Below are 288358 nucleotides of genomic sequence, written 5' to 3'. Positions count from 1 at the left end.
TCAAGCTCTTTAGCTCATCTGAGAAGGACTCCTTTTGAACTAGCTGGATGATGAAAAGTTCTGCTTCTTTCCTTTCTTCGATGGTTGTACATTCATTGGTTCTTTGTTTCACACCTTGGTGTTCTTTGGCATGTCGTTTCAGTCTTGCAACTGCTCTTACTACCCTTGACCGATCAGAGAATTTCTGTAAGCGATCCAATAATGAACTGTCTTCCTTTGCCTTTGTGTTGCACACGATAGCCTTGCGAATTTCAGGATTATCCTCATTGATTTCTCCCATCTTGCATTCTCTTACAGGTAGGTCCTTTTGCCAAATAAACGTTGGTCCTGTGAACCAGTTTGAAGTCTTCAGTTGCTTTGCAGTTAAACCTCGAGAGGCATGATCTGCTGGATTGTCTTCTGAAGCAACATAAGCCCATTGTTTAGGCTTCGTGCTTGACTTGATTCTCTGTATGTGGTTAGCTACGAACACTTGAAACCTTCTGGCGTCATTGTTTATGTAGCCAAGAACAACATTTGAATCTGTCCAAAATAATTCTTTAAGGTCTTGGATTCCCAACTCTTTCCTGAGCATGTCGCTGGTTCTCAGAGAGTTCCAGTCTTGGTATAGTTGTAACTTTGGTTGGTGAAACTCTAGACTTTCCCATTACCAGACAGCAATGGACTTCATTTGACTTGTTAATGGCTCAAAGGTAAGTACATTCACCATATCCCGAGAGACTTGCGTCCGCAAAGTGATGAAGTTCATAAGTCTTGACATTACCGAAACTTGAAGGTAAGAAGCATCTTTTAATTCGCATCTCAGCCAGATGGGGTAGATCTCTGATCCAGGACTCCCACTGAGGTCTTAAGTTCTCTGGTAGATCTTGATCCCATCCGATCTTGTCTCTGCACATTTGCTGGAGTATCTGTTTACCCAAGAGGATGAAGGGTGCCATGAACCCCAGGGGATCATACACGGAGGCTACGGTAGAGAGCACACCTCTTCTTGTTAGAGGATTGGGTTTTACTTGAACTCTGAACTTGAATGAGTCAGATGTGACACACCACTCTACTCCTAGAGCTCTCTCCATATGCGGTGAACTTAAAGCCATGTCAAGATCTTTAACTGCTGCACGTTCTTCTTCTGGGATGGTCGCCGTCACATTCTCATCGTTATAAGCAAACTTGTGGAGTCTTAACTTCCCAGTGCAGCAAAGTTCTCTGGATTCTTTGACAAGTTGAATAGCTTCTTTCTCAGTTTCAACGTTTACCAACCCATTGTCGACATAGAAGTTTCCTTGAATGAAGCGCACGACGTCTTCACTGAACTGATCTTGCCCTTGTGCTGCCAGATGTTTTTAGCCGAAGTTGGCACAGCCAGGAGACAATGCTGCTCCAAACAAGTGGACCTTCATTCTGTAGATGGATGGTTTGGTTTCTAAGTTTCCGCTCTCCCACCACAGGAATCTTAGATAATCTTGATCTTCCCCTTTCACGTGAAGCTGGTGGAACATTCTTTCGACGTCACACATGACTGCAATGGAACCTTTGCGAAAGCGACACAGTACACCCACCAACGTGTTTGTCAGATCAGGACCAGTGAGCAGATGGTCGTTGAGGGATGTTTCCTGGTACTTGGCAGAACAGTCGAATACTACTCGTATTTTTCCTGGTTTCTGTGGATGATAAACTCCATGGTGAGGAATGTACCAGGCTGGATTGTTGTCGATTTCTTCCTCAGGGACCTTCTCTGCGTCACTACGTGAAATGATGTCATCCATGAAGTTGACGTAGTCCTTGTAGTACTTCTGACCTTTTTTTAGTCTTCTTTCAAGACAATTTAGGCGGTGTACTGCGCACGTCTTGTTGTCAGGTAATTTTGGTCTTTCGCCTTTGAATGGTAATGGCATTTCGTAGTGACCATTCTCTTTGTGTGTGATGCTTTCTCTCAACTTCGACAGGAACTTGAGATCTTCTATGGACACAGAATCCTCTTCTCCAACTCTTTCTGAGAAGTCTGATTCGAGGATTGTTATGATTTCGGAGGGAGTAATGTCTTTAACTTTGTTTCGGCTCACATAGTGTACTTCAGCTTTGAGACTGAGAGAAGGTTCTACACCTGGTGTCACTTGTCTTACTACTATGTGATTGCTAACGCCAATGGCGTCTCCGTAATCTAGACAGGGATTCAAGTTTCCGACAATACTCCATCCAAGGTCTGTATATTGTGCGTAAGGTTGATTTTATTTGCCAGACACCAACTTCTCTTGAAAGTAAAGTCTTGCAGAGGTGCAATCTCTCCTTGGAGGTGCTCTAGATGAGACCAAGCTTTTGCAGTTTCATCTGTTGGTATGTGAGTTATGTTGGCTGGAATGAAGTCACGTGTATAGACAGGTGGTAAGGGAATCTTTTTACCGGAGTAAAAGTCTCTGACTTGTAAGTTGTTCACTCTTTGAGCGCTTATAACTGTGGATCTTGAGGTCATAGTAGATAGCTTGAGCTTGACTTGTTGTTTACTTGCTTCCAAAGCCTCAGCTACTTCACTTGTTGTGTCACTTTGAGAATCCAACAGAGCGTATACAAGGATTTCTTCTGCTGGTTGACATGTGGATGAAAGCCAGACTGGAATTATAGCAGCTGTTTGTGTGTTACCTTCACCAAGTATTACTCTGTTGGAAGTAGCCGCTGTGGTTCTTTCTTCTTGTTGTGTTGGTTGAAGTCTTTCTTTGTATATTTCTTGATTTGTATGCTTTTCATGCAGACAGGTAGTGTAGAGGAAACTTCTGTGTAGCATGCAATGGAGTCACCGACTCAGGAAGGAGACACGGGAAGAGTCGGAGCTTTGATGTCAAACCACTGTGATTTATTTGGAGTTGGTACCAGAGTATTCACATCACAAATCCAAGAGTCAGAGGTTCTGACTTCACGGTAGAGTTGCCACGTCAATTCTGGAGAGCCTCTCTCTTGCCAGCCCATCTAACTGGTTTCGCAGAGAGTAAACAACATATTTGAGAAGATAGCCTAAACAGTGTGTGAACACTGAGCTACTTGCGTCGGACACTTATGACCTCGAAGATTTTACCTTGGAGTCCACAAATACAGAGAAGGAAGTGTCCCAGTGTACCCACAACACAGACCATCTGTATCCCAGTATTGACCGGTCACAGAATGGGAACAATAACATTATTGGCTAAGCCGCCTGTGTCCTTAAATAAGGTAAACAGACATCAAGGTTTGTCCTGTATGTTACAAATTGGCGTCTATGATAATTATTTCCATAACAGGTAGGATGTTGCTTCTTGCACACTTCACATACACTCCTACTGTGGCAGCTCCTTGACTGATGGCCAGTCTCGAGACATCCAAAGCATAGCTTCTGAGCTTGAATGTACTTGATTCTGTCTGGAACAGCTTGCTCCATGAACTTCCTGCAATTGTGCAAGGAATGCCAATTCTTCTTACAGAGAATACATGTTAAGACAGTGTTTTCGTCTGAACTTGTGGTCAGTGTCTTTGCTGCAAAGCTTTGTTGTCTTTGAGATTTGGTGTTTTCAGCTTCACCTTGCTTCAGTGATTAAATTGATGTGACAGGGTTACAGGCAATCTTTGCTTATTTTGTCAAAAACTTTACAAATTGGCTGAAGGAGGGAAATTGTTTACTGTCTTCTTGGACTTCAGTAACCTTCCGATTCCAGCTTGCAGTTAGCCAATCTGGGGTTTGAAAGTATTTGCCTGTTTTCATTACAGTCATTCAAGATTTCTAATGCCTTGATGTGGACCATGGCAGCCTCGCAACTACGGAGAAAGTCTGCAAAATCTGTGAGCTCAAAGCTGTCTTTAGATCCTATCTTGGGCCACGATTGAAGCTTGTCTCTATAGGCTTTTGCAATTGTAAATGGATTCCCATATCTCTCCTCCAAAATCTCCCATTTTGCAACATAGGCAGATTTGGTTCTGAGCAGGAAATAACCATCAAGTGCTTTCTTAGCTTGTCCACTAACATATCTCCTTAAGTAGTACATTTTTTCTTTGTCTTGGATGTTCTTCTGATCAATCAGTATTTCAAATGAGAGTTTCCAGTCACTGTGAAGACCACTGAGACAAATTAAACATTTGTGATGTTGGGCTATATAAATAAACATTGATTGATTGATTGATTGATTGATTGATTGATTGTATTTCAATGCATCCCCACTGAATACTGAAGGTTCAGGAACTGGAATTCTGTTGGCAGTTAAGGCACCAGCTAGCACCTTAACAAGCTCTGCTGTACTTTCACTTGAGGAAGTAGTGACAACCTGTCGTTGAGGACTTGTGGGAGCAGGCACTGGGTTACTTACCAGATCCCTCTGTTGCACGTCTTTCAATTATTCTTTAATGGACTCTTCTTGGTCATACACTTGCATTCTTGCTCGTGCTGCATTGAAACATTTTACTGCTTCCAAATGCTGTATTTTTCTCCGGTGGTCATCCAGAGTCTGTTGTAGAACTACATGCTCTTCTTCTAGACGAGCTTTAATTTTAGCTTCCTCTTCCTCTCTTTCTGAACGATGTCTTAACTCTTCTGAACGATGTCTTAACTCTTATGCTTCTCTTTCTAAACGACGCCTCATGGCTGCAGTCTCTTGATCAACTATCTTTCTTTTAGCTTCTGCTTCCAGGCGCTGAATCTCCAAATGCTCTCTTTCTTGTTCTTGTAACACTTTCAGAACAGCTTGGATTGCAGCAGCCTCAGCAACAGCTTCTTGTCGTTTCACAGAAGACTGGTTTGATTGGTTGGAGTTGCTTTTCGAAGAAGAAGTGTAGGTGCTTGAGTTAAAGAGAGAACCTGCTTCAGGCCAATCTTTATTTTCTCCTTCTGGAACCTTTCCATCCAGGAGACTTGAGGCTCTGATGATGACAAACTTAGAAATCTCTGCACACAGATCCACTCTTCGACGCGTGTCCTGGTCTGAAGTTGAGATTGTACGCAGATCCTCATAAACACGTTGGACATCTTCCGACAAACTTGTGACATCATGAATTATGTCATTAAGCAAATCTTCAGATAAAGATTCTGTTGTTTGAGATAATGGCCGCTTAGCTGTTTTCACTTGTGTTCTCCATTTTTTATAATTTTAGTTGAACTTTTGTAGGAGCGTTTTCATTTGTTCTTCTTGCATTTCTCTACCCTTTTCTGTAGAAGTTTTAGTTCTTTGACCTCTTCTTAGCTGCTGTGCTTAAGTGTTACCCACAACTTCGTCTTAGGACTCTGCACTTTCTCTAACCTGAATTGTAGGCTCACTAGACTTAGACATTAGTAATTGTTAGGGAAATAATTATCATAGACGCCAAGATGTGACATACAGGACAAACCGTCTGTTTACCTCCTTTAAGGACACAGGCTGCTTCAGCCAATAATGTTATTGTTCCCATTCTGTGACCGGTCAATACTGGGTCACAGATGGTCTGTATTGTGGGTACACTGGGACACTTCCTTCTCTGTTGTCTGAGGACTCCAGGGCATGACATATCCAAGGCCATAAGTGGCGGAAGCTGGTAACTTAGTGTGCCCAAACTATCTAAAGCTATCTTATCAAAACATGTTGATGACTCTCTGTGGAACCAGTTAAATGGGCTAGGAAGAGAGAGGCTCTCCAGAATTGACGTGGCAACTCTACCGTGAAGTCAGAACCTCTGGCTCTTGGACTTGTGATGTGAATCCTCCGGCCGTAACTCCAAATAAACAATCAGTGTCTGACATCAAAGCTACTGCTCCTACCGTGTCTCCTTCCTGAGTCGGTGACTCCCACTGCATAGCTACACAGAAGTTTCCTCTACAAATTGGCGTTGTCGGCAGGATGCCAATAAATCTTCAGATTCTGGTAAGTGTGATTTTCAAATCTACATTTGGACATTGCCTTACCAGAATCTGTGATTGACGGTATCCTAAAATTACCTGTGAAACTGGGCAGCTGTGTTTCGTTTTGGTTAATGAACATTTGGGGATAATAAACCCAGGGAATCAGTGTCTGGGGACTCAGTCCTGGCTGATTTCCTCTGTGTATGCTGCTCGGGACGGAAGTGCCATACAAGCATACACAGCTTATGTTTAGAGAGACCTTAAAGAAAGGGCATCAGTGAGGTGGAGCTTCTGTGTGAATTGAAACCAATGCAAAAGATTTGTATTGGACAAATCGCCGGATTTTGAGGGTCTTAGTGGCCACAGCAGTTGAAAATAAGCAGCCAAGAGATACCATACTGTTATCACCTCTCTGTAAAAACGGCTCCGGCTGCAGCCTTGGGAGTGTGTGTAAAAATACCTTCCCCGTGTTTGTGGAGCTGGGGCAGTATAGCTGAGAGGGAGAAAATCACAGTTTTTTGTCTAGGCTTTAACTCACGGCACCGCCGTCCTTCAAACGGGACGGTCTAAAAGCACTCGTTGTTTAGGACCGCTTTCTCATAGTAAGACGGGCCAGCGCGAAGTGCGTGCATCACCCGATGCGCCACGGTTCCCTGGAGCAGGTGGCGGTCAGGAGTGCATACATAAAAATTATAGGTTAATTGATCAGAGGTGTGTAGTGGCAAGCAAGCATAGGCAAGCTGTGTTTCACCTTGAGGTGAACTCGATAGCAAGTATATATAGGCTGGTCGTACGGACTACAGTCAACTGAGCTGTTGTTTGGATAGAAAGGGCAGGGGAAAGTCTGTGGGCTCCGATCAGGGGGGGCACAGCGCCACTAGAAACAAATAGCCTAGTGGTTGTCGCAAGAGGATAAGCTAGTTATCGCTCTTGGACGGCTTTCAGGCACCGATAAATCACTTGTATACAAGGGTGAGGCGTGAGAAGACGCCCCACTAGAGATAATTCCCCACCCCCTCTAGGATCTCTCTTAAATCCGGACTAAATTGAGCTGGATGAGCTTTGCTGTCGCGCTGGTGTTTATTACGAGTTCATGTTTTGTTTGTCTGATTGTTTGTATGGGGGGTCTATATTGGTTTGTCTACCCGCCGTCTTGTGTATGTTTTGTAACAACTAATAATGAATCAGTCCATAGACAGGGTAAAATGAACTAAACTTTAGTTATCTCACCAAAAGTAAATGACTTGAGAAAAATAAATAATATAAAGATGTAAAGCAAAATTCTGGTCATATAAATGTGCTGCAAAATGAAAATAAATAGCAAAAGAGTGTTTTTATGTCCTGCCTCTGAGTGTGCAGGGGAAAATGTAAACCAGAAGCCCACTGTTCAGGGTGAGCGCTAGGTGTAAGAAGAAAAGAAGATTATATTGCTTTAAGAATCCATTCTTAAATGGTATTGCTGGAATGTTAAGATGTGTTAGTGACCTTGTATAAACTCTATGCCCCGTCCTGCGCCCGAGACCCTCAGAGACCTGCCTGAGGAGATCAGGGTTGCAAAATGGAAACTGTGTTGATTGTCTATTCCAACTGGCCACTGGAATCAGAGAATTAATATAAGTTGAAGTTCAATTACAGTTTTAAAAATAGTTTAACATTCTTTATTAAACTGCTTCAAATTATTTCTCGTATCAACCAATTGGTCTCCATAGACAATACTAAAATTAAAATAGTTGTTAAAGTTTTCTGAAACCGAGCTTATGAACAACAGAGTAAAGGTCGCTGGTTAAGCCAGGATCAATATATTTGTTGAAGTTTTTATTGTGTGCATAATAAATGTTAAATTAATTGAGCAATTCTTTAAAAGTATAATGTTGCAATCTCTTTAAAATAAGTAATTACAGTTACAAAATAGGTGTTGTTTTCCAAGGGCCTCTCTTTCACAGGCCCACACTTTGAATCATGACATTTCCAAGTCCTACAGAGATCAGTATCACTTTGTGTTGCAAGCCAAATCCAGGGGTTCTACTCGAGCCCAATTTTAAATACCATAAAGAAAAGTATTGAACCCAGCTCGAGCTAAATGTGAAATGTATTTAATTAATGTGCAAGTGTTTTGATTTATTTAAAATGTTCCAGTCTAGCTTCCTTCGAGTTTAGTATAAACAACAGATTGGTTGTCATAACATTCTCACTGCTGTGCTGTCCCAAATGTTTTAAACCACACACACACACACACACACAACACACACACACACACACACACACAAACACACACACACACACACACAACACACACACACACACACACACACACACACACACACACACACACACACACACACACACACACACACACACACACACACACACACACACACACACACACACCACACACACACACACACACACACACCACACACACACACACACACACACACACACACACACACACACACACACACACACACACACACACACACACACACACACACACACACACACACACACACACACACTTTGGATGAGTAATCACTTTATCCAAATTGTAAATTGTTGCCTTCTTTAAAGTTATTAGTAATTCAAGATTAATTATTAAATTAGGTACATAACATAGAATAAACAAAATAACTTTGATTTGATCATTTTGTTCACAACATTAGACCTTGTCTTCTAATCTCTACTAGAATAAGATAAGTGTGCATGTTTGGGTGTATTAACACTCCTGTAATGTACCCAATCTTGTTATCCTTTTCATTACAGAGCTGGGAAAATGGTGTATTGATTAGATTCTGATCTGTGCAAGTCCAATTTTGACTGACTTTAGTTCTAATGTTAATTTGATTTCAACCCATAAGTAATTATTTAGATTAACTCAACATTTCACATGATGGATTAGTGCTCCACATTTTTCCCACTAATTTGTTGTGCAATTAGGCCAATGGTAAAGAGAGACATTGATGACCTTGTGTCCCTTTTGTTAGTACGTGGTTCCATTCTATCTATGGCCTTGGATGATTTCACTAAGAGTCACCCAGTTCTGACAGTCCGGCGGAGTGCAGTCACAGAGATGCTATGGCTGCTCTACCTGAAATGACATTAATGGTCTGGTCCGAGAATGGACACCATTCCCTGCTCCCAGAGACAATGCCGCTCCTCAAACTGAATAATACTGTCTCACGTGGGCCACTCCCCCCACCAAGCCATGAACTGAAAGCTTGTGTTTAGAGTATGAGAGGTCCTGATAATTTATTCCGGTAAATTATTCTGACCTCCTAATTGACCTTTCCGAAGATTATTGAGTCTATGTAAGTTTGCTGCGTGGCTCAGATCCACCAACGTCAGCAAGATCTCACCTCTTCCTAACCCCCCCCGAAGAACCAGGTTCAATTAACTGCTGTTTCAATTCAGACAACTCTCTTTTAATCTGTTTAAGCGATCCCGAAGGATTTTGATATCAGTAAATGGAGTGTGCTCCTACCTAAGTGTGTGTGGCAGGGTGCAATCTTACCTTTGACGCAGGAGAGGAGGGCACAGGTGTCTTTTAAAGGATCCCAATCCAACAGGTGGGAGTCAGTTTATTTGAAGAAAAATAGGTCCAAACTAATACAGGGTTTTTTCCTTCTCTCTCACAACATTATAATCATACTAACAAAACACACCGTGCTGTGATCATGTTCAAATGAAACTTTAATTCACAGTCTTACATTTATTACCAAAATGTTTTAATTTCAACTGCCCATTTCAGTTGTGACATTTTTAAAATTCTCCCGATAGAATTTAGAGGTATTTCCTCGTAAAAAGACCGGTGACAATAAAAAGCGCATTCAACTTTCCATTCATCAATTAATTCACATCAGTTCCATACCGTTTTTTTCCGACACAGACGGCGGATTAACACTTAAAAAAAACACATACCCATCCGCCAAGAGTTCGAAGGAAGATCCTTACAGGTTGCGGTTATAATATTCAAAAACACATACCCATCCGCCAAGAGTTCGAAGGAAGATCCTTACAGGTTGCGGTTATAATATTCCCAAAAACATCTTCCGACACAGACGGCGGATTAACCTGTCAAAAACACATACCCATCCGCCAAGAGTTCGAAGGAAGATCCTTACAGGTTGCGGTTAGAATATTCAAAAACACATACCCATCAAATCATTCCACTCAGCCAACAACCAAGAAAATCGAGAGATATTTACCCCGTCTGACAGAACCAAATACCGAGAGCTAGTTACCCAGCTCTGAAGCACACAGCCTACCGGGAGAGAGTCTACCAGGGGTCACCCCCCCCTCTCCCGCGCTCTCTCAAAAAAACCAGTCTCTTTATGCTAAAAAAACTGGATCGAAAACCCAAAAAAACAAAACTCCTCCTCTCATGTTAGGGTGAAAAGGACATGAACTCTCTTTGGCCTCTTAATGTGTCTCCTTAGTGTGAAGCCCCCCCCCCCCTTCCCATGTGGACTGCTGCCAGAGGAGAGGAAGAAAACTCAACCTAAACAACCCACTTTGTTTTGTTTATACTGTAACTATAGAAAAACCTAAAATATGAAGCATTTTCATTGTGGGTTATACAAGAATATAATTGATTATATTTGATTATAACTAACTTTCGTTTTTAAGTATTAAACATACTATGAAAACTCACAACACCCTCTTTTCAAAACGCAAAGTTCTCAAATAGCAACAGAAAAAATTGTAAGCATAGATACATATTCAAAAACCGTCAAGAAGCATTCTCATTATGGGTTTATACAAGAATATGATTGATCATGTATGATTTATAATTAACTTTCGTTTTTTAAGTATTCACTTCATACCATGATCTCAATTAACTTTCGTTTTAAGTATTCACTTCATATGAAGATCTCAACACTTGACATCTGCTTTGAACACCTGGAAGCCTCCCGGTCACACCAGCACCAACCCTTGGGTCAGTCAGATGGGACTAACGGCTTAACTTAGGGCATTTGGTTCAGAAATATGACTCGTTACCGCAGCGCAGAGTGGGTTGTTTTTTTAAGGCTATTCATACTGCTATGCAGAGGATGCCTGTAGGTTGGCAAGCTGTTAAAAGCCCCTACTATTTAAAAAAAAATAGGCCTAATGTCACACTCTACGGCTGCAGAGGGCACCCCCAGCCACGGGCAAGGAGGCACGAGGTCGTTCGAGATGAGAGGATTCTAATCTTCAACTATCTGAGGAGATGGGATGCTTCTTCGCCATTCTGCTCGGTGGGCTCAGGCAGACAACCCTGCGGGACGAGCGAGGACTTCAGAGGCTTCATACAAGGTTCCTTGTTTCTTGGAGGAGCAGATGTCTTCCTAACCTCTCCCATCACGGGGGGAGACCTGGATGCGCCACTTGGAATACGCAGTTTTGTCTGGCACTGCTCTCAAGCAGATAGCAGAAGGAATGCAGGCGGATGAGCCTCCGTTTCACTGGGGGGATCATACAGTGCTCACTGAATGAGCCACAAAAGCAGAGCAATTGGGGGGTTGAAATATGGCGCTCTGATGACGAAGAGTTTGAGCCAATCAGCACCTCCGTGCTAATCTACAGTATCAGGATGCCTTTACACACACCAGACACTCTTTGTCATAAAGAGAGGAGGAGAACGAGTCAGAAAGACTGAAGGACACGTTTTTTTCCAGCTCTCGTACAAAGATGAACTTTGAATTGATTTTATATCTTGGATGTTTACAGATGTACAATTAATGACTGTCTTTATATTTCCAATGACCAGACATGTGTTGAATAGTGGTGATTAATATATTTTTGCCGGATCAGATGACACTTTTGCACTAAACAAAATTAATTAATTAATATTTTCAGATTGAATAATAAGATATTTCTACTATTATCACAGATAATGTTAATATCCTTAATCGTCCAGCAATCAGGCTTAACAACACTACTCTTTAATGTATTATCCATGCACGGAAAGACCTACAATGATGTTTCAAGTACTGGATTAATTTCAGTTTTGGCCCAAAACTAATATTTATAATACTTCATATAACAATTATGTAGCATATTTGATCCTCAAATTAGAGAAGTATAATTGAAAGAAATTGATATTCTATATTCAACATTAGATAAACACAGAAGAATCCTTTCCAAGTACCATAAGTAGATGCTCAGGTAAGTATGGCTAATAGGAATAATTGATAGACTTAATTTGGTACAGATCAGTGGTAGCATTCACAAATGTAATAATTCACGTTTTAAGAATGTTTAATTCTTCCTTTCCAGGTTTTTACAAAAGTCTTTGAATATTTGCCTAACTTTTCCTTTTCAGATTTTGAACAATGTACTTGACTAAAATGAATGTATTGATTTCACTAAGTGCCTTACTCTTGACTAAAGCGTATTTAAGTAAACGTAAAAGTAATCCTAAAATTGAGGACACTGCACTTTTGCAGATTACAGATTGATCAAATCACCATTGTGAATTCTATACTCTAACTGTGAATTTTTAGCTGGATCTCTTACGATCCTGAGTTTTAAAATGCTTTTGACTAGTGATTGCCTTGAAGTAAATCTTTAAAGCGGCAAGCTGGTTTTGATTTTATAGTTTGATGAATGAAATGAACTAATGGTAAATGATAAAAGATATTAGTTTAAAACAAATATTTTTGCTATTGTGCACCTGTGTTTTATGTGTGTTCATTATTATGCTTTTGACAAAAGATGATCAAACACTGATGAGAGATGATTTTTCCTATTATGATTGGCTGTATCAATCATTGTGATTGAATGTTTCAATCTTATTCTACTTTGTGATGTAATTAATGTAAGGTGAGACCACACTCGAATCTGGAGACGCCTATTGAGTTAATTATTGACCAAATTATTATTAGACTAATGTTTTTAGGTTATCATAAATGATAAAAAGAGTGGACTGTTAGGGAAATAATTATCATAGACGCCAAGATGTGACATACAGGACAAACCGTCTGTTTACCTCCTTTAAGGACACAGGCTGCTTCAGCCAATAATGTTATTGTTCCCATTCTGTGACCGGTCAATACTGGGTCACAGATGGTCTGTATTGTGGGTACACTGGGACACTTCCTTCTCTGTTGTCTGAGGACTCCAGGGCATGACATATCCAAGGCCATAAGTGGCGGAAGCTGGTAACTTAGTGTGCCCAAACTATCTAAAGCTATCTTATCAAAACATGTTGATGACTCTCTGTGGAACCAGTTAAATGGGCTAGGAAGAGAGAGGCTCTCCAGAATTGACGTGGCAACTCTACCGTGAAGTCAGAACCTCTGGCTCTTGGACTTGTGATGTGAATCCTCCGGCCGTAACTCCAAATAAACAATCAGTGTTTGACATCAAAGCTACTCCTCCTACCGTGTCTCCTTCCTGAGTCGGTGACTCCCACTGCATAGCTACACAGAAGTTTCCTCTACAGTAATCACTACTTTAAAGTGACTCACTTTTATAAACAGCAAAATACAGTTAAGCTTTTTAATGAACTTTTAACACTTACTCAAATGTAAGTGTGACTTAAATGTACCATAAGACTTAAACTTGTTTCAATAGAGGTAGAAATGCACTTAAAATAGAAAATGTGTAAAAAATAGCTTAATTGAACTTTAAACCTTTCAAAAATATACTCAAAAATAAGACTTCAGAACTTCAATGAAATAACTTTCACTTATTATTCCCAAAAACACACTTTGAATTAGAAATTGGAAATAAAAACACTTATTTTCCCTTTAACTTTACGCCTTAATTAACAAGCCTTAATAAAAGGTCAACACGCTAACCACAAACACTACTATAGTTGGCACTCAGAGTAATAACAGTTTAGCAAACCTTTAGAGAAGCCCTCTACTCAGATCACTCTTGATTTCTTAGTGTCCAAGTTCTTTATGGCTTTGTCTTGAAGCGTTGCTCTTTTAAAAACTGCGCGCGTCGTTCACTTCTGTGCGTGCATGCGTAGTTTCTCCTCCTCCGTCGGCCATTTGAAGACAGCCTCGTGCTCAGTCCGTGACCCTCTGAAGTTGCCGCTTCGTCAATTAAGACACACTCGCATCGATGGACAGTCCAGTTTTCACTGTAATTCCCTCGAAGCACAGGCAGACACAAGTGGCTTTCTCATTACGGGTTTATTCCTCTTCGAATCCACCGTGAAAACTACACAAACAAACAGTATAAATGACAAACATAGTTTTGTGTTAGACACACAATAACATGCACAGCATGTGAGATGACTAGCAAGGTAATAAACATAAACGTAATACAAACACAACAACATACCTTGTTGGGCTACATGCTCTGAAAACAGAGGGAAGTATTCTTCAGTTCTCTTCACAACTTAGAATACAAAACTAACAGCGCTGTAAGTATCTGTGCATCTTACTCTGAGGGTGCTTCTTATGTTCTCGCTCTCTAATGCTGCGTTCACACCGGACGCGATGCGATGTTTGGGGGCGGCGCGATTACATGTAAAGTCAAAGCAGAGACGCGGCCAGACGCGAATTCGCTCCGACGGCGAGCATGAAGCGGTCGACGCAGCGCGAATCACGCGATTGAACGGTGCCGCGTCAAACGCGAGAATTCTATTTTTTCAATTTCACGTGACGCGTTCTCGCAGAAGCCAATCAGCGGTGAGGATCTCAGCCTGCCGTCACTGACGTTCAACCAGAAAACATCAGCCGTTAGCTGTTAGCACACCGAGATCACAGCTCCTCATATCTGTTCAGAAACTGGACAAAAGTTAAACAAGTACAAACCACAGACTGTCTGTGTCATGGCGAATACAGTCGCTGGTTTATCTATGTCTGTAGGCCGTTGTTATGAGTGTGGAATGAGCATATACAACGTTAGCTTAGCTTGGACGACCCAATCTCCATTCAGAAAACAAGCATTTTAAAAGGTTTTTCGCCTGCCGTCTTGTCTGCAGACTTGTCAAGCATTAATTCATGGTTTTTACTAACCGGTATCAGTGTGTTGTTACTTCGGCATAATTTAGAAACGTGTATTACAATTTAATCACGGTAAAATATGTTCGTTTTGTTGTAGTTGTAGCTCCCGAGCCAGCGCGTCTTGTTTGAATGATGCGAGTAAACACAGCTGGCAGCCGCGGTGAAACTCGAGCGTTTAGAGTGAAGCGAATATTCGCATCGCGTCCGGTGTGAACGCACCATTACGGCCCGTCCACACAGCGGCGTGCGTTGAAGCTTGCCGGCGGGCGTGTCTGAAACTCGACCAACAACCAATCACATGATTCTCCCGCCCCTGACACACAAGCAGCGGTTTGATTGGCTAGAGCTTGTACTGGCATATGATTCGATTGGCTGACGCTTCTGCCGAGACTTCAAAAGTTGAACATTGCTCAACTTTTGCAGCGAGCCACACCAGCAAAGCTCCGCTTCGCTTCCCACAATGCAGTTCGGCGAAAAGTGTAGTCACCCCATTCAAAGTGAATGGTGAAGCTTTCAACGCACGCCACTGTGTGGACGGGCCGTTAGACTAGAGCGATGCGAAAGGAGCGATTATCACTAGGCCACCAGGGTGGGTGGAGGGGGTCAGGAGGACGGGACTGAGCTGACCGCCCAGAGGCAGAGCAGAGGACCAGGAAGGGATCTCGGGCGGACGGCCCGGGGGCAAGGCAGAGTTCAAAAAGGGGGATTCGGGCGGACGGCCCGGGGGCAAGGCAGAGTCCAAGGTGGGGGTTATGGAGGGGCGAAGGCCACCGCGGGCGAACTCAGGGGGCCGAGCATGAGGGTGAGGACCGCGGCCGGAAAAGTCAGGGGGCCGAGCATAAGGGCGAGGACCGCGGCCGGAAGAGTCAGGGGGCCGGGCCCGAGGGCGGGGACCGCGGCAGGAAGAGTCAGGGGGCCGGGCTCGAGGGCGAAGACCGCGGCTCTCAGGGGGCCGGGCTCGAGGGCGAAGACCGCGGCTCTCAGGGGGCCGGGCTCGAGGGCGAAGACCGCGGCTCTCAGGGGGCCGGGCTCGAGGGTGAAGACTGCGGCTCTCAGAGGGCCGGGCTCTCAGAGGGCCGGGCTCTCAGAGGGCCGGGCTCGAGGGCGAAGACCAGACAGCACCGGAGGCCGGGCAGGAAGGCGCTGACGGGACAGTGCCGGAGGCCGGGCAAGACCCGGTGTCAGAGCTAGTGGGACAGGCCTCGGCAGGATCCCCCACGGAAGAGGACCAGGACACAGGATTTGCAGGATCCCCGGCAGGAGAGCAGTCGGCGGGGCCTCCAACGGCACAGGACATAGGATTGGCAGGACCCCCGGCAGGAGAGTAGTCGGCGGGGCCTCCAACGGCACAGGACAAAGGGTTGGCAGGACCCCCGGCAGGAGAGTAGACGGCGGGACCTCCAACGAGACAGGACAAAGGGTTGGCAGGACCCCCGGCAGGAGAGTAGTCGGCGGGGCCTCCAACGGCACAGGACAAAGGGTTGGCAGGACCCCCGGCAGGAGCGTAGACGGCGGGACAGACATACGATTGGTAGGACCCCCGGCAGAGGAGTAGTCGACGGGACCTCCAACGGGACAGGACATGGAGTTGGCAGGACCCCCAGCGGAACCTCCAACGGACCAGGACATTGGGTAGGGACTTGAGACGTGACTCGAGAGGGGACTCGAGAGGGGACTCGAGAGGGGACTCGAGAGGAGAACTAGAGAGGGGACTAGAGGAGGGACTAGAGGAGGGACTAGAGAAGGGAACTCGAGAGGGGACTCGCGAGGGGAACTAGAGAGGGGACTCGAAGAGGGACTAGAGGAGGGACTAGAGGAGGGAACTCGAGAGGGGACTAGAGTTGGGATTTGAGATGGGACTAGAGAAGTGACTAAAGGAGGGACTGGAGATGGGACTAGAGATGGGACTAGAGAAGGGACTAGGGCAGCTGGGGCCAGAGCTGGGTCTGGAACCATGGCTGCTGGGGCCGGAATTGAAGCCAGAATCATGGCTGTAAGGTCCGGTTCTGGAGCCGGCAACATGGCTGAATGGGCCGGCTCTGGAGCCGGAATTGAAGCCAGAATCATGGCTGTATGGGCCGGCTCTGGAGCCGAAACCATGGCTGCCGGGACCGGTTCTGGAACAAGGACCATGGCTGCTGAGGCCAGAACTGGGTCTGTACCCATGGCTGCTGGGGGCTGAACTGGTTCTGGAACCATGGCCCTTTGGGCTCGTGCTGCTAACCTGGCCTTGCGACTCCTCTTCGGAGCCGTTTGGAGGCTCCGTGGACCTCCAAAAGCCAGACGAGTACCAGCGAATGACTCCTGGACTGTAGCAAACACTGGGTGAGAAGCAGGGTCTGACGCCAGACGGACCACACCTGAGCGCTCCTCTCCATCGATGAGCGCAGTCAGACAAAGAAAAGGTATAATCCACTAGTTCCTGCTCAAACGGATCTGCTGGGCCCATATCGTTGGTCGGTTCGTAATGTTACGGTGTGTGAAGCAGGTAGGACCCAAATGCAGATTAAAGTGAGAATTCCTTTATTTCAAGGCTAGGTGCTAAACAAAGACAAAACAGAACACTCACCGACTAACTATTCATGACACAAGACGAACCGACAAAGACAGACAGAAAAACCAGAACTTAAATACACACAAGACTAATCACAGAAACAAGACACAGGTGAGGAGGGAGGAGAAAACACAGGGACACCAGGTGAACACAATCGGGTAAATTAGACACACCAGGGAAACTAACAACCGGGAACCACAGACAGATTTAAACAAGACACAACGCAGACAGAAACAGGCAAGACAGGAAGTGAAGACCTTTCAACATAAAACATGAAACAAGACAAGACACCATAAAGACAGATCGTGACACAGAGAAAAGAAGAGGCCGAAAGTTGTCAGAGACGCCGTGATAAGCTGGCTCTGAAATATGTCTTTCTTTAATTAGATTTATTGGCAAAATATCATACAAATAAACACTAATATAACATTTATGAACTTTCATTTTTTATTAAACACTGCACAAATCAAGGTGTGCTCAATCACACACATATGGGATGTTGCAGAGAGAGGGCTTGTGGCTCCATTAAAATGCCTTAAAGAAGAAGTTTGGCAAAGTATGGTGCCATCAATTTACAGCAACTTCCAGTTGCCAGTGCAAATTTGGGTTAATGTGTCTTTTTGAATGGTGTCAGGACCGAACACTTTTCGTGTTCTTAAAATGTCGTGTTCTTAAAATGTTGTGTTCTGGTGTTATTAAAATGTCATGTTCTTAAAATTTCGAGCAGTTCAGACGGTGTTAACTGGAGTTTCAACAACTTCCTTTTTCCTGGGGAAATAGCGCCAAAATAACCGCCACGCCACAGCAAGGTCACTTCACGAAAACTCAAGATTTTGATAACTTGTCATCCTCAAAGCCTTGAGACGGTCCAGACCAAATTTGAATTCGATCAGACCCAAAACCTCCCCGAACAGCATTGTTTCTCTCTCAATTGAGACCAAAAACGTATAAAGAAAATGTTTGCTGCAAGTGATACTGAGTTAATGGAGTTGTAATGGCAATTTTAATGTTCCAATGTCCTATATCCTTTTGCCATTACTTCACAGGAGGGTTTAGATTGATCCTGACGCAGACACAAACAGATGAATTTCCGGTCTTTTGCTGCAGTTGAGAATGATGTTTTATTGCTTTACATACCAAGGTTTAAGTATACTGTGTCAATAGTTGTGGTATGAGCATCTGCCGGGGCTGGCCGGGCTGGTAGAATCGGTATGCTCTTCCTCCTGTGTCCTCGTCCTCTCCTGTCATCTATGACCCCTTTTATACACCTGGTGTAGCTAAACCCCGCCACCAAGTGTTCAAAAATAATATTGTACTATACATATAAATTAAAGTAAACTGAGACACCAACAACACGTCCATAAAATGGCTCCTACAGAAGTGATAAGAAGCAGAAGACTATTTTCTCATTAACTTCTATAAAACCTGATATGTTCAACCAGAGGAGACGCCCCCTGTTGGATATTAGAGAGAATGCAAGTTTAAAGCAGTTGCAGGAATAGAACAGAAAGATAACGATTCACTGCATACACACATATCAAAATAATCCGTAACATTCACACCCTTCTTCGCCAGCTCCTGCTCGATCCGAAATAGAAGATAGAAAATAAAGAAATTAAAAGCAAAGCTCACAATATGATTTGGTTTTCAAGAAAATGTGGAATTAAAGGAGACCTATCATGCAACATGCACTTTTGTACGTCTTTTATACATGAATATGTGCCCCCGGTGTGTCAGGGTCAGGGACAGTGTTGGGCAAGTTACTTCCAAAATGTAATATATTACTGTGTGGTGACACGTTATTGGACATAATTCACCTTGCTTATTGTGTTGCCACACGGACCCTTTAGTGGGGAACACCTGTAGCTTTAGCTGCCATTCCTGCTAGCTCATCAGGCAGAGCAGTGCATGTGTTAACCTCTCTGAAAGTAATGGATAATAAAGATTGGAACTCCATTCTTAATACACCGCCTCCGACTCTCTTTTCACGGCACTACACTGGTGACCCTGACTTTTCCGAGAAAGTTTCCGGAAAATTAACGAACATGGCTGAGCGCGATGTTTTCATAAAGCTGCCGGAATTCTGGGAGCACGCCGCGGAGGCATGGTTCGCACACGTGGAGGCACATTTCGCCTGCCGACAGGTCCGTGACGGAGACCTAAAATACTACCATGTGGTTGCAGCGCTGGGGAGCTCCACGTCGTCCAGGTTGGTGGGATTCATCGCAGCCCCCCCACATCATGGCAAATATGAGGCGATTAAGGCCCTTCTCCTTAAGACATTTAGCTTATCTGCTAAGGAGAGGGCCCGCCAGATACTTGACATTCAAGGCCTAGGAGACAGCAAGCCATCCCAGCTAATGGAGAAAATGCTAAATCTGCTAGGGGGGGAAGATCCCCGGATTTTATTCACGGAGATTTTCCTGCGTCACTTGCCTCCCCGGGTACAGACGGCGCTGGCCAACACACCTGTCACGGAGCCCCGTGCTTTGGCTGAGGAAGCGGATAGTTTTTTCCTGGCTACGCAAAAGCCCGGGGCAGAGACGTTAGCCGCGACGCTCAGCGGCCCACCGGCAGTCAAGAAAGCGTGGCGGAGGCCGGACACGGCTGTGGCTAGCCGGCGTGGAGACGCCGGAGAGTGCGTTTACCACGCACGTTTCGGGACAAGGGCGAAGAGATGCATCGCTCCGTGCAGCTACAAACCCCCGGGAAACGGAGGGGCCGGCGCTCAGTAGTGGCTCTGAGCGTCGGCAGCACGTGCAGGCTCCTCTTCGTCAGCGACAGCGTTTCGGGGAGCCTGTTTCTGTGTGACACGGGCGCTCAACGGAGCGTAGTTCCAGCGTTGAGTGAAGACGTCGCCCGTGGGGGGCACGGACCGCGATTGACGACGGCTAACGGTAGTCCCATTCGCACATACGGCGTGAGGCCTATGTGTTTGTGCATCGGAGGACAGCGTTTCAGCTGGGATTTTGTGACAGCGGACATTTCTTTTCCCCTCTTCGGAGCGGATTTTTTGTGTGCTCATGGACTCTTAGTGGACGTTAAGAATAGGCGTTTGGTTGATGCCTTAACGTTTTCTTCCCTCGTGTGCACACTTGGCAGCGCAGCGTACGACGGGCTGTCAGGCTCGCTGTCAGGTGCAGACACGTTTCTCAGACTGTTGGCCGAGTTTCCAGACCTGTCGCTACCCACCTTCTCTGCGCTTACCACTAAGCATGGCGTGGAACACCACGTCACTACCGGGGGGCCTCCTGTCTACACCAGGGCCCGGCGGTTGAACCCTTCTAAGCTGGCTGTAGCGAGGGCGGAGTTCGCAACCATGGAGCGCCTGGGCATTGTCCGCCGCTCCGACAGTCCTTGGGCTTCCCCCCTGCACGTTGTTCCCAAATCGAACGGCGGGTTCCGTCCGTGCGGGGATTACCGCCGACTCAACGACGCCACTACACCTGACCGCTATCCGGTGCCGCACATTCAGGACTTTTCGGCGCATCTGGCCGGTACGGGGGTGTTTTCCAAGGTGGACCTGGTGCGTGGATACCACCAGGTGCCCATGCACCCCCTGGACATTCCCAAGACAGCAGTGATAACGCCTTTTGGACTTTTTGAGTTCCTGCGGATGCCTTTTGGACTCAAGAATGCCGCTCAGACGTTCCAGCGCCTGATGGATTCGGTGCTGCGGGACCTGCCGTTTGTGTTTGTTTACCTCGACGACATACTCGTCGCCAGCGCTTCAGTGCAGGAGCACCTGTCCCACCTCCGAGCCCTTTTCACACGGCTCAACGAACACGGATTAATCATCAATCCTGCAAAGTGCCAGTTCGGGGTGTCGGACATCGATTTCCTGGGGCACCGCGTCACCAAGGGCGGTGCGACACCTCTGCCAGCGAAGGTGGAGGCTGTTGCGGCGTATCCTCGCCCGCTCACAGCCCGGTCGCTCCGTGAGTTTCTGGGGATGGTGACTTTCTACCACCGTTTCATCGCCCGGGCCGCACACATCATGCGGCCGCTGTATGAAGCGTTGAAAGGCAAGACCCCCGTCCAGGAGATCGACTGGACAGCAGAGACGGACGGCGCTTTTGCTGAGGTCAAGACCGCGTTGGCTCAGGCGGCTTTGCTGGCACACCCATCATCTACAGCTCCCATCTCCATCACCACGGACGCGTCAGACTACGCGGTCGGCGCAGTGCACGAGCAGTGGGTGGAGGGCGCTTGGCAGCCGCTCGCCTTTTTCAGCCGCCAGCTGACGCCTAGAGAACGCAAATACAGCACCTTTGACCGGGAGCTCCTCTGACTTTATTTGGCCGTGCGGCACTTCCGTTTCATGCTGGAAGGCCGTGAATTTACGGCGTTTGTCGACCACAAGCCGCTCACCTTCGCCATGTCAAAAGTGGCGGAGCCTTGGTCGGCACGTCAGCAGCGGCAGCTGTCCTACATATCGGAGTTCACTACGGACATTAAGCACGTGGCTGGCAAGTCGAACCTGGTTGCTGATTGCCTCTCCAGGGTCGTCATCGGTGCCGTCCAGTTGGGCCTGGACTATACTCGCATGGCGGCAGACCAGGTCACAGATCCCGGCGTCCAGGCCCTGAAGGTGGAGAGCGCGGGGCTGCGCTTGGAGGACGTGGTGTTCGGCGACGCGGGCATTACTCTCCTGTGTGACGTCTCTACGGGCCTGGCGCGGCCTGTCGTCCCTGCCAGCTGGAGGCGTCCTGTGTTCGAGGCTATGCACGGCCTGTCACACCCCGGCGTTAAACCTTCGGTGCGTTTGGTAGCGGCGAAGTTCGTTTGGCAAGGACTGAAAAGGGACGTGAGGACTTGGGCCAGGGAGTGCGTGGCTTGTCAACGCGCTAAGGTGCACCGCCACACGAAGGCCCCGTTGGAGCGTTCCTGGTGCCTGAGAGGAGGTTTGATCACGTCAACATTGACCTGGTTGGTCCGTTGCCTTCCTCTCAGGGGTTTTCCTACCTCCTCACCATGGTGGACAGAACGACCCGTTGGCCGGAGGCGGTTCCGCTCGTTTCGACATCAGCCGCAGACGTTGCCCGGGCCTTCATTGCAACGTGGGTGTGTCGTTTTGGCACCCCGTCAGACATTTCCTCAGACAGGGGCTCTCAGTTCACGTCCGAGCTCTGGAACGCTGTGGCAGGCGGTTTGGTGGTTAAGCTGCACAGGACTACCGCTTACCACCCTCAGGCTAACGGCCTCTGCGAGCGCTTTCATCGCTCCATGAAGGCGGCCCTCAAGGCCGGCCTTACGGACGGTAACTGGGTCGACAAGCTGCCCTGGGTGATGCTGGGCCTGAGGACCGCACCTAAGGAAGATCTGCAGTGTTCTACAGCGGAGATGGTCTACGGTCAGCCGCTGAGAGTTCCGGGGGATTTCCTCCCAAATGCATCGGCTCCCTGGTCGGCGTCGGCCCAGCGGGCTTTCCTGCGTGACGCCGCTGAGGCCTTTGCTCCGATCCCTACTACTCAGCACGGTACTCAGGTGTCTCAGGTTCCCGCAGAGCTCCACTCGGCGGAGCACGTGTTCATCCGGCACGATGCGCACAGAGGCCCCCTGCAGCCCCCTTATGATGGGCCTTTCCGGGTCTTGGAGCACAGGGACAAGCACCTGGTGGTCGACCTGGGTGGCAAGGCCGAGCACGTCTCGGTGGACCGGGTGAAGGCTGCTCACCTGGACTTGGACCAGCCTGTGGTGCTGGCTCGACCTCCGCGACGGGGCCGCCCCCCGGCCTCGTCCCCTGTCACGGATTTAAGACCTGTTGTTCCGGTCCCTCCCCTTCCGGGGGCCGCACAGGCGGGAGTCACTTTTCCGACTCCCGTGCTCAGAAGTCGTGGGGGTCGGCGTGTCGTTCCTCCCCGCCATGCTGATTTTGTTTATGTGTGAATTCTGGGGGGGCTTGTGTGGTGAAACGTTATTGGACATAATTCCCCTTGCTTATTGTGTTGCCACATGGACCCTTTAGTGGGGAACACCTGTAGCTTTAGCTGCCATTCCTGCTAGCTCATCAGGCAGAGCAGTGCATGTGTTAACCTCTCTGAAAGTAATGGATAATAAAGATTGGAACTCCATTCTTAATACACCGCCTCCGACTCTCTTTTCACGGCACTACAACATATTACTTTACTGTCTTTTGAAAGTAATAAGTTACATTACAATATTACTGTCTCTGAAATGTAATGAGTTACACTACTTTTGAGTTACTTTACCAAAATAACCGCAAAAGAATGGCTAGGTATTTTAAATGCTAAAATGTAGTTTAGTGCAGCTCATTATACATCCAGTGAAGGGCAATGTGGTATAGGCTCTGTGCACAAGATGGCGTCTATCAACTTCCGGCGGCTGGGTGTGCGGCTGAGTACTTCCGGTTTGAGTACAGAGTTTTGACAGCTTGACAGAAAAGCGATTGGCCTTCCAGCGTGTAAGAAAGTCGGCACTACATTGCTGTGTGCCCCTTTGCAAGGCTTTGCAAGGCAAGGCTTTGCAAGGCAAGGCTTTGCAAGGCAAGGCTTTGCAAGGCAAGGCAAGGCTTTGCAAGGCAAGGCTTTGCAAGGCAAGGCAAGGCAAGGCTTTGCAAGGCAAGGCTTTGCAAGGAAAGGCAAGGCTTTGCAAGGCAAGGCTTTGCAAGGCAAGGCTTTGCAAGGAAAGGCAAGGCAAGGCAAGGCAAGGCAAGGCTTTGCAAGGCAAGGCTTTGCAAGGCAAGGCTTTGCAAGGCAAGGCAAGGCAAGGCTTTGCAAGGTAAGGCAAGGCAAGGCAAGGCAAGGCAAGGCTTTGCAAGGCAAGGCTTTGCAAGGCTTTGCAAGGCAAGGCAAGGCTTTGCAAGGCAAGGCTTTGCAAGGCAAGGCTTTGCAAGGCAAGGCTTTGCAAGGCAAGGCAAGGCTTTGCAAGGCAAGGCTTCGCAAGGCAAGGCTTTGCAAGGCAAGGCTTTGCAAGGCAAGGCTTTGCAAGGCAAGGCAAGGCTTTGCAAGGCAAGGCAAGGCTTTGCAAGGCAAGGCTTTGCAAGGCAAGGCTTTGCAAGGCAAGGCAAGGCTTTGCAAGGCAAGGCAAGGCTTTGCAAGGCAAGGCTTTGCAAGGCAAGGCAAGGCTTTGCAAGGCAAGGCTTTGCAAGGCTTTGCAAGGCAAGGCAAGGCTTTGCAAGGCAAGGCAAGGCAAGGCAAGGCAAGGCAAGGCAAGCTAATAAAATAAACATTAAAAGAAAAAATACATGGATAAAAGTTACAGTGCAGTCTAAGATATGAATAGTTCAATTAAAAGCAGCGACAAAAAGAAAAGTCTTCAGCCTGGATTTAAAAGTAGTCAGAGTTGCAGCGGACCTGCAGGTTTCTGGGAGTTTGTTCCAGATATTTGGAGCATAATAACTGAACGCTGCTTTACCATGTTTAGTTCTGACTCTGGGGACAGAAAGCTGACCAGTCCCTGAAGACCTGAGAGATCTGGATGGTTCATAATTTAGCAGGAGGTCAGAAATGTATTTTGGACCTAAACCATTCAGTGCTTTATAAACCAGCAGCAGTATTTTGAAATCTATTCTTTGACACACAGGAAGCCAGTGTAAAGACTTCAGAACAGGAGTGATGTGATCCACTTTCTTAGTGTTAGTGAGGACTCGAGCAGCGGCGTTCTGAATCAGCTGCAGCTTCCTAATAGATTTTTTAGTGAGACCTGTGAAGACACCATTGCAGTAGTCGAGTCTACTGAAGATAAAAGCATGGACAAGTTTTTCCAAATCCTGCTGTGACATTAGTCTTTTAATCCTAGATATATTCTTTAGGTGATAGTAGGCTGATTTAGTAACTGTTTTAATGTGACTGTTGAAACTCAGGTCAGAGTCCATGACTACACCTAGATTTCTGGCTCTATCTGTTGTTTTGAACATTGCAGACTGAAGCTCAGCGCTAACTTTTATACGTTCTGACTTGGCTCCAAAAACCATTACCTCAGTTTTATCTTTGTTTAATTGGAGAAAGTTCTGACACATCCAGTCATTGATTTGTTCAATGCACTTACTCAGTGTTTGAATTGGAGCATAGTCTCCTGGTGAAATTGTTACGTAAATTTGTGTGTCATCTGCATAGCGATGGTAACTTATTTTGTTGTTTTTCATTATCTGAGCCAGTGGTAGCATGTAGATGTTAAAGAGAAGAGGCCCCAAGATGGAGCCTTGAGGAACCCCACGTCATATTTGTCAACTCAGATGTGTATTTACCTATAGAAACAAAGTTGTTTCTGTCCTTTAAGTAGGATTCAAACCAATTTAGAACTGTTTCCGAAAGTCCCACCCAGTTTTCCAGTCGGTCTAGTGCTGTGGTCAACAGTGTCAAACGCAGCACTGAGATCTAATAATACTAACACTGAAGTTCTGCCACTGTCTGTGTTTAAGTGGATGTCATTAAAGACCTTTACAAGAGCAGTCTCAGTGCTGTGGTTTGGACGAAAGCCTGACTGGAACACATCGAAACAGTTATTTAAATGCAATAAATTACTCAACTGTTGAAAAACAACTTTTTCAATGATTTTACCTAGAAATGGCAGGTTTGATATGGGCCTGTAATTGTTTATTACTGAAGCATCTAGATTATTCTTTTTTAAGAGCGGTTTAATGACTGCAGTTTTCAGGGCCTGTGGAAAAATACCTGAGTGAAGAGATTTGTTTACTATATGAAGTAGATCTGAGGCCATGCAAGGCAAAACATCTTTAAAAAATCCTGTTGGAATAATATCAAGGCAGCAGGAGGAGGATTTCAGAAGTTGTATAATGTCCTCTAGGTTTTTATCATTAATCTGATGGAATTGTGTCATGGTGTTTGAATTGATGTTAAGTGGACACAGAGACAACACATTTGCTGTTCCTGATGCAGAGGCACTGACTGCTTGTCTGATTTTCTGAATTTTGTCAGTGAAAAAGGAGGCAAAATCATTGCACGCCCTGGTGGATAGAAATTCAGAGGCTACTGACACTGGGGGGTTAGTTAGTCTGTCGACGGTAGCAAACAAGGCACGTGCGTTGTTTTTGGTAATGATGTCAGAGAAGAACGATTGTCGTGCGTTTTTCAATTACAAATTCGTCCCGTTATCAGAATCAGAATACCTTTAGTCCCACAGAGGGGAAATTTGCAGCGTTACAGCAGGAAAGAGCCACAGACAGCTTAGTGTTTAATATCTTACATGCGTTAAAAAGTACTAAGTTATAATATAATAAACAATATGCTAAAAAAAAAGATAGAAAGTTACATAATTTTCAAAAATACAGATAAAAAACAAATCAAATCTACAAATCAAATCCTGTAGCAGTTCTTAGGATTTAGCAGCCCGGTATATATATTACAGTTATTAAAGATGGCATATGTATATAAAGTATATATTGCACATAAAGCACATATTGCACATAGTTTGACGGTATTTAACAGCAGCAAGTTACACAATGTTATTATCGGGAAATAAGTTTCCATTCATTTCGGCAAGCCTGGGCAACAACGATTAAAAGATTTCTTGCTCCCAAACCAATTGTGTATTTCATTACAAAAAGTAGTTATACCATACTATGTTTAGGTACTATTGAATTATATCCTCAAAACAAACGCACACATAAATAACAAAGGAAAATACATAATTTAATAAATCCACAATATGATAACATTTTACAGATTAATTTAAGAAACTTTTACAAAACATAGGTTGATGTTATATCGGGGGGGAAATACATATTTAAACATTTCAATTAGTCTCTGCATATTTAAGTAATGCTAGTTTATATAACAGATGAACAGATGTACAATATCCAGAAAGTAGATTAGCATTTCCAACATATCCTCTGAAAGAGTGTTAGTCGTTGAGTTGAGTAGTGAGCCATTCGTTTTTTTTTTTCCGTGGTGCGATGTCTGCTGAGAAGTCCTTGTATGCCTCGCTGACTTTGAGGACATCTGGGTCTGGCAGCTCCCCCCGCACGGCCTTCTAACGTGTACTCCTTTGAACATGTTTATATGATAATTAGGACTTTAAGAAACATTTTACACTCAGACAACAATCACAAAGTTGTAGCAGGCTACATACAATTACTTAGGACAATAGATATTACCTTACACCGTCAGCAACTGTAAACTGCTATGGCTTAGTGGAAATGAACACCATGTCACTCACTCTGCCTGGTTTCACACCCTATTAATTACACAAAATAATTGTTTGAATTGATGCAACATACTAAATCAGCTCTTGGCACAAAGGAAATACTCATTAAACCGTGGATTGGTTGTGAACACATACTGTACTTGTTGTGGAATATTTTCCAAGGCCCATAACTTTGACCCAGTTTATCAGTTCAAACTGTCCTGACTGAGCACACGCACCTCGTAACCTTGGCTGCTGTGCTCTCAGTGTTCTGTCTCCCTGTTCCTGCCTGTTGGCGTCAGCTGATAGAGGTGTTATGATTCTATGTTCCTGCCTGTTGACGTCAGCTGATAGAGGTGTTATGATTTTATCTTGTTATGCAGCATGTTGATGATGCTCTCAGAACTAGCTAAATACATGGGTCTGAGGTAGAGTTCTTTAGAATTGACGTGGCAACTCCACCCGTGCAGTCTCACCATGACTGCTGTGACTTGTGATGTGAATTCTCCGGCCGAAGCTCCCAAATAAACTGCCAGTGTTTGACATCGAAGCTCCTGCTCTACCGTGTCTCTTTCCTGAGTCGGTGACTCCCACTGCATTGCTACACAGAAGTTTCCCTTACAGTACTTACCATGGTTCTTGGCTTGGGCCATCGCTGCTCTGTTTCAGTGCAGCTGAGGACAGGGGGTACAGCAGCCAGGTTGAGTGTGGAGTAGCAAGCAATGCAACATTTTGGTTGCAGAGTGCAGTTCCAGCTACACAGGAACACTTTGCCACTGCAACCTCCACAGGTGAGCAGTTCTCAAAACAAAATGTCAGTCATTTTACATTTAAGACACTGCTTCAATACAACACAGACAAATGAGAAAGCTGAGAGCAGGCTGATCAGGCAAGTAATAGGTGTGGGAAAAGGCTAAACCATGTCAGGTTGTCAGCCACATCACATACACAGAAGTTCTGCTGTTTGGAATACTGTAATTTAAGGACATTCAAACAGATACGCTTGTATAGCCTGTCTCAGCTCTCTCAATGTATTATCTTATATTATAACTACATAAAATAGTGTTAGTAGAACATTGAACAGCTTAACATAGATGTAGGGTACAAAACCAGCACTTACCTAACACTGGCCAATACAAATAATTGGACCCTACATGGATGATACTAACCATTCAATAAAGAACAGCAGCCATCACAACCAGTTTCTGGGGTTTCCATGAAAGCAGAGACGGGTTTCAACCTCTCATTAAGAATCTTTGATGAAAGCTAAGTTTGGGTTTAGCTAATGTATTTATCATTTGACACGAGAGGGTTACAAAACGAAAATAAATCTGTAGCCCCTTCATGCTATACAGACATAGCTAGCTACTGTTACAGGGTGGTTTAGGCTAGGTTGCAGCTCCACCCTGTGGACATATTGTGCCTGTGTTATATAATATCTGCCTCACGTAATATACCTCAGTTGTATGATTGCCTGCTCAATGTGAATACACGGCGTTGAGACACAGCCTGACTTGCCTTGTTTATTAATGCACATACATCTACAAACATGGCGTCAGAAGCTCAAATAGGACCCAGCTGTGGATTGCATGCTACTGTCCGTCGCTGAGACAGAGTGCGTTTATTTGTTTTGGTGAGGTTTAGCAGTTTCAGTTAGCCTGTTAGCATTAGCGTCACGTTGGAACAATGGCATCCAGCATCCCACCTCCGGAGCCTATGAAGATGGCGGGGGACATCCACGGCAACTGGGTGAGCTTTCGAGCAGAATTTGAGGATTATCTGCTTGCGACCGGGCTCAGCGAGAAAGTAAAGCCGGTACAAGCAGCTGCGCTCAGGAGGCTAATGGGGAACGACTGCCGACATGTTTACAAACACAACCTGGGACTCACCGCGGACCAACAAAAATATGCGGGTGCTATACTGGTGGCACTGGAGCAATACTTCACACCCGCAAAGAACGTAATCTTTGAGAGGTACGTTTTTGGCAACCTTAAACAAGAGGATGGAGAGCTCTTGGATGCGTTTGCTACCAGGCTGAGGGAAAAGGCTGCCTCTTGTGAATATGGAGCTATAAAAGATGAACTCATAAGGGACAGGCTTGTTCTCGGGATAACTGACGAGGGTGCTAGACGTCGCTTACTAAGGGAAAAGGACCTTAAAGAGCCTGTGACACGAGTTTCCCCCATCATCCAAACCCATCAATTTGAGTAAATATTGTCCCGTTGAAAACTGTTACTGAACTGATTTTGGATATTTGTACTTTGATAACCATTAATCTGCCCTTCAATGTTGACCATTTCCTGGATCTTCTCGGGGATTCTTCAAGTCCCGCCAAATTACGTGTGACGTCATTGCGGGCACAGCGCTCCAGCTGCACCGTTCAGGATCCCAGCATCTGCATGTAAATGCACGATGGTGCACACAGCAGCAAGCTCAGACAGCTCAGACAGTTTAATTTTGAACGTGTCTGAGAGCTCATATGAGGCTGAAGGATCGGTTTATGTTGTATCTGTTAGAAGTTTAGGAATTAGGTGTGTCAATATGGGCGATCATACGGTCATGTAGCCAGTGGTGGAATGGGACTTAAAATCATCCCGGGACTCTCGACCGGCCCACTTCGGTACCGCTAGTAAGTTGTCAACGGGGGGAGTGGGGGATGTCAGGGGCGGCGGGTGCTGTAGATAGTAAATGTAAATATGTAAATATTTGTGTCACTGCATCCTGGTAAAATACAAATATAATGCAATGTCTGTGTCTTTGACATTAGCGCTGCCAGCCCTGTACTACGAAGCCAGTTCAACATACCCTGGATATGTTTGAGTAACAAACAAACTAACAACAACAAACTAACAAACGAGATCTCGCTAAGCGGTCCTACGACGCTGGTTATCAACTCGGTAAATCAAGCCAGGGTTTCTCTCACCAGCTGAGAGCGCATTCACGTCTAAGACACGAGTGGATCTGACTTTAATTACATTTGACTGTGTTTCGTCAACATAATGTGTTGCTAAAAATAATACTTCTGCATACAGTATGTGACATTGTAAGTGTTGCACGGCCAGACACGGCAGATAAGGAAATATATGATATATTATGATATTATATGATCGATGATCTGATTGATGATGTAATATGAATGATAAGTGCGACACGTCGGCGTCTTCTCTGCATAGGCCTACGGCAGTTTAAACTGTATTTCCTTTATCCTGTAATATGACTTGAGAGATTTAAACTCCACACACTGAGTTGATCTCTTTTCTATAGACGCCGGAGGCGGGCAGCGTCAGGTAAAAAAAGTTATTTAGCCTTCCCAAACCTGAGCCTCACGCGCCGCCTATGGGGGATGTGCTAGTGATTTATCCGACCGGCCCACTTCGGTACCGGCCCACTTCGGTACCGGCCCATCGGGATTCGTCCCGATGGCCAGTCCGCGACTGCACCCAGCCCACGTAAACTGTCAACGGGGGGAGCCTCGCTGCGGGGAAACGGTGGACCTAGTGTCCCGATCGGAGTGGGAATAATAATAATAATAATCCGTGCATTTGATCCATTAATTTCCCCAACATTGTGGTGAAAAAAACACACGTTTGTGTTGGTGTACTACAACTACAAAAAGCATCGGTTTGTTTTCTCATCAGGAAATGCAGACCGGCACAAACAAACGATTTTTAAATCATCATTCTCACGATCATTTAATCTATCATATGTTCGCCGAATTGACATGAAAGCACTAATTCATGTAGGCTAGTTTCATCCACTTGAGTTTACAACTACAAAAATAATCGATTTGTTTTTATATCACATCCTACGGGAGGAAATTCAGTAGCTCTCACTACCGATTTTTAATCCTAATGTAATCATCATCTTCACCACGATCATTTATGTTTATGTTCGCCGAATTGACATGAAAGCACTGACAAATATGAATATACTGTAGTCAACTTCATTAAAACGTTATTAACGTGCCTAAACTCAGTAATTCACCATTTCTACGCATGACAACACACTTTGTCCGTGTTTGGCTCTCTCGCCGCACAGTGAAGCGTTCCCGCATTGACGTCACTTCCGGCTTCCCCCAAAACTTCAAAATGAGACGAAGGAATTTCCCCGCGATGTTCGAAATTATTGATATTTAACGGAACGGTATCGCTTTTTCTTTTTTAAACTGACGGTTCGAGATTACTAGTAGCCCAATATTTCATTGCACAACAGTTGCTGGGAGGCTGTCACAGGCTCTTTAAATTGGACGAGGCCATTAAAATTAGCCGTGCAGCCGAGGTCATGGACAGCAAGTTAAAAACCATGTCACTGGGCAGCTCTGGACCTGGGGACAGCATTAATGCCACACAAGGACAGCGATATGGACGGAGGTCTGCCAGCAGGCCATCCGAGTCCACCAACACATCTGCACAACCACAGAGCATGAGAGACGCTGGCGAATGCAAGTACTGTGGCACACGGCACAAGCGTGGGCGGGACCTGTGCCCTGCTTTTGGTAAATCGTGCCGCTCGTGTGGCACTGCTAACCATTTTGCAAAAGTATGCATGAAAAGAGGCCAGCAGGCACGCCAGTTGAATGCTGTGGATGACCCGTTGCCAGGGGAACTGGAGGACAGCGATGAGAGAGACGTGTACACAGCGGAGAGCGTGGGGGCTGTGAACACTCGAGGTAAAAAGTGGTTTGTCAACCTGCCACTGCAAAGTGGGGTTCAGAGGTGCCAGCTCGACTCTGGAGCCACTTGCAATGTGATGAGCATCAAGGACAAGACGAGACTGGCGCCTAGAACACCTCTTCTGAAGAGTCTCACCAGATTAAAACTATACAACAGTGAGTGGATGAGCTCATTAGGTGTGTACAGCACACAATGCGTTATTAGGGGTAAGACGTACAGACTGGACTTTGAGATTGTGCATACTGGCCAGAGGCCCTTGCTTTCGGGTGAGACATGTGAGAGACTTGGTCTGATACGCTTCACCATTCCTGAGGAGCTGAATAAGGTGGAGCACTGCAGGAAGGGAGACCTGACCAAGGAGTGTCTGGTCAGCACCTACCATGACGTGTTCACCAGCCCTGTTGAGTCTCTGCCCGGTGATATTCACTTTGAGCTGGACAGCACTGTGGCACCGGTGCAGTGTGCTCCCAGGAACGTTCCAGTGGCCCTCAAGGCAGTTGTTAAGGCTCAGCTTGATCGATATGAAGAGGAGGGACACTTGACCACAGTCACTCAACCCACGGACTGGATTAGCAATCTAGTCATAGTGAAAAAGCCAGACAAATTGAGACTATGCATTGACCCGAAGCCTCTCAACCGTGCTCTGAAACGGTCCCACTACCTTATGCCCACTTTAGATGACGTGTTGTATAAGCTGCCGAAGGCACGTATATTCACCCTGGTGGATGCACGTGATGCATTCCTGCAATGCCGCTTGGATGAAGAAAGCAGCCTGATGACAACATTCGGGACACCGTGGGGTAGGAAACGCTGGCTGAAACTCCCTTTCGGTGTGTCAGTTGCCCCGGAGCTGTATCAAAGGAAGCAGCATGAGCTGCTGGCCGGCTTGACAGGGATTGAGCCCATAGCCGATGACATCCTTATAGTCGGCTGTGGGGACACAGAGGATGAGGCCAATCGCGACCATGACACAAACCTCATCGCTCTGATGGACAGATGCAGGGAAGTAAAGCTGAGACTGGGCCTGAAAAAGCTGCAGTTCCGAGTGAAGGAGGTCAGCTTCCATGGCCACATACTGTCCGCGGAGGGCCTCAAGGCTGACCCTGAAAAAGTCAGGGCGGTTCTGGACATGCCAAACCCCACAGACGCAAAAGGGGTCCAGCGGTGTGTCGGATTTGTGAACTATCTGTCCAGATTCATGCCACGCTTGTCAGCGGTATGTGAGCCGCTGAGGAGACTGCTGGACAAGGATGTGATGTGGCACTGGCTGCCCAAACATGATGCCGCCATGAAGGAAATCAAGGCACTGGTCACGGCGGTGCCAGTCCTAAGGTACTATGACGTCCGCAAGCCAGTCACCGTACAGAGCGACTCCAGTCAGGCGGGTCTGGGTTGCTGTTTGCTTCAAGGGGGACAGCCTGTCGCATTCGCCTCCAGAGCATTGACCCAAACAGAGCAAAATTACGCACAGATTGAAAAGGAGTGCCTGAGCATCGTATTCGCCTGCCAACGCTTCCACTACTACCTATATGGGAGGGGTGATGTGACTGCAGAGACCGACCACCGCCCGCTGGTGTCCATCTTCACCAAGCCCCTCCTCAGTGCGCCAAAGCGCCTTCAGAGCATGCTCCTCACACTTCAGAACTACTGCCTTGCGGTGGTATACAAGCCAGGCCCTGAGATGAACATAAGTGACACGCTCAGCAGAGCCACCACCCCGCCACAGAGAACAGACACACTGTACCAACGTGAAATGGTCTGCAGCATGCAGCAGGAGCAGGGTGACACAGCGGCCATTCAGCAGGCAGACTATTTAAATGTCAGCAGCCAACGCCTGGCACAGATTCGGACACACACTGAGGAGGATGTGTGTCTTCAAACACTTAAGTCTGTCGTGCTGGAGGGATGGCCAGGACACAAAGAGGAGACCCCTGTAGCCGTCAGGGACTACTGGGCCATCAGAGATGAGATAAGTGCACAGGATGGCGTGCTCTTCAGGAGTCAGCGGGTCATCATTCCAAAAGCTATGCGTCCGGAAATGCTGAGACGGATCCACTACAACCACGTGGGGGGCGAGGCGTGCTACAGGCAGGCCCGTGATACACTTTACTGGCCCGGTATGCAAGGGGAAGTCAAGGATTATGTGCAAAAGTGCTCTGTGTGCAATGAGTATGCACACGAACAACAGAAAGAGACTATGATGTCACACCCGCTCCCCACACATCCCTGGCAGCTAGTAAGCATGGATCTGTACAGCTACGCAGCACAGAACTTCTTGCTCGTGGTGGACCATTATTCTGACTTTTGGGAGATCGACCTGCTCCCTGACCTATCAGCGGACACCACGATCCGTAGATGCCAGGCACAGTTTGCACGCTACGGTGTCCCAGACAGGGCCATTTCTGATGGTGGAGGCCAGTTTGCCGGTGGAGAGTTCCGGGCGTTTGCGAGAGAGTGGGGTTTTGAGCATGTCATGTCCTCACCGAGGCACCCAAAGGCTAACGGCAAAGCAGAGTCAGCAGTGAAAATTGTAAAGAGCCTGTGCAGAAGGGCAGACCGTGCCAAAGAGGACTCCTGGAGGGCCATATTGCATTGGAGAAATACGCCCACTGAGGGTATGCATTGCAGCCCAGCACAGCGGCTTATGTCGCGGAGACTGAGAACCCTTCTCCCTGTGGCCGACCAGCTACTGGTGCCTCAGGTCGTCATGGGTGTTCCCGACAAGCTGAAAATGAAACATCAAGCAGCAAAGCTGACATATGACAGATCTGCCAAGGATCTGCCGGAGCTGAACGTCGGCCAGCCCATACGGATGAAGCCACTCCCAGGAGACAGGACGGGCCGATGGAGGAGAGGTGTGTGCCTTCAGCAGTTGGGACTCCGGTCCTATCTGGTCGGTGTGGAGGGGACCACGTATCGGCGCAACAGGGTTGATCTTCGACCAGCAGAGGCGGTCGGCGTCCCCGAGGAGTCTCCAAGGCCATCACCCCCGGGGTCGTCGCGGTCTTCCCCGCAGACTGGGGATACACCATGCCTTGAGTTACAGGGCCGGGCTTTCTCCCGGAGCGGACGGCTGATTAGACCTCCTGACAGACTTGACCTCTAGGTCACACACACACACACACACACACACACACACACACACACACACACACACACACACACACTCAAACACACACAAAAAAAAGGAAATGGAGAGATTGTAAAACAAATGTGATTGATTGTTCTGAGTTTATTGCTGATGTGTTCGGATCCGAAGTGTCTCTGCTATGTGCACTATTTGTTGTTGAAATCATTTGATTAATGTTCTGATTGAAGGTCAACAGTTTAATGGCAGTATTGATCCTGTGTTGTTACTTAACAAAAGGAAGGGAGATGTTACAGGGTGGTTTAGGCTAGGTTGCAGCTCCACCCTGTGGACGTATTGTGCCTGTGTTATATATATATCTGCCTTACGTAATATACCTCAGTTGTATGATTGCCTGCTCAATGTGAATACACGGCGTTGAGACACAGCCTGACTTGCCTTGTTTATTAATGCACATACATCTACAAACAGCTACCAGTTGATGTGAGCACATGTATTGTCACTATGTAATCTGTTGCAACCATAGTTGCAACACGTCAGCTAGCTGGGCTTATTTCAGTGATTCCCACAGCATGTTAATACTTTGGGGGGGCCCCAAAGTATAATGGCTCCCCCCAAAGTATAATTTGTGTGTTTTTTTGTTTTTTTTACTCAGTGAGCACTCATTTGCATTTGCATTGGTGGCAATGAGTGCTCAGTGAGTAAAAAAAACTTTAAAAAACATAAATTATACTTTGGGGGGAGCCACCCATAAATTATACTTTGCGGGGAGCCATTATACTTTTTTTGACAAGCCGCGACGGATCCACTGCTCAAACAGTCTGTGCAACCATTAAGTTTGTTGCTCATTTCATTCACCAGTTTGTATATAGTTCAAATAAAGTTATCCTGTGATTGACGATCAGATACCAGTGTGGAGTTTTCTGTCTTAAATTTGATATAGATCATGTTCTTTGTTGGTTTGTGAGGATGTTCATACACACTTGGTAAGATGTTTGTGTGAAAGAAGACCACAAAAAACAGCAGTGACTGCTCTCAGCTGTTTAACACTTAAAGACCTAGACACCATCACCAGTTGTAGGTTGTCTGAAGTGCAGTGTTACTATGAAAATTCACTAGAATGCAGGAATTGAGAAAAAAAATCTCAACATTTTCCACATTTTTCACACACACACACATACACCCCCCCCGCCCCGAGTCGTTCCCCCAAAGTATATTTCATTTCTGCGGGAATCACTGTATTTGAATCCTAAATCACAGGTTACCTACTCTTGCCACATCAAAGCCCCAGAACATGAACCTGATTGAGGCTTTGAACCGATTAACACTTTTTATTTTCCTCCCTACTCTGAGATCGTGAGGCTTTTCATGCTTTCTCATGGACCTGTAACAGCTAGCCCTGATGCTCACTCTCCCTGAAGGTAGATCTTTGTTTGAAACTGTGGGGAATTGGATATCATTCATGTAATCCAAAAAAACGTAATAGTACATCATTAAAACGCTTTACACTGTATCAAGACTGTCAATTTGTCAAAGTTAGCCAGTAACCTTCATAATTGTCGACGTAGCTGGATATGTAGCTACATCTTGAACCCCTTTTCTCTTTTGCTCCTCGGGGCTGAGCATGCCGCTTGTACCAGCCGATGTACATCACTGATGTTAACCTTCGGTAGGTCTTGGTGACATCGAGTGTAAAATAGTGCCTATATAATATCTATATGCTATCTCTCTCGCTATCTATCGCTCTTCCCTCTACCGCTCTACTGTAGACCGGAAGTTTACAACCGCACACCCAGCCGCCGGAAGTTGATAGACGCCATCTTGTGCAACTAGCCCATAGCATAACAACTGTGTAGGCCATTAAGGCTACTAACAACTTTTATTACACGGCTTAGTTGAATACTCGATTCTGATTGTAAATTATTAACATGTGACACATTGTTAATACAGTACAGACCACTGTCAAGGACTATAATGAAGGTTGCTAAGGAGGATCAAGAAAGAGAAAGGAAAAGAGGTTAAAAGACGGAGCGCTGGACGTCAGATAAATCACCAGAAGAAGGCAGACAGGAAGTAAACAATAACAGGACACGGAATGGGCTCTGTAGTTTGTTTAGTATATGGCCATGTACAGGCCCGGTTCCAGAACAAAATGACTCAGGGTGCATCTGAGATTACAGGGGTAATAGGTAGTAGAGCAATGAGCAATAGTGGCCGGCAACAGCAATGAAAAATAGCATCGATGGTCCCCAATGAACAGATAATGGCATTTGTTATGTTTTGAAACCAAGCAAGGGAGAACATTTCAAGTGTGTTAAAAGTGCAATCCTGAAATATTTAATATAGTCCAATTGGCAAGCACAAAAGCTTCAAAACTGTACTGATAAAACAAATGAGAACATATTGTAAATCAAGGCAAATATTATTTGAATCAGCTCATGGTTTGAAATGGCAAACATTGAAAATCAAAAGTATTATTAAAACCATGTACTAAATCATCACTTTGGTCCCATCATATATTCTGGGAAGAGAATATTTACTGTGCTTGAAAACTGGTAGCCTATCAAATCATCATGTGAGGTTGACTTTGTGACCTGGAGAACATTTAAGCTGCAACATTAGCTTGTTGATAAGCTTGGGATATGAGATCTTTTTGTAGCCATTCGTGGTGAAGGCATCTGTGCTATTGTATGCATTATTTTTGACCCAACATTTCTACAGGCATGGCAGAATATGGCACTATTTTACATTAATATTGTCTATTTTTATACCACTAGCTGCAAAATGACCGCCTAACCCCACTGTACAGGCGGGTACTTGTTTAGATATACCTGGGCAGGCTCTGTTTTGCCGTGGTATCCTGGCACCTGCGAGCCGCAGAGGGGCGGCGTAGTTTCGGGCGACGAAGACTGCTGCTCCGGGGGTGAGGGCGGCGAGTCAGGCGGGAGTAAGCTAGTGTCCAGTCTGTCCACAACGGAGGCTAACGTGATGTCCCCATCTGACCTGTTGCTACTGTCTGCAGTAGATGCAGTGTTGCTGGCGTTTAGTGATGGTTGCTTTAACCATTTTCGTATAAATGATTATCCACAGATGTGTGTCACTGCTGTGCAAGCACTTCGGAAATGATGCACGCACAGCGGAGCAGGTCACGCGCACCTGACACAATTTGTTGTTTGTATTTTTCGTTCCGTTCTCTTTTTTTAATAGAGGGTGCATAACATTAAACTGCCCACAGGTTTACTAATCTACCCTCACAATTTGTCTCTGGTGTCGGAATGTCTCGCTATGTTAGTACATTCTTAAAAATCAAAACACCATTTCATTTCGGGTTAAAATGTGTTGTAACGGCGTTACTGAGCATTGTAACGGGTAATATATTACCCACATTTCATTAGTAATGCGTTACATTACTTCGTTACAGCAAAAAGTAATATATTACAGTAACTCCGTTACTTTTGTAACGCGTTACACCCAACACTGGTCAGGGAACTCACCAAGTGCCAGAAAACACAACCCTCTCTTTTCCTCCATACCCAAATCTCTAAAACTGGGGCTGCAACGGAGCTGATTATTATTTGAATTTTTCTGACGTCAGAAAAGGGGTGCTCCGCCTATATGGGTAACTCTCCACCTATCAGGGAATGAGAGACCACTCGAAAGCGCTGGAGACGCTGTAGTACATATGCCAGGCCTGTAAGTGGTGCTGTAGTCTGCCACAAAAGCAGAATCAGCCCTTGCAAAAACAGGGCTGGAAAAGAGCAAATAGCGCGAAATGAGGCATGGCTAAAATGCATGATCTGTTTGGTATTTTGAAAAGAAAATGGAGCTCCAACAAGCCGTTTAGGACAGAGAGTGAATACACATACTATACAGAGATGCTGTATGAGAAACCAATGAGATTTTGGAAAATTGCACAATATAAATCTATTATAGTACACGGTATATATATATATATTAATGCTGTCAAAATTATCGCGTTAACGGCGGTAATTAATTTTTTGAATTAATTGCGTTAAAATATTTAACGCATTTAACGCATGTGCAGAATGGCCCGCCCCATACATCCCACCAGTGGCAGCGCCAGGTAGGGCTGCACGATTTTGGGAAAAAATGTAATTGCGATTTTTCTGACAAATATTGCGATTGCGATTCGAATTGCAATATTTGTTTTTAAGCAACCCAAAGTAAGTTTATTGTAAAATATGGCCATAACTCCGGCTAGGAAGGTCGTATCAACGTACTCCCGTCTCTAGCACCCCCGCAGCCCGAGCTATGAGTGAAATAACTAAACTTACATGAAACTTCCGTTGGGTTGCTTTAAAGTCAAGCTTCAGTTTAAGATTCACCCTGTAATAGATGTAAAACATGTGATGGAGCATTACTAACCTGACTCAGATGCTTTGTTTCACCAAACCATCTAGGAAAGCTCCATTGGAAGCCATTTGGAAAAGGCAGGCACTTTCAAAAGCAATTGGCAGGTGATTGGATCAATCTGTCTATCACCTTCTATCATGGGCCACTTCTGATTGATTGAAAATGGATGGTACATGTGGAGCACAGCACTTCTGATTGGTGTGGATGACTGACGCACAAGAAAAGAAAAAAAATTGTAAAAAAAAAAGAAAAAATGTTAAAAAGAATCGCAGGCTTTGCGATTTGAAAATCGCATCATTTCAAATCGCGATTTCGATTTAAAATCGATTAATCGTTCAGCCCTAGCGCCAGGGTATGGCTGGGGTAGGCTACACCCATACCAAGAAATGGCTTAGCCCCACCATGAAAAATGATGTTAAAGTAAGCAAAAATAAAGTCCGCCAACTCGCGCAGAGAATTGCACAGACAGCAGTTAGTAAGATTGATTTCAGTAGCCACTTGTCTGGAAATACCGAAGACCAGAAACGGTTTTGAAAACTTTTGTCACGTAGTGATCATCTTCTCAATAGAACATCTTTGATAATGTCTTCTGGTCAATCAGAATCAAGATAACGGCGTGGTGTTGTTGCAGGAAGTCCCGACGGAGAATACTTTTGCTGTAGTACAGGGGTGCACATAACTGGTACGCAGGTTATGTGCGTAATCTGAAATGCGTACCGTCACTTGTGTCACAAAGCGCATTTGCGTACCGACATACTTGTGAAGCTTTTCCAGAAGGCGGTTAGATCACCGGACGACAGAGTCGGTCTCCGTGTGCACAGACAGGGCTGCTGTTAACGTCGGTCTGTACAACGGAATTGTGCCAAAACTATGCCAACCGGCTGCGGAGGGAGACTCCCCCCCTTCACTGGAGAACTGCGCTAAAACAGCTGATCACAACGTTCACACTCTGTGGTCACGAAGTACTCCACTAGCCCCCCCCCGCCCCCACCGTCGACTTTCCTGAAGTACTCCCCCGTTGATATAAATCAACACGTAATGAATTAAGACCCCACGGTTTGATGATTGATAGGTGTGTGGGCTGTCTTTCATTTTGACACACAGAAATGTTTTATAATAAACATACATAGCCTACTGTATGTTAAATGGATATATCCGCCTTCTTTCATTTATATTTCCATTCCCACAACAATATACATAAAGAAATGGCATATTTTGGACATAGTTCGAATGGTGATTAATCATGATTAATTAATTTTTAAGCTGTGATTAATCAGATTTTTATCATTTGACAGCCCTAATATATATATATATATATGGAATTATGATAGCCATGACATGGGACCTTTAGAATACCAAACAGATCACCCATTGTAACCATGCCTCATGCCCTTTTATTCCAGCCCTGTTCCAAAAAGGCTGATTCTGTGACCGTAGCTTTAAATGGAACAGCTGCTGCTAGCCACGCCCATAGCCGCGGGAAGTCATTTTGCTCAGGGGGTGCTGCCAAAAGTGGGGATGGAGCCGTTTACATTTTTAAAAAAAAAGGCGGTGCCGGGCCGGGCCCGGCTGTCAGCGATACGAGCCGCATAAATTGTTTGTTAAAGGCGAGACACGGCAGGCAAAAACATCGTTTTTCATGCACTGGTCAATTTTGAGATGTTGTGCTATTTTGATTCCATAACATGTTTTCTTTCAGGCTTTTAGAAGGAAAACGTACAAAATACACATTTAAGTGTTCATTTTACTATAGTTTGTCTATTTGCGTCTGTAGATTTCTCCTAAATTCACCAAAAGTTAGCATTTCTAACGTAACATAAAGTACCGCGATCGCTGTTTGCACAATGTCATCGTTGGAAAAGCTCCGTCTCTCCTGCACAATCTCATCGGATCCAAATATGGTCATTTCCTTTGTATCAGCAACCAATCGTGAAAGCACAAAAGGGTCTTAAACCAAGAACCGAAATCTCATTGGCTGGTGTCAATTTCTGACAACGTGATTCGTTCAGATGCATCACGTGGTGTGCTAAAACACTTCCTGGTTAGCTTTCCGCTAGAAATGTAAATCTCAAAATGGCAAAAGAACGGCGAAAAAAACGTTCACAGAGAAGACAACAACAATTGTCACTTGCACGAAGCAAGGTTATACAAAACACAAATTACCCCGAACATGAAATACCTTCACGGAGTGCGTCGATGCGCAAGCTGTCATCCAAAGAACAGGAGGGTGTAGCTAGCGCCTCACTGCAATCTTTAAAGTTCGTTTTCTCAAAATGAGTTTTTTCTCCTACTCTGAGTCCGAAATTTCCACTTCAGTTGCACTTACATACACCAAACCTTCCAGTTATATTCCTATCAATATTATGAAGGCTTTTACAGAAGGGTTTGTTCATATATCATTCATAGCCTGAATTATATAAGATTTTATACCTAGAAACATGGCGAAAATTGATATTTTAGGGCTGTTGACAATATTTTCTGATGTATGGAGTGTTAAAGAGATATCCAAAATCCCTTCTGTGAAAGCCTTAGATGCTAATATGACTACAAAATGAAACGAGAATTTTGAACCTGGCTTTATCCAAAGTTAAGATTTCGGTTCCTGAAATGTGTTAAAATATGCGCAAATGTAATGAGATAATGGATAATTTGCATATTCAGAAAACTTGTAATATAAGAAACAATTGCCTTATTGTAGGTAATTAACTGGAGAAATTACCCTATTCACCTGGGGTGTCTCGCCTTAACTAGGCTTAATAAACCATTAGACCTACATCACTTAGCAACAGCTGCACATGCCCACATGCTAACTATGGGTCTTACAAACCTACATAACATTACAAATAGTCAGAAAATATTATTTACAATATTAATAAAACTATGAATTCAATTTGAACTGATTGACAAGGCAAAACACTGCACAGCGGCAGCAGCATTAAAGAAAAAAATCGTCTTACCTTGTGTTGGGGCTTCACAAAACTCCAAATGTAGCCTGGGGTGGCACTAATGAAGACCCTCATTAGAGCAGATACATCCACATTGTCCAAAATGTTACTATGGACATGCATCAAAGTCAGATGTGTCAGTCTCTTCTGTGTTATATTACTCTAGTTGTAGAGGTGGTGGGCTGAGGAGTAGCTGGTGGTCCACTCTTTTTATTGGGTTGTTTGTTGGAGAAAAAAATCCAAAATCCTTTTTTGCGCCATTCTATAAAGTTGTCACTCTGCAGTGTGTGTGTCGCGTCAATTACGTCACTCTCCCAAGACCTACGACCTAGATGACTCGGATTTTACTTATTTGGAAAATAAATTCAAGCCACCTGATATATACAAATATATACTATGACTATTATATGCTACTGTATACAGCTAATTTTATTTTAAGTAAAATCATAACTATTTTATGTAGTTTAATCATTTTTATTTAGGTGGTCACTCAGTTTTTCAAATGTACACCACTCGCCAATAGGGGGTGCTGCAGCACCCCCAGCACCCCTATTTCCCGCGGCTATGGCCACGCCCCTGTGTAGCGTCACGCAGCTTTCCCCTGCTTAGAGAGTTTTCTACCGGTAGAAACTCAGCTAAATGCTGCCGTGATTAAATGCCATATTATGTTCCAAACCACTTACAAGCATTATTTCTGATTCAGTATGGAGCTCAAACGTTTCTCTTTCTCTCTCAGGGTTTACCGCAACGACATTACGTTACACATATTCTCTCCAGTACAGCGTTAGCTCTGACTGTGTGTTAGCGATGCTTGCTAATGTAAACACAGACCATATTACTCCCAACACACGCAACAACTTTACTCTAAGTGCCTCCTGCAGATATGCTGCTGAATACACACATTAATTGTCTTTCTATACTTACTTGTATACAGTGGCGTTTTTATATGTACAAAAGTGGTGGGGCACACAAAACTTAGATGTCTATATATAAGCTTCTGAGGTTCATGGCTGGTGAGGCTCTGACTCTTCAGGTTTACAAATATTATATTTTGACCTAAATCAAAATATAATATTATTTTCAAAAGCTTTTTTTGTCTGATGCTTCAATTAATTTTAAACAGACAGTTCAACAAAAGGTTACCCAAAAAATGTAATTGTATCATTTAAATATTGAATTGTTCTCTCTTAGTAAGATCCCATTTTCAATAAAATTGCAGTCTTACCTTGACATGAAGATGAAGTCCATTTGCCTATCCTTCTGGACAAAAATCTCTATTACTTTTTTGTAAAAGTCCTCCTTATGTTCTTGTAGTTTCAAAAGTCTATCATAAATCTGATCTAATCAATAGATTTATGATTCGAAAATTATAAAAGTAGGGTAGACATGTGGATATTATCCGGCTGAACAAAACGTGCATTTATCTAACACGTTTGTTTCCCACAGATCTTATTTGGAGCTATTTTCTAAAATCCTATGGAGAAATATCATTGCTTTTTTGTGGAGGGAAGCCATGCGCAGTTTATTTCCGGGTTTTAGGACGCGTCACTGCAACTCTCTCGTCTCCTCTTCACACACCACACTTTTCGCGGCACACGTACTTACAGCCAATCAGCTCTGAATTATGTGAGATGACGTATGGTGGGGATGGCAGCACTATGCCCCTATGGTCATTATTTTTTTGCCACACACATTAAATAGGACAATACTCTGAGCATGCGCAGTGTAGTTTTTACAGTCACCATTGACTTAAACAGGGAGAGGGAGGGGCAGGATCGGGTTTTGTCCCACATGGCTCAAAACAGCTCAATAGGCACACACTGTAGACACTAATTAGAAGAACACAGACTAAAACAGCAATGTACAGACGAATCAGATGATTAAACATGATCTTAAAATATATTTTATATATTTTTTAATTTATTTTTTGCATTTTTTTGTAATCATTACTTTTAATACTTTCTGCTGACACTAGGTGGGGCTGTGCCCCACCTGCCCCTAATGACCAGTCGCCACTGCTTGTATAAACAAAAATACAAATACTTTTACACCATACTGTAGCGACCCTGCATAGGATGTCCAGGGTGTCACTCAGGCATCCCCCATCTCTCTGCCAATCATAGAGCTGCACAGTGGTGCTGGGGGAGGTGCGGTCCTGTGGTTGGGGGAGCGGACGGGGGAGGGCGGGGAGTTGTGACGTAGACACTGCTATATATATATGTGTAGGGGTAGGAGTTAGGTTAGTGTGAGGTAGAACCCACAAAGTGTACATGTACCTGTGATCATCTGTAAATAACAAGAGTTATTAAAGCCTAATAACGAGAAGCCTGTTTCCGACTCACCTTGTGAACGCTACAATACTATAGGACATTTTGTCTTTTGCACCATTAGCCTACATGTCAAATAATTACTTATGGTTTTACATTTTAAGATTAGATATTATATGTTTGCTGATCTTGGCCATGATTCCCTTGTAAAAGAGATTTTTTTATCTCAAAGACATTTATTTAGATAAAGTCTAAATAAAAACAATATACATTTGTTCTCGGTTTTTTTTAAAGCAGAAATAAAAACATTATAACGTCCTTCATGATGACGGAGTGGAACAACATGCACTATGTGTAGACAATTGGGACATATTACTTTGTTTTACCATTACAAATTTAACTTTGACCCTCTTGCTCACATATCTGTTGCAGTTTGTAAAAAGACATTTAAAGTGTTTAGAAACGGAAGGCAATTTTGGACTTGCCCAAATTCATTTGGTGATGCCCTGACTTTTCTTTTTATTGCCTCCACGAGGTTCACAATTGTGGTTTGGAGTGAAACGTCTCAATAATAATTGGGTGGATTACTGTAAACCGTGGTTCATACGTTCATATCCCCCAGAGGAAGATTTGTAATTTCTTTAGTGACCAATTTTTTGGTTTATGACAAAACAAATTGCACTTTTCCTTTGCAGATGTGTGTGACTCCATGTAAGACTCACCAACAAAACAAATGGAATTTAGTGTGGTGGTGCAATGTAGGGTGACAGTTTCCCGTTGTTATAGGCTGCACACTTCTAAATAATATCTTGGATATCCCAATGAAAAGACTCTCTTTCTCCCTCCTTACAGAAATGTGTGTTTGCAAGAGACCAGTGCCACCTCTTCTCCCCTATCATGAGTCCTATCCACACAGCATCATCATACTGATCTCGGCACTGTTTCTATCTCTCCCAGGTCGTCTATGGTGGCCAGGTCGAGACAATTCTCTCTGCAGAAACGCCAGCAATAAGACAATCTCAGTTCGGAGTAGACGTGAAGATAGAGAGCACAGCGCTGTGGGAGAGAAGTCATGGAGATACTTGTCTACGGAAAAGTCCAACAAACATGTTTTAACTATTGTGTTACGCTTGAAGTGCTGGCTTTGTGACAACTGTGGCCTTTATTCAATCAACCCAATATGGGCACTCTTACCGAGATATTGATCCTTGACTCATAACAACTCTGGACAGGACCTGAAATCCTTTCTGCACATGCTACTGGAATATGCAACTCCTTACTAATGTACGTACATGACATGATTGACGGACAACTTCTCACTTCAAAAAAGAAGAAGAAATCTAGACCGCAAAATAATTAAACAAGCAAGTGCCTGTTTTTCCTGGCCAAGGACAGGTTCCTTGAACACAACACGAGCGTAACGTGTCTTCACGTGGTATATGTCTCGTCTGAAAGGAGTGCTGACGGAGAGCACCGGAACGCCGCTCCAGCTCTTTAAATATTGCAGTACCCACAAGGAGCCGTACACATGCCGCAGTGTTTGCGTGGCTGTGTCTTTAGTTGTAAGCACAGTGGCGATCTGTTATTAGCATCTGGTTAGCTAGCTATGCTAACGAATTTAAAGAGCTTTTCTACAAGCAGGTGGAAGAGAGCTCTCACCTGAGAGGCTCAAATAATCTCAGCTCAGTGAGGTTAAGGCATACCTTGATATGATCATTATAGTTATTAATGAGACATTAGAGACTAAATGAAAAACAGGTATAAAATACTATATGACAGTAACAAAAAAGTTGTTAAAAATAACAAGAATACAGTTTAAAAGGGGAGTGATTTGTAACATATCCAAAAAGAAAAATCTGCTTACAGTTCTGTTTCATATGGGTGTTGAAAGGTGTATCCATAGATCTCCTAATGTTGCTGTCAAAGTGCACCAGATTGATGCTTTTCACTTCAATATTTAAAAAAAATCTTTCCGAGGAGGCATGCCCCCGGACCCCCCTAGAGGAGGTTAGGTCCCCCCCCCCCGACTTAAATCATGTTCACATGGATAGGATACTAAATACATTTACACACATCTTGGGTCCATATCTTTCTGTTTTGGTAGTCATGCCACAACCGTGCACATGCATACGCGAGTCATGGTAAGATATCTGGATCAAGAGGTTGCTTTTTCTTTGCACAGAATGAAAGAAAGGCCAAATGAATGGCCTGTGATTTTAGTTTTTTTAAGCAGAGGTTGAGTTCAATAATTTGTACGGCCCTCGGAGGATGTTGGAAAAATTGAAAGGAAAAAGGTTCTCCACCTCTGCTGTAAATAATAATAAAAACCCTTGATTTATAACATAACATCTCTGTCTCCTATTGATCTGAGTATATTATAAAGAATAGCCAGTTAATAGGCTTTTGTCAGATGGTATATTACGCTGTTTTTTTCTGCTTCGAATAGTTCTCTCTTTTTTCACCATACCTGTGTTTGCATCACTGTATTATACACAGGTAATGATTTTACTCAACAGATTATCCAGGTAGATAAAACAAAGAGATGATCCATATACCAATTGAAATGGACAACAGCAAGTTTTTTTTGTGTCTGTCTTTCTTTCCGACATGTTTTGTTAATAACTCATTTTTTCAAATGATATTTTTTGTTAATTAAACGTATTGTTGTGTATGACATTTGATATTTTTAAACTATTTGTTGTTTTAAATTAGCCAATACATTGTCATCAGACTTTATACTCAAATATAAGTTAAGGAACTATAGCTGGTCCTCTCTCCCTCCATCTGGTATTATTCTTTCAGAGCCCTCCCTCCTCCCACCTCGCCTCCACCCTCCCTTGACTCTCCTAAGTATTTACAAAGGGTCTCATACGGGAAGCGCTTCGTCACTTACTGCACAGCGTTTTGGACCGGGACCAAGAGCAACAAAAACAAACTATCTTTCATGGACATGGGGTCTGGTGTCGTTCTTTTTATTCAAGCCAAGCCCTCTGCTGAGTCCATTGTTTGTTGCTTTAAGAAGAACTAGATGACTTATAATTTATCAGGAACACACTAAACACCAGTGGCCTCTTGACATTTCAGCCTGCTGTTGTACTGGATGGTTTCAACACCTAGCATGTGAAAATACTGGCCTGCGCTGGATGTGTTAGTGCAGTTGATAAAGATCTCCTGGGAGGCGGAATGAAAAAGAGAGTTCAAGTGCTCGTGTCAGGGCTATGAGGAACTGCTGTTGTGTGTATGTTATCACCGTGTGTGTGTGTGCGTGTGTACAGTGGTGGTATGTAACTGAGAACATTTACTCAAGTACCAAACTGCCAGTTGAGGTACTTTACGTGAATATTTTATTTTTATTTCCCTCAACACTTCTACTCACTTACATTTCAAAGTTGAATATTGTACTTTCTACTCACCAAATGTATCTTACAGCTTTAGTGAGTAGTTACTTTAATAATTAAGATTGTGCATTTAGAACATGAAAATATTATGTTTTGTAAAAAATCTGCCAATAGTTTTTAATTAACTTGTAATCTAATTTTTACAATACCAGCTGAATTGAGAACTATACACATTTAATTATTTCTACATTTTTTCTAGATTGGTTACTTTTACATTTAACAGTGTGAGAACAGCAAGGCAAGACATGTTTATGTAAATGTATTTATGAGTTACTTTTAACAACAAGACAATTCAAAGTGTTTTACAAAACAAAAGTATTTATACTCATAGACTACTATACATTTACTGAAGGGAGATTTTAATGGAACGACTTGTATTAGAGTATTTGAGCAGTGTGGTATTATTAGGACTGTGTGTGTGTGCGTGTGTTTGTGTGTGTGTGTTTGTATGACAGTTTTATCAGATTGTAACAGATATAATTGTTTAACCCCCCGAGCAGAGCCGCCCACCTCCTTCCTCTGTCGTTTGCTGGACGTCCTGAAACGAATGTGGATTTCACGGTTTCACAGTGTTGGATGTTAGCTGCCAACAGTTTATCCAAACAGTTTTCTACTTTCTATTGATTTTTCAACAATGTGTCAGAATAACTGCCTGCCAGCACAAAAGGCTGTTAAATGGATGCCTTGACATTTTGAAATTTCATCTGTAATTTTTTTTCTTTGCCAGCCACAGGAAACGACTATTAGCCGTGTGTCTTTTGGACTACACCAAAGCATATTAGCAGTCCTCATTGAGTTTGTGTGTTTGCTGGAAAGCTTTTGAACTACCTTAAAATGCCTGAGTGCAACATCATCTTTTACAGTGAATTAAATTATTTGACATTACAATGATGAAACAAAAACGATGTATTGCGACAGTGTAAACGGTGTCATTTAGAAGACCAGAGAATGACTACTTTCACAATTAGTGTGGAAAATCTGTTCTAATTCTGTACTGGTGCCTTCTTTTCAGATTTATGCTGTTAACACAGGTGCATTTTTACACAAAGTTCTTGCCTACTGCAGCTTAAATAACTGCTGCTTGTAAAAACACCAGGCACTGTGGCAGGTGCATGGGAAAGTTTGCCTGAATCCCCTGTGGCACGCTCAGCCCTGAAACTTCCTCATGCTGTTATCCAAACACCAACTGAGGGTGTGAGGCTGCATGGCAGACGCAGGAAATAAAACCCTGTTTTTATACAGAAAATGGTACCCAAAGCTTATTTTTGAAGTGCATAAAGTTGCAGTGGGAGAGTACGTTAGAAGTATAACTGTACAGCAGACTGAGCCAGTTAAACCCCCACAATAGGCTGAAAAAATAACATTTAGATTGCGAGACAAAATGATTTTCAAAAGGGCTCCATGGGAAAATAATGAAAATGAGAGCTTTGTGAGGAAAGCCAGGTGCGGGATGTCTCTCCAGGTGCCTGTGCTTTGTGCAGCTAAATTGATTTCCATTATTATGAATATGTCTGTTTGCTTGGCTTGTTTCCACAGTGTGAATCAGATAGATGGGAGAGAGAATCTGAATCAAAGGGTTTATATTAGAAGGCAGACACAGCAGTGAAATAGAAATTAGCAGGATATGGTCAGATTATAACCGTGAAAAAACAGTCAATAAAAAAAGAGGAAATTATGAGTAGTCTGTGATTATTGTGCCTTTATTATGTATTTAAAGTCCCTGTCATTTCCCTGCATTGTATGATGTTGCAGCACAAGAAAATTAATAATGTACCTCCTTGAACTCACTTTAAATATCCTGCAGGATATACTTTTGGAACTGCAGGGCTCGTGGGTATATAGATGTTCTCTTTCTGCACGACAGGTTTCCCCTTTAAGCCAGTTTCCCTGTAAGAGAATACATCATCAAGCTTTACTGATTAGTGTCCAAATATAACCAACCCGGTATCACGGCAAGATGTGAACATGTGACGATTTACCATGCTGGGAGACGTGAAGATGTCACGATTTCGTCCCTTCAAACGTGACAGTTACACGGTATTGTTAACCCATGTTAACCAGTGGAGAAATAACCGGAAATGCCAAGCAAATGCTACCCCGACGGTCGGTTGTTATTGTCAATATTAATATAATAATGATTTATTTTTTAATAGTCACACTCGTTTACGCCAATTTTCTTGTTGCCCCAGCTGGTCGACACCTCTTTTAGCAGAAACAAAGGCTACATTAATGTATTAAATCGATGTTAATCCATGCGTGTGGATGTGGAATTAACGGACGTGACGTTGTGCGATTGCGTTGCCTGGCAACAGCTTCGGTTCATGTTAATTTACATCGATTAACATCGATTTAATACATTAATGTAGCCTTTGTTTCTGCTAAAAGAGGTGTCGAACAGCTGGGGCAACAAGACAATTGGCGTAAACGAGTGTGACTATTAAAAAATAAATCAGTATTATATTAATATTGACAATAACAACCGACCGTCGGGGTAGCATTTGCTTGGCATTTCCGGTTATTTCTCCACTGGTTAACATGGGTTAACAATACCGTGTAACTGTCACGTTTGAAGGACGAAATCGTGACATATTCACGTTTCCCAGCATGGTAAATCGTCACATGTTCACGTCTTGCCGTGATACCGGGTTGAATATAACAGATGCATCTTTAAATAGCGTGCCATGTCATGTGTGTGATTATTACTCTACGGGGTCCCACCTTTGTGCATTTAAGATTGAAAATCAGCCAATGCTCGGAAATGCAACATCTGTGGTTCAATAAAAATTAACATTCAACCTCTTTTAAAAGAAACCTATGAGGAGAATTGCAAATCTAATTTACTGCAACCACCACTATTATCCTATTAAAAATGTGAATGCAAATGTCCTTATATATTGACTTTTTTTTTAAAGCAACATCTTGTTTGAATATATTTGGGGATCTGGATGTATGTATTCATGGATTGTATTTTAATCAATCCTTATAACATAACAATTTATTGTATTTCAGTTTACCTGTATAACTAATCTAGGCCTTCTTAATAACTGAAACCAGTTTCTATGTTTGAGTATTATAACATAACACCATTGAATTTGCATTATAACAATAACATCTGCCAAACTTTTCTTACATGAAGCTTCAGCTTTTGAATGGTGACCGTTGTCCTATAAAACAAGGAATCATCAAATTAATTAATTTTGGTTGTGATTATTGCATCCTTAAAGTTGCCCAAGTGTGCTAGGATACTTTGTCAATTTGTCCTTTTTCAACATATCTGCATCTGCTTGACACTTATGGATTTTGCTGACATGGCTCGATCGTTACAGCCATTCCACAGATTTTCTCTGGGATTTAAATGTTGGCTTTGAGGCCGCTGAAGGACTTTCACATTCTTGTTGTGAAGCCACTTCAGCATTGCTTTGGCTGCATGTTTAGGGTCCTGTTAGAGGAGAAATGTGTTGGCCCCACTCTCAGGTCTTTGGCACGAAGTGACGGTCCTCCTCGAGATTTGCACGCATTGTTCCTCCGGACCTCTGGCAGCGTCTCCCTGCCCAAGTCTGAAGGTAAGGGAGGTTAGAGGTGGATCAGCTCTGCAGAGTTCCAGCACACGCTTTGCATTTGCTGAGGACATTTGAATTTAGTTTCGTCAGACCACAGCATCTTTTGCATCATGCTCCCTTTCACTCGTCTTTTCACAAACTCCAGTTGATTCTTCAAGGGAAGGCTGACTTTGGCTTTTATGAAAACCACCTCTATAAGTGGAACTTTAGTAATTTGATTTATTTAAATGGTGGGGTCTGCTGTTGACCCCAAAACCCCTTAAACTCAGCTTCACTCTGCCATTAACCATTTTTCAATAGTTCTCTTCCCTAGACCAAATGAATGGTTAGGTTTTTGGTAAAATTATTAGAGGCAGAAGAGTTGAAAAAAGTCCTCGCCAATCACGCCAATTTTAATAATGTAATAAAATCTTGGTGGCAAAAATGTCAAGAAATGCCTGAATGCTCAAATGTGGCAATTTGCTGTTTTCTTTAATCCTTTATAAGAGAATATTTAATATCTTTGGGTTTTGTACTTTTTAATTCATGGTTCCATGAGAATGAACCCTTCACACTCACCAAGAGGTTCAAATTCGTAGTTTTGAATTAAATGATCAGTGAAGAAAATTGTGTTTTTAAATGTGTTAAAACGTGGGTAATTGTACACTGAAAACAAAAAAAATCACATTTAAATGTAGTTACAGAAGGCAGTAAAATGTTAAAAATTGACTTTAATAAACTAAATGAAACCCCCTTGGAGACATATTATACTCAAAACCATTTACCTTTTTTTTTTACTGATAGATGCAACGATCATTCACCTGAGTGTTGTGTGAGTAACAGAGGCAGAGAGTTTGTTTACACAGAAAGCACTGCTTTATTGACTGCACTGGACTGGATCAGATGGGACTGGAACTCCATCAGATGAGGGGGGGATTCAAAGGGGGGGATGGGTCAGAGTTGGGGGGGGGGACAAGACAGGTAGGGAGTGGGGTGGGTCATAGTGGGACGCAGCCATCATTAAGGCAACACAAACAGCATGCAGATACAGTCACAGGAAACATCGTCATCATCATCATATTGCTTTTCAAAGTCTCGCTCAAAACATCGAAATTGTACAAAAAGGAAGAAAATAGGTTTTTCGCACTAATGAAAAATACATTTTTAGATATTTCCCTCCTACAAAGAAGATTCTAATACAAGAAAATAAATATAGCAAAAAAAGCCAAAAAATAATTTAAAATAGCTCTTCTTTTTCATATATGTTCAATAGTTCTCTTTGCTATTAACAAATGGCACAACATTCTTTGAAACAAAGAATACAGAAGGATAAACTCCTGCAACATTCATATTATTGTATTGAAGAACCGATGCAGAGTGGAGGAGAAACTGGAAACCACAGCAGGGATTTGAACACGTTTCATAAGGACAGATAAGACAGGAGGAGGAGGAAAAGCCTGCGTCCAGCTCTGCTCTGATTGGACAACGCTAATTGGTTTTTAATTAGCGCTCTAATACGACCAATGTATAATATGAAACATTATGCTGCACAATGAAACCCAATAATATTTCAAATAACCATGAGAGAGAGAAGGAAGATAAACTGTTTTTTAAATCACTAAATAACATGTGATATTCATAAGTTCTTCTAGGAGAAAGCACTGAGAAGTTTGAACAAAAAGTGGGAGAATGTTTTTTTAATGAGTCAGAAACTGTCTGCTCTAGACTAAGGGGGGATACTGAGAAAAGAAGAGGATTAGTAAAGTAAGTAAAAGTGGAGAGAGACATGACGTGGAACTGAGTGAGACAGAAAACACCAGAGCAAAAGAGTTATAGGTGAGGGAGAAATGTTAAAGAGCATTTCCTCACAAATACGTCTTCTTGTCCACACTAAGCCAGTGTTTTTCTAAATGTTGACAGCATTCACCAGAGTGGATAAATGGCAGATTTGAGTGATGAAAGAAAACTTCTGTATTCTGTAATGACTCATTTTAGATGTGAACAATCACAATCACAACACTGTGTCAACATCAAGCGGTATGTGGGAACATTTCTGAATTTAAAAGCTGTGGAAAACACATTTTAATTAAATATCACAGATTTCACATTTGTGAATCATTAGGTACACTTTGTAGCTTCAAATCATGTTTGTTTTTTTAAGCTTGGAAACTGATAATTAAGATAAGTATTTGGCTGCATTAAAGGCCCGATACGTGGTCACAGGGAGCAGGAGACACAATAAATGTTTGTGTAACCAAACTTGGATGCAGTTTTGCTGTTAGCTGACCAAAAATAGGACAAATAAATGATAAAAACCTATTGTTCAGGTATTTTAGATAACGTATTCGACCTAACGTTGCAAATATGGACTTTGTTTTGGTACGTGAATGGCATTTTCAAAATGAACCTGCTTAGTGTGGACGTAGAGTCTAACAAGGGGAGAGACCGTATAATGTCCCTCTCAAAAGGGGATAAGAAGGAGGTGAGGAAAGAGAGAGAGAGTCAAGGATAAGTTTTACCTAGATTTGGTATCCTTCTCAACACACACTCAACCTACACACAGCCTGTAGCATCAGAGGGTCCCACTCATACAGAGAGACTGCACTCTCCGTACTTTATGTAGTCAAATCACATTTTCCTTCCCTGCCTGTATCAAAGATCAGACAATAAATACAGATTTGCCTCCGAGGAAGAACATTTGTTCTGTGTGTGTGTGTGTGTGTGTGTGAAAGAGAAGTCAGATTACAGAAACACTGGAGGAACAGTGAGGAATGAGATAACAAAACCTCAAATCAGGAGAAAAAGATAAAGCAGAGACAGACATAGAGGGGAAATTACGAGTGGGAGAAAGAGCAGAGACAGAGATCCAGCACAGAGGGCCTCTTAACAAATGGTCTAAACCTGCATCTCAAATCCAGATTGTGTCTCGACGTGATTTATCCAGATTACATTTACATCTGGCAGTGTCTCCGGAGCCGGCGCTTAAATCACTCTTTTCCTCATAAATCAGATTCCCACCAACGTCCCTTTGTTACATCTATACTTTGTGCTTAACGTATATTAAACGATTCCAAATGTTGCTCTGACCACCGGTGGGAGACGCTAGCTTTGGCCAAATTGATCTTCAGTGTGTTTGGTTGCATTTACACCTCCAATTTGTCTGCAGTCATATATAAATGTCTGAAACCTCCCAGGAGCCTGATGGTTACACCAGATGCAAAGGGTCGGAATAAAATGCTCAGATTGTGAGGGAAGAACCATAAAAAGCACTGGAGCCATGTTTCCATCCAAGTGAAATTGCCAAAAATGATATATAAAAAGGATTCAATTTCACAAGATTGTTAATGGTCTTAACGGATAGAAATAGTTTTCTGGTCTGATAGTGACATTTAAAGGATAACGCAGGTGTTCTATATTTTCCTTACTGTCAACTCAACAAATCGAGTAAAAACCCAACAATGTGTTAGTCTCATTTTGTACTTCCCTACAAGCATAGATTTAATAAAAACGTACATATATATTAACAAAAAAAACACCAGGTTATTTCCTAAAACAGCTGGGCACTGTGGTTTTTAGTAAACTACTAAAACATGTGCTTTTTTTGGGGACTATTCTCAGCTGCGGATTACACATGTGTTGCATTAGTATTAAAGGCAGCAACGGTGTGTGTGTGTGTGTGTGGATAAGTTAGTCTCTGTGTTCATGGGAATGAAGGAACATGTCATGCATTGATGTGTTTCAAACTTTTTTGGACAATAGGGAGATACGCTGTCTTGGTTTTGGATAAAACTTGGTCCTACTTCATAGTTTAATCAACTAACTGCTGGTTTGGTCTTTTCATGGTATTTATTGACAGTAAGAAAAATATCTAGAATATCACCAGCCTTTTTCTTTGCTGAGTAATATTTGCCAAATGTATGCTTTACTTTGAATACAAATAAAATCGAACCACATATAACCTGAAAGGGTGATTTATGTTCACAGTCATGCTGGATATAAAAAATACTCTGAATTGTTTTCCAGGGCTTGTCATGCCATTAATGTAAATTGTACCGGTTTCCGTTCTACTTTCCTGATTCGATTGTTACAGCTTGTAAAGGAAATTCTTTGAAGGAGACTTGGCTGTAGAGAGAAAGCACAGAGGGGAAATAAGAGAGCCGAGGAGAAGGGAAGGGTCTGGTGTTGTTTATATTAGCTGCTTGTTAACAGGACAGGCTGCAAACAGAACACCAGGGAAAGAACAAGTTGTACTCTTTCTGTCTGCTTCTCTGGCAATGGTTCAGTAAACGTCTCCCTCTTTCTCTCCATCTCTCCCTCTCTTTCTGCAGGCCACAACCAAAGCAGAGTGCACTGTTTCCCCCTCCTCACACGTACTTCCACAACACGTGCCTGTCATTATTTGTCCTTAAAGCTACAGACATATTTTTTCTTCTTTTACATAATTTTTTTTTTTTTATCGTCCTTCGAAAGCCACGTGTCGGCCAAGGAGGCTGATCACCGGACAGAGAGGAGGAGTTGTGGGCAGGAGGGACACGACAGAAGAGAGTGGGGGGGGGGGGGGGGGGGGTTGCTGGTGGTGGTGGGAGGAGGAAGTGTGAGGAAGATGTTGGATGGCGGAGACAGAGTAAGGTGCGCAGTTTGTGCAGATGGGAGATTTAGCTCGAAAATGAAATGAATATTTCTTGGAGCCGCTCTGGAGGCAGACGTTATCTCAGTGTTTGTGTTAACCCTCAGTGGGCGGAGCCAAAGATCTGCTGATTAAGTGATTTTGGACTGAAGCACAGTGAAAGAGTCAAAAATGGGAGGCAAGCTTTTAAAATGAGCCAGGCTTTGCTAACATGAAAATACAAAAACTGCCCTGATTGGTGTTTTTTTGCAGATTGTAGTGATATATACAACTATAACTTCTCAGGAATGAGTCATGTTACATAATACTTGAATTCATTGATAAGACAGTTAATAGATTAAGTTGTCTCTCCAATTTTGATATATGATTTACAGTAACCCAAGCAGAGCGAACATATTCCCTGGTTTTGGATTCTCAAATGTGTTACTTCAATGTGTTTTTTTTATCATTCTTAAGTGAACATTATGGGATTTTGAAAGGTTGGTTAGACAAAAACAAAGCCAGGCTAAGAGAGAATGTTTCTCAACATTAACGGTGGTGTCTTCAAATATCTTATGTCCAACAAATAGTACAAAACCCAAAGATGTTTTACTGATTATTGCAGGATCACATCCTTGCATATGAGAAGTTGGAGTCAGAAAGTACCATTTCACTTTAAAAACACTTTTTTTTTTGGAACCAACACAAGAGTTCTTTTAACAATAATCTTGGTTGCTCAAGATGACAAGAAAAAATGATTTGTATTCGTCATAACACATGGCCCAGGCATTTCCTCACATATGGCAATTCATTTTGTTTTGTTGGTCTTGAATGAATGAGAAAAGGCGCTCTGACTCAAATCACTGTGGTTCTTTGACTCCGCCAATTTAGGCTTAACTTGAAAACCGAGCTTGCTTTAGACTCCACAGTGGCTCTGAATGACTAAACCTCCCATCTGTGCAATGTGTCTGGGTTGTAGATGTTGACCTTGAAGCCATAACTTTGCTGTAACGGAGAGGAGAGCAAAGCGCCAGTAAAAACAGAGCGAGCAGATAATGAGTCAGCTTTCTAAATTTGATACGAGCCACAGCGGCCAGCTAAAGCATTACAAAAAAAAAAGCTTCCAAAGTCTTTTTCAAAACAAAGGAAATGAAATTTCTCTAGTAGTAATAGTAGAAGTAGTTGAACAGTATTATACATTATTGTAAATGTGTATAAACTCCAGTGGTACGCAGGTGGGGGGGGTTCATGGCTGCCGTAGGACAATAAAACAAGGACAAGACAATTGTATTACAAACAGTCTGTTTAAAAAAAAAGAGGATTAAACAGTGTTCCTTGTCAATTTGATTCATTTTATAGACAAAACCGAATGTTCCCTTCAGAGAAAAACAATTTGCTGAGGCCTCAAATTACATTTATTACCACTAAAGAGTCCATTCCTGATTTTACTGACCTACAGACTGCCTCAAACCACTTTCTTTTTGGAAGAAGGAGCAACCACAGAGGACAAGAGTCTTCCTCACGACAGCATCATGGTACCCTTCTGGCTCCTCAAAACCACCTCAGAGCAACCATCAGATTTGGTCTTAAAATGATGTTTCCACTGAGAAGATGCAAATATAAGATTCACAGGTTTTCTCCTTTTCTCCCTGTTCAAATCAAACAGATGGTGTTGTTGCATACATTAGTTCGTACTAATGTTACAGCTGTTTTGTTGCTGGATGGTCCTAGCTTGCCCTACTTATAAATAAGCTTTAAACATGACCTTTGCTCTGCTGAGGAAGTTCTGAGGAGCCCGGCCCTGTTGGTGCAGTGATTTCTTTCTCAGAAGTTTAACAACAGTGTCGGTACAGAAGACAGCAGCTCTTTGAATTATATGCGAGCTTCCAATCACCTTCAGCAATCAGCTGGCCTTTAAGCAGGTTTTCAGTAGAAGGCTAGATGGAGTTCATCACTGTGTGTAGGTGTGTTTTACACCTGCCATTTCATGAACGATGCCCACAGGCTTATTTCTCAAGTGTAGCGTTCATGCCAACTCCTGCAGGGATAAGGTTCTGCCTTCACACTCGCAGCAGCTTACCATTTAGAAAACGGTATAGTTGTATATGTATTCATTATGCATAATGTCATGCACTCTAAATGGTCAGCTTTCACAGAGGAACATAACCATCATTATTCCTGCAGTGCAGATCTCCCGCTGATACTGACACTGATGCTTCACTCTGAACATTTCAACAGCATGTATATATTACAGATTAAACCCAGAAAGGAAAGACAAATACAATCTGGATATCCGACCTGACAGAGTTGCAAAATTCAAAGATCATCAGAGCACTTTTCGGGCTGCAAGCCAACGCCCACACCAGCGTACCACACAGAGGACAGTGATGGTTTGAAGTTGTTTTCTAAGAGGATATTGATAAAAAATAAAACCTGCAAAAAGCTCCAGTCTACAGTATCTATGCAGCGGAAGGAGATGGCATCGAAGCCACACTGTAAATACAGAATAATAACCAGTTTGTTTGCCAAGGCTGCTCAGTATCCAGGAATAAAAACTAAACTAAACTGCAATTTTCCAAACAAGGTACATTCTGAGGTTCAAATCTGATTTTCAAACAGGAGATCATCTTTAGAAGCAGCACATTTTACTCACCTCCACATGTTCTGTAGAGGACATTCAGCCAAAATGTTTAGAATTTTTATTCCTGCGAACGCTATGCAGCCTTAGCATTTGCTACTACATGTTAAGGCCATATGTGAGGCCTTGTCTAATACCACTGTCTACAAAGTCAGGCTACTCTGAACACTGAATATTGAAACCAAGATTACATGTTTCTGTTTTAGCAACCGATGGATGGTTGCAACCACCCGGTGGAGGATTCTGCGGGTCGTAATGACAATGCGCCACCACATCCTTGCTTCAAAATACTAACTTTTTTCGCGGTTATTGTTGTTTTATGTGTTGTTGCAGTCCGTTATCATGGGGATTGTAATAACAGTAGCCAAAGTAGAAGTTTAAAATACTCCAACAAACGCTTCCAAAAGGTTTTTTCCCCACTTTTCTTTGTTGAAAAACAGCCGAGAGTGGAGGATTAACAACATGAATCTTCTACGATGGCTACATCTGAAGGAGACACCAGTACTAATACTCTCCTGCTGAGAGGGGGCATTTCTCTCTGAGTAAGCTCATACTTCCTGATGCAGACAGGATCACATATACATAAAAAACTAGTCATCTTGTATATTTTAACCCTGTTATACCAGCTCTGGTGTGTATTATATGTGTGTGTCTGTATATGTGAGCTGTTTGTTGAGAATTCAGTTCAGCAGCATTGGGCTTTTTCTGAATAGGGTTTAAATGTGCGAGTCTGCATTTAACAACCCTCGCCAAGCTTTTCCTAAGGGAAGTCCTGTAAATGCAGATGTGGAGGAATCCCGGTTGGGTTTGTTGGTGTTGTGAATATAGCTGCGTCCGTCTGGAGCTTGCAGCGTTTTCTAACTGATCGAGCTGGGTTGAGATTTTACTTAGCTGCAGCCAGAATTGTTTGACATCCTTATCTAAAATTGTTCATCTTGAAAACCAGAGACGTGTATGTGTGTTTGTGTAGATAAAATATGTAAATATGTGGCCTTGATACACAGATCTGTTATTTGGCGTGGTCACTTCCGAAGACAGGCTAGAAGGTAAAAGCGAAAAAAAAACAGAGGAAGTAGATTGGACTTGCACCTCCATTTAAGTATCTGTTCATCAGACCTGGGTTAAGCAGCCCTTAAAAATCACTTGTGATAGGTATTAACTACTTAATAAATGAAAATAAAATCCCTTTTTGTCGTTGACCACAGAGCTATTATAGTTCGCTATTGTCTGACCTGCCCCCTCGCCTGTTATTCAAAGAAATACAATTTAGTTATTGGTTGAACCCAGGGCTGATGGCCGTACTGAGAAAAGGAACATTCTCAGTAGTATTCGTGTAGGAGTTCAAACAGTGAAGCTTGCCAAATAAGGACGTTTCTAGACATACACACATTACTTTATATATATGTATATACTGTATACGATATAAAATATGTATATGTATATATATATGTACCGGTATGTATATATATATATATATATCTCTCTGTCTTACGCTTCTTTTCGATACATTTTTAAACCTTTTATTCTTTTTTTAAACGTTTTTTCTTAACCCCTGAGAATACCATGGACTGCTTTAAGTACAAAATACAACTCTCTGCGATAACAACAAAAGTATTTTTTTAAAAAGTAATACAAACAACTCAAATTAAGAACTTAAGAGCGCAGGCCTCTGAAGCTGGTTTTTACATTGTCATCATTCTTCTAAAAGGAGAACGTGTGCAGCAGAGCCATCAGAGACTAGAGCTTGGCCACATTAAACAATTACTTTTCATTCACTACACTGCTAAATAAAACTGCATAGATACACATGGATGTGGTATTAACTTGGTAATATGCTTTGTTTTTAAGTCCAAAACAAACAAATATTTAGTTAAATATAGACTAAGAAAATCTTCATATTTGAAGGGCTGAAACAGTATTTTTGCATAGAAAAAAAACTTGATTGATTATCAAAATAGTTGGCGGTACATCTTCTTTTGTATTGATTGGAGCAGGCAACAAAAAATACCAAAATGTCCAATCAGTGTTTGTTGCCACTAATCTAAATGACTAATCTTCAACGGGACTTGCCGACAGGTTAAAGTTTTATTTAATATGTTTTCCCATTTTCCATGTGTATCTATAGTTTTACTCAGCTCTCTGGTGCTCACAGTGTAACCTGGCCAAACAGTGTATCGATGGTTCTGGGCTGCAGTGATCTAGCTGTGGGGGGGGGGGGGGGGGGGGGGGGGGGGGGGGGGGGGGGGGCACAGAACAGTAGGCAGCTCTCTGCGCTGTGGCTCTGCTTTGCTAACTGTTGCAGATACTTTGCTGATTGATGGTGAATGCTGCATTTACATCCTTGTTTCAGGCACTAGACAATTAAGGAGACAAGGAGCCCAGCACTGGCTACACTCGGTAACCAATCCAACGGGATTTCCTTTTGGTTTGATTGTTACAAATCCGATTGATGAACGACTGATTGATCTACTTACTGATTGTTTTGTTTTTTGTATACGTTTTTGGGTCGAGGTGAGGGGGCACAGGGCAAGCGACAGAAGGCACAGAGTTTCTACGATGATTTCTCTCCAAGGATTCCGGCTTGATAAAAAAATGAACTCAAAACTAGGAAGAATTTGAAAGCAGCTGACAAAAGTCAGATCAAATATATTTCCATTTCGGCTGTGATGTGAGCAAAGGGATTTGCTTATTATGTGTGTCAGTATGTTTGTGTGTTTGTGTCTCTGTGTGACAATCTGAATGAGCTCCAGGGTTGGGGTCAATCTTTTTGCTATCTAAAAATGTGAAAAGCTGGAAATCTGAGAAGATAAATTGAAGAATGTAGGCTTTAGTGTACATTTTGCAAACCGGGTAAACATTATGAGAATTGAACCCAACCCTGACTGAGCATCTATTATACACACGAGTGCTTACATTACAGCTCTTATGACTAGCTAGTTGTGCTTTTCAAGGCTGAATACATGTTATCCCATGTCACTACCTGTACATATTCAGATTAGCTCTGGAGTGAAATTGTCTTTCCACTGAACAGATTCAAGAAAACAAGGACTCATTGGATGCATCTCAGGCCATAAAGACCAAGAGCGGAGCAGACCCTGAAACCAGCTTGAATAATATTAATACAAATAATAATAATAATGCCCCAAAGCGTTTGTTCCCAAGTCTGGCAGATACCACAGACATGAGGGCCAAAAAAGGGTACTTCAACGCCCAGAATCAAAATGAATCTGAAATTTAAACAAAGTCTAAATGAAATGTTTGTTTCCTATTCGTTAAATGTATCACATCTTGTAATAGGCTGACGACAAACTACAGTCCGGTGGAGTTGCTTAACTGTACGATAGGCAAACAGCTACATTCAAAGTCCCCCCCGAAAACAAAGCAGTCGAGAGCTGAAGAGATTTTCCACAAGTAGACGTGACAGGATTTGGTTGAACAAAGCCATCCAGCCATGTTTTGTGGACTGTATATTGGGCACAGATGGAGATACAATTCGCTAGCTCAGTTCTTTAGGAGGCCAGCACGCTCCTTCTCAGCAGGTCCTCTTTCCCAGAATGCAACTGCGGCAAGCGGAGTTTGCGTCCGCCCGAGCGCGTGTCAGAATCGCTCTGCTCGCCGTCAGAGAAGTAGCCGTCGGTCTCCACAGCGTCCAGCATCGAAGCGTCCTTTCCTGTGAGCGGCATCCCAACAGACTCCAGACCTGCTATACCTCCAGTGAAGCCCCTCCCTCTGGATTTCACCTGGCGGGAGAGGCGGAGCCGTGGACCCCTGCCACGAATGATCGCCCCTGTGTCGGGCAACGTGGCCCCGGGGCTGGAGCCTGGGCGTGGGGACGAGGATGCGACGCCATTCCCCGTGTAGACGCTGTTCCACGGGCTGCGCTCCTCCGAGATGTGACAGGAATCCATCTTGGAGACGGGGGGCTGCGGCGGCGGGTCGGAGCTCCTTGTCTGGTGGGGGTGAACGTAGAGATGGTGCCGCGAGGAGCCCCCGGACCTCTCCCCTTTGCGGCCCACATGGATGGGCTTCTCCTCTGCCATGCTTGCCCAGAGGCTCTTTGCTGTGGAGGGGCTGCTGGCGGAGGAGGGGGCCGCTGCAGAGGAGGGGGCTGCTGCAGAGGAGGGGGCTGCTGCAGAGGAGGGGGCTGCTGCAGAGGAGGGGGATACTGCAGAGGAGGGGGCCGCTGCAGAGAGGAGCGTCTGGGGCAGGATGGGGCTGGGGGATTGTGGAGGGGCACCGCGAGTACGGGGCTTGTTGCTCCCTCGTGGTTTTCGGCCCAGCTGAGGTGTTTTCCAGGTGGACTGCATGGAGTTATCCATCATGAGATTGAGCAGGCTCTCCTCACCCTGCAGGAGCTGGAAGACAGGGGAAGAAGAGAGGAAGTGAGAAAAAACAGGGGATTGGAAATAAATAGGAGATGGGGGATGACAGGATATGAATCAAAAGGAGATCCAGGGAATGTCAATTAGAAAAGAAGGGATGAAAAAGGCTGAATCATGTTTTAAGGTGCAATAAATACACGTTGGACACAAAATGTTTATGACATATCTGGATTATGCACTTTGATCAATAGTAGGGCTGCACAATGTATCACTTTTTAATGTCATCACGCAAGACTGCAATATTGCAAAACTGCAAAAACTAAAATAGTATCAATAGAGATTTTCATTTTATAAGGTGACTACTGTATCTAGTGTCATTTTCTAGTTAATGTTAATTCATGTCTTTTATTTAACAAGCTACTTGTTGTATTTAATAAGCAGTATACCGACAACAGCAGAAAGACAGAACTGACTACATATTATAGAAATATATCGGTTTGTATTTATCAGAAGTAATATCGCATTTGCTATATTCAAAAAAGTGATCACCTATAACATATTTCTCTCATATTGTGCAGCTCTAAATAATACAAAAACGAATTTGCCTGTCTAATTTAATCATGCTCCTTCTTCCACTAGTGTGATCTGTGAAGTGGTGCTGAAATTATGTTTAGCTTGCAGATCACTTTTAGTTGTATCAAATCAATTAAAAACTTACATTGCTGCATTATCACAGTAGCATCTAATGTATGTATCAGAAATCATAACATTAAAGTCAACTCAGAAACAGCCGAGACGTCATTCCTGCTGTTGAGGGTCTACCTGGTCGGAGAGCAGGCTGCCGCTCTTGTCCCGGTGCTGGGAGCCCAGAGCCCACTGACTCAGCATGTCGTCAGCCGTGATCTGAACCGACTGGGCGAGCCAGCTGTCAAACAAAGAGTTGTCCAACGGGAAGGACTTCGACAAACCTGAGGGGTGGGACATGAGCAGGGAGAGAGGAGGAAGCGAGGGATGATAGCAAGACAGAGGCATGAGAGAATTGGTATGGATGAAGGGGAGAGAAGGTGGAGAAAGACAAAGTAGACAGGTGAGGGGAATTGAACATTTCTAATAAAAAAACACAACAAAAGACATCTGAGTGGAAAGGAATTGGCTCTCAAATGACGTCAAGAAGTAAAAAGCATATAACAGCACCTGCAAAGCAAAGCCCTAAATCCCACTCAGCGTGTGTGTACAGCATTAGCTTGACTATTAATTGTAACACATTGACCCATTTTAAATGATAAAGACTCAATTTGGATGATTTTACGAAAACATTTAACATTCAAAGCATGAATCTGAATTATGCAGTTGATAGGCGTACACAACCTTGTGGGTCTCCTTGCCAAAAAAGATGATGACATATTTAAATGCGGATTAAGTCAATATAGCATACAAACAGGCAAACAGCTGATGTTTAGCAGAGAGATAAAACAAAAATAACCTGTTCCTCAATCTTGATTAGGTTAATCACACAATAAGTAAACGATTTGTTTATGGTAACTATACCAACACCTCAAAATGAATATAATTGAAAATGTTATGCAACATCTCTTAATTGATGTTAATCTCTTACATAGCAACTCTAGATCTTATTTGGCCTCATTCAATTTACAGTATAAGTAGAAACACAGAAACTGTCAAAGTCTGTCAGAAAGAGAAAGGACAAAGCTCAAAATCCAAACAAGCTCTTTCTGTTGCTTCCTCCTCAATAATGAAGATATGAACCATACAAACATTTACAACAGAAATCCTGTTTCCTGTATCCTTCCCACCACTGTGTGTGTGTGTGTGTGTGTGTGTGTGTATGTATGTGTGTGTGTGTGTGTGTGTATGTATGTGTGTGTTTGTGTGTGTGTGTGTGTGTGTGTGTGTGTATGTATGTGTGTGTTTGTGTGTGTGTGTGTGTGTATGTATGTGTGTGTTTGTATGTATAATTAGGAGATTTTTAAGGCTCCTATCTATCAATGTGGGCTGCAAAAGCAAAAGCATGTCTTTCTGTGGCAATTTCTCATACACAATTCAGTGAAGACTCTTAGGCTTAGGGAGAACAGAGAATGGGGGGGGGGTGCTTTCACTCCTCTACCTTCTGGTGTTATCTAATTGAATCCGAATTCAGTATGGATCACAAGTTTTGCCAAATGTATTTATGCTTAGCTTTTGACAATTTTAAGTAAATTTTTTTTTATATAAAAAAAAAATGTTGCATATAGATTACGTGTTTGGTATGTAGCCAATACAACCTAAACCTTTTACTCATTGCTGAAAAGAAGAGAAAATCAATATTTAATGTTAGCTAGCTAGCAACAAACCCACTGAGTTGGTAGTGTGCCATGTTTTGTTCCTTTATAGATAACATAACTGTCAAAAAATGTTAGCGCTGGAACCCCAGATAGATACAGATTAGACATGAACACTGATTTGTTGAGAATTTGTGTGTCTAGTTTCTTAGAAAGAGGATTTTTACAGAAAATGGGATGATAACAGCGAGACTTCCACTTATTATAGCAATTTTGGAATTCTACTCTACTATTTCTAAGAATAACCATTCCTGTAACAACAAAAGAACCCTGCAGAAACTCATAACAACAACCATGTAGAAAAAGAACAATCAAATGTTTATTTCCTCTGCTGATAAATCTGTCTTTGTGATGAAGGATAACAACTTTCAACAATTTCAGACCCATCAGAAACAGAACTGCGTGCAAAGTAAAACGCTCCTTGTTGTATTTGCAGCTAAATCAAAAATGATCTTAGGCTGCAGAGGAGGTATTATCTAGTGCAGGGGTTCCCAACCTTTTTCCCCGAGAGCCCCCCCAAATTACTCCTGTTGGAAGTTGCTCCCCCCCCACACATACACAAACACACACACAAGGGGGTGTGAGGGGGGCAACAGACAAGGCAACAGCGGTAATTAAAGTTTAAAAGTCTCAAAATGCTACAACTACTGTCACAAACTGGATGAATGTGAAGTATTTTGTTAAAGGAAAGGAAAGCGTAATTAAGGAGCACTATTGGAGTGACTTTGATGGTTATTGGACTCAGGATTAATTTATTTGGATTCCCGCTGTATGAAGAAATTAAAGGACGGCGCAAGTGGAAACAATTCACAAAGGGATTAAACTGTTTAAAACACATGCTCAAAGTAAGCCGGATTTTGCCGATGTGTTTATGTAGATTCAAAAGTCGTAAATAATCTACAAAATGGAGGAGACCGATCTGATCGGAGCAACTGTGACAAATAATCCAACTGAAACCGGCATGGACAATGACTATGTTTTAAAAATGCGCTTATCCAGAAAAGCCTGGTTTGGACACTTTACGGGCAGAAGAAACATTTCTAGAAAAAAATTATGCATTTCTGTCTTTTTATGCCTTTAATAGCTACTAACTTGAATTTTTATTAAAATTAATGAATAAATTATTTTGTATACTTTATTGTAATGTAGAGACAAGGCTTTTAGCGACAATTATATGTAAAAAAAAAAAGAGGAAAAATTCAACAACAAAAAAGTCTAAATATGATATTAGGCCTCAAATCATCTGAGGCATGGCGCGCCCCCCAGGTTGGGAACCACTGATCTAGTGAATGGATGCAATTTAGTTTTCATACTTAGCAAGGAACAACTATTAACCTCTGCAACCAGAACCTTGTCATAGTCACTTTGGGGAACAACCCATAATATGATATAAGCAGAGATGCCGATTATGTTACAAATAACTTGCACACAAGCACATTAGGAGAAATACTGACAAGAGCTTGCATATTTTTCAGGTTTGAGTCTATTCATTCCTCTACCATCTTTCCAGCCTCTCTGTAAATCTTCAGTGCTTTTAATGATCTGCCAAGCTGGTCGGCAGGAGGTGCTGTTAGGGTGGCTTTCACATCAACTATACTTCACACACACACACACACACACACACACACACACACCACACACACACACACACACACACACACACACACACACACACACACACACACACACACACACACCACACACACACACACACACACACACACACACACACACACACCACACACACACACACACCACACACACACACACACACACACACACACACACACACACACACACACACACACACACACACACACACACACAGAGCCGGTCGTTTCCATGACGCAGCATGTCTCTGCAGGAGTCGGTAGATCTCAGAGGGAGGGAATAGGTGACGGAGGGAAAATAAAGAGCCAGGAGAGAAGTGTGAGGAGAGGGGATGATGGAGGACAGTAATGGAGTTCAGAGAGAGGAAGGTGGGAGGGAAACATGCCACACTGTGGTCTTTAGATATGTTTAAATTCTCACATACTCTACATCCTGATATTTATTTTACTATGGGAAAATATGTACACAAGCAGCTCTGTGAGGCTGTGCTGAGACACAGCAGTGCTAAGAGTCAAATGCTAACATTCTCACAATGATCATTTTAACATTTACCATGTTTACCAAAATGTGTGTTAGCATGCTAACATTAGCTAATTAGCACTACTGCTGAGGCCAAAGGGCCTGTTGTCAGTTTTTAGTCATAAACATAAAAGGATAAAAGGACAAATAAAGATTCGACCTGATGATGTTTACCAATGAAAAGTCACAGAATCTCTAAAGTAACTTTATTAATTAATAAGGGAGACATGAGTGACTGTACCAAATTGAACACGTTGTTGCTGCTGTTTCCGCAATACACAGTCAAGGATCAGATTACAGTCATTTCAGCAGAATGGGGAGGCTTCTTAGTTATTCATTCAGCTGTTGCCAAAAATAAATACTTGCATTAAATTCTCGCTTTCCCACAAATTCAATTTACTTACGGAAATAAAGAAAGTTGATAGGCTAAGCTGATTAACAGGATAGCACATGATACATCTAAAAATGTATTTTTTTCTCAAATCTCAGTGTCATAAAGAGGTTTTTTTGTTATTGTTTTCTTTCTGTATTTCCCTTATTGGCAACACAGTATAGTAGTAAAACATTTTTATGAATGTTATTTTAAATCAGTTTGAAAATAAAATCTGTATTATCTCTGTGGATGTTCTCTTTTAAACAGTTATGGGAGATTATGAGATGTTGTTGATGTTACTCATCTCTGCTTTGTTTTAAAACAAATTGTACAACATGCCCAAATAAATACATGTTCAGAGGAAGCCTAATAATAGTGGAGCCGTTTCTTTTAACCAAATGACGACACTGACTCCTCCTCCTTCGTCAGCTACAGCTAACATGTTGAACTAATGGGTTACTGTAGGCTAATGCTATGCATGGAAAGGTGCTGTTACAGCCATCCAAATCCCTTGTTTAAGGCTTTGTTGCACGACAGCAACAGTTTTTGTTCCTCGTTGCTATTGCACACTACAGCTACAAAAAGCCCCAGGATGTCTTTAAAGAACAGCTGATGTAGCAGTGAGCAATGATTCACTAGCCAGCAATACTAAGGCAGTGCAGGGTAAGGAATGTGCTAGCTGCAGGACAGGGCCAAGACCAGGCCTGTGCATGGGAGAGAGTGTGTGCGTGTGCGTGCGTGTGTGTGTGCTGGTCAGTCTAAAGCCCTCATTACAGTCTGAGGATTGTTCTCGGGTGCCAACCGTCTGCCTGGAAACTCAACCAGAGAGACAGAGATAGAAAAAGAGAAAGTGAAACAGAGTGTGCAGGAGGAGTAACAGCGTGATCTAAACACCCATCAGAGCGATGAAGGGGAGACAAGAGGTGCAGCAGGCAGAAAAACAGTGAATTAAATAGGCTTAATACCTGATTAAAGAGGTGAAAGACAGTCTAAGACAATAATGGGAAGCAGAAAAAAAAAGCTCAGCATGAATCAACAGAAATAAACCTGTCTGGGTTCTTCTCTTTAACAAAAGGGGTGTTTTATTGTCTCTTAGCCCATTATGTCAGATTGATCACACACTATTCTAATCTGTAATTTGGCCTCATTATCGTTTTGGCCGCCTGAATGAAATTTAACATTTTCAGTTCTTCTTTGCCCTTCAAGTGAATGCTAAAGAACATATCCATCCTGATCCAATTTAAAATATATTAGAGTGGAACCTTGAATGTTAGAGTTTGTTGGGTCTTCCAGAGATGCTATTTGATAAACAACAACAATACATAGAAAAGTCTATCACGGAGGATTCCTATTTCACTGACTAACAACAGCCTGAATGATCTGGAGACAAGACCTAGACCTAGTCAAGGCTGTTTACTTTCACCATCAGGCACAACATTTGAGGAAAGGTGGACAGCCTTTTACCGTTGATACAACATATCTCTAAAAATGCACTTCTTTTCCTATATTTGATAATGAACAGTATAAGAGGAAATCATCTAGAGTGTTTACATTTTGCTTTGTCTCATAATACGATTCTTAGTCAGGGAAATGCTTATATATAGCATATTCATATCTAGCCCTTGTTGTTCAACCTATTCTTTACTCAAACACATATTCCCATTACTATGCACATTACTGCTTTTGCACTTGTAGTCAGATGCTAAACTGCATTTGTTGTGCAATGACAAGTTGTAATAAAGCTCCTGCTGGGACATGTGTTCACAATGTTCTACAAGCTTTCTTCGCATTATAAGTAATACATTAACAACTCAGGCAACAATTGCTGAAACAAAAGCAATATAGTACTCATAAGGACTTGGCTTGGTAACAAAAGGGTCGCCAGGTTCAAGTCCGAGTTTGGGCTGGAAGCTGAAGAGGTGCCAGTTTGCCTCATGACCACTACTGAGGTTCCTTGAGCAAAGCACTAAAGCCCCGAATGAACCAGGGCGCCGAACCATAGCAGCCCATTCGCTGTGACACCTTTAAATCAATGCATGTGTAGAAGTCCTGTTTGTGAATGTGTGCATGTATGTATTTTGGACCTTTGTGTTTAATATAATGTAAATCGTATATTTCCCCTCTGGGATTAATAAAATATGTTTTAGTCGTAATCTTAAAATTCTATGCAGTGGGTCAGTAGGATTTTGAATTTACTCCCATTTACGAATCGAGTTAAGTTGCCCCTTTAAGAGTTGATCAAACATAATTATTCATTACAGAAGAAACATTATCTTAGTTTGGCAATTACATCTTTAAAAATGATATTTGCAACACCCAAATATGCAGATCAAATCGGATGGAGGCTGACATTTGTTATGTATCTCAGTTTTATGGGTGAAACAAAGTGCATGTGAGGGTGACACCAGGAAGATTTTGAAACAATCTCCTTTTTCCAAATCACCGCTGGCATATGGCCTCCACTAATAAACAGTGGGGATAGGGACAGTACATCTGAGAAGGAGTTCTGGTACATTTCTGTCTTCTTGATCCCAGAGAGGAAGACAAAGCCCTGGGAGTCAGGACCAGACCCGACAGAGAACAGATGGCCTGACACACACACACACACACACACACACACACACACACACACACACACACACACACACACACACACACACACACACACACACACACACACACACACACACACACACACACACACACACACACACACACACACACACACACACACACACACACACACACACACACACACACACACACACACACACACACACACACACACACACACCACACACACACACACACACACACACACACACACACTGTGAGATATGAACACATACGGCATGCAAAAACAAACACACCAATGACACAGGAACGACATATAACATGCACGTACACACACGCAGATAAATGATACAGGAAAAGCACAGCACATACACAGAAGGGGCTTGTTTGTCATGGTAACACAATGTGAGAGATGATCTCACAGCATCTATTCAACATCAAGCTGCAGTCCTTATCCCCCATCAGTCAGACAGAAAAACCGCGAAGATAAACAGAGTGTTATAACGCAGTGCCAGACGGAAACAAAGAGTTATAGTGGAAAAAGATAGAAATAGAAAAGGAGAGAGAGATAATATCAGAACAGGAAGCAAGTGAGGCAGAGCCAAACACTCCTGTCCTGTGTTACCGTCTATTTGTTTATTGATCATATTCACTAAGACAGGAAAGTGTTAGCTCTGTGACGCGCAGCTCTAGCTAAATAAGGAAATGAAAGACAGTCATGCGTCATCGCTAATGGTCACTGTGTGTTTGTGTGCTCGTGTGAGTGTGTGGGTGAAATGTTAAAAAACATCTCTGCCAGATTGGATCTTAATTTGACTTTAAGCTTCAGATGCTAATATCATGATGGACTAATATGGGCTAATATGATGATAAATGTCAGAAAGATATAAAAATGACATGATATTCAGTTTATTATTATTATATAAAAAGAGAAAAGAACGACATCTCTATGTTTTAGAGCCAGACAGCTGCAGTATATTGATGAATTCAAAGATGATCAAAACAAAAGGATCCTGCAGCTGAAGCCAAAACTACAAACTGGATGATAGGATGTATGTGGATGTGGACAGAAGATTTATTGCTGGATTTTACATATATAATGCCTTCCAAAATGCTATAATCCCACACACAAAGTCAGGGCCCATTCTGTTCTCAACAGAGCAGCTCTGGTCTCATCCTTTGATGACAGCGTGAAGTCTTTGTTGGGTGGTTTTTGTAGCTTTGAGCAACGTTCTGTCATGTTCGTTTTCTGAGATCACAGGAGGAAACCAAGCTCCTCACAAGTTGCTTTATTGCTGCTGTCGATCTGCCAATATGTCCTGGTTTTTTATATTTGCAATGTGTCTGATTAGTTTACACAGAGTTGTATTTGTCACTTAGTGTCAGGACTCTAAACAATGACTCAAACTCTTTGAAGAGGGGGAGGGGGTCAGCGATATATGAGAGGCGAAGTCCCTCCCCTTCCGGTTGAGCTCCATGGGACCTTATTTCTGAAAAATCATGTATTGAAGTCAATGGGGAGAGAAAGATTATCTTTCGATCCCGTTTTAATTGTGCCACAAATTACACATATGATGTTTGTCAATTTAAAAGATAATTTTGCAAGTCAAAAAAATAAAAATGTGTTGTAAAACTGTGAAGTAACACTTTTTTTGTGTGAAACCGCTCAATGAACTACAACTCCCGTCTCGCACCACACACCAAGATGGCCGTCACGTTGGCACATTTCACCTCTTTCTTTCAGAATGAAGTGAAAAGTATTAAACGAGGTGAAAATCACTCCAAGTCTGGCCATGTTGAGAGCTGTACATACACACAAGGGGAGTTAGTCGGTTCCGTAAGAGCCAGCATGCGGGACCGGGATTCTGGGATTTGTAGTCTTTCTAGTATATTTCAGCAGTTTTATGACAAACTGTGACTTTTTTGACATGGAAATGATTATTTAAGATTGACAAACATCATATGTGTAATTCGTGGCACAATTAAAACGGGATCGAAAGATAAGTTTTATCTCTCCATTGACTTCAATACAAACTTTTTCCGAAATAAGGTCCCATGAGTCCCACCGGAAGGGGAGGGACTTCGTCTCTCTATTTACCTTTGTGGATCTATTAAGAATTACTATCAATATGATCCATCATGTACATGAGCTGCTTTTAATCATACACATGAAAAGCTAGATACATTATATTTCAGAGCAGAACTCATTTTCATTTAGCTCTCAGATATTAATCATGTACAGTAATTGTCGGTGCAGCCCACGGCTTTTTTTGCAGAATGTCACTGCAGGAATATTCATAACTTATACTAAATCTGGATTCATATAAACATGGATTATGCAAGACTACAAATCCACCCACCTGATGTCCTACATATAGAAGCTAATCACAGCGGAGGAGCTTGTTAAAAAAAAAAAGAAAGCCTGAAGACATGGAGGACTTTGTTTTCCATTTTGTTCGCCCACACAAACATGCTGTATATCACAAGTTGAGTGTTTCTTTCCCTCTCTTGTTTGCACGTAAAGTATTTAATTTCTTATGCAGTAACCAAAACATGTAATTACATTTAGCTAATTAGTATATTAGTTCTTGAATATTAGAATTGATACTTTTAGATGCAGCCCTCCACATAAGCATTTAAAAGCAACATTTAAGAAATTATTTATAATACACGATAAAGTTGGTTTAAGTCTTTAGTAATCTATTATTAATGACCAGAACTTCTCCTGAAGACATTTAAAATCTGTGCTTAAATATATAATGAATGATAAAAGTGTGAATATCTACATTTATAAAAGTCTCTGTCGGTGTCCTTCGACATTTTTATTCGATTATTACAATTATTGCTTTTATATGCAAAATAGGGTAACAATTTCAGATCAACCTATCTTTTTCACTACAAATATAAATTCACAACTAACCGCATCGCTGTTTGGAAAAAAAGCTGTTTTTTAGATTACTTTCATTACAAGGAAACCTTATTGAAGCCCATAACTCATTATCTTTAGGGCAAAGGATGCAGTCTGTACTTTTTCGACCATGCAATTTCCTCCTAAAAGCACAACCGTTATTTTATACTATAAATCATTTAAAGTGTTTTTTTTAAAATCTCTTTTTAATGGCTTTGGAAGGTTACGTAGTTTTGCAGTGGAACATTTCCCAAGTAAGCGCAATAACCTAAAAAGCTATGACCTGAAAGAGAGGAAACACTGCGTTTGATCCTGACAGCACCAGCTCTCAAACTGTCACAGCGCTGCCGTCCCGTGAAGCAGCTGCATCTGAACAAATAAACTGAGGATGTTTTCAGGATGTCAGGCAATATGACGTTACGGGAGCCAGCTTTCAAAGCGATCCTGTCTGCCTCAGTTAATGCAGATATAGAGGTAAATAGATGGACAGGATCAGAGGGGAATATTCGATTTCAATTCTGTTTCTGTAAAGAAAGGCTTTGGCATCTGCATCCACCAGTCAACACATGTTTACCTCTGCTAACATGAACCTTGATTACTTCTGCAGAGTGAAACATCTAAAATATAACCTCTCTCCCGCCCAGAGATAGACAAGATGGTTCAGATTATGTTTTGACTTTTATGAGGATATCTGTTCAATTGAAATGTTAATGTGCACCCCAATAATCAGACTTGTGTCTTGTGTTGACAACTTAAAAGCTACAGATTAAAATCACTCTTTTAGCAAGACACTAAGCCTTTATCTCCTCTTCCACTTCAAATCACAGCGTATATGTGTCAGCCAAATGTCTGTAAATTCTCAGTTTTACGTACAATATGTTCGTGCTCCATTTCCATTTAATACCTATCTTCTGAGGGTTGTATATAGCTGTATTGATGGGTGGTGGGGAATGGGCAACCATTATAATCCATCCTTGTCTCACTTATGATGAGGAACGGCAGTCGGACTCCCAGTGGCTCATTAATGATGAAGATAAATACTGGCAGAGCTTCCCTCAACATTATTTCTATGAATGATTTTTCAAACCCTTTCACTCCTTTTACTGATATAAAAGTTAAGATTATGTTTGCAAAAACCACAGGGGTATGACAATGACACTAGGGTTATCAGGATAGGATAAAGTTGACATTGAAAAATATTAGCGACAACCGGATTTACAGTCTACAAACAGGGGTTAATATGTCCCACCATTAGTCTGCTTATAATATGTGGTATGAGGACTATGTTTTTGAAGCCTCAAATTTGAAAGTTGCCTGTCCGTTTTTTTCTTTGTAAAAACCAGTGAAAAGAGATACAATCACCTAAACCAAAAAAACACTGTGATAGGGTTAAAGTCTCAAGAAAAACGCAGAAAAACCAACGGGACAACACCTTCTGGTAACGACCTGTCAATCATAAGTTAGTTATTCCCTAGCCTAGAGTATATCCTGCTTCATAATTTATTTAACTCTCGATTGGCCCATGACATCACGCTATATTGTAGAAATCTTGAGACTATTGATTGAGACCATAAACTCGTCAGGAAAATGTTTACTGAGCACCAATCAAGTATGAAAACTAGCTGGACTTCGTTACAAACAAACTTATATTTGAAACCAATGGAGTGGCCACCTGCTTGCCATTAAAAAAACAAAGCAGGTTTAAGGCACTTCTGCTCAGGCTTCACTTTCCAGACCTGGAGATTGGCCCTTGGTCCAGCCATAAATAAATCGGTTTTGATATATAGTTCAAAGTCTCTTTTCTCCAGTTAATAGCACGATCCCAAAATTACACTGATGTATCTGTATATGGATGTATATTCCATTCAGTAACTGTTTACAAGTGAGCGGCAGTGGAAACGTCCTGCTGGGTCGGCCCGTCTGTAATTGACTGTGACAGACAGCAGGGGTTGTTTTGAGTAGATTATTTCAAGTGAGATTGGGCTTTGGCAAGGTGTGTTAGTCGCAATGAGAATTACAGAGCCTCCTTCTTTAGCTTCCTTCAAGTTGCCTTCATGCAGTGGCAGTGGCTCAGTCAGCAGGGGCTTGGACTGGGAGCTTAGGGTCGCCGGTTCAAGTCCCCAAACAGACTCAAAATATGGAGTGTGGACTGCTACTTGGAGAGGTCCCAGTTCACATCCTGGGCTCTGCTGTGGTGTCCTTGATCAAGACACCGGACACCCCCCCCACTCCCATTGCTCCCCGGGCCATGTACAATAGCTGCCCACGGCTCCTTCTACTAGGATGGGTTAAATGCAGAGAACACATGTCACTGTGTGTGCTGTGTGATCTGCATGTGTGACCATTAAAGAGGGGTTCATCCCTCCGATTCTATCTACATGTCCAGATAGAATAACAAACACTACTAGACTACTATACCATAAAAAAATCTGAGATGCAGAAGAGGAACATTTGGTTTCTCTATTACTTTAGAAAAAGTCCAATGTCCAAAAGAGACTATCTTAGTATGAACTTTAAAGAATAAATACATTTTGAAAATTGTAATTTAATAATTATAATAACGCCCCTGGTAAATTAAACCCTATATGATGTGGAGTACCAAGATAGTGTGTGCTTGGATCAGCTCCTATATTTCACTGTATGATTGTAACTTATGTTGTGTCACTGAGGAGAAGCTTCTATAATACTGAAGTTCTACAGGCAATATAAAGTGATTTATTTACAACAGAAAAGCTGAGAGGAGGTCTGCTTGATTTACAGGGATGACATTTTTATAATATGCAGTTTTGCTTCATCTCTCGCCTTCACTTTTCTCTGTGATTGACGTTACACTGTCGAGTGCCAGCAGCCTGATGCGTCAGATGAAACCTGCTGGGCTGAGCTGCAGTCAACTGATATTAAACATTTTACAATTGCATCTGACACTTGATCTACACACAGAAAATATATGACAACACTCATGACGGACGCACAAAGTCTGTAGAAAAAGAAAATGTAATACACCAGGATGCTGACCACAGCAGAAAAAAACATGTTCTGTAAATGGTTGCAGCACTCTACTGTAGATGCATCAGTCATTATAATTTAAGATAACGTTTCCTCATATAAAGTCTTTATCAGGTAGAAATAAAATAATATTACCTGGAGATTTCTAACTGTATAATGTCTTGGTTCTTTTGTTACTGCACGTTGCCCTTATAAATGATTGATGCATCAAGACTAAGGTGTTGCAACCACACACAAACGCGTTACAAAATGTGCAGCCATTTTGCAAACCTTGCAAACCTTGCAGGGCGTACACACCCACCCACACACACACACCCACACACAATGTACCTAGCTCTTTCAGCAGGGAGCCGTTCTCTGCCTTCAACCTCTCCTTTTTCTTCTCGGGACTACTCTTCCTCCTCTCCTTTCCTTTGTCCTTCACTCCATTCTGCTTCCTCTTTTCTCCTTTCTCGTTTTTATCTGCAGGGAGACACAGAATAGGGGCTCAGGTTAGGGGTGGGTTATTCAATTTAAGCTGGAAAGCAACATTGAACGTTTTTATTTTTCCTTAGGTGGCATTTGAGGGAGAATGTAGCATACAAGAATATTAAAGCTGGAGAAAGTAAGTGCAATATTAGATCCATATTGTTGAAATATATACACTGCAAAGGAAAACACCTGACATGCCAACTGTATTTTGCAAAATAGTAAGAATGCGAAGGACCTTTGGACGTAAACATAGCTAGTAAGGCAGATAGTAATTACATCGAAATAAAAAAAGGCAAAAAATGAATTAACCCTCCTATTGTCTTCGTTTCCCCCCCCCTTACTTTGGTGTTCGCGGTCAAATTTGACCGGTCCTGTTATTACATTAACACAAAAACCATTAATCATCACTGAACATGTATTGCGTGTGCCAGGTGTGATCCATGTGGGGGGATGGGCACATAAGAGCGGGAAATGTGTCAAATTGTTCTGTGTGTGTGTGTTTGTGAGTGCCAGGTGTGATTCACATGGGGGGATTGGGCACATAAGGAGGGAGAACACATCTATAGTATGTGTGTGTGTGTGTGTTTTATCTGATCCGGATGGTTACTAATTCCTTTTCTTTATGGCGGTCATTTTACAAAGTTGACTAAATCATCAAAAATGCAATGTAAGTGGTGATCAGCAATTTGATATGTTCAAATGTCTACTGTGAAGGATATCATAAAGCCTTAATGCAATCGAATGTAAAACAAAAAAGTTATGATTGATGAAAGTAGTAAATCGGTCAGATTTGACCCGAAGACAACAGGAGGGTTAAAGGCTAGACTAGAGGAAGTAGAGTTTCAACACATTAAAAAAACATACAGTACACAAGTGCAAAAAAAGCCAATATTTAGTTATTTTTAGGACATGATCCTAGCTAGGCACACATGCTCATAAGGTGAGAGCTAATTTGTGGTTGCAGGAAAGGAAAGGTGGCATCGGCAAAATGTGACCCACCTCCTGATGAGGTGTGCGGAGAGAGCGATGGTTCATCTTCAGTGGCACATACACCCTGCTGCTATACCCTGATAAAACCCCAAGACTCGGGACGCATGCTAATGCTTGTCTTTAAGGTTGTTTAGTATTCTAGTTAAAGTTTGAGGCGAGGGCTGACAAATTGAAAGCCCATGTGACTGTGATCAAAGATACCGTTAATCTCAACTAAATAAAAGATTAGTCCTGGGGTTCCACTACTAATGTACATTTTGAGTTTACTTTAGTTTAGTACATTCTACTTCTATTCCACTACAATTGAGATGAAAATACACTACATTAATTTAATTACTTAAGAAATAAATAATGATATATTAAAATAAGTCAAGTTAAGAAGAAATGTTATTGATACATGAAGTACATTCTCAAGCTAGGCTGAATTGTATGTAAAGCTATTTAGTTAGCCCCACCCTTACCAGCTAGCAAATTGATGACCACAGTAATGCATTTATACTTATTATCCACAAATAAAATATTATATATTATGAAAAAATATGTTTTGAGTCTAATGCTTTTGTATGTTTACTTGTTACAGAGTATTTATTCACTGTTGTATTACTACTTTTACTTAAAGAGCCTGTGACACGAGTTTCCCCCATCATCCAAACCCATCAATTTGAGTAAATATTGTCCCCTTGAAAACCGTTACTGAACTGATTTTGGATATTTGTACTTTGATAACCATTAATATGCCCTTCGATGTTGACCATTTTCTGGATCTTCTCGGGGATTCTTCAAGTCCCGCCAAATTATGTGTGACGTCATTGCGGGCACAGCGCTCCAGCTGCACCGTTCAGGATCCCAGCATCTGCATGTAAACACGATGGCGCACACAGCAGCAAGCTCAGACAGCGATGACAGTTTAATTTTGAATGTGTCTGAGAGCTCATATGAGGCTGAAGGATCGGTTTATGTTGTATCTGTTAGAAGTTTAGGAATTAGGTGCGTCAATATGGGCGATCATACGGTCATGTAGCCAGTGGTGGACTGGGACTAAAAATCATCCCGGGACTCTCGACCGGCCCACTTCGGTACCGCTAGTAAATTGTCAACGGGGGGAGTGGGGGATGTCAGGGGCGGCGGGTGCTGTAGATAGTAAATGTAAATATGTAAATATTTGTGTCACTGCATCCTGGTAAAATACAAATATAATGCAATGTCTGTGTTTGACATTAGCGCTGCTAGCCACCTGTGCCCTGTACTATGAAGCCAGTTCAACATACCCTGGATCAGAGCCTCTGCCCTGGATATGTTTGAGTAACAAACAAACTAACAACAACACACTAACAAATGAGTTCTCGCTAAGCGGTCCTACGACGCTGGTTATCAACTCGGTAAATCAAGCCAGGGTTTCTCTCACCAGCTGAGAGCGCGTTCATGTCTAACCCCGAAAACACACCAGGAGCGTCTGCGCCGCGTTACGTTGCGGCTGCGCCACGCTGCGACCTCCTCCTGCGACAACGCACACCAGACGCGTTTCAAAACGTTGCGGAAGCGGAGCGTCGTGTGTGCAGCCTCGCAGTTGTTGTTGATTTTGGAATATTTCCTGGACATTTGTACTTCTACAAGTAAGTAGGCTATACGTAGTTAAATAGTTTATGTTTGTGTTTGTTTAAATCGTGTTTATTGTTGTTATTTCCTATTTTGTTGTGTTGTAGACTACAGACACAGTTAATAATAATTGTAATACTCCAGTTATAAACGACATGAATCAAAGATGTGTTGCTGTATTTTAGTGGTAAAAAAATATGCATTCATCATCATAATTATTCTATATATATATATCATTTACAGTGCCTGTAAACCGGAGGAGAACGCTGGCATGCATTCTCCTACTTGAAAGACTATGGATGGGGGGAGGAGTTTACCTTACTGCTGCGCCGCGGCAAAAATAGGATTCATCCTAATTTTAGAGAAGCGCTGCTCCGAGCCGCTTCTGGGACGCGTCTGAGCCGTAACGCGGCGCGTGTGGTGAAAACTAGAGTGGCCGCGACCCTTACGACCGCCGCGGCGCGGCCGTAACGCGACGCAGACGCTCCTGGTGTGTTTTGGGGGTAAGACACGAGTGGATCTGACTTTAATTAGGCTACATTTGTATGGGCATAGATATGTCTCATAATTATTTGTGTGAACATAAAAATAATTTGTGTGTAAATATGTGATTTGTAAATGTAAAACAACATCCACAAATGCATTTAAAAGATTTGCAAACTCACAAATACATTTGCAAGTGTAAAACGGATCTGCAAATACACTAAATATGTTCACAAATAAAAAAAAGATCTGTGAATATCTCTTTAACATTTACACCTTTCGATCAGTCATTTGTGAATCCAATTTGTATTTGTGGACCAAAAATGCGCTTGCGGATCTCAAATCTCTGTTCACGGATCTCAAATCTCTGTTCGCGGATCGTCTTTTTACACACACGGAATTTTGAGACATATTTTCCGCCGGTCTCGGCTCAAATCTACTCGTGTCACTCGGTTATTTTCGGAAACCACGTGATGGCCTGCTGATGGCGACATTTCCGCATGATTTCAAAGTAAGAGGTCCCGGGGGAGCAGCTGGCAGCTGTTTCGCTGCCAGCTGCTCCCCCGGGACCCGAAAGTGGCGTATAGCCTGCACTTCAACATCAACGAAAGTGCTCGATATATGCTATATTGAATCAATAACACAAACTAACTGTATCACTATAACATGATGATGATGGTGATGGTGATGAAAAATGCATCTAACGTTCCGCTGTTCATTATAATACAAAAACAGAGCATTAAACAAACCATCATGCTCTTACTTTGAAATCATGCGGAAATGTCGCCATCAGCAGGCCATCACGTGGTTTCCGAAAAATAACCGAGTGACACGAGTAGATTTGAGCCGAGACCGGCGGAAAATATGTCTCAAAATTCCGTGTGTGTAAAAAGACGATCCGCGAACAGAGATTTGAGATCCGCGAACAGAGATTTGAGATCCGTGAACAGAGATTTGAGATCCGCAAGCGCATTTTTGGTCCACAAATACAAAATGGATTCACAAATGACTGATCAAAAGGTGTAAATGTTAAAGAGATATTCACAGATCTTTTTTTTATTTGTGAACATATTTAGCGTATTTGCAGATCCGTTTTACACTTGCAAATGTATTTGTGAGAATGTTCTTCCTCTACCAAAAATGGTCACTACCGAAACATAGTACTACATACACTGTAGTAAAAAAGTATTATATTAACCTGTTAAGATTGTTTTACCTTTAAATGCATTTGTGGATGTTGTTTTACATTTACAAATCACATATTTACACACAAATTATTTTTATGTTCACACAAATAATTATGAGACATATCTATGCCCATACATTTGACTCGAGTGTTTCGTCAACATAATGTGTTGCTTAAAATAATACTTCTGCATACAGTATGTGACACTGTAAGTGTTGCACGGCCAGATACGGCTGGAGAAGCTGACTGAGATAAGGAAATATATGATATATTATGATATTATATGATCGATGATCTGATTGATGATGTAATATGAATGATAAGTGCGACACGTCGGCGTCTTCTCTGCATACGGCAGTTTAAACTGTATTTCCTTTATCCTGTAATATGACTTGAGAGATTTAAACTCCGCACACTGAGTTGATCTCTTTTCTATAGACGCCGGAGGCGTAAAAAAAGTTATTTAGCCTTCCCAAACCTGAGCCTCACGCGCCGCCTATGGGGGATGTGCTAGTGACTTATCCGACCGGCCCACTTCGGTACCGGCCCATCGGGATTCGTCCCGATGGCCAGTCCGCCACTGCACCCAGCCCACGTAAACTGTCAACGGGGGAGCCTCGCTGCGGGGAAACGGTGGACCTAGTGTCCCGATCGGAGTGGGAATAATAATAATAATAATCCGTGCATTTTATCCATTAATTTCCCCAACATTGTGGTGAAAAAACCACACGTTTAATCCATGTTGGTGTACTACAACTACAAAAAGCATCGGTTTGTTTTCTCATCAGGAAATGCAGACCGGCTCAAACAAACGATTTGTAATCATCATTCTCACGATCATTTAATCTATCATATGTTCGCCGAATTGACATGAAAGCACTAATAAATGTAGTTTCATCCACTTGAGTTTACAACTACAAAAATAATCGATTTGTTTTTATATCACATCCTACGGGAGGAAATTCAGTAGCTCTCACTACCGATGTTTAATCCTAATGTAATCATCATCTTCACCACGATCATTTGTTTATGTTCGCCGAATTGACATGAAAGCACTGACAAATATGAATATACTGTAGTCAACTTCATTAAAACGTTATTAACGTGCCTAAACTCAGTAATTCACCATTTCTACGCATGACAACACACTTTGTCCGTGTTTGGCTCTCTCGCCGCAGTGAAGCGTTCCCGCATTGACGTCACTTCCGGCTTCCCCCAAAACTTCAAAATGAGACGAAGGAATTTCCCCGCGATGTTCGAAATTATTGATATTTAACGGAACGGTATCGCTTTTTCTTTTTTAAACTGACGGTTCGAGATTACTAGTAGCCCAATATTTCATTGCACAACAGTTGTTGGGATGCTGTCACAGGCTCTTTAAGTAGAATATCTTACTACTGTCCATCACTGTTTGTGAATGTACTGTGTTTCATGTCCTTGTATCTCTATTACTATAAATCAAACAGTCTAGTGCACCTTGCAGATTTTAAAAAAAGAATAGCAACACTGTCACTGTCAAATACTTCCAGCTAAGGAAAAAGACCCTGCACATACGGCACACATATAAACACATCAGTTGTGTGTTCAGGTCTATGCCATGCTGACACAAACATTGTATGACATGAAACAGAGCCCTGCAGAGCGCCTCCCTGCTGCGATCTGTCCTCTCTCTCTCCAGGAAACTTCGCTCTCTCCCTCCAGCTGAGAGTGTGGCAGGTAACAACAAACACTCATACAGTACGTAGCTGAAACCAACCTGACAGTATATTACAGTCTAATACACCAGTAGTGCAATAAATACAGTGTCACTGTACGTCAAAGCTGTGTAAGAGATTGCCATACTGTTTCAAAAATGGCCACAAATCAACAGAATGTCTGGTAATTTAATAAAAATAAAATCCTTTATATAATAAGGAGCTATACAGCAAATACAGTTTCTATATGTCTCATAACATTTCTTTACAAATCTCTACAAAAAGATGCAAAAATAAAAAAATAGAAAAGCTTATTTACTCTTTATAGTATTATTGATATATATTTATCAATAATCACATTTCATTGTATTATAACGTGCAGTCAAACTGGAAATTGCAGACATTTACTACAATACCTCAATTAAGGATGCAACTAATGTTTATTTATATGACTAGTTGATTAAATATTTGGTCAATAAAACGCTGAACTTAGCTTATTAGGCAGACAGTTGTCATACAGAGATTAAAGTAGGAAGGTTAGAAACAAACAGAGAAGAATACTTTAATTTAAGGCCTGAGGAAGTACAGTTTTCCCAAATCACAGATAAATACACCTCCTTTAATTGTGCTGGATTGGGAAATCTTGAAAAAACGCCTGTCACATGTTTGTAATTTAAATAACAGGACACTGGTAATGTGGAATCTACTTGTGTATGAGGTTCAACCTCTTTAAGACCTCTGTGGTAGAGATGCTTTAAGAGATAAGCAGATTCAGGAAGTTGTTTTTCGAGCTCGAGCTGCCATGAAGAACCTGTAGGAGGAGTTTAAGGTGTTGCTGCACGAGGACTCCAGTAACCCCAAGGTGGCCCTGGCACGGGTCGAGGTTAAGGTTACTGGGAGGAAGTGGAGATCGGACAAAGTTGTGCTCATGCTCCACCAAGTACAGGGAATCCGGAAAGAGCTGGACTGGAAACCTTCCCACCTCCTAGAATGACAAAGCCAAGATGGAAGATCGGCCGAGATGGAGGAAGAGTTGTCAGCAGTGGAAGAGTGGAGGTCCAGCAAAACGATCGGCCAGTGGCAGCTGGAGACAAGGTGGGAGCATTCCATGGATTGGAAGGTCGCTTGGACTTATCTGAGGCAAGCCTAACCAGAAAACTTCGAGTTCCTTGTCCTAGCAGTTTACAAATCTCTTCATCTGGGGCAAAGTGGAATCTCCAGATTGCCGGCAATGCTCAGGCAAGGGGAGGTCCAAGGCTGACGAAAGGCTCTTCAGCAGGGCGAGTGCACCAGGTGGTACATTATGGTTCTTAAACCCATTGCAGATCCATCAGCAGGGAATTTGCAGCTGCAGACCTGTACGCCTTCAAACACAGATGGTCACCTTCTTACAGTTTTTCTCGATTGCTAACACACAAAAATTATACATGAAGCACAATTATTTTAACTGACACTCAAAGAGCAAAACATCGGCTCAAATCTCCAAAACTCTAAACACGTTTTCAGCTTTTCACACAATTTGCAAATCAACATGGCACTTTCTGAAAACCACTGCACACGTTTCTCCACGTAAAACACAGGAATCTGACATAAAGTCACGTGTTAGCAGGTTTAAAACACTGATATTCAAAATGCCTCACACATGGACCAATGATCAAGAAACACGTTCCACCTGACCAAACACCTGATAGCATAATTGTTGGCTCATCAATCAGGATGTTAGCACTATGAAAAGACCACAGGTGAGTACTTTCTTACAGCAACAATGGAAGCAAGAGCAAGAGGAAGAGCTGGGTTTATGTAGTTTTGAGGGCAGTTCTTCATTTAGCAGGAGAAATTAGGTGTTTTGCACTTTGGGTGTGTGGTTTTGTGAATTGAGTTTAGTGTTCTGAGAAACTGAGCAATTTAAAAAAAAAGTGTGTTAGCAATCGAGAAAAACTGTAATTCCTGGAGTAAACCTTCAAGGACCACAGTAACCGTCAGAAATCCTGTTGACTGGGAAGGACTTTATGTGCTTTTGTTGTACCTCGTGAAGCAGCTGAAGGTACAATGGCACATCAGAGCCTTCAAGAACACCTCAGAGTCAGCGGAGGAAGTGTTGACATGGCTCTGGACCAGTAGAGGAGGTCCATGGGTAGGTACGAATGCCACCTGAACACAAGTCACGGTCTGACCCACCAAGATGTTGAAAGACTCAAAACAACAAACGACCCCCCGTTACATCACTGTTGATGTGTTCAGGTGCATAGTAGAGATGAATTTTAACAATCAAAAAGAAAAAGATTTGATTATTATTGAGAAATATACAACAAGTGCACACACATAGGCAAAGTAATGCGAGGCAAGCTTATTCACATCGCACATTTGAACACAGGCAAGGCATTTCAAAGTGCTTTGACTCTCACATAATGCACAGTGATCATTATTATATGTCTCTCGGTCGACGATATGGCCAGCCCTTATTGTTGGGTTGACTTGCTGTAACAGACTCCTGCTGTTTAGACAAACACAGAGTCCTCAAAGCATGGCTCACTAACTCTGCTACTGCCGTGAATCGTGTTTATACACTGCATGTGTGACTATGTGAGTGTGTCCATTGGTATAGCAGATGGCAGCTGCAGGCTTCATTACAGCAATACTGGGGTTTAGAAAAGCACATTTTGTTTGGGTAAAATACTCTACATACAACAGCACTATCAAAGCTGTCTGTTAAAGGTAAGTATTCATACAGTAGAGCCACACATTTTTTACATTGTTTTATACAAAGTATATCTTTAAATATTATGGCTTTACAAAATGAGGGGAACACTAGATTAAAGGACACATATCATGCTATATTTGAACAAAATATTGTAGAGCCATACCTATATAAAGTATATAAATATAGCAATCCATCCAATAGTTGTAGAGACATTTCGCCAAAAACCACAAATGCCAATCTCTTTATGATTAATTGTCTTTGGTCCATGAATGTTTGAATACAATCTAATTTTAAGCCGTACAATAGTACAAACCAAATTGTTGAACCAACCCGAAGACCAGGGTTACAAGACATACAAGGGCTTGAAAAAGAACAAACTGCAAAGCCTGATTAATATAATATTGTAGCAGTTCGGTAGCATACAGTATAGATTATTTTTGTGTGTGTGTTGGTTGGTACAGTACATGTCTAGACTGTGTGTGTGGCTGTCATAGCAGCAGTAGGCTGTCCTCATGCTTGCTTTAGCATGGAGGAGCAGGGCATGCATGAATAGAGCTGAGAGAGACCAGAGAGAGATTTCACACTGAGACGGCCATTGTGTGTGTGTGTGTTTTTTCAGGAGTGAGAGAGAAGAAAAGAAGATAGTGGGACACAGTACTAGTTCACTAGGAGTAAAATACTTAATGATTAGAAAGAAAAAATATAAACATTTTTGAGGAGCTCAAGGGATGTCCGAACTTAAAACTGTTTAAAAAAAGGTATACATGTAAGGAAATTATTTCAACAAGATACAGGGATGACGTTTTTTAAACATAACTGGGTGTTTGCAGTTTATTTATTTGGTTTGTTATTTTATCTTTTCTTGAATATCATTTACCTCTTTTATGTATGTGTTTGTTTATTCATCTGTGGTTTTATGTTTTGTTTGTTTTTCAATAACAAATGTATTTCTTTAAGAAAAAGAAAAAAAGATATCCCAAAAACTAAATTATATTATATATATATATGTTAATAATTTAGCTTTTGGGAGAAGGGGTTAGATTAAATAAGTGTAAACTTCTTCCCACCCCTTTTCGGATGTGTAATTAAGTAGATTATCTGTTTATATATAATTTAGAATCAGTAATATTTTTGTATATCAATTTGACATTTATTCATTTTGTATTGTATAATAATTCTCATGTTACATTTTTGTATTATTGTTTTACACATTCTAAATAAATCTAATCAAATCAAAATAAAATAAAACATCACTTTTTTGAAAGGGCTTAACAAGTTATAGCCTCCATTTCAGGAATAAAATCAAAAGCTAAATAGAAGGATTTGGAGACATCATAGAGATTGACGGCAAGATTGCTGATCAAAAACAAGAGATGTTTCGGCATTGTAAAAAGCTGTTAAAAGCGTTGAGGGATTTTTTTTTCCAGGTCCAAGACAGATCATCACCTGGGTTGTAAACAGGATGCTCGGAAATGTCTAACCGTTAAAAGTGATGTGCAGCGAAAGCGGCAGTAGCTCATTAAAGTTATGAGCGTGACAAACATGATCAGCACTCAGAACACAGGAAAGGCAGAGAGGTGCGATGCAATTAGTTTTCAAGTGAGAATCAAGTTTGTTAGATGAATCTTTTCTCTGTACATGTTCATGCTGGTAACCTAGTTAGTCACCATGAGTTTAAATAGGGATTAGATTTGGACATTTTTGTAAGTTTGCAATCACCATGTATTATTTTACTTTTCACTTTGTTGTTCCTTAAAAAATGGCCACTTTCACAAGGAGATCCGAGTTAAGTTCAGTAATGACAGAGAAACCCTTAAAGCGACTAGATATTGTTCAAGAACACACACACATGTAATGAATATGGGAGAATACAAAACAAATCTGTTCCCCCTATTAACTATTGCACCTGCCACTAGCAACTTCTCTCATGCTCCTCAATGTTTCTCCTTGATGCATTCTCTACTTTAGCTGTGCACTATAAAACAAAGCCAACATCCTTGCTGTACCCTGTGTTTAAAGCCTTGACTGAGACAGGGACTGTAACAGATGGAAAAGGCTTTTTGAAAAGCTTAATTTACAAAACGCTCAGGTGTTACCGCCCGTCCACACGGCGGCCTGCGTTGAAGCTTCAACGCTTCTGCCCATTCACTTTGAATCGGGTGACGTCACAATTTGCTAAACTGCATTGTGCTCACGTTGCTTCGCTTTGTTCGCTTCAAAAGATGAGCAATGTTCAACTTTTGAAGCTTCGGCGGAATCGTCAGCCAATCAATTCATATGCCAGTACAAGCTCTATACAATCAAACCGTGCGCTTGTGTGTCCGGGGAGGGAGATTCATGTGATTGGTTGTTGGTCGAGTTTCAGACAAGCTCACCGGCAAGCTTCAACGCACGCCGCCGTGTGGACGCTCCGTTATCCCTCCACTTTAGGGATAATGTATAAATGATCTATTATAATGCAATAGTTTCTACCACAAGAATGAAATGCCCATCAAAAAACAAAACGTGTGTGGAAGATATCGTGTTACAAGGTGCTGTTTCACAAGTTACATGGAGTACAGATGGAGGCTTGGCTGCTCGCACAACAATCATAACTCCTTTTGACAGGAGGAACCTTTCCAGGAACCCAGAAACCTTTAAGGAACTTTTGGATTCTTCTAAGGATTTCAGCCAAAGGAAATAAGATCTAATGTAGTTTCTGGGCTGCAGTTCTAGTGTCCCCTTTCTCTACCTCCAATTTTCCTTTTGAATATTCGTATCAACATCAGAGTGGTGCAGCGGTAATAACAAAGAACTAAATGAAGACTATTTTTGTTCTGCTTTGTAACACGCCTTAAACAAAGCCATTGCTTTTTTTATGTTGGGTACCAAATATTTATGACGCAAACATACAAAAAGATTGCCCTGGTCCTCACTGGTTTAAAAGAGTCACGGCTGGGAATTTGCGGATTTGCAAGTAGTAATAAAAAAATACAAAAGATGGAGATGTTGGAGGAAGAAATCAGGAATGTGCTGCAAAGCTTATCTAATCAGATAAAAAAGAAAAAAAAAAGGTAATATCTGTGTGGTCACAATACACTTAAATGGCAATTATATTGTCTCGTAAATGTAGTATTGTGATATTATGGTATTGTGGGGCCTCTGGTGACTCCTACTCTTAGATAGAACTAACCCATGTCATTTAGTGTGAAGTTGGCAGGAGAACGGTATGACTGCATGACACTTTTTTTAATGAGGTGGATTTGTAAAAGAGTGCAGGTACATCTACCAGACACTTCTCAACCTTTTTCCAATTTATTTCCTGGCCGTGGCTGATGTTGCGGAGGCCATTAACGCCAGGGGATCTTTGAAGGAGCTCCCAGAGGGAACGCTCCTACACAAAGAACCCTCAATTGTGATTCCTTTCTTTTTTATTTTGACAGGAGTATCTTATCCTCTGATCTTGACCGTTTTTCAACTCTTTCCCCAATTTTTCCCCCTAATCTGATCTTGTCCTTTTATATGTTCTACAGTTTGGAAAACTTGTCTTTGGGTTTTCAAGGACGCCTGCAGGCTCTGCTTTCCCCCTGCAGGTTGTAATCTCAGTGCAAATCCAACCATCAGCAGTGGAAACCTTTTCAAACACTTTTTTTGTCAGATCTGGGCTTTTTCCCCCCCTCTTTTGTCTTTACATTGTGCCGTTGCTTTTCTCTCCATCCCTGCAATATTATAGTCCCCTCCAAACCGCCTTCACTTTCTTGTTTAGAAGGTGCAACAGCACCAGGGGATTGGTCTTTTTGAAGTCTGTGATTAATTTCCCCTCTTTCTAGGTGCACTGAACTGCAGCGTGTGAGTCTGTCTGTGTGTAGCCACTGGGTCCCATTTCTTACCTGAGCTCATTAGTGCAATATGAGAATGTTTTTTCTCTCTCTTGCCTACTGTCATTTCCTACCTCTCTCTACCTTTTTTTCTTTTGTCCTTTCACACTCATGGTTGCTACTTGTGTTCCTCTCTCTTCTTTTACTCTTTTTTCATCCTATTACCTTGGTGTCCCTTCTCATCCCAAACTTCCTCCCTCCTTATTTTCTCCCTTCTTTTATTCTTCATGCACACACAGGAACACACACACACACACACACACACAGGAACACACACACACAGGAACACACACACACACACAGGAACACACACACACACACACAGGAACACACACACACACACACAGGAACACACACACAACACACACACACACACAGAACACACCACACACACACACACACACACACACACACACACACACCCCCCCCCACACACACACACACACATTATGACAGCAGATCAGAGAGACCAATACTAACCACTGTCAGCTTGTCACAACTCGGTTGGAGTCAGAATGTAAATGCACTGCACTTCCTGCATAACAATAATAGTGTGTGTGTGTGTGTGTGTGTGTGTGTGTGTGTAGAATATAACTGGACCTGTATTTTTTTACGTGCGTCGGTATGTTTAAAAATGTGCAGGTTTTAATCACTGTGTTTATTTTTTAAATGCTATCTAGGGAAGTATAAAGAAAACACCTATATTGACGATAACTGTCATATTGAAACAAATAATAATAACAAACAAGGTTAAATAGAACTTTGATCAAAAGCATTTTTTTTTGCTGCCAATTTTATATAGACTTTGCAATTATATCATTATCTTTCTTCATGATAATCTAGTAGTTGTATCATCATCATCATCATCATCATCATCATCATCATCCTCATCATCATCATCATCACCATCATCATCATCATCATCATCATCAAACAGACTTCCTTGTACTTTGTGCAACAAGCTTCTTTCTCTGAGTTTGGGACAGCAGGGATATGGCCCGCCGGCCGGTCGACCACCTTGCTGGTAACATGCTAGCATTCACAAAGCATGACGAGAGCTGCCCCCGACATGACAGACAGGCAGATAAACATGACAGACAGACAGGCGGACTGGCACACAGAACGTGGAACCTGACAGATTAAGAACTATGAGAGACAGACAGGCGGACAGAGGTTTGTAGTTCTGTTTCAGGTGGGTTAGAAGAGGAGTGTGTATTCAAAAAAAGTCCTGAGGGAGATGAAGGGAGACAGGATAGTGGTGCTGGTGCATGACGTGATCTGCGTGAAAAAAAATCTGAAAAACGTGCTTATACTTGTGAACCTTCTGTGCTGCCTAGAATCCGATGTTAAGACCAATTTTACGAAAACAACTGAAACATGATATCCAACATTTTTGGATACTGCTTATTGTTTTAAGCCTGTATTTTTACAAGATCACAGAAAATATTACCGACTGGGTCAAAACTGGTGCCAGATGACAATAAATGGAAAATGACCGATTAATTCAAATGTATGTATTGATTGTTTTTGTTTGTTTAGTTTACATTCCCATCTGGCTTTATCAGTACAATGTGTCTATGTTGTTGGGCGAGGCTATGAGTAACTTTTAATGCCACAAAACAAGTTTATGTGAGGGACAAAATAAAAACGGACCAGAATTTAGGGACTGACTGAAACAGAGTGGCATGATCAGACAACCACACATATAATAGGAGAGAGGAAAGGACACTGCAGATGAGTGAAAGGCAACGCAAGACAACAGATGGTTGAGAAAAATAGATTAAAGAAGAGGATGTAGAAAAATTGAGAGTGGAAAATAAGAGAGAAAGAAAAAAGAAGCAGAGAAAAGAGGTAGATACAAGGTGAGGGACACAGTAAATCATTTTAGCAGACAACCTCATCCTTCACTCTCTGCAGCTCTCTCTCTCACACACACACACACACACACACACACACACACACACACACACACACACACACACACACACACACACACACACACACACACACACACACACACACACACACACACACACACACACACACACACACACACACACACACACACACACACACACACACACACACACACACACACACACACACACACACACACACACACACACACACACACACACACACACACACACAATCCTCTCTAATCTAAGTCCTGTGGCAGTGAGAATAGATATGGCTGTTTAGTGCCAGCAGCACAGCTCCCGGTATCTGATGACAGCAATCTGCTGAGTCAGCAGCTCTAGTCTGTGTGTGTGTGTGTGTGTGTGTGTGTGTGTGTGTGTGTGTGTGTGTGACACAGAGGGAGTTACAGTGAGAGTGAAAATGCTTGTAAGATTTAGTGCAATGCATAGATGTGTGTTTATGCATCCTGCCTTGGGAATGATGAGCACTGCAATTGAGTACACACACACACACACACACACACACACACACACACACACACACACACACACACACACACACACACACAGACAAAAGTTCACTATCATTACCATGCCAGCGAGACGTAACTGGTATTACCATGACAACAAGCTCTCACTGTCATTGCTATGACAGCAGCAGGTCACGACGACGAGAGCTAATGGAGTCCTTTAACACTATTATATAAGCCAAATACAGGTCACTGTTATTTGGTAACAACAGCAATTAACTATTGTCGCGGTAACTAAGGTTCACCAACATCACCATTAAATCTGGCAGCCAATGAGAAACTAATTAGCTAAAGGGTCTCTCTGTTATTCCCCTTGAACCTTTGTTTTATCGCTTTTTTCAGCTGACATGTATCTCACAGATAAGCTTCTAACTATCTACTAATGACCTAAAGGAAGCTGTTATCTTAAGAGTACAGATCGCAAATATTGTTTATGAATTAATACCTCTGCGGTTTGGCCTGCTTTCAAACTTGGTTGAGGGGTGCAGTATAGGAAGCAGATCTGAATCACAGGGCAGATCGACGCATTTTGGTACACTTTCATTTAGGGCTGCTCAATTAATCATATTTTAATCGCAATTACGATTTTGGCATGCAACGATTATAAAAACAACATAATCAAAATAAAACGATAATTTTTAATAAAAAAAAAAAAATGTTATTATTTTTTTTTTTTATTGCTTTTTCAGTTGAATTATATTTAAAGTTCAGGGTAATCAACTGTTAAAAACATACTGTTCAAATTTTTTTTAGAAATGGATGTTTTCAAAGTAAATGGATAATCTTTTTTAATAATCGTGATATCAATTATTGACCCAAATAATCGAGATTAGGATTTTTTCCATAATCGAGCATTTGAGATAGAGCATTTGGCCATGGTGGAGGACAATGCTCTTTGAGTGCCTTTTTGAAGTAATGAATACTGTGATTTTTAGACTTTTTGTTCCGTTTAGGTAGCTTTAGTGTATTTTTCTACTTCTTAAAAACCGAACCATTTGTAGAGTTTTAAGAAAAATATATATTATCTAATGTCCCTCAAAGGTCTTCCTTCTTTCAAGAACATTTGTATATTATGTACTATCTTTATTTACGAATGGAAGAGCTAAGTTGTATGTTTGTTTTCATATTTGAAGAACTCATTGAGCTGAAATTGTATCAAGTGTCCCTGGCATACTGTACATCTGATGATATTTTTCTCCATGTTTGAGAGCTTACAGCCTGTATATGTATGGAGCTGTTCTATCTGAAGACCCAAACGAATCGATAAAGAGATAATAGATGTTCAAAGAAATATGACAATCTCCCACCAGCTTTCAATGCTCTACATTGGCTCCCAGTCCGTTTGAGTATGGATTTTAAGATTTTGTTGCTTACAGTTAAGCTTCTGGATACATTTGCTGAGCATCTGACCACATATCCCCGTGCACACCAGAGCCTGGCTTCAGATGCTCGGATTCAACCTCACTAGATGTACTTAAATCCAGACTAATGACGTTAAAAGGTGATGATTGGAAAGGCTTTTTTGTTCATAGTCTTACCAAGGGGCATTGATCAGTCAGGAGTTACAAAATGACTTTAAAATAGCTCTCTTTAAAAAAGGCTGCATTGTTGTTTAGATATCCATTGTTTTTACACCATTTCTTTAGTTTATTGTCTTAACTTTTATTGAATGTCTTGCCTTTTTTAGTCTCTCCTTTGTAAAGTTGTTTCAATACATTTCTACCTGTTTTATTTGTAAAACATAGAGGTATCTTTCTTTTTGAGGAAAAATGATAAAATACTATAAAAGACAAATGTAGTCTACCATAACAAGTAGTGAAAATATAATATTCTTAAAAGGATAACCACTTCAAGCTTGGTCCCATTTAGCAGATATATTGCCAACACAGCAGAATCATCTCAACCACCCAGCTTCGTCCTTCCTGTTCTCTGTCCCATAGAAATGAATCGAGGTCAGTCATCTGTGGTCGAGTGGACAGGAAATCGAGCTCCATTTAGTGGATGGTGTGTGCCACAATATCTGGCTGAACAATTATTTTTGCGTTTTTGCTCTGCAGGTGTCAAGTGTGGCCTACTGTGCAAAAATGATGACAGGCCATTTCCAAAATCTGTCCACCCACCACTCTCAGTCAACAAGGGTTTGGATGTAACCGTTAAGCACTTTATGATTCCAAACCGTACATGTTTTATTTGGTTGGCCAGAGTGTGTGTTGGCGCGGACTTGGCTAAAGCGCTTGAGTGGGTGAAAGGTAACAGGTTTTTACATTGGCCTGTTTATACAACTGTAATTAGAAAAACCACAAGACACTCACGATTTCTTTCTTTCTTACCGCCAGCGACATCTTCTTCCAGGAGTTGTATCTGCAGGTGGAATATCTTCTCCTGGAGGTCACAAAGTGTGTGCTTCATTTTCTCTCTCCGAGTCACCATGTAGCACAGGTTACGCACCTGAAAAACAAGATATCACCGTTACAAACATGGGACACATGTCACAAACATCATAAAAACAAATAAGCCACATACAGTTGTAATCAATATCGTGTATACAAAAAAATAGATCTAATGCTTCATGGCTGAGGAGTAGCTCTGCTCAATTTCTCAGAGAAATTACCAGCTGATATTTTTAGGGGCTTTTAGTCAATGGTTATACTGGCTATACTCCATTTGTTCACAATGAATAGCAGACACACAAAGTTAGCAACTAGCATATAGGGAGGAAGATTCTTTATCAGGAAGAAGTAATCAACCAAAGAGAAAAGGAACAAAATAGTATATATTTAAATAATTTGTGTTTAGTTATAATGAATGATAACGTCTGTCGATATTCTTGATATATGATAACAAAATACTTAAGGTGTGTGTTTTTTTCTGGAGTTCTGCTACACTGCTAACTGGCTGAATAAGAAACCTTTTTTACTATGATTTTGCATACAGGACTCTGCACAAGTGAATTAATCAGTATTTGATCTCACAACAAATCCCATCATACATTAAAAAGAGAGCAAACAAGAGGTATGGACAATCTTGAAGACAACTATCAATGGAACAGTATATATCCTCACACGTTTATATGCATCCAGTAATGAGACAGTAACAGATAAAAGTATAGAGGCGACTTCCTGTTTCCTGCCAGTAAACTGGATCCCACAGCCCCCCTGCCATATTGCCAAATTACTATCATATGGCCCAATAAGCTGTACAGGAGTGTGTATGTGTTAGGATCGAGAGCATAGCGCTGAATGTGTGCATGTTTATAAAAGGCACATATGGATGTTCGAAGAAAAGCTGTGGTCGCAAATGTGTGTGTTACTATTTTGAATTGGCAACACATAAGATAGAAGGAGACACAGAGAGAGAAGAAGGCAAGGAAAGAGGCTGAGACGAATAGAGAAACAGAAATAGATACATGGAGAGAGACAGGTATGGAGAGAGACAGACAGAACGTGCAAAAGGCTAAGTAAACAAGATTTAACGAGGTCCCCTGGCTAATATAGTTGTTAAATGCAAACTAAATATTTTTAATCAATATAGAAAACAGCAATATTGACAGAAAACTCCAGGAAAAGAAAGAGTTTTACTGACATGCAACCACCAACTAATGATATATCAAGTTCAATTTGTGCACGGTTCAATCTGACTTTCCTTTGAGCTGCATCTTTATGTCTCCCCAATGACTGTTTGTATACTTGTTTATTTAGAAAACCTATAAGATAATATAAAAGGTAGAAGGGGAGGCTAATGCTGGGTTATGCTCAGATATATCTAGTTCAACCACGTCCAAGAAGTAACAGTCGCACATTAAGACAAGGGGATTGTTAGCAAATGATGTCATTTCTCATTTGTCATATATATAAAGAGGGTAGGTGTATAACCTGAGCTGACACAGCTTAAGTGGCTCAGGCTAATAGAGTTGGTGTGACCTGAGTGTAAGGAAGACTCAGAAACTCTCACAGCACTTGTGAATTTACTATACTGTAAATGTTTTAAAGGCACTATGTACACTACACACATCTATAGCTGTTAAATGTCCTTTAAGGTGCTGTTGTATGTTGGGTTAAAAGCATATAGATACAAGTTAATACAAACACTGATATGTATGTTCAACACAAATGATTGATGATCTCAGTTTATCTTAGGAACTGCCTGTGTTTTTTGGGGGGTTTTGTAAAATTCAAATGATATCCAACACATAGTCATAACACAAAGGTAAATGCAGAGAGAGGAAGGTAGGGAGAGAAACTAATTGGGTCCAAGCCAGAGCACTTGAATCCGAAACTAACAAGCCAGAAACGGGATCACTGCCAACTCTCACAACGGTAAATCAGTAATCATGTGTCTCTAACCACAAGTGTGTGTGTGTGTGTGTGTGTGTGTGTGTGTGTGTGTGTGTGTGTGTGTGTGTATGTGTGTGTGTGTGTGTGTGTGTGTGTGTGTGTGTGTGTGTGTGTGTGTGTGTGTGCGCGTGTTACAGCATCATTCGTGTGTAGGCCTGATGATTTGCCATGGTGCTAATTTGGCAGGACAGACTGTGCATGTGGAGTGTAGGAGGGCACAGATTCAGGTATTAAGGAGGCAGAACAAACAAGGGAATACGGATATAATCACACATATCTCACTGCTGGGAACCATAACAAGATAGAACAATACATGAACTACCTGTAGTTGAGTGTGAGTGTGAGTGTGTATGTGTGTGTGTGTGTGTGTGTGTGTGTATCTCAGCAAGTGGGAGAGGCAAAAAAGAGAGCAAGGCGCGTATAAGTTTGCATCTGTGATAAATAAACATTATTGGTTTATTTGTGTACTATAACTTTGTGTGTGTGTGTGTGTGTGTGTGTGTGTGTGTGTGTGTGTGTGTGTGTGTGTGTGTGTGTTTGTGTGTGTGTACTAGCAGGCTGTTTATCTGTTGGTCTTGATGGATTTGTCAGCCTGGCCTATCTGACCCATTCCATCCCTGTTAGAGTGCTGTAGATAAAAATAGCTGCCCAACTGGGACACAATGTGCAGAGCCTGGCTTTGATTAGGACACTGTGTGTGTGTGTGTGTGTGTGTGTGTGTGTGTGTGTGTGTGTGTGTGTGTGTGTGTGTGTGTGTGTGTGTGTGTGTGTGTGTGTGTGTGTGTGTGTGTGTATGTGTGTGTGTGCACTGTTTTCAAAACAACTACCTCTGCCTGGACACATGACAAGGCAGTTTAGAGCAGGATAAAGATGAGGAAGAGCGATGAGAGAGTTTAGAGTGAAATAACCTATTGTTTGGTTTTCTTTCTCAGCTCACATTTCTCTAACTATCTCTCCCCTTTAACCCTAGAGTCTGGATATCAAAGCCAACTGTTTGGCACTTATTTCAAGAAAATGTAAAACAAACCAAGCTCATGTTTACTGTATATATTAGCTGCTGGGAATTTACCATTATATTTAACCATTAAATGTTTCCAAAAATAAATACGTAAATAACTAAGACACCTCTGTTCTACATGACTTTTTACATGACATAATTTGTGGGGGTGGTACATGTATTTTCCACTAGTGTTTTCTGTGGTAATTAAATGTATTTGAATGTCAGTTTATGATGGGCCTTTTTACTCTTTATTTCAAGGCTTTGGATGATACTGTAAAGCACTAATTGCCTTATTTGCTTTCTAAACAAGCTTGCCTTAAAACAATCCTTACATATGTCAGGGTTTCTAAGCTTTGTTGTGTGTTGTGAGGCAAATATTCTTTGCAGACAACATTATTATTACAGAGGAAATTCAGCAAAAGCCAGTATGATGTATAATCTGTACGTCTGTCTCTTGTAACGTTTCTCTCCACTGTCCTTCCGTTACTCTCTCCTTTGTCAATCTTTCCTCCACAATTCATTCCTCATCCAACCTGTACCGACGTGTATTTTCCAAACAACTCATCTGTCGCTCTGTCAGGCTTTTTTCCCCACTTGAACTCCATCTGTCTTTGTCCCATATCTGTCTGAGTCTATTCATTCATCCTGAGCAGCTATCCATCTCTAAATCAGCAAACACAGCACTTCTTCCATTTTCACTGCCCCACTTACACAAATCTGACAACATGTGCTGTTTCATTTGTTTAATAAAAGACTCCACACCTGTCTATACTACAGAGTAGGGCTGTGCAATTAATCGTATTTTAATCGAGATTACGATTATGGCTTGCGACGATTATGAAAACAGCATAATTGACAAAATACGATTATTTTGCTGGGTGCGCTTTCGCCCCTCCCTAAAAGCCCACTCGGCCACGTGGGAGTGACATGTGTTGTGAGTGTTCAGCGCGAGCGAAGATGTCAGAACAAGAGCAGCAACTCGTTAAAAAGAAGGGTCAAACTATTTCCACTATTTGCAAGTACTTTGGCTTTCAGGAGTCCGACGTGGAGCAAAATAAAGTACAGTGCAGGATTTGTTACCAGGTTGTGTTGGCACCACACGCTAACACAACCAATCTCTTTAATCATCTGAAATACAACCACAAAGTACAATACGACCGGGCAGTAATACAACAAAAAGCAGATGCCCGCTCGACTTCATCCACCACATCATCACAGTCATCGATTCAGGACGCATTGTACAGAGCAACGGCCTACGCGACGAGCTCGCAGAGACACAGAGATATTACAGGTGCCATTACATTTCACATCGCTAAAGATATGTGCCCAGTTAGCACTGTTAGCAACCAGGGCTTTAAGCAACTTGTCAACACGTTGGACAAGCGTTACGCGATGCCGTCTCGGTATTATTTCAGCAGGTCTGCGCTGCCTGCACTATATGACAAATGCCGTGGGGAAGTTGAGAGAGATGTGGCTTCAGCTGACTACTTTGCGACCACAACAGACCTATGGTCTAGCCCAGGGGTGCCCAACCAGTCGATCGCGAGATGTGTCTAAAAATAGAACAACAATATTCTGTTTTATGTCCTGTAACATAATCTTCCTGTGCCAGAATAATGCACTTGCACGCATCAAAGCTTTGTGATTGGCCGGCGTCACCCCATGTGTCGGGGCGTGGCTGAGGGTCTTCAGTACAGGTGGCAATATCGTCACCTGCCTGTGCTCATCTCTGAAACCAGACATGTAAACAGGCTGGTGTTTCTTGCAAAAAATCTTTAAGAGATGACATGAGCAGCCCTACCAGCATGGTGTGACCATGGTGGCCAAAACATTTTTATTTGGTCTTAAATTGTAGTTCAACATTTATTTCCTGTTACTTCTGGACCATGACGGTTGGCCAGCCTTCAACGTTTAACTGAGTGGAATATGTTGAATATGTTTTACCAAAATGTTGGCTATATGTTAAGGAGTTTTCAGTAGGTTGTGACAGTGCACTGCATCATATTTGATTTAATTTATTCTGGTCTAATTTATTTTTATTTATCATATTAATAATATATGGTTTTGGAAGTGCGCTCCAACATATTTGTTGATCTTGTTTATTGGTAAAATATTATTTGTTTTAAAGTTCAATAAATGGTCAATGAATAATCGTCAAAATAATCGTGATATCAATTATTGACCCAAATAATCGTGATTATGATTTTTGCCATAATCGCACAGCCCTACTACAGAGACACATGTGAGAGAAAGATGTTGACATTACACTGTACCAAAGGTGGCAAAATGAGTCAGCAAATCTCATTAAAGTCTTACAAATGTTTAATAAACACATTTAAAGCTTAGTGAAAGCAAAGCAAAACAACCTCATCACATCAGGTTGGAGGAGCGGAGGACATTTCAATGTTTTTATTCTGATAATGAGAGTTGTTATTGTGGTTGCAGTTCATAAAAGTATCAATGTTATTACAAGCCTGGTAATCCGGATGTCTTTAGATATCTTCAGCAGCCAGAAGGAAATAACAACGTGCCCTTTTATATGCTGAGAGGGTTGCAATTGAAAGAAGTTCAACTTGTGAATATAATGTTTATGCACCTGAAAGGTCAGGAAATTAAGTAGAGCATATCCAGAAAAATCAGCCAGAGCGAAACAATCAGTTCTTATATTTGAAATATTTTACTTTCTTTTTTCATGACATGCCAGGTGAAATGTTATTTGTTGCTCCGACTGGTTGTCAAAGTGATTTGTGCACATTGTTCATTTATTTGGACAGTGTAAAAACAAATTAACAAGTCATTTGATTTTATGGCAGGTGGTAATGGTGGTGATTCCCAAAACGTGTTGAGAAAGAAGTAATGAAATACATCCATCATTGCAATAAGCTAACTTGAAATAGTACAATAATAAGTATCCATTGTTGTTTGGAAAAGGAAACAGTATTCCTGCATCCCCTTAAGCATCAATCTACTTTTCCTATTACCGGTCTGTCCATCCTCACTGCGCCCTTAATCCCTCAACAACTCCGCCTTCTTTCTATCTCATCCATCCCTGACACGACAGGCCGCAGATAATCAGCATTACAAGTGTATTAACTGTGCTGAGCAGAGCCAATGCCTCTCATACCACACCTCCATTCTAACCTTCAAACTGCAGGTCTCCTCCCATTTCCTCTCTCTCTCTCTCATTCAGTGTGTATTATCACCTCTCAGGTCTCTGCCCTTCAAATAAATGCACACACACACAGTATATGCACACGTGTTCACAATTACTTGCTGACTGTTCATTTTCTCTCACAACAACATGTGCCAGTCACACACACACACACACACACACACACACACACACACACACACACACACACACACACACACACACACACACACACACACACACACACACACACACACACACACACACACACACACACACACACACACACACACACACACACACACACACACACACACACACACACACACACACACACACACACACACACACACACACACACACACACACACACACACACACAGCAGAGCACTGGCTGTCATCAACCACTTATAACAGGTGTCTGGCAGGAGGGCACTATATATGTGTGTGTGTGTGTGTGTGTGTGTGTGTGTGTGTGTGTGTGTGTCTCTGTGTGAGCATGTGTGTGTTTTCATTTATGAGAGAGAGAAACATTGGATGAGTTTGTAAACAATAAACCCCACTGAAAAAGATAATGGTTGTTTTGCACAGGAGACATTTTTCCCTATTAACAGTAAGGACGGTTCTGAAGTTTCCCAGTGAGCCATTGGAGTGTGACAGGAAGCACTAATCATCTATTTCCTTCAGCATATTATGCATTATTTACAACATCAGGAAGATACGTCCCCAGCTGACTCAGAAAGCGACTCAGGTTCTGGTCCAGGCTCTCGTCATCTCACGCCTAGACTACTGCAACTCCCTCCTGGCTGGTCTACCTGCATGTGCCATCCGACCTCTGCAGCTCATCCAGAATGCAGCGGCTCGTCTGGTTTTCAACCTTCCTAAATTCTCCCACACCACTCCGCTCCTCCGCTCCCTTCACTGGCTTCCGGTAACTGCTAGAATCCACTTCAAGACACTGGTACTTGCTTACCGTGCTGCGAATGGATCTGGCCCTTCCTACATCCAGGACATGGTTAAACCGTACACCCCAGCGCGTGCACTACGCTCTGCATCAGCCAAACGACTCGTTGCGCCCTCGCTGCGAGGGGGACCCAAGTTCCCATCGGCGAAAACACGTGGGTTTGCTATCCTGGCTCCAAGATGGTGGAATGAGCTCCCCATTGACATCAGGACGGCAGATAGCTTGCACATCTTCCGGCGCAAACTGAAAACTCATCTCTTTCGACTCCACTTCGAGCGTTAGAACGATTAACGAAGCACTTTTATACCAATAAAGGACTGGATTACCTAAAGCCAGTTGAGTAGCACTTGAAATGTTTGGCTCTATGAAACCTGATATACTTATATGATTCTGTTTTCTTCAAGGTTGTGTCTTCCTGGTCGAATGTACTTATTGTAAGTCGCTTTGGACAAAAGCGTCAGCTAAATGCAATGTAATGTAATGTAATGTAATGTAATGCATGTTCAGGTAATATGCCTTCTCTTCCACTCTTTCCACCAGGCAGCAATTCATTATAGCATTATTTTGACATTTTTTACACTAGTTAATGGACAATTTTAAAGATATGTATTACAACAGGTGGATGGAAATAAACTGATTTTAATGACTGACTCCGTGTTTCTCTCCATTTGAGAGGTGGTGTGTGTGTGATTTTGAGTAGGCTTATGTAAGACAGTGTGTGTGTGTGTGTGGCACACACACACACACTCTCCAGGCAGAGAGGCAGAATCTACGTCAGAACTAATTCCCAAACTGATCTCTGAGATAGAGCTAAACCCAGGGGAATGAGCGAGGGAATGTGTGTGTGTGTGTTCTAAATGTCTGTGACTAAGAATGGATTTCATGGTATTGACTTAAGTGATATGTGACTCACATGAGGTAACTTACCATGCAGACATACTAACTGAGAGACAGAAAGATATACAATAAAGAAAAATCTGATATAAGGATTAAAAAGCCTTATTTTTCTTTCACTTTACTCAGTAGAGATTAACTTTTGATAAATTAATGAATAAATACAAAAATAGAAAGGACCTCCAACAATCAGTCGATCAACAGAAATATAATTGAGTTGAACTGAAAAAAAAAGGAAAGTTAAAGTCAGCAACTTGGGAAACTGGGAGGAACATTGTTATCCCCATGTTATGACATGCTACAGAGCGACAGCTAATGGAGAAAACAACAGAAAGACTGATCAATAATGAAAACAATTGATAGCAGCTGTATAACTCAGAGAGGAAGAGTAAGTTAAAACACAAAGATAACAGCCTCTTTCTTTCTTCTCTAACTAAACTTCCAGCTCAGATCTATATTGACCTGACCCTCTCAGCTCTCAGCGTATCGACTTCAAACCGGTGCTGCTTACTAATGAGCACCATTGACTGTTCTCTGGCCTTGAAACACACAGACACAACTGTGTGGAGGCAGAACGCTAAAGATCAGGATTATTGATCTTTAATTGGCCCAATTTCACCTGAGAGCCTGGGTTAATTACTAACAAGACAATCCCAACTGGAATAATTAAAGTGAAGTATGCACTTATATGCAGATAGCTTGTTATAAGAGGAGCTCTGCGGTGAGGATCAACAAGTTAATCAACGTGTTACGTGTTGCTAAAGTATGATTTATCTATGAGTAACATTGCTGGGATTATTGGGCTGAATTATACAAGAGTGTGTTGCTATTCATAGCAACTCCAAGTATTATAAAGACAGCTATTCATAAAATCTGAATAATAATAATAATCTCCTTTATTTTGATGTCAGATAAAAACAATGTTGAATGAAATAGTGTACAGATATTATCCAGGTTTCAAATGTATTATAAATTCAAAAAGTTAGCAACACTTATGTTTCCACAACTGAATGTATACATCTTTTTTTTTCTATTTGTATACTGTAGCTTACATCCCGCAGAACACTTAACTTGTATATGGATATCTTTCATTATTTCATTGTTGAGCATAGTTGATTTTATTTACAGTTATAAGGTTTTAATTTAAAGCTAAAAGGCTGTTGTAATATTTTCTTTTTATATATTAACAATAGCTCAAATCCATAAGGCGTTAATCAACAGTTGCATGAGAATATGTGACACAACGCTATAGCACTAGGAGTTAACTACAGCGATTATTTGTTAAAACAAAATGTGGAATACTTTCAGTAAAATGTGCCTCACAGTCCACACACAGAAATATAACACCCCAGTAACCTGCGGTGTCAAACCAAAAGGCCTGTGCAACACGTCGTAAATCCTTTTCATGAGCCTACGGGGACAGTTACATAACTCCAGCACCAAGTATCCTCATCTGTCACAACATTACAAATGTATGAATGAAAAATAAAAACCTGTCAGAGACAACACGTACATTTAGTAAATATAGAGCCAGAGAAGAAAGTTTAGTTTATGGTTGTCAAATATCTCGACCATGAAGCATGACTAGAGGCACCAATTATGTTTTATCCATGTCGGATGGACAAACAAACACCACAAACATGTGAAACGGCTCATGTGGTATAACAGACCTGTGGGGAGGAAGAAGTAACTAAGAATAATCAGGAGTATTGGTGTGCTTAAGCAGTCTATGGTTGATAACGTAAAATGAAGAGAGCCGATTAATGATGACAGTTCGTCTGTTTGAGGTTCAAGCTTATGCCACAATTAATGTATTTTTCTGAATATTCAAAAAAAGGCTTCAGACCCACATTTGAAGGAATAGTTTGACATTACAACGAGTATCCCATTAGCTAAAGTAGCTTAGCATAAAGACTGGAAACTAGGGGGAAAAGCAAGCCTGGCTCTATTTCGTTCTTTACACAATGTGCCTACCAGCATATTTAATGCAAATTGTTCAACTATTCCTTAAATCATAGAATGCACTAAAGGAAAGCAAACATTAACTTCTGCCTCATGTTACTCCTATGTCTGCAGGATCATCTGTGTTCATATGCGTTACTTTGCAAAGTTGAATTAAATTGGTTAAATAAAACGGTATGAACCCAAATATGAATTGCAATAAAGAACAGATCAGAACGATAAAATAAATGACGACATATTGGTGCCCACACCATGAAGCTCAGACATTATATCTGGTTTGTTCTAAAAGAACAGGTTGCAGATTTGTTTCGCCTGCAAGAAAAGGCGCTGGTGCTGGACGGTAGCAGGATATGACGCATATTTTAGTTGACCTAATTAAAACCGTTTTAATCTGTGTCACAGTATCACCTCAAAATACAAGATACGAAACCGTGAAACAAAATATAAATAGTCCTACAAATGTTTTATTTTATTTCCTTCTTATTTTTGTCTAAGCTCAAGGGAGTCAGAGCAGAGGGCTTGAAGAGCCGCATGCGGCTCGGGAGCCGCGGGTTGCCGACCCCTGGACCGTTAGTTGAAAGCAATAATATTAAGTTTAACCTGATATTTTTTTATTTAAACGTAATATTATTGCTTTCAACTAACCTAATACAGTTATGTGAAATCTGTTGACAGGTTACATTTAATTATAGACAACGTTTCAGCTTTTTCGGTGACGTGAGGGGTAAAAACAAGCCTTTAGCTTTTATGCAACACATATCTGCAGATCAAACTTTGAACTCTTTCACTAAATGCCTTTCTGCAGCTTGCAATCAAATTCCAGGAACTCCATCACAGATTTGTTTGAATTCATTATTTCCTGCTCTTAATAATTTCACATGCCAAACGTAAAGCTCCTTGAAACGTCTTTGTGTGTAAAAAGGTGCTATGCAAACCTGCCTCGACCTGCCAAGTTCTTTACAAGTCCCTGCAACATAAACAGACTGAATAAAATACTGTGGGCTGAAATAATAGCAGCCATAAAAGCAAATCCTGGCCGCAGGAACACAAATATCTGTGTTGTGAATCGTAAAGACCTTCAGATGATATCAGCTACCTGGAGGATAAAGTAGCTTGGTGTACATTTGTTACCTTCCCTCTGTAGTGCCCTTCAGAGGACCCTAAAACAGTTGGGGACTCGATTTGATGCTGTCAGAGCGAAGATAAATAACGCTGCACACAGTGGGAAACGTTGGCCAGCTTTATCTTGCTCCTTTAACTACTGGTCACGACCCAAAATAGATCATAAGCATGTAAGGCTGAGCGCACACAAGATAAGAGAGCAAATATCTGGATTCAATAAGCCTGAATGTAGCGGTGATATTACATTTCCATCTCGTTTCCTGTGTACTCAAGGACTTGCTTTATTTTTTCTGTTGTGTTTTTATTCTACATAGGGCAGAAAGAAATGCATTATTTCCCAGTTACTCTTTTGTTCATTTCAATACATCTGCTGCTGGAAATATTTAAAAAAGAGATTTCTTATTGGCCTGCAGACGCAAATAGTATTTCATTTGAAATGCGGTATTCTGTAACACCTGTTTTTTATAGCTTGAAGAAAGAAACAAAACAAAGAATGGGAGACATAAAAGAGTCTTTTGTTTGTTTCACTCTTTCCAGTTGACAGTAAATCGGTTATGCAGAAACACAATAAGTAGAAATTGTGATTGTCTAAGAACTATTACTGACATGATATTAATTCATTGTTGTAACTTTTCTTGAATTGAACACTCAACTTGTATCATAATCATGATATATTATTCAATACCAGTTATGAAGGCCTACTCTAGAGAGACATTTATGTATCTACTTAATTACACAAAACTATTTATGATTCAGTCTTTTTTAACAGGACTGTGAAAGGTATGATATGCTATGTACTGCTACTCTTGTGGAAAGATGTCCAGAAGAGCCAATAACAGCAATCACTCTGAGCAGTAAGCATAGTAATCATTTGTCATATAATGGATTTCCCGTTTGTCCCTTACCCTGAATTAGTCATCTATTGTGTTGATAGTGTTTTTAAAAAAAAAATAAAGTAACTAAGAGGGTCTGGAAAAGTGGCTAAATCTAGGAAAACTAGTTGCCAAGCTTGCGATATTGTTTGTGAGTGTGACAATTGTCGGTTACTCTCTGACGCTGTGAGCAAGACTTAAAGTTAACATGTGGCACTTGTAAAACAAATAAAATTAACTAGACTGATTGGCCGGTCACCTGTTGGTTCCGACCAGTTGGAAATTGATTGGTTTCATGTGATTAGACCTATAAATAAAGCTTTAAAAATATACAACACAGAGATAGAGAAATTGAATAAACATGACGAAAAGTGAAATACATGCTGTGGTGTGTTTACTTAGCTTGTCAAAAATGACCATGTACACAAAGGAATTAGGGGAAGAAAGCATTAAGGGTATATGAAAGAGATGGAGAGAGGAGGGAAGATATGACAGAAGGATTTAAGAAAGGGGGGAAAGAAGGGCAGAAGGAGCCAACAAAGGAAAGAGGAGAAAGTGGGTCAGACAGGCAGACAGTGGAGGATGCTGCAGCTGGATACGGCAGACTGAAGATCTGTGAAACACACACACACGCACGCGCGCACGCACACACGCACACGCGCGCACACACACACACACACACACACACACACACACACACACACACACACACACACACACACACACACACACACACACACAATAATCAAGCACACACGCCAGAGTCTATCACTTCCAAACACTTCTAGACAGCAACAAACTAAATGATTTATTAGCTCCTGCTAGTCCGGCACTGACAGTGAAGCCACACCCATCTGGGGTCCATGGCAACATCATTCTCCAATCAGAGCTCAAATGTTGAGATTTGGGCTGTGTGTGTGTGTGTGTGTGTGTGTGTGTGTGTGTGTGTGTGTGTGTGTGTGTGTGTGTGTGTGTGGCTTTTCCTTGCATTCATGTACATATGATTACTATATGTATTTTTTTAATATCACTTTCTCTATGCATGCATGTGTGAAAAGGCATATACGATTATAAGTGTGTATCCAGGAACACACACATATTGTAATACACACACTGACATGCCTCTGGAGGAATCTGGAGTCCTGCCGAGGTAATAAACTCTAAATAAACCTTGTGACACCAACACTCTGTTCCTCTTTCTCCTTTCATTCCTCCACATTCATAGGCTCCTCTTTCCCTTTTTCATGTGCACTGCTCTCTACTCTTTCCTCCTTGCTTGCACTCCTTCATCCAGTTACCTACAGTCCCAGGTAAATCCTTTATTTTTATTTATTTTTCAGCCCTGTCTCCCTTCATTTCCTCTTCTACATTTATCCTGTCTTTTTTTTTATCTCCCACCCTCCTTCTTTCCTTAGATTCCTCACAGTCTATGTAGAGATAGAAAGGGAAAGGAGAGAGAAAGCAATACATATGGGGAACACACACACACACACACACACACACACACACACCACACACACACACACCCACACACACACCACACACACACACACACGACACACACACACACACACACACACACACCACACACACAACACACACCACACACACACACCACACACACACACACACACACACATTCACACACACAAGCCACACACTTTATTAAAATGAGAGGCAAGTGTTTACACACCACACTATGTCTAATAGCAAATATGTAAAGATAAAGATTAAATCCCGGTTATGAAAACCTTATTACTCCAAAGCCCTCGCCTCCATTGGATTGAGGTTTTATTGGACAAACTGTTTCATGTCAGCAAACAAAACAGGATTTGGGGAGGGATTAAATTGTCTCCAAAATCTCGATTGACAATGTATCCAGACAGCATGGATCGCCTCGCCTGTCTTGCATGCAGCATGCATAAGCCTCGACAGGATTAAAGAAGAGACTGGTCTGAGCTTTTGAAAATATTTCTAGTCTTGCCACGGTTCCTTACGGAATCCCTGATACTGTACAACATAATTATAATCTTACACTGGTGGCCAATAGCATTCTGCTCACAATTACTGTCTCAAACTACAGTATAAGACGTTAATCCAAACGTATTAAAAAAACACCCTTAAAACAGCTTTATATCAGAAGGTGGGGAGTATTTAACATGTTACATAGCACACAATAAGGGAAAGTGTTCACATATTTTACTCTCAAATTATATTCAATTTTATATTTTGAAACTGAAAATGCTGACTTAATTACATTGTACAGTGGATGTTATTGGAGATGTTTCTAAAATGTAGATAATGTTTTCAGGTAAATGAATGGAAAACGTGATAACAATGGAGAAATCTGTAAACACTGGGCTTAGCAGTATGATCACAATTTTCTTCAACTTTTCTTGAATCTTATTCCAGCTGAAATATAGTAAACATTTCTTCACACAGTGTTTGACTGGATTGTATTAAACCTGCTAAGCTCTGAGCAGTAAACTCTACATTGCCAATTAGTTTGAATCAAATTGTTATGTAGGCATTTAAAACACTTAAAAAACACCATGAGTACGAGCCAGATGGTTCAAAGTTTAGGATGGTTGACTGACCTTCACTGCAGCGTTGTTTGAGGGTCTCTTAATTTTACACATCTGATCATGTTTTCATACATGTTTTGATTTATTTTGGGAGTTAATGGAAATAATTATAAGTAAAATGTTAATAAATGCTCACAAAACCTAAATGAAGCTGTTATATTCTAAACAGGAGTGGGACAATTGAAGGACAAACTTCCTAGAGGATTGTGAGTTTCTAACAATGGCTAATACTGGACACTGCATTAATGAACAGATGTGGTGAAGCTACTACCCCTTGGAGAAGTTCCACACTATACTTGGCAGGTGAAGTAAAAAGGTTCCACTCTATTCACCTCTTCTCAGGAGTCATGGAGGAAGTAGTTCAGACTGAAATCACACTCAGCAGCTGGGGAGGGGGCTTCACACAGCATGGAGCAAGCCTAATTGGCTGTGTTTTATTGGCCGGCCGGCCAGGGGTAAGTGGATGTCTGAGGAATGTGTTTGCAGATGCTACAGGCTGCTCAACAGGGAAGCTTTATTCCATAATGGTGTGAGAGGCTGGGACAAAATGATAGCATGTGGGAAAGTTGGCAAAATTTGGCTCAAAGCATTACTGAGAAACACCGTTTAGGAAGTGATGGACTTTTGACTAGCAGGGTGGGCCAAGACGACTGTAATCTTTGAACATTTCTAATTAGTTTCAATGTATTGTACTCTGGATTTACAGACTTAAGACAAGCTTCCCTTCTGAGAGGGAGCATGATGGGTACTGTATTCTGGCAGCCACGTTGGTCTCCTCTGAGCATAAAAGCAATTTAAGATTATAATAAAACATTAACCAGTCTGCTCTCATCACAGGTTGATATTTACTACTTCTTTCAGCATTAGACAATTTCTTCCCTCTTGAATGTAATTGCTCTTCACACCATTAGCAAACCTGAATATTCAGTCTGTGAACTTGGTCATGTTCAATTGATGTGGTAACCTTTATTATTAGTACACAATGAAATTGTCAATGAGTAATTGAGTGTTCTATGCGTTTAATGTCTAACTGCCTGGGCAGAGGGCAGACACATCTGTTCATTAATACCCACTGTATATTGGAGAGTGGGTGATGCCTGTTTTTTGTCATGCTTGGCTGGTGATCTGAGAAAAGTTTGTATTGTATTTGACATAATAATTCCATGACTAATACACATAAAGCTGTTTGAGTTAATATATCTTTGCATCCCTTTTTCCATCCTATAATCGTTTGAGTTTGTCAGGTGTAGTCTTAAGTCATTACATTTATGATTGAATTCTTATCACTGGTATTGACACACATTTTAACATAACTCCAACTACAACATCAAGTCTAAGCAAGAACCTCAACTTCTTAAAGTTCCCAAAGGGTGGCCTCCCACATCATTGTCAAATTGTAAAACAAAACCATGAATTAACAAACGTGTCATCCACCTGTATCCAAGCTGTATTAAACCTTTTTTAGATTCAAATGGCTACAAAGAGTCATGTTGTCCCATTGGGGTTTGCCAGGCAATGTGAGGGTACAGCAAACAGAAAGAGAAACCATGGTCAACAAGAGAACAATGAGTTTGTGACACTATCATGAGACAAGAACTGAACCAAATCAAATGTCAAAGAATACTGGTAGTTTGCAGCATGTTTGGTAAGAGCTTGTTGACTTGTAGGAGACTAACATGTTGTGTTAACCAAAGAGATACATTCAGACGGAGTAAGACGGAGCAGCAAAGAGAAGAACATCAAGCTTCAGATTGTTTCATATGTGGTTTTTAGTAATTATTGCTGAGTCACTTGAGGCAACTATCATACTACAAAGTGGAAAGGTCATACAGCACCATTTCATCTATACTAGAAAACATAAATGAGTGCACAGATGGAAGAAATGCATTCATGCAAAACCAGGCCTCTTGAAACCACAACTGTCTGACTTTACGCTTCTGATCAAAGACGAGTGAAACAAAAAGCGCTTTATGATTCTTAACTGTCAACCTCAGCTGTAACACCTTCAGAAAAATACCCTAACCATTAACCGTCTTATAAATGCCTGGTTTTGCAGCCTTGAAGAACATCATATTCCAGCAAATAAACACCCATCTCCAATACATGCCTGGTCAAGAGACTGTTTACGCTGCAGGTCATAAAACTGCTCACAAAACCACTCAAATGTGCCTGCCCTAAAGCAGGCATGATAACATCCGTGTAGATTTTTGCCAATGCAATTTAGATCTTTAATATTTAACCTGGACACAGTTAACTATTGTAGGAGCCAAAACGTTGATTTATTATTTTGATTATTTAATCATTTAATGTATGTAATGGAGTATAATTGATTGGTGTCAGGTGATCGTGATCCACGGCTGGGCGGAGCGGCTGATTGGTGCTGCGATTGACTCAGCTGGTTAAAAGAGTCCTGCTGATTATACTCTGGGTTCTAGTTTGGGTTGTGAAGCCACACGGTTTTTTTGACCGCTGCATTGCACTGCAGAGAAGAGAAGATTTGTTTATTTAAATGACGAACACTGTTTCAACCTCGTCTGGTAAAGATACCTTCATGTGTGTGTTTTAAAGAAGAGGACGACCAGTGTGGAAATGGAAACAATAACATGGAAATAAATGTACCAAAAACAAACATATCTCTGAGTGATGTGTGAGCGCGTCGGCCAGGCGCTAAACCCAAAGAACAGAAAAGAGCTTAAGAAAGGTGGAAAGAAGGCTCTTTTATTCGTCAAAAAACCCAGCTTGATGAGCGCTGGTCCGTGAAAACGTTTGTTTTGAAAGCAAGAACTCATAACAGTGTGTCAAACACTCGCCTTCGTTTTACTACGGATTCTACTTCCTGGAACGACGGTGTTGTGAAACGTGAATGACTGAAGGCAACAATCACTCCTCCCCCAACTACGTCTGTAACGCGTCACTAATGTGGAGCGTTCAAAGACTGTTGGAAACGTCTCAACTCAAGGCAAGACAACGAAAGTCCACAAACAATGAAGTAAAATTCTAAAGGAATAAACGTGTTGAACAAAAATGGCAGACATGGAAAGCTTGGAAAGTGACATTGACTGTGTGTATATGGAAAGGCTCAAATGACTGAAATCATCAAGGAGTGCAAAATTGGGTGCATTGACAAGGAAAATAAATGAAATCAGACAATTAATGGAAAATGTGGAACTGGTTAAGTCGAAAATGGAAAGTGAGTTTACACAACTACGCAAGGAAATGGAACAGTTAAATGATTCTGTTCAAGCTTTAATGTCCACTGAGGAGGAGAAAGAAATGGATCAGGATTGAATGGTATAAACCCAAAGCAGCTGCCTTGGAAGAGTTTACTCAGGAGGTCTTAAACTGGATCGCTGATGCTCCTGTGTCCAATGTGGTCCAGACAAAAATAAAAGGACATGAGTGTTGCACCTCAAAACGCAAAAGGTGTTCATTCACACAGTTCAAGGAGATCCTCTCGGTCTTCTATCACATCTGCTCAAATAAAGTTGGAAAGATCGAAATGCAGAATTGTTAGCACGGGCTGCTAGGCTGGCTCAGAAGCAAGCACTGGAAAGGGAGGAAGCCGGTTTGAAGGAAAGAAAGGAACAGCTGGAACTTGAAACAGATATTGCAGCAAACACTGCAAATTAAGTGTAATCAAAGGAATGGAGGATTTCTCATGCAGGCACGTACCAAGCAGGAGACAGAATGAATGAATATTTGGATAACTCACTGTTTGTGAGTACAGCATTAGAGCAAGAAAATGCTCATTTGAATGCTAACAAGCATACACCAAACATCAATAAAACTGCAAATACTGTTAATAGTGAAACACAATTCATACGACAACGTCCAGAAAGTTCAACTTCATCCAGCACGTCTTCTAGCAAGGGAGAGGGCAATATGAACAGCTTAATAAGCATCATGGACAAACAGACCACAATAACAGAAACGATGGTAAAGCAACAGAAACTTTCTTCATTACCCCCGCTCAGCATTCCTACCTTCAACGGAAACCCTTTGGACTATCGGTCCTTCATAAGAGCATTTGAGCATGGTATCGAAGAGAAAACAGAAATCAGTAAGGACAGGCTTTACGTCTTGGAGCAATGCACTATTGGCCAACCAAGAGAGCTTGTGCGCAGTTGCCAATATATGCAATCTGACAAAGGATACACGGAAGCAAATAGGTTGTTGAAGCATCATTATGGAGATGAATATCTTATCGCGACAGCCTACATCGACAAGGCTCTCAATTGGCCATCTATTAAACCTGAGGATCCACAAGCTTTAAAAACCTTTGCTGTGTTTCTTAATGGATGTCTCAATACAATGGATAGTGTGGAATACATGGAGGAAATGGATCACCCAATCAACATGCAAGCTGTTCTTTCTAAACTCCCATATAAGCTGAGAGAAAACTGGAGGGCTAAAGCTTGTGACATACAAGATAGAAACAACAGAAGAGTTAAGTTTGAAGATCTAGTGAAGTTTGTCGACCATCATGCTAGAATCCTTTCTCATCCAGTGTTCGGAAACTTAAAGGAAATTCCAAATACATCAGCAAAGACAAGCTACACATTTGTTCCTGCTACTCCCAGCGCAAGGTTTAAACCGAGATCTCCAGAGTTATATAAAAGTGGTTTTGCCACTAGTGTATCCCCAATACCTCAGAAAGAAAACTGTAACCGACACAGTGACACATCCCAATCAAACCGATGCATCTACTGTAAAGGAGAACATCATCTTTCTGCTTGCAATCAGATTCTCAAAAACACCCACAAAGAGAAGTTGGAATTCCTCAGAAGCAAAGGACTTTGCTTTGGATGTTTGGAAAAGGGCCACATGAGTAAAGGATGCAAACAAAGACATACCTGCAAAGAGTGCAATCTCACACACCCCACTCTGTTGCATTTCAGTAATATCGAGTCGAGCAAAGGAAAGGTAAAGACTGTTGCAAATGCTTTAGTGGATATGGATAAAGATGTTTCACGGGAGGAGGATATTGGGGCCGGTGAGCCTGAAGGCACCCTGGCTATCGTTCCTGTGAAGGTGAAAACAAAAAAAGGGTAATACCATCATAACAACATACATACGTCTTTCTGGACCCAGGTAGTACGGCTACCTTTTGCACAGAGTCCATTCTACAGCAGCTTCAAGTGACTGGACGCAACACGGAGATACTCCTACGAACAATGAATAAAGAGGAGTCAGCTAAAACATCTGTTGCATGTGACCACAAATATGTGGTCTTGAAAGTAACCAGTATGTAGCACTTCCACCTGTTTATTCCCAAAACAAAATACCAGTACGAAAGGCAAATATTCCCTCTCAGGAGGACGTGGGACAATGGGAATACCTGAAAGAGGTCAATATACCACAAATTGATGCAGAGGTTGGCTTGCTAATTGGGTGCAACGTGCCAAAAGCTCTAGAGCCATGCAAAGTCATAAACAGCCAAGGGAATGGCCCGTACGCTGTTAAGACCATTTTAGGTTGGACAATAAATGGACCTCTAGGAAGGTCAGATACGACTCGTTGGATTAAGCCAGTCGTTACAGCAAACAGAATTTCTGTTGTGGAAATCGAGTAATTGTTGAAGCAGCAAGTGAAGCTGGACTTTGCAGAACATCAACACAAGGAGCGTCTGGAAATGTCAAGAGAGGATCACAAGTTCATGGAAAGTGTCTCTAATTCTGTCAAGTTAGTAGACGGACACTACAGTATTGGGCTGCCATTAAAGGAAAAAATACTTAATTTCCCCAATAATAGACGTGTTGCTGAACAAAGAGCTTTGAACCTAAAAAGAAAATTCCAACAAAACAACAAATTCTACAAGGAGTACAAAGAGTTCATGACGGATGTTGTAGATAAAGGTTTTGCCATCAGAATGACACCTGAACAAAAGACAAGGCAAATCAAAGCAAAAGGAGCTGGTATATTCCACACCACGGCGTGTACCATCCAAAAAAGCGTAAACTGAGGGTGGTTTTTGATTGCGGTGCAACTTACCAGGGCACATCTCTGAATGCACGTCTTCTCCAAGGCCCAGATTTAACCAACAGTCTTATTGGTGTCCTTACAAGATTCCGGCAGAAGAACATTGCATTCATGGCAGATATTGAAGCCATGTTCCATCAGGTCAAGGTGCCAGAGGAAGACTCAGATCTTCTCACATTCTTGTGGTGGCCCGATGGAGATCTCAGTAGTGAGCTAGAAGAGTACCAAATGGTTGTACACATCTTTGGAGCAACATCCTCACCTAGTTGTGCCAACTTTGCCCTACAACAGTGTGCAAGAGACAATGTGGATGACTTTAGCCCAGAGGCTGTCTCTTCGATGCTAAGACATTTTTATGTGGACGATTGCCTAAAATCAATGGAAGACGAGAGGAAGGCAGTGATAATCGCTCACAAACTTAAAACCCTGTGCAGTAAGGGTGGTTTTAAGTTAAACAAATGGGTAAGCAACAGCAGAGCTCTACTACAAACAATACCAGAGGAAAGTAGATCAAAGGAAATCAAGGATCTGGATAAAAATACCCTACCTGTTGAAAGAGCTCTCGGAGTTCAGTGGTGCACGGAAACGGACTCATTCCATTTCAAATTCACTCCTCAGGATAAACCACTTACCAGGAGAGGTAGTCTGTCAGTAGTGAGCTCTATATTTGATCCGCTGGGTATGTTGTCCCCTGTGATCCTCCCTGCAAAGCAAATCTTGCAAACATTAACAGGAATAAGGCTAGGATGGGACGAAAATATTCCTGAAGAACGTAAGGAACAGTGGTTGAGCTGGCTACACCACTTGCAATTACTGAGAGACTTCAAAGTCAAAAGATGCATCACACCACTCAACTTTGGAGATCCAGTCTCAGCTCAGCTTCACCACTTTGGAGATGCTAGTGAAAGTAGTTACGGAACGGTGTCTTACCTTCGCCTAATGAACAAAGCAAACGCAGTTCATTGTTCCTTTATCATGGGTAAGGCCAGAGTAGTTCCACTCAAACCTGTGACCATCCCAAGAATGGAGCTTAACGCTGCCACTGTAGCCGTCCGGATGGACCGAATGTTACAGGAAGAGTTGGAGCTTAAACTCCAGCCATCCGTGTTTTGGACTGACAGCACGTCTGTGCTGAAGTACATACAAAATGAAACTACAAGATTTCACACCTTCGTTGCCAACAGAGTCACAGTCATTCGATCTGCTTCAGAGACTTCCCAATGGAGGTATGTTAATGGTTGCCTGAATCCAGCTGACTGTGTTTCAAGGGGAATCTCTGTAAGTCGCTTTCTGAGAGATGAAACCTGGTTAAGGGGACCAGAGTTCCTCAGTCTCCCTGAGCATCAGTGGCCTAAATCTCCAGATTTGACTCTAACAACCAACGACCCTGGAGATTTAGAGCCCCTCACTCCAAATCACCTTTTGCTGCTCAAATCAAAACCATTTCTTCCGCCTGGTGTCTTCAATCCGAGCGACTGCCACGGGAAGAGAAGATGGTGCCAAATTCAGTACATGGCCAACTTAATTTGGAAGCGATGGACCAAAGAATACCTACCGGAACTCCAAATAAGGCAAAAGTGGAACAGGAAAAGGAGGAAAATGCTCCAAGAAATTCCTGGCTCATGGGACGAATAACGCAAGTCTTGCCAGACTCGAGAGGTTTTGTACGACAAGTGGAAGTACAGACAAAAACCAGCACACTCCGTCGACCCATCACAAAGCTGGTACTACTGGTCGAGTCCCAAAATGAGCTCTAGCCCCCTTCCCCTCTTGCACCACACAAGCACATAGTCACACGGATTAACACACGGACTCATGTGTTAATACACATTCGCCCTACAAAGGGTCAGAAGCCCTGAGGATGGACACTATATCGCATTGGACTTCATAGGAATTATAGTAGTTAACAAACAAATGTTTTGTATTGGCTCTCCATTTCATGTTTATTAGTAATTGTCATGTGTGATTCAATAACAATTAGGGGCCGGAGTGTAGGAGCCAAAACGTTGATTTATTATTTTGATTATTTAATCATTTAATGTATGTAATGCAGTATAATTGATTGGTGTCAGGTGATCGTGATCCACGGCTGGGCGGAGCGGCTGATTGGTGCTGCGATTGACTCAGCTGGTTAAAAGAGTCCTGCTGATTATACTCTGGGTTCTAGTTTGGTTGTGAAGCCACACGGTTTTTTGACCGCTGCATTGCACTGCAGAGAAGAGAAGATTTGTTTATTTAAATGACGAACACTGTTTCAACCTCGTCTGGTAAGATACCTTCATGTGTGTGTTTTAAAGAAGAGAACGACCAGTGTGGAAATGGAAATGATAACATGGAAATAAATGTACCAAAAACAAACATATTTCTGAGTGATGTGTGAGCGCGTCGGCCAGGCGCTAAAACCAAAGAACAGAAAAGAGCTTAAGAAAGGTGGAAAGAAGGCTCTTTTAAACTATAATGGTGAACATTTTACTTGTGCCTGTTATTAAGAAAGGTTGGTCTTGATGTACAGAAAGAAACCCGATTTGCCTTGGGTTATAGATCTAACATATCTGTGGTTGATTCCAAAGCTCAAATAAATTAAGTTTTTATAAGAAGTTTAGAAAAGTAGGTACAAAATGATGTCTAAATGTTATACATTCTGTTCCTTGTCTGTTTATCACCACCCGTCATAACTCACATTTTTTCTATTTCAACCGTCTTTGTGCAGACATGAAAATACACACTATTAATCAATATGTCTGGCAGGTACATGTTTCTTTCTTTCTTTGACTGTAAGGCAATATAATCAAAACCACACCTAATTGGCTGCCTGCAGAGTTGATCTTGATGAACTAAACAGCTTATCTGCTGTGTAGTTAGTAACACATTGATAGTGAAAAAGACAGTTTGTAAGCTCCAAAACACTCGTATAATTATAAATTAGGTTGCAAATGGCAATACATAATGCAAGAGTGAGAGAGCAAGAATGTTCTCACAGAGCAGTTTGAGCTGTGTGCAGTCAATCAATAAATATTCATCCTTCCAGCTGTTTTCTACCAAAATCAAGAGATCAACTTGGGACAAGTTATGTGTGAACCTATTGGCATCTCATGAAACTTGAGTAAGAAGTTGTAAGTTGCAAACTGCTCTGGATTTTCCTTTATTTTTACATCTTTTGCTTTAAAGCTGATTTTAACCCATTACAGCAGCCCACCCAAATCAACTCCCTGATGGCCAATTATTATGGTATTATTAACTTCCAACCAGCAGAAAACTTTACTCCGCATTGACTCTAAAGCCTCCCTGTTTGGGCAAGGGCAGCCTAAATGTTTACAAAACTTTTCCTGTGAACAACATATTGCACATACTATCAATCTACTCTATGGTGTATCACTGGAGTTGTACCTTAGACGGATTAATTTCATTGTATTGATTGATTGATCAATACAATGAATTACAAAAAATAATACAATGACAACAAAATGCAAATGCAATACAATCCTATTTCTCAGAAGTCACAACTCACAACCCTTCTGAAGGAGCTTTTAATCTTACATATAATGCGCTACTGTATATGAAGTACTATTCGAGTTAACTGACTGCATCGACAGGCTCTCAGAGGAAGCTTTTAAATTGGACCTCAGAGGGCCGCGCTTTCCGTAGAGTCCTGTGAAGTTAGATTTTACAGTTGAGTTGCGCCAGTGTGTCATTGGTACCGTATAAGAGACCCTACTGTAAAATATTAAAGGCCCAGGTCAACTGGGGGCCCTCATATTGCTCTCATTACTTATTGACGCACCCCTATCTGTGTGCAGCTAGTGAGCCTGTGGGTGTGTTTGGAGAGACAGAGCGGAGATGGTTGACATGGGCAAACACTCACCGGCGCACACACACTTTCAAGCATTCACACAGCCAGAAATAGACCTGAACGGAAAACTTACTGTAAATGCTGCACACAGGGGTGTTCACATATGCAGCAGTCTCATAGAGTAGTGATATACATAATACAGTATAACTTTCCAATTACTACGCTGTGTGTATTACAGGGCCTGTGTGCATGTTTGTTTATGATTGCTGCTAAGGTTGCATGTAAGCTTATTAGTGTTTGCAAATGTGTGCATCTTTTATGCATATACGTTTGCATGCAAAAGTATGTTTTCATGCACGATTACTATAAGACATGATATCTGTTCTGAACACGTGTGTGCACTTTTATGCATTTATTTCTACTTGTGGGAGCGCACATATGCTCAGTGTCGATGATGCATTTCTGGCTGTGTGTGTGTGTGTGTGTTTGTTTATGTGAGCTGCCATGCATGTTCCTATTGTCTAATCTAAGTGATGTGAATTTGAGGTTTAACTTCCAGTGAATTATTTATCCCTGCCACAGCCTTGGCACCTGCACTGGCCAAAGGTCTGAAAACATATACCCCACATACACACACATCTTACATGTACTGCATGTACGTGTATACAAATTATACAGCCAAAGCAGCTATAAATATTTATCTTTCTCCTGCCTCATATTTATTTCATCCAACAGAGCTCACATCAGAGGGGCAGTGGGATGGTGAGGATATCCAGGGACAGAAAGCAGGAGGTGACAGAGAGAAATGGATAAAGATGGAGGAGGAAGTCAAAGAGACAGGAAAAAGAAATGGATATAAAGATTAAGGTGAAAAAAGACAAAAGAAACGAGGATAAATAGCAAAAGTGTGCAAGGGAGAGAATGAAAAGAGGTAAACATTAAAAGTTATTAGTGCATGAATAAAAACAAAAAAAAGGTAGAAATAAAAGAACATTTTTTTTAAAATACTGACAAAATAGAAGTACATTGGTTGAAGCTGTACCTTATACTCAGAAACTATTCATTATTTAGCTGTTGAATATTGAGTAAGGATCATAAATAAAACAACAGTTGGAAACAATGTAAGATTTCAATTTTCTTGAGGAATCCTGAAAAGCTTTGCTGTATCGGACATGGGTTGCAATAGGTAGTCATTACGAGAAAAACAATAGTCATAATTCAGCTGGAGCCAAAAGGAGCATCTCTCTGAGCTGTGAATCTGTCGGCGGTGTAACACAGTCCGGCTTTAAACAGTCCGGCTTTAAACAGCTGTGGATCTCAACAGGCAGTTTCTAGCAGGGAGTGGAGCTCAGGGCTACCTGACTGTGTAAAGCCTGTTCTGCCTTCAGCTCATATGGAGTGATGCAGCCAGGTTCCCAAGCAGATCAAAGCAGGGCGATGAGGAGCATTTTCACATTTACAGTGGATTTAAATACTGATCTTAAGATTTTACTTCATTTTTGTAACCATTTGAAACTCCATGGTTTGATCCCAGCTTGTATTTGTTAGCTTTTCTGCCATAGCTATCAACATTTGCTAAACTGAAGTCTTATGTTTGCTTTCATTCATCATGTTTCCCTTTTAAACATGGCGTCTTATTGCTATTTCTTTTTAGGGTGTCTTCCTCATTAATTTGGTCTATGTTTATGGCTTACATTTTAAATATAATTATTATTGAATTGCTTTTTGTTTTACTTTGTCTGGCACGTGTTCAGCCTTTTTACTTGAATGTCCTTTTGCCCATGAACCACTTTGCAACAAATCACAATATTTGAGTATCCGTTGAAAAACATATTACTTATAAGTGTAATGTTATGCGAGTGTAAGATACAGAATCTGGCCCTACAGTATATAAATATGCATTTTATCACTGCAGCTGGTCTGCTCTGAATGATCTCAGACATAGAAAGTGTTGTGTGTTTGATCATTCCTCAAAAAAAAACTATACGTCCAAACAATCTCATCAATCAAAATGATTTTTGATGTCTGGGAAATCTCTCTGGAGAATCCATCAGCATGCACGAACACGGGCCAAAGATCCTGCAGCAGAGAGCTCGTAAACTACAGCGAGACGCAGACCGCTTCCCCTCAGGAGGCTCAATACTCCACCGGTCACACTGGGAGCCAGCCAACCATGATTTCCAGGTCCTTCCTGAATCTGCAAATAAAACCTGGTCGGCTGGTAAAACACTTATAGTGTGGAATGTGGAGATACTGTATAACAGTAATCGCTTCTGATGGACAAAAAAGGCCCTTGTCTTGGATCTCGAAGAAGAAGAAGAAGAAGAAGAAGAAGAAGAAGAAGAAGAAGAAGAAGAAGAAGAAGAAGAAGAAGAAGAAGAAGAAGAAGAAGAAGAAGAAGAAGAAGAAGAAGAAGAAGAAGAAATAAGAAGAAAAGAAGAAAGAAGACATAAGAAGAAGAAGAAGAAGAAAGAAGATAAGAAGACAGAATAAGAAGAAGAAGAATAAGAAGAAGAAGAAGAGAAGAGAATAAGAAGACTAAAGAGAAGAAGAAGAAGAAGAAAAAAAAATAGAAGAAGAAGAAGAAGAAGAAAAGAAGAAGAAGAGAAGAGAAAAAAAATGAGAAGCAGAAGAAGAAGAAGAAGAAGACTTGTGTGTAGTGGGCCAGTATTAGGTTTGGAGCAGAGCTGTGTGTGGGGAGCCAGTTTGACGTTGATCCAACAGGGTGGGTCTGTCTGCTGCATGACACGGCCCGTCTGGCCCGCAGCTAAACCCCCCCCCCCCCCTGCAGTTATGTGTGCATAAGAGTCTAGGTGTAAGAGTGTGTGCATGCAAGCAATGTTGGTATTCATGTAGGTGATGAATGACTTTGGATGTTTGTGCATGAGTCTGTGTCTACATGTTAGTGGTGGTAAAGCATGTAAGTTGACATCACTGTGTACATTGACAGTGTAAAATGATATTTATATTGACAAATGTACTAGTATTTATATTTTATACACCTATATTTGATCTGTTTTATCCGTTAATGCGATAGGCATTTTTAAATACTTGAAGGAAATTAGATTTGAGGTATAATCTGGCATAAAGCATCTCTTCTCTTTAGAGATTAATGTCTTTTTATGCATGGTCCTTGTTCAATAACGATATATAATACAAATAACATATTTTAAATCACTTCCTAAAACTAATTTATTTATTAAAGCTTACATTAATAATGCCAGTACTCAATGTTACTCTACATCCTTGTTTTATTAGATTTTACTTTATTTTTTAAATGTGTTATATTGCTATTGTTGTATATTTCTCGGGGTGGAATGGGGATTGTTGGACCTGATATTCTGTTGCCGCCTGGACGGCTTGTTTTTTTTATCCATGGAAAGTACTTTGTAACTATGTTTTGAAAAGTGCTGTATAAATAAAGTGATTATTATTATTATTATTATTACTATAAACTGTATTAGTTTGTGAGAGACAGAGAAAGAGAGAAGGAAGAGAGAAGGAGAGCGACTCGGTGTCCATGTCCCTGTCCTCTCCCTGACCCTACCTAATGTTGCGTAACACGAGAGAAGGTTTCATGCCAGATGAGCCGCTGGAGAAGGGTGCTGGAAGGGTGTCAAGAGGGTGCGGGAGCTTACGTCTAAAACAATCAGATGAATATAATGATAAGAAATGAACTGGAAAAAGTGAGTCACCTCCTCAGCTGCCTCTCTCTCTCTTTTTGTTGTCTGTTCTCTTTTCTTCAGCTGAACTCAATGCTCTGGCTATGAAGAGAGAAATTACTCTGGGGAGAAGCTGAAGGCAGGAGGATTTGTTTTTAAATGAATATACCGCACTCACAGACATGCAAACACTCATCTGAGATATTACACCAATCCACACCCTCAAATTCAGTTTACAAGACACGCCATTTAGCCAGAGGAAATAGTGTAATGTCTTCTTTGTCTCTGGAAGAATTTAGTTAAGTGGGACAACAGTGCATCTGTGTGACACTGGTGGGTGTGGAGTTTAAAGGGCAAATACATTTGGCAGGGAGAGTGTGATACAATTATGGCCTTGAAGAGCCATTTGGGAGGTGTATCCTGTATCCTTATGAATGTACTAAAACATTATACTTGTGTTCCAAATCCATGTAATTCAAAATGATTTGGTTTCTTAATATTTAATGCAGATCCATGATATCCACAGAATAAAGATATTCAGTTGTTAAAACTGATTTCTACATGTTAAAAGCAACAATTTGGAAACAACATGAAAAAAGGACGAGCTGCAGAGAATTGATGAAAATCCCAGATCACCAGTAGTAAAATGAGAAGGGGCAGAGTCATACAAAAACTGAAAATGAATAAACAGTGTATTATACTTGGATGATTATGAAAGAGATGCACTTAATAAAGAAAAGTCAGGAGAAGAGTCCAAGGTTTTTTAATGGTTTCTTCTGTGAAGTTGGATGCTTTATTTTGTGGGATATGTGGATCTTGGCATTTATGGATCGTGGATTTAAGTCAATGCAGGCCACAAAAACTGTTGAATCCATTGATGTTGGCAGACTGAGATGATAAAGATACAAGCGAGCCTCGTCTGTCAAATAGCATTTATTTGTCTTTAGTTTCTTCAGATGTAGAAACTTCTTCTCTTTAACATTTTCCTACCTACAATTTCACTGCACTGTGAATGCAAACCATCAAACTTTGCATCCAAAGCTTGAGTATACATAAATATTTCCCCCTCATCCCTTTATTTAACCTTAAAACTTCCTCTCTGCTCTTTTCAAACAGAATGCAGTATCGAGCAGAGTCTGTGGAAAGAAAACAAACAGTGAAACTGTAGCCTGTAGCCAAGGAAACCCAGCTGATGAGCTTCCCCCCCCCCCCAACTCCCCTCGGCACATAGTGTACCGACAGAGTTTACCTGAATGATATCAGTACTCACATTTTGTACTTTAGTAAAAGTAGAACTACCAGTGTAGGAAAACAAGTTACAAGTAAAAGTCCTGCAATCAAAATGTTACTCAAGTAAAAAGTTCCAAAAGTAAAAGTAGTCATTATGCAGATCGGCCCATTTTAGAATAACATATATAATATGTTTTGATTATAATTATTGATGCATTAATGTGTTTAATGTGATGCATTAACTTGGTATGCTGCTGGGTTGCTTGTGAATGTTACTCCAGGTGTAACTAAAGTCTTATTTAAGTGGTGATAATATTTCATAGCATTAGTCCAAATCTGCAAAGTAACTAAAAGGTATTTAATAAGTGTAGTGGAGTAAAAGTACACTTTTTATCTTTGAATTGTAGTGGGGTAGAAGTGCAAAACAGCAACAAAGTTGTACTTAAGTATAGTACTTGTAAATGTACTTAGTTACTTTACACCACTGCATCTGAACCTGCAGCTGAAAGCTTGAGGTGCTGCCCTCTGTCTGGGTCTGGCTTTCTGCAATACGACTTCTCAAATATGTCCGTGCCAAATTCCTACTTTCTCACTTTTAGGTCTATACTTTTCCATTAAGAACCCTCCTTTTCAATAAAAAAACATTTCCCTTCTATACTCCCTGCTCGTGACAGCTCAAAGGGGAAGAAAATTCATATAAAACATATGTTGGCTACTCATAATCAAAACTTTCCATTGCACTCCCTCCCCTTAAGTGGACTGTTTCATAAGTGTACTGTTGTGTTCTGCTCTGAGAGCCTCCTGGGTGTGGGACTGTTGACCTGCTGGGCTAAATGTGCTGCCAAGTCTTTACCGTGAGAGAGAGGAGAGCAGAGGGCAGGGCACAGGACGGCACCGTGCCATCACAAACTTTGCCAACCTTGGCCGGAGCACCCATGTACCGACAGGAGGGGAAAAGACTAACAGCAATTGTTCGACTTAAGTAGTTATAGATGTGAAAACACACAGGAGGAAATGAGTAAGGAAAATAGATTATTTCGCACCTGCTTTCCCTCCGTCAGCCCCAGCTCTCAACCCGTCTCCTGGCCCAGACTCAGCCCTGGCATTTCCCCCCTTTTTCATTCACCTCCTCCCCAGACTTCAGCACCTCTCCTACAGTCCTTAGCCCTTTCCTCTAACTGTAACACCCTGTCCTGCTCTCTGTGCTTCAGCCTGAGCCTCCACCCTGCATTCCTGCTCCTCTGGCAGTGACCTTTATTCACCCGGCTGAACATTTCCACAGCTCAAACACCACCCTTTTGCATAGGCTTCAACCACTTCACAAAAACCAGCCAGTGAATGTAAATACGCTTTAACGGCAATGGTAGTCCTCTGAAAAGGATAAAGTAAGGAGTAAAAAATGAGGGCTTCATCATTTTTTTTCTTGGAATTTCAGTTTTGAGGGAAATATTACATTTATGTTGCTTGTTCTTTTGGTGTAAGTGACTAGATTATGTATTTGCTTTAATAATTAAGTAATAGTTAACCAAACATTAAGGCTGGGTATTGTTTGGAATGAGCCAGTAGTGTTATTACATCACCTGAGTTCACGTTTTAAGACCGAAAATGATCAGTTTTTAGAATAAGTTACATGAAGCAAACGGTTTTTGAGTCAGCTCAATTAAGGTACAAATCTAACACATAAAATAATACATTTCTACTTAACTCTACATGACCAAAATACACATTTAGCATTTTTTTTTAATGTACCTTCTGGCACTCCACATTACATATTTATATTGTTGACTTTGTATAAGGTTTTTTTTACCTGCCCCAGGGTAAATTATGAGTCACGACGTGTGGGGTTGCAGTGGTTTGTTAAAAGGTGCAGACGGATTTGCACTGACAACCTTGTTAACACTAACAGCCTCTGGTTAAGTCCAGCCTCATATCATACACCCACCTCTGCCACACCTTTGACCAGATGGGAAAACACAGACACCAACACACAAGTAAAAATAAGGAGCAACATTTAGCTGCTAACTTACGCTATCCAATCAGCGTGCCACACATTGCTTCGACATGTTGCACACTGATTGGATGAGTGATGTGGGTTAAAGGGGGAGGATGGGGGGGTTCGGGGCGACACTCAGGAGTGGAGGAAAGAAATGGAGAAAGCTCACCAGTGCATTAGGGACAGCACGGTGCAATTCGTTCCATTGGCAGAACTTCAAAGAGGAAGAGGAGAGGGATAATCCACCCCAACATTAGCCCGCGGATTCTTCCAACACCATCAACACACACACACACACACACACACACACACACACACACACACACACACACACACACACACACACACACACACACACACACACACACACACACACCACACACACACACACACACACACACACACACACACACACACACACACACCACACACACACACACCACACACACCCACACACACACACACACACACACACACACACACACACACACACACACACACACACACACCACACACACACACACACACACACACACACACACACACACACACACACACACACAAAAGCATCAGGCTGCAGGGTCTGGTCGCGGGGTCTGATTGGGTTGGGGTCTAGGGATGACGGTCTGGATGGATAGGGGGGATTTTTCAATTTGCCAGCAAATCAGAGATGATTGGAGTACTCTCTCACGCACAGATACACACTTGCTTTAATGCACACACACAAACACAATGCTTAACACACATTACAAGTCCATCTCCACGGACAAGACCAAGCGCTTGAACCCAGAGAGGGAAAAAACATCTGCTCACAACACTGAATAGAGCTACAAATCTAGTAAAATGGATAACAAATATGGGTCAACTTTGAAGGAGAAGGTACTGTTTTTTAAATCTGTGTGAGAAACATAACCGTAAGAAAGAAAGAAGAGAAAATGAAGTGGGGGGTTAAAGTGGGAAGGAAAGAGAAGGCAACTGAAGAAGAGAAATAGAGTTTGTATATATCGACAGCCACTAGCATCAGTAGCGGTGAGCTGTCAACACTCGCCCGGCCAATACGGGACCAATTGATGATCAATCCTCCTCATGGGAGACCTGCCAGCGCCAAACACAATCAATTCTGCTCCCTGTGTCAGGCCGTCGAACCATGCTGAAGAGGAACTCTGCTCGATTCGAAACAGCCAAGATTCAAGAACTTGTCGATGTTCAAACGGCCTCAGAACAGATCACATAGTAATCATGTCGTCACCCATGTTTTGTTCTGCTATTGTAGCATCCCTTATGGACTAATGAGATGACTTGTGAAATGCAAGATCCTTTTAAGTTCAGACAACATCCAGGGTTGTACAGTATAATAGCAGAGAGAACACAATGCAAATACAAGGTGAAGTAGAGGATACCATTTTATAACAAATATTCACCAAAGGAGTGTCCCAATGCCAACTTGGGAGTAGTCAAGTGTCTTAATGAGTGACATATTTCTGGTCACTGCCAACTGTGCCCAAGTGCTTATTAAGATATTAAGTGTTTGGTAGTTTAAGGGTTTAACATGATTACGAAGTTTTGATATAACTCTTGCTTAAGCTCAAATGCTTTGTTGGATTCTGTCTGTTGAAATAGTTATGGCTGTAAATATATCTCAAACACATTGAAGGGTAGTTAACTGTTAATGTGTGTTGATATTGTTAGACCGGTGGCGAGCCGTCATGGCCCTCTAGGCCCTCTGTGAGGGCCTAAGATATTCCAAAAAATAATATTTGAAAACATTAAAAAAAAAAAAAAGATTTTTTTGTTGTTACATTTTTCATTAGTTTTACCAAAATAACTTGATTTAATTGTATTTAAAATAATATTTCCAAAGAAATAAATCCTTCAAATCTGCCTGTTCAGTTTCTGTTGGAATGTGAAGGGTTAAATGCCGTCTCTGCGAGTTATGTGAAGACGGGAGAGCTTGTTGGTCCCTCTCTACATTCACAGAGGGCCCAGCTATAGTAACTCAACGAGAGAGTAATGTCAAATGACGGTACAATTGACCAATCATATCTTCCCTCTAAATGGGCGGGCTTTATTTTCGCGGACTTTATGACAAGTTCCGCCCGCTGTGAGGTCTATGCAAGTGGTGCAGTGATGCGTCCTAAAACCCGGAAGTAAGCTTCGCCCGGATTCCCTCGACAGAAATCAATGGGATTTCTCCATAGGATTTTGGAAAATAGCTCGAAATAAGGTCTGTGGAAAACGAACCTGTTAGATAAATGCACGTTTTGTTCAGCCGGGTAATATCCACATGTCTACCCTACTTTTATAATTTTCGAATCATAAATCTAATCGATAGATTTATGATCGATAGATTTATAATTAGCATAAGTTCGTTCATGATGGCTCACTTCAGTGATAGTGATGGTTGCGAAATTATTAACCGAGTCATTTTCAAGATTGAGTTACAATGATAAACTGGAGTGGCAAAGGATCAGCTGAATGACCCACAAGTGCTTCATCCAAAAGGACAGGAGGATGGACTTTGTGTTTAAGTGATTTGATCATCAAAGGTAGGCCTAAGTCATTTTCAATGTGGGCCGCCGTGCCGACTTAATTCATTTGTAATTGTTACTTGGCTGTGGGTGCCCTGTCATGATAGGTGTTTATATAAATGGTGTTGTTTTGTGTGGTAGAGGGTCGCTGTCATTGATACGTTTTGCACCCCGGGCCGCTGTTTTGATATTCCGCTGAAGTATACGCTGTGACGTAATAACTCTTCTTTTGTTTCGAGGGAAGGGGGGTCAGAGGGCCTAGGTATAAAAGTCACGGCTCGCCACTGTGTTAGACATGCAATCATTTCCAAAACATATTGTAGACATATGTATCTGAAGGTCAGTCATACATTTCTAAATTACCTACAACTGCTTTTTCAGTTATAGTAAGTCATAAAACGTGCTTTTGACTGCATACTGCCAACAACTGGACTAGTCTTATTCAGTAGAATAGTTTTTCGATATCTCCAAATACAACTTGTAATAGTATAAGAAAAGTATTCATCAAGTCTGGCTTAAATATACTGTATGTTGGCATTTGTCAGATGTGGGACACACTTACAGTAGTTACTTCCTGGAGGCTCTCTAATGCAGACATAAGACTTTAAATATAGATATTAGGATACAATGCTACTTACTTTAGTATGAATTGTACTACTCAAATGTTTAAAAAGCTTTTAGTGTCCCCTACAAACGTCTGTTGTTAATTAGTCCTGTTGTGTTGTGTAAACATAGACTTTCTACTCAATTAAATATGTATAATACTGCCAGGTTTTCCACATGGACGAACAAGTAAACGGGGGATAAGATCAATGCAAAGACGGCTGTTTTTGTGGTGCTTTGCATACTGGAAGATCAATGTTCAATAAGGTATTATTTTCGACTGACAGTCTTCAATTGTTTTACCTTTTATTGATGGGATGAGTTAACCTTAGAGACTTTGAGTGGTATGGTTCACTTCTACTACACACATATATCGATAAAGAAGAGGTCAAGAGGGAGAGGTGTTATGGAGTGTACGGATGCACTGAATGGTCAGGAAGTTAGCAAGGCCTGCAACGATCAATAAACCAGACCAATGGAGACCATTGTGGTAAGACTTCAGTTACACAAGTCTATAGGAAACAAACGCCTCCATAGAGTATTGTTTCCATCGCAGGGATAACTATATATCCATCATAATCTTCACAGATACAGACTCATAACCTTACGTACATCTACAGTAGATGATTGATGGCACACTGACATTTTAATCCAAATTATGAATTGGATCAGCCACTTGTAAAATGTTTTTCTGCTTTCATGGGAAATTATTTCAAGTTAAGAGGTGCAAAAATGTTATCTAAAAGCCAAATTAACCCAGCAGCCGTAGCATGCTGATCAATTGGTCTAATCAGAACTTATTTAATTCACTCAGATTGTATTACCTGCTGAGGCTGAACGAGAAAACAATTTCTCTGTTTGTTAATTATTCCTTTAGTTTGTCACAGAGTGGTGGGTCGTTTGGTTGACATGCAGTCACCTAATTGCCAAAGGGTGGCCTACTGAGAGCCAAATTACTGTGTATTAATAAAGCTGGAACCTACTAAGGAGTGCCAACCACACCATATCAAATCACATGCAAATAAATGAAAGAAAACACTAAACAGTATAGGACAAGAGATCATTTGGTTTTCGTTACAGTCTGCCGAAAGAAAGTTGATTTAAGCTGGTTGTTAGGAGGATTTGTGGAGGAAACGTTTTCATCACAGATTCTCTTTGGTAGATTAAGTGTCATAAAGTAAGCAAATACCATGGCATGTTTTTTAGATTGCGGTTAAGATATAAAACATTTGTCCAAACATCAGAAGCAACATAGCAATCTAGCTGCCTGTCCTTGGCAGGCCAGGGTAAACTGTATCCCCCTTACACCAGGGTTGCGGTAAATGTTTGGCTGTAGGCAGCGCACGGTCATTCAGATTCTGTAGGGTAGATTGCAGGGTCAGAGAGAGGTTTTGAGGGCACCAGTGCAGAGAATGCCAATGAACTATCAGAGCAAACATGAGCCTGCAGTGAGGTTATGAGAATGGGCACAACCAATCCGAGAAACCAAGCAAGGAAATGTACATAGTGGTTAGCATTCAGCTGCCAAGTGTGAGCTACGATCCTGAATGAAGTGGGGGAATACTTCTGACCGACCTCAAAACTGGAAGACTTAAGTTCTGGTTTATACTGAACTGTAGTAAACATTTATTTTGTCATTATTATAACTGGTGAATAAGCAGCTCCGGAAAGCAGACTAGAAGTTTCATGGAAGATTATCTTACATTTTTACTTTTATTGTTCATCAGTTTTGATTCAACACAAAAATAAAAGTAAATCCCTAGAGGCCCGAGGTTCTGCTGGGAATAAACTAAGGTGGGTAACTAACTATGCAGTACGGCTAACTACTTACCCTAAAAACCTTTAATAATGTTATCAGTCAAAGCTACAATTGCTAGTATAAATACTGAAACACTCCAAGAATCCTTTCAACCAAGACAGCCCAAAAATATCAAGAACATACCTGTCAAATATTTTTTGGGACGATCCAAGCCTGAAAGACCTTTTCCTTAAAGAGCCTGTGACAGCCTCCCAGCAACTGTTGTGCAATGAAATATTGGGCTACTAGTAATCTCGAACCGTCAGTTTAAAAAAGAAAAAGCGATACCGTTCCGTTAAATATCAATAATTTCGAACATCGCGGGGAAATTCCTTCGACTCATTTTGAAGTTTTGGGGGAAGCCGGAAGTGACGTCAATGCGGGAACGCTTCACTGTGCGGCGAGAGAGCCAAACACGGACAAAGTGTGTTGTCATGCGTAGAAATGGTGAATTACTGAGTTTAGGCACGTTAATAACGTTTTAATGAAGTTGACTACAGTATATTCATATTTGTCAATGCTTTCATGTCAATTCAGCGAACATAAACATAAATGATCGTGGTGAAGATGATGATTACATTAGGATTACAAATCGGTAGTGAGAGCTACTGAATTTCCTCCCGTAGGATGTGATATAAAAACAAATCGATTATTTTTGTAGTTGTAAACTCAAGTGGATGAAACTACATTTATTAGTGCTTTCATGTCAATTCGGCGAACATATGATAGATTAAATGATCGTGAGAATGATGATTACAAATCGTTTGTTTGTGCCGGTCTGCATTTCCTGATGAGAAAACAAACCAATGCATTTTGTAGTTGTAGTACACCAACATGGATTAAACGTAGGGGTGTAACGGTATCCGTATTCGTCCCGTACCGTCACGGTTCGGCACACAAAGTCACACAACGAATACGCATTTTTTTTACGAGTGGGAAAAAAGTCATTCAGGGCAGTATCCACTACACTATATATAATCCAGGGGGCGGTATTGCGACTAAAAGCTGTTTGCCAGCCGCCCTTAAACAACAAATGAAGAACAAGAAGAAACACAACAACAAAACGAACAAAATACAAGAAGAAGAAAAGTTAGTATGGCGATTTCAGATAACACACAGGAGCTAGAACCCACCTGCTTCTTTTAAATCAGCTGTGTGGGAACATTTCGGGTTCCCTGTGGACTACAATAACGATGGAGTGCGAGTGGTGGATCGGACGAGGACGGTGTGTCGCCGTTGTTCTACAGTGGTGCGGTATGCTAATGGTAACACACGCCAAACATGCTAAATCATATCAGAAGGCATCACCCAGATTTGCCAATCACCGAACCGAACCGTGACTTCTGTGAACCGTTACACCCCTAATTAAACGTGTGGTTTTTTCACCACAATGTTGGGGAAATTAATGGATAAAATGCACGGATTATTATTATTATTATTCCCACTCCGATCGGGACACTAGGTCCACCGTTTCCCCGCAGCGAGGCTCCCCCCGTTGACAGTTTACGTGGGCTGGGTGCAGTCGCGGACTGGCCATCGGGACGAATCCCGATGGGCCGGTACCGAAGTGGGCCGGTCGGATAAGTCACTAGCACATCCCCCATAGGCGGCGCGTGAGGCTCAGGTTTGGGAAGGCTAAATAACTTTTTTTACGCCTCCGGCGTCTATAGAAAAGAGATCAACTCAGTGTGCGGAGTTTAAATCTCTCAAGTCATATTACAGGATAAAGGAAATACAGTTTAAACTGCCGTATGCAGAGAAGACGCCGACGTGTCGCACTTATCATTCATATTACATCATCAATCAGATCATCGATCATATAATATCATAATATATCATATTTCCTTATCTGAGTCAGCTTCTCCAGCCGTATCTGGCCGTGCAACACTTACAGTGTCACATACTGTATGCAGAAGTATTATTTTAAGCAACACATTATGTTGACCAAACACTCGAGTCAAATGTAATTAAAGTCAGATCCACTCGTGTCTTAGACGTGAACGCGCTCTCAGCTGGTGAGAGAAACCCTGGCTTGATTTACCGAGTTGATAACCAGCGTCGTAGGACCGCTTAGCGAGATCTCGTTTGTTAGTTTGTTGTTGTTAGTTTGTTTGTTACTCAAACATATCCAGGGTATGTTGAACTGGCTTCATAGTACAGGGCACAGGTGGCTAGCAGCGCTAATGTCAAAGACACAGACATTGCATTATATTTGTATTTTACCAGGATGCAGTGACACAAATATTTACATATTTACATTTACTATCTACAGCACCCGCCGCCCCTGACATCCCCCACTCCCCCCGTTGACAATTTACTAGCGGTACCGAAGTGGGCCGGTCGAGAGTCCCGGGATGATTTTTAGTCCCAGTCCACCACTGGCTACATGACCGTATGATCGCCCATATTGACGCACCTCATTCCTAAACTTCTAACAGATACAACATAAACCGATCCTTCAGCCTCATATGAGCTCTCAGACACGTTCAAAATTAAACTGTCATCGCTGTCTGAGCTTGCTGCTGTGTGCGCCATCGTGCGTTTACATGCAGATGCTGGGATCCTGAACGGTGCAGCTGGAGCGCTGTGCCCGCAATGATGTCACACATAATTTGGCGGGACTTGAAGAATCCCCGAGAAGATCCAGAAAATGGTCAACATTGAAGGGCAGATTAATGGTTATCAAAGTACAAATATCCCAAATCAGTTCAGTAACGGTTTCAAGGGGACAATATTTACTCAAATTGATGGGTTTGGATGATGGGGGAAACTCGTGTCACAGGCTCTTTAAGCTTCACTTCAATCAGCTGATTCTTCTGTTGACCTCTGACCACAAGTCAAAGCAGCTTCATAAGAAAGCTTAAATCAAAAATGTTGCGTTTGATACATTTAAGAAAAAAAACTAAAACTGGTGTTTGATGACTATTCTTTACCGGTCGATACCAAAAGCCCAAGTATCAGTATCTTGACTGAAAATGTCCAATCAGAGCATCCCTAGTAATTTACCTTGATTAAACAAACAAAATCACACCATTCCTAGAAAGGACTAAATTACAAACCCCCTATTACGACTAGTACTCAGAAGTACACCACGCTTTAACATGGCTGATAGTCCGTGACTACCACAGAAGCAGCTCCACTTGGGTTTAGATCCGGCAGGCAGTTCCTCTGTGTGTAAATCCCTCAGCAGAACTATGGAGTCCCTTGGCAGCATATTCTCCGTCAAGCTACAAATAAAAGCCTTCCTCTACATGACATGCTGTTGCACAAACATGAGCATATTTGTCTCTGGGGAACTCCATGCAGTGGTGCTCAGCAAAGAGCTCATGAGAACATAGTGTACCCTCGTTCAGAAAAAAGACAGAATTCCATACTATAATAAGTTGGTAACACTCCAACCCACACACTACTCTATTAGTGACTTTCCACACCCCAAGAGACAAACATACACTTCTGTGATCACCGTCACCTGAGACTGAATTTCAAATCCTTCTGTCCTAAATCAAGGAGCACACAAACCAAAGCACACCTAGAAAACAGGTCATGTCAAAAACAGGTCAAAACATGTGTTGTCTTTCACATATAGTGAACAAACTGTCACAGTGAACAAATCTAATGAATTCTGTGCAGTGGGTGGATATTCACTTCAACACTGGGCTACCATTTATTCAATCATTCATTCATTTCATTATGCCTTCATCCTTCAGGCTATTCATTCATTTAACATTAATATTAATGAAAGCAAAAATCAACTCTTTATGATACTGTCAATAATACTTTAAATGAACATTCTGAAAAAACGAAATTAGCCCTTAAACTCAAAACTGGTTGGTTTAAGCACTGATCATATAATACCGGCATGTGCAAACACACACAGATAGAGACAATGGGCAAAATTAGCTCCTGTCTGAATAATGCATTGCAGAGAGCAACAAGTGTCAGTGGCTTCATACCAAACACACACAGATATTTTGGACTCACCCTCTCCAGGTCTTGTCGGAGGTGTGTGAAGAGTTTGAGGCGTCTGTAGAGGACGTCCTGCTCCTGTTGGGCCAGGTTGTCCACCTCGTCCCTCTTCAAGGTCATCAGAGGTCGGTTAAAGTTTGACTTCCTCTTCATCTTCCAGAACTGATATAAAAAGTCCACCTTGATGAAGAGACAAAATATAAATATTTATATAAAAATCTGTTTACTTACAGTGGTAGCCGTCCTTTAAAAGTGAAAAAAGCTTTTGACAAAACCCTGTTTGTAAATCAGAGGGCACTTATTACTCCACGTTCTGAACAAAAGCCTCTGATTTATCAGACAGTTTACCTGTGGGAGCACTTTATTTAATGCACTCGAGCCTGCACTCTAAATGCAACTCATCAATACCACATAATTAAATTCAATTATTTGTGGAAGCCACACTCTCAAATAATATATGATTTACTGTGAATTTCAAACCCTGGGAAACGATCAGACTAATGTTGTGCAGGTAAATGTAGAGACCTAATCAAGTTGTATTTATTATCATTTTATAATATATAAAGCTCACATGGACAAAAAGTGCTCCATAGAACAGCCAATCAGCTTCTTTTTCTTAATAGACAAAAAACATCTACATTACTTTTAAAGTTTTTGCACATGTGTTGCCTGTTTGCATGAACAGGCGTTGCTATTCTGACCTGCCTCATCAGCGAGCTTTGTCAAGTGTCTTCATCATTATGCTTTATTTATGCCTGATGCCCTGTCTAGAGGAGGTATTTTGTGTACATGGAGGTTTATCTATTACAGTGAATTACAAATATATAGCATCTTTTCTACTCATTTGAATAAGACAAATCATAGTTTTTGAGTTTAGAGGTGTAACGATTGATAGACAAATCAGTTGATTGTAGGGGTGTAACGGTACACGTACCGAAATTATTCGGTACGGGCCCTTCGGTTCGGTACAGATGTGTACCGAAGTGTACCGAACGAATATAACGTTAAACGTAAAAAATTGAGAACGTGAACAACTTTTTGGAAGTAATCTCAGGTGCTGCGTCTCAGCATTCAGAGTAACTTGCTCACATTGGGTTCAACGCGTCATAGAGCGAGCAAGTCATTTCATTGGACGAGAGGCATACTATGAGAGCTGGTCAGAGGGATGCGTTCATATGTAGTCAGTAATTTGAGGAACTGTCGAAAATTAATGGCGAACGCAGATAAAGTTGAGCTCGAAAATCCTCCAGCATCATTGAAGTCTCCGGTTTGGGAACATTTTGGTTTCGCAGTTACGTACAAGGATGACGGACAAAGACAGGTGGACCGAACCAAAGCTGTTTGTCGGCATTGTTCAACTAAAATTGGTTACGCGGCTGGCAATACATCAAACTTGCACACTCTTGAAAAGGCATCACCCGAACGTGAATATCACCGGTACCAAAAGACTGAAGTGCAAACCCAACTCCCACTAGCATGTTAGCCTCCACCACTCGCAAAAAGTTCAGACCGAGACAAAGCTATTACAAACGCCAAATATCCTTATGTTGCCATGTTAGCAAAGCGCTACCTGGCTGTATCTGCTACCTCTGTCCCAAGAGAGGGTGTTCTCCACAGCAGGAGACATTGTTAGTGCCAGCAGATCTGCCATTTCGGCAAGCAATGTGGACAAGTTCATCTTTCTTTAAAACAACATGAAAATACAATAACAAGCAAGTCATAATGTCAAACTGGCTGCTTAGGTACTAGTACAGTACAGTTCAAATACAGATTATTTCAGTTCATCGAAATGCTGCACCTTAATGTTTATTTTATTATATTTTGTATTTATTTGAGTGAATACATTATTCACAGTTTAATAATAATTTAAAAAAAATATATATATACGTTTTGTTTTGTGAAAACAAATTCTGCTGTACCGAAAACGTACCGAACCGAACCGTGACCAAAAAACCGAGGTACGTACCGAACCGAAATGTTTGTGAACCGTTACACCCCTAGTTGATTGATAAAAAAAACAATCGCAAACCATTCCAATAATCGGTTAATCGAAAAGTAATTTTTCATGCAAAATATGGCAAAAAGTGCTGTTTTCTTCAAATATGGAGATGCATATTTTTTCTGTGTTATATCATAAATATGTTTGTAATTTGGACTGGCAAAACAAAACGTCACTTTGGACTTTGAGAAATTGGGTTTAACATTTTTTGACAATTTTCTGCCATTTTAATCTAGAAAATAAATCTACAGATTAATCGTTCTAGCAGCCCTACAGTATTTCAGTTCCATGGCTTAACATACCTGGGAGACAGGCAGCCCCAGGTTTTCGGCCACCTCCCCGGGCTCCACCAGTTGGTAAAACTCATCCTCCAGCTCCTGCAGCTTCTGTTTCCTCTTGCTCACTTTCTCCCTCTCCAGCTGTTCCCGCTCAGCCCGCTCTGACGCAAACATCGGATACAAAACTGACCTCTGCTCCGGGTCGCTACCGATGTTTGGTAGGTGCTGATGGTCCGGCCGGAGCTCAGAACTGATAACTGGGTTGGTCCAGTCAGGTCTGGCTGCTGCGACTGCTCCGTTGATCAAGGAGGAACTGGTGCTGTGGGTTCCTAGGCTCACACTGGCCAGACTGGAGAAGCTGTTGGAGGTTGAACTGTTGCTGGCGGTGCAGCTGTGCTCAAGGCAGAAGGACTTGAAGCGAACCTCGTCGTTTTCTGCCAGGATCGTCCTCATCTCCAGGCCGTGGTCGAAGGCGCACGTCACATGGAAGGCCACGATACAGGAGGGCATGCAGCACTGGGAGAGGAAGAAAGAGAGAAAGTATAACTAAGATCAGAGACAGAAAAATAAAGGTAGTATAAGACAGACAGTGGATGGGAGATGATAAAGAGGCAGAATGTAGGGAGCTAAATGAGAGCAGGGAAGTAGAAATCCCATTTGAGTAAGGTAATTATGTGGTTCTGTAAAGAGACAAGCAGATAGAAATGCTTGATAGTGAACAAACTATTTATCTTAGAGCCACTTCACAGTTTCTTCCTCAATTTCACAGACACTCTGTCACAACAATTTGTTTTAAAGTGTCATTTTCGGTCAATTTCTTGTGTTATCAAGGTTCCAGTACAAGTGCATTAAAGCAGAAAGAGACAAGCCCAGTCAAAACAAACATGGTTCCTCCATTTCTGCTGACATTTGGGTAACTTGGGGGCGGTGTGTGTGTGTGTGTGTGTGTGTGTGTGTGTGTGGTGTGTGTGTGTGTGTGGTGTGTGTGTGTGTGTGTGTGTGTGTGTGTGTGTGTGTGTGTGTGTGTGTGTGTGTGTGTGTGTGTGTGTGTGTGTGTGTGTGTGTGTGTGTGTGTGTGTGTGTGTGTGTGTGTGTGTGTGTGTGTGTGTGTGTGTGTGTGTGTTTCTCAGTGCTATCCATTACAGGTCATACTAAGAGGCGGCCTCCCACTGAGTCCCTCCAGGCATGGTGTGATTTTGTGTGTGAGCCCTTGTGGCTGTGTGTTGTTGTCACTGTGTGCATACAGTATGTGCACATTTGTCAATGTTTGTGCTGGTAAGTGTGTGTGCAGGTGGATGATGGAGTTCAGCATTCAGTGGAATGGTGACTGTATTTACTGTGTTGTTTATGAGCGTGGTGACAAAAAACCTGACTGATACTTCTGACTCAGTCTGGAAAACAACTTCTGTTTTCACAAACAACCTTTCCTTATTCCCTTTTCTGTACATACTAGTACACACTAGTAATGTCTTATCTTATCTTGTTAAGATAACCTTTAGTAGGAACTACTTCCTGATAAAGAAATGTTATTATGCAAACTAGACTGGTATTAGACATTAACACATTTCCAAACGTTCCCAAAAAAGTAAAATTATATATACATTTATAAATTAAGACTATAAAAGAGTATTTACATTTTTTTTTAGCAACTACCATAACCTCGCGTTTTAGCTACAGTATGTTTTTTTTTACCCTATTTCAGGTATTTTAATCTAAATAGCTGCCATTTTCTTTGAAAACTGCAAAGAAGACACAGAAACAAGATTAATTCTGATATAAACAGTGGTCTAGAAGAAAATAATGTAGATGGAGTTTTATTTGTAATACATAATGTGCCTTAAAAATGAAAGAAATCGAGAGAAAGCCAACTCCGTTGACATATTTGTATCCCTTTCATTCTCCCAAAACCTTTAAGAATGCTTTAAGCTGATTGGCCTTTTCATACTTGTCCCTACATTTAGCGTTAAATCAGTGCTGCCCATTAGCACTGTTTCTGTGTGTGAGGTGGTAGCTGATCAGTGAGTGTGTTACAGCCGCCTGCCTCTCGCCACAGCAACAGGGGAGAGACTCTCCCTACGGGTAACACTGGCTCAAGGACTTGCAAGGATCTTGCATCAATACTGTGAGAGCACACATCCTCAGTGCTGCCCAAACAAGCATCTGGACACACGCATTCATATACACCCAGCACACATGCAAATACAGCTAGCATAGGGACTTAGAAATCTGGTTCACCTTGAGGGCACTTTTAAAGCTGAATGGTCTGTAAGCTAATAGCTGTAAAGTGGGTTAGTGTTAGTGTGTCAGCGGGGGTTTGTTTGCGTACTCAGCAGCATGTTAAAGAGGTGCCCGGTTCAAACGGATCCACACGCGCCCAGCGGGAGGCTAAGAACTACGATGATCTGAGTTGAGATACATTTTATGTGAGAGGGTGTGTGCGTGAGTGCGCTGAATTTATAATGCTAAACAATTTTGCAAGCACTTATTTTGCAAGCACTTGTGTGCTACACTGTACGTCAAGTACTTTGTGTGTGTTCCTGTAAGGCTTTTTTCAAAGTGCACATCTGTTCAGAATATATCAGTTATTTTAGGATGTAAAGGTCTCATATTGAAACTGATTCAAACTTTCACAACTTTCATTCAAGCTAGTTTTCATTCCAACACCACCTCCACATGATATACATTGAGCATTTACATGGCATTAAGAATGAAATTATGATAAGATAAAGAAGAAGAAACATAATGAAGAGCAGGGATAATATAAACACAATATGGCTCTTGATATTAAACCACAGCCTTTAGAGCCACATTGAAACATGAAAGTAACATGTCCAAAAACTAATAATTTGGATACAAGATTGAATTGTGCAAATGTTCAATATTTATAATTTTTTTAACTGTTTGTATGCTAATCCAACAATAACAAGCTGAAGGCTTAACCCAACGTTTTAACCTAGCTTAATCATGTTGTTAAAGTGGATGTCGAATGTAAGCAACACATTTTTTTAGTAAGTAAGGTTTTGAGCATGATTAAAAATGAAAAAACGAGTTACAAATACAAATGTAGTAACCCAACTTGATTAATTGAATTTTTCTAATTTTTTGTCTAATTTTAAGACACTTAGGTCCAATTATAACAACATGAATCACTGGTGATGCGTTTTAAGTGCTTATCTGCCGTACCTGTATGCATGTCCCTGTGTGTTCTCGACACAGGCTGCAGGACAGAGCCCAGCGGCTGGCGGGGATATGGGACACCTTGGTAATGGGCTCCATCTTCTCCGGACAGCCTATACTCACCTACAGAGGACAGGTAAAAACACACATACAAAGCAGCATGTGATAACCAATTAAACAATCAACATTGTGAGGAAATTAAGGCATTGGTTCAACCGTATCATAATAACATTCGATTTAGTATCATAGCATTTTTATATTAATATATTTTACTGCCGAAATGAATAGTGGCTTAATTAATTATTCTATCTACAGAACATTTCCGAAAATAAAAGATTTAACAATAAATAATTGTACTAATTAATCAAGCAAAATCAAAACATCATTTGGTTTCAGCTTTTTAAATGTGAGGATTAGCTGCTTTTCTCCTTTATAGTGCACAAAATGCACTTTTGTACGTCTTTTATACATTAATATGTGTCCCCGGTGTGTCAGGGAACTCACCAAGTGTCAGAAAACACAACCCTCTCTCTCTTCCTCCATACCCAAATCTTTAAAAACGGGGCTGCAACGGAGCTGATACAGACTGATCCAGATTTGAAATTGTTCTGTCAGAAACGGGGAGCTCCGCCTATATGGGCAACTCTCCACCTATCAGGAGGAGACAGCCACGGCCATTGCCGCTCGAAAGCGCTGGAGACGCTGTAGTACATATGCCAGGCCTGTAAGTGGTGCTGTAGTCTGCCACAAAAGCAGAATCAGCCCCTGCAAAAACAGGGCTAAAAAAGAGCAAATAGAGCAAAATGAGGCATGGCTAAAATGCATGATCTGTTTGGTATTTTGAAAAAAAAAACTTCACAGACATGTTTTATATAGGTATGGCCCTACAATATATTATTCAAATATAGCATGATAGGTCCACTTTAAATTAATATCTTTAGATTTGGATCAGTTTGTGGGAAAAATAACCTTTTGGAGACATATTACTGGGTTTATGAGAAACATGTGTGAGGTATTTCACCATTTTGTAGGCCAAAATATTAATAAATAGAATTCAAGATGGTGTTTGTCATGCCTCATAGCACTTAATTAATTAATAATAATTTGTTAACATATCAAAATATCATAATGACTAACCAGCTGGAGATTATGCTTCACCCATTTTTTATTCAGCACAAAACCTACATTTAACGTCTGTCTTTACTGATTGATAATAACCAACTAATTGAAGCTTGAATAATAATTTTGTCAGTGTCTCCCAATTTCAAAATCTCAATTTGGAAGGTATTTTCTTGGACCCGGAGCCTGGACACCTGTGCTCCCCGGAGAAATTGTAAAGATGGCAAAGCCCAGTGAGACTAACTCTCTCTGAGCGGCCTATTCAGAGAAGCATTGGCCCCAAACGCTTCTCCACCAAAAACAACCAAAAAGTCATTGACCTGTGCCAACCCGCCATGCAGGAAAGAGTGGAGAGCACTCAAAACCCAAGTGCCATTTCTTCCTTCCTTCCTTCCTCCGCTGCATATTTCTTTCCACAAACCATTCCACCACTTTCACATCCACTTAATCCCATATTTGTGGCATTGCCCACTTTCCTTGTCCTTCACGCTCGCATTAGTAAGCTGACGACGGATTTCCGTGGTTCATGTCCGTCCCTTTCCTCGTCCACTTGTTCTTATATCTGATTTTATTTCCCTCTTCTTGTTTGCTCATCCACAGAACAAGCACGAGGCCTTTCTGTTATTATTGATGTATTTTGTGCAGCACACTCGATCTGAGTAAGGGTCAATTTTCACTCCATTGAGGTTGTCAATATAAAGTGCAATTCAGACAATGATGCCGCAGCTGACACCTTCAATGTTCGCCTCTTTTATACAGCTGATGTGTGAAGTGATCACTGGCTAAAGGATTTTCACTTTTTGAAAGCTGTGGTTAATTGATTGAATGTTTGTGCCCACACACGCACACAGACACACAAAGAGGTTGCATTTTACACCATTCCTTCGTCTTTTTTCCTCTTGTGTTGGTTAATACTCAAAAAGTTAAGGTTGTAGTGGTCCGTGTTTGTGTATAATTCATCCCTTTAACATGCTCAATCCCCAATGACCATATTTTAGCCTCAATTACTTCACATTTCAAAGCCAGTAGATTGAACATTTGAAATCACTTCAGTGGAAAAGGGGGACATTTACAGTGTTGAAAAAAGAGGGTTTTGGAATCTTTGCAAGTGTGTGTGTGTGTGTGTGTGTGTGTGTGTGTGTGTGTGTGTGTGTGTGTGTGTGCGTGCATGCATGCATGCATGTGTAGTGAAGAGCCGTTTGAAGAGGGTCCTCTCTCTAGGGTTTGAAGGCAGAGGCCAGAAGACATACACACAGCACCGCAGGGGGGCTATAATGTTTGGAGGCACACACACTTACACACACATCTTCACACATAAACATGTATCCAATCCAGCTTTGACACACACAGCGTTTAACTGGAAATGTCCACTCCCACTCTGCTTGTGGTTTGTAGTTTTCAGTCAAAACTACAAACCACAAGTGCGATGTGTGTGTTACCCTGGCTGGTGGACACAGGGATTCTCTCCCCCCATCAGAAAGCATATATCAACAGACAGGGAATGAACGAACATGTGTTTTGCTTAAAAACCGGAATAGATGATTTCAAACATGGATCATCTAAATTCTACACAGTGTTTTTGGACTTTAGAGACGCGTTTGGTACACTCTCCCATGAGGTGATGCTACAAGCATTAGAGGAAATACACCTGCCTCAGCCTTTGGTGAATATTGTATCCAATGTGTACCAAGGTTCATTTCTCCAGGTTATCTGTGGGCAGCAGCTCACAGAGCCGATTGCACTGAAGGTGGGAATAAAAACTGGCTGTCCCTGGAGTGCCGTGAATTTCATCCTAGCACTCAACCAATGGATGAAGTGGATTTACCAGTGCGCTCCTTTGCATGTCAAATCCCCAAATCCTGTTCAGGGATACGCTGACGACGTGCAGGTGTCATCACGACAAGCGGATGTCATCATTGACATGCTGGCGCGCACTGATGAGTTCCTCCAATGGTCAGGGCTGGAGGTGAAGCAAGCTAAGTGTGCCGTACTCCATGAGCGCCGCAGTGGAGGCAACCGCTGGTATAAGGCCAAGAACGACAAGCCCCCCTCCTTTCTTGTAATGGGCCAACCCATTAAGGTGTATTCCCGTAATGAGACCTACCCATACCTTGGCCACAGGTTTAACATCGCTGGCGAGTGGGGGGAGCAGGTCGAGGAGCTCGCTACAGAGTTTCTCCATCGTCTCCACCTGATTGACTTGTCCTCCCTCCCCGTCCTCACGAAGCTCCAGGCTGTGAGAGAGGTGGCTTTGGCTAAAATTCAACATCTCTTTGCCAATGTACACATCCCTCTCAAGGCACTGAGAGAAATGACAAACAAAACTGTCCAGCTGGTCAGAAAGTGGGTGGGCCTCAACACACACTCCACACGGGGCATCATCTTTCTCCCATGTGGAGAGGGGGGGCTGGGAGTCCCCAATGTCGAGTGGACCTACATAGCCACCAGGCTAGCCCACCTGATCCACATGCTTAACAATGATGATGTCACCGTAAGAGAAATGGCCAGGGCCTCTCTCCTGCTGGATCTACACAGAAGGAAGATCCCCCTGGCCAGCGCAGACCAGAACAACTTCCTCGGCTTCAGGAGGAAAGACTCTGGGAAACTGGACTCTCAGGCCAGGGGCTTCGGGGTCTGGTCTGACTGGCCAGATCTCAATGACCTCTGCAATCGGACTGGAGTCCAGCTGAAATGGACAAGACTCAACACACAGACTGAAGTCCCTGTCTCTGATGAACTGATCACAGACCCCAGTGTGGTTGTGAAGGCCGACATCACAACACCTCAGGAAGAGACTGTGGAACTGCACAGAGACTCTGCAAGGAGGGTTCTGCTCAGCATGAAGCAGTCTGAGATCAGGCAGCACTGGTGTGGACTCAGACTACAGGGAAAGCTAGCCTGTTTGGGGTTTGCTGACCACTCAGTCTCACACTCAGTGTTTAAGAACGCCGCTGTTGGTGAGGATGTTCTGACATTTACCATCAAAGCAAGACTGCAGGTATTACCCACTAAGTACAATCTGTCCACCTGGTACCCTCACATTCACACTCCATTCTGTTTAAACCATCAGGATTCACAACAACACCTAGAATCCATTGCACACATAACAAATGGATGTAATTCATACAAACGCCTGTACATAGCCCGTCATGACCGTATTGTGGACATTGTGTCTGATGCGGTACGAAACATCTTACCATCTAGCGCAGCAATGTACAAGCACGCTAGAGTGCTACCAGAATGGTTTGGTTTTACCAATGATGTCTTTGCTAACATCCCAAATACACCTGATGTTGTTTTTGTTGACACCAACCACAGGGAGGTGCTAATATTAGAAGTAGGCTGTGCCTTTGACCTGTACATGGACCAGGCTTTCCAGGACAAGTATATCAAATACTAACCACTGCTCGATGTGATAACCAGCTTTGGCTACAAGTGTAGATACAGCATACTTATATTCGGAAGTCTTGGCCATGTATATAAATGCACCATGATTGGTCTGAGAATTGCTGGAATGTCAAAGAGAAAAGCCAAACAAATTGCCAAATATTGCTCTGTTTCAGCTATTATTGGCAGCTTAGCCGTGTGGAGAAGGAGATGCTATGTGTTCCCCTAAGTGTTCTGTGCTGCTTAGCCCCGATATATTTGATTCCCTGTCTTATGTAATATAATTTGTGGAACCAAATAAAGTATTTAAATGTGTGTGTGTGTGTGTGTGTGTGTGTGTGTGTGTGTGTGTGTGTGTGTGTGTGTGTGTGTGTGTGTGTGTGTGTGTGTGTGTGTGTGTGTGTGTGTGTGTGTGTGTGTGTGTGTGTGTGTGTGTGTGTGTGGTGTGTGTGTGTGTGTGTGCATGCATGCGTAGTGAAGAGCCGTTTGAAGAGGGTCCTCTCTCTAGGGTTTGAAGGCAGAGGCCAGAAGACATACACACAGCACCGCAGGGGGGCTATAATGTTTGGAGGCACACACACATCTTCACACATAAACATGTATCCAATCCAGCTTTGACACACACAGCGTTTAACTGGAAATGTCCACTCCCATCATATTCAGTCAAAACTACAAACCACAAGTGCGATGTGTGTGTTGTGTTTGTGCATGCGTGTGTTTATTTGCGTGGATGTCTACTATTAACGCCTCTTTAGCTCATGCGAGCACACAAACGTGTATGCACAAATGTGCGTACAGCACAGACATGCAAATTATCCTTTTTTCCTCCCTCCACGGTAGGAAGAGAAAACAAAAGCGAACGGAGCAACGAAAACAATTAGCCCAATCAAGGGTGACAGAAGGCAATTAAAGTAGAAGGTTTGTGCTGCCAAAAGTCACTCTATTACTGAGGAATCTGCTGCTGGAGTGTGTTGATGAATAGGCTGAAGACGCATGACTGACTGTCGTAACAGTTTAAAGGTGTGCGCAAGGCATGAAGCACATCCGCTGAAATGAGCTGCATTTTCGGAGCTCTCAGATGAGACTTCTCCAAAAGGTGTCATCAAGACACATCAGGTGCTGCTTGGATACATGCTTGACAAACAGATTCCTCATAAATCAATCTACATTGACTGATTGCGGGATTGATGTTTAGACTGAAGAAGCTTCATGAAGTATTCAAAGCATTTACTGTAAACACAAAAACCCAGGTGAGAAAAACAGAAAGGTGGACCTATTCCTCAAAATCCAGGTTTCATCTATTGTTGCATTTCACTTCCATTTAACGTGCACACAACCAAAATCAAGGTCATTTGTTGTCAAATTATCAGACACCTTTTCTAGTTGACAAATGTAAAATTAGTGTCACAAGCTTGGGAAATCAATTATCTTATGAAATACTTTTTAGACGAATATAATAACCCACTGGTTCATATTAACACATTTGTGCCGACTATTTCACCCGTCATGTTCCTACTAACATCTTAAGGAACAGTTCATAATCCCATTACATAAAAGAGCAACCAAACTGTTTGTACTTGCACTGTAAAATATTACCATGATTTCACAATATTTAGCTGTAATATTTTACAATAAATTACTGTTTTACCACTTTACAGTCTTTACCTGTAATGTTCACAATATAATACTGTCATTTTGAATGTCACAGTGAAATCAATGCAGGCACAGTTAATTACTGTGAATGTACAGGATAAATGATTACCAGGATTTCACAACATGTTACTGTATTATCACAGTAACATACTGTATTCAGACCATCCTCTGTGATAACACAACAAATTAAGTGATTTTCTTGCTTGTATCGCTCTTGCTTGGCTTTAAATACTAATTTATTTATTTGGTGCAGGTTTGACTTAAATTGAAAGGGGCACCGCTGCATGCCTTAAAATAAACGATGCAACATATAAATCTATGTAAAATTGAAATTGTTGTCTTGGCTTAGTGTTTTCAGGTGCTTCCTGGGCATTAACCCTGAGACGGGCTCGAAAGCCAAAAAGAGGCATGGCAATTTAAACCTCCATGTCAGCACATTCTTCAGATTTTTTTTTACTTTGAGTGGATGTCTGTGTAGACATGTGTTAAGTGCTCCCCTCCTTGTTTTCTTTTCTGTCTCCCTGGCTCCGCCTCTGCCCAGGTGCACCTGGTCTGTCCCTGGCTCCGCCTCTGCCCAGGTGTTCCAAATTCCACTCAGCCGTGTATATATAAAGAGAAGCTGGAGGAGAAGGATGTCTCGCCTATCCTAACGCCGGGAGACACTGTCCTCAGAATACCTCTTTGCCATTTTGAGCTGTAGGCCATATTTTTGCAGATGTGTTTATGTTTAGCCTGGAAGACCTGGGGCCTATACTACGAAGCTGGTTCAACCTAACCTGGATATGTTTGAGTTAGCCGGTTGGCCTAATCCAAAACATACGCGCTCTCGCTAAACTGTACTACGACGCTGGTTATCAAGTGGATCGCTCAAGCCAGCCGTGTCCTATCTAGTTAGGTGCGCGTTCACATGAAAGGGGTGGTATTTGGAGCATTCGACCAATCACAAACATGGAGAAGCGTACTGACAGCGCAGCGTCATACTTCCTGAATGAAAAGTGAACTTTAATACTAGTCAAAAATGAAGAAGTTAAACTTTAAACATCCATGTCTTAAACACTTTATCCAGGATAAAAGCCACATAGTCTGCACCTGCAAGGTGAATACAGCTGGCAAAAGAAAAAGTGTTTGAATGCGTACATTAACAGGTTTATGATATCACTGCCCCGTCTAAAACACGATCTGACTTTAATTACATTTGTCTCGAGTGTTTCGTCAACTTAATGTGTTGCTTAAAATAATACTTCGGCATACAGTATGTGACACTGTGAGTGTTGCACGGCCAGATACGGCTCAGCTGACTCAGATAAGAAAATATATGATACATTATGAAGTGATATGCCGCGGACTGTACTTAATGTTACTCTGATCCGGTTACTTATGTTGTGGCATATATTTAAGTAAGCTTTCTTAACGCTAATGTTATAATAGTCAGATTGCTCTGAAGATGGGAGGTGATATTCTATTAATGTTCACGTTTACACAGTCGGTGATTTTTGCCGGCCGTCTTTCCTGCGACGGCAGCTTTTCTGTATTTCCTTTCTCCTGTAATATGACTTGATCGCTTTAAACTCCGCACACTGAGCTCTGATTAGTCAGCAGGCAGTGCTTTCACTGAGTTGAGCTCTTAGCCTGCAACCTAACCTGGTCCCGACCAGGTTAGCCGCTAAGCATAAGTTACCATGGAGATCTAGCCTGCTAAAAAGAGAACCAGCTTCGTAGGACGTATTTCCAAGACACTGTGAAATGTACTTTGCACTTCAATGGAGTAATAAAAAGTTAAAATGGGCATTTTCTTTGTTTTTCTTTGTTGATTGAGCTGATTGAATTGTGTAGTTATGGTACAATCCCAGTCAAATTTACAATATATTATCGTATTATTTAGATTTTTATATTTACAGTAAATTACTGGCTACTGTGTTGCATTACTTCTCAGTAATAGTGTGAAAATACAGGTAATTACTGTAATTTATGTACAGCAAGGTACCATAATACCACAGCTCTGTACTGCTATATCACAGTAATTCCATGGGCATGGCAACTGTAAAGTCACAGTATTTAGTTGTACTTTTATTCTAATTTACTGTAAAATATATACAGTAAATTACTGTGAAATATTTACAGTAAATTACTGTGAAATCCATGCAACTAGTAGCCAGTAATTTACTGTAATTTTACAGCCAAACATTTTACAGTGTGTGTTTAAAGCGTACATAACGTTCGAGAGATTTTCTTTCCTTAGTATAAAGATTGAAGAAATATGTAAGGTGTGTAGACTTCTAGGAAGATGAGTGGGAGGTTACAGAATATTTCTGTTGATGCAAATGGTGGAGAAGAAAACTGTCCCTGAAAGATTGTGCAATAAAAGCTGAGCATCCTCCGAAAGGGATGAGGGTGAGGAAGAGAAAAAGCCAAAGTTAAGTTTAGTTTAAACAATAAAAGTAAAAATAAGCACTGTGTGGGTCCCCATCGTCAAACACCGCACAGTCTTGCAGGTGGTTGTGATTCACCATCTTTAAACGTGGAGTCGCTTATTTTGACGCACTATTTGTAACACCCACACACACAGTAGTCGACCTCTTCATGTTCAGGTAGTTGCTGACTCCACTGAGCTAACAAAGGAAAGATTTAGGAAAGACATTTACTCTACAGTCACTGTGGACATAACGTTTTTTTTTTTATTGTAATAAACTTACATTTTATAGTTGTACTAGATGAATGTGGTTGTATTTAATGCGAAAGAGACTGTGGAATGGTGATGACTGATCTGTGCGTACCTGCCCAGGAACTGTACATAGAAGCTAGTAATTAACTAAATCTAGCATAAATAAAAATAATGATATTAAAAATAACGCATTTTATTTATTATTCATGGTCGACTTTCATTACATCCAAGAACACAAGGAATCGTCTCTTCTCAATTTAAAATCTATGTTTTTTTAGAATACTATTTTTTAAAAAGTATTCAATATCAACCTTGACAGGTAAAAGTGAAGGCACGAAGGGGAGAGCTTTAGTCTCCTGAGTGGGTTGAGTGATTGAGATCATAAACACAAAACACCTGCAGGTCTATCTTTGATTCAAGAAGTCCTTCACCAGTTAAACATAAAAAGTAGAAACAGCTACCTTAAGCACTCAGGCAAACGGAAAGTGGAACAGCTACCGTACTATATCTGGATCTTTTTGACCCCCCTGCCTCTGCTCCGGTCTCACCTCAGGGATCCATAAGGCACAGCTGACGTGGACCCACTTGGTTCCACTTCGGGTGGGCTTGAGGGCCCCCCCCCTCTTGGGGCAGAGCAGACATTTGGGCTGAACGCCCAGAGCGCAGGTCCGACACAACCAGTTCCCCTGGGGCACCTTCAGGATGCCATAACACGCCTGGGACACGGAGAGAGGAAAGAGTTAGAGAAGAAGAACAAATATTGAGAAGATTTTAGAGAAGTTTTATAGTTTTCTAAATGTATCTTCCTTGGGAAATAGGTTGATACTTGGGGAAAGCCAGTCTCCGTCTGTAACTAAATCTAATCTGTTCAAAATGATACTTATTAACAAACAAAATACAACCTTATAATTGTTGCTCTTTAAATGTGCTAGTGAGCAGATTGTGTTAACTTTGGACAGAGCCAGGTGACGTTTTTGCATGATGAAGCCCATAGTGGTGGAAGTGTTCATACCTTGCAGTCAATGCATGAAAATATGTGCAGCTATTACAGTCACTTTAACTGTGATCACCTTCATTACTGTTTCTCTATTGATTTCTTGTTTAAAAGTTTGTTTTCATAAACTGAAAGCAATGAAGCTCTAGCCTTTGAGATTCAATGTGCAGCTTGTGCCATGCTTTTAGAGGCCATACTATCAGGAGACTCAGAGTTTATGCATACCGGTAATGTATTTTTGGAGGCTAAGAAGCAGCACGAAAAAAGTCAAATGTATCACTTCTAGCTAATCTGTTCAAAATAAATATGGCTTTCACCATTTTTTGCTACTTCAGGAGCCAGACTGGAGAGAGATGATTTAAAACAGGCTGCATTTGCACCCAGATGTGATTTTAACCAGCTACACCACAAGGCCACCCCAGCGTCTAGTGTTCATGTCAGAATACTTTTTATATTTTGGAAACAGTGTACTTTCAGTGGTTGCTGCATCTTAAAAAGCAATTACAGTATGCCGCTGCTTCTTTCTTTTATCATATCAAATCCGCAAATTCTCACATGGAAAACCAAGTCTTCTTTCTCCTTTTGCCTCAACATACAGCTCCTTAAAGCTAATGCTCAATGCTTCTCCATAAACACAAACACTCAAAAAACACATGACCTCTCTAGCTGCCCAAACTTTTCTCTCAACATTTTCAAAATGCCACTTGGTGTTGTTTTAAAATCACAGCAGGTCATTGTATCATCAGCGCTCCACCCATTTGCCCTTCCGCCCAAACAATAGGGTGGCATTAAGGTTTTGACACCAACATATTAGCACACTGAATTATATTTGATAAGATCCAATGCCCAGGGTCAGGAAGAGAGAATCATTTTTTTTGTGAGGTATAATTTACTGTATCCAAGTGCCTTTTCTCTGAGAAGTGAATCGTGTTCAACACTTCTTTTTGATCCATTATTACAACCTCTCTGTCAGATCTATCAAATCTTATTTCTAAGGACTCAAATCAAACTTGTAGCTGAGTCCCAAATTAATTTTCATGGCCAAACATCCTGAAGCATCAACACACTTCAGAACTAAGTGCTGCAAAAAAGCCTGATCTCAGAATTGTAATCTGTCACCATACTCCACAGAAGAAGGCCATCACATGTTTTACTACTGAAAAGTAAAATTCATCCTCAGTTATTAGAAGATAATATGATAAAAAAAAGGATCTTCGCACTGACACTAGGAGAGAAAACAAGACTTCAAAGACTCCATCTTCATCAAAAGCAGTAAAAGGACTTGATTGATCTAAGGTTTTATTGATCAAACCTTTAAATTACTCCTTTAACCAAGCCCTGTTTGTTACCGGCTGAAGGTTAAAATGAAAGCCTTACTAAAGAAGCATTGCTGAATGTGTTTGCTCTATAAAAGCGATAATATTCCTGAATACTCTCGGGGGGCAACTACTTCTTTATCTGCTCTAAATGTTGTTTCCATCACACCTAAATGTTTGCCAGTTACTTCTTCTTCTACTTAACACAAACTGCTCTGTGGAGAGGCACTATAGAACAGTGCACTGCTTCCAATATACTGTATATATACACAATATAACATTTGTACTGATCTTTTTGCTAATTAAATTCATGAATTGATGGACTACTCAAAGAGCAACACAACAAAGCATGATGTTTGTGTCATCCTATTGAATGCATGAAATAAATAATTATCACTATATGGGATTACAGTTATCCTGTTTTCCCTCTTTTTCTAAATAATGTACTTCTATTCCACATACAGGTTTTTTTCCACATTGTGAGAACATTTCTTTGTGACAGAATAACATCATATATTTGGTCTGCAGTTGGACAGCAGGGAGGCAGAGGCAGTCTGATGACACACTGAAGGTGTGTTAGTGTCAACGGGGCCGACAGAATAATTAACACTGTGTCAGTGTAACAAACACAGCAGCAGCCTCAGGGTGTCACAGGTAGCAGTTCTGAAATTGCAACATGTACTTTCAAGCAGATGATAAATTAAGTCAGAGGGAGAAAAATATGAGTAAAATATGTGAGGGCATCACTCTGAGGAAAACAGCAAAACCTTCTCTTTGAACAACCTTGATTTTGTACTTCACGTGTTTCCCCTTCAGCTTCTACCTGTTTATTCCCCCAAGAATGATTACCTTGTTCTGTAAAAATATTGTTTTAAAGCCAAAAAAACACTTACAAATATATTCACAGAAATGCTTGAACAGAGATACATATCTTTTTTTTTAATGAATTGTTCTAGTCCATGTTCAAAAAGTATATTTTCCTTTTAAATAAAACATGGTATTCTTGCATTTGTTATGAATGTTATACAATTTTCAGTACATGTCAAATGTATATTTATGTATGGATGTCGCCATTGTATAAAGGTATTATTAATTGTTCTAGTCCATGTTCAAAAAGTATAGTGTTTTTGTTGCAAAGAAAACCTGTTATTCTTGCATTTGTTCAAAAATGTCAAATGTTTATTAATGTATAGATGTCACAATTGTAGAAAGATTTGGCAATACTGTATGTCATTATGGTCATGCTAATGAAGCTATTTGAATTGGATTGATAAGCTGCTTAGTTTCTGACCTGATGGACGCAGACGTTGCACTTGTCACAGAACACCATCTCGTTGCCGTCCTCTCCCTCTGGCGAGCGGCAGACGTCACACACCACGTCCTCGTCGTACTCGATGCCCAGGCCTTCCTCCGCCTCGATGGCCTGCCGCATCTTCTCCTCGCAGATGCTCTCCAGCTCCACCAGGACACACTCCATTGTCAGCTCGTCTAGCTCTGGTAATGCTGGGGACAGAAAGTAAAACGTGATTTATTTTTGTTCATCCTCTCAAACTCAATTAGAAAACTGGGGTGGAGTATGAGGAAAAGGAGTTGTGTATTTGATTGGTTGATATGAGGTTGATATATAACCTCTAATGAGAGAGATAAGTTATGGAGAAAATACTCAGAGCCTTTACAGACCAATTAAAAGTGCTCAGTTACAGGGTCAAAACTCTGAAGTATTTTTGAGCTTTTGTTATCGACAAGGATAACAAAAATAGGAAGCTACCTATAGGAAACTCAAATGAAGAGAGGCAAGTGACCACATTTCAGTTATTGTTGCTGTGTGTACTCATCACACAGGTCAGTGACTGTTTTATGGTAGCCAGCTTTGGATAAAATGTGCCCAGGATGTGTTGGAGTGAGTGGAGTTTCAGTGGACTCTTATATTAACCAGAGAGTGCTCCGTCACTACTAGCCCATATACAAACAGAGCCAAAAACAACCTTATTAGTCATGAAACCTCCTTGCCAACAGCTCAGTTCACTGCGCCAATATGTGTCGGCATTAGCATTAATATTCCTGCTCCTTTGCAACTCAAAGTAATGCCTTGCTCTGAGGCTGCTAAATAGTTGATGGAAACTGATTTAACATGCGATTCTTTAATTCTCATAAAAGATAAAGTATTGTAGGTACCGTACCAGTAAAGTAAACTGGACGGTGGCAAACAGATGTGGAACGCTATTATCTCATTACATGCAACGGTATTACAATCATTATACAAAATTGGTAACAGCAGGCCACTTTTATTTAGAAAAAAATAAATAATAAAAGTGATTTATTGGATAACAGTTCAAAACAGTGGAAAAAAAATCTTGATTAAATGCCGTTAATGGAGACTTTCCCAAACAATTAATTTAGGTGATAATTCTTAGATTTAGTATTTACAATAGTTTTTCGATTTGCCTCTTGTTGCCTACCACCTGTATTCTATTAGAAGCCATAAATACACTTCTGCTGTCATAGAATCTGCAGTTGTGGATTACTTATTGATTTATTTGAAGGATTCTGCACTCAGTTGGGAGGGTTTTTAAAGTGGAGCTGAGCGTCCTGTGTCTATATCTATTATTTATGTCACTCAATCCCTTTACAACCAAAAAAGTCAAATCCTTTTTTCCTGGTAATTCAGCATCTCTGTGCCAACAGGGTTATGTATCATTGGAGCTGCTGTTTAACAAAAAAGAAGAGACTATTTCCAAGTTATTATGGAAATGTAAAATAAACCTTTCTGATGATATTGAAGTGGTGGGTCACCTTTATTTTTGTATATATTACTTTTGAATCTAGCCATCAACACAAACTTTCATTCAAATTAAAATACTTGTGTGATTTTAAATGTTTTGGATTTAAAAGCTGCTTTTCAAGCGTCAAAAGGGAAGTACAGTTTGTTATTAACCTGCTGTGAGTGTGACATTTACATCATGAACTGAACACACACAGGAGGGAGGGAAGCAGGGAGGGAAGCAACACCGCTGTGAGTGTGTGTACTCATAGTGTATTTGTTTCATATTTATCTTGTGTCCATGTGCGTACGTATAAAGCTGTGCGCACATGGACATTTATCATTGTGTGTATTTAGTCAGGACTGCACTTATCTGTCTGAAAGCAACATTGTATCAAACACACAGACAAAAGACAGGCACATTGACTGAATATCTTTCTATACTTTTCAGTATGTTCGAATGCATTCATCCTGCATATTGTCCATGCATTATGTTCCTTTATCCCTTTTATTGAATGCATTATAAGGCCATGAAGCTCAATACTGAGTGGTGTTTCTCTATAACTACTGACAGACTGAATATTTTACAGTGTTTTGTGCTACAGTTATGTCATAGTTCTCTGCAAGATATCAAGTGTTAGAAGTGTTTAAATAACCAGGATTCAAAGTTTTCAAGTTCACGTTTTGAATTCACACGCTCCAAAATATGCATACAGTAAAAGAGTGAGATAGAAAATGCTGAATCATCCCATAATCCTTCACCCAGCAGAACCAATCATCCTCTGTTTGTTTGGTCTAGCATTGGAGGTTATGAGAAACAACCCACTTCTGCTCTGGCAGGAGATATTGTATATATATGTGTGTGTTTGATTTAAGGAGAATATGTCCCAGGAATAAAGGCCTGAAACCCCAGCGGGGATTTATAAACACAATTACTCCGCTTTATCTGAAAGGAGCCGATCAGATATCGAATAAAATGGTGGAGATGGCAGAGATGCTCGGGGTCAGCAGTTGTTGTCACCATGGACAAATGGAGGATGTAGGAAAGCAGGGGAGAGAGAAAGGCCCAATCCCAAACCACCCCCTCGACCCTCCCCCTCCATGACGGAGTGAACTCCGTTTGTAGCCACACTCGCAGCTCAACGAGGCTCCCTCCTGTCAGATGGAGGGAGTAAATACAGCAGCAAGCTTTGGGACGGCCTCCCCTCTCTCCGGCAGAAACAGGAAATGCCGTAACTGTATGTAACAACGGTTTCAAATCAGCATCTCTTTGACAAAAAATGTAAATTAATAACTCAAATAAAACTCCAAACATCTTTCATTGAGTTACTTTTTTGTAAAACTCTTTTAGTTTTAAACCTGATGTTTATAAGCTTCTTAGTTTTTGCAACAGTCTGTAAATATACACAACTTTATAATAAAATGCACACATTTACCTTTTTCTAGACTAAACACAGGTATGATCCTAAGTTAAAACATATGAGGTTATCATGAGGTTGTTAACATCGCAGTTTATCAGTGGATGTTTGCTGGAACTACTTGTAAACAGCGTGTTTCCTGACGGACACACAAAGCGTTGAAACCGGTCAGGTAGAGACCGGTCTCAAGTCAGCACCGCTGCAGACTCGCTGTTTGAGGGCTTGATAGCCCACTCCCCCTCCACACCGCTCCACACTCGTTGCTTTGGAACAGCACTTAATGTGGCGGACCCTCCGCGTGAACGCGCAAACGGAGGGGTAGGGTGTAGGGGGCGGTTTGGAAATGGGCCAAAGTGACATTAACTGCAGAAGAAGAGGAACAGAGAAGACGGAGGAAGCAGGTGATGATAAGAGTGAAAAATAAATAAAAAAAGGATGTACTGAAAAGCATCTGCATCACAGAAACCAACTTTTAAGAACCTTTGAGAGTTTAACAAAGTCGACTTGGAGGTGACTTTTACATCGGAAATGTCAGATAAACAAATGTACGGTTATGATTTGGGTTAGTACATAATACATATCTAATAAAGGTTATGTGACTGTTAATGTGACTGTAAGTGTGGAATAGAGAAAAACCTAAACATTAATGATAACCTTTTGCAAATTGTGCAAAATCTAATTTAGCTGTAAACCAGCCTCAATTTCTCTGGGAACATTGACTGTAATGGTAAATGAAGGCCGTTTATATTTAATTCAACTAGCAATATTTAATAAAAATGAACTGCTATATGTGAATATGTTCTTCTTATAGGTGAGTACAATCATCTGTGTTTCTGATACAATCCCTTATGTTTTACAACTAGTCCATGAGTCTGAAGTAAAACCACACCATTCATGACACATTTTGTTAAGTGATTATATAAAAGAAGAATGCCTTTGGAAAACTCTTTGAAATGTTATGATGGGCTTTTGTTTCAGTTCAATGTCAGAATGTTCTCTGGCGTTCATTATGAGTTGAGGCTGCGAGTCAGTCTGCACTCACCCATCTGTCTGAACTCGTTGTTGACCAGCTCCAGCCAGGAGACATCCAGGTCGTCCAGGTCGTAGCAGCTGTAGCGCTGGGTGGGGGGAGGCTGGGTGATACTCCCCTTCTCCTGCATGTTGTCTGAAAAAACGTCCGACGAATCAATCGACAGCAACCTGAAACACACACAAAGATACACAAAGAGACTTCATCATGGGGTCTGGAAACACATCAACACACCTTGGAGAAAACGTTGGCAACTCACATGGAACCACAGCTTGTCTTACGAAATGACTGACAAGAAAATGTAATACAACTCATAATTCAATGATTTGATTGGTTGATGTTTATTGACAAATTATCAAGCAATAAAACATGTAATCTGTGGTTGCTGGCACCTATGAGCTAGCACACTGTCAACAATACTCAACCTCAAGTGGTTTACTGCTTTAATGCCACGTTTACATCTCATCAAACTAAGAAGTGAAGACAGGAGCTCTGGATTTTAAAAGTTTCTCTCCTCGACTCTTGAGCCATACTGAATAAACAACCAGGGGGGATTTTCTTCTGCTTAATGGATGAAACTGTATTCTTGACATTCTCACTATAGGCTTGTGTCACATTCGCCCAATCAAAAGGTAAAAACAGTCCCATTCAGAGGTTGCGCTAGACTTTTTCACTGCCCGTCATTTTGACGGACAGGATCGTAAAATTTCCGTCAAAATGCAGTATTACCCGTCGGCCTTTACACTCTGGGGGGGGGGAGAGCACAGTCGCTTGTGAACTGTTAGCGCCGTGTTATGCATGCCCACTGCACCTCGCGGGAGTGCGCACAGCGTAAAGCCAAAACTCACAGACATTTCAATGATTTGTACGGCAAAGTTGGGTTTGGAAACGGTATCATTCCTTTTTGGCAGGCATGCTTAACACCGGAGCCTCGCTGCGGGGAAACTTTAGCGCTGTTCCGAGTTTGTTCTAATCCGTCAAAATGACGGACTGCTTTCAGATTTTTCCGTCATTGTTAAAAAAAATCCGTCATAGACGGAAAATATTCGGTTAACGCGACCTCTGGTCCTATTATATCTATAGCTGATATCTGGCCAATTGACCAGAATCAAATAAATAATAGGTTTTAATGAAGAAGGTCTAAAACAACTGCCTGTTTTATATAAAAAAAATAATCTTTCTTTCATTTTCTTCCATTTGAATATATGTTTTAAATCGAAAGAGCTGGCAAAATAAAACTTTATTCAAAGTAATGAAATCACAAAAGCTCTACTTACAAAAAGTTGACTGCATTTTCTCAGCTGGAAAACTGAAAATGTTTGATGTTTAATGTGAATGTATAATAAATAAAAAATAATATAATCTTTAAATATATAATCATAAGTCAAATATAGATTGCCAAAGGTCAAAAGATGAAAATAGGGACATGATGCATACAGATAATACAGTGGGCGAAAATATATTTTAAATGCAATATACATACAACGATACACGTCACTATAAAGTCGTTAATCATAAAGAATTTGTAGATAATGTTGTCCTCGTAAACTGTATATTCACAACTGTGACGGTCATTGTTAAATACTCAATACATGTGAGAGAAAAGAACAAAACCCTACAGTTCTCATGACAACATAAATAAACGAGAAGCCCTTCTCTTGTCTGAGAATCCTCTAACAGACATGTCCTGACCTCACGGTCCAGAAAGACTGAATCAGAGTTTGACAGATGCTAAAAACAATAAAAATTGAAAGGGGGAAAAGAGCAATCGAAACAATGACACATGGAGTGGTAGTAGGGAGCAGTGACAGGAAGCTGCGCCAGGCAGTGTCTGCTCTCTAGAGCCTCGGGCCTGGATGTCTCTCTGTCAACAACACCAGGAAATGGGGTCAGGAACTCTGCTCGACCCACTGGGAACCAATAAAGACTCTGACATGTTCATACACACACATGTGTACACTTACACACACTCACTTACACACGGGCCTGTATAAAACCTCTGGATACTCTGATTCATGCACATGCTCATCATATTCTATTTTACATAATAGTTAACTTCTCCTGCATTACTTGAACTGTATTGGTCTTGCAACATTCTCTTGCACTATTATATTTCTACTCTGTTCCTTCTAATTTATAGTTGTTTTATGTCTTAAATACTGATGTTGCATTGTTGGAGGAGCCTGTGTGAATACAGTTTTTCATTGCATATCTACACTGTAGCTGTGCATATGACAATTACGCCCTTTGAAAACAAGGTATATACACACTAAACACACATACTTTCAGGCAGGGAACACACACACACACACCAAACGCTCGCCTGGTGAAGTCGTGACCTTTGTGTGAAAAGGTGAAGTGTGTCAGTGATCAAAACAACAAAATAAAGCAACCTTTAGCTCTCTGTTGAGCTCCCCGCCTTCCACGCCACATTACCACACTGCTCAGTTATTATCATCATGCTCTGTCACTGCCGTTGCCCTCACATCCAGCCGCACTGTGATCATCATCATCATCATCCTCCTCATCATTATCATTATCCTCCCCATTATCATCACCACTGCTGCCATCATCTTCACAACAGCTGCCACAATTTATTTCAGTAGTCTTCATTAGAACGGCTTTTCTTATGTGTTGCCATGGAAAAAGTCTCATCAGAGCAAGATTTATTATTATTATTATTATTAGCCATGGAATTTCTAAAGTGGAGTAATTTTACAAATTAACACAATATAAATGTAATTTTTCTAACTGTAAACAATAAAACTAATTTATAATCCCAACAATTCTCATTACTTCCTATTTCCTCCTTAAAAGGATGCGGTCATTTTCTTATCATTCTTGATTTGTACTTGTCTTTACCTGTTCCTCATTCATTTCCCTTGTATTTGTATTTCTTAGTGATTGGCTTATAGTAAAAGTATGCAAATCTTGCTGTGGAAACACTTTTATTTTTTTATAATAAGTATGAAGTATTCCTTGGCATTTGACTTGTGTATGTGATGTTGATTACCACAACAACTCTGGACCTTTGCATTTCCAGATCAATTGATGTCCACGTCTCAGTAATCTGTGCATGAGTGGTCAACATTAGCATTTCCCTTGCTGATAGCGCACTCATAAATCTGATAAAAGGCACAGATCTGATCTATTTCTATCTGGGAATGGCCAATTTAGACCGCTAGTGCAGGATCAATGGAGGCAAATGTGTAATCATTAATAAATCAAAAATGGACCATCTTCCTGTGTGGACAATAAGGCAGATCCCTGTTTTGGCTTGGTATCAGTTTGATATCTGATACTGAACAAACAGGCCCAGTCAGTCCACTGGCAGGGGAGAAAGGAGAGGAAAGAGAGAGACAAAGGCACATAACACACACAGAAACACACATACTCACACAAAGAATAGGTTTCATACTGCAAACACTAGGCTGGTTGTGTCTCTTATGTAATGGTAAAAACAACTTCAGTGTCTTATTACATTAGTGGGTGGTGTTATTGCGTTATCAAAGGATTAGGCTGCTGTTATTCTACGTGTGTTATTATTAACAAATCCGACAAAACGACCACAACCAACAGTGTGTCCTTTCAAATAACTTCTAGCTTCCAAAAGCCTATTAGTTCTTATGTAAAGTTTAACAGGACATACATTTAAACTCGTAATGCTTAATGATTTCCAATAAAAAATAGGCACTGTAGTTTAAGGAAATGTTTCTCAAGCAAGAAGAAAACGCTTTTTGGGGACTCAAGAAACTGCAGATTAATACAATGCTGCTTTGATGAGTAATAACGACAGTAGGAAATAGAAATAAAATAAGCTTCAGTGGCTTTGTTTTTGGTAGAGGGGGAACATGTCACCCAATGCAGAAAGTAATGTGTTGTTATCCTAGACTGTATAAATAAAGGTTGTTATAAGCTTTTGTAGAGCAATAGAGAATGATTAGAATTTGGATACACAGATACAGTTACTTCCTATATGGATCAATGTATTGCCGCTTTTAGTCTTGGTCTTCACCTGTTTTGTTGATTGTAAGAAACATTTACAACTGCCAGATGAAAACTAATTTTCAAGTTCATAATGTAATATACTGAGATTTTATCAGCAGAGTGCGTGTGGAGTTGATGATCTCAGCTTTGTTTATTCTAATATGGGCTTTATTACATTAGGCTTTATGACTTTGTTTGGCTTCTACAGTAGCTGTGGCTGCCAGTGTTGATTTACCTTAGCAACTTGGGAATGGGAAAATAGAAAAGAAAAGAAAATGAGGACAAAAACAAAATCATGAAAAGAAGACGAGACAATATTTGGATGTTATGTAAATGATACCTGCACAAAACTGGAAACCTGCGTACATTCAGAGCAAAAATGAAAGCTGCTACAAGGTCACAATGCTAATACTAATGTACATTTGTGAAATTAGACCCTATCTGCATTACTGATATTAGTTCAAGAGTTAGAAAATCATTCAAATAGTTTTGAAAGAGAGCTATAATTATGTAAATTAGGCTTATAAGCCCGGTGTGGTGACATTTACTGTAAATTGAGCCTCTGGTTTGTTATGTCACAAGTACGGGAGAAAACAACTTAAAGTGAGACATGAAAGGAAAGCTACGCCTCATAATAATGTCAAGTCATCCAATCCAACAGGATGTGAGCCAATGGGGGTCAGAGCACAATGTGTTCTTCCACTGGTAAGTATCATGTCACACACACACACACACACACACACACACACACACACACACACACACACACACACACACACACACACACACACACACACACACACACACACACACACACACACACACACACACACACACACACACACACACACACACACACACACACACACACACACACACACACACACACACACACACACACACACACACACACACACACCACACACACACACACACACACACACACACACACACACACACACACACACACACACACACACACACACACACACACACACACACACACACACACACACACACACATCGAAACATTTGAAAATGTTATGAGCTAAAGATTATGTACTCTGTATTTCTCTAAATTGTTTCACTAGTTTACAAGAAGTTGCATTTTGAATATCCTCTATAATTGTCTACCTCCCAAATACACATACACTGTAAAAATCAGCATTTAATAAAAAAATAATAACATTAAAGTGTCACTTGTTGGTGATTTAGCATTTTGTAAAAAGGTTTGAGTTTGTAAATATTTAAAATATAACTTCTTAAGTACAGATTTAACAACAGAGCCCATTTTAAAATGAATTGGGCAACTTGATCCATTATTCCTAACATGAAGAGTAATTTACTTCAGATCGAATGCGTTTCAAGATCATCAACAACATTGTAGTGTTTTAATTCAAATGTGTTGGGCATTGAATAATAAAGTCTAGACTCAGACTCGTTGTTCCTGGTGTCTGAATATTTTAGAGGAAAGGGGAATTCCATGCATCACATAAGAAAGGTTGGAAAGTTACTGAACAATGGAAAATGTAACAATTAATCCAGACAAATAGAAGTAGTTTCTCAATAGAAATAAAGAAGGTATCCAAGAAGCACACCAAAGAACATCAGCTACTGTATAACGAGTGGAGTATTTTTTACATTTTGAATCAAATAATGCTATGTTATACAGCTTTTTAATCTGTGTGTTTCCTTTTTCAAGCCTATTATATGACACACAAAGAATATTTCAGCTAATAATGATCCATCCATCCATCTTCTCCCGCTTATCCGTGGTCGGGTCGCGGGGGTAGCAGTTCCAGCAGAGAGCCCCAAACTTTCTTTTCCCTGGCGACATCAACCAGCTCTGACTGGGGGATCCCAAGGCGCTCCCAGGCCAGCGAAGAGATATAATCCCTCCACCTGGTCCTAGGTCTACCCCTTGGTCTCTTCCCAGCTGGACGTGCCTGGAACACCTCCCTAGGGAGGCGCCCAGGTGGCATCCTAACTAGGTGCCCGAACCACCTCAACTGGCTCCTTTCGATGCGAAGGAGGAGCGGCTCAACTCCGAGTCCCTCCCTGATGACCGAACTTCTCACCTTATCCCTAAGGGAGACACCAGCCACCCTGCGGAGAAAACCCATCTCGGCCGCTTGTATCCGCGATCTCGTTCTTTCGGTCATGACCCATCCTTCATGACCATAGGTGAGGGTAGGAACGAAAATGGCCCGGAAGACAGAGAGCTTTGCCTTCTGGCTCAGCTCCCTTTTCGTCACAACGGTGCGGTAAAGCGACTGCAGTACCGCTCCCGCTGCTCCGATTCTCCGGCCCATCTCACGCTCCATTGTTCCCTCACTCGAGAACAAGACCCCGAGATACTTGAACTCCTTCACTTGGGGTAAGGACTCATTCCCTACTTGGAGTGGACAGTCCATCGGTTTCCTGCTGAGAACCATGGCCTCAGATTTGGAGGTGCTGATCCTCATCCCAGCCGCTTCACACTCGGTTGCGAACCGATCCAGTGAGTGCTGAAGGTCGCAGACCGATGAAGCCATTAGAACCACATCATCTGCAAAAAGCAGTGGTGCAATCCTTAGTCCACCGAACTGCAGACCCCCTCCCCCATGACTACGCCTCGAAATCCGATCCATGTATATTACAAACAGGATTGGTGACAAAGCGCAGCCCTGGCGGAGGCCAACCCTCACCGGAAATGGGTCCGACTTACTGCCGAGGACCCGGACACAGCTCTCGCTTTGGGAGTACAGAGATTGGATGGCCCTGAGTAGAGACCCCCTCACCCCATACTCCCGCAGCACCTCCCACAGTAACTCCCTGGGAACTCGGTCATACGCCTTCTCCAAGTCTACAAAACACATGTAGACCGGATAAGCGTACTCCCAGGCCCCCTCCAGGATCCTTGCGAGAGTAAAAAGCTGATCCGTCGTTCCACGACCAGGACGGAATCCGCATTGTTCCTCCTCAATCTGAGGTTCGACAATCGGCCTGACCCTCCTTTCGAGTACCTTAGAGTAAACTTTCCCGGGGAGGCTGAGTAGTGTGATGCCTCTGTAATTGGCACACACCCTCTGATCCCCCTTTTTAAAAAGGGGAACCACCACCCCGGTCTGCCACTCCTTCGGTACTGTTTCCGACTTCCACGCAACGTTGATGAGACGTGTCAACCATGACAGTCCCTCAACACCCAGAGCCTTCAGCATTTCCGGGCGGATCTCATCCACCCCCGGGGCTTTGCCACTGTGGAGTTGTTTGACGACCTCAGTGACCTCCCCCCGGGAGATTGGTGTTGATCCCCCGTCATACTCCAGCTCTGCCTCTAACATAGAGGGCGGAGTTGTCGGGTTCAGGAGTTCCTCAAAGTGTTCCTTCCAACGCCCTAACACTCCATCAGTTGAGGTCAACAACGTCCCATCCTTACTGTACACAGCTTGGATGGTTCCCTGCTTCCCCCTCCTGAGGTGTCGGACAGTTTTCCAGAACAACTTTGGTGCCGCCCGAAAGTCCTTCTCCATGTCTTCTCCGAACTTCTCCCACACCCGCTGCTTTGCCTCGGCCACGGATGAGGCTGCTGCCCTTCGGGCCTGTCGGTACCTTCCAACTGCCTCGGGAGTCCCCCGGGATAACAAATCCCTGAAGGCCTCCTTCTTCAGTCGAACGGCTTCCCTGACCACCGGTGTCCACCAGGAGGTTCGAGGGTTACCGCCCCTTGAGGCACCTAGGACCTTGAGACCACAGCTCCCCGCCGCGGCTTCGGCAATAGAGGCTTTGAACACCGACCACTCTGGTTCAATGTCCCCAACCTCCACAGGAATGCCCGAAAAGCTCCGCCGGAGGTGTGAGTTGAAGGCCTCCTGAACTTGGGCCTCCTCCAGACGTTCCCAGTTCACCCGAACTACACGTTTGGGCTTACCAGGTCTATCCAGAGGCTTCCCCCGCCACTCGACCCAACTCACCACCAGATGGTGATCAGTTGACAACTCCGCCCCTCTCTTTACCCGAGTGTCCAAAACATACGGCCTCAGGTCCGATGATACGATAACGAAATCGATCATGGACCTTCTGCCTAGGGTGCTCTGGTACCACGTACACTTATGAGCATCCTTATGTTCGAACATGGTGTTTGTTATGGCCAATCCATGACTAGCACAGAAGTCCAGTAACAAACCACCACTCCGGTTCAGATCAGGGGGGCCGTTCCTCCCAATCACGCCCCTCCAAGTGTCTCCATCATTGCCCACATGTGCGTTGAAGTCTCCCAGCAAGATTAAAGAGTCCCCTTCAGGAGCCCCATACAGGACTCTTTCCAGGGTCTCCAAGAAGGCCGTATACTCTGAACTGCTGTTGGGTGCATAAGCACACACAACAGTCAGAGTTTTCCCCCCCATAACCCGCAGGCGTAGGGAGGCGACCCTCTCGTCCACTGGGGTAAACTCCAACAACGAAGCACCTAACCGGGGACTTGTGAGTATCCCCACACCCGCCCGGCGCCTCACACCTTGAGCAACTCCGGAGAAGAATAGAGTCCAACCCCTATCCAGAAGTAAGGTTCCAGAGCCGACGCTGTGCGTAGAGGTGAGCCCAACCAGATCCAACTGGTAACGCTCCACCTCCCGCACAAGCTCCGGCTCCTTCCCCCCCAGAGAGGTGACGTTCCACGTCCCCAAAGCCAGCTTCTGTCGCCCGGGTCTGGTCCGTCGAGACCCTCCGCTTTCACTGCCACCCTTCTGGCAGCGCACCCGACCCCATCGATGTTTCCCGTAGGTGGTGGGCCCGCGGGACGGAGAAGCGGAGGTGTTGCCCACGTTGCCTTTTCGGGCTGGGCCCGGCCGGGCTCCGTGGCAAGCCCGGCCACCAGACGCTCGCCGACGAGTCCTCCTTCTGGGCCTGGCTCCAGAAGGGGACCCCGGGCTTCCTCCGGGCCGGGTATCCTCACTTCTTGTGTCGTCTTTCATGAGGTCTTTTAATAATGATGAGAATAATAATAAAGAAACCTTGGAAATCACTTCTGTTTACAGTTGAGGAGTCCTAATGAGGGGAGCAGCCCAGAGGGAATATTAATATGTTCCCTCCTTAGATTCATAACAATACGACAGCTGAGTTTTCTTTGATCTTAATGGTGTGTCCCATGAAATATTTATCAGGAGGAACTACACACCGTGGGGCTCTGATTCTTAAAACAATGAAAACCAAAGTCACCCCCACCATCTCTGCTCCAGCGATGAGGCCCTGAGGAGAGGTGTCTTTGGTTTACTACACGGGATGTGCCTCTGGGGAGCAGAGGAGTGGGAACTGTAAAGTATATACTAACACTGCTGAATGGGAGGTTATATGAGCTTCAGCAGGGAAGAACAGTGATGTATACTGTATGTTGGTGAGTGCGTGAAAGTGAAAGAAAGATCAAGAGGGTCACATCACTTTTGCAAATAATTCTTCTGTGTTTACTTCAGTGGAATACAAAATGATTTTAACAGTCCTCTCTTCTGAAATAAACAGAAACAACAAGCTAAGTATGTGAAATACATTCTTATTGTATGCAAATGACTAGACTTAGTTACATAACCCATATGATCAATGATAATTTAGCATTACAGCCTCTAATCTTTCTTGTTTTCCTCAATTTGGAGAAAACACTAGATGTGTACAGTGTGTACCATTCAGTTTAGTGATTCTTTTGTGATTTGCAACAATTTATAAATGGCAAACAGTGTAAATAACTATAGAAATCTTTACCTAAATGTAAATAATAAAACCCTTTATTGTAGGAACCTTAAGTTGGGTCCGGTCATTTCTCTTAAGTGTTTAAGTGTTTTTTGTAAGTAAACAATTGAGGATAGAAATACATATATATATATTTACAGTATATTGTCTATTTATATCAATAAGGAACAACTAGATATTAGAAACATCCCTTCAGCAAAATAGTTATAAATAATAAAGTTAAAAGGGGAACTATCATGCAAAATGCACTTTTGTACGCCGCCCTCCTTTGCAGGGGGGCGTGGTCAGCTGCAGCTCATTTGCCACAGAAACAGCCCTTGCAAAAACAGGGCTGGAATAGAGCAAATAGAGCGAAATGAGGCATGGCTAAAATCTGTTTGGTATTTTGAAAAAAAAACTTCACAGACATATTTTATATAGGTATGGCCCTACAATATATTATTCAAATATAGCATGATAGGTCCACTTTAAATTAACACCCTTAAAAACCAAACTTAAAAATGTTTACGTTCATCTCAACGGTAGGACTTCAGTACTGTTTTAACAGACTGCATTAGATTTAGCTGGTGTATGTTAACTACAACTGAGTGTACATTGCCTTGCATTGAAGCGAAATTGTGAATCAACGAAAAAACCATGCCAAAGAAGCAATAAAAGCTATACAGCTTAACTTAAAAAAGGTTGATAGATAAAAACTAAAGAGAAAGAGGGAAAGGAAAAGGAAAAGTCTGCCAAGCCTCCCTCTCTCTCCTATGTCCCATATGTTTCTCACCACTGTGTAAATCTCCCTTTCCTCCTTTTCATGAAACGTCAATAATAATCTCCTCTGAAGGAGGGATGAAGTGGATGGTGTTTACATAAGACGTTTCCAGTGTGGGCAGAGCTCTCCATCTGACTCTCTGCCCACACTGGACGTTTGGTTTAAACAGACAGCAACTTCTGACAGACTCAAGAAGAGCAGGGAGTCAGTCAAACCAGCCTGGAAATGTTAAGAGGCAAAAAAGGAAGGGATGACAGAGAAGACAAATGGGTAAGGAAAAAAAAGAAAGAAATATTAACTGTTAAAGGAGAGATGCTGTTCACAACTACAGTTATCTGTCATTTACAATTGACAACCACCGTACCACCTGCTAAGTACTAGTCCAAGAGAAAGAGCATGCAATGCATAAAACGGTTTATCAACCAAATTAGGGATTTGAGTTGATTTATTTTGCCAAAAACTAATTTGTAAATCATTTGAGCTTTACATAATACCGCAGCATGTTGATGTTCAGAGTTGAGCATTTAATAGTGAGGACAACGTCAGAATAAATTATTACATTTTTGTGACTTGTGACATCAGGCCTATTACACTTTAGGGATCAGTGGCAGTAAATCACACAGAAAAGGCCAGATATTAAATAAATTAGGTGATTGTGTAACCTGATTAATCTCAGAATGGATTAATCACATCCTATTGAATGTTTGCTATCATTCAGAGTAGCTAAGGAGGGAGGAAGCAACCGAAAAATGAAGAGAAAGTTGAAAAAGCAGTGCAAACAAGTTAGAGGAATAAAGTTGGTATTGAAATTAATAAGATAAGTGAAAGAAAATCAAAGAAGAAGACACTAAAATATGCTTTTCCTCCAGCTTTTACCAAGCTGTTTTCTTTATCCAATTAATTACAATGTGGTATAATGTAGTTAAACATGAATGTTAAGCTGCCAACAAAGCTACAGGGCACATTATCAGCACAATATCAGCACTGTGGACATCTACAGCATCACCCGTCCTTGTCAAATGCAAACAATCAGTTGTGTGTGTGTGTGTGTGTGTGTGTGTGTGTGTGTGTGTGTGTGTGTGTGTGTGTGTGATAATCTCTCATTCTTGAAATACCTCACTGTCACAGTACGCCTGAGAAAATCGGCTATCCTTTTTCTTCCCTGTAATCCCCCTTTCTTCCCCGAGTTTTCACAGACTGTGTGTTTATGTCTGTGCATGTGCATGTGTGCGCATGTGTGTGTGTGTGTGTGTGTGTGTGTGTGTGTGTGTGTGTGTGTGTGTGTGTGTGTGTGTGTGTGTGCTGCCAACAGCTCCTCTGCCCCTTATCCTTGGGCAACCCGTACAACCCCCCCTTCTCTAAAACACAATCCTATATCAGCATGCAGACTGGAGCAGGAGAATCAGGCCAGCATCAAACGGGGCACAGGGTTACCCAACCCAGGGACCAGGGGTTACCTTGTGTGGCACTGCAGGGTGTCTGTGTGTCTGTGTGTGCATGCAAAACAGGGTTAAGTACTGATAACATGTGTGTGTGCAGGCATGTTTTTTTGGGTGGTATATCTAATAATAATTCATTAAAAAACAAAATAGCACCAAAACAACACAATATAATCAATAAAAACAGAGGACGTGTGAAGTGATCAGCATTCTTCTTACAGGATTTGTCTTTTGATCTTCTTTTAATGGGTTAGATACTACCGCAAAAAACAGGAGATGTATGTCTGTGTTTTACGTCTCCACCAACAACAGCGCATTCAGTTTTTCTTAAAGCATTTTATAAAAATAATAAAAAATGTGTTAATGAGAGCAGAGCAAACTAAACAGCATTGTTAATATACAAATATTGGTGTATAGAACCTTTTAATGAGACGGCTGAAGCTTGGGTGTCTTTTTTAATCATGGTAAAATATTACTTTGTAAATGTTTAAATGATTAAAAACACAGTGAAATTGGTTAAGAAATATATTGTTTACTAATACAACCAGTGTGGATGTAAAACTACTACTTGTTCTGATTCTAATTTAACAAACTCACGATGCTATTATTTCGTGCATTGCAATCAGATGAAATACTTAATAAATAAAATATGAAATGCCACTGCGGATTGTGTACATTCAACGCTTCCATATAGGTGTCCTCAATACTGACAAATAAAAACACGTAAAAATAGCCCAAAAGGTATGAGGACAGACGGAAGCAAAGAGATGTTACTAAGTTGTTGATGTGTTCAAATAAACACACAAACACTCTTGCAGTGTTTCCCACAGATCGGAATCTGAAATATACCTGTGGTGGTAGCCGAGAACAGACTGCAGAGCGCATACAGCAGACCCTTCACTCGATAGCAGAGCAAACAGGTACAGGAGGGGTAGTTAATCGATCGCAGATGGTGTCGTGCTTGCGGACGGATAAAAAAAGATTAAACCTAAATGGGTCGCGAAATATACTTTGGCGGACGTTAATATACCGCCCAAGTAAAGTCTATGTGTGGGAAACCCTGACTCTCGGAGAGTTACTGTACATCGTTGGCTTTGGGGAAGTCCCAGACCCACTGGCAGAGGAGGTGGCACTGGTCTCCTGCTCTCTCCCAAATGGAGCTTTTCCCTCTTCAAGCTACCTAACTTTACTCCTTCCACCTTTGAGTTCCATGCCGTCACAGTAACCCATCCTATACAGTTAACCATTGTTGTTCTCTACCGTCCACCAGGCGCCTTGGGGGACTTCTTGGAGGAATTAGATCATCTCCTCTCACACATCCCTGAAACTGGCCCTCCCGCTGTACTTCTCGGAGACTTCAACCTCCAGATGGGGAAGATAGACGAACTAACATCTCTGTTAACCGCCTTTGCTTTCTCACTCTCTCCGTCCCCACCGACTCATAAAGCTGGCAATGTCCTTGATCTCATATTCTCAAGGAACTGCGCTACTTCTAACCTCTCTGTAAACCCGCTCCACACATCCGATCACTTCTTTATTTCATTCTCTCTATCCCTTTCCAAACATAACAAACTAATCTCTTCCCATCCTACACTTGTCCGCCGTAACCTTCGCTCCCTCTCTCCCTCTACCTTTGCCTCGTCGGTGCTCTCAGCCCTCCCTTCCTCTGATTCGTTCCAACTACTGCCTCCAAACTCTGCTGCAGAAACTCTCCTCTCTACTCTCTCATCCACTCTGGACTCGCTCTGTCCTCTGACATCTCGGCAGGCTCGTCAGTCCCCTCCGGCTCCCTGGCTAAATGATGCACTGCGTGCTAATAGAACCGTCCTTAGGGCAGCAGAGCGGAAATGGTGGAAATCCAAACACCGTGACGACCTCCTAACCTATCAAGCTCTCCTCTCCTCTTTCTCTGCTTCGATCTCTCAGGCAAAAAGCACTTTCTTTCAAGATAAGATCCAATCTTCCTATTCCAATCCTAAAAAACTATTTTCCATCTTCTCCACCCTCTTGGACCCTCCAAAAGCTCCTCCCCCCTCCTCACTTCTGTCAAGCGACTTTGTTACCCACTTTGAAAAAAAGGTTAATGATATTCGCTCTTCTTTTTCTGACTCACCTTTACTCACCGCTGGGTCACCAGACCCTCCTTCCACCAACACACTAACCTCCTTTTCCCCTCTCTCTCCAAGTGAGGTTCTTACCCTCATTACCTCTGCCCGCCCTACCACCTGTCCTCTGGACCCTATCCCTTCAAACCTCCTTCAGACTATCGCTCCTGATATTCTACCGTTTCTCACCCATTTCATCAACACTTCTCTAACTTCTGGTCACTTTCCAAACAGTCTCAAGGAGGCAAGAGTAAACCCTCTCCTAAAGAAACCCACTCTCAACCCGTCTGATGTTATAAACTACAGGCCTGTCTCTCTCCTCCCGTTCCTGTCTAAATCACTTGAACGCGCTGTCTTTAAACAACTCTCCTGTTATCTCAATCAGAACAACCTTCTGGATCCGCACCAGTCTGGTTTCAAGGCAGGTCACTCCACAGAAACTGCTCTCATTGCTGTCACGGAGGAACTGCACACTGCCAAAACTGCATCCCTCTCCTCTGTCATCATCCTGTTGGACCTGTCTGCTGCATTCGACACGGTGAATCATCAGATCCTCCTTCGCACTCTCCAAAAACTTGGAGTTTCTGGCTCTGCACTTTCCCTCCTCACCTCATACCTGAAAGACCGTACCTACAGGGTGACTTGGAGAGGGTCTGAGTCCGACCCTTGTCAATTAACTACGGGGGTCCCTCAGGGCTCTGTTCTTGGTCCCCTCCTCTTCTCCTTGTACACAAACTCGCTCGGATCAGTCATTAGCCCGCATGGTTTTTCTTACCACTGCTACGCTGACGACACCCAATTAATTCTGTCCTTTCCCCGCTCAGAGACCCAGGTCGTCGCACGCATCTCTGCTTGTCTAGCTGACATCTCTCAGTGGATGTCTGCTCACCACCTCAAGCTCAACCTTGACAAGACTGAGCTGCTCTTCCTCCCGGGAAAAGATTGTCCAACTCTTGACCTGACAATCAACATCGGCACCTCAGTTGTTTCCCCGACTCAGACTGCAAGGAATCTGGGTGTGACCCTAGATAACAACCTGTCCTTCACTGCAAACATCGCTGCTACAACCCGCTGCTGCAGATACACGCTTTACAACATCAGGAAGATACGTCCCCAGCTGACTCAGAAAGCGACTCAGGTTCTGGTCCAGGCTCTCGTCATCTCACGCCTAGACTACTGCAACTCCCTCCTGGCTGGTCTACCTGCATGTGCCATCCGACCTCTGCAGCTCATCCAGAATGCAGCGGCCCGTCTGGTTTTCAACCTTCCTAAATTCTCCCACACCACTCCGCTCCTCCGCTCCCTTCACTGGCTTCCGGTAACTGCTAGAATCCACTTCAAGACACTGGTACTTGCTTACCGTGCTGCGAATGGATCTGGCCCTTCCTACATCCAGGACATGGTTAAACCGTACACCCCAGCGCGTGCACTACGCTCTGCATCAGCCAAACGACTCGTTGCGCCCTCGCTGCGAGGGGGACCCAAGTTCCCATCGGCGAAAACACGTGGGTTTGCTATCCTGGCTCCAAGATGGTGGAATGAGCTCCCCATTGACATCAGGACGGCAGATAGCTTGCACATCTTCCGGCGCAAACTGAAAACTCATCTCTTTCGACTCCACTTCGAGCGTTAGAACGATTAACGAAGCACTTTTATACCAATAAAGGACTGGATTACCTAAAGCCAGTTGAGTAGCACTTGAAATGTTTGGCTCTATGAAACCTGATATACTTATATGATTCTGTTTTCTTCAAGGTTGTGTCTTCCTGGTCGAATGTACTTATTGTAAGTCGCTTTGGACAAAAGCGTCAGCTAAATGCAATGTAATGTAATGTAATGTAATGTAATGGAAGTGAGTAATTTTCATGTCATATTTATGTAGGGAAAACACACAGTCATCTTTGTTATATTTATGTGAAATAAATGATGGAACTTTATACAACACACACATATACACACATACACACACACACACACACACACACACAAACAATCACAAACACATTGTTGTACAGAGATCCTTGGGAGCAGTGAGTCAGCTTCATGTCATATTCATGTCAATGAAATCAATCATCCCCCAGAAACACACATCAACATCATTTGCACAGTGACCTTTCAGAGATGACTCACCCCTGTGCTGGTTTGAGTGCAATCAGACAAACACACACACAAACACAGCTAATTTAAACTATAATCTTTATCTCCCCACTAATTTCTTGCATCCGTTTAAAACATTTCCCTCCTTCCACAGACTCAATGAAACTGTTATCAAAATCCGATCGGACTATCAGAGTGAATGAAACCTGTATAACGCCGTTGGGGTGGAAAAGATTGTAGCAAGCAAGTAGCCCTAAGAGACAGAACAAGTTGTAAATATTAATAACTGAAATGCATAATATATATTAAAACCAAGATTTCTTGCAGCAGTAAAATAAGTTTGCTTGGGGGAAAACAGAGTAGTGTGTATAAGTAACTATTTTTAACTAGAAATACCAAGGAAGGGATATAAATGCTGTTGGACTGACAGTGGATCTCTGAGAGGTGCAGTGTAGAAACAGCACAGTAATGAGCCCTTAGCACCAAATATGGAGAGAATTTGTTTTAAATGGCAATCCAGAAATGTTCCATGAATTAACAACTATGGCTTCGTTACAGCTTCTCCTCTTTCTGCATTTCTCTCTCTTTACCTCACTCTTGTTCTCTCTCCTCTGTGTTTTGTACATGTTTTAAAATATCTTTCCATCTCACCCAGACATATCGCTTCACTCTCAAAGTCTATGTCAGTGTAAGACCTGCACAATAGATTTTTTTTAATATAACATGAAAAGATCTTTAAATCATTGATTCGACCTATAGTCTTCTTCATGGTATGTTTGTTTCATACAGCCCACAACAACTTTCCCAGGACTATTGGGCGCTTTCACACCGGAGTACTTTCCCCCCCAAACTAGGCCGATAGGGGGGGGGGGAGATTTGGTTTCACACCAAAAAGGATCTGGAACTAGTCCCTAGTTCGCGCAAACTTTTTCATCCCCAGATAGTCCCTGATAGAGAGGTAGTACTTTCCTGAAGAGGAAATGGTTCGTGGGTGTGTCGGCCACACTAACAATTTCTATTTGGCTGGGCGAATTGCAAACCACGCCCCGTAAAACTCCGAAAAGTTTTGTGAACCCAAAGCAGAAGAAGAAGAAGTGATGTCAGCGGCTTCATTTGCCTAATCCTCCTTCAGGGACTTATTCTGGTGAGAACGCAATCTACTAGGACAGTTCGAGGGACTAAATAGTTCGGGGGGAACAAGTACCGGGGAACAAGTACCGGGGAAAAGTACCGGCTAAGTACTTGGTGTGAAAGCGGCTATTGATTTTAAAAACTTGTTTTACTTCTATTATTTCAGTTTTGTCTAGGAAGCAGAGTTACTCGTGAAGATGGTAAACGATATTAAATTAAACAACTTTTAAAAGCTACAAGAGATGAAGGTTTGGATAATCTGTGGTTACAATAGGGGCGTTCACACCAAGTTATTTTCCCACAATAGTTCATGAGAACTCTTTTAGTTCTGATGAACTAAAGCAGATCGCGTTCACACCGCAATGAGTCCCTGGGGGTGGATTAGGCAAATGAAGCCGCTGACATCACTTCTTCTTCTTCTGCTTTGGGTTTACTGGCAGGCAGCAAACAACTTCACGGCGTATACTGCCACCCGAAGTCCCCGGAGTTGGGTACTGGCTTCAGTAGAAGCTGCTGGGACTCCCAGCTTCCTTCCGAGTAAATCGCCAGAACGCCGACTCCTCCTCATCTCCACCGCTCCCATGTTTTCTTTTGTGTTGCCATAAGTTAGTCTCTCTGCGTTTCTGCGCTGGGCTAATGCTAATAATGCTAATGCGAGGATAATAAAATGGCGGCTTCACAAAACTTTTTGGGAGTTTTACGGGGCCTGGTTTGCAATCCGCCCAGCCAATCAGACATAGGAACCTTTTTCTCCCACGAAAGTCCCTGCTCTCTAGCAGGGACTGAAAAGCGGTTAAAAATGGTTCTGATGAACTCATTTAGTTCAGGGGGCTTTTTGGTGTGAACGCAAATATATCTGAGTTCTGATGAACTATTGTGGGAAAAGTACTCCGGTGTGAACGTGCCTATTAAGATCATAAGGTTGAAGTGAGAAAGTTAGAAGGTCAAACACAATATGAAGGGTTTCATTTAGGGCCGGGACTCGATTAAAAAAATTAATCTAATTAATTAGAGGCTTTGTAATTAATTAATCGAAATTAATCGCATTTTTAATCACATATAAATATTTGACCTGAGAACAGTGAGAAGCAATTTTTTTCACATGGATTTTAGTATACCATTAGGCGCATTCACACCGCAGTACTTTTCCCACAAAGGTTCATGAGAACTCTTTGAACCTGGGGGTGGATTAGGCAAATGAAGCCGCTGACGTCACTTCTTCTTCTTCTGCTTTGGGTTTACTGGCAGGCCGCAAACCACTTCACGGCGTATACTGCAGCCCAAAGTCCCCGGCCGGAAGTCCCCGGAGTTGGGGACTGGCTTCAGTAGAAGCTGCTGGGAGTCCCAGCAGCTTCTACTGAAGCCTTCCGAGTAAATCGCCAGAACGCCGACACCTCCTCATCTCCACCGCTCCCATGTTTTATTTTGTGTTGCCATAAGTTAGTCTCTCTGCGTTTCTGCGCTGGGCTAATGCTAATAATGCTAATGCGAGGATAATAAAATGGCGGCTTCACAAAACTTTTTGGGAGTTTTACGGGGCGTGGTTTGCAATACGCCCAGCCAATCAGACATATAGCTCTTTTCTCACAAGAGAGTCGTACGAAAGTCCCTGCTCTCTAGCAGGGACTTTCGTGGGGGTAAAAAGGTTCTCATGAACTAATTTTAGTACCGGCTCTTTTTGGTGTGAACGCGATAAAAGAGGCTAACGTCCACGCTAGCTTCCACGCTAGCTGCTATATGTTTTGCATTGAGGTGATACTTGAGGCTTGATGTGCTGCGGTGATATGCGAATTCCTTTTTGCATAATTTGCACACAACCGTGCTCTTATCGACGCTTCCATCCATCCGTTTTTTAAAACAACATTTTTCACTGTTGTTCACTGTGGTTTGTTGTTGTCTGAAGTCATGAACGTTAGTTGGTGCTCCAGTATAATCGGTACGCCTGAAACTCATCCAGTGAGAAACGTTCCGCGGTGCAAAAATAAGTGCGATTAAAATGCGTTAATTTTTTTAACGCGTTAATTTTTGTGTAATTAATTAATCTTAATTAACGCGTTAAAGTCCCGGCCCTAGTTTTATTGTATATAAAGATTGAGGAGTGATTAGGTTTAGGGGCATATATTGGTCAAAAAAGTGATCCTGATCAGTTTAGAGATTAATTTAGCTTCTCACCTTTAATTAATGTGGATGATGCATTTGTGTAGAGATGATTTATAGTATGAGCAGACTTATATTCATAGTTAAATACTGTCTTTTTGAAGAAATAGAATTGTCCTTTTAAGTCAAAGTTTAAGGGAATTATTATCTCATTACTTTATTTATGAGGTTAAAGGGATTGTTTATTGTGGTGCACAGGAAGTCAGTGTCAGTGAGTGTTTTACAGTCTGTTGCCATTTTGTTCTGTGGTTCAGATGCTAGTGCAATCTGCCCGTTGTCATGGATATGACTCAGACTTATTAACACCACGACTCTAAAGCTCTGCGGTTAACTACACACACACAAGCTCACACACATTACATTTGCACAAACTGCCAAGTGTACATACAGATACTGCAGGCACACACACGATTTTAACTTAAGTTCCCAATAGTTCAAAATTAAACACACACACGAGTATCTGTGTTTCTCTCTGTTTGCCTTTCCTCTTAAAACTCCCACAGTTTCTCTACAAACAGTAAACAAAACAACAGTACCCCCCCACCCACCTCGTTTTGCAGTCCTGTCCTAGAATAAGCAAACTATGTAAAAGAGACGAGGCTCATCATAACTGTGAGGGATTAATTTTGTCTTTACTCCTAAGTGTCAAAGAATAATTCTCCTTACTCCTAAGATATTTGACCTTTCGGTCTGTTGACGTTTTACGACAAAGCCGAAGTCTGTTATCTGTCTTAAGGAATGGGAACTGTCAGCTATTGCTGACATTATGAGTTTTATGACCGGTCAACTCTCGGTCACAAGAGCCATAGAGTCAGATAAAGTGATTCAGTGCCCCCCAGGTCTTCACAGATGCTTTCCCCAATATGGGGGTTGACTCTGAGTGAAGCTAATTAAAGGTCTGCCAAGAGGAGAAGGGAGTCAGAATTGACATGGCAACCCACCGGTGCAGTCAGAACTTTCTGATGCTGTGAGTTGTGATATGAATTCTCCGGCCGATGCTTGTAATAAACTGCCAGTGTTTGACATCAGAACTCCTGCTCGTCCCGTGTCTCTCTGAGTCCTGACTCTCCATTGCTACAGAAGTTTCCCTTACAAATTGGTGTTGTCGGCAGGATACCAATACATCTTCAGAACTGGTAAGTGTAATTTCAAATCCACATTTGGACATTGCCTTACCAGAATCTGTGATTGACGGAATCCTAAAATTACCTGTGAAACTGAGCGGTTGTGTTTCATTTTTGGTTGATGAACATTTGGCTGATTGCCTCTGTGCATGCTGCTTGGGACGAAATTACCATACAAGCATGCACAGCTTATGTTCAGAGTAACCTTAAAGAAATACATCAGTAAAGTGGAGCTTCTGTATGAAAGAAATGTAAAGAATTGTATTGAACAAATCGCCGAATTCTGGGGTTTCAGCGGCCAAAACAGCAGTTAAAAATAAGCAGCCAGAGATATTCCCCCCATCGCCTCTGTGAGCACGGCTCCAGCAGCAGCCACGTGTGTGTGTGTAAACATCCCCCGTGTCTGGGTGGCTGCAGCCGTGCAGCTGAGAGGAAGAAAGTCACAGTTTCTGTCTATATCTTTAACTCACACCACCGCCATCCCTATTAAAAAACGGGATGGTCTAAAAGCACTCGTTGTTTGTGACAGTCTTCTGCATTGCTGGTAAGGCACGAGATGCGTGCATCACCTGATGCACCACAGCTCTCTACTCTGCTGGAGGAACATTTCCTACGTTGCTTGGAAGTGTTGCCTACGTTGCTGGACCAGCTGGTGGCGGTCCGGGGTGCATACATAACAAATTATAGGCTAATTGATCACAGGTGGGCAGTGGCAAGCAAGTGTGGAACAGAAGTTGTGTTTCACCATTGTGATGAACTCGATGGCGGGTATATAGGCTGGTCGTGTAGGACTACAGTTAACTGTGCTGTTTTTGGAGAGAAAGGGTAGAGAAAGAAAAAAAGTCTATGTTCTCCTGGTCGGGGGATCATCGCGCCATTAACTAGTGGTGTCGCAAGAGGATAAGCTAGTTATCGCTTTTGGACGGTCTTCAGGCACGATCTTAGCACTTGTACAAGGGTGGATGAGCGAGTCAAGGTGCTCCATTTCTATAATTCCCTACCCCCTCTGAAAACCTCCTAATTCGGACTAAATTGAGCTGAATGAACTTTGCTGTCGCGCTGGTGTTTATTGCGAGTTCATGTTTCATTGTCTAATTGTTTCTATATTGGTTTGCTTACCCGCCGTCTTGTGTATGCTTTGTAACAACTAATAATGAATCAGTCCATAGCCAGGGTAAAATGAACTAAACTTTAGTTATCTCACCAAAAGTAAATGACTTGAGAAAAATAAATAATGTAAAGATATAAAGCAAAATTATACATTGTAGTATAAATGTGCTGCAAAAGGAAAATAAATAGCAAAAGAGTGTTTTTATGTCCTGCATCTGTCTTACACCCGAGACCCTCCAAGGCATCACTGCTGGTCATAAATACCGGCCTGAGGTAATCAGGGTTGCAAAAAATCTGTCTGCTCAAATAGGTCAATGTTGTATTATTTGTTTCATTTATTCTTGATCTATGTATTGTATGGTAATAATGAATTAAAAAAAATGTAATCTATTGAACACATTCCGAAACAAAGCAGATAAGACAGAACAAGACTCAGACATAATTGTGATTGAAACCTTTTGCGCTGTTGCTGCAAAATGAAAACTTTGTTGATTGTCTGTTCCAACTGGCCACTGGAATTGGATAATTGATATAAGTTGAAGTTCAATTACAGTTTTAAATATAGTTTAACATTCTTTATTAAACTGTTTCAAATTATTTCTAGTACAATTGGTCTACAGACATTACTACAATTCTAATAGTTGTTAAACTACTGAGCTTATGAACAATAGAGTAAAGGTCGCTGGTTAAGCCAGGATCAATATATTTGTTGAGGTTTTTATTGTGTACATAATAAATGTGTTTAAATGAATTGAGCAATTTTTAAAGGAGTATAATGTTGCAATCTCTTTAAGATAAGTAATTGCAGTTCCAAGATAGATGTTGTTTTCCCTGGGTCACATCTAATAGAAATATATAAAAGCATTTATTTTAATTGTGTAGCAGTCAGTTTATAATTTTGGCAGCACTGTTGAGCATTTTGAAAATGTATTTTCATGCCTCTGCAAGGCTTAGTCTTTCTATCTGTATAGCCACTGGTGTTAAGTAACTAAGTTCATAAACTCAACAAGTACTATACTTGGGCACAATTTTGAGATACTTGTACTTTATTTAAGTATTTAAATGCTTTGCTACTTTGTTATTCTACTCCACTACAGTTCAGAGGTACATGGTGTACTTCTACTCCACTACATGTATTTAATACTTTTTAGTTACTTTACAGATCTGGATGAATGATGTGAAATATAATCAAGTGTTAAATCAGACTTTAGTTCCACCTGGAGTAAATCCACAAGCTACCCTGCAGTATACAAAGTCATTCGAACTAGCTGCACCTTTACCAGCTTTGAGAACACTCATGATCAATCATTATAAAACATATCATATATATTATTCTGAAATGGACCAATCTGCACAACGACTACTTTTACTGTCGCTATTTCCACTATATTTTGGTGAGAATACTTTTATACTTTTACTTGAGTAACATTTTGAATGCAGTACTTTTACTGTAACATACAGTAGTATTCCTACACTCTGGTACTTTTACTTTTACTCAAGAACAAGATCTGAGTACTAAAGCTAACGTTAGCCAGAAACATTTTTCAGTTCACTTCACGCTCTGCCGCTCCGACAGGGAGCTCTGCTCTGAACACCTGAACGCCCCGTTCTAACAGCTGTTCACCAGCGGTCCAGTCTGTGCCACAGTCACTCCGGACCACACAGTTAATATTAATGAACGCATCCGTAGGTAATATAGCTGCTGAAGCTAGACAATCTTTGCGGAAAAGCAGAGCCTTATTATACATCCAAAAGCAGAGCCGACGGGCAGGAAGACTCGAGCATTCATTATTTTAAAAAAAAGAAAGAACACCATGCGTGTCATGATGGCACATAACAGCTCGCGGCTGCAGATTACTCCGGTTCCAGACCCCCCCCCCCCCCCCCCCCCCCCCCCATACCCCAATAATATTTTTATTGCAGATCTACATGAATCACACAAACGACCTATTTTGGATTCAAAACGGCGAATTTCGCCGAAAGGTGACAAGTTTGCATCCCTGCTTGTTATCCTTTTCATCACAGAGCTGGGAAAATGGTGTATTGATTAGATTCTGATCCGTGCATGTCCAATTTCAACTGACTTTAGTTCTAATGTTAATGTTAATTTGATTTCAACCCATAAGTAATTATTTAAATTAACTCTACATTTCACATGATGGATTAGTGTTCCACATTTTCCCACTAATTTGTTTTATGATTAGGCCAATGGTAAAGAGAGACATTGATGACCCTGTGTCCTTTTTGTTAGTACGTGGTTCCATTTTGTCTATGGCCTTGGACGGCTTCACTAAGAGTCACCCAGTTCTGCCCTGCTACAGTCCGGCTGAGTGCAGTCACAGAGATGCTATGGCTGCTCTACATGACATTAATGGTCTGGTCCGAGAATGGGCACCATTTCCTGCTCCCAGAGAGAATGACGCTCCTCAAACTGGACTTTACAGCCGTTGATACTGTCTCACATGGGTCTGCTCCCCCCCCACCGAGCCATGAACTGAAAGCTTGACATCTGCTTTGAACACTTGGAAGCCTCATTGTCACACCAGCACCAAGCCTTGGGTCAGTCAGATGAGACTAACGGCTTCACTTAGGGCATATGGGTCAGAAATATGACTCTCGTTACCACAGAGTGGGTTGTTTGTTTTTTAAGGCTATTCATACTGCTATGCAGAGGATGCCTGTAAGTTGGCAAGCTGTTAAAAGCCCCTACTATTTTTAGTATAGGCCTAATGTCAGGGACCTCTTACTGTCTACTTCTGCATGTATTCACATTATATGGACCATGTTTCCACCTGGTGAAACTAGAGGCTGCATGGAACTCAGGCTACAATACAACCATTTTGTTCTGCTCTAACGATTCAATTTATAGATTCTACATCAAAACAGTTCGTTTTTATTGTTTCCAATGATAACGTCACCTTAAGTGGAGGAATGCAAACCTGTTTTCAAATGTAAGGTTTTGAATTTGTTTGACATTTCTCAGTAATAACACCTTAAGACGCCCACTATCATTCATGCTATGCCTTCAGTGGTAACTCAGATGTTAAGGGGGTTGAAGCTTTTCCTCCCAAATCAGCTATGCTTTGTGTTTTCAACAACGGTGTGCATTTCCTGCATAATATGTTTCTCACAATTGTTTTTTGTTAGCTGCGCACAGGTGATACTGAGTCTTCTCGAATGGTTTATGACCTATACCATGCTTACATGGACTCGTATGTTTTATTTCATATCTAACAGAAGTAAGAGAGAAAGAGATGGGTAAGTGAAAATAGAAAGAAATGGGGAAGTGAGGAAAGAGGGAGATGAGGAAGAGAGAGGGAGATGAGGAAGAGAGAGGGATGAGAAAGAGAGAATAGAAAGAGATGGGGGAGATAAGGATGAGAGGGAGATGAGGAAGAGAGAGGGATGAGAAAGAGAAAAATAGAGAGATGTGGAAGAGAGGGATAGGAAAGAGAGAAGAGATATTTGCGAGTTGCATACTGATACTGAGTCTTCTCGATTAATAGCTTATATAGACAATACCATGCTTAAATAGACTCCTAAGTTATTATTTCATATGTGACATATGTAAGAAAAGGGAGGGGAGAGTCAATTATATTGAGTAATTGATTTCATATTGGAACATTCATTTCTCAAACCTATGTTTTATGGAAGAGGAAATGTACTTCTGATAAACTAATCTTTTATCAAATGGTAAATGGTGAATTAATATAACATTTAGAATCATTGAGAAAGGGTTATATCCACAGGGACTAGCTCACATTTAACTTAAAATAACATTTCTCTGCTTTGGACTGATGAGTATATGATTCTTGCATGTTAAATGACTAACACAAACCTTACATTTATGCATGTGCATGTGTTAGGAAGGCTCCCAAATAATTCTGAGGGGCCTATCCTATTTTTGTAATTGAATGATAATGTGCTAATCCATTACTTTGAGTTGTCTGCACTCAGGAAAACATCCCTATCAAGTGTTAACCCAATAACTAGGACAGCTCTGAAGGCCAAGGGTCAGAGAGAGAGGGTCACACTCTCCGGCTGCAGAGAGCACCCCAGCCACGGGCAAGGAGGCACGAGGTCGTTCGAGATGAGAGGATTCTAATCTTCAACTTTCTGATGAGATGGGATGCTTCTTCATCTTTCTGCTCGGGGGGGGGGCCCAAACAGACAACTCTGCATGACGAGCGATGGCTTCAGAGGCTTCATACAAGGTTTCATGTTTCTTGGAGGAGCAGATGTTGGGGGGGCATCTGGATGTGCCACTTGGAATAGGCTCTGCTCTCAAGCAGATAGCAGAAGGAATGCAGGCAGATGAGCCTCTGTTTCACTGGGAGATCATAAAGTGCTCACTGAATGAGCGACAAAAGCAGAGCAATTGGGGGGGTGAAATATGGCGCTCTGATGAAGAAGAGTTTTGAGCCAGTCAGCACCTCAGTGCTAATCTACAGTATCAGGTTGCCTTTACACACCAGACACTCTGTGTCATAAAGAGAGGAGGGGAACGAGTCAGGAGGACAGGTTCTTCTAGCTCTTGTACAAAGATAACATTTGAATTGAATGACCAGATGTTTACAGATGTACAATTAATGATTGTTCTTATATTTCCGATGAACAGACATGTGTTAAATAGTGGTGATAAATACATTTTGTCAGATCAGATTACACTTTCACACTAAACAAATAAATAAATTGATATTTTCAGATTATAAAGGTATTGAACAATAAGATATTTCTAATATTATAACAGATCATGTTAATATCCTTAATTGTCCAGCAATCAGGTTTAACAACACTACTCTTCAATGTATTATCCATGCACAGAAAGACCTACAATGATGTTTCAAGTTTTAAACATTTAAACCTTCCTTTCCAGGTTTTACAAAAGTCTTTGAATATTTGCCTAACTTTTCCTTTTCAGATTGTTAAACATTTTGAGAATTGTTTAGTTCTCCCTTCAGATTTTGAAATGACATAATGATTGATAGTTGAAATAATGTAAATATGTTATCATGCCATAGTCTTTTGATTTAATATGTAATGAAGTAAACGTAAAGTAATCCTGAATTGAGGACACTGTAACTTTGCAGATTACGAATTGATCAAATCACCACTGTGAATGTTATACCATAACTGTGATTTTATACTTCACCTGGATCTCTTATGATCCTATGAGTTAAATGCATTTGACTAGTGATTGCCTTAAACTAAATCTTTAAACTGCAAGCTGGTTTTGATTTTATAGTTTGATAAGTGATATCAGCTAATGGTTATATGTTAAAACATATTATTTTAAAGAAGATGTTTTGCTATTATGCGTCTGTGTTTTATGTGTGTTCATTATTGTGCTTTTGACAACAGACGATCCAAACATTGATGAGATGATTTTCTATCGTGATTGTCTGTGTCAATCATTGTGGTTGAATGTTTCAGCCTTATTCTACTTTGTGATGTAATTGATGTTGTGTAAGACCACACTCAAATCTGAAGCCGACAAAGCCGAAGTCTGTTATCTGTCTTAAGGAATGGGAACTGTCAGCTATTGCTGACATTATGAGTTTTATGACCGGTCAACTCTCGGTCACAAGAGCCATAGAATCAGATAAAGTGATTCAGTGCCCCCCAGGTGTTCACAGATGCTTTCCCCAATATGGGGGTTGACTCTGAGTGAAGCTAATTAAAGGTCTGCCAAGAGGAGAAGGGAGTCAGAATTGACATGGCAACCCACCGGTGCAGTCAGAACTTTCTGATGCTGTGAGTTGTGATATGAATTCTCCGGCCGATGCTTGTAATAAACTGCCAGTGTTTGACATCAGAACTCCTGCTCGTCCCGTGTCTCTCTGAGTCCTGACTCTCCATTGCTACAGAAGTTTCCCTTACAATAACAAGAGGAAAATACATTTAAGAGGGCAGTGCAAAGAGACGGAGGGGAAGTGTGTTTGTGCCTGCAGCAAGGTTTCTGCAAACGAGGCGGGGGAGTGTTTCATTCATATTTTCCACCCAGTGTGTCGGGACGGCCAGAGAGGCAAAAGAGTGAGAAACAGAACCAGTCAGAGGGGAAAGAGACTCTTAGAGGTGAAGGCAGACAGAAGACACAAAAAACTTTTGTCATGTTTTAGCTTCCACTAAAGCTCTCTTTCGACCCTATCCTAGTACACTATCATGTTCCTGTCCTTGATATACAATCCAATCTGAACCCATAGGTCCTGGATGGATATCCTCGTGGATTCATCTTCCTATTATACACACATGCATTTCCAAACATTTGGACTACCTATGTTGCAAATGTATTATCTTTTCAATTTACACACGGCATCTATTGCACGTCTGTCCGTCCTGGGAGAGGGATCCCTCCTCTGTTGCTCTCCCTGAGGTTTCTCCCATTTTTCCCTTTAAACTGTGGGTTTTCTTCGGAAGTTTTTCCTTGTACGATGTGAGGGTCTAAGGACAGAGGGTGTCGTATTGTCATACTGATATTCTGTACAAACTGTGAAGTCCACTGAGACAAATGTAACATTTGTGATATTGGGCTATATAAATAAACATTGATTGATTGATTCTCTCCATGAAATCTCAAAAAATGTCCTTATTCTTAAGATAATTTTTAGATTACATTTCCAACACCTGTAGTGAAGAAAGAAACGGTTTAAGTGAATACATGTTAACACACTACAGCTACAAACTGAAGATTCTGTGATGTAAAATCTAAATTAAATCCTATTAGAAGAGGAAACATTTACTCCAGCCTGCTCACTGGCAGAATAAACGTGACAGCCAAGTGCTTGGTTACTGCACAAGCTGTTCAGGAGAAATTAGATTATCACTTTACGCTTTTGGAACCAGGCACCTTTCACTTTAATAGTTTAAAAGAAAGCTCTGAGAGACTGAAAGCATTAGCACTCTCGGTGTGTATGTTGCCCATATGAATTTTAATTGACTTCCCACTGCCAGCGGGGTGGGGATGTAAAAAGGCATTTTGGGATGGACTGTCTCTTTAAGAGGCTTGAAAGTGCTTCCAGGAAAATCAGGAACTTTAATGCCATTATGTACAAGTAAGCGTAATCAGAGTATGAATATCCACTGAGTGTCGGCTTCAATGGCCCCAGTGCGTTTCAAAACAAACCGAGGGAAAGAACATGTCAAAGAATTGGCACTTAATTTATGTTAAGGGAGTATATTTAGGGGCTGCTTGATGTAAGCAAGTTTTGGGAAGCAAATGTTTCTAGTCAGCGAGGGCAGGAGAGGAATGTCACCAAACTGAGCCACAATGTTCCCTACGTTCCCTCCAGGAGGAAACACTAATACCTCTTTATATAAATGATTACACAACAACGGGCCAGTGCGCAAGACTGTCCTCTGTGGTGTGTGTGTGTGTGTGTGTGTGTGTGTGTGTGTGTGTGTGTGTGTGTGTGTGTGTGTGTGTGTGTGTGTGTGTGTGTGTGTGTGTGTGTGTGTGTGTGTGGAAGGGGACTGGGTTGGAGACAAATACAATCATTCAAGAAGGAAAACACATTAAATAAACAAAACACAGACAACAAATGAACAAAAACACAGACAGACATGGAAACACCCTAAATACAGACACAGATAAACACTAACTGACACACACACACACACACACACACACACACACACACACACACACACACACAGACAGATAGGATCACTGTGCAGCTCTGACAACAGAACATTCCTCCCTCATTTTGCCCTTTGCTCTACAACTTAATGTCTCATTGAAAGCTTATATGGACATTTTATTGTTATCACATTTCTAGGCATTGGGTTTCTATTTGACCAATAGCAGTTAGTCATCTAGACTTACAGTAGTAGGCATTTATACAAAAAAAGAACAGTTTTTTTTAAACAATGTTTGCTATGGATTCTGAACATTCAGGCGTCAGTAAGTGAACCGAACACAAGACTTTTTCGGTTTAACCAACAGGTGTTTTTTTCTGATGGCTGATGGTGTGTTGCTGCCACAGAGGAAATTATTTCCTAAAGAGAATCAAGTCATTACATATAATAATAAACCAGACAAAGTTATTGATCAAGCTCACATATCATGTGAGAGACAAAATCCGTCAAATATATTTAGTAAGTAACAATATTTTAATGATCCTAAAGTTCGACAGAAGTATGTGTTAGTAATATGAACAGAATAAACACAAAACGTATATCTACTGGTTCTGGCTGCTTTATCTTTAGAAGTTAAAATTAGGGATGCTCCGATCGCCAATTTCGGGGCCGATCACCGATCGCCGGAATCAGTATCGGCCGATACCGATCGCCGATCCGATCGAGTGGGCGGGGCCTAAATGGAAGATTTAAACATCACTTTAAATGGAACATTTAAAGTGATGTTTAAACTCAGTTAATGGGGCTCATTCACTGGAGCTTCCACAAACAACAATCAACTTAATTATTACATTCAAATGATGTACATTATTCAAGTTTACATTCACTTTGGATAATAACACGGGAGAAATTAGCGGAAGCGCTCTCTTTTCCTCTCTCCCCCTCTCTCTCTCTCCTGACAGCCAGCGCCATATAGATAGTCTATATGTCTATATGGCGCTGCTGACAGCCTGTCAGTATCTCATGCAGCTCACTGATCCAGTAATGATGAGTGACCCGACAGTGAAGAATACATATATTTATAATAACTAGTTTAGCTTGTTCCAGAGGTAGATAAAATAGCTACGTGTGTTAGGTCTAACTCTTGTGTGTTTCGCTCCGCTCACCGGTCCGTCACAGCGGGCGGAGCTGCAGGATTTCTGCTTCACACACGTTGCATACCGCTATTTTACTGTCTTTTTCGGACACCTTAAAATAATGCCAGACCGGTGAAGCCATTTTGGCGAGCTTGTTTTGCCGCACACAGAGAAAAGTGTCATGTATTTTACGTCATGCGATCGGCTCTCGCGATCGGCATGTTTAGAGAGCACCGATCGATCGGTAGAGAGTGAGTATCGGCCGATCTCGATCGGTGACCGATCGATCGGAGCATCCCTAGTTAAAATCATAAATTATGTAGATTCTTCTTTTTATAAACTAACTATCCTTTTGTATAGCTCTATGCCCTATCATTCCCCACAACCCGAACAATAGTATGGTTACGTATAGATGGACATTTTACACATTTAAAAACATTACAATATATAAATATTACACTGTGTTACTGTCACATGCTGTCTGAGGCTGCATTCAAGTCCTGAGGTCAATGTGAGGTTGATGAAAAACATGAAGACTGCCGTGCCACATTTTGACAGTTTTTACTGCCCTTTGGTTCACTGTGAGATTACGGCTGGGACTTTAAAAAGTGACTCCTCATTCAGATCCAATAAACCGCTGCAGAGAAATATACTGCAGAGCAAATACAAGTTAATGTGGGAAACATGTTGACAAGCTCTCAGCCTGATAACACTGTCGCTGTGTGGGTGTGTGCGTGTGTGAGTGCAATTGTGTTAGTGTGTTTGTGAGTGAGTGAGTGAGTGATGTAAAAGCAAGCTCAATTTGGTTTTTCAGGACTTTAATTTCAGTCTATCATTTGATGCATAAAGCAAATTGTGTGTGTGTGTGTTTCTTCTGTGTGTGTTTCTTCTGTGCTTTTGACAGATCAAGAGTAAGCGTGTGGGAGTTGTTTTAAAAAGCTCCCTTGAAAGATAAGAGACCAGAGAGAACGGGTGCTACTGAGCAGGAGAGATACATAAAGTATGTAGAAAGCAGAGAGATAAGGTAGAGAAGAAAAAGCAAAAGAGAGAGTAAAGGATAAAAAAGGGAGGTCACAGAGAAGGTGGTTATATCTTTTTTGATTATGTCATGAAAGTTACAATCTTTACATGGTGTGTGTTTGTGTGTGTGTTTAAATTGCTTTTGACCTCTTGTAGAATAAGGATGAGTCACTTTTCTCCAGGAGCAAATGCAATCTACTAAAGTGTGTACATGAAAGATGTGTCTGTGTGTATATAAACACACCTAAGCCCTTCCTACATCAACTTGATAGCAAGGATTACACTCGTATACAAGGCTTTAATATAATGTACACACACACACACTCGGAGGCAGCAGAGATGTGTTTCCATCACCTCTTTGCCTCAAAATCCATCAGTGACACATTTTCACAGCTGTGACCTGCTCAGTGTGTAATTGGTTTGAGGAGGTTTGATCATTTTTCCAGAACTGAATCTGCTTAACAAATAAAAGTCCTTTGGAAATTCCTTATTAAATCCACTTTATCCACAAAATCTGCAACATTTGTTATACATACAACAGATGTAGTTACTTATCAGTGGCTACATCTAGGAGAGTAGAACACAAATAAATGTTGATGTTTAATCTGAATTTATTGTACACTATATTTGTGCATTTTTCCCAAGTTGCTTGTTTCGAATACTAGAACATCTGACTGAGAACTACTTGATACTGTAAATGTGTTATTTGCATGGAAGTTTGAAGACCTAAAATCATTAAAATCGTAAAAAACATGTAGGCTAGATTGTTCCAACATAAAGTTAAAACAACTCTTTGTTATTAGTGGTGTGTAAAAAAAAATATTTTGGCTTTATGGCAAATTACGAAGGATATTAAGATGAATTTGCCACGGCTGAAATAATGTGCTTGAGGCTGCTTTTCACATTAAACCAGCAAGGGTAACAGTCAGTGTTGGCAGAACATGAAAAAGCCTGAAGCATTCTTGTTCATGCAATGAACCTGGTTTGATGCTGGATGGGACCTTTGTTGCTTGTTGTTTCCCTCTCTGTGTTTCCTGTATCTATCGCTACTACCAAAGGAAAGCTAAATGACCCAAAAAAAGTACCAAAAAAACAAAACATAAAAAAGAATAAGCCTGCAAACAAAATGTTTGATAAGGTTCAACATAATATTCAATTAGAAATATGTTAACCTTGGAGTTTAGCTAATCTGCCACCTGGATCTAAATCTAAAAGAAAGCCACTTATCAGAGCACAAAAAGTGGTATAAAGTGTAGGTCATTTGCACGCTTTTATTTTTGGCTTAATATTTTGCTGCAGGCTGCTATCTGCTCCAGCAATGTTCCCATTTCCCCACAGGGATGATTCAATCAAATGTAATTCAATCATATGTAATCTAATCTGTGATTTATAATACCGCTATCTGCTATTGTGGAAGAACAGCCAGAAGACTCTTCTAACTCCCTCCTTCTCCCCGTCAAAGTCCACAGTGCCGCTCTGAATGCTGACTAGCGGATAAGACAAACAAGACCAAAAAAAAAGAAATGGGTTTGAGTACAGAATGAATTGTCTCTTATCCCAGTGCCTTAAACACCACCACACACAGCAAGATAAAATGATGGGAGCAGACAGTCAAGTGTTTTTCAGTTCTGTGAAACATATACAGGTCATAAATATTAATACCAGAGAGAGGGAGAGAGATGTGTTTTCTGCTGTCATGTTGTCAAGCAAGGGTGCGATAGCTTCTCTGGGAAAGAGTATACAATCAATTAGCTGCTATAAAGTGTCCTGAACTGGTTTATTGTCAATGCTCTTAACAAGTGGAAGAAAGAAAAAAACAAAGACTGACAGAGAGAGCCATGAGCTCTGCATTTTAACACCCACATTGCTAATCAGCAGACGAATAACCTATAGGCCACATTTTCCACATACACAAACTGACAAGGAAGCACATTAAAGAACACAAAGACATGGACACACACACTTTGTCTTTTCTATAACTATTACTGTGATTTTGGAAATAAATGTTCACGATCGCATATGATTGTAATTTCCAGATGTGGAGAAACTTTCTTTAGTCACAAACACACAGTATGCATGTTGTGTTACCTAGGTGAAAGTTCAAATGTAAGTTAAATAAAAAAGGAGCATGACAAAGAAAATTTGCAAAAATTAAATTAGCGGAAAAACTAAACTTGTCTTACTCCTTTATTTGTTGTCAGTAAATGTAAGAGTAAAGACAAAATGGATAGAGGAGTGGTCACACAAACAGTGCTGATATCCAAATAACCGGCGTGTCACACTTGGGATTATATCAACCACATTAAATCCATGTCACTCAAAACCTGGTTGTACCGCTCCAAAACAGTGTGACACTGACACCCCCACAGCAGGATGGCAACAAAATCCCGCCAAATCGGAATTCTCACAATCTGACATGAGCCTTTCTTGATTCCAAGCCAATCCCAATGTTAGCCGATGCTAGCTAAACTGAGAGACATAATCCAAAGAGCTGGTGAAACCCAGTGAGGAAAGAAGTGAGGTCATAGCAGGGAAGATGCTTACGATGAAAAGAGAGCGAGAGTAACGGAGCGTCCACACAGCAGCGTGCGTTGACGCTTGGAGGTGGGCGTATCTGAAGCTTGGGGATTTTATGCGAGCAACGCGACCAACAACCAATCACATGAATCTCCCGTCCCCGACATACAAAGCAATAACAATGTTAAAACGAAGTAAACTGGATATAAAATCCCCAAACAGACGAAAACCTACCAGTTTCATCCACTGTCTCTGCCACCTCCCTCCATGCCTCGCTCCTCCGGTTTGTATCCCGGTAGATCAACAGAGACTGATCATACAGCACCGGGTGATTCACTACCGCTATAATGAATTTTCCCTCCATTTTTTTGAATATGAGGAAATGACCTGCGTAATCTCTCCCAGCATACACGCGGTTTGATTGGCTAGGCTTGTACTGGCAAATTTGCATAAACGGGATCTCATTGGCTGACGCCTCAGTCGAGGCGTCAAAAGTTGAACATTGCTCAACTTTTGACGCCTGCTACGCCAGCAACGCTCCACGTCGCTTCCCAAAATGCAGTTCGGCTAAAAGTGAAGTCACCCCATTCAAAGTGAATGGGCAGAAGCGTTGGAAGCTTCAACGCACGCCACTGTGTGGACGGGCCGTAACGGAGAGTCCACACTACAGCTTAAAAAAAAGCTTGGAGCTGGGCGTGTCTGAAGTTTGGGGATTTTATTCAAGCACCGCGACCAACAACCAATCACATGTATCTCCCGCCCCCGACATAGAAAGCAAAAACCCCCGGGGATTTTATGCGAGCAATATATATATAAACTCCCCAAACAGGCGAAAACCTACCAGTTTCACCCACTGTCTCTGCCACCTCCCTCCATGCCTGGTTCCTCCGGTTTGTATCCGGGTAGGTGAAGAGGGTCTGGTCATACAAAACCGGGTGATTTGCTACGGCGATAATTAGTTTCTCCTCCATCTTTTTTTGAAATATAGAAATGAACGGCGGGATATCTCTCCCAGCTTAGACGCGGTTTGATTGGCTACGGCTTGAGCTGTCAGATTTTCCGAAACGGGATTTGATTGGCTGGCGCTGGCTACTCCGGCGTCTCCGGCGTCAGAAGTTGGACATTGTTGACGCCGGAGACGGACCGCTCTGCTACCCACAATTCAGTTCGGCGAAAAAAAGCGGCAACGTGACGTCACCCCATTCAAAGTGAATGGGCAGATTGAAGCTGTCGACGCTGCAGACGCTGTAGTGTGGACGGGCCGTAAGGGATGATTGAAACAGACAGAAGGGAGAGCACTTACTCCCACCTCTCTCCATGTATTCTCTCTCTTCAGTGTCTCCCAGAGACAGAAGCTAATGTGCTAACTTTCTGCCTGCGCTCCCCAGCAGCCGATACTGAGAGCAGCGTCACTGCAGAGCCTCCAGCTATCCTGCCGGCAGTTTATCTTTTTGCCAACGCAAGTGTTTTTTTCCCCCTTACATTTTTCCCCTTTCTGCTAAAATCAACATTCCTCAAGCAAATACAGCACCAATCTGCAATCTGGCCAATTTGAGGGGCTAAGTGTTATTACTGTATTTTTTGAATCAGTAAATAGTTAGCATTGGGAGAGAATATTCTAATTACCACACACAAACAAGGCCCTTGCCAAAATGTGTGGTAGCCCATACTGAACCTTACATTGTGTGGTACTAAGGGAAATGTCAGAAAATAGGTTTCTTTTCATGAATTAGTTACGTTACCAGTTTATTAGTTACAGTTAGATACAGCATTGTTTTTGTAATTACATCTGACCTCTTAATCACAGACAGATCTCAGACTTCTTAATCTTTTCAAATAGTTCTGGTATTTCTACATTCCCAGTAGCTTAGATTCAAGCAGAATGGATACCTTTGTACGATCGAAGAAAAATATTAACTGCTCCTGTATAACGCTGGCAGTTGGGAAAGGACACTTCACACAGCACTTGATTGATTTAGGCAAAACAAAAGCACATACACATAAATAGCAAATATTAACACTATTCTAATGCGATAAACTAAACTGACATTCAGTCATATTTTGCTATTATTATATTGTACATCCTTCATACTGCTGGGCTGTGTAAACTAATGTTTTTCATAGGTAACAGAGCAAAACTGTTAAAAAAGGGGGGAAAAACGCTGTGGTTTTTCTTAATCCTTTAATTTAGTGTATTTAATTGAATGTCAGTTCGTCATTAACCTTCTTTCCCTGTTAATTACAAAGAGACACCAGTGTAGACGCAGCCAGATGTGTGAAAGTCTGAATTGTTGCAGACACACACACAAACACACACACACACACACCTGGACTGCGGTTAAATGATTAGAAACTGGCAGTTAAATGCTGGATGTGTATGGCTGAAGTTTAGGGGTTGGTTAAGCAGTATAAAGACTCACAGTGCTATAAAAGACTTACAGATAAAGTGGGTTGGTATTAAAATTACATTCACATAAGTGTTGTTATACTATACATTCAAAAGTATTTTTTCTTAAAAATAAATTGTTGTAAATGGTCAAGATGGATGTACATATGAGGACATTTCTATATTTTGGTAATTATATATATTCCTGTGTTAATTAAGATGCTAGTTACTTGGTTTTATTCTTCAGTCAATTTGCATACAATGATATTTACACATCATTTCAAAGCTACCTTAGTGAAGATTTTGCAGAGTGAGAGCACTTTAATTAAGTAGTATTAATCAGAACAGTTACCAAAACTAAACTGGAGCTTTTAATGGCCGTGCAGGTTTAATATCCTGAATTCCCTCATTATATTAAATATTATAGACTAGCAGGTTTTCTGTGTTTGGTAAAGCACATTATCTCTTTCTTCCTTCTGTAAGGATTTTTAAAGAGAGTATGCAACAGCTGAAAGGAAAGTCATTTATAATAGCCTGCTTTGCCGAAACAGTCCAATAATTGGCTTGGATAGTGAAAGAAACCTCCATGCTCACGAGAGAAACAAAGTGTACGCCCAACGAAGAGATGAGGAACGATCTTCTAATAATCTGTAACTTTGATTCTTTTGATGCCTATGACTGTTGTGATATTATTCCTGTGATGTTTCAAATTTCACGGAAGCTGATCCAAATCTGAACCACACGGGGCTGCAGCTGATCGCTTTTTAGTGGTGCGAATATTAACACATTACTCATTATTGTTGTCTTCTTCTCACAAGCCCAGGGGAGCCCAGGATGTTTATAAACCAAGTTTTAAAATGGGAACAACATCAGTTGTGTTAACGTCTGTCATCCTTTTTTCCTCTGACGGTAAAACGAATTTCCTCTGGAGGGACAGTAAATGTGACCTTCGATGTTTTTCTGAATTTAATCGAAGTTGTCATGGGAAAACTCTCATTGCATGTTTCATGTTTATACTTCAATTTAACCATGAAAACCTGTAAGACACATTCCTAGACATCTGTTTTCTATTTATTCAAGGGTTATAAAATTCATAGCTGCGTTTACAACTAAATGTTTTTCTTTATATCCTGAAAACACTGGCTTATCTCAGAACAGCCCTATGGTAGCTTTATTACTAGAGACACTGTGGGAAACCCCTGTGGGCTCTGAAACTGAGACAAGGGGGGAGTTGGAATAACAGGTTGAAGCAATGAGGCTTTGGGCATGTATGCACACACACATGCCCAAACACACACTCTACACATATGTTCACATCAAGAGTGAGGGGCTACACACACACACACACCACACACACACACACACACACACACACACACACACACACACACACACACACACCACACACACACACACACACACACACACCAACACACACACACACACACACACACACACACACACACATCACACACACACACACACACACACACACACACACACACACACACACCACACACACACACACACACACACACACACACACACACACACACACCACACACACACACACACACATCACACACACACACACACACACACACACACACACACACACACACCACACACACACACACACACACACACACACACACACACACCACACACACACACACACACACACACACACACACACACACACACACACACACACACACACACACACACACACACACACACACACACACACACACACACTTCCTGCATTCCTTTCCTGTCTGACACACTTCCAGTAAACCCACCAGCACTTCAAAAAAAGCCCACCACCACCAGCCCTCCAGATGACAGCGCCTGCTAAAAATATGCACAGGCCTGTCACACACAGAGACACAAACACCCCCTTCTTATTTGGAAACGAAAAGAAAAACAGGCTACAGGTGCCCCTCTGCACGGCTTGGTATATTTCTGAAAACAAATAACTACTTGTTTGCTTATAAAGCACTAAGTACCAGGTTAAAATGATTAAGAAACAGTCATCGATTTAAGAAACGTTACCATGGTTTGATTCAATATGCATTTTAATCTGCACTAAAAGTTATTTAAAGGTTGACTGAAGCCAAATGATGGTAATATGCATACATTTGCATATGATGTTAAAAGATCACGTATATTTCCAGCTTCTAAACAGTGATCATTTCCTGCTCTGCTTTGTCTTATGTTATTGTAAACTTAATATATTTGTGTTTTTAAACTTTGGTCAGACAAAACCAGTGGCGTCGCCCGGACAATTCTCCCTCAATAATATAATACATTAACCGTGCTTTACCTGAACCTCATCATGACACTAGAGAGGACGGCAGGATTGTAATTTCCCATGTTCAGTGAATGCAACAGAGGCAAGACACCAGACCAATCAGAGAGTTGCATTCATAATTTGAAAAATGTAGTACTTTGGGTCTCTGTGTTTCATTCAAGCTCGGCTCTGTGTGTGTGTGGCAATAGCGCATTTAGTGTGATTGAGCGAGAGAGAGAGAGAGAGAGAGAGAGAGAGAGAGAGAGAGAGAGAGAGAGAGAGAGAGAGAGAGAGAGAGAGAGAGAGAGAGAGAGAGAGAGAGAGAGAGAGAGAGAGAGAGAGAGCGAGCACCGGTGCCAGCAGGGACCGTGTTGTTAGCATCTGGCTAGCTAGCTGCACTAACGGACATAAGGCGCTGTTTCCACAACAAGCTGGAGGAGAGTCCTCTTGGAGAATCAGGTGAGCTAAAGGACTCTCTGAGTGTTTAGATAGTACTTTAGTCTAAGTTATCTCAGTGGGTCTCAAACGGTTTGGTCACGAATTATGTAAAAGGTTATTTCCGAGGCACACCTTCATATGATCATTATAATTATATTAAAAAAACAAGAGGATACATGAAAAACAGTTATGAAATACTATATGACAGAAAAACAAGAATACAGTTTAAAAGGGGAGTGATTAGTAAAATATCCATAAAGAAAAAGAACATCTATTTACAGTTCTGTTTCATATGAGTGTTGAGAGATGTATCCATAGATCTCTTAACACTAGAACCGCCAACGGGTCAATTTTACCCGCAGCTGTTTTTTGATTGTATGTAACTTTTTTTCAATAAAATATTAAAGTCTCCCAGTCTGTGACTTTTCCTGAATGTGTGTTATGTAGCACCCTCTGTTGTTAAAAATGGTCAATATGAAGTCAGATTGAAAAAATTGCCAAAAAAATTGCCATTTATACCTATATCCGCCAGCGGGTAATATTTACCTCATAGAAAATGCAGAGTAAACATGACGTGTTGCTATAGCAATGCCTTTTGTCTACTGTGGTTCCTTATAGATAGAGAGATAGATAGAGAGATAGATTGAGATAGATAGAGAGATAGATTGAGAATAGATCGCTAGCTTGCCTAGATTAGATATCGCTCGCTTAGCTCGACTCGCTTGAGCTCGCTCTCTTGCGCTATCGCTCGCTCGCCTCGCTCGCTCGATCGCTCGCTCGCTCGCTCGCTAGCTAGCTCGCTCGCTCGATCCTGCTCGCTCGCTCGCTCGCTCGCTCGCGCGCGAGAGAGAGAGAGAGAGAGAGATAGTTATAGATAGATAGAGAGATAGAGAGAGAGATAGAGAGATTTGTACCTAAGCAAAACACAAGTCTAACACCAAGCATTTAAATCAGCACTGGTAGCAATATTTTATACTTCATGCTATCTGCACAAACTATGTCATATGAAAAGCTGAGAGTCCACAGATTATATTGGTATATATTTCATCCCTGTGCGATCAAAACTCACTGTACTGTATGATAAATAAAAGAAAATTGTACCTTGAAAATCAATAGCGGGTAAATTTGACCTGTTGGCGGTGTTAGGTATACAGCGACCTCTGGCGGTTCTAGTGTTAATGATGCTCTCAAAGTGCACCAGATTGATGCTTTTAACTTCAATATTTAAAAAAAAATCTTCCCGGGGGAGCATGCAGGACCCCCCTTGAGGATGTTAGGTCCACCCCCCACTTATAAAATAGCACTTTACACCTATATGCCGTGAGCTGATTATCGAGCCTACATTGTAACAGTCGCGGTTGTACTGTGTATGTGCGTGTGGGGAGTGTTGCAGTAGAAAATTCCACTGTAGCGCCCGGTACCTTAAATGGGAAACCCTACATGTTTGGGCACCCTCTATGAAACGTCAAGCTACCCCACAGCACCCCCAAAAGAAAATCTCTGGCGCCGCCACTGTGGGCTAAGCCCATAATGTTTCCAGGTCCAGGAAACGCCCTTGGACAAAACCATCAATTTGTAGAACTGATCTTGAGTCATCATTTATCACCAAGTTCGGATATTTTAATCAAAATGTTTAATCGTTTCAAGAAATTGTGCCACAGATGATAATAGGGGGTAAAAGTCAATCATTATAATCATCCAATGACTTTTCTTAGTAAACAGTAACTACAAACACATAATAAGGTTTGCATCTGCAGTAGAAAATGCATAAACTCAATGTGTTCTTGGTTGATGTTGGAGTCTTTAAATCCTCCTTGCCTACTGGGCCATTTGAGGAACTTTGTTTCAATTACTTTCTTTGCATAAGAAGGGCACACTGCTTCCCAGTCTGGCCCTCAGAGGTACATTCCCCCTTGCATTACTTCTGTGCCTGAAAGCTTGGAATAAACCCACATTCACAGAACACAGTTGATAGGCAACACAAGGGATAGGATAGAGGAATAGGGTTACCACTGTTATTTAATAACGCAATGGCAAGGCTCTGTTGTGTGTCCATATCTTTCTTTCCTTCTCTTTGCCAGTCCCAGCAGATCGACAGACGTTGTACCGCTCCACTCAACCGCCTCATCTAAACTACCTGTTTGTTTACTTAGTCCCTCAGTTCCTTCCCCATCAACATCCTTCCTCCCCTGTGTCTCTATCCCTTCCTTTTGCCTGTACTTTCTGTCCCTTGTGCATCTCCACATTACTTCCTCTTTCTCCGTTTAATGTCCCTCTCTTTTTTGTTTATCTGTCTTGCAGTAAAATAAGAGAGATAGAGAGTATGCCATTCAAAAGGTCATCTTAACACTGGTTACTGTTTAGATATGGGCAAAACATGAGAGCATGCAGGGAGTTCATATAAATGCAGGTTTCAGGGGTTTTCCCTGCTTTATAAAAGCTATTTTAAGGGGATATGATGACATCCTATGCTAATTTGTATACTAGTGAAACCATTTATATGAACATTTGTATGGAAGTTTGGCCAAAGTCAACCAAGACTTATATTAATTTAAATTCAGATGAAGACAAACATATTTAATGAAGATTACAATACATTTGATAATGCATCAAGCACAGAACCACTCCCACGCTTTCCTAATAACACTTGTTTAAATATTTACAATATGGATTACATTTGGAGTGGTTGGTTTTTTACATTTTAAAAATGTTTCTTACCACTCTAAACAAGTATAGCTATAATTTTGGGTTGATCATTTGAGACTATGTTGAAGTCAGAGAAGTATCAAGCTGTATCATGCAACAGGCTTGCTTCTTCTATCACATATGTTCCTTTTTAGCTAACAAGAGTGAGACATTTGTTTTTCCCAAACCAAAATTCAAAAGACATATGCTGCAGATTATTCTGCTTACAATGTTACCAAGCTCTGGTACAGGCGCCTTCTGCTCTTCTTTTTGCTGCATGTGCCAAATCAAATACTAGCTGCTTATTTGCTAATGGACTGTAATATTTAGGTTTGACACTTTTGGACACAAACCTTGCTTTCCTGTATAGTATATGTTCACTGTCAATAAAATCAGATTGTTCCCTTTCTTTCTAGAACTCTTTGTCACTTAGATGAATGGCAAGGGAGTCAAATCATAAGATGCACTATTGTCTCATTGCTCAAAAAGTGAAAATATCTTCTATTAAACTCCTTGTATCCATCTGTCGGGTTATCTATTTTGTTTCTATCTCTTCATCCATCCGAATTGTATGTGAGGCCTGGGCCTTGGGGCTTCTCTTTGAGACAAAGCCGCAGTAAACAATGTTTACTCTCCTGGAGGCGGTTGGGTTAAGTGGCCAGCCAGGGTGCGAAGGCTCCTTTATGTGACCGTTAAAGTCAATGGCCTCATCTTGGCAAACAGCATGATGACGCTGGTGGAGTGACGGAGAGAAAAGCAGGTAGGACAGGCAATAATCTGAGAAAATTGGCCCGATAACACGAGGGCTCATGCACAACAAAAGAAGAAGCCAAATAACAAGAAGCAGAAAAACAAGAAGAAGAAGAGCACATTATGTGGTACAGCCTGGTTTAGTCAATTGAGATTGCAAACACATACAAGAGATCAGAGAAAGAGAGAGGGGGAACTCCACTATGTATCTACTATCTTCTCATGTGTCTCACTCTCTCCCTTTTTTTCCCACACACACACACACCAGTGAAGTGAGGCTGGCAGATGGTGGATTGGTAAAAGGCGGACGGCATGCTCCAGATGTTGCTGAACCCACAGTGCAGAAGACAAAGTGCTTTGATCTGCCTTACCACAGAGGAACTACTGTAGGAGAAGAGATGATGCTAAGTGCTAAGAAAGAGAGGGAAATGGAGTAAATAAGTGCGTTTGAGTCTGAATAAGAGAGAGAGTGTAGCAGAGCAAGAGAAGAAGTGGATGATATTCCCATGTTAGATGTATGAGTGTTTACGAGAAAATACCACAGGGGTAACTCACATGTATCACACACACATACCAACTAAACACGCATAGATAAACTATGAATCCGCAAATGCAGGCACCTTAACCCACACAATCCAGACTCCCACACATGGCTCTTGGGGTTAACTCACATGACACATGAAATCCATGTGGGGAACAAAGACACATGCATATACGCATACAGTAAATACACATAAAACCAAACCACATTGAGCCCAGGGAGTAGCCTGCAGTAAACACTACCAGCCACACACGCCACACATGATGGGTTGTGATCCAAGGAATTTGACCCAAAAACACAGTAAAACACACACATAACTATTTTTCATACAATGCCATTTGAGAAAGGCTGCATTTATCAATCAACTCTGGAGTTCTCTTCTTCAAACTCTACCCCTGTACACAACACATTTTTGGTCAAGCCTCCAAATTACTTTTTTGTCGATGCAACTAATAACAGCAGCACTCTGGTTAAATAAAGGTTATAACTCAATTGAATCTCTGGGTGGGGAATATGGGCACATGCCAACACATTTGGATTTTGGCAGGCTGCTTTGCCAAATCCAACACACACAATTTAGCAAATCAAAATTTTTTGTTGGAGGTGACATTTTTACAATTTCCCAGGTTCCAGTCCCCAAGCTGAAACCAGTCTTTGCCCGCAGGCCTCCAGAGGTGAATGGGTTTAGCTGAATCCTGACTCACTTGCTGGAACCAGAAAACGGCTCAGTTCTGGCCAACACACAGTCACTGCGGTCGTAGAGTCAGCCTGCCAGTTCTGACTTCTCTGAAAATGTTACTGAGGTCAGCCAGCTAGTCAGTAAGCCAGCCAGTCAGTCAATAAAGTCAGGCAGCTGGCCCAAATATTTGGACAAAGATGGACCACTCCAGCAGTCATTCTCATTCTTGGATAATGGCCATTAGTTCAATAAGTTCCCTCAGACTGCCAATGTCAGTCAGCAAACAAGGGAGCTTGTCTTTTATGTGATTAATAAAGCTCCCCGGGACCCAGCCACATACTGTGGTGATGAGAGGGTAGGGAATTTATTTAATATCTTCATTCAACCACTCATTGACCTTCCAGTCATCCATTCATTCAGTCAAGGAAATGGCTGTTCTGCCAGGCAGTCGACAAGCAAGTCACCCAGGCAAGTGGTCACTGCGGTCGGTTGACCTGTCAGGCAATGAGACTGAAATGTGGTAAGTGAGAGACCCACTGAACTAGTCAAGAGCTGAAGAAGCACAAAAAGATTAATGGCAAAGACTAGACAGGGAGCATACCTCAACAATGTTTTTCATTAAGTCAAGAAACAAATAAATCCACCAGGGAAGCAACAAGTCAGCCAAGTGGCAAAGCAGTTCCATTAATTAAAAGAGACAACTGCAAGAGAAGAGTTGTCAGATTGTCAGCCAATTGGCAGCCATTTATCCAACCAGTCAATATACCGGTCAGCCAGCAAACTGGTCAGATACACTGCCAGTCAATGACTCAATCAACCATGCATGGTTCAGTTGTCTCCATTAACTGTGGGTGAACTATGTACCCAGTGACTCAATGAACTCACACAGACATGAGCATGTATTATTATGTTGATTTATTTGCCACTATGGTTCCCCTCAAGCCTCTACGGGAAGTGTATCAAGCCCCTTACCAAGGAAGGAGATCATAAGCAATTTCTCACTATAACATGTTATTATTTTTGTCATGTAGGAAACTACCAGATTCAAGCACAAGAGTCCAATTTGGCCCCTTAGCCCATACTTTAAGAAATAAAGTTCTCATATTCACTCGCACATGCAGCCAAAAGCAACTTTCGGTTAAATCACTCTGTGGTCAAAACATACTTGATGAACCTTCCTAGCAATGTAGTGATGAGTTAATGGGTACATTTGTTTCTGTAATAGACTGTCCATCAACAGGTCAGTAAGTCATGAGATATGGATTAATCCATCTCTGTTTAGAAAACCTTAGATTTATACCCTGCTGCTAGTCACATAATCAAGAAGTCTAGTTGGTACTTATAAAGTCATCAATTCAGTAAGTATCCCATCACTCAGTCCGCTATTTAGTAAGTAATCATGGAAAGCAGTCTGAAACTCAACCAGATTGTATTCCCCCCCCCCCTCACAAATAGCATTACCAAATAGAGATCTTGCTTAAGAATACCCCTGTCTGTAGCTAGTGGGGCAAACTAAACAATTTTATTACATGGCTTAGTTGAATACTCGATTCTGATTGGTCAATTCAGAACACGTGACACGTTGTTAATACCGAACAGACAGACCGCTGTCAAGGACTTATTGACCGTTGTTAAGGACGCTCATATCTTCAGAAAGAAGTCCGGTCGATTTAACTGTATACCGTTGGGCCGAAAAGCAAACTGCATGCAGTTTGCTTTTCGAACTGGGACATGAAAAACAGCGCAGAAGTAACGGGGCAAAAACCCTCCTTTTTACGCAGCGGTCCAGACATAGACATCAAACGGCGACACATATTCAGTTGCCAGTTACTTTGTCATTAGGGCAGGGATATCTACTTGGTCACCTTCACCTTGGTCACCTTCATGCCGATCTAGATCCCTCCGCTTCGCGTCGGGCTCCTGATCAGCCTGTCGGTGTTCTTTTCCCCATAATGACCGCGTCGCTGCACATTATCCCTTACATAACCTTTGTTTGAGATTTTAGACATGCATTTGTTTCAAATCACTAACTCTTCCTTCAGGCAGGCAGTAAATCATTATATATTATACAGAAAAGTATTTAATTCATCAATTCCATCTGTCCCTTCACATATCTCCGGAGTTGAATGTCTTCCAGATAAAGTAAAACATCCCAGAGCAACAGATTGAACACAAACCAGCGCCTTAGTCCTTTACAACATTCAATAAGAGCTCCAATACAAAAGACAACAAACATCAGCAGTGTGTGTGGAACTCATTAGTTGTAAGTGCACTCTCTGACCCTGTACATGATGAGGCTGCTCTTAGTCATCTTATCATCTGATAAAGAGCTATTTTGGAAAGAACACATTCATCTTACGGGAATTTCCAGATGTTGTTGTGAAAGTACTGATAAATACAAGCTGACAAACGTAGACGAAATGCGAGTACTTCAAATACATGCACATAAAAGTGACACACACACACACGCACACAGTGACTTATTAATGGACAGGGCTGCAGCTGGGCAAGGCAATTCAAATCCCTCAAGGGTCTAACCATCACTCTTTTACCCGCTGCTTTCCTATAGTGTTTTTACTTTGTCCTTTATGCACTTGCATCAGTGCTCCTGTCACAACCTTCAGTTGGTTGGTTTCAGATAAATTGAGGAGAAATAAATGTCATTATTTATTGAATGTCTTCTTGACTCCAGAATAAAGTTACAGAAGTTACATATTTCTTAAAAGAACAAAGGAAAATGTGCAATACAGAGAAGGAATATACCTTTTTACGTGTCTTTTAAACAGTCTTGCGCACATAGATTGTGAAATTGAGTTGAATTGAATGTTGAAATGCAGTGTAAAGCAGACTTTGAGACTTGAGAGTACACATTATTAAATACAACAAGAGCCTTGGCAGAACAAAATAAACTACAGTATGGCTGAATGTCAAGGTACTTTCTTAGCTTAAATATAGCTACAGCTTTACATCATGTGACATTTAGACTGCCCTCTATCTTCACTATCCATCTATTTGTCCTTCTCTCCATCTATCTTTCTGCCCTCAGGCTCTCTTCAATCCAGTGTGTGTGTTTGAACAGACAGTCACCGAGTCATTAGCAGCCGATTAGCCTTCTGACCCACTGCTACACTGTTTGTGTGTGTGTTTGAGTGTGTGCACGCATGTTCAAACGGATGCTTTTCAATATATATGAAGAGAAATAGCCTGTATACTGAATGACAACCCATGGCTTTACTTGCTGTAAGATGTTGTACAGGTATTCAATCTATTCAAATGATGTTTGCCGGTACTTCCTTTCTGTACCCGCATCTGAAAGGAAACCGTGCCATATGTTCTTCCCCACTCTCTAAAGGCCAATCCCAGTTCAATCAGGTGTACTGGGGAAAGACCAAGGTGATTCAGTCTGAATCACCTACAATATTAGACCTAGAAAAAATCTCTACAAATTACCAAATGTTTTTTCAACAGTACAACGTTTCAACTGACACTGTTGTGATGTTATGATGTGTTCAGGAAGCTGTCAGACTTTCATAAAACATGCAGGCTAATGGTATAAAATTGCCTGTTTGGGGGAGTTTCTATATTTTGCTTGCTTTTCTTGAAAAACGTAACATGTCTGCTGGCGATATCTTCAAAAATATCTTGCCAAATTGTTGAGATATAAACCAGACTGTAACGGAGGTGATCTCTGGGGCTCGGATTGTGTAGCTTCGTTGGTGGCGAAGTGTATGTAGTTTGTGCATCTGTCTGTGTTTTAGTTTGTCTGTCTCTGTTTGCTGGTTTTGTTTTGAAAAGTGTTCCCCTTTCCCCATGTCTGTTACTGTTGATTGTGTGCACCTGGTGCCCTTTGTTGTCTCCTCCCCCCCTCACCTGTGTCCTGTTGGGTTGATTGGTCTGTGTGCAATTAGGCTCTGGGGTTTTTCTGTGTGGAGGGTGTGTGTGAGATCCTTGTGGCTGGTGACTGTGCGCACGGGAACAGCAAGATTGAGGCTGTGTCCTGTGCTCGAATTTAATAAATGCCCACACCGGGTTATATTTTTGGACGTTCTACCTCTGCCTCCTTGCTTGGTCGGGCCGCTCAATTGTCAGCTTCGCACAGACCCTGTGTTTGACTTAATACCGGTTTCTTGACCGATTATTGAGAGAATGACAACCAAGCCAAACCCAAGCCTTTTGCTTAATCAAGAGGAATTAAACAGAAAGCGATCCTTCCGATTCTCAAAGGCCTTTTTAAGCGACACTATCTGCTTCCTCTCAGCGTTCATACCTTAAATCCCCTGTGGGCAGCTTGTTAACCAATCCAACTTTTGCATATGATTACACCTGACCGAAACCTGACGACCTGATATTCCACCACTGGGTAGCAAATGGTGTAAATTGTTCTCCTGCAATCTCAACTGAGATTAAGCTTAAAATGTCATGAATTCCATGGATTCTTGAAGTTTGTCAACCACCTATGGCAATATCTTTGAATACAACAAGACTCTGTGAAACATTTCATGCCTGCCGAGCATTGGAAATTACAATTTCACAAATTAAAATCAGCATAATCAATCCTCTTATGAACCACTTTTGTAAGTTGTCTCCTTCCATGTGATGTTCTCCCTCCCGGCGGCGCAGCTTTGCACGCCGTTCAGAAGACCAACGTGTTCAGCCAAACCACAAACGACGGGTTCACATTCACTCACTCGGCCACCAGTGCAAGAGGGAAAAGTGAAGCAATAAATAAAATAACCTATATCTCATTTTTTTTCATTTTGTGCAGATCTTCTTATGTGTATGTGTGATTATTTCCCTCTCCGGCTCTGTGTTGTCATTGGGGACCGAGGCTGTCGAGTCTGCCAAAGACCCATTCTCTGTCTGCACATAGCCAGTGTTATGCAACTGCTAATTACTTCCACTCAGCCCGAGAAAATGATGGAGAGAGAGAGAGAGAAAGGAACAAGAAGGGGAGTGAGTAATTAAATAACAGGGACGGCCAAAGAAGGGGACAGGCAAAAGGAAAGTCAGAAGGGCAGCAAGTGGAGAAAGAGAGAAACATGAGAGGAAAAAGAGACAGAGGAGTATGGGGTAAAGTAGGTGAAAGAAAGTGGATAAGCAACGGGAGACAGAGAGAGGAGGAGAGTGTGTCTCTCTTGCAGTGTTTTGATAAGAGGCAAAAAAAACAACATCAAATCATAATGACCTCTTCACCATCCGCCTTACAGTTTACCGAAAATCATACCGCAGCAGCCAAATTGGTCCAAAGAAAGAGAGAGAAATGTTAAAGAGGAATGTTGTCAAAACCAGACAGGGCCTGCAGCCCTTTTCCTCTCCAACAATTTTTGGAGATGATGTCATTATTCATAAAAAAAGAAAAAGTAGAAAAAAGACAAATGTGTCTACGCCTCTGGCTCAACTAGAGCAAAAGTAAGAGGAAAAGGTGGGAGTTTAAGGAAGGGAGGCAGGGAAAGAAAGAAATGTAGAGCGGAAGACATAGACAAGAGAGGAACAATAAAGGAAACAGGATAGGAGGGTTGAAGGAGTACAAAAATAGGTAAAACTCCTAATTTTACCCGAATTTGTTGGTTTACAAAATATGTCAGTATAAGCAACATTTAGAAAATGAAATCAGCATCATTACTTATTATTATAACTTGATACAAAACATTGATTGCCAGGGTTTTAGAGGTGCTAGTTAGCCGATGTAGTTACGATTTAACAGATCAAGGCTATCTCTTTCCACTGTTGTCTTTGTGCTAAGTTATGCTAAGAGGCTAACAGGGCTGCTTATATTAACACATGTGAGAGCTGTTTCAACATCCTCACAAAAGCTTTGCACCAATGAGAGCCCTTGGTTTTTTTAAATGGATAGAGTGAGCCCAACCCTGTCCAAGTCCAACCTTGTGGCACCGCCATGGCCACTGCACACTGCTCTGATTTTATGCCATCACACTGCACTGAAAGTCTTGCCTCACTTCTTCTGTCCCGCCATACCATGTGTAGTTTTGTACCGGATATCTGAACATCCTGTTATAACACAATGGATCAAAACTACTGTGCAATATTATATCCATGGAGCCCTAGGCCTTGAGAGACAGCAGTTCTGAGCAGAATGCTTTGGACTTGTAACGTAACTTTTATGTTTTGTTCCTCTGCAAAACATTCTTACTGTCATGCTTAGCAGCAGCTGTTTTTGTTACCATGCTCTCCAATGCAATTCATTTGAAATGTGACCTTTTTATGGCAGTTTTGTGATATTTTCATTAAATCTTCATCCATGTTAAGCATTGGAATAAGGTTTCCTATGAATAATCCCCAACCACAGGAGATTGTACGGGTACAACCAAGGAAGTCTCAAACATTGCTGGTGATTTTAGCCCAAACATACCAAAAGGAGAGAGTGAGTGGAAGGAGAAGCATGGCTTTCAGATGACACACAACAGGAAAAAGAGGAACAAATCGTTGTCAGAGACATTGACAGAGACCATCAGCTCAGTCACACTTAGACTCACCCCTCTTGTCCTCTATCTCGCCATCTATCCATCATCACTCCATTTCAGCATCACTGTAAATCACTTCATCACCCTATCGCATGTAAGATAATATATTAGCCCCCATTCATCCATCTATCCTTATCTATCTCTGCCATTGCTCTTTCTCTCCCTATCTGCTCATCTATCTCCCTGCCTTCAGGCTCTCTTCAATTTGTTAGCTCCATAATGTGTGTGTGTGTGTGTGTGTGTGTGTGTGTGTGTGTGTGTGTGTGTGTGTGTGTGTGTGTGTGTGTGTGTGTGTGTGTGTGTGTGTGTGTGTGTGTGTGTGTGTGTGTCACACATGTGTATCTGCTGAGATATTAACCTATTAGACAATGTAAACAGAAAGGGAGACACATTTATCAGAGATGATACAGAGTTCTATTACTTTTTTCTTCTGCCATCATTAAGACTGGAAGAAAGCCATTGTCTGTTGTGTCTTTGTAGACTGTACTTTATTTGTTAAAAACTGTGAACTTTTTGTTTGAGAGCCATCAAAAGTGTCTGGTTGGTGATTGTTTCATGCACAAGTTACTAACCATCACATTAAATAACGCTTCGTAATAAAACATTTATCAAATCTTATGCTGCCAAATGAAGTTGCTTGGGTAATGAAGAAACTAAGGGACCTGAAATTCAACTTTGACTAATTAGCTAATTTTAAATTGTATTTCACATATTTAATATATGTATAACTTGCTGCAACACAGTGACTCTGATTCTTGGATTGATTTGGAAAAGGGACAAAAAGCACAAATTGGCTCTAAAAGCATGAACAAGTGGAGGAAAGGCTTTGAACTCCAGTCAAGAGTATGAACTAGAAGAATATGATTTTAACTCTGACACATTAAAAGAGATTTACTAGAGTATTACTCAGCCATTTCATTTCCAACGTATTCAGCAGGTGTTCGGCTGTTTCACATGCAGCCAAATGTCACTTGCTATGAAATCTTTGTTTAAGAAATAAAACATGTGTTTACTTAGGTCTTTTTTGTTGAGAATGAATCTACCTACACATCTGCTTTTCCTAAATCAGGGTTAAAATAAATTAAATTGCAGTTGTCTCTTTTAAATTAAAATTAAAATAATTACTGGATACAGAACATTTTACCAGATCTCACATGACTTGATGATTTGTCTCCCATAGAGAATACGTGTGTTTGTGTATGTGTGTGGCCTCTCAGTATGACATGTCTGTTTAACAGGCATTACTAGGCAGTCTGAGCATTTTCATTAGTTCCTAGAACGCCAAACAAACCACATGGGTATGTGAAGCAGCTGCAGTACTAGAGAGCTACAACAAGCTGGCCGGGCAAGAGAGAGAGAGCGTGCCCAGACTAATCTACAGTGTGAGGGAATATAAGTGGGTCGAAGTGCATGTCTGCACACATCTGCCCACCAGCTTGCTTATGTGTGTGTGTGTGTGTGTGTGTGTGTGTGTGTGTGTGTGTGTGTGTGTGTGTGTGTGTGTGTGTGTGTGTGTGTGTTTCATTCCCTGCAGTTGCATCAAAACCTGCTCACTACAGTGTGTGTTTGTGTACAAATAAGAGAGTCAAAAGCAGAAGATCTCAGTTTGAGTCCCTGTTGACTTTTGTGTGAAGTTGTGTTTATGTCCATGTAGTCCATAAACAAATATGCTGTATAATGCAAATAAGTGTAATTATAAGCTGTTCCTTTTGTAAAGAGTTCCCACAAGTTGTTACAATTCAATGGCACACTTTGTGAAATTATTAAAAAATTGTTGATGGGGATACAACAGCTGTATTTCTTGAAAAAAATACAAAACCATTCCTTGTGTTATCTCAGCACACTCATTTAGTCACAATCTTTAAGATCACTTGAGCAAATTAAATTTGCATGGTTGTATCAACTAGAATCTCAAATTTCATAAGTTCCCATAAGTTCATTGACAATTTGGAAATGTTCCAAAACAACTATTAGTCATGGCAAACAACAAGTTCAAATCTCATAACCCTTCAGGAGGAACTCTGTAACCGTGGGAACCCTGCCAGTGTGTTCACATGTTGACATCATGTCTCTGCAGCCAGAGGTTGAGCTAATAGTGAACCACTAATAAAAACAATCACAACCTTTTGTCCTCATTTACTTCATGGTTGTTTGTGTGTCCTACCTGACAACAGGCTCTGGGATGGCCTCCAGGCTGGCAGGGACCTGCACCCCCTTCTCCCACTCCTGTCTCCACGGGTCCGAGAGCACATAGAAATCACCCGGGCCGAGCTGGGCCGAGTCCGGCACCTTCATGGCCGTGATGAAGTCGGTACGAAATACCTGCATACAGAAAAAAACATGAGAGGAGAGGGGAAGATAGAAAAGTTTGGTTAAATGGTCAAAAAGAGTGAAGATGTCCTGTATACAGTAACACGCCTGCTTGGGTTTTCAGAGAATAGCTGCAAAGATTAATTCTTTGAAAATAGTGTTGTCAAATATGTAATTAATCCACAACTATATGAAAATTGATGAATCAGTTTGCCTAATCTTTTAAGAAGTCAACATTTTCTGAATCTTTAAAAGGTCCCATGACATGGCCATTTCTACTGATCATAATTCCATTGTTGAGGTCTACTATAGATTTACATTGTTCAATGTTCCAAACTCACATTGGTTTCTCATACAGCATCTCTGTATAGTAGGCTATGTGTATTCACTCTCTGTCCTAAACGGATTGTTGGAGCGCCTGCCCCACCCCCCCTCCCTATGAGCCCACTGTGCTCTGATGTGTGTTTATGTGTTACAATGGCGTTTGTTAGCAACCAGAAAATGACACCAGCAATGACAAACAGATGTGAGTGCTGCGTGGGGTCTGGGTGCCGTGTTGGCGGGACATTGCGGGGCTCACTGCTGCGAGGAGCGGACAGTGTGAGCTGGATTACTGGTGTTGTTTCCTGGCTGCTGCGTGGGGTCTGCGAGACAGCGAGACACAGCGAGACCCAGCCAGAACCCAGCCCAAGCACACACACACACCCGCAGCCTGGCTGTGAGTCTGTGAGTGTGCACACACACACACCCGCAGCCTCCCCGCGTCAAGCCGTCTCAGGCTGAGAAATCCGCGGAGCGGCAGCTGAGAAAAGATTGAGTGTGTGTGTGTGAGGAAGTCTGCGGATTGGTCCAAACAATACGGCTCCGTGCACGTAACTATACCCAATACGTCACTGTACCCAGGAAGAAAAAGAGAAATCTCCAACGAGGCGTTCTGGGGCAGCATAGACAGGTCTTTTCTGTGTTAGAGTTTTACTCGCTATCGGGTGTACTTTGAGGGTTTGTGACTCTGCAGACTGATTACATGCAGAAAAAGCTACATAACACACAAGGAGACGAGTAATAACCGGAAAAGCATGACATGGGACCTTAAAAATATTAATATTTTCTGGTTTCTTTAATTCACTTCAACAGTAAACTCAATATATTAGTTGTGGACAAAACAAGATTGTTAAACTGAGAACATATTGACCAATCACCACCAGCCACTTTATAAGAGGTTACTGACAAAAAACAAACTTGATCCTGCATTATTCCATAGTTCATGTTAAACATGAATCCACTATAACCTCAGAATGATGCATTTTTGTATTCTGCCTGAATTGCTGCTTGACACTAAGCGTCGGTGTAACATTGGAGGTGACGAATAAATGGAACAGATGTGGAAAAGCTCTGAGTAGCATTCATCTGGCAAAGCCTTAATCCCCTCATTGTGCGGTGTTGACTAGATCCATATCTACGACTTGCTTAGGTAATAAGTCATTGCCTCGGTTCGATTGAGTGGTTTTCATCTGCGGTGTTCCTGACCTTTATGCAAATGTATCCGTTTCCTTTTGGGGGATTTGTCTGTCATCGTCTCATGGCTTTAGATGATGCTGAAGGGTAGGATGTCTCATTTTATTGCAAAAGTGTAACCTCTATCCTCACATATCTTTCAATATCATCTTTTCTTCACATCTTATATGAAGGGGACTAGGATGTGAGGAAAAGACGCAAGTGAGGAGACTCCAGAGACAAATGAGACCAACAACCTACTGCCAGAGGAAGTGGAGCGATGAAGAGGAAAAGGAAGGAGGAAGTAGCAAGTGGATAAGCTGAAGTGCTGTGGTCACGGTCACCATTAAACAAATTGTTGATGTAAATCTGGAGACCTATACAGGTTCAAATACTGTATACACTGTATATAATGATAGCAAATTGAGTATGTAGGAGGATTGGATAGAAACAAACAAGATGGGTTTGTGTGTGAGGCAGCGTTTTGATGACCTGAGGGAGTGTGTGTATTCAAGCAGACACAATCATTCTCACACTTAATGTGAGCATACACACTTCTATCACACTATCACACACACAGAGACATCTAACACACATACAGACACACACACCCATACAAATACAGTCTCTGTCTGTCTGCTCTAACTGGGACCTAAAGCAATGATATTATCAGTCATATAGTCAAGGACATCTGCCAATAACACACACAGCACACACACAAAAACAAGCAACACACACAGAGAGGAAAACAAGCAACACACACAATGGTGCCAAATCAACCGTATGACTTCACTTTACATTGTATCATTAAATCTTAAGCCTTCTTATCCCTGCTTTATACTCTTCTCCGCCATCTGACTCCCTCGCTCCCTCCCTGTCTGTCTCTCCATTAACCTCTCCATATTCTCTCCCTCGCTCCCTGACCTAACTTACACAAAGAAGAAAAATAGTCAAAGGGATTTCTAAGAAGAAAAACACGGTAATAAGAGATAAATAGAAGAGGGGGCGCGGTGAGGGGGCGGAATTAAAGGAGCTGTTATGAAGAAAAATCCACCAACAAGTAAGCAAGAAGGAAACTGATGGACACAGAGAAGGTTAATTGAATTTTTCTAAACCTAATGTGAGAAATTCAGCATTGTTCTCTAGAAATGTTTTTTGCTGAATGACACATTTCTCTATGCATTATTATTAAAGGTTTTAAAGAATATTTGAGTATGTTAGGGTCAAATGTGTGTTGTACAAAACTAAGAAGAACACTAAATGGTAATGTCATTCGTTGTGCAGATATTTGGTCATCATCAAAACAAATAAGAAAGATTTTACATTTGACTTGATGGTGGCAAGTTATTTGTACTGATATAGACCTAAATAAACTGTACCAAATGTCATGTTTATGCATCCAATAGCGGTTGAGACATTTCCCTCAAAACTAGAAAAAGGTCTACCTTGTGTTGGCAACTTGGCATTTGTGAAAAAATGAAAAAGATTACCAAAGTCCAGTGTTTCCCCTATATACAAATAGTGGCGGCGCAGCTGCTATGGGGCGCCAGCCAGGTGATTGTTTGTTATGTGGATTTGTATTATTTGTGTTACTGTATTTTCAATAAAGATGTATTTTTGCTAAATCTTGAGACATTGCCACTGTATGTACTAGGCAGGGCCGATTTTTGGCATGTGTGTTCATGGGCGGTCGCCTAGGGCGCCAGATCTGGACTTTTCATTTGCCCTGTACGATGGGCGCTGTAAGTGATAAAATTGGGGGATGGTGGCTTATCAGTCGCCCGCAGCTCACAGTCAAAGTGGGAGCGTGGGAGCGAGGGAGAGAGAGAGGGCGCACCTGTACCGGCTCTGTTGTTATTAGAATCTGGTGCTAGCTGCGCTAACGGATATAAGAAGTAGATGTTTCTTTCTACAACCAGGATGGAGGAGAGCTCTCCTGTCAGACTGAGAGGCTCAGTGAGGTAAAGGACTCTCTCAGTGTTTAGATTATTAGGTTATTGGTTATGTCCCCTTATTTGATTATTAAAATGTAAACCGATCTTTTTCATATGGGTGTTAGAGTTGTATCCCCTAGATCAGGTCTCTAGTAATTGTGTGCTCAAAGTGCACCAGATTGAAGCATTTTACTTTAAAATGTTCAAACCTGGCAAACCCAGCATACCCCCGGACCCCCCTAGAGGATGTGACGTCCACCCCCCAATTCTAACATGCTCATACAATACTGAATACATTTGAAGCCATTTTGACATATATTACCTATGTCAATACGTTTCTGTTTTTGTAGTGTATTTGTCTTTTGTAGAGATTGTTCATTTATTCTTTACATATAAAATCTCGCCTAGGGCAGCAAATTGTCTAGAACCGGCCCTGGTACTAGGCCTCAAGAGCCTTTCTTGTGCTGGCAGACACATAGAAACAAATTGGCGGGGCGCACTTCGCACGTGCACACACTAAAAAATTCCACGCGCTCCACGCTCACATTATACTGGGCCCACGTGCCTTAGCACCGCTGCTATGACTCCATCCTAGGGGAAACACTGAAGTCATAAGGATTATCCTAATCATTAGCTGGGTATGTTAGCTTCGATCGTTTGTTAACGCAAAAAATGAAAAACAATATTTGGCCGGGATGAAATTGATGTGAAACAACAGATGAACTGCAATCAGTAAATGTAATCTTATTAGCAGATTTGCCGATTGCTGATACCAATTACGTTTTGTAACACTTCAAGAGTCTGCATGCTATTTGCTTGAGAGTTTAACAGTAAGGCAGCCATAGATTTAAAAAAAAGAGACAGAAAGGCATTAAGAGAATGTGTGTCAACACAGAGAGCTGAATTATTGCCTTTACTCTCACTTTCAGACTGGACTGCTGGAAAGAAATGAGAGGAGGAAGAGGAGAATGATGTTCAACCAAGAGAAGAGGGAGGACAAGATGAGGAGAAAGGAAACAGAGAAGACAAATCACTAAGGATGTGAGGAACGAGAGAAAGGAGTGATATTAATTTGAGAGGAAAGAGAGATGAGAGACAAGGACGGACGAGGAGAAAACTGGTGTGTGTGTGTGTGTGTGTGTGTGTGTGTGTGTGTGTGTGTGTGTGTGTGTGTGTGTGTGTGTGTGTGTGTGTGTGTGTGTGTGTGTGTGTGTGTGTGTGTGTGTGTGTGTGTGTGTGTGTGTGTGTGTGGGACAGAGCACTATATGAATAGACCATATGTAAAAGCAGCATCCTTGCTTCTGCTGTTGGCTCTCTACTGTCTGCAAGCCAGGACATAATAATAATGCAATATAGAGGAGAAGGGATGAAAGGAGAAAAGTAAGAAAAAGGAGAAGGAGAGGAAAAGGAGATGAAAGGAGAGGAACGAGGAAGAGAGGAGGAAAAGGGTTAGAATTAGTTTTGAGAGGCAGAGGGAGAAGAAGAGAGGTGAAGGAAGAGGAGAAAATTAGGAAAAGGAAGAGAAAAGGGGAGAGAACAGAAAAAAGGATGGATGAAAAGTCGAAGGAAAAGTAAAAGAGATGAAACAGGAGGAGAGGAAAGAATGAGGAAGAAAATAAGATGTGAGAAGCAAAAAAAAGAGGAGGGGATCTCAGTAAATCAGTTTTATGGCTGTGTGTCGGTACAGGATTGACTGGAGCTAATTAATGTGTAGGAAACTATTACAAGCTCCTGCAGTTTTATGTCCTTGTTTCTCTTTCTCTGCAGCACATCTCCATCCTGCTCTTCCTCTCATCCACCGCCCGCCCTTTTCATCCTCTAACTCTTTTTGTGACCGTTATGCAGTGATGGGTGACAGGCAGACAGATGGAAGAGAAGTGTTATATAAACAGATTAGATAGATCCAGTGCGTTGGTTCTGTTTTCCCCACATCTTCTGAACCACTCCAGGATCCTTAACCTCCTGATCAACGTGTAGTAAATGGCAATGACTTTCTGAAGCCACATGAAGTCAGGGGGCGGTGTACGACACACATTTCCAAAACGCGTGCTCAAAAATGCCGTTTAATTCCGCTTAAAATGTATTATTTATTAAACAATAAACTCTGGTTGACTTTCCAGAAAACAAATAAATCCCAAATCCAAATATCACTATTGTTATCAGGTAATCCTCGAAAATACAGCTGCAAAATTATATGCTAAATTATGTGCAAAAAATATGTAAATCAATGTGCCAGATGATGAAATTTACTATAGAATAAAGCGTCAAATAATATGGTCTGAATACTGTGTAGACCTTCCGCCAACCAACTCAAAATCACACAACTTTATCGTCCATTGTTTGTAAAAAATGTAACTGAAACTGAAGGTAGAGGGGCAGATGAACAATCGCTGTTCTCAAACTAAAATGTGTATTAAATAAAAGGTCAAATAGAGATGAGCATTTCTCTAGGAGGGAAAATGCATTGAGTAAAAAAAAGGAGAGTCCCTTTAAGAGCGATTAGATTTGAGTAACCTGTTTGTCTTCTATCTACAGAGTCCTTTAATGTCAGTGATATTTCATGCAAGGCAAAAATAAAGAAATGCATTTGGCTTTGTTGTAGCAGGAAACAAATGAAGACTCATGTTCGGGAGTGACAGTTTTCTTATCAAGCTCCACATTTGTGGAATCAGCTTCCAGTTTGTGTTCGGGCGGCAGACACCCTATCCGTTTTTAAGAGTGCGCTTAAGACCTTCCTTTTTGATAAAGCTTATAGTTAGGGCTGATTAGATTCAGCCCCTAGTTTTGCTGATATAGGCTTAGTTTGTCGGGGGACACCTTACTTCTTCCTTCTCTCTGTCTATACCTGTGTACTCTCATGTTCCGATTAACCCAGCTTCCCCAAATGTCTTTCTTTTTGGTGTCTATATACGCCGGGATCCGGAGTCATGGATGATCCTGCGGTCCTGTGTCCTAGATCGCGAGCCCTGGATCTTGAGTCATGGCTGTGGTCCTGGATCATAAGTCCTGGATGGATATCCTCGTGGATTCATCTTCCTATTACACACATGCATTTCCAAACATTTGGACTACCTATGTTGTAAATGTATTATCTTTTCAATTTACACACGGCATCTATTGCACGTCTGTCCGTCCTGGGAGAGGGATCCCTCCTCTGTTGCTCTCCCTGAGGTTTCTCCCATTTTTCCCTTTAAACTGTGGGTTTTTCCTTGTACGATGTGAGGGTCTAAGGACAGAGGGTGTCGTATTGTCATACTGATATTCTGTACACACTGTGAAGACCACTGAGACAAATGTAACATTTGTGATATTGGGCTATATAAATAAACATTGATTGATTGATTGATTGAAATGTCTTTTCTGGCTGTTTGTGGAGGACAGAGACGGTTGTGTAATGAGTCTGGAACAGCCTTGGAAACTCTGTCCGCAATTACTCAAAAAGTGCATTTCTTTCTCCATTTATCACATGATTTATTTATTTGCCTGAAAGATTTTCCACATCGATCAACTGTAATAACTCTGTTCTGAGGAACATGTGATTTGATTTTGCCATTTCAACTCAGCTTCCCAAATTTGATAAATCATAATTTGCAAATGAAAGTATTGAGTGGAACTCCTGCAGCAGGGGGAATAACAGAGAACATTTCCAACAGATAAGAAAGAAAACCCCCTTCAGCGTGGAATAAATTCATATTTCATCACAGTCATCCATTGTATTCAGCTGCTTGTGGCCATTTCAGTGCATTGCTCATCTGCTTTGTTTACACGATTTATTTTTGTTCTCTGCAGCAACAAGGTGAAAACACATTATTATCTGCTAGAAATGCTGCTGTGAGGTCTGCTTAATAACTGTTTCTACAATTATCTAAACAGCAGAGACTTCGTCTGCATGTACCGCACATTTCTGGATCGTTCCGTTTGGGGCATCGTAAATGTGACAGGCTGTCAAACTGAAAACATGGCACTCAATTGCATTTCAATAACACAAGTCTAGATTTTTTGTCTCCGTCATCAGTTTTGTTTTGCATCACAAGCCATCCAATCATGCAGTGCAGAGTGATCTATGAGCCCTCGCAGGAACGGAAGGGATTCAGCTGCTCAGATACTAGAAAGCCTAGTTCAACATTACTGTAAGAGAAGAAAACACACACGGAAACTGTTGCATACACGCACCATACAAGCAGAACATGATCAAACAAACACAAGTAGCAGTGAATCATAGAGGCACACACACACACACACATTCCTCTGGCTAGTCAGTCAGTCAGTAGGTCAGTATGCTATGTTGAGTTATGGGCTGTGTGCATGCTGCGCTCTCATTAAGTCCAATCTAGATCTGGACTGATGACATGAGACAAAAATCGGCCATTTATAAGAGAGCTAGTGTTTAGGAATTCCTGTCTATAACCTTTACAACTACTATTTGTACTACAACTACTAGGTTAACGAGTATGTATGGCTACAGCTAATATACTGTGACAACAACTACTGATACGTGTACTTAAAGTGCTGCCGTTACATCCGTCAGTCGCCCCATGTTTTATCTCAATGCGAGGCTATTTGAATCTTGATTCTTCCAGGAACACACGTTCACTTTCTCCTGCAAACTTTAAGCTTCTGCGAGCTCTGACTCAGCGTGTTTGTTTGCTGTATGAGGAAGTCTGTTTCTCCGTGTTATACATGGGACTGACTGTAATCTCTGACCATCTGCGGACGCTGATAGATTACCACTCGGCTTTAACATGAGCCAAACAGAAACCCTAGAGATGACTGTTGAAACTGTTTGACATTTCAAACTAGAAAACACAGTCATCTGGGCAGATAGAGGAACACACGCAGACACTAATACACATACATGCAGTAGTGACGCAACTGAACACACACACAGGGAAATAAACAAACACATAAACAAAGACACACACAGGTAGATTAACTTTAGTGATCCCAAAATGATTATAGAAATGAGACGTATAGAAAGTCAACGTTTACCCCAAAAACACAAACTAATACATTACAGTGCTTACAGTAAGACAGGCGCACATCCAGCACAAATAAAACCTTGTTTTTAAGTTGTTGCTGAGCCAGTTTCCTTGAAGCACAGAGACAAAGAGCTTTAAGAGCTTTTAAAGGCCCAATGATATATCACACTTCTGTTGGGCTCGCTGGTTATCTTGAAAGAGAAACAAGCAGCATTGTTTTTGTGTGACATTGAAAGGGAAGAGAGCACAGATAGAAAGAGAGGGAGAGAGGTTGCTCTGTCCTTCGCTTTTTATCCTGCTGTTATTATTAGACTGCTAAACTGTAGAACGGCTTCCTCTGCTGTGATAATGGGTGCAATAGTGGTGCGACAAATATAAGCACCCCATAAGGTGCAAGTGAGCAATAAGGGCAGCATGAGTCCAGCGTAACAAACCGAATGTACTATAAAGAAGTGACTTTTCTCATGTTGCTTACTTAATATTGCTTTATCACTGCATTGGTGCAAATAATGACAATCAATTAAATCATGCAACTAGGGCTGCACGATATTGGAAAAAACTGACATTGCGATTTTTTCCCCCCTGCGATATATATTGCGATATGAAAACATACAGGAATTGAAGAAAAGACTGTTTTTTTCCCGCAAACCATCCTTTCTTGAACTTTAATGCTATACAATTGGTATTTTTCTAACTATATTTAACCGGATGAAGGATTTTAGTCACGGACGTCTAGATCTTAAGTTATCAGAGCAACAAGCTGAGCTAGCTCGGTTAGCAGCGCCGAACTGCCCTGGAGAAACACATGAAGCTACTTTATTCAGTGTTTTTCCTTTAATCACGGGGTCCGTTTGCTTTGGAGATTTGATTGTGATTGGTGGTTTTCTGTCACTCACTCAAGTACCCCTGACATGAGAGCCGTGCAAGTTTTCCTTTTGTAGCAAGCAGCAAAATAATTGTAACATGACGTGTTTGAGTTAAATTTGCCTACTTAATATCGCAAGTCCTTTTTTTTTTTTTTTTTTTTTAAATTGCACGTCCACGCGATGTGAATATCGCGCATGCGCTTATTGTGATTATCGTCACGACGCGATATATCGTGCAGCCCTACATGCAACATAAATTAAGTGTAAAATGAGCTTGCATCATTTTGTGTTTAATGCCAACAGATCATAAATAATTAAAGAGGAGTGTTAAACCAAAGCTAAAGCTGCATAAATATAACTCTAAACTGAATTTGATATTCAGTTTAGAGTTATATTCAAGTGAAAATAATAATAATAATAATAATAATAATAATAGATGTAATTTGTTAGCGCTTTTACAGGTGCTCAAAGACGCTTTACAGATATAGTGAAGGGAAAAGAAAAGGAAGGAACAACAAATAAATATAGTTAAAGTTAAAGTCAAATAATACAAAAACAATCACACATTAAAAGCCAGATTGAAGAGGTGAGTTTTTGTGAGTTTTTTTAAGGTGGTGAGGTCAGTGCAGTCTCTGATGGGTTCGGGGAGTGAGTTCCAGAGGGAGGGGGCAGCGACGGAGAAGGCTCTGTCCCCCCAGGTCCGGTGATTGGTGCGGGTGGAGATGGATAGGAGGTTGGCTTCTGATGAGCGGAGGCAGCGGGAAGGGGCGTGGTGGTGCAGCAGGTCTGTGAGGTAGGGGGGGGCCTGATTGTTGAGGGCTTTGTGAGTAATGAGGAGGACTTTGAAGTTGAAAAAAATACCGATGATATATTTTATATTTACAATAGTGATTCAACTGTGTCTTCACATTTATTGGTTAAGGAATCATTTCTTCTTTGCAAACATTTCCAACCATTTAACAGAAAGAAAATACTAAAATAAATATTAAATCACCTGTTCCTGTTTTTATTACGACATCCTCCATAAATGCTCCGAAGTGGGTGCCATGGCAACCCGGAGGGCTTTAAGGATGGGTCACGGATCACCACATGAAATCACTAAATGTAAACAAATCTTTATATTACATTGTTTAAGTATATTGAAATGGAAGAAGATGACCTTTATAACCCAGCTAAATATGACATGACAGTCATATTAACTGATGACATGACAGTTCACAGTTGGTGGTTGTCACACGTCAGGTAGGTGGTTATTGGAAAGATTTATGACTGTTAATAGAGCCTAAATAATTAATCTCATCATGGTCTGAGCCGACTGAACCTAAACCGACTCAAATAATTAATATTTATGCTTAAAAAGCTTTTGTAAATAAGGGAAACTAACTGTACTGCAACAGATGCCTTAACTGCAGAGAAAAACCCTTAGACAACAAGAAAGTGACTTTGAGAAGTGAATACAAAACAGAATCAATGCACAGTTATGTGTTCATGTTTTTAGATTTTAAGAACCTAAACTGTAAGCTAGCTTTTGTACATTGAATACATTCACCTAAATAGAATGATTCATGTCTATTAAAGGTTTCAATAACCACTATAAGAAAGTACATTCATCATAGAGTTGAATTACATCTCTTATGCAAATACTACAGAAAGGATTTTGACTTTAAAGGACAAGAGCTTGAAGCAACGACTGAAATGACTGAACTGTGAAAGAATACATTCACCTTCTGGCATTGTGACTGAAGAGGACAATAAAATAGACCTGCTAAAGGCACAAAAGAAGAAGCACAATAAGAAAGAAAGCAGAAAAGACAGAAAAGCAAAGGGAAAAAGAAAGGAAAAGGGGAAGGGAGGAGGTGTAAGGTAAAGAAAGGAATAAGGAGAAGTATTTTTCTTTCTCTGGGCATCATGGCTACCTGGCTCTCCACTGTGCGTCATGGCAGATGTCGACTCACAGAGAGAGGAGGCTAATTTTAGCAGCCACATCACAGCAGAGGGACGGGCTCTAATGATTGGCTGCTTGGAAAGTCCACAGGACTCAAGGAGAACAGTGTATGTGTGTGTGTGTGTGTGTGTGTGTGTGTGTGTGTGTGTGTGTGTGTGTGTGTGTGTGTGTGTGTGTGTGTGTGTGTGTGTGTGTGTGTGTGTGTGTGTGTGTGTGTGTGTGTGTGTGTGTGTTGAGTGGGTGATTGAGAGTGAGAAAAGGACAGAGAAGGAGGGAAAGGGGTTGATGAGAGAGTGACAGAGAGAACAGAGCAGTGACTCAGTGATTTCAGCAAAGTATAAAACACTAACATGCACCAAGACAGGAATCTGGTATCTGCATACAAACACTGTTATGAATTTAACCAATTATGGCCTTTATTTAAGAATAAAAAAATGCACAACACATCCAGTGTGATGTACCTCGCATGCATTGTATTAATGGAGCTGAAGGAAAAATTGAACTCTCTCATGCAAACAAAATAAAATGATTTCAGAACAGCAACTTAAATTGACACCAAGCTTTTACTTGCACACCTTTCCACAGCTCTGGCTTTACCCAATCCCAATACAATGATAACAAAACAATATAAATACAAATCAATGTAACTAAGCTTGAAATCCATATGTTTCAAAGGTGTTTCCATCCACCAGAGGCTATTTTTGTATTTAAGGATGAAAATAATAATATTTCGACAATGATCAACAAACAAATACAAAATATTTGCTGACATTAAAGAGGCTTCTGAATCTCCTCATTACATGATACTGATACGGTTCCGATACAATACGGTAACATCAACAAGGACAAATATTTAAGATAAGATACAAGGAAACAGACATTTAACGGAACATCATGATCATGGAAGAGAAGCATGCTCAAGATGCTCTAAAGAACATTTGACCTGTGATTTAACTCCAATTTGAAGATTGACTGGTGCACAAAAGACAAAAAGGACCCTGCATCCTCGATTTGACTAACAATTCACGGCTCTCAACCGTCTTCTTAATGTTTGTATTTGTACTGAAACAGCAACGTTTCCCAAGTTTGTTCTCTATCACGGGCACATAGACCGCTGAAAAATGGCCACCGATCTCCTATTTATCTCTGCGTTTACCGAGCTGGACAGAGAGGAGAGAAGCAGGATGAAATCCAGGGGGAAAACAGAACACTTGGGGTCAAGACGAGAGAACAGATGAAGAACAGAGAGTCAGGCGAAAAGAAAGAAAGAAAGATTTTTTTCACTTTAGTGTTTTCCCTATTTATAAAGTCTGCAAAACTAAGTTAAACAGTGCATGAGGTGGAGGGAGATAAAGTAAAAATATAAAGGTAAATATATATAACATATTTTTACAACATGCTACTCCCCCAATATTGAAATATTACATTTCCACATTTGCTGTTAAAATACTTATTTTCCAGGAAAAACGACTTGATGAAACCACAATATGTTTTAAATCAAATTGTGAACAATGGTGTTTGAAAAGACAATAAATGTTTCTATTATAAAGCTTGGAACTTGCAATTGCTAAAGAATAATGTCGATAAGGAAGATTACAGATACAGTATATCATAAATCTGACAATGCAGCACACGCAAAGCAAACCTGTGATTTACACAGCTGAGCCCTGAAGTCAAGTATACAAGTTTTTTTTCTCTCTTTATCACCTTTAATGGAGTCAGACGGTTTTCAGATGGCAGATTTCTCTTTATAAAAGCTTCAGAACAGGCCCCATGCAGAGCAAAGGGCTCAGGTCTGGAGAAAGCTTTCAGTGAACTCTCTACACACCTGCCCCGAGTGAGAAAGAGGCGTAAAAGCAACAGTGAAGTCACAGTTATTATGCAGAAACATTATCTCTCTAAAGTGAATCACTCACGTCAACAGCCTTGACGCTTCTCGCATAACACATAAAGGATTTGATAGCAGTGTGAAAAGGATTTCCTCCTGCTCTTTCTATAGTCCCCTCTCACGTCTTAGATCTGAAATGTCACATCCGTAGCTATTAGCCCAACTTCGTACTGCAGAGCTCTGAAAAGGCACTCTGCCTACAATTTATGCCCCTCATTAGCGTGAGACGAGACAGTGAACAAGTCCTTTTGAGATTTCTCTGAATGCCGGCTCCTCATCACCAGCCCATGGCCTGAATGACGCGTGGAGCGACGCCCCCCCCCCCCCTCCACGCCAAGGGCAGGCTGATTGCCAAGGCTTCACTCAAAGGTCATGCAATTAAGCTTTGTTCCTGCTTCAATAAGGATTTGAATGACTGTGCTCCGCCGTTTGCACAGATGTGATTTTTGGCCTCTAGCAAGCTTAAACCCTGCCCTCCGTTCATGTTCACAATCATGAATTCAAAGAAATGAGTCTGAGACAGAGGAATCCTTCACAAAAAAAAAAGGCAGAAATGATTATCCATGCAGCTCGTCCACAAATTTAGATATTTATATTCAGAACTACAGTGGCTTAGAGGTAAAGTAAGCTGGATTGTAAACCAAAGGGGTCTTGGACCGGAGTCTGGTAAGGGGAAAGCTCTTCTTCCTGGATTTGTCCTTGGCAAGGCATTTAACCTCCAAATTGCTTCACTGGAGCTACTTAATGGCCACATGTCAAAGGCTGTAATTGTACTTCGATGCTTCATTATGAAAAAGCATGAATATTTAGCCAAACATTGCTCATATAGCTCATTCATATTAATAAGTTGGTATAAAAGGCTTAACAGGAGAGAAATTTTACAAAACAGCTGGCTTGAAAAAGGCCTGTTGCCCTGAAACCTGGAATGGATGGGCTCAGTGGAGGCTGGGCTTGTACTCTGCAGCTCCCAGGTGTGAAATTGTGTAAAATCATGAATATGAAGCAAGAGGGGAAGAGTGAGAGACAGCAAACAAGCTCAGGAAATCTTACCTAAATAAATAAAGGTTAAATAAACTGGGTCGCTGACAAAGAGAGAGTGAAGGAGGCTTAAGAGAGGCAGGAGCAAGAAGCCAATTTCCCCCCACAGAGTCCGATGCAAATATCAATCTTCGTATGGCGGGCTCAGGCAGACGATCTGGTAAAATGGCATGCATGCTGGGGGGGGGGAGAGACGTGACCTAGTTTTAAAGATGGGTGGCTCAAAAACAACCAAAACAAATACATGATTAATGCTGCTTTGCATGTCTGCCTCCACTGCCACTGGAGTCTGTTAGCAGCAAATGTACTAATGGCGAATAAAGAAGTTGATAAAGAAAAAGAAACCAGCCAGTAGCTGTTTGCTCTGAAGCTCGGTAGGTTCAGCTTTCACAAACAAACATCAGAACAAACAGACCAGAGAAAGAGGATCCAAAGTCTAAACAAGCTTTACCCTACAGGGCCTACACAGAGTGCCAGGTTTCAGTAAAACTGAATATTATATTTAGTTTTTATATAGTTGTGTGTGCCTTTGCTGAATGGCTCTGATAGACTAAGCTCCACCCATCAGGCAAGTCCAAAATAAACCCTATGACATGTGAATTGGAGTCTTATAATAACACAGACCTTCACAGCTGTTCTTATATTAGCGCCCACTCTAAGCTATGAGGTTCAGAGTCATTTTAAGCAACACTTATCAAAAGATCATTTTGTTCCTTCAAGAGAAGGAGAAATCCACGGTCAGATACTATTGCAGTAATATATCTTCAATCTGTGATGTTCAGACTGTTCACAGTCGTATTAGTTTCAACGACAGTACACTTTTTGTATACCGATCATTCTCATCTGCTTCTACTGCACTTAGTGATTCAGTCCCCTTACAATAACTACTCTATAAAACCCAGAAAACATGCATGATCATTATGTATTAAATAAATGAGACAAAACATGAATTTGCTGCTGGACTCTACCATGGATGCTACCATGCCTCTTCTCTTTGATGCTGAGAGATAAACATCAAACCCAGACATTTTGTTACTGATTTTTTGGGATTAAACTGCAAAATTACCACAAAACAGCCCGTCCACCTTGAGGGTATAGATATAACAAGGTAAAAAAAGCAATACAATGTCAACAATTTTCTTTGTGTTGTTTTATAATTTCATAAATGCATCAAACTATAGTTATTTTACAGTGGGTGACAAAAAAATTGGAAATGAAAAAGAATAAAAACTAGATACTAGAAATAAGCTTTTGAATAAATTCCAATCCCTCTGTATATATAACTATATATAAAACGATAAACACTGTTATCTTCATTGTAAGGGTAAAATAGGTTTTGCGGCTCCAGATACATTTTATTTCGTGGGCGAGGGGCCAAAATGGCTCTTTTGATAGTAAAGGCTGCTGACCCCTGGTATAGAAGGTAGCATTCAAAGTTGCCTGTTTTTTTACCAGCCAGTTTTAAAGTGAAAATTGTTACCCTAGTCGTGTCAAGCTATCAGCAACATGAGTTTGAAAACTGGAGTGTTTATTTTGTCTTCTTGTCAGCTACTGACGCCTTGCAATCCTCATTGTGGCATAAACATGATTAAAGCAAAAAGTGAGAATCAATGTTTTAATGTGAAACTAATTATATCCAAAAAAACATTGTAAACTTTCATCAAAGACTTATTTGTACAAAGTTTCCCTACTTCTTGTTAACACACTGTCTTTGAAAATGTTGTGATAGTGTGTGCGTGATAGTGTGTGCGTGATAGTGTGTGTTTAAGGCAGCAGAAGTAATGCAGATTTAGCTGGGCATCAATTATTAGTGTGGCGCCAAGCACAGGAAAGCGATAATGATGACACAAACAGCTCGGGTACCAAGCCTGCACAGGTACAACTTCAGAACAACCACTTTGAAGTGCAGTTCATTCAAAAAATAGATATTAAAAAAAAACTGTATAACAGTTGTTTTTGTACAAGTCATTTATCAGTTTGAGGGTTTTTGCAGCATCTTTATCTGCTGGTCACACTTCATCCTTACTGATGCACTCCTTTTTTATGCTGAATTATTTTACTTTGACCTTTATCTTTGTCAAACTTGCTTTTTACCTCATCCATTACATCTGTTTCCATCTTCATTTATTTTCTAAAGCCTTGCTGGCCATCTTCATTTATCATTCTTTAGATTTAAATAGCAGAGCGGGTGTTACAATATGCAGTCCTCTGATGTGCTTTTCCCGCATCCTTCCAAATCTTTACATCCATTATTGCAACTATTTCCATCACACACTGTCAAGCTGAGCATCTTTCAAAGGCCTTTCTTCTTAAACAACATGATTTGGTTGTTGTTTTTGATTTGATTTCAGCACCTGCTAGGTGGGCAACAGGAGCAATACTGACAGCTTAATACAACGGCTGCAGGCTATGTTGGCCCTGTGTGTGTGTGTGTGTGTGTGTGTGTGTGTGTGTGTGTGTGTGTGTGTGTGTGTGTGTGTGTGTGTGTGTGTGTGTGTGTGTGTGTGTGTGTGTGTGTGTGTGTGTGTGTGTGTGTGTGTGTGTGTGTGTGTGTGTGTGTGTGTGTGTGTGTTCATCTGCACTCATCTGCTGCCTGGTGTGCGTGTCGGCATGCAAACCTCTCCACCTTCATCCACTCACTGAGCCTGGCACAGGGGTGAGAGAGAAACTGAAACACCAACTCTGTGCATTACTGTGGCTGTTTGCATCTGGTTGCCATGGAGTTTCACAGCTGTTTCTACCAGACCCTAATGAGCTACAGCAGCTGCTAGCCTGTTTGGATACACCAATACACACACACACACACACACACACGCTTTTCTTTACACATGATTACTTATCCATTAATAGACGTGAAAGTCCAACAGTACTCCAGTGGATTAGTACACATTAGGTATTTAAGGCTAAGGCACATTACACTATTAAGTCTAGCACCTTTTTAAGTCATTTACCTCTAACATCTGCACATCTGGATGAGTATACAGCTGTTTGAGAACAATGTGTTTAACTTGCAAGGTGTTTAAAAAGATCTGAGAATGGTTGACAGAGTTTGTCAATACCCAGAGGACATTTTCCGAAGTCCTAATTCGATTGATAAATTATTTAAATGTATTTATATTCAGCAAGCATGCTGTGTTTTCCATCACTTGGCTTTTGTTTTGAATGAGATACATTCAACACAGGCCCCCATGTTTTATCAAGGCTTGTTTTACCCCCATAATGTGCTACTAATTAACTAACACAGATCATTTCTGATCTCTGCAAGTTAGTTACAACTGGCTGGTTCCTTTGTGTCATCCTCTCTAAAAAATAAAAATAAAACGTAATCTTACCACAGACCAGTGGCGTCGCCTGGCCTGGGCATTCAGGGCTTTAGCGCGGCAAAAATCTGAATTGCGTAACGTCACTTGTGTCACTACGCGCCTTTGCGTATCTCAAAACATCAAAACAAAAACACATAATTCGTCTACACGTGTTTTTTGTCAACACTCAATGGAGTAAACTACTAGACATGTCAAAAAACTCAAAGACATTAAGCAGCTACATTTCTGTTTCGGTCCCTGCAAAAAATCTTTGGACTCTCTATGACTGATTGAACTGCGGTGCTGGCCGAGCCGCGCAGGACATAACCGACGGACCTGTGAAGCTTACAGGAGGCAGAGGCTTAGATCACTGGACGACAGAGTCGTTCACCGTGTGCACAGACAGGGTTAACGTCAGTATGAACAACAGAATTGTGCCAAAACTCCGCCAACTGGCTGCAGTGGGAGACTCCCCTGTGCACACTCTGTGCCCTGCGCACACACTGGAGAACTGCGCAAAATCAGCTGATCACAACGTTCACGCTCTGTGGTCAAGCTGCTGCAGTTTTATTTACACCAAAGTGGAGTGAAACACACAGTTGCAAACTTACTCGGAGTGTTATTGGAAGAGTTTGAAATCAGACAGAGGTGGAAGAAGTACTGAGATCTTGTGTAGGAATACTCTGTTACAGTAAAAGTCCTGCATTCAAAATGTTACTCAAGTAAAATTAGAAAAGTATTATCATCAAAATATAGTTAAAGTACCAAAAGTAAAAGTAGTCATTGTGCAGATTGGTCCATTTCAGAATAATATATATGATGTGTTTTATAATTATTGATCATTAAAGTCTCAAAGCTGGTAAAGGTGCAGCTAATTTTACAAAGTAGATCAAAGTCAAGTAAAGTTAAAAAATCTCAAAATTGTACTTAAGTACAGTACTTGAATAAGTGTACTTAGTAACTTCCCACATCTGAAATCAGATATGACTTCAAGTCATGTGATCATTTCTTAGTATTTGATCCTTCAACTTGGCCTCATGAAATGCAAGGACTTCACAGTGTTGGCAACAAGTTTTGGAGAAAACAAAACGGAGGCTTAAAAAGAGACAGGGAGGTGCATCTTCATCATCTTCATCATCATCTAGCATGCAAGAAGTGTAAATAGAGGACAGTGAAGGAGACATTGAGGAGGACCACGCTTCGTGTGGGGTGAGTACCAAACGCTGTCTCCTGGTACTCATCTGAGTAACTCACTCAAAACGTTATGTGCACCCCTGCATATAATACATTAACCGTGCTTTACCTGAACCTCATCATGACACTAGAGAGGACGGCAGGATTGTAATTTCCCGTGTTCAGTGAATGCAATTATTATGTAAAAGATTATTTTCCAAGGCACACCTTCATATGATCATCAAATAAAATAAGAGAATACATTAAAAACAGTTATGAAATACTATATGACAGTAAAACAAGAATACAGTTTAAAAGGGGATTGATTTGTAAAATATCCATAAAGAAAAAGTAAATCTGTTTACAGTTCTGTTTCATATGGGTGTTGAGAGATGTATCCATAGATCTCTTCATTTTGCTCTCAAAGTGCACCAGATTGATGCTTTTAACAAAATCTTCCCCTAGGAGGTTAGGTCCACCCCCCACTGTAGCGCCCGGTACCTTAATGGGAAACCCTGCATGTTTGAGCAACCTCTATGAAATGTCAAGCTACCCCACAGCACCTCAAAAGAAAATCTCTGGCGCCGCCACTGTGGGCTAGCCCCTAATGTTTCCAGGTCAAGGAAACGCCCCTGCCACAGACAATTAAAGCCACACTTGACTTAGCCAAAGCTGAATGTAAAGAACATCAGCAATACAGATAAATATATGACCTACTAAACAATAATACTACATGCATTCCTAGTTGAATTTAATTCATCATCTTTGTTCTTGTTTACTTCAACTGCTGCAGCCACCCCCTCCCCCTAAACTGCTGCAGCCACCCCCCCCCGCCCTTCACATTGTCACTATCAGATTGTTATGCGTACATTTGCTAAACAAACCGCATGCACACTTGGCTTGAATGTACAGTAAATATGCACCGAGCACATAAAAACAATAGCAATTTGGAGAGTTTCACACCTGTTCTGCCATCATACTTTTTGGCAACCCCATCATTACCACTTCCTTCCTCCCATGGTGCACTGCACAACAGCCTGTTAAAGGTATTGGCGCTAACACTAAAGTCTGCTTAAGTAATATTTAGTTTAGCATATTAGCCTCTAAAGCTTTTTCTTCAGTTATAAACTAAACCACTATTGGACTTTATGAAAACACCCTTATTAAGACATTGTCCTTTCAGCACACCAGTAAAATATGCAGGAGAACAACAAGCCTAGTAACAAGTATGATGTCTGCTACATCATTATAGGAAAGCGGGAGGGAGTGGCGTGTGGCGCAGTGGGTTGTGTGTAGGTGTTCGGATCAGGGGGTCACAGGTTCAAACCCCGCTTTGGATAAAAGCTAACAAGTGACATGTAATGTAATGTAAAAAGACAGCAACTGAGAAGGCCCATTTCAATTGTAGAAAAATAGATTATAAAAAGGAAGTTAGGTGCCTTTGCTAGCCTCTTAACACCTACCCACCCCTCTTCCTGGTTGTGAATATGAGACTGCATAACGATTTTGTGTTTGTGAGAGTAACTCTCACAAAATGATTCACCCATGCCCCATTTTGCACCATTTATGATAATTATCTCATTGATACGTGATTTAAAGCTCATTAAATATGCTTTTCACCAGATTTGGAGACATACTGTATGGATATTTAAGTGTGGTTGTGCAGACCAAAGTTCAAGTGTCTGTATGTGTTCCATGTCTAAAAGAATGACAGATCTTCAGAGAAACAAAAAGTAACCGAAAAAAGAAATGAAAAACAGAAAGCAAGTCATTTGAATACATACAACCCCATTTTCCGAGTGTGTGGTACAACATTTCAATACCACAATCCTTGAAGAAACCCCCAGCGTGTGCAGAGTTTGTGAATTCATGTTCCCGTCTTGACATTTTGTATCCTCTAATAAATGTGTGTGTCCAATGCCCATGTTTCAGTGTTTTGACAAGTGTCACACAATCCCCTGAGTGAGAGCAGGGGGATTTCTCTGAAGAAGGGGAGCTCTGCTTTTGTCAGAAGGGATGAAGTCGAGGCCTTCTTCAGAAACAGTCTAACTGGTGACTCAGTTTCATACCACCTATATTACATTACAGGACATTTTTTAAATTAGGTTTTTGTTATCTACGTGCACGAAAGCACAAACACTCTTGTGCTCAAATGCTTCCCCTAACCACAAGAACACATATGTGGCGTCTGTGTATGTCCTGTAAGTCATAACGACTTCCTGTTAGTCTACAAAAAGGTTCCAAATCTTCAATAGCTGCCCTCATTTTATCTGAGATGAAAACAGCGTTACTGAATGTAGCGTTTGACTGTGTCCTCCTTCCCCCAATTAAAGCTCTCTAAACCACTTCTAAGAAAAGTCAAAGCTGGAGTGAAAGACTCGCAAAGGCGCAAATAGAGACGGATCGTTTTTAGAAAAGAGCAAAGTTGTCATTACAAGCCCGTAGTGTTTACTATTCGCCACACCTCCCTCAACCAGGGTGAGTATCATTCCATAAACATGTCTGCATTGAGCCACTGTTCAATCTTCTTCGCAGTAGGGATGCACTGATTAGTATATTTGACTCCCTTAGATTACCACCCTTTTTTAAACGTGCTTTTAGTTTTCGTTGATCATTTCAAAAGTGATTTAGATTTGGATATGTCTGGCTCCCACATCCAACATCAAATGTGATTCGTAGACACGGAAAGTATGCAAACTCACAAATTCAAATTGACATTTATGTAAAATGTCAAAGAAAACTAAATATGCGATGTACTTTAATATAAACCAGTTTGTTATTGAACATAATGGATTAATGAAATACTGCAACCCAGTCCTTAAATATTGCTGTGACAAAATACCGATTCGTACCATCCATTTACAGACTTTTTTGGCACTTGAAAATTGGACTTCTACTTGCTTGTTAATTAGTTTTACACCAAATTGACACATGGAAATGGACATTTTTACATGTGTCAATTTGTCCATGTTTCTATGATCTATTTTAGCCTGATTGACCCACTGTTCAGATACAAAGACAATCCTTATTCTTTTAGTGAGTCAGGTCAAAAGTAAAACAGTCAACAGCACTCTCACTCCTTCAAGACATTCTGAAACTCTCTCTTCTTTAACACAGTGAAACTATTAAAGTGGTACGATGCAGATATCCTTGACAGGAGAGCAAAGAAAGAGACACTCCTCTCTGCCAAACTGAAGAATAGTAAATTGCATAACAGAGCCAAAAATAGCAACCTCCAATGTTTGCTTTAGCTTAAGTATTGTTATCGATTGTTAGTCAAAAGAGACATGTCATTCAATCAGGGTCATGACCTTTGACATGTTAAACATACAACAGGCTGTTGCTACTGCCTCAGGACACTGACAGCCCTTACTTTAGACTTTACCTTCTGGCTGAAGGGCTGGTTGTTCTTGAAAAGTGTATCACTTCAGCTGAAGAACATGAATAGTTGCTTTAATATACTGTATATTTTTGGCAGAATTACATTAGCAATAATATTTTAAGCAAGTGTCTAAATCTTCCTAAGAGTGCTGCGTCTGTTGCATGTGTTTGTAGTCTCGATCCAATGCATTGCAATTACATGATGTTCTGGAATTACAGAACATTCACTGAATGCCATTTTGAACTTAAAAAACCCTAAAAGCAATATTCTAGAATTCAAATTCATTGACAACATGGTCAAAATAAATGTTATCAAGTATGAGAGTACAAAAGAAGTGCAAGTAGCTTCAAACAAGGAGGCGCGAATGATATACTCTCTCCAGCAGCAAGACAACACACTTTTCACATTCAACAAGTTAAGCTTTTCTGACATGTGCGTAGAAAAGAAACTGAACCTGTCAGATGTCAACCACCCCTTTTTCTTTATTCAACCTTTTCCTGTCACTCACTGCAAAACATCTTCCTTTTTATAGCAGTGTGCCCTGGAGCAAGGCGACAAGGCCGCGGTATGAAAGGGAACGTGGCCCCCAGCTCTTCATCCGAGGCCCGGGTCAGAGCGGGGAGCTACAGTAGTAATTACTGAGAGACTGATTGCTGACAGGACCTTCCAACAGCCTGTGGTTAACTGGATGGAGCTGAGGGGGAGGAAGCTTCAAATGCACAGACATGACAGATGCTCTGCTGATGACTTGTACTTCGGGGTGGTTCAGGGCCATGCATGCCATTTAGCTCTATTCATTCTCCTTTCTAAAATGTTATACAATTAAACCTTAGACACATTTGCCTTTTTTGGAGGAAGAATGGGGAGAGGTCACAGCAGGGGGGAGTGCAAATTACCCTTTAAAATTGTATTAATTCATTTTGTAAACAAATCATTGTTTAAGGTGCTCTACTGAACATCTTTGGAAATTGAGAGGTGCCATCAAAGGTTCTTCTCCTTTATTCAAAAATCTCCCCTGCCCATTTTTAAGATTAGATGTATTTTGTTTCAAATGGCAGTTATTTTTGAAGTGAAACTCAAGAGACAAGTTCCCCTCAAACAGATTTGAACCCACTTCACTGACTGAGTGGGAGGAATGTGTGATGGCGGCAAGCGAAGCTGCACCACAACTGGTTCACTGCACCATGTTTCAACTGGATTATGCCAGTTTCTTCCTCAGGGTGGTCATTTGAGAGTCCTTGGGATCATTCATCATGAGCATATGGATGTTTCAACATGGTATTTTAGCCAACCAATCTGTGCCATCCATGCGTCTGGTTGATTTAGCTGTGGTGGCGGAGATGACTGTATTTAATCTGGACATAACTGTTTGTTTCAGTAAAGAAGTGACTGCAGTTGCTGGATCAGGGTTTTCCCAAGTCTAAAGTCAACTCAATGGCGTTGGATCACAGCTAAAAAGGATTACTTGTGGGGAAGAGCTTTCCATATTTTCAGAAACAAGGGCTATCAGAGGAAAAGAGTAATGTCCTGGCTACATTTCAAGAGAAAATGTGGGTTTGCAATATCGATATTCCAGAGCAATTTTTTTAAAGTTTTACCCAAAAAGAGATTGGTTTTGCTGTAGAACTAATAATGAATCCTGACATGGTTCCATACATTTTACCTTGACATGTTGTTTAACTAGAAGGTCTCAGTTTCAACCAGATACATGTGCATAGTCATAATATAACTACATGCATACCAAATAAGGCAAAGGTGTAGGGTTAAATCCAAGCCATTTTAAGGCCTTTACAAGAAAACTTGAAATTGGGAAATGTTTCAGGAATTTAAAAGCCAGAAGAGGAATTTATCGGTTTAGCTACTGGGTCATAAAAGTTGTAGATCATGCCAATGTTCAGCAAACCCAACAACCAGACATTACGCTGGAATCTGACCATTTCTGACAATTCAGCAAAGCCACAGCAAATAACAGACAGCAAGTCAAGTGGAGCAAAACTGTGAGCTTGTGTGGGCCACACAGAGGCTGCATTTCATTAAACACATTTTGTGTACAATGTATGCCCGTGTCATCGAACCAAACTGCCACACTAACTTACCTCTGATGGTTTCTTGTGCTGGAGGCGGACCCATGTGCTGCTGGTGACCGTATTCTTGGATGACCTCGACCACGACGTCATCTGACCTGCAGAAACAGAATAAAAGGAAGAGCATACTCAGTGTAATAAGAACCAGCAAACGTCTATTTCAATTGTACTCAATAAGTATTTTTTTGAAAACCAAAACTTGCACATCTTTCTTGTTGACAAATGAGCCCAGCTTGGGACCCAGTTGTAAAGACAACAGTGTTCAGTCATCTGGAGCAGAACATCAGACAAACTTAATCTGTGTTTGATTTGTAAAGAATGTGCATTCATGAGTGTGAATCATGATTTAAAGTGGGGGGGGGGAATGAAGAACAGGTCTCTGGCTCTGGATCAGACTTCATGTTTCACAGCGTGCGTTCAAATTCAATCCAAAGACACTTTATTGTCCCATTGGAGAAATTGGTTTTGCAGAGAGGGTTTACAACACAAATACAATAAAAACACAGTAACATCAGCCATCATGAAACAGCAGCGAATTACTTAATATAGAGCAAAAAGCAGCTCATTGTTTTTTAAGTGTTCTTAAAATGTGATAGAATTCAAGGGCTTTGATGCATCTGATGGAGGCAGTCCAAACAATGCAGAGAAGCACTAAAAGAAATCAGTCAAAAAGACCTTGCCCGTGACTTTTTGACACCCATGGCAGTACTACCACTGAGTGAGCGCTTTAATTGAAGCCGACTGATGATGATCTATTAAGAGGTTTAATAAGTAATGACAGTATAAATAGCATCTTGTTAAGCAGTTAGTCCACTGTGGTCTTTACAACCTCATTAATACACAACTTAATGGCAATTAACTGACTCTGCTGCCAATATCCCACCCACCGCTTCAATCAGCAGCCCTGTATGTGTTTTCTGGTGCCATATATTTGAACAGAGTGTCTATTTGTAATTTAATGAATGCTGTTTTTTTCTATATATGTTTTAAATTACATAACCATGCATCAGATAGCCAGAAGCTCATTTATATGTGCACCGCAAAGGAGGCTGTCATTAAATATTACATCACATTGGCAATTAAGTTACATCAGTGATCACACAGGCATAATGGAAAACTCAAATATCCCAATACTGTGTAATATAGCACATTGTGACCATGACTGTGTGTGTTCATTTATGTATGCATGTGTGTGCATGCGTGTGTGTTTGTGTGCTGCCTCCCACTCAACATATTTCCTCGACACCACAGCAGTGCTGCCACCGTGCTAATTTTACTTGTGACGTCTAAACAACTAACAGCACAGAGGGCAGAACTTCTGTCAGACTTTTCTACAAAATTACAGACTGCCTCTCTCCCTACACACACCTACAGACATACATAACTCACACATAAACATATACAGTGTGCTGTACATAAACATGTTAACACTTCCTCGTATTTATCACATATGCGTGCTTATAGTCACAGTTTCTCCCACCATCACACACATGTTGCATGCATTGATTTAATGTCTCAAACTCTCAGTTGCACAGTTTCATATACTCACACAAAAACACACTTTAACTCCCACAGCATGACAGGAAATATGGAGTGAATTGACAGCCATGTTTGGGTTTGATCACATTATTTACAAATTGATCCTCCATTCATGTCACATGGACACTGGCCATTAGAAATGAATGTGGAGGGAAGCCATTTCACAATTTAAGAGGCGTATTTGTGAAACTATGTAGCTGTTTTTTGTGGGACTGGATTGGACTACCACCTCCCAGCTTGTGTATGTGTGTGTGTGAAAGAGAGAGTGTCTAAAGAATAAAAGAGACTCTACTTTGCTCAAGACAAACACATTAAATGACAAAAAAACAGTAAAAGGGGTGGGGTGGCATTTTAAATATGTGTTTATCTATGCTGTTGAATGCACATTATCTAGACACATCTGTGGGAGAACTGTCTGCACTCAACTATAGTGTGCGTGTGCGTGTGTGTGTGTGTGTGTGTGTGTGTGTGTGTGTGTGTGTGTGTGTGTGTGTGTGTGTGTGTGTGTGTGCGTGTGTGTGTGTGTGTGTGTGTGTGTGTGTGTGTGTGATCTACATGCCCCACGAGACAGCTGCGCCTCATCATCACTGTGTGGCCAGATAACGGAGCGGGCCGCAGCACAGTGGGCGGTTACCATCATGGCCGTGTGTTAATTAAAAGCCCTGCTTGGTGCATGGCAGGCAAAATTATCATGGGCATCCTTCAATTAGAAACCTGATAACCTCCAGTCAGCAGATGCAGCTGGAGCCCACGCTGCACTGGCCAGGGGAAGCTAACAGCTAACGGATAATTATAAAGCGAAGAGTGCGGCCGTCAGCACAGGGTGGCTCAGTCAGGTCTGAAAAGGCTGCCTGTTAAACCTGCTGTAAAATAATTTATACATGCAGACCTGTGACCACATAACACTTAAACCTGCACGAGGTCACTTCCATGTGGTCGCCCCGGCTACAGTTAAGTTTAAACCATTAAATTACACAGAATTCCTCTATTTACAGATGTAAATCTTGATGAGTATATATCTTATAAGGAAAAGGTTATTTTAACCCTCCTATTGTCTTCGTTTCCCCCCCCCCCCCTTACTTTGGTGTTCGCGGTCAAATTTGACTGGTCCTGTTTGAACTGCTATTACATTAACACAAAAACCATTAATCATCACCAAATTTCATTTAACACCCTTTCAAACTGTAAATATTGTATCAGACTACTGGTATACATGAACAACTGCAGTAAATATACAAAGAATAGACACTGAACATGTATTGCGTGTGCCAGGTGTGATTCACATGGGGAAATGGGCACATAAGGGGGGGGAACACATCTTGTGTGTGTGTGTGTGTATGTGTGTGTGTGTGTGTGTGTGTGTGTGTGTGTGTGTGTGTGTGTGTGTGGTGTGTGTGTGTGTGTGTGTGTGTGTGTGTGTGTGTGTGTGTGGTGTGTGTGTGTGTGTGTGTGTGTGTGTGTGTGTGTGTGTGTGTGTGTGTGTGTGTGTGTGTGTGTGTGTGTGTGTGTGTGTGTGTGTGTGTGTGTGTGTGTGTGTGTGTGTGTGTGTGTGTGTGTTTTGTTTATCTGATCCAGATGGTTACTATTTCCTTTTCTTTATGGCGGGAACACCATGGGTGTTACAAAGTTGACTAAATCATCCAAAATTAATAATAATAATAATCCTTATATTTATTATAGCGCCACCCGTTCCAAATCAATCAAAATTCAATGAAAGTGGTGATCAGCAATTTGATATGTTCAAATGTCTACTGTGAAGGATATCATAAAGCCTTAATGCAATCGAATGTTAATTATTATCATTGATGAAAGTAGTAAATCGGTCAGATTTGACCCGAAGACAACAGGAGGGTTAAGAATGTTTTTAACTTCCATAAGCAATTATCTGGACTATTTCTGACAGATAAAGAGTTTAATGTGTTGAATTTCCTTTTACATTGTAAAAGGGACATTTGCCTTTTTGCAATTCTCCAAAAAGAGAAAAAATATGTACAGTATCTTGAAAATGTTATATTTTGAAATAAAGAAAGATGTGACAAAAGAAAACTGAGAATACCTTGTCTATATGTCAATTCATACGTCTAGCTGAGAGAGACTCTAGAAGAGTGCATCAATAGAACAAACACTCATAGTTAATCCAAAAATCTAATTAAAAAGGTTTTAAAAGGCAGATTAAGCCACTTTATTTTGGTTTGTTATGTTACCCTGGATAAACTAAGTTAGCCAAGGAGAAGAAGTAAAATAATCAGTTTAGAAAAGCTTTTAGGACAACAAAAAAGTGAAAAGAAGATCCTCTCTTGATTCAACAGATTGTTTGGCTGATATGAATGTCAGATGTTAGCCAAACGAGTATTTTTACCTGTTATCTTAAAATGCACAATTCAAAATGCCAAGAATTACTCATCTTGATCTCCTAATAGCCAAAAAGAATGACATTCAATATTAATTTTCGCTGGCCGTCTTTAATGCCAAAATGTTCCTATTGTTCTGACAGCTGTGAGAGCCAAGTGTGCTTGTGTAGAACTGTCCCGCTGTTCAAAGACTGTTTACAATCAAAATGATTTTCCAGCAGAAGCTGCCAGAGTTGTAATGTGTTGGACTGGCCAGATGTTCCCATCACCGTATCTCTCTCTCATGGCCGACTGTCTGTCTCGTACAATGTACAAAAGACGTTTAAACATCAATGCCTTTCTATACACAAAGTCTGTCTCAGGGGTTGTGTTGAGTCTGTGTCAAATCCTAAATCTAATGTGTATTTGGGGGGGTATTAGTGGGGCAGTGCTGGCGAAGTCGATAGGGACTTGACTTGGCAACTGGAAGGTCACCAGTTCAAGTCCCGGCAAGACCAAGTGATATCGAGGTGTCCCTGAGCAAGGCACCGTTCCCCACACTGCTCCCCGGGCGCTGTTCAAAATGGCAGCACACTGCTCCTAACACTAGGAGGTCAAATGCAGAGAAACAATTACCCCACGAGGGATTAATAAAAGTCCATCTTAATCTTAATCTTATTTTCCCAGATGTGAGATGCAGGTTTTATTCAATTTCTTAATGTAAAAGCCGCGTCATTTACTAAAGCTGCAGCCATCAAGCAGTCAGCTTTTAGAGGCAATGAGGCGCAAATCAGCTTTAGGATTTGACTGAGGTTATCAAACTCGAAAAATAAAATGACATGATATGAAACATTTCATTCACTCTGTGCAACACCACCGGAGGACCAGTTGAAGAGAAAAAGCAGCTGATGTTTTACTGAGGAAAACTCAGCAAAATCCAGTTTAACAAACACAAATCATAATTTCTTGCCTCTTTATCATTTGCCTTTACAAATAAAAGAGATATAATTCAGGATTATTGCTTAGTTCTACTGTCTAAGAATCTACTCTTACTTATATGTAGGCGTTTATTTCTGTTTCTTTATATTAAATAACTGATTCAGTGGCATTCTTAAGTGCCTATTACTCTTTGTCTGATGTGATTTCTATAGAATAAAGGTTACTTCATTTTTCTTTTACCACTTCTTTCTTTCTTGTGGCTAGTATAAATCTCTCTTGCACAGTCTTTACACCTGCAAGGGCAAAGGCTTTTCTAAACCTAAGACATTTATTTTCTCTTAAAAGCAGCCCTTGTTCTTGATCTTGCATGAAAGCTGCTTGGGCTACATATTCATATTTATATTGGAGACATGTTTTAAAAAGGGAAAAGTGTTAATGAGTAGAAAAGGGACGGAAAGAAACATGTATATGGGGAGTGAATACAAGAAATACCCTGAGGGAGTTGACTTAAACAAAGCATCTGACTGCACAACAGCAGCACAGGCACTCACTTTTTGACACTTCCAGGTTACACACACACACACACACCACACACACACACACACACACACACACACACACACACACACACACACACACACACACACACACACACACACCACACACACACACACACACACACCACACACACACACACACACACACACACACACACACACACACACACACACACACACACACACACACACACACACACACACACACACACACACACACACACACACACACACACACACACACACACACACACACACACACACACACACACACCACACACACACACACACACACACACACACACACACACACACCACACACACACTCCTCCTCCTCCTCTTCCCTGATTCTCTCTCTTCAACTTACTGTCGGTGGTGTCGGAGTCGTTGCTGCTCGTGGAGTATTTCCTCCTCTTCTTTTCGCTCTCCATCTGTCAGGGTGGCAGAGAGGGAGAGATGAGGGGGGGAGGAGAGAGAGAGAGAGAGAGAGAGAAATTACGAGTGAGAAGATGTTCACCATGAAGTGGGAGTCCTTGTATATGTGGTCTGTAAATTCTTCCTGCAGTATTCACTAGAAGCTATTGGTCTAACTATAACTGGTATAAGGTCCCCATTTGTGCATACTGTAGGTACTTCTTTCTTCATTATGTTACAAAGGAAAAAATACTTAACCAGCTCTAACAGGACACCCTTTGAAGTGTTGCAGCAGAAGACAAGAACCTTTTTTTCTGTGTTTCTATGAATAAGGAAATTCAAATGCCACCTTCATATTGTGATAAGAACATCTCTATTTAACAAACACATTGAATTCAGCCAGATGACTAGAGAATTAACTTTTCAACTACAGTTCATCCACAAACTACAATGACAGACTATTTCAACATTTTATCTGCAATAAAAATGTGCTTTCTTGTATCTCTGGAACGAGGTGTGCCACTTAGCAGAAGGCAGGGCACGAAAACTAAATGCATTCAACAACAAGTTGGTTAGATCTCAAGGATACACACAATGTGTTTTGGTGAGTAACACTGAATGTAAACATAACTTTTTTACAACAAAGCAGAAGTTGTTACAAAAACACCCAACAGCAAGACTACATTCAACAGGCGTAAAGGTCCCCTATAAAGCTATTTTTTTAACAATATATTATAGGTCTCAGATATATACAAAGACTTTTTACAGTATATCGTTGGAGCAGAACAAAAAGAGAGGATATTTTTTCATGAAACTTTCCGAATCCCTTAACACAGAGGGGACAGATATTTACAGTATGTATAAAAGACGTGAAAAAGTGGATTTTGCATAATAGGTGACCTAAATTACTTGTATTTTGAGTGATAAACAATGATAAGTGATCATGTGTTCAAAGTGTTGCAAAGAGAATGCCATCAGAATTCAATTAACATGTTATGACTAGTGGTGTTTTCCACACTCGTAAGATTGATTTGTTGATTGATTTAAACAGGCATTATGAAAAGCACCACTTAAAATGGTCTGTTTTGAGAGATGTACTAAAAAGGTATCTTGGTTTAAAAAAATATTCATACTTAGAGGGTCCCTGACAAAGGTTTTAAGTGGGAAAAAGGGAAAATATATCAATGAGGCAAAAAAAAAAAAACAGCCTCAAGAAATGTTTTTATAGGCTTGCCCTGGTTGCATGAGGGTCAATGGAAGAATATATAAAGTGGCACTTAGAGGGAAAAAGGAGGGCATGGGTCAATAGAGTCTGAAAGAGAGAGAAATGAAGCAAAAGAGAGCGGCAGACAGAGTCAAGAAGTCAAAAGGAGGTTTTAGCGAACCGCTACACCGAGGAAGGAAGGCCAAAAGAGGAGGAGGTGGGTTACAACCTCCAGTGTGGGGAACAGAGATTTATGTGGCTATAAAACTGGGCTATTCCCTCTTATATGGGGCTCTTCCTGTATCCCGGCCCCCCCGCCTGCCCTGCATACACTTAACTACTATTTATGCTGACAGAAAAACACAGCGCTTCTCTGCTGCCTCTGACTATTTCCATTCCCATGTCCTTCCATCTTACTCGTTTCCACTTTCTCCTTTACGTCCCCCCATCCTATCTTCTCTTCCTTACAATAACAGGGACACAAGGAGTCTGCAGAGTAAGGTTAAGCACATTATTGACTTCCAAAGCCGCCCTCTCGCTTCTCTCTCTATCCATCTTTTCACCTCCCCCCCCCCCCCCCATCTGTCTTGCTCACCCTCGTCTTCCTGCCTTTGAGGAGAGTTGTTAAGTACATCATTGACTTCCTCCACTATGCTACGTCTGTCTGACTTCAAGTCTGCACGCTTGGATTTATCTCAGGGTTTCCCCTCGCCTGTTAAACTCTGAGGCGACCCACTTAAACCACACTCAGGGTACCAGGTTTTTTTTTTTCAGCCCAGTCAAGTTTTTCCCCTGACCACCCAAAGGAAAATGTGAACAGTAAGAAAAAATGTGCTATAAAAAAGGATTTATTTGTTACAGCGGACTTCTAAATGGATTGCTTTAAAATGTTATTAGAAGCATTTACAAGAACAGGGTATTATGTGGCGGAAAGGACCACAGCCGTACAAAACAAGAAGTATTAAAAGGCATGAGAACTAGAAATGTTATCGGTTCTTGTTTCTGATTTAACCAAACGAACGAAAGACAAAGATGTGTTTACCCACATATTTGATATGTATGGCTAGAGCTGTGGAGGGTTTTGTGTTATGATTAGTCAAATTAAGCCAGGTTCGATCGATCAATGTGAATGCTTTGATTTGTTGCATTACTATTAAGAAACTCGTACAAGATTTAAAAATGGAGAAATCAGGTCAGGATTATAAGCAGCTTCTGTTATCTGCAGGCCTTTTTAATGCTTCCAAAATGTTGTAAACTCAATTGTTTTAGTTTGTGAGTCAAGAAGTCAAGAAGGAGTTATGAGCAATTGTTGCTATGCAAGTCCTAACGTAGCTCCAAGGGTGAAACTTGTCTCTTTTCTTGCTCTCTCTATTACCCATAAATGCAGAAAGCTCAGTTGAATTCCCAGAGAAACTCCATCAAATAGGCTACACACATACTAGAGCTCGAGGGTGTGAAATGTGTAGAGTCGTAGTGCTGGCTCCCAGAAGATTTTAGAGATCAACAGTCAGTCAAGCGCAATAGGCCTTTCTAACATTTCACAGTAGGAAAATGTTTCACAGTAAGAAAAAAATGCAGGTGTATAACATTAATGATGGTGGAATTCCATAAACCTTGACATAGTTATTTATTTTGCAAAACACCAACACACAAAACAGAGCTTTTCAAATATGCACTCTAAGAATTACAGATCTGATATCAAATACTGTTGTATAAAAATCTCAATAACTTTGGTGGAAGTGCTTTTAAATGTGATAGAATTTTTAAATAATTGAGTTTTTTACAGGCTGGCATATTTATTTAAAATGCCACTTTGGGATAAAACTATTACCTGAAGTGCATTATTCACCTTTCCCTGTTCATCAAGTTCCTAAGTAAGCTGCTGCTGCTTGAAAATGTGCATTATATTTATTATTAAGGCACTGAAGACACTGTTTTATGCCATATATTTCATAGCAGGTTTTGTATTTAACAGATGGTTGTCACTTTAGTTTGAAAGAAAAAATACATTAAGTCAACCACACCCACGTCTCCAAAGAGAGGGAACGTTTTCACACTGACATATCAATGGGTTTGTGGCTAGCAAGCTGACGTTTGGTTTTCATTTGGTTTGCTGACAACACTAACCAACCGTTGGTAAAGTGCGAAAATCCAGAGAAACATTCCCTGTTGTGTGGAGACGGGCCTTTTGATTCTCCCTATGATCTTGTTTTTTTTGTTGTTCGTTTTGTTACAGCAGCTGTTGGAGAAACATTTCGATTTTTGTACCATGTCTGTAGCGGTTTTGGTTCCACTTTTTGGAAAGAGTTTTATTGAACACAAACTCCAAGCATAAGCCGAACACTTGCTGGATTGTATGCATACTCCAAAGGGGAAATTGGACTTAAATCTGATGATTTTCTCTCTGTGCTGCACTTTTTCTTTTGCAACACTGCTTTTTCTTGCCGTTTTGACCAGATTAGAGGACCACCAACCACTGTGACAAAATTGTTGGTGCTTAAGTTGTTAAGTCAACTAGCCAGACTGTGTCATTGCAAAATGGTTACCAATAAATGTGTTTTCATGTCATTTATTTACTTTTTTATATTAATACCCACTAACTGATAATTGCAACATGTCTATTTCAGAACTTTTCTGTCTGCTGGTATCTTTAGTGACCAGATTCAGTGTCTCCGTCACATAGCTGTCGTGGCAGCTGAACCTTTGATTGTAAGCTGACAGGACAGTCTCTTTAACCTCTTGTCCTGGTGGCAGCCCGGTATTTCTGAATGCTCATGTAAAAATGGAGAACCACTGGCCCGTTAAAGTGAAAGAACTGATGGTAATTGGAAATGTCAGTGTATCTGCTTTATAAAAAAAACACCCTTCATTTTTGGAGCAGGATCACCTAAGGGAAGAGTCAGACTCACAGCTCTGCAACTGCCAAGAAAAGTCTTTAAGTTCATGTTCTCCCTCACTCTTTCTGACCACCTGATATCCTACTTTTTCTTTCACTCTTCCTCAGTTCCCAAGTCTCTTTCTCTCTCTCTCTCTTTCTGATGCAGTACAGAGTACCCTGTCTCAATCAGTCCAGTGAACCAGAGCCCAGACTGTAGATTGAGATATTTCTTGTTCTCTAGAGAGATGGAGTGGATGAAGGAGAAAAGGGAAGCGGGAAAGACTCTCAAATGTACAACTTTATCTCAATCAGTGCAGTGAACCAGACGCCAGGTCTGCACTGGGTTACTTTCTGAACACAAAAAAAGACAAAAAGAAGACTGAGCGAGAGAAACAGTGTGCGACAGTCGGTCTGCTTTCTTGCCAAACAGCTTTAACAGATGGTACAGGAATTCCGTGCTTCTATCTCCAGAGCCAGAATTCATATTCTTCAAGTCACATCTTTTTTTTTTAAATCCATCTTTGTTTTTTATTTGACTTTTGACTTTGCTACTTGCCAAGTCTGTGGACCGAAATAGCAAATCTACTTCTTCTACACCTTTAACCATTAGCACCAAGGTCCTACAGTTGCCCTCTTTTAAAAAACATGCAATACAACAAAACGTTTCTTTAAGTTTTAAAAAGACAGAAATCCTAGGATGAGTCAAAAGTCTTGTGTTTGGTACAGGTGCATTCACACCTAATAGTCCGCTTCTCTGGTTCGCACCAGACGACAGTTTGTTACATTGTTTAATTTTTCAGAAGGTTCGGTTTGCGTTCACACGGGCAAAACTCAAACGGACTATAAACTTTAAACACAAGTCATGTGCACATGGGAGCCTGCCTGCAGACCTCCACTCTCAGGACAGTTCCGGTGCAGACCTCCACTCTCAGGACACCTCCACTGTCAGTACAGGAAGTGACGATTCTGACGCGTTTTTTTTCCCGCCCACCGAAGGACTCGTTTGATGGAAGTTTTCAAATCACAATGGAGACTCATCACGGAGGTGATGAGTCCGCCCACCGTGCACTTTGGGTCGGCCTTGGTCAAGCCCTTTTGACCCCCCCGCTCAAATGACACCATGGAGGAATGTAACGGGAGTTGACGGGGACTCTGCCCGCCTCACGAGTGCCTATTTTCGGACACTTTTTTTCACTTTTCCCCGGTTTTATTATTTATTTATTTTTTGGCTATTTCACCCGGTTTCTACCGGGGGACATATATATATTTATAAATAAATATATATATATATATATATAAGTGTCAGTACGATTTTATTTTGTATTTGCGTGCATTTCCTGTTCGGAAAGTGGCGCTGCGGCTGTACTGATAGTAACAACAATACAAGGTGTCCGTATATATCTATATATATATATATACTAGTGCTGTCAAAATTATCGCGTTAACGGCGGTAATTAATTTTTTGAATTAATTGCGTTAAAATATTTAATGCATTTAACGCATGTGCAGAATGGCCCGCCCCATACGTGCCACCAGTGGCAGCGCCAGGGTATGGCTGGTAGGCTACACCCATACCAAGAAATGGCTTAACCCCACCATGAAAAATGATGTTAAAGTAAGCAAAATAAAGTCTGCCAACTCGCGCAGAGTAAATTGCACAGACAGCAGTTAGTAAGATTGATTTCAGTAGCCACGGTTTTTAAAACTTTTGTCACGTAGTGATCGTCTTCTCAATAGAACATCTTTAATAACGGCGTGGTGTTGTTGCAGGAAGTCCCGACGGAGAATACTTTTGCTGTAGTACAGGGGTGCACATAACTGGTACGCAGGTTATGTGCGTAATCTGAAATGCGTACCGTCACTTGTGTCACAAAGCGCATTTGCGTACCGACGTACTTGTGAAGCTTTTCCAGAAGGCGGTTAGATCACCGGACGACAGAGTCGGTCTCCGTGTGCACAGACAGGGCTGCTGTTAACGTCGGTCTGTACAACGGAATTGTGCCAAAACTACGCCAACCGGCGGCGGAGGGAGACTCCCCCCATTCACTGGAGAACTGCGCTAAAACAGCTGATCACAACGTTCACACTCTGTGGTCACGAAGTACTCCACTAGCCGCCGCCCCCCTCCCTCTGTCGACTTTCCTGAAGTACTCCCCCGTTGATAGAAATCAACACGTAATGAATTAAGACCCCACGGTTTGATGATTGATAGGTGTGTGGGTTGTCTTTCATTTTGACACGCAGAAAAATGTTATAATAAACATAGATACTGTATGTTAAATGGATATATCCGCCTTCTTTCATTTATCTTTCCATTCCCACAACAATATACATAAATAAATGGCATATTTTGGACATAGTTTGAATGGTGATTAATCATGATTAATTAATTTTTAAGCTGTGATTAATCTGATTAAAAATTGTAATCGTTTGACAGCCCTAATATATACATATGTATATAATAAGTGTCACGATCCGATTTTATTTTGTATTTGCGTGCATTTCTTGTTTGGAAAGTTGCACTGTACTGATAGTGGTGATTTTATTTTGGAATTCTTAGCGTGCACTTCCTGTCCTGAGAGTGGAGGTGTCCTGAGAGTGGAGGTCTGCACCGGAACTGTCCTGAAAGTGGATGCAGGCAGACCCCTCTCCATGTGCACGGAAATGCTGTTCAACCATTGGTCAGACATTAAGGGGGTAAAAACGCAAATCCCGGCAATTTCTACCGGAGCCTCCGCCATGGAGCATCGGCACTTTCGGCAGGTTATTCTCATGCTGCTGTCAATCTGGAGATCAACAGACACTAGCGGCCCGCGCATATGATTATATAATCAGTAGGGCTGTCAAGTTAACACAAAAAAAATTAACGCCACTAATTATTTTAACGCGATTAACGCATGTGTATTTTTTGTCCTCGGCCGCCCCGTAGTTTCAGAGCGCATCGAGTTTAAAATACCATCTACAAGCTGACGTTGACAGCTTGCGGCAGACCACACTTCCACGCTCACCGGCAGGCCCTGACTGGCCATCGGGAGGACCGGGAGGGTGTGTGTATGTGTGGCACGAGCGAGCGAGAGAGAGACCTTACGTGTATTGTTGTTGTTAGCATCTGGTGCTAGCTAGCTGCGCTAACGGATATAAGGAGCTGTTTAAATGAAAACAGAGGAGCGACATTTCGCCGACAACTGCGCCGAGCACTTGACTTTATGCAGGTAGCCAGACAGTGGGACATTGTACGAACAGTCAGCACGGATAGTGCACGCAACATGATTGCAGCGTCCAGGCAGCTCCCGTTCGAGCATATGCCTTGAGTTGCACATAGCTCCAACGACCCATCACAGTGTCTCTACACACGCACACACACTGTATTGTATTATTGTATGAGAGAGGTTCCAGGTTGAATTGAGGCGAATATTTGTAATGTTCAGAGGGTGTTGTGTTTAATATTCATGAGAATATTTGTCATTGTTCAAATGATAAACATTTGCATAAAGCATATTTGTCCACTCATGTGTTGATAAGAGTATTAAAAACTTGAAAAATATCCCTCTAAGGTACTACATTTAGAACAGATAAAAAATTTGATTAATTTGCGATTAATCGCGATTAACTATGGACAATCATGCGATTAATCGCGATTAAATATTTTAATCGACTGACAGCCCTAATAATCAGACAACGTCCGTTAAAAAACATTATAACACATATAATGAGAGACGTTCTGCAGTAAGGAGGGGCTTTTCACCGACGACAGGTGTTCTTACTTTTATGTAATTGACGGAGAATTTTTACTTTACACGACACTCTTCAACACTTCATTCTGCTTCACTCTTTAACTAAACAACCGCGGATTACATTGCATTTAGCTGACGCTTTTATCCAAAGCGACTTACAATAAGTGCGTTCGACCAACAAAATACAAACTTGAAGAAAACAGAATCATATAAGTACATCAGGTTTCATAGAGCAAAAACATTTCAAGTGCTACTCAACTGGCTTTAGGTATTAGTATATAAGTGCTTTGTTAATAGTGGAGTCGAAAGAAATGAGTTTTCAGTCTGCGCCGGAAGGTGTGTAAGCTATCTGCTGTCCTGATTTCAATGGGGAGCTCATTCCACCATTTTGGAGCCAGGATAGCAAACCCACGTGTTTTTGCTGATGGGAACTTGGGTCCCCTTCGCAGCGAGGGTGCAGCGAGCCGTTTGGCTGATGCAGAGCGTAGTGCACGCGCTGGGGTGTACGGTTTAACCAAGTCCTGGATGTAGGAAGGGCCAGATCCATTCGCAGCATGGTACGCAAGTACCATTGTCTTGAAGTGGATTCTAGCAGTCACTGGAAGCCAGTGGAGGGAGCGGAGGAGCGGCGTGGTGTGGGAGAATTTAGGAAGGTTGAAGACCAGGCGAGCAGCTGCATTCTGGATGAGCTGCAGAGGTCGGATGGCACATGCAGGTAGACCAGCCAGGAGGGAGTTGCAGTAGTCTAGGCGTGAGATGACGAGAGCCTGGACCAGAACCTGCGTCGCTTTCTGGGTCAGCTGGGGACGCATCCTCCTGATGTTGTAGAGCGTGTATCTGCAGCAGCGGGTTGTAGCAGCTATGTTTGCAGTGAAGGACAGGTTGTTATCTAGGATCACACCCAGATTCCTTGCAGTCTGAGTCGGGGAAACAACAGAGGTGCCGATGTTGATTGTTAGGTCAAGAGTGGGACAACCTTTTCCCGGAAGGAAAAGCAGTTCAGTCTTGTCAAGGTTGAGCTTGAGGTGATGAGCAGACATCCACTGAGAGATGTCCGCTAGACAAGCAGAGATGCGTGCGACGACCTGGGTCTCTGAGCGGGGAAAGGACAGAATTAATTGGGTGTCGTCAGCGTAGCAGTGGTATGAAAAACCATGCGGGCTAATGACAGATCCGAGCGAGTTTGTGTACAAGGAGAAGAGGAGGGGACCAAGAACAGAGCCCTGAGGGACCCCTGTAGTTAATTGACAAGGGTCGGACTCCGACCCTCTCCAAGTAACCCTGTAGGTGCGGTCTTTGAGGTATGAGGTGAGGAGGGAAAGTGCAGAGCCTGAAACTCCAAGTTCTTGGAGAGTGCGAAGGAGGATCTGATGATTCACCGCAGGGCTCGACATTAAGGACTGCCCGATGGCCCGGGGCCATCTAGTATTTAGCTCGGGCAATGAAGCCTCACCTGCTGGTTGCCCGATCGGGCAATCTATTGTGCCAGTATCATGCAGCTTGCGGATCCAGTAATGAGTGACCCGACAGTCAAACTAAACATATCTATAACTAATTTAGGTAGTTTGAGAGGTAATTAAAATAGCTACGTGTGTGTTTTGTCCGCTCACCGCTGCATGTGATCATGCAGAGCTGCGTGTCCACTCGTCAGCCTGCTCAGCTGATCTCTCTCTCCCGTCAGATTAGACTTCACTCGCGTTCATGTCCATATCGATCAGATTCAGCTAGTTCTAGCTAATGATATGACTACCTGTTTATTAAAAGACACCTACACAATAAGTGTCGCTATGCAACTGGGTGAGGCCACAAAGTATAGCGCAGCATTATGTATTTGTTTACATGCCCACCGGAACCCCGAGGCATTACCAACAGATCAACGCACAATCAACCCATACAGGACATCTCTTTCTCCACATGTTAGACATTAGAATTGACTATTCTCGTCTGTCACATACTATTTTGTCTGTCACATAAGTGGCGCAACTGAAGCGGTATTGCGCTAAAGGGAAATTATTTTGACCGGACATTTAGATTTGCCGGCTAATGGGAACTATGACGTCGCCATTTTGTGTGCTTCGCGGATGCGCTCGGCTCCTCTCGACTGCTGCTCGGGTCTGCTCGGTCAGCTTCCGGATGAGGAGGCATTCGTTCGACCAACTTACAGTAGATAACATTACAAACATTTTTAACAGGGGCCATACTAGTGTAAATAATGTTTGTTTTGGCATTAATAACTGAATGTAATGTTTTCTACTTTTTTACATCTGGGAAGGCATTTGCCTTCATCAGATGGAAAGTGTCTTGACCAACAACTTAAGTGTTTCTTATAGCTATGCAGGGGATGCAAGCGAGCAAACACAAACAAGAACAAACAAACAAGTGAAATTAAGAATAAAATTGAAATTGTACAATACAATATTGTGGTGGTTCATCTAATAATTCAGTCTAGAGAATGCACCAGACAGCATCTAAGACCTGCAAAAATCTAAATTTTCTAGGGGGACGGAGGCCCCCCAAACCCTTCGTGCCATTTCGTCCGCGCGCATTTTTCAGGACAATCTCTATTTGGCTCAGGGCCATCTGTAAATTAGCTTAGATGGCCCATAGGGCCATCTCCCAAAATCCTTAATGTCATGCACTGCACCGTGTCGAATGCAGCAGACAGGTCCAAAAGGATGATGACAGAGGAGAGGGAGGCTGCTTTCGCAGTATGTAGTTCCTCAGTGACAGCAAGGAGGGCAGTTTCTGTTGAGTGACCTGCCTTGAAACCAGACTGGTGCGGATCCAGAAGGTTGTTCTGATGGAGATAGCAGGAGAGTTGTTTAAAGACAGCGCGTTCAAGTGTTTTAGACAGGAACAGGAGGAGAGACAGGCCTGTAGTTTATAACATCAGACGGGTTGAGAGTGGGTTTCTTTAGGAGAGGGTTTACTCTTGCCTCCTTGAGACTGTTTGGAAAGTGACCAGAAGTTAGAGAAGTGTTGATGAAATGGGTGAGAAACGGTAGAATATCAGGAGCGATAGTCTGAAGGAGGTTTGAAGGGATAGGGTCCAGAGGACAGGTGGTAGGGTGGGCAGAGGTAATGAGGTTAAGAACCTCACTTGGAGAGAGAGGGGAAAAGGAGGTTAGTGTGTGGGTGAAAGGAGGGTCTGGAGACCCAGTGGTAAGTAGAGGTGAGTCAGAAAAAGAAGAGCGAATATCATCAACCTTTTTTTCAAAGTGGTTAACAAAGTCGCTTGACAGAAGGGAGGAGGGGGAAGGGGCTTTGGGGGGGTCCAGGATGAAAGATGGAAAATAGTGTTTTGGGATTGGAATAGGAAGATTGGATCTTATCTTGAAAGAAAGTGCTTTTTGCCTGAGAGATGGAAGCAGAGAAAGAGGAGAGGAAGACTCTTTCGCTGAAGATATTCTTGTGACACGTAAATACTACGCTTCCTATGTTTTGGTGCAGACTGCGTTCACACCAGCAATGAACCGCTCCAGAGTTCGCAAGCAAGCGCTCCGAGACCACCTATTTTAGCGGACCAGAGTCCGGTTGTTTAGTTCACTTAAGAGGTCTCGGATTGTGTTTACACCGACCCAAATGAACCGCACCAAGCGACTAAACGCACCAGGGTTCGATTCAACCGGACTATACAAGGCAGGTGTGAACGCACTGGATGAGTTGGATGGATCTAACTTGTTTAAACCCAGGAACGCAACATATCCTGGAGGCCAGGGCGGTATATACTGTAAGTTGATTAAATACAATAAAAGCATACACAAGGGGACAAACAGGAACATCTTAGCAACACACACATTCAGGTTCTCAGGTTGTAAGTCCAAATATTATATTTGTACATGATCTTAAGATTTTACAATAGTATGTTATTCTGCATTATACTACAAACTGTTTGAAAATTAAATACCTATTCAACTTAATATGTTAAGCAAAAATGGCTTCAAAGAGAAACACTGATTAAGACTATCTCTATGTGAGTATATATGCCGTTTCTGTAATTATAGTAAACTTTGTTTTGGGGAAGGTCGGTTGGACCAAATGAGAAAAATGTATTGATTCAAATAGAAAAATATAAGGCAGAATAATTGATAGTGCAATTGATAGCAGTGCAGCATTGTTAAACTGCCATGTCATACTACTTTTAGTGTTGCATCGAGATCCCAAACTGAACCTGCACTTTGTCAGAGTTGAAGCAGGAGAATAGCTGGAGGCAAACAGCTGTCAGAATCAATGAAACCATGTTATAAGAGGGAGAAAACACTATCAAACAAAAATAAATACAACAAATGTGGTTTTGGTTTGTCTGAAAGTTTTTGACAAATAAATAAAACAAAAAGATCCCCTGGTTAAATTAAGGATGTAATGTAGTTTGGAAAAAGGCAACAAGAAAAGAGAAATTCAGAGATCAATAGCGGACTGAGAGAAAAGGGATCATTCAAGACAAAAATAAGAGTGATGACCCAAAAGATGAAGGGAGACAGAAAGATTGGATAAAATCCAGACAGTAAGAAATATGCTAAGACAGATAAACGGAGAAAGATGGCAACAGCTCACAGAGGCCAACAGAAAAGCTCTGCTCATGTCTACAAAAAACTAAATAACATTTCAACGCACAAATGTACAGTTTAAAACCACAACAAGCAGAGAAATGCACTAAGTACTAAAAACAAGACCCGCCTTAAACCTTAAGCTCCTTACATCCTGCTTTAATCGCCTCGCTATATTAAACCAGACTTACTCTGCTAATGAGCTCATGAATTTAATAATAAGCTATTCATGTGAATATATGAACTATTTGTCTTAAGCAATATGGGGAAAAAGGTTTCCTTGTTACTATGCTAATTAAATAGGTTGGACTTTTACTGCAAGCAGGATATAAAATGAGATCCATACATGTAATGTATTGAAAGGCTGGTAAAAACTGAACATTCACTAGCCATAAGGCCAATTGACAAGAAAAAGTAAATGTTTCACCCTGAATGCAATTTTGTCTAAGGTCATGTGTTGAATTGTTGTCAAGGGTGTGTAAAAGCCTCTACACACCAAACTGACACCAAAGAACACGTCCCGACGGAACGTCTCCTGCATCTTGGCCATGTGTTGCACTGGAATACACCGCAAAGACTTCAGCCGACGGCCAAGCAACAAACAACAAATAGCTGACACAGAAAGCGACGCAGGTTCTGGTCCAGGCTCTCGTCATCTCACGCCTAGACTACTGCAACTCCCTCCTGGCTGGTCTACCTGCATGTGCCATCCGACCTCTGCAGCTCATCCAGAATGCAGCGGCTCGTCTGGTCTTCAACCTACCTACATTTTCCCACACTACTCCGCTCCTCCGCTCCCTTCATTGGCTTCCGGTAACTGCTAGAATCCACTTCAAGACACTGGTACTTGCTTACCATGCTGCGAATGGATCTGGCCCTTCGTACATCCAGGACATGGTTAAACCGTACACCCCAGCGCGTGCACTACGCTCTGCATCAACCAAACGACTCGCTGCGCCCTCGCTGCGAGGGGGACCCAAGTTCCCAACGGCGAAAACACGTGGGTTTGCTATCCTGGCTCCAAGATGGTGGAATGAGCTCCCCATTGACATCAGGACAGCAGATAGCTTGCACATCTTCCGGCGCAGACTGAAAACTCATCTCTTTCGACTCCACTTCGAGCGATAGAACTTTTAACAAAGCACTTATATACTGATAAAGGACTGGCTTATCTAAAGCCAGTTGAGTAGCACTTGAAATGTTTTGGCTCTATGAAACCTGATGTACTTATATGATTCTGTTTTCTTCAAGGTTGTGTCTTCCTGGTCGAATGTACTTATTGTAAGTCGCTTTTGTAAGAGAATATTTTAATCTGATCTGTTTATAGAGTTTCTTATAGTTTCTTAGATTCTGTGATACTGCAAACATGTGTTTGTGGTATCAGTCAAAGACTCCTCTGTAAGTTGAGGTCACAGGTCAAACGCTTCTCCCATATCCTGTTGGGTTTCAGGCTTGTCTGCGTTCCCTTGAGACAAGTAGATTATTGTCTCCCATCGGCTATTGATTAGGTAAACGCGGGCTTCTGTGGGCCCGCCTCTCCTCGTGGTGCTAGATGTTTTGTGGCTTTTGGAGCGGAGATCATGATGGTGGAGCACGGGACAGTGTGAAACTAAGTGATCTCCCCGGCCGTATTAATGTACTGTGTTCAATAAAACTCTCAGTGCTTTGGCTAAACGACGTTCCAGAGTCCTTCATTCTACCTCAACATTGCAACAACAGAAGTTTAACTTCACAATTGGCGTCTACGAACAGGATACCGAGATTTCTTCAGAAGACTGGTAAGTGCTTTTTTTCAAATCTATTTGAACAACTGCCTTACCAGACTCTGTGATTGACGGTATCAAAATTACTTGTGAAACTGCGCGAGTGCAATTTGTTTTGGTCTCTCCATGTACATTTGAAGGCTTAATCATAACCTGAATCGGTGTCTAGGGGATTCTATCCTGGCCGGTTTTTCCTGTGATTGCTGCTGGGGCAAGTGCCAACAAAAGCAAGCACAGCTCATGTATAAAACAATAAGAATATTTGGGGCTAATACATAACCTCGGAACATCGACTTTTAACGATTTCCGCTGTGTGTGTTTTCTAGAATTAAATTACTGGACAATCACACACTGCAAATATTCGGAGAGACCTTAAGGAAAGCATCAGCAAGGTGGAACCTCTGTTTCAAAAAGCAATGTGAGGATTTGTAATTGAAACAAATTGCCGAATTCTGGAGATTTCAACGGGTTAAATCAGACCAATCCGTTTTCGGGTGTCTGCTCAAGCCTGCACGAGGGAGGTCGAATTCCCCTCCCCCCTGTGGTGAACGGCACACGAGGAATGTTTAAGAACACAGACTTGTATTTTCTGTTAATCACACCATAAGCTCAAGAACTAAATTTAGCTATTAAATGGGAAGGGTGGTGGCAGAATATTACATTCACACTGTGTTTAATAAACTAACGGATTATTGAATTGGATGTTGTTTAAAAAATAAATAAAAAATATGTACTGAATTAATTAAAAAATCTCTGCTCTCGGTCGGTTGAGCAGTTTTACCACTACATTTGCATAGTGGTTTTGATTGAGAATAAGGTAGTTTATTGCTCATCAACAGATTACTAGTAAATATGGCTGAGAAGAGCCCATATTAAAACAGATATTTCAGTGCTCCCGTTGACGTTTCCGTAATTTCGGACTAAATTAAACTGGATGAATTTTTGGCCAGGGCGCTGATTTGTTGCGGGTTCATGTTTGTTTGTATAATTGTTTCGTGTTTGTTTGTCTACCCGCCGTCTTGTGCATGCTTTTTAACAACTAATAATGAATCAGTCCACAGCCAAGGTAAAATGAACTAAACTTTAGTTATCTCACCAAAAGTAAATTACTTGAGAAAAAAAAAAATGCATGATGTAGGGATGTAGAGCAAAATTATACATTGTAATCTAAATTTCCGCAAAAGGAAAATAAATAGCAAAAGGCGTCTTACACCCGGGAACCTCAGAGGCATCACTGCGGGTCATCTGTCTGCTCAAATAGGTCAATGTTGTATTATTTGTTTCATTTATTATTAATCTATGTATTGTATGGTAATAATGAAAATAAAAAAACCTAATGTATTAAACACATTCCGAAACAAAGCAGATAAGACAAGACTCAGACATAATGGTGATTGAACTTTTTTTGCACGGTTGCTGCAAAATGAAAACTTTGTCATTATCTGTTTCCAACTGGCCACTGGAATTGGAAAATTGATATAAGTTGAAGTTCAATTACAGTTTTAAATATAGTTCAACATTCTTTATTAAACTGTTTCAAATTATTTCTAGTCAAAATCCCCTCCCTTTTCTTTACTCTGCTTGGTGCTGCAAAAAAATAAAAATTTAAAAATTTAAAAATTAAAAACGCAAGACACGGGGTCAGAGACAGGCGTGATCTCTGGAAGGAAAAGATCATCTGAAGCAGACCACAGCACGGTGCATTGGGGGTTTTATGAGCCTGAGCACAAAGGAATATCTAATTGCAGCACTCTTTCTATCTGTATAGCCACTGGTGTAAAGTAACTAAGTTCATAAACTCAACAAGTACTATACTTGGGCACAATTTTGAGATACTGGTACTTTATTTGAGTATTTAAATGTTTTGCTACTTTATTCTTCTGCTCGACTACAGTTCAGTGGTACATGGTGTATTTCTGCTCCACTACATGTATTTAATACCTTTTAGATGTGGATGAATGATGTGAAATCGAATCAAGTGTTGAATCAGACTTTAGTTCCACCTGGAGTAAATCCACCAGCTACCCTGCAGTATACAAAGTCATTCAAACTAGCTGCACCTTTACCAGCTTTGAGAACACTTTCATGATCAATCATTATAAAACATATCATATATATTATTCTGAAATAAACCAATCTGCACAGTGACTACTTTTACTGTCGCTATTTTCACTATATTTTGATGACAATACTTTTATACTTTTACTTGAGTAACATTTTGAATGCAGTACTTTTACTGTAACTTAGTATTCCTACACTCTGGTACTTCTACTTGTACTCAAGAACAAGATCTGAGTACCTAAGCTAACGTTAGCCAGAAACCTTCCATTTTGACACAACAGAACAATGGGGTAATGTAAAGTAATTCACACAGCCTCTTCCCGAGGAGCAGCAGGTTCAGCTTCATTTAAATATGTCGTGTAGTAATAGATGGATTTATTTTTTCCTCTAAAGAGAGAATGTGTATTTTATGTTAGTATTTCAAAAAATCTCCTGGGGGAGAATCCCCCCAGACCCCAAGCGGGGGTTAGGTTTTCAACATGTCAACTCTTTCACTTGTGAGTAAATGGCAGAATTGCCTCCAGGTCGCCCTTTTTATTTACTACAACACAAATGTGCCTTTTTATTTCATACAGTTCAATTTGGATTGAGACAGGGAAATAATCTAAACCTCACGCGTGGCGTTTCACTGACAAGGGGGCGATATAGCGTGTATGTAATTACATTTCAAATACTGATTTGAGCCCCACCACTGTATGGGTTAGCCCTACCATAGATTATCCAACACAAATACTCGGGAGCCGATAAGTCAATTAGTTGCTTATCGCGACAGGCACACAATAAAACAGTGGAAACAAACATGTGTTTGACTTTCATTAGTGAATGAAACTGTGTGCCCTTTATAGTCTGTGTCCAATATTGTGTATTTGTATATATATATTATATATATATATCCTAAATATATGCTAAGGTCCCGCTACTGACACGGTAGCAGTCACTTCGTGCGCATGTGTGTAATTAAACCCATGATATCAAAATCTCACTCCAGCCAGGTACCCAAAGTTAGCAACCCTGTCCATACCCCAATAATATTTTATTGAATCACACAAACGACCTATTTTGGATTCAAAACGGCACATTTCCCCAAAAGATGACAAGTTTGCATCCCTGCTTGTTATCGTTTTCATCACAGAGCTGGGAAAATGGTGTATTGATTACTGATCTGTGCAAGTCCAATTTGTTAACTGACTTTAGTTCTAATGTTAATGTTAATTTGATTTCAACCCATAACTAATTATTTACATTAACTCAACATTCCACATGATGGATTAGTGTTCCACATTTTTCCCACTAATTTGTTTATGATTAGGCCAATGGTAAAGAGAGACATTGATGACCCTGTGTCCTTTTTGTTAGCACGTGGTTCCATTTTGTCTAATGGCGTTGGACAGCTTCACTAAGAGTCACCCAGCTCTACCCTGCTACAGTTCGGCTGAGTGCAGTCACAGAGATGCTATGGCTGCTCTCCATGACATTAATGGTTTGGTCCGAGAATGGGCACCATTTCCTGCACCCAGAGAGAATGGCGCTCCTCACACTGAACATTACAGCCTTGATACTGTCTCACGTGGGTCTGCTCCCCCCCACCGAGCCATGAACTGAAAGCTTGACGTCTGTTCTGAACACTTGGAACTGTCACACCAGCACCAACCCTTGGGTCAGTTAGATGAGACTAACGGCTTCACTTAGGGCATATGGGTCAGAAATATGACTCTCGTTACCATGGAGTGGGTTGTTTGTTTTTTTAAGGCTATTCATACTGCTATGCAGAGTGAAGAGCCCCTACTATTTTAAATATAGGCCTAATGTCAGGGGCCTCTTACTGTCTACTCCTGCATGTATTCACGTTATATGGACCATGTTTCCACCTGTTGAAACTAGAGGCTGCACGGAACTCAGGCTACAATACAACCATTTTGTTCTGCTCTAACGATTCAATTTATAGATTCTACATCAAAATAGTTCGTTTTTATTGTTTCCAATGATAACGTCACCTTAAGTGGAGGAATGCAAACCTGTTTTAAAATGTAAGGTTTTGAATTTCTTTGACATTTCTCAGTAATGACACCCTCAGACTCCCACTATCATTTATGCCAGTGGTTCCCAAACTTTTTTGTGCCCAAGTTACACCAAAGGACAAGTAAAAAAAAAATCTCAAGGCACACCTATTGTGAAAAAATAGCCCTTATAACACGTGTTATCACTCATATCATGTAAAGTATCTGTAAATGTGCATAATTATTTACTAAATGCCAAATAAAATGTGACAAAGACAACTATATTACGAAATATTTCCGAAATTAATTTGAAACTTTATCAAATTAGGCTTCATCAAAGCAACAACACACTCATTTACACCAGACAGGTCACAAAATAGAAAATGAGGCAAAGGAAACTCAGCAGAAAATTCAGCACAGACAACTGTCAATGCAAGGAAGCTGAATTGTCCATGGTCCTGAACTACAAATTACAAATTATAAATGTATTACTTTAAACAAAAGTAATATATTACACTACTTCGTTACTATCTACATAAAGTAACTCGTTACTTTACTCGTTACTTTACTCGCCGAGCACGTACAAACTGCGCATGCGTGAGTGGCAATAACTTTCCTTACCAGCAGGCGGCGGTAGTCAAGCCCCCAGGAAGTGCGCCGGACTCAGATGAAAATATTCGTGCTGGCCAAACGGCGGTACTACACTTCCGTTTGGTTGCCAGGCCCGGAAACACTTTTTCCCATTGACTTACATGGGGAAAGAGTGGTCTGTAACTCGTTGAATAATTTTTTTAAACTAAATAAACTACCCAGTATGAACACTTGTTAAAAAATATCCGTTCCTCAAGTTGTAAAAAAATTGCTAATAACGTTATTCTGAGAGTTATTTCCCTCTGCATTATGAACGCGCATCTAATCCACGGGACCGCGCAGCCCGGCACGTTCATGTTACGTGTCCCGACCAATCAGAGCACACTGTGCTCACAGGGAGGGTGGGGCTGGAGCTATTGGAGCTACAACGAGCCGTTAAAGGCAGAGAGTGAAATTCAGTGAATACACGTAGTTTACAGAGATGCTGTATGAGGAACCTATGTGAGTTGCGTTTATCTTTACCCATGGATGCACAATGGGAACGGATCCATATCGTCTTACTGCCATCCCACGGAGCTGTAATAATGGATATATTGCACATGTTTGCTGTAATTCATTGTCATACTACATGGGCTGTATGATTAAATCTTGTACCGTAAATGTTGTATTAAATAGAGTTAATATTACCGATATCACTAGCTCATTACTGCTAACTGCCGCCTCGTTCATATCAAATCCATGATAACAACAATCCATTACCATGCTGTCATGAACGCGCGGTGCTGTTACGTGTACGCAAATTGACGTGCTTGATGTGAACGAGCATTTTGGTTAAAGTTGCGCATGCTCTATGAGTGCACATACGGGTACTTCTCAGGCATGCTGGGTAAACTGTGACGTTTCACTCTCTCAAAAGTTGGGCCATTTTATCATCATGCGCTAATGAGCAGCTCTCATAGGAATGAATGAGGCCCCGCCTCCCACGCTGTATCTAGTTCTTATTGTACATCCATGGCGGTAGTGTGTATTTGTCATTCAAAACAGGCAACAACCAGAAGACAGAGAAGAAGAACAGACTGCGTGATATAAACAAACAACTAATAGCTGCGCGTTAGCTTCACCTTAGCATGTGTTCTCTGCAGGTGTGTGTTGAGGTTTGACCACGTGGTGTTTACAGCAGTGGATAACAGCTGCTGGCCTGGACACAGTTTGCACCTCACCGTCACATTCCTGTCTATTCTTTGGACGAACTCAAAATAATGGGCATACCTACACCCCTCGAGAGTTATCGCTGACTCAGCCATGTTTATGCAGCACTGTACGTGGAGATGTGGATGCGCAAGTCGCGCAGGTTACGTACATATAAACCTACAAAGCACTGATATAGTGAATTAAAAAATAATTATTTTTGTGTAGTTGTATATTGCAATAATAACGTATGGTTGTCACAAAATCCCACGGCACACCCGGACTTGCCTCACGGCACACCAGTGTGCCGCGGCACACCGTTTGGTAACCACTGATTTATGCCATGCTTTCAGTGGTAACTCAGATGCTTACATGGACTTGTGTGTTTTTACTTCATATCTAACAGAAGTAAGAGAGAAAGAGATGGGGAAGTGAGTAAAGAAATAGATGAAGAAGAGAGGGATGAGAAAGAGATGGGGAAGTGAGTATGAGAGGGAGATGTGGAAGAGAGGGATAGGAAGGAGGAGAGATATTTGCGAGTTGCATACTGACTCTGAGTTTTCTCGATTAATAGCTTATATAGACAATACCATGCTTAAATAGACTCCTAAGTTATTATTTCATATGTGACAATATGTAAGAAAAGAGAGGGAAGAGTCAAATTATATTGAGAAATTGAGCAATTGATTTCATATTGGAACATTCATTTCTCAAACCTATGTTTTATGGAAGAGGAAATGTACTTCTGATAAACTAATCCTTGATCAAACGGTAAATGGTGAATTAATATAACATTAGAATCATTGAGAAAGGGTTATTCCACAGGGACTAGCTCACATTTAACTTAAAATAACATTTCTCTGCTTTGGACTGATGAGTATATGATTCTTGCATGTTAAATGACTAACACAAACCTTACATTTATAATGTGCATGTGTTAGGAAGGCTCCCAAATCATTCTGAGGGGGCCTATCCTATTTTTGTAATTGAATGATAATGTGCTAATCCATTACTTTGAGTTGTCTGCACTCAGGAAAACATCCCTATCAAGTGTTAACCCAATAACTAGGACAGCTCTGAAGGCCAAGGGTCAGAGAGAGAGGATCACACTCTCCGGCTGCAGAGAGCAACTTATCCACGGGCAAGGAGGTCGTTCGAGATGAGAGGATTCTAATCTTCAACTTTCTGATGAGATGGGATGCTTCTTCATCTTTCTGCTCGGTGGGCTCAGGCAGACAACTCTGCAGGACGAGCGATGGCTTCAGAGGCTTCATACAAGGTTCCATGTTTCTTGGAGGAGCAGATGTTTTCATAAACCTCTCCCATCACGGGGGGGGCATCTGGATGTGCCACTTGGAATAGGCAGGTACACTGCTCTCAAGCAGATAGCAGAAGGAATACAGGCAGATGAGCCTCTGTTTCACTGGGAGATCATAAAGTGCTCACTGAATTGAGCCACAAAAGCAGAGCAATTGGGGGGGATTGAGATATGGCGCTCTGATGAAGAAGAGTTTTGAGCCAATCAGCACCTCAGTGCTAATCTACAGATAATTGAGTTATGGCGCTCTGATGAAGAAGAGTTTTGAGGCAATCAGCACCTCAGTGCTAATCTACAGTATCAGGATGCCTTTACACACCAGACATTCTGTGTCATAAAGAGAGGAGGAAAACATGTTCTTCTAGCTCTGATACTGTTAGGATCTGTCTGTGTTGGTGTTTTTCTTGTCTTTTTCTATCTTTGGGTTTCCCGTTTTATTTTGTAAAGTGTTCACCCCCGTTTCCTGCCTGTCTGCTTTCTGTCTGTTTCCCTCCCTGATTACCCGATTGTGTTCACCTGGTACCTCTGTGTTTTCTCCTCCCTCCTCACCTGTCTCGTGTTTATGTGATTAGTCCTGGGTGTATTTAAGTTCTGGGTTTTCTGTCTCTCTTTGTCGGGTTGTCTTGTGTATTGACGTGGTCTTCGGTGAGTGTCCTGTTCTGTCTGTACGTATATATAGCCTTGAAATAAAGGAACTATTTTTGTCACTTAAATCTGCATTTGGGTCCTGCTTCCTACACACACCGTAACATTACAACCCGACCAAAATATGGGCCCAGCAGATCCTTTTGAGCAGGAGCTATTGGAGTTTTCCTTTGCTTTGGATGACTGCTCGTATCGATGGTTGGGAGCATCCAGGGTTCAGCAGCGAGAGGCTGTTCTGGCAGAGGCACGCCGGATTACTATGGAGAAGCCAGGCTTGGTTAAATTCTTATCGGGCAGGATTTTGGATTTTCTCACGGTGTGTTATCCCTTGCCTGACAGCCCCAGGCCTCCCAACTCCCGTTTTGATACCACACGCATCGGTGTGGTCCGTCTGGCGTCAGCCCCTGCTTCTCACCCAGTGTTTTGCTACAGTCCAGGAGCCATTGGCTGGTACTCGTCTGGCCTTTGGAGGTCCACGGAGCCTCCAAACGGCTCCTAAAGGAAGGAGTCGCAAGGCCAGGTTGGCAGCACGAGCCCAAAGGGCCATGGTTCCAGACCCAGTTCTGGCCCCAGCAGCCATGGTCCTTGCTCCAGAACCGGACCTTACAGCCAAGATTCTGGCTTCAATTCCGGCTCCAGAGCCGGCCCATTCAGCCATGTTTCCGGCTCCTGAACCGGACCTTACAGCCATGATTCTGGCTTCAGTACCGGCCCCAGTAGCCATGGTCCCGACTCCAGTTTCGGCTCCAGGACTGGCGTACCGGCCAACGCCAGCTCCCCGAGGCCTGTCGGCGTACCGGCCGACTCCAGCACCTCGTCTCCTGCTGGCTCCCCAGCCGACGCCAGCTCCCCGAGTCTTGTCGGCGTACCGGCCGACACAAGTTCCTTCTCAAGACCCTTCTCAAGTCCCCTCTCGAGTCCCCTCTCAAGTTCCCTCTCGAGTTCCCTCTCAAGTCTCCTCTCGAGTTCCCTCTCAGGTCCCATCTCGAGTCTCTTCTCGAGTTCCCTCTCAAGTCATCTCTCGAGTCCCCTTTCGAGTCCCCTCTCAAGTCTCCTCTCGAGTTCTCTCTCAAGTCATCTCTCGAGTCCCCTTTCGAGTCCCCTCTCAAGTCTCCTCTCGAGTTCCCTTTCAAGTCATCGCTCGAGTCCCCGCTCGAGTTACCTCTCAAGTCACCTCTCGAGTCTCCTCTCGAGTTCCCTCTCGAGATTCCTCTCGAGTCCCCTCACCAGTTTCCTCTCAAGTTCCTTCTCAAGTCCCCTCTCCAGTTTCCTCTCAAGTTCCTTCTCGAGTCCCCTCTCGAGTCACCTCTCAAGTCCCCTCTCGAGTCACCTCTCGAGTTCCATCTCTAGTCTCTTCTCGAGTCACCTCTCGAGTTCCATCTCTAGTCCCTTCTCAAGTCCCTCCTCTAGTCACTTCTCTAGTCCCCTCTCTGGTCCCTTCCCGAGTCCCTCCTCTAGTCCCATCTCTAGTCCCTACTCAAGTCCCTCCTCTAGTCAATTCTCTAGTCCCTCCTCCAGTCCCCTCTCGAGTTCCCTCCTCTAGTCCCTCCTCTAGTCCCTCCTTTAGTCCCTCTTCGAGTCCCCTCTCGAGTTCCCTTCTCTAGTCCTTTCCCTAGTCCCTCCTCAGGTCACTTCTCTAGTCCCATCTCGAGTTCCCTCTCGAGTCCCCTCTCCAGTTCCCTCTCGAGTCCCCTCTCCAGTTCCCTCTCGAGTTCCCTCCTCTAGTCCCTCCTCTAGTCCCTCCTTTAGTCCCCTCTCTAGTCCCTCCTCTAGTCCTCTCTCTAGTCCCTCTTCGAGTCCCCTCTCTAGTTCCCCTCGCGAGTTCCCTTCTCTAGTTCCTCCTCTAGTCCCTCCTCTAGTCTCTCCTCTAGTCCCCTCTCGAGTCACGTCTCAAGTCCCTACCCAATGTCCTGGTCCGTTGGAGGTTCCGCTGGGGGTCCTGCCAACTCCATGTCCTGTCCCGTTAGAGGTCCCGTCGACTACTCCTCTGCCGGGGGTCCTACCAATCGTATGTCTGTCCCGTTGGAGGTCCCGCCGTCTACTCTCCTGCCGGCGGTCCTGCCAGCTCCTTGTCCTGTCACGTTGGAGGTCCCGCCGACTACTCTCCTGCCGGGGGTCCTGCCAACCCTTTGTCCTGTCCTGTTGGAGGTCCCGCCGTCTACTCTCCTGCCGGGGGTCCTGCCAACCCATTGTCCTGTCCCGTTGGAGGGCCCGCCGTCTACTCTCCTGCCGGGGGTCCTGCCAACCCTTTGTCCTGTCTCGTTGGAGGTCCCGCCGTCTACTCTCCGGCCGGGGGTCCTGCCAACCCTTTGTCATGTCCCCTTGGAGGTCCCGCCGTCTACTCTCCTGCCGGGGGTCCTGCCAGCTCCTTGTCCTGTCTCGTTGGAGGTCCCCACCGACTACTCTCCTGCCGGGGGTCCTGCCAACCCTTTGTCCTGTGCTGTTGGAGGCCCCGCCGACTACTCTCCTGCCGGGGGGTCCTGCCAACCCCTTTGTCCTGTCTCGTTGGAGGTCCTGCCGTCTACTCTCCTGCCGGGGGTCCTGCCAATCCTATGTCCTGTGCCGTTGGAGGCCCCGCCGACTGCTCTCCTGCCGGGGATCCTGCAAATCCCGTGTCATGGTCCTCTTCCGTGGGGGATCCTGCCGAGGCCTGTCCCACCAGCTCCGACACCGGGTCCTGCCCGGCCTCCGGCACTGTCCCGTCAGCGCCTTCCGGCCCGGCCTCCGGAGCTGTCTGGTCTTCGCCCTCGAGCCTGGCCCCGAGAGCCACGGTCTTCACCCTCGAGCCCGGCCCCCTGAGAGCCACGGTCTTCGCCCTCAAGCCCGACCGCCTGAGAGCCGCGGTCTTCACCCTCGAGCCCGGCCCTCTGAGTGCCGCGGTCCTCGCCCTCGGGCCCGGTCCCCTGACTTCCCCTTTTTGGACTCTGCCTTGCCCCCGGGCCGTCCGCCCGAGACCCCTTCCTGGTCCTCTGCCGTGCCCCTGGGCGGTCAGTTCAGTCCCGTCCTCCTGACCCCCTCCACCCACCCTGGTGGCTTAGTGATGCGTCCCTCCTCCGGACCCCCTCCACCCACCCTGCTTGGGGTTTTGGACTTTTTTTGTTTTGGGACGTCTGGAATCCGTCCCTTGAGGGGGGGTACTGTTAGGATCTGTCTGTGTTGGTGTTTTTCTTGTCTTTTTCTATCTTTGGGTTTCCCGTTTTATTTTGTAAAGTGTTCACCCCCGTTTCCTGCCTGTCTGCTTTCTGTCTGTTTCCCTCCCCGATTACCCGATTGTGTTCACCTGGTACCTCTGTGTTTTCTCCTCCCTCCTCACCTGTCTCGTGTTTATGCGATTAGTCCTGGGTGTATTTAAGTTCTGGGTTTTCTGTCTCTCTTTGTCGGGTTGTCTTGTGTATTGACGTGGTCTTCGGTAAGTGTCCTGTTCTGTCTGTACGTATATATAGCCTTGAAATAAAGGAACTATTTTTGTCACTTAAATCTGCATTTGGGTCCTGCTTCCTACACACACACCGTAACAGATACAAAGATAACATTTGAATTGAATGACCAGATGATTACAGATGTACAATTAATGATTGTTTTTGTATTCCCAATGAACAGATATGTGTTAAATAGTGGTGATAAATATATTTTGTCAGATCAGATTACACTTTCACACTAAACAAATTAATTAATTGATATTTTCAGATTTATAAGGTATTGAACAATAAGATATTTCTAATATTGATTACAGTTGATACGCTGAATAAAGAACAGATGTTTTGATATTGATTACAGTTGACACTCTGAATAAAGAACAGATGTTTTGATTTTTTCCTTTTCAGATTGTTAAACATTTTGAGAATTGTTTAGTTTTCCCTTCAGATTTTGAAATGACATAATGATTGATAGTTGAAGTAATGTAATTAATTAAATATCATGCCTTACTCTTGAATAAAGCGTAATGAAGTAAACGTAAAGTAATGTTAAAGATTGAGGACACTGTAATTTTACAGATTACAGATTGATCGATTCATCACTGTGAATTTATACCTTAACTGGGAATCTTAGCTGGATTTCTCATAATCCTAAATTATACCTCAATTGATTTCTTATAATCCTAATTGTGTTTTTAATAAGTAATTGCCTTAAAGTAAATCTTTTAGATGTAAGCTGATTTAGAATTTGTGTTTGATGAATGAGATTAACTGAGTGATAAATGATAAAAGATCTTATTTTGAAACATATATTTTGCTGTAATATTTTGTACCCCATGTGTTTATTATTGTGCCTTTTGACAAAAGATGCCAAGCACTGAAGAGAGATGATTTTTTATTATGATTGACTGTGTTCAATCATGGTGATTGAAGTGTTTTCAATCTTGTTCTATTTTTAATGTAATGAATGTATCTGAGCCCACCCAACTCTGAAGACGCTTATTGATTTTAAATATTGACTGAAATATTCTTAGACTAATGTTAATTGGTTATCAATAGATTGATAAAAAGAGTGAATCTGTAAGAGAATATTTTAATCTGATCTGTTTATAGAGTTTCTTATAGTTTCTTAGATTCTGTGATACTGCAAACATGTGTTTGTGGTATCAGTCAAAGACTCCTCTGTAAGTTGAGGTCACAGGTCAAACGCTTCTCCCATATCCTGTGGGGGGAAGGTTTCAGGCTTGTCTGCGTTCCCTTGAGACAAGTAGATTATTGTCTCCCATCGGCTATTGATTAGGTAAACGCGGGCTTCTGTGGGCCCACCTCTCCTCGTGGTGCTAGATGTTTTGTGGCTTTTGGAGCGGAGATCATGATGGTGGAGCACGGGACAGTGTGAAACTAAGTGATCTCCCCGGCCGTATTAATGTACTGTGTTCAATAAAACTCTCAGTGCTTTGGCTAAACGACGTTCCAGACTCCTTCATTCTACCTCAACATTGCAACAACAGAAGTTTAACTTCACAGCTTTGGATAAAAGCGTCAGCTAAATGCAATGTAATGTAATGTAAAAGCGTGTGCGTTCCATTTTCACTCTACAGCGAGAAGCTCATGGGGCTTTCCCGATCCTGTGTCGAGAGTAGAAGTTAAATGAAATCTCAGATTTGCCTTCTTAATAGTTTGTTTGGGTCCCTCACTTCCGTTTTGCTTCTCATGCACTGATTTGCTAAGCTGAACAGCCAATCAGAGTGATTTATTTGGCCGACGGCCCCCCCGATTCAACATGTCGAATCAGCGGCGGAAGGTGTCGGCACGGCCGGAAAGACACAACGGTGCACGACGGTGCAGTACACACCAATCTGAGTAGGGCGACACGATGCTCATCGACGGCCCGACATCTATCGACACCGATAATCGGCTGGGTGTGTTTTACCTTACCACACCAACGCAACTCCGGTTCAAGCTCCGTGCTAGAGCTTTTCAGGTTCAGAACCGGTTCTTCGGTTTAGCTCTGGCTCTTTTCACACCGCCCAGAGTCCGACTGGTGCTGCGTCATTGCGTCATCGTTTGCGTCATGACGTAACCGTTTGCGTGCCTGCTTCATAAACCCAAACCGGGGGGAAACCCCTCACAGCTCACACCGACAACAACAACAATAGCCGATTGTGCTCCAGCTTCCTCTGTACCTCTTCGGAAGACCAGATTCCCAATAGGTAGCTGGTCTCTTCAGTGGACCACTGCTGCTTGTTAAGTTTCTCCATCATTGTGTACAAACTGGATACAACACGGGCTTTTTGTTGTTGTTCAGGAGTTGATCCCGCCCCTGCCCCCGCCTCAACGTAAGCGTGACGTATGCGGTGCTTTTGCTCTAGCCGGGCAATGTTTTGGTGCTTGAAACGAACCGGATTCCGGAGCTAAGAGGCTGCTCCGCTGCGGTGTGAACAGGAAAACCCGGTGCTTTTCAAGCTCCTGCTCCGAACCGGCCCTGAAACACCGTTGGTGTGAATGAGGTATAAGAGGCTTAAACACATGCTAACAGGCACCATGTGGACAAATTGTCCAGCTTAACTTGACTGTGGTGGCTGAGTAGAGACGGATGGAATAACATTTGTATAAACATACATCGGCAAACACAAATAAAACACACACACACACTGTAACAGTTGGCATGCTGTCTGCTGCCCTGTGGCCAAGCTACACTACATTAAAGAGCTATGTGACTGGGTTGTGGCCTCTTTTTCTTGCATTGCTCACATTAGCCAGGGGGCAACGAATGGCAGCCAAACAATACACAGTGTGCACAGTACACACGCACACGCACACAGACTAACATGTACAAACAACACAGAGGAAATGGCCAAAAGTGTGGCTATAACTGAACAAGCAGGATTTGGCTTGATCCAAAGGTTATCATCACTCTGCTGAAGCTGAAGGACGTCATCAGGAAATTGTTTATTAAATGTAATCTTATAGTCTAGTTTAGACATTTCACAAATCTCCTTGTAACAATGAGAATATTAACAGGGTAAACAGAGTAAATGGAGATGTCAATCAAGCCCAGTCTGTGCAAATCAGACCTTAGGAGAGGTACTTTCAAGCAATTATGGTTAAAAAACTGATAGTATTTCCTCCAACATAAAAAAAGACATTCAAATTCCACTTCATCAATCATTGCATATAGGCAGCAATAAGAAAAGTAACAAATAAAGCTAAAACCTGAAATTGAAACCCTGCTCACACTACACATGTTAGCTTTTAGACAGCCACCTCTAGCTCTCATTTGAATTCCATCAGCTGGTGTAAGCCACATTTCCTGTGCATATTTTAGTGTCAGCCCAAAACATTTACTATAAGACAAACAGGGAGAAGGTTGACTAATGCATGCTGGGAAAGCCAGGGCGCCTGGGGAGCTAATTAATTGGCTGACTATGACACTGCCCAGAGCACAGAGTCTGACTGAGCGTTTAAAGGGGACAGTTCTTCTAAAATGTGCAAAAGAACAGTCCTAAATAAAAACAACCGTATTACCAAAGTGCAGGTGGGAAAAAATCAGTCGTCAGCGATTTCACAAGTTCACAGGTTTAAAGTAGGGTAAGCTTCATCCAATATTTGGATGTTGGGGGAAAAAGTTGGGTTGAAAGCAGCTATTTCTGCTTGAAATCAAATCAAGTTTTATTTATATAGCACATTTATAAACGATTTTTGGTCGAGCCAAAGTGCTGTTGAAGACTAATGGTGTATACTTGATAAACTGATTCAAGTTGTGCTCCCACTCACAGCATGTTTATAGCAGCTTATTCGCACTCCTGAGCATTTCTTCCTTTTAGTCTTGCTCATTTGGGCAGGTGAGAGTGAAGCCAGTCAAACTGAGAGAACCGGCACCTGAAAACCTCTCAGAGTATTACAAAAAAAATGTAATAAAAACCGGTAAATTCAAAACCTGCCGGTCAAAATGTCCGATGCTCCGATCGATTGGCCGCCGATCATTATCGGCCGATATTCACTCTTAATAGTTTGATATGTGCTCTCTATAAAGGCCGATCAGGAGAGCTGGATCTGATCCATATGGACATAAACGCGAGTGAAGTGTAACGGCCCGTCCACACAGCAGCGTTAAAAAATCTTCCAACGCTTCTGCCCATTCACTTTGAATGGGGTGACGTCACGTTGCCTCGCTTTTCGCCGAACTGCATTGTGGGGAAGCAAAGCGAAGATTTCCAGGATTTCCAGGATTCAAAAGTTGAGCAATGTTCAACTTTTGAAGCTGAGGTGGAAGCGTCAGCCAATCAAATCCCGTTTATGTAAATCTGACCGTACAATCAAACCGCGTGTAAGCTGGGAGAGACATACATTTCATTTCATTTCCTCATATTCCTGAAACTGGTAGGTTTTCGCCTGTTTGGGGAGTTATATATATATATATATATATTGCTCGCATAAAATCCCCAGGGTTTTTTGCTTTGTATGTCGGGGGCGGGATATTCATGTGATTGGTTGTTGGTCGCAAAAAATCCCCAATCTTTCAGACACCGTAACCGGAAGAGAGAGAGATCAGATCAGCTGCTGCATAATCACCTGAAGCCCCGCCCACTGTTTAGCACGCGGCATGAGAAACTGACCGGTTGTCAGGAGAGAGAGGGGAAAAGAGAGGATCCGTTTCTCCCGTGTTATTATTCAAAGTTAATTTAAACTTTTGAATAATGTACTTCATCTACTACAAGTAGTTTCTTTGAATGTAATAATTATGTTTGTGGAATAATTTATTGAAAAATGAATCTGAATTTTTCGATCTGTTACGATTATAAACTGAAGCAATATAAAAATGACTCCCATTAACTGAGTTTTAAACATCAGCATATCCGGTCCTAGTCTGGTAATTACCTGCTAACGGAAATTCTGCTACACAATTCTTATTATTATTGAAACATGACCGGTAAGTTTCAAATTTGTCAGGTAAAATCAATTCTGTCCGGACATTTGACCGGCGAGAAAAATTCCTAGCGGAAACCCTGCAACAGTGATGTGATGAAATGGCATATAGTCTAATCTAAACATCTGATCTCACTCTAAGAAAGGTATTTCTTTATGGGGCAAACTAAGCCTCATTCGACTTGTGTGTAGCCTCTTGAATCGCTTGTATTAGCCACTGACAATCTAAATAAACCGAAAATGCAACGGATTAAAAACAATATTAATTTTAGCTACTAAGAAGGGTAAACAACACAGTGGTTAGCAATATTGACACGACATAAGAAAAACGAGGTGTCTCCCTTAATTCCTTGTGTATGTTTGCACTCACACTAAAAAGTTAGGATTTTGGAATAGTTTGATCAATAGTTATAAAGATAATCTTCAATGTGAAGACCATATGTATGTTTTCTGCAAAAAATTACTGCAAAGTGCATTTTTACTGCAGCTTTATTAGTGCAGCCATTGAAATGTCATCTGCTTCATAGTCAAGTATAGAGGGACAACTGCAGATGGAAATTAGAAATAAAGTGTAAAAAAAGGAATAGCTGTTTGGTTTTGGAAGATCTTGGCATAAGCATACAGTCTACAAAAGGCAAGAATAAATGAACAAATATTGCACTAGTCCAAAACCGAAAAATAAATGTAATCTACAAGGATACTAAAACTGAATATTATAAAAATTCTCACAGTATCTGGAGCCAGCTTATGTTTGCTTTTTAAATAAATAAATCTATTATCAAAATTGTTGGCAATTGATTGCATTGTACATTCAACGGTTTCATCAGTCAGTACTAAAGCAGTGAAAAAGACATCCATTTGTACAAACATATCAAATATTATTGAAGTGAATAATCTGGTCTGAATAAAAAAGACGGGACATTTGTTGGACTTTTTGTCCGTCCGTCTTCCAGCTTCCAAATCCGTCTGACTGGCTGCATCCCATTAGTCATTGTGTCCGTCTGTCTGCCTGCAAGCTCGCCATCTGTCTTTCTGTCTGTCTGTCTGCTTGACTCTTTGCCTTTCTGCCCATCTACCCATTTGCCTGCCATCTGTTTGTCTGTCTGCAAGTATGTTACCCCTCTGCTTGGCTGCCTGTCTCTCTCTGTCCGTCTCTCTGCCCGTCTCTCTGCCTGTCTCTCTGCCTGTCTCTCTGCCTGTCTCTCTGCCTGTCTGTCCTCTCTCTCAGTCAGCCCTGTGGATGACAGTGCATTTACTTCAGCAGAAACACTGCTGTGGATTGGTGTCTTTTTGCAGCACTTTGCAGCACTTAAGGACACTACAACAGTGATGGTGATCTATTAAGAGAGTGTATCTGCAGAGACCCGGTGGCTGACACACACACATACACACCTTGAGATAAGTAGTAGTCTGCCCGTCAAGAGATTAAGCACTACTGAAACATCTGGACACACACACATTTTTGTGTAAGTATTTTTGAAGCACAACAATCATTAAAAAAGTATATATGATGAAGGTAGTAGTATCTGTAGTTACAGTGCATGCCGTTACACAACCATTTGAAATGACACAAGCCTCAACAACAAAAGTCTGTGGAAGAGAAACTGTTTGCTTAACAATACAAACACACACTCACACATAACTGGCCTGGGCTCAGAGCTCCTTGAGGAGCCAGAGGTCAGTCAGTTTGATAAAGTATCCTCGCATATAAATTGCTTCATAACAAGCCATGTCTCTGAGGGTGAGGGTGTGTGTGTGTGTGTGTGTGTGTGTGTGTGTGTGTGTGTGTGTGTGTGTGTGTGTGTATATTGGTGCATTTATTGTGTGTTTATTTGTGCGCCCATGTGAGTGTGTGTCATTCTTTTCTCTATGATCCCGATGTACGTATGTTGATTGCACAGAATAAGACCTGCCTGCCCGGGGAACAAAAGCCTAAAAAAAGTATTTGGCAACAACCACAGCAGAAACACACAGAGCTTCACTACTTTCTTGCTTTTTCCCCCAATCTCTCACTTTTCCACATTTAACCTTAAACTGACTGCCTTATCATCTCTTTCCGTCACTTCATCCCTCCTTAGCTGCTACTCTCTAAATCCTTAGTTAGCTGTCCATCTGGCATTTTTGACTCTCTCTCTCTCTCTCTCTCTCTCTCACCTGTTCTCCTCTCTTCCTCCTGTTTGTTCTCATCTCACTGTCTGACACTGAATATTTCCTCTTCATCATGGGGGGAAAATGACAGGCATGGTGAGATGGGATAGACAGGAGTGTGTGTGTATGTGTATGTGTATGTGTATGTGTATGTGTGTGTGTGTGTGTGTGTGTGTGTGTGTGTTAGCACCACTTGTCCATGCAGTGCTAATACTGTATGTACAAGCAAGACAGCTTAAAGGCATGTAGGGAAGACTGCAACACAGACGCACACATTCAAGTCTATTTTCACTTTACTTCCTTCATCCTCCTACCCGACCCATCTTGCCCCACACACAAAGCTATTTTTGGACAGAGCCGTTAGAGAAAAAGGCAGGCAACAGAGGGAGAGAGGTTGACAGGTATAGAGAGAGATAGAGCACCAAAAAGAAAAGATTCACAAAGATGTATAAAGTGAAGTTGAGAGACCAGGGAGAGGAAAGGAAGAAAAACAGAGAAGGGAGAAATAGGCCAACTATTATGAATGAGTTGAAAGAATCAAAATGTCTCTGTGTGTGTGTGTGTGTGTGTGTGTGTGTGTGTGTGTGTGTGTGTGTGTGTGTGTGTGTGTGTGTGTGTGTGTGTGTGTGTGTGTGTGTGTGTGTGTGTGTGTGTGTACCTGTGAGTGCACAAATGTGTGATGTCAGGTATCAAGTATTTACCTCAACATCAAACACAGGTGCATACACGTACACACTCACAGTGTATAGGAAAAAAACGAAAGAAAAAAACACATTTGACACATACATCACACACATCAAACATCCTCATCAGGAGCATGCTAACAGGTGTGCAAGAAAGAAGACAGCAACCTACTCACACTGCCAGACATGAAAGCTGGAAAGACATGCGCGCACACACACACATTTCTCAGTATAAAATAGGCAGAAATAATCCTTCAACAACCTGTCATTTCAAGGGGAAGAGGAAACTGGAAAGTGCTCTCTGTTGCATGACAAGTGTATGGTTAAGACTCTAGATCTGTATTTTACAATTCAGTTCTAGTGCGACATTAAGTTTATTATAAATATATAATTGGAAATATGCTAGTATGATTAGTCAATTGACTAATTTAGCAATTGATTTGGATTGCTGATTGATCACATTTTTATCAAGCAAAAAAGGCAAACATTTGAAGCTCCTGTATTTCATATTAGCCTAGGATTTGCATATTTTCTGTTTAGCTTATTTCTATGGGTGGCAATTTAAGTCTGTCAGCAGGTTTGTGGTCCAGTTTAATATGATATAAAACAAATAATTCCATATTAGAGAGCCTGAGACAATCATATCGGTCATTTATGCATCAAATAATTACTTGGTTTATTACTAATTATTAGCTATAGCCGAGTTGACCAAACATTTTTCTGTCGATTGACTTATTGATAAGTCCTTAAATGGTTGCAGCTATGCTAAGTACACACCGATTCCTGTAATGAAGCTAGGTTTATCTATGTTTTGTAGCCACTGTGCAAATGTTGTTGCAGTTAGTCAGACGAACAGGTGGTTTACAGATGTTACCTTGGACACTGCAAGATTGTGATGACATATTATTTTTCCATAAATTGGTAACCAAACAATGTATCAATGGAAAAATAATCAACATATAATCCAGAGTTGCAGCCCTTAAATGTGTGATACTATAATACTTTATGAAAGACTTGCACTCTGTTTCAGGATATTTGAGAAACTAGAATTCAATACCTTCAAAGCAAGCCTTGATGGAATATATGTCAATGGAATATGAGCTGCTGTGCACAGGAGCCCTCTGACACAGTAATAGCTGCAACAAAAAGGTGCAAAACCACAAATAACCCTGAAGTGCACACAGAAAAACCACAGCTGCGCTTAACATCTCAGCCGGCAAGTTTAATGTTTTGTGCACGACATTACTCCATTACCCTAATACACATCCCGTCAAGACTCAAAGCCATTTAAGAGCAGTGGTGAGTCACTCTCTGATAATGATATCACCATCACCATTCCCATCAGCTCTCTCTCTCTCTCTCTCTCCCCCCCCCCCCCACTGACTGCTCCACGGAGATCCAGCGGATTGGAGAAAGTTCGCTCTTTATGTCAAATACTGCAGACTGTTGTCTCCCTAAAGTGAATTAGATTTCCGTTATTGCTCTCAGGGGATAAAAGCAACCCTACCTGAAGTGTAAAATAACAAAGAAATAATAGATAAATGCACAGTGCTTGCTGTAGCTGGGCTGAAATGAGAAACACTAACCAGCTTGCACATTAGAGGAAACTGAGAGGAGATTATTCTCACGGTTTTAGAGTTAGATGGATTATTATAACTTCCACAAAGTGATCGAATATTTTATGTGTGCAGCCCTACATTGCCTTTCTTTATTCAACAGAACATTAAAATGTCCACTTAAAGATAGCAAAGGCCAGACATTTAAGAAACTACGCTTTACTATCTACGACAAGTGGGTTTTTGACCAGCCTTCAAGTGCAGCTGTAAGGAAGAAGTTGTATCCCTTTGCTGCTCTTGTTATTAGTCGACATGTCATACAAACAAGTCATGCATACCATGGCCTTAAGTAGTTTCTTGTTTTTGACACTAGGAGAAAGATAAGACAATTATTTTACAGTGGCTGGTTCTCAAAATGTGGAGTGCTTTTGAGTGCCAAGGGAAAATAGAAAGAATTGTTGCAATACAACAGTGTCAGCAACTTCTGGAGAAAATGGAAATAAGAAGGGAGGAAGGAACAAAGTAGGGGAAGTTAGTGAAGGATTGAAGGAAGAGGAAATGCATTAGGAAAGAAACTATGTGCCTTCACCCATACACACATGCATACACTATTGTATTGCAGTTGTACACAATATGGCCACACACACCGACCAGAGAGGCGTAGGGCCAAACAAATGTGGCACAGAAATCAAATAGATTTCCTTTATCACCTTGCTGGCTCCAGCCACCAGAACATTAACACAATATTTATTGATGCTGCCACTGCTCCTGCTGCTGCTGCTGCATCATGGGAGAGGGAATGAAAGATTTGAATAGAGAAGAGGGAGAGAAAGAAGAGATAAATAAATGGAAAAAAGAAGGACGAGGCTGAGGTCCAAATAATTTTCTAACTAAGCCTCCCGCTCCGTCTCCTGAAATCTGCTGACAAACAATGAAGGAGGTGAGTCGCAGCCAGCGAAGCTAGGGCGCTGCCAAAAACTACAGGGAGAGAGTGCAAAAGGGGGAGGACAGGTGGGAGCGAGGGAGAGAGGGGGGGGAGAGAGAAACACAGAGAGAGATGGAGGATTGATCCATCGCTCCTGTCTCCACTGCCATCAGGAGTTCATTAGCTCCTGGAAGAGAGTGAAGGAGGGATGAAAAGGACAAAGAGACGAAGGGTGAGCATCCCTGCCTACCAGCTTCCTGTTCGTCTCCCTGCACTCCCACCTCCTCCCCCCCTCCTGTCATCTGTCATATTTCCCTCTCTCCTCTACCTTCTGCGCTTGCTGGCTTTACCTTCCCTTTCTTTCCTCTTGTACTTATTATGTGCAAAGTCTGTATATGTTCTCAAAGCTCAGCTGAACAGTCAATTTTCGATACAATAACAGTCAAATATACCCTCGACCCTTTCTTTTACTGATTTGAATGTTTTAAATACATATTTGGCACAAATTAAATCTCCAAGAATGGCACAGTGAGTCAGAAGCTTATATCCATCATGGATCACCGGGTGTTCAAACAGCAAAAGAAGTTCTGACATACTGTTTCTGTCTGTTGTTTACTCGCCCTCTAACAAACAAACACACATACAAACACACACATACACCCCTCCTAAAAACTCTTCCCATCAGGAGCTCAGGCAGCCCGTCTGTCAGTCTGTCAGCCCATCCATCACTGTGCTTACAGCGCTCAGACTTTTCTTAAGAAGAGTAAAGAGTAGGAGGTTTAGCAGGCGGACCGAGAGAGAAAGTTATATTGAAGATGATCGGAGATGTAATGGATAAAAACACATTTTAAATACATTTTTCTGGATGTAAATGTACTGTAGGATTTATTTTAAGCCGGATTCCTAGCAGACTAAAGACTGAAGTATTTGAAGATATCCAATGAAAAATGCTAGTTCTAGTTGTGTCTATCATCATGCTGTTCCTCATTTATAAATGTGAAAAAAACATTAAAATAGTCAGACCCAGTTTCCCAGAACTCACTACTTTAAATTGCTTGTTTTGTCACACCAACAGTAAAGCCAACTATATTACAATTACATACACAGAAACACTCCATTACATAATGACATCTGAAAATCTAAAATACAGAATGTATTAAGGATTTGTGAAAGACACAAGAAAACGCATGGAATAGGCATAAAGGAAATAAAGCATAACATTTATGAGATATGCTCTAATGACATCACTGTCAACTTTGTGGTAACAAAATACTAGACTACAAAACCATCACAAAAATGGATCATTAGTTTTATCTGAAAAACCATCTGCTTCGGCAGAACGCCCCACTGCTCTTATTCCATCAGTGAGGGAAAGATTTTGCAGGAAAAAATATTTATGAATCGTATTACAATTACTCCTGCAAAATATTACTGTTGAATATGTGTACCATTTATTTCCTTCCTGCAGGTGTGCAGAGATTGAAATAATCTTTTACTAACCAGGCTGAGTCACAGTAGATTTCTTTTTTTATGAAAACACCCTCTCTCCCCTTGATGTCATCTCCTGCCACTGAACCACACACACACACACACACACACACACACACACTAATGAGGTTCTACGCCACAGCAGGGTCATCTACTGAGAGCAAACACTGACAAAACACACACATGTTAATGACTAAAAGCATGCCTGTAGGGTTTAATACAGCATGGGGTTGGTTTCATGTTACACAACTTGAAGAGCGTGACAAAACCTCATAGGTAACCAGAACAATCCTGGAAACTCACGACAAAACATAACCTTAGTGACACACATTAGACCAGGTCAGTTATTATTAACAGCCAATATTTGACTACTACAGTTAAACCATTATTGTGATCAAGCAACTCATAACTCACATTAATATGAATTGTATTGTTTGTATTTGTTTGAGTGTTTGTGTCCTCTAAGTTTCACTTACAAAGAAGCAAGTTTAATACGAAAAAATTCAAAGTGTTAATCAAATCAAGTTTTATTTATATAGCACATTTATAAACGATTTTTGGTCGAGCCAAAGTGCTTTACATATAATAAAAATAGCCTACAGTAGAGACACTTTACAGCAAATAGAACTGCACAGATTGTTCAGAATATCAGTATGAGAAAAAAAACGACACCCTCTGTCCTTAGATAGTTAAAATGTCTTCATATTCATTATTCTGTCTATTTGCATTCTTCAAATTCGTCTTAATTTTTGTTTACATAAGACCAAAAATGTATTGAATCAGAAGTTATATAATATTCATAAGTTCTGATATGGGAAAAATATATTGGTATACACAAATCCCACTCATCTTAGGAATACCCTGGTGGTCAACATGCTGGTTAGTCAGTTAGGAAGCAGAGCGCAGCAGAGAGCTGGTAACATGACAGCTAAACCGCCTGCAGGCAGACACACACACACACACACACACACACACATAAATCCTTCAGCTCAGTAGGTCCCCATCCTTCTTATCTGACACATATTTCTGCATTACACACATATCTGCCTGAAGCCTTCTTTAGCAAGATATAGGGTATGGTTTACATGACGCAAGCGCTCCATTCATGAACGGCACACCCCCCTCCTCCTAGTCTTCACTACGTTACAACTAATGCGATACAACGCACCACGTGGGGGTCCTTACCCCCTTTCCCAGCCAATCAGAGCTCACCGCTTAACGCAGCAGACACAAATACACACACGCTACGCTACATCCCCCGCCCATACACACACACGTGTGCATATGTACACATGTGAGGCTTACAAAGGTCTGCATGCTCAAGTTTCACATGACAGTGAACGGGGAGAGTTGATACATATGGTCGCATTCGCACACACATTCCTCCAGGCTCAGCTTCAAAGTCATATGATGAGAGGAATCAGAGTTAAAAGGTTGATCAAGAGATGATGAGGGGAAAGATGGAGTGAGTGATGGATGGATGGATGAAAGGATGGGGCGTAAAAGGTATGAAAGAAGGATAAAAAGGCAAGGGATGGATGAGGAATTGGGGATTGAAACATGGAGGATAGGACGGCAGGAGGACAGTGGTCAAAGAAACGGAAGCTAAATGAAAACAGCTCTTATCCCCCTTCACTTGCCTTGTAAACAACCTCCGTCTCTAGGCGAGAGAGCCGAGCCTCAGGGGAGGGAGGGGGAGAAAGAGAGGGAGAGAGAATGAGTGAAAACAAGATAGCACTGCATGAGGAAAGATATGAAAGACAGAGAGGGGGGTAGAGGGATAGAAAGAGAGTTGTTATGCCCCCACACACCATGACTCATCTCCGGTTTCATACCCAGCAGGAGAAGGGTTGTGTGTTTGTGTACGTGTGTGTATGTGTGTGTGAGTGTGATGAGAGTGTTTGGAGAGCATGGTACGTGCATCTGTACTTAAATATATGTTTAGAGTGAGCGAGTGGCACACAGAGCTACTGGTCTGTGTGCTCAAAATTCAAGCTTGTGTGTACTGGTCATGGTGAGGTCTCTCTGTGTGTATGTGTATGTGTGTGTGTGTGTGTGTGTGTGTGTGTGTGTGTGTGTGTGTGTGTGTGTGTGTGTGTGTGTGTGTGTGTGTGTGTGTGTGTGTGTGTGTGTGTGTGTGTGTGTGTGTGTGTGTGTGTGTGTGTGTGTGTGGGATGGTGGGAAGAGAAGGGTGGGGGTGAGCTGTCACAACTGGGAACATTTAACAAGTCCCCAGACAATTTCACCGTAATTGATTCAAGGCTACAGCCAGTTCAGCTTCACTTGTGTGATCCTTTAAAATAAAAATGTTGTTTTCTTCATCTGGACAAATCGATCATATCCGTTAATGATCAACACTAAAAGACAAACACTATTCTTTAGAGGTTCTCCAGGGAATTATGAATAAATGACCACTAGCTTCAGAAAATCCAACTAGAAGCAAATTCCCCACTTAAACCCATTAATCCTGACTTTGTTGTGCAATATGACTTATGTGCAATACATATATATAAACCACTTTATAGTTATTATTACTGGCTGGCTTACATGTTCTTTGTTATACGCTTTTATCCAAAGCGACTTACATACTCAATACTGTGGAAAATCCCCACGGGAGCAATTTAGGGTGAAGTGTCTTGCCCAGGGACACAACGACATGCTGACTGCAGTCAGTGGGGTTTGAACCTGTGCTCCCCTGATCCGAACACCAACGCACTAGTCCACTGCGCCACAGCCTCTTAGTTAGATAATTAAACTACTACATCTGTAAATAAATGTGCAATATATACTTCCACTTTTGTGGTCCATCTGGATGTGTATTTTTGTAAATGGGAATTTGTGTAATTTATTTGTATATCTTTACTATGCCTCTTAATTTGTAGTTTTATTTAGCTATTTGTGGCTCTTTACTTTTGTTTTAACAATGTATATTTCCCCTCTGTGGGACGATTAAAGGTATTCTGATCTAAGATAAGGATTCAACACTCAGTTAACCCAGGCACACAGACAGAGCTCTGACTTTGAGGAGGTAAACAACAGCCACTCCCCCCTCTCCTAAAGCCAGCTAGATCTGCACAGCACGAAGCAGGAGGAGGAGGAGGAAGAGAGGGTGAAGGAGGCAGAGAGGAGTTGCTCTAATTCCTTGATGTGTGTATATGTGTGGTTGCGTGCTCAGCCTTCCTAAAATGAGAGCTGCTCCCCCTGGTTTCCTCTCCTCCCTTCTACTGTGCAGGAACCTGCCGATCCTCCAGGGACTGTAAACGTTTGGTGCCTCCTCCACCCTGCACCCAGTCCTAACCGTCACACAACTTCATCTCATATCCTATCCTCCTATAAATGTGTCAAAAATGTCTGTGTTCCTGCTTTCACATTCGCCTGCAAGTTACAGCTCGCATTCCTGCTGCAAATGGCCCTATTTGTCGCAATTACGCGCAAAAATAACCACACTTGGACACTCTCCAACTATCCGCTCGCACACTCGATTCCCACCGGGGCGCGTTCACGTTACGTTCGCAGAGCTACAACATGACAAGTTTACCGGGTTTATTTCATCTTTCTGCAGCATGCACAGGGCTCTGGCTTCAGATTGGGTTAACGTTATGTCCATGTCTTCTTCACTGCAACATACAACACATACCCCCTGCTTCCCCTATGTTTGACCCACATGCACCGCTCAGTCTAACAACACAGCAGCCGCTGAATGAGACTGACAAACCCGCTGTAAAAGTGCAGACAGAGCCACTGCCCTGCCGCTAGCCTAGCACTGGTATAGCACTTGCAGCAAAGTGGACTTCAGCGGTCCTGCAACCCTCCCACTTTTACACATTATAATGTTTGCATAATAGTGCTAATGTATTTACCTTGATAGCAGTCGGCTTCGGATGCAGAGATGTCCACACTTCCAGAGATTAGGAGATCATTGGGAGCCAGGCACATGTAGTTTTACAGTGGAGGGGTTTAGCAGGAGTTCAGTTTTGCCCACCCGGTGCCCTGGCAGGCTGCTAGCAGTGCTGCTAAACAGCCCCGACTCTGGATCCACGTTGGGTGACAGGACTGTCCCTTCCCCTCCCTTCCCTCCCCCTCACGGTGCGTGTTGACAGCACGTCAGCCCTGCAAAGACCGGCCACCGAGTGCAAAAATCCGAATTAAAATCCCAAAGTGGCAGCCAGACTGAGTTGCAAGTCAACAACAACAAACACAGTGGTGGTCCTGCTGCTGCTGCTCACGGGTTAGCAGGCTGCGAGATGCGCACAACATACCTCTCACAGGAAAGCATGTCGCATTTTGCAAAAAAACTGCCCAAACGTGGTGTCAAAATCCGACGGTGTTTTCCTCTCCGGTGCCAAGCGGTAAAGGAAGGAGGTGACGGGGAAGCAAGAGAAGGTGGCGTGAAAAAAAAGAAAAAGGATGCTATATTTCCAAACGATGAGTCAGAAAAGATTGCAAGCCAGTTTCGCAACGTCCCTCCTTCAAAAATAAAACATTGAGTTCTCCTCGTCTTCACTTGCTGCCTTGCCTCGGTTCCTCTGCCCGGTGTACTGACGTGCACACACCGCTCTGCACAAATTCACTGGCAGGTCTTTGGGTTCAATCTCTCCCTCCCACCTCCAGAGAAGAATAAAAAACACAACACAGAGAAAAATCAGCTCTTATCATCAGCTTGAAAACTCTTTTGGCGCCATATTTATGGCGTACTTTCAATTCACTGTTACCGCAAGCTGCACTTCCTACTCTGAGAAATGCAAGATGACTGCGCCTCGAAGAGGAGAGGATGGGCATTGAAACTTCACCTGCCAATTTTACTGCCAGTAATATAGGCTTTTTTGTGGTGGAAAGTATTGAAATGACATATGAAAAAAAGTAATTCTGGTGAAGCTGATTATCATGTGGCAAGCTTAAAAGAAAACTAGTTCCTACAAATATTTGGTTTATTTTGTCATGGATGGCTCACTCATCCAATGTGTAGTGTGACAGCTTGGACATATGTAGGCTATAATATTTTCAATTAAAATTGTACAAAGTTTCTTAAATATGATCACTTTAAAATCACAAATAACTTAAACACAATCTGTTTTCTATGGCTGACTGACTGGACTACTTTATGTAGGAAGAATTATGTTAGAATTAAAACTCATTCTTACTTTGTCCAATAACTTCACATCAAAAGGAATTAGCAGCTTGAGCTTTGGTTCAAAGTAAAGGCCTGCATGTAGTTGGTCTTTACTGTAAGTGATCATATCTCTCAGTGATCCAAGGGGAATGACTCAGATTGGCAAGTAAATGACCTTCCTTAACATTTTCTGTACAATCCATATTTAAAACGGGTGGAGGGTGTTTTATCAATGTGTAATCTACTACCATCCACTGTCTCTAAATCACTGTCCTCTGCCAAGCAGAAGTGCATTCACTTATAATATCTCTACAATCTGACGTTTAAGGAGTGCAAGTTTCACACAAACCCCCCACTCCTAGATATAAAGTATGTGCAGCTTTTAGTTGTGCATCTCTTACGTGATAGACAACTGCTAATTATTTCCACTCAGCTTTTTTGTAAATGTCTTGCTAATACACATTGATGTAGAGCCAGGAGGTAGACTTCAATTAAGGTCATTCAGGAGAACAAATGGGATAATTATCCTTGTATCAAACACACACACATGCACACACTTCAGAATGTGCACACAGGCAAGGATGTCAGGTGCACAAATACTCACATCAGATGTATCAGGTGTCTCTCAGAAAGTGGAGAGAGGGAGAGGCAAAGAGGGTGTGATGCTGTTTTGCACTAAGTGAAATGAGGCAGTGAAGAACACGAAGGAGGGATTTCATGGCACACATTGAAATGCAACAGCAGCATCCCACAGTTTGCCTCCTCGTCTTCCACACAACGCAGGTAGGCATGCATCCCCTGAGGAAACAGCCTGTGACCCTCCCCACGGTCCTTTCTAATGTGAAGTAATGCAGTTTACTCTCTAATGAGATGCACACGATGGAAGCAGATCCCCTCATCTGGGTCAAATAGCCTAGTGTTTTTGTGGTAATATTCCCCCATATCCAACAAATGCCATTTACTGATAGGCAAATACAATGACAAATACAACATCAAGTTGTATTTGGTGAATGGCATATTTTCTGTGAAATGCTGAATTTAAACCTCATTTGTTTTGTCTCCTCCATTAAAGACAGTGGCATTAGTGTGTCAAAAAGCAGACAAACATCATTTGCTATTCCCTTTGTGTTTAAATCCATACACTATCTTCAGAGGTGTGTACTTTTTTTTTTTTAGTACTCCAGCCAAGTTAATTTGTTCCAACATGTTTTTTTAGTTTAGCTTTTGTATTCAAGGCACATGAACTCAGTCAGTGTGAGTTCCTGTTGATATTATCGAGATCACTCTCCCACCACCCCACCCACCATAACTGCAACAGGACGCAAACACACCATTCACCAACATTACACAGTTTTTCCATGACATAATAGGTTTCACTTGATTTTCATAACCACAGTTAACAAGATCAGTATGTGTACAGAGATGACCAAATGAATGTTTATGCGTGGAGGTGTTATAATGAAATGTGTGCACTGAGGAGATGCATGCTTTGCATCATGGCCCTAATATGTCATCTTCAGTTAGGCCTATAGATGGGTATATATAAAAAAAATGTAAAACAATGCGTAATAGCTGTCAGGCCCTACTGCTCCAGCATCTCTACGTGTCAAGTGCACTACATTTAATTAGACTGGGTCCCAGGGTGCAAGGCTACATTTATCTCTTTGGATCCCAAGATTGAAGATTTTAAGCACTCCTCCTCTACAGGAAGCTAAAGTCAATGCAATGTCAAGCGTGACCTTATTTTGATAGACTGGAGTTTTAGAGATTTTCTTTCTGCTTTGTTTTGTTGTTTGTTGAAACTGTTCTGTTGTTCTCCCTAGTAGCCCCTAGGTGGCTGATGAGCTAGTTTTACTGCTTAAACCCCCAAAGACTAATGGTCTCAACTTACATTTCAGGTAAATAAAGGGATTTATGGGTGTTATTGATCTGGCAAGCTGTGCCTATAGGTGCATTTACTGCTGAGAATTTTGCAATGGCGAGCCTTTTAAAACTGGCTAATTGGTACATCTAGAGCAAAATAAAGCTACAAAGATTTAATTGTGAAGAGTTGTTTGTTTTTTTACCTTTATTCATCAAGAAGTTTCTAGACATTGAAATTCTAGACTGGTCAACATTCACATAGTAAAGAATAATAATAAAAAATAGTAAAATACAAGATAAAACACATTCAAAACAATATGATGTTATTTATAGATGTCTTCCACATTGAACATTGAACTATCTTTTTATGTTTAGAGTTAAAGTTGAAGTATAGTTTGGCTTATTATGTATAAACTCATGAGATAAAAAGTAGCTCATTTCAAAATGATCGTCTGTCATGGGTGTTGGTGCAAACAGGAAATAACAAATAAGAATAGATAGCACTGAAACGGAAGTCTGATGTAAGGGTTTTACTTTTTTTATAGTGACTTTATAGTAATGGAAGTCATAGTCTTAGCAGAAATATCAATCCAGCTTAACGTTTAGTAATATTTAGTCACAAAGATTACTTGATAAGGGTTATGGAAAGATTATAGCTTGGGTTATAAAAAGGTAAAGAAACAATTGTGGCACACTTTCTTTCTTTGCTCTCCACAGAAAAAAGTAACTTGAACGTACAAATGCATCATTTTGTGGCATTTGATGAGACTTGTTTTTCTTGGGACTGTGAAAAATGACAAGAAGAAGTGCAAAACTTAGCACAATAATATTCAACACAAATTCAAATTAAAGAGAAAATAAATGGTAGAATTATTATAAAGCAATTAAACTCTTCCTGTTTTAAGGCCATACTAGCCTTGTGATTTGTTCTGCATAGTTGAATGTTCATTAGAGTCAGGTTTAAAAGACTTTACTTAGTGAATAACTGTAGTGTATATCCTTATACACATCTCAGTATCTTCTATAACCATAAAAGTATGTACTATAAATGGTATTTGATATATATAATAACTTTCTCAGCTGCCTGTCCCATTCTCCTCACATTAACCTTGATATCCACAGACACTTTTTCAGAGTTCTTAATCTTTTCTTGTTGGCCCTCCCCTAGGACTGTGGCTGAAAGGACTACCTGTTGTCTGTGTGTTTTCCCAATTATAGTTTTCCCCTGAGTAAGCATGCATTAGGTGACTCAGCAAGAACGGCTGTCTGCCAGAGCTGCCTCGAGCGCAGTGTATTATTTCAGCATCAGTGTACATTTCAGGCAGAGTGAGGGGGAGAGCGAGCCCATAAACTTAATGGGTAGGTTGACTCAATAAAGGGGCAACTTGTATGACTTGGAAGCGGCCCAAAGGACATACACAGGAGTGCCACTGGGGGGTTTTCTGGGGGCATTTAAGAGGAGCTGAAAGTGTGTGTTTTATGTGTGCTTTGGTGTCTCCTTGTCTTTCTAGGACTCAGAATGTCTGACAATATAATATTATAGGGGCCATTTCTTACAGAACTTGGTTTAGAGCTGTCATAGTTAAGGGTAACATGTTAAAAGTTGGTTCATTTGTGTACATGTATGCAATTATGTGGGAAATTTTGTTTTTCTCAAACACAGGTCCCGTATGCAGAGGGAAGACTCACACAGCATTATATTTCAGTGTTAACCAAGTTTGTTCTTTACTCTTTTCCCTGCGTATTAGTAAAAGACTCGATTCAGAGCATCAGGAGAGTTTAACCTGTCGGAGCAGTGTTTTTTTAGCCACTTGCAGTGCATGAAAGTATAATTACAATGTTCAGAGCTCCATTGAAAAAAGGATATAGCTCAAACATGTAGGTTAAGTGAAATAAGCAACAAAAAAAAAAAAAAAAATCATCATTATTTAACAAGGTAATTGTTAAAATATAGCCACAGAAACATCCAGTGCCTCATAATAATGTGCTTTTTAAATCAAAATGTTGTTTTACTCCTTCTGTTTTAACCATACAGTAGACTGTATATGGTTTTAACTAGAAGGAAAATATACATTGATACAAATGTGTGGTCGAGAGTCATTCAAATAGATACACAGAATGCCAACAGTAAAGTACCTGTCAGTGTCCTTTTATTTATTTATAGATTTTACAAGCATTTTATGTATATAGTCATTGTTCTATACTAATATGTTAATATGTATTTATTATGAATCATGAAACGTTTCATACACTACTTCATTACTTGCACATCGGTCACTTGCAATATTCTCACTATTTTTGTTTCTATTCTGTTTGTTTTTGCACTATTTTCATAGGTGTATTGTTTATGTCTTCAATACATTTATGTGGAATTGTTGACGGAGCTTTAAAGATTTATATTGACATAAATACACTGTAGCTACTAGGACAATAAAACCTTTGCATATGTAATTTAATCACTGAGCATTATAGGGTTTCAGCCAGGTAAAGTGTAGTTATCGGATCCCCCGCTGCGTGTCGCTGTTTCTCAACACGATACCTTTAACAACACCTTCCGAAACTCGCTTCCCAAACCGGAAGCTGCATTTGTTGAGCTTCCTGAGAAGAAGCAAGATGGCTAACCTGGACGTAGAAGAGTTTATCCAACAGAACAGAGCTGTGGCAGATGAGGTGGAAACGTACCGGGGTTACTGGGAGAGCGAAAAACACTGGCAGCCGAGGAGGGAGTTCATCCTGCGGAACATCAACGACTTCGAGGAGCCGCACATTGACCAGCTGCTCGCGCTCTCCATGGTGTGGGCCAACAACGTCTTCATGGGCTGTCGGTGCGTAAACACAACGTGCTCCACTGATGCATTTGTTTTTGTGAATGGCTTTTAAAAAATAACCTCTAATTTAATATGTTCACAAGTAAGGAACCCACTTGCAATTTGGTTCAATAACCATTATATTGAGGATGCGACATTACATACAGCAGAGGGGGAAGAAGTACTCATATCTTGTACTCAATTAAAAGTAGAAGTACCAGTGTGAAGGGATACTCTGTTACAACTTGAAGTCCTGCAATCAAATGGTTATTCAAATAAAAGGAGCATCTATGATGAACAATACCCACCTTTATGTGGATGAGTGTTTTTGGATTCAAAATATTGTTCTTCGTCTGGTCTCACAATTGGCTCACTGCTGCCCCCTGTGTCCGGAGGAGGACAAAAATATGGGCTCTTCGTCAAAACTCCTAATTTGTATATCAAAAACAGCATGGTAGTACACAAGTTTGTAGTATAGGCTATTGGTAGTACACCAGTTGACTTCAGTCAGTTGAGGTTTGGATTTGTGATGCCACTATGGATCTTCAAGTGTGTATAAAGCAGATCTAATGAATAATGCAGTTTTATTTAGGACTTCTTATGCCGGCAATCATTTTCACAACTGGTGGGTTATAGCCAGACCGATGCAATTAATGTTTAACAATACTGTTATATTAATTAACATACCATTTTCCTTCCATAATGACAGGTATAGCACGGAGCTCTTGGAGAAAGTAAGGGAAATGGCTGAAGGCATCGAGGTAGAGGACGCACCGGTCTTCAAGACAAGAGATGAGATTATGAAGAAACAACAGGTAAACCTTTGGACAGGCACAGACAGACACACACGTCACCAAATACATTATTTCATTTATTCCTCTTTTCCATAACAGGGTCAATGACCGGTTTACCTGGTCTTTTCTGGTCGCATGGGAACAAACCTGAAGACTGACGCATCTCGGATGTTGTTTGAAACCGCCTGAACCTTTAACAATGTGTTTGAACAAGCCTACACTATTTATTACTGATGTGACGAGTGTAAGCATTTAAAACATTTTTTTAATCAAAAGCAGGACTTCTGTGTTCCTCAGCATCCATTGTTGAGTCATTGAAGTTGTTTTGTGCAGTGTGGGAGCTTCACTGCTCATCCATTTCAACTCAACATTGTTTTGTAGCGAACTTGTTTTCAGTATTTTTTTTATACACAGATATGAAAGATGAATCTTGTCCTAATGTCCCTGTCTTAACTACAATAAATGTGTTTTTTTTGACTCATTGGATTGTATTTTCTTTCTTAAAAACACACATTATAGTTATTCTGTTCTGTTGGGTCTTTGTATGTGAACAAACTATGCTCGAGGTAGGGCTGTCCCGAATACCATTTTTCGGGCTCCGGATATTCGGTAGTAATCAGCAGCGAATATTCGGTGCGGAGAGATTTTTTATTTTTTTTTAATAACAAAAAAACATTTAAAAAAAATGTCATAACACGCTCCGAATCCGAGACACCTGACAACACGCTGTTAAGCAGAAGCGCAGAAAGAGCATACTATTACGATTTATATGTATTTATTGTCTCAGTACTCGCATACATTAAAACTAAATGTGTCCTCTGCATGTAACGCAGCGCAGCGCTCGGGGACCAGATCTGGTTCCAAATTCCGTCTATAACGTTTTACAACCTGAAGATACGAAACACATATTTCTATTATAACAACAATACTTTTAATAACATAGCCGTAACAGTAGGCCTAACAGTGTAGTACTTGTTACCGATACAGTAAACAGTATTTAAATAAATGAACTAACTGTATGCCAATAATTGCCTTAGCCCCAGATGTTCCCACATTGCTCCTATTATTTTCATTATTCGGATCAAATTGAAAAACTAATATAAAAAAACTATTCGGTTGCTTGCTTGCAACTATTTTGCAAGCAAAGTAAGTGCACGATTTTATCATGTGTAACGTTACTGTTTAAACGGCGGATAAAGCAGCTTCATCACGGCAACTTGACAACAGCTAAGCTAGGCTAGTATTTACAGCATCCAGTGACTTTTCAGAGTTGTTGTGCCACCGTGGTAGGCCAGTTTCTTGTCGCATATTTGGCACACTGCCTTCTTCTTACCGTCGTCCAATTTAAAATGGTCCCACACAGCTGAAGTCTTAGGCATTTTGTGTTCAGGTGTGTGAAGCGAGGTGAAGCGTGCCGTTCGTGACTGTGAGTGAACGCGATGTCAGGAGCACAGGCTGAGATTGTATATATTTCCGCATTTTAACAGTGCAATTCAAAAGTATAAATATAGTATAAGAATATGGCAATTCGCCTTTATTGATAGCATACATTTAGGAAAAATGTAAAAAAAACGAATATCCGAATAATGAAATTTAAAACCCGAATAGTTGGCCAACGAACGCATATTCGAATATTCGGGTACAGCCCTAGCTCGAGGTAACATTTATTTCACTTTCCTTAACACTATGCTCAGCTGTCTTTTGCTCAGTAACATTCTTGTCTGAATTGGGGCAAAAAGAAGCAGCACATTTGTCATATTGTCAGTGTAGGGTTGTTTTAACATCTTAATACTTTATCTTCAATTTGGTTGAATTCCTTTAACCATTCCGGAGAACAGGCCCAGTCATGACTAGAGAACATTGTATTTATTTTAGGGTTGTAATAATATCTCAGATTTAAACAGACTTTTCCCTCAAATTAATTAATCTCATAGCTTCGCCGATCATAGCATATTGTCTGTTTCTAAGACAATGTTAAATGAGGCAAGAACACGTCTCAAACTCTGAAAAATGTGTTTTATGTTTATACAGCATATTGTTATAAGTACATTTCTTGATTAATTCACAATCTTTATAACATACCTTCTCATTTTAAGTGAAATAATTCTAGCCACTATGACTTTATACTGTGAAAAGAGAAAGTGGTTT

General features: G+C 41.6%; 3 protein-coding genes across 5 annotated transcripts in view; 1 reads left to right on the top strand and 2 right to left on the bottom strand.

Moving 5' to 3' along the window:
* Positions 1–61569: 61569 nt before the first annotated feature.
* On the bottom strand, positions 61570–280361 carry jade2 (jade family PHD finger 2). 2 transcript variants are annotated; one of them, XM_034206657.1, is made up of 14 exons: positions 279497–280361; positions 238519–238582; positions 232799–232884; positions 208556–208713; positions 156274–156431; positions 152344–152555; positions 149291–149458; positions 139928–140044; positions 136769–137260; positions 134483–134647; positions 94347–94482; positions 76938–77069; positions 64100–64245; positions 61570–63310 (listed from the first exon to the last, which is right to left on the bottom strand). In XM_034206657.1, exons 2-14 carry the CDS (start codon positions 238580–238582, stop codon positions 62465–62467), a joined length of 2880 nt encoding a protein of 959 aa, XP_034062548.1. In that variant the 5' UTR covers positions 279497–280361; the 3' UTR covers positions 61570–62464. The 2 variants fall into 2 exon arrangements, with proteins under 2 accessions (XP_034062548.1, XP_034062549.1); XM_034206658.1 differs by having other exon boundaries at positions 94365–94482.
* Positions 280362–285178: 4817 nt separating this feature from the next.
* cdkn2aipnl (CDKN2A interacting protein N-terminal like) lies at positions 285179–286691 on the top strand. Its single transcript, XM_034206742.1, has 3 exons — positions 285179–285434; positions 286126–286231; positions 286310–286691. The coding sequence occupies exons 1-3, from the start codon at positions 285223–285225 to the stop codon at positions 286316–286318; spliced, it is 327 nt and encodes a 108-aa protein (XP_034062633.1). The 5' UTR covers positions 285179–285222; the 3' UTR covers positions 286319–286691.
* Positions 286692–288206: 1515 nt separating this feature from the next.
* The window catches only part of ube2b (ubiquitin-conjugating enzyme E2B (RAD6 homolog)), a 16256-nt gene continuing 16104 nt past the window's right edge, over positions 288207–288358 (bottom strand). For both annotated transcript variants that reach the window (XM_034206757.1, XM_034206758.1), the window contains one exon: positions 288207–288358. This exon is cut by the window's right edge and continues 1503 nt beyond it. The gene's annotated coding sequence lies outside the window, so the exon portion shown is untranslated.

The sequence above is a fragment of the Gymnodraco acuticeps genome, unplaced genomic scaffold (assembly GCF_902827175.1).
Source record: "Gymnodraco acuticeps unplaced genomic scaffold, fGymAcu1.1, whole genome shotgun sequence".
Classification (NCBI taxonomy): Eukaryota; Metazoa; Chordata; class Actinopteri; order Perciformes; family Bathydraconidae; genus Gymnodraco; species Gymnodraco acuticeps.
Note: the sequence above shows the minus strand (reverse complement) of the source record. Positions and strands in the feature narration are given on the sequence as shown.

What these genes read in the sequence shown, in the direction of transcription:
- jade2 (XM_034206657.1), bottom strand. Translation starts at nt 238,582, where the DNA reads ATGGAGAGCGAAAAGAAGAGGAGGAAATACTCCACGAGCAGCAACGAC. An exon ending in CGACTCCGACACCACCGACA is followed by an intron (nt 232,885 to 238,518) that starts GTAAGTTGAAGA and finishes CTGTTTCTGCAG; the next exon opens with GTCAGATGACGTCGTGGTCG. An exon ending in GCAGCCTGCTCTCCGACCAG is followed by an intron (nt 63,311 to 64,099) that starts GTAGACCCTCAA and finishes CCTGTCTTCCAG; the next exon opens with CTCCTGCAGGGTGAGGAGAG.
- cdkn2aipnl (XM_034206742.1), top strand. Translation starts at nt 285,223, where the DNA reads ATGGCTAACCTGGACGTAGAAGAGTTTATCCAACAGAACAGAGCTGTG. An exon ending in AACGTCTTCATGGGCTGTCG is followed by an intron (nt 285,435 to 286,125) that starts GTGCGTAAACAC and finishes CCATAATGACAG; the next exon opens with GTATAGCACGGAGCTCTTGG.